The sequence below is a fragment of the Corella eumyota genome, chromosome 6 (genome assembly GCF_963082875.1).
Source record: "Corella eumyota chromosome 6, kaCorEumy4.1, whole genome shotgun sequence".
Classification (NCBI taxonomy): domain Eukaryota; kingdom Metazoa; phylum Chordata; class Ascidiacea; order Phlebobranchia; family Corellidae; genus Corella; species Corella eumyota.
This window is the reverse complement of record NC_137495.1, coordinates 6206772-6486929: the sequence shown is the minus strand read 5'-3', so window position 1 is coordinate 6486929 and position 280158 is coordinate 6206772. Positions and strand designations below refer to the sequence as shown.

At 30.0% G+C, this 280158-nt stretch overlaps 39 protein-coding genes, 1 long non-coding RNA gene, 15 other non-coding genes and 2 pseudogenes across 81 annotated transcripts in view; 31 read left to right on the top strand and 26 right to left on the bottom strand.

Moving 5' to 3' along the window:
* The window catches only part of LOC145755438 (receptor-interacting serine/threonine-protein kinase 1-like), a 3144-nt pseudogene extending 1990 nt beyond the window's left edge, over window positions 1–1154 (bottom strand). Inside the window, exons 1-3 of the transcript XR_014284202.1 lie at window positions 955–1154; window positions 733–785; window positions 447–491 (exon numbers count right to left, since the gene is read on the bottom strand). The product of XR_014284202.1 is annotated as a receptor-interacting serine/threonine-protein kinase 1-like (transcript). The remainder of the gene's footprint in view (window positions 1–446; window positions 492–732; window positions 786–954) is intronic.
* A 633-nt stretch (window positions 1155–1787) lies between these two features.
* On the bottom strand, window positions 1788–24221 carry LOC145755734 (DNA-dependent ATPase/E3 ubiquitin-protein ligase HLTF-like). The gene is made up of 25 exons (XM_082571983.1): window positions 24051–24221; window positions 23641–23781; window positions 23097–23263; window positions 22720–22871; window positions 22196–22257; window positions 22052–22126; window positions 21697–21805; window positions 21367–21464; window positions 21082–21170; window positions 7079–7192; window positions 6848–6933; window positions 6411–6470; window positions 6148–6195; window positions 5949–6004; window positions 5682–5822; window positions 5397–5538; window positions 5110–5245; window positions 4770–4949; window positions 4380–4501; window positions 3752–3930; window positions 3049–3168; window positions 2862–2974; window positions 2541–2655; window positions 2176–2298; window positions 1788–2102 (listed from the first exon to the last, which is right to left on the bottom strand). Exons 1-25 carry the CDS (start codon window positions 24219–24221, stop codon window positions 1941–1943), a joined length of 2961 nt encoding a protein of 986 aa, XP_082428109.1. The 3' UTR covers window positions 1788–1940.
* Window positions 7685–9058, top strand: LOC145755212 (uncharacterized). Its single transcript, XM_082571440.1, has 4 exons — window positions 7685–7756; window positions 7954–8103; window positions 8330–8660; window positions 8923–9058. The coding sequence occupies exons 1-4, from the start codon at window positions 7720–7722 to the stop codon at window positions 9056–9058; spliced, it is 654 nt and encodes a 217-aa protein (XP_082427566.1). The 5' UTR covers window positions 7685–7719.
* Window positions 10049–11794, top strand: LOC145755443 (uncharacterized). Its single transcript, XM_082571685.1, has 4 exons — window positions 10049–10151; window positions 10449–10652; window positions 10883–11222; window positions 11364–11794. The coding sequence occupies exons 1-4, from the start codon at window positions 10115–10117 to the stop codon at window positions 11545–11547; spliced, it is 765 nt and encodes a 254-aa protein (XP_082427811.1). The 5' UTR covers window positions 10049–10114; the 3' UTR covers window positions 11548–11794.
* LOC145755441 (uncharacterized) lies at window positions 18126–20976 on the top strand. The gene is made up of 5 exons (XM_082571682.1): window positions 18126–18318; window positions 18594–18809; window positions 19140–19595; window positions 19692–19806; window positions 19998–20976. The coding sequence occupies exons 1-5, from the start codon at window positions 18285–18287 to the stop codon at window positions 20188–20190; spliced, it is 1014 nt and encodes a 337-aa protein (XP_082427808.1). The 5' UTR covers window positions 18126–18284; the 3' UTR covers window positions 20191–20976.
* Window positions 24222–28431: 4210 nt separating the features above from the next.
* On the bottom strand, window positions 28432–30240 carry LOC145755439 (phenylalanine--tRNA ligase, mitochondrial-like). Its single transcript, XM_082571679.1, has one exon. The coding sequence runs from the start codon at window positions 30144–30146 to the stop codon at window positions 28725–28727; it is 1422 nt and encodes a 473-aa protein (XP_082427805.1). The 5' UTR covers window positions 30147–30240; the 3' UTR covers window positions 28432–28724.
* Window positions 30241–30503: 263 nt separating this feature from the next.
* LOC145755448 (protein SPATA45 homolog) lies at window positions 30504–31621 on the top strand. The gene is made up of 3 exons (XM_082571689.1): window positions 30504–30690; window positions 30968–31082; window positions 31273–31621. The coding sequence occupies exons 1-3, from the start codon at window positions 30583–30585 to the stop codon at window positions 31293–31295; spliced, it is 246 nt and encodes an 81-aa protein (XP_082427815.1). The 5' UTR covers window positions 30504–30582; the 3' UTR covers window positions 31296–31621.
* Window positions 31622–31635: 14 nt separating this feature from the next.
* Window positions 31636–33110, bottom strand: LOC145755446 (barrier-to-autointegration factor-like). Its single transcript, XM_082571687.1, has 2 exons — window positions 32853–33110; window positions 31636–32347 (listed from the first exon to the last, which is right to left on the bottom strand). The coding sequence occupies exons 1-2, from the start codon at window positions 32976–32978 to the stop codon at window positions 32201–32203; spliced, it is 273 nt and encodes a 90-aa protein (XP_082427813.1). The 5' UTR covers window positions 32979–33110; the 3' UTR covers window positions 31636–32200.
* Window positions 33111–34386: 1276 nt separating this feature from the next.
* On the bottom strand, window positions 34387–36100 carry LOC145755445 (putative RNA-binding protein EIF1AD). Its single transcript, XM_082571686.1, has 4 exons — window positions 35734–36100; window positions 35220–35328; window positions 34986–35094; window positions 34387–34892 (listed from the first exon to the last, which is right to left on the bottom strand). Exons 1-4 carry the CDS (start codon window positions 35818–35820, stop codon window positions 34673–34675), a joined length of 525 nt encoding a protein of 174 aa, XP_082427812.1. The 5' UTR covers window positions 35821–36100; the 3' UTR covers window positions 34387–34672.
* A 5011-nt stretch (window positions 36101–41111) lies between these two features.
* LOC145755436 (protein unc-93 homolog A-like) lies at window positions 41112–47392 on the top strand. The gene is made up of 9 exons (XM_082571674.1): window positions 41112–41428; window positions 42473–42643; window positions 42990–43184; window positions 43587–43774; window positions 44327–44530; window positions 44908–45127; window positions 45308–45489; window positions 46549–46783; window positions 46871–47392. Exons 1-9 carry the CDS (start codon window positions 41380–41382, stop codon window positions 47113–47115), a joined length of 1689 nt encoding a protein of 562 aa, XP_082427800.1. The 5' UTR covers window positions 41112–41379; the 3' UTR covers window positions 47116–47392.
* Window positions 47393–47674: 282 nt separating this feature from the next.
* Window positions 47675–49504, top strand: LOC145755733 (tyrosine-protein kinase SYK-like). The gene has a single exon (XM_082571982.1). The coding sequence runs from the start codon at window positions 47675–47677 to the stop codon at window positions 49502–49504; it is 1830 nt and encodes a 609-aa protein (XP_082428108.1).
* A 594-nt stretch (window positions 49505–50098) lies between these two features.
* Window positions 50099–51796, bottom strand: LOC145755732 (tyrosine-protein kinase CSK-like). The gene is made up of 2 exons (XM_082571981.1): window positions 50978–51796; window positions 50099–50935 (listed from the first exon to the last, which is right to left on the bottom strand). Exons 1-2 carry the CDS (start codon window positions 51794–51796, stop codon window positions 50099–50101), a joined length of 1656 nt encoding a protein of 551 aa, XP_082428107.1.
* Window positions 51797–53608: 1812 nt separating this feature from the next.
* On the bottom strand, window positions 53609–55324 carry LOC145755731 (tyrosine-protein kinase CSK-like). The gene has a single exon (XM_082571980.1). The coding sequence runs from the start codon at window positions 55322–55324 to the stop codon at window positions 53609–53611; it is 1716 nt and encodes a 571-aa protein (XP_082428106.1).
* A 1556-nt stretch (window positions 55325–56880) lies between these two features.
* LOC145755730 (tyrosine-protein kinase CSK-like) lies at window positions 56881–58764 on the bottom strand. The gene has a single exon (XM_082571978.1). It carries the CDS (start codon window positions 58762–58764, stop codon window positions 56881–56883), a length of 1884 nt encoding a protein of 627 aa, XP_082428104.1.
* Window positions 58765–77233: 18469 nt separating this feature from the next.
* Window positions 77234–85927, top strand: LOC145754530 (uncharacterized). 2 transcript variants are annotated; one of them, XM_082570592.1, is made up of 19 exons: window positions 77234–77365; window positions 77936–78009; window positions 78308–78387; window positions 78647–78823; window positions 79256–79355; window positions 79586–79679; window positions 79986–80133; window positions 80934–81053; window positions 81217–81333; window positions 81453–81502; window positions 82183–82267; window positions 82542–82613; window positions 82714–82862; window positions 83062–83131; window positions 83295–83406; window positions 83477–83552; window positions 83637–83688; window positions 83748–84785; window positions 84855–85927. In XM_082570592.1, exons 1-19 carry the CDS (start codon window positions 77267–77269, stop codon window positions 85025–85027), a joined length of 2886 nt encoding a protein of 961 aa, XP_082426718.1. In that variant the 5' UTR covers window positions 77234–77266; the 3' UTR covers window positions 85028–85927. The 2 variants fall into 2 exon arrangements, with proteins under 2 accessions (XP_082426718.1, XP_082426717.1); XM_082570591.1 differs by having other exon boundaries at window positions 78644–78823.
* Window positions 85765–87069, bottom strand: LOC145755115 (aspartate dehydrogenase domain-containing protein-like). The gene has a single exon (XM_082571326.1). It carries the CDS (start codon window positions 87006–87008, stop codon window positions 86169–86171), a length of 840 nt encoding a protein of 279 aa, XP_082427452.1. The 5' UTR covers window positions 87009–87069; the 3' UTR covers window positions 85765–86168.
* A 300-nt stretch (window positions 87070–87369) lies between these two features.
* LOC145755206 (COP9 signalosome complex subunit 8-like) lies at window positions 87370–88276 on the top strand. The gene has a single exon (XM_082571435.1). It carries the CDS (start codon window positions 87505–87507, stop codon window positions 88081–88083), a length of 579 nt encoding a protein of 192 aa, XP_082427561.1. The 5' UTR covers window positions 87370–87504; the 3' UTR covers window positions 88084–88276.
* Window positions 88277–88512: 236 nt separating this feature from the next.
* On the bottom strand, window positions 88513–93414 carry LOC145754824 (neuronal PAS domain-containing protein 1-like). Of its 2 annotated transcripts, none has more exons than XM_082570958.1 (13): window positions 93182–93414; window positions 92768–93003; window positions 92562–92650; window positions 92161–92250; window positions 91776–91908; window positions 91281–91375; window positions 90946–91163; window positions 90728–90834; window positions 90508–90658; window positions 90315–90385; window positions 90180–90226; window positions 89964–90099; window positions 88513–89829 (listed from the first exon to the last, which is right to left on the bottom strand). In XM_082570958.1, exons 1-13 carry the CDS (start codon window positions 93286–93288, stop codon window positions 89036–89038), a joined length of 2274 nt encoding a protein of 757 aa, XP_082427084.1. In that variant the 5' UTR covers window positions 93289–93414; the 3' UTR covers window positions 88513–89035. The 2 variants fall into 2 exon arrangements, with proteins under 2 accessions (XP_082427084.1, XP_082427085.1); XM_082570959.1 differs by having other exon boundaries at window positions 92768–93056; window positions 93182–93287.
* Window positions 93415–93778: 364 nt separating this feature from the next.
* On the top strand, window positions 93779–97356 carry LOC145755451 (tetratricopeptide repeat protein 7B-like). The gene is made up of 2 exons (XM_082571691.1): window positions 93779–93898; window positions 94211–97356. Exon 2 carries the CDS (start codon window positions 94222–94224, stop codon window positions 96643–96645), a length of 2424 nt encoding a protein of 807 aa, XP_082427817.1. The 5' UTR covers window positions 93779–93898; window positions 94211–94221; the 3' UTR covers window positions 96646–97356.
* An 11-nt stretch (window positions 97357–97367) lies between these two features.
* LOC145755452 (solute carrier family 22 member 15-like) lies at window positions 97368–99842 on the top strand. The gene has a single exon (XM_082571692.1). It carries the CDS (start codon window positions 97496–97498, stop codon window positions 98960–98962), a length of 1467 nt encoding a protein of 488 aa, XP_082427818.1. The 5' UTR covers window positions 97368–97495; the 3' UTR covers window positions 98963–99842.
* An 8-nt stretch (window positions 99843–99850) lies between these two features.
* On the top strand, window positions 99851–102289 carry LOC145755453 (solute carrier family 22 member 15-like pseudogene; annotated as a pseudogene).
* Window positions 102290–104597: 2308 nt separating this feature from the next.
* LOC145755222 (uncharacterized) lies at window positions 104598–130111 on the bottom strand. Its single transcript, XR_014284186.1, has 3 exons — window positions 129918–130111; window positions 113006–113125; window positions 104598–105290 (listed from the first exon to the last, which is right to left on the bottom strand). It is a non-coding gene; the product is annotated as an uncharacterized LOC145755222 (long non-coding RNA).
* Window positions 115705–118905, top strand: LOC145754770 (uncharacterized). Its single transcript, XM_082570879.1, has 3 exons — window positions 115705–116475; window positions 116586–116665; window positions 116788–118905. Exons 1-3 carry the CDS (start codon window positions 115795–115797, stop codon window positions 118397–118399), a joined length of 2373 nt encoding a protein of 790 aa, XP_082427005.1. The 5' UTR covers window positions 115705–115794; the 3' UTR covers window positions 118400–118905.
* Window positions 130112–133382: 3271 nt separating the features above from the next.
* Trnan-guu (transfer RNA asparagine (anticodon GUU)) lies at window positions 133383–133456 on the top strand. Its single transcript has one exon. It is a non-coding gene; the product is annotated as a tRNA-Asn (tRNA).
* Window positions 133457–133694: 238 nt separating this feature from the next.
* Trnan-guu (transfer RNA asparagine (anticodon GUU)) lies at window positions 133695–133768 on the top strand. The gene has a single exon. It is a non-coding gene; the product is annotated as a tRNA-Asn (tRNA).
* A 71-nt stretch (window positions 133769–133839) lies between these two features.
* Trnan-guu (transfer RNA asparagine (anticodon GUU)) lies at window positions 133840–133913 on the top strand. The gene has a single exon. It is a non-coding gene; the product is annotated as a tRNA-Asn (tRNA).
* A 71-nt stretch (window positions 133914–133984) lies between these two features.
* Trnan-guu (transfer RNA asparagine (anticodon GUU)) lies at window positions 133985–134058 on the top strand. The gene has a single exon. It is a non-coding gene; the product is annotated as a tRNA-Asn (tRNA).
* A 71-nt stretch (window positions 134059–134129) lies between these two features.
* Window positions 134130–134203, top strand: Trnan-guu (transfer RNA asparagine (anticodon GUU)). Its single transcript has one exon. It is a non-coding gene; the product is annotated as a tRNA-Asn (tRNA).
* Window positions 134204–134274: 71 nt separating this feature from the next.
* Trnan-guu (transfer RNA asparagine (anticodon GUU)) lies at window positions 134275–134348 on the top strand. The gene has a single exon. It is a non-coding gene; the product is annotated as a tRNA-Asn (tRNA).
* Window positions 134349–134421: 73 nt separating this feature from the next.
* Window positions 134422–134495, top strand: Trnan-guu (transfer RNA asparagine (anticodon GUU)). Its single transcript has one exon. It is a non-coding gene; the product is annotated as a tRNA-Asn (tRNA).
* A 72-nt stretch (window positions 134496–134567) lies between these two features.
* Trnan-guu (transfer RNA asparagine (anticodon GUU)) lies at window positions 134568–134641 on the top strand. Its single transcript has one exon. It is a non-coding gene; the product is annotated as a tRNA-Asn (tRNA).
* A 71-nt stretch (window positions 134642–134712) lies between these two features.
* On the top strand, window positions 134713–134787 carry Trnan-guu (transfer RNA asparagine (anticodon GUU)). Its single transcript has one exon. It is a non-coding gene; the product is annotated as a tRNA-Asn (tRNA).
* Window positions 134788–134860: 73 nt separating this feature from the next.
* Trnan-guu (transfer RNA asparagine (anticodon GUU)) lies at window positions 134861–134934 on the top strand. Its single transcript has one exon. It is a non-coding gene; the product is annotated as a tRNA-Asn (tRNA).
* A 72-nt stretch (window positions 134935–135006) lies between these two features.
* Window positions 135007–135080, top strand: Trnan-guu (transfer RNA asparagine (anticodon GUU)). The gene has a single exon. It is a non-coding gene; the product is annotated as a tRNA-Asn (tRNA).
* A 72-nt stretch (window positions 135081–135152) lies between these two features.
* Window positions 135153–135226, top strand: Trnan-guu (transfer RNA asparagine (anticodon GUU)). The gene has a single exon. It is a non-coding gene; the product is annotated as a tRNA-Asn (tRNA).
* Window positions 135227–135297: 71 nt separating this feature from the next.
* On the top strand, window positions 135298–135371 carry Trnan-guu (transfer RNA asparagine (anticodon GUU)). Its single transcript has one exon. It is a non-coding gene; the product is annotated as a tRNA-Asn (tRNA).
* Window positions 135372–137449: 2078 nt separating this feature from the next.
* On the top strand, window positions 137450–137523 carry Trnan-guu (transfer RNA asparagine (anticodon GUU)). The gene has a single exon. It is a non-coding gene; the product is annotated as a tRNA-Asn (tRNA).
* Window positions 137524–139558: 2035 nt separating this feature from the next.
* On the top strand, window positions 139559–139632 carry Trnan-guu (transfer RNA asparagine (anticodon GUU)). The gene has a single exon. It is a non-coding gene; the product is annotated as a tRNA-Asn (tRNA).
* Window positions 139633–146079: 6447 nt separating this feature from the next.
* Window positions 146080–148014, top strand: LOC145755171 (cyclic nucleotide-binding domain-containing protein 1-like). Its single transcript, XM_082571396.1, has one exon. It carries the CDS (start codon window positions 146354–146356, stop codon window positions 147797–147799), a length of 1446 nt encoding a protein of 481 aa, XP_082427522.1. The 5' UTR covers window positions 146080–146353; the 3' UTR covers window positions 147800–148014.
* A 4429-nt stretch (window positions 148015–152443) lies between these two features.
* LOC145754719 (tRNA 2'-phosphotransferase 1-like) lies at window positions 152444–154712 on the bottom strand. The gene is made up of 6 exons (XM_082570822.1): window positions 154569–154712; window positions 154139–154311; window positions 153603–153719; window positions 153287–153398; window positions 153018–153119; window positions 152444–152891 (listed from the first exon to the last, which is right to left on the bottom strand). The coding sequence occupies exons 1-6, from the start codon at window positions 154642–154644 to the stop codon at window positions 152869–152871; spliced, it is 603 nt and encodes a 200-aa protein (XP_082426948.1). The 5' UTR covers window positions 154645–154712; the 3' UTR covers window positions 152444–152868.
* On the bottom strand, window positions 154712–160027 carry LOC145754716 (uncharacterized). Its single transcript, XM_082570820.1, has 13 exons — window positions 159917–160027; window positions 159699–159822; window positions 159402–159555; window positions 158986–159203; window positions 158727–158876; window positions 158164–158259; window positions 157931–158075; window positions 157582–157713; window positions 157050–157225; window positions 156856–156972; window positions 156619–156727; window positions 156215–156322; window positions 154712–155731 (listed from the first exon to the last, which is right to left on the bottom strand). Exons 1-13 carry the CDS (start codon window positions 159982–159984, stop codon window positions 155682–155684), a joined length of 1647 nt encoding a protein of 548 aa, XP_082426946.1. The 5' UTR covers window positions 159985–160027; the 3' UTR covers window positions 154712–155681.
* Window positions 160028–160192: 165 nt separating this feature from the next.
* LOC145754717 (kelch-like protein 2) lies at window positions 160193–162943 on the bottom strand. The gene is made up of 8 exons (XM_082570821.1): window positions 162545–162943; window positions 162262–162385; window positions 161888–162041; window positions 161698–161786; window positions 161414–161536; window positions 161021–161218; window positions 160788–160883; window positions 160193–160702 (listed from the first exon to the last, which is right to left on the bottom strand). Exons 1-8 carry the CDS (start codon window positions 162604–162606, stop codon window positions 160685–160687), a joined length of 864 nt encoding a protein of 287 aa, XP_082426947.1. The 5' UTR covers window positions 162607–162943; the 3' UTR covers window positions 160193–160684.
* A 353-nt stretch (window positions 162944–163296) lies between these two features.
* On the bottom strand, window positions 163297–164696 carry LOC145754816 (kelch-like protein 12). Of its 4 annotated transcripts, none has more exons than XR_014284152.1 (5): window positions 164507–164696; window positions 164307–164430; window positions 164076–164138; window positions 163540–163671; window positions 163297–163381 (listed from the first exon to the last, which is right to left on the bottom strand). XR_014284152.1 is itself a non-coding variant. In XM_082570948.1 (5 exons), exons 1-5 carry the CDS (start codon window positions 164572–164574, stop codon window positions 163570–163572), a joined length of 279 nt encoding a protein of 92 aa, XP_082427074.1. In that variant the 5' UTR covers window positions 164575–164696; the 3' UTR covers window positions 163557–163569. The 4 variants fall into 4 exon arrangements, 3 of the variants coding, with proteins under 3 accessions (XP_082427073.1, XP_082427075.1, XP_082427074.1); XM_082570948.1 differs by lacking the exon at window positions 163297–163381 and having other exon boundaries at window positions 163557–163572; window positions 163651–163671; XM_082570947.1 differs by lacking the exon at window positions 163297–163381 and having other exon boundaries at window positions 163412–163671.
* LOC145754815 (kelch-like protein 3) lies at window positions 164597–171477 on the bottom strand. 7 transcript variants are annotated; one of them, XM_082570941.1, is made up of 10 exons: window positions 168933–168980; window positions 167473–168209; window positions 167203–167326; window positions 166774–166927; window positions 166551–166639; window positions 166185–166307; window positions 165779–165976; window positions 165330–165455; window positions 165004–165080; window positions 164597–164835 (listed from the first exon to the last, which is right to left on the bottom strand). In XM_082570941.1, the coding sequence occupies exons 2-10, from the start codon at window positions 167532–167534 to the stop codon at window positions 164736–164738; spliced, it is 1053 nt and encodes a 350-aa protein (XP_082427067.1). In that variant the 5' UTR covers window positions 167535–168209; window positions 168933–168980; the 3' UTR covers window positions 164597–164735. The 7 variants fall into 7 exon arrangements, 6 of the variants coding, with proteins under 6 accessions (XP_082427067.1, XP_082427068.1, XP_082427072.1 ...); XM_082570942.1 differs by having other exon boundaries at window positions 164732–164835; window positions 164988–165080; XM_082570946.1 differs by lacking the exons at window positions 164597–164835; window positions 165004–165080; window positions 165330–165455; ... (3 more) ...; window positions 166774–166927; window positions 167203–167326 and adding exons at window positions 169100–169115; window positions 169240–169342; window positions 169596–169775; ... (3 more) ...; window positions 171092–171215; window positions 171366–171477 and having other exon boundaries at window positions 167557–168209; window positions 168933–168953.
* A 352-nt stretch (window positions 171478–171829) lies between these two features.
* Window positions 171830–173882, bottom strand: LOC145754870 (uncharacterized). The gene is made up of 11 exons (XM_082571027.1): window positions 173727–173882; window positions 173464–173610; window positions 173179–173223; window positions 173045–173089; window positions 172892–172936; window positions 172751–172795; window positions 172593–172637; window positions 172462–172506; window positions 172362–172389; window positions 172240–172280; window positions 171830–172082 (listed from the first exon to the last, which is right to left on the bottom strand). The coding sequence occupies exons 2-10, from the start codon at window positions 173581–173583 to the stop codon at window positions 172273–172275; spliced, it is 426 nt and encodes a 141-aa protein (XP_082427153.1). The 5' UTR covers window positions 173584–173610; window positions 173727–173882; the 3' UTR covers window positions 171830–172082; window positions 172240–172272.
* On the bottom strand, window positions 173882–175010 carry LOC145754869 (kelch-like protein 3). Its single transcript, XM_082571026.1, has 5 exons — window positions 174914–175010; window positions 174659–174782; window positions 174321–174474; window positions 174151–174239; window positions 173882–174043 (listed from the first exon to the last, which is right to left on the bottom strand). Exons 1-5 carry the CDS (start codon window positions 174973–174975, stop codon window positions 173897–173899), a joined length of 576 nt encoding a protein of 191 aa, XP_082427152.1. The 5' UTR covers window positions 174976–175010; the 3' UTR covers window positions 173882–173896.
* Window positions 175011–176838: 1828 nt separating this feature from the next.
* LOC145754864 (kelch-like protein 2) lies at window positions 176839–181891 on the bottom strand. Of its 7 annotated transcripts, none has more exons than XM_082571010.1 (17): window positions 181792–181891; window positions 180948–181042; window positions 180693–180816; window positions 180357–180510; window positions 180188–180276; window positions 179989–180111; window positions 179711–179860; window positions 179448–179594; window positions 178907–178951; window positions 178760–178804; window positions 178648–178692; window positions 178539–178572; window positions 178418–178450; window positions 177478–177585; window positions 177337–177425; window positions 177124–177229; window positions 176839–176982 (listed from the first exon to the last, which is right to left on the bottom strand). In XM_082571010.1, exons 2-17 carry the CDS (start codon window positions 181007–181009, stop codon window positions 176972–176974), a joined length of 1365 nt encoding a protein of 454 aa, XP_082427136.1. In that variant the 5' UTR covers window positions 181010–181042; window positions 181792–181891; the 3' UTR covers window positions 176839–176971. The 7 variants fall into 7 exon arrangements, 6 of the variants coding, with proteins under 6 accessions (XP_082427136.1, XP_082427135.1, XP_082427140.1 ...); XM_082571009.1 differs by having other exon boundaries at window positions 178539–178575; window positions 181792–181884; XM_082571014.1 differs by lacking the exon at window positions 181792–181891 and having other exon boundaries at window positions 178539–178575; window positions 180357–180425; window positions 180948–180961.
* A 1495-nt stretch (window positions 181892–183386) lies between these two features.
* LOC145754861 (uncharacterized) lies at window positions 183387–190065 on the bottom strand. 2 transcript variants are annotated; one of them, XM_082571005.1, is made up of 15 exons: window positions 189896–190065; window positions 189743–189801; window positions 188985–189108; window positions 188321–188468; window positions 187808–188028; window positions 187529–187690; window positions 187139–187228; window positions 186805–186914; window positions 186434–186557; window positions 185813–185969; window positions 185522–185739; window positions 184934–185083; window positions 184709–184792; window positions 184483–184522; window positions 183387–183969 (listed from the first exon to the last, which is right to left on the bottom strand). In XM_082571005.1, exons 1-14 carry the CDS (start codon window positions 189965–189967, stop codon window positions 184520–184522), a joined length of 1722 nt encoding a protein of 573 aa, XP_082427131.1. In that variant the 5' UTR covers window positions 189968–190065; the 3' UTR covers window positions 183387–183969; window positions 184483–184519. The 2 variants fall into 2 exon arrangements, with proteins under 2 accessions (XP_082427131.1, XP_082427130.1); XM_082571004.1 differs by lacking the exon at window positions 184483–184522.
* Window positions 190066–190276: 211 nt separating this feature from the next.
* On the bottom strand, window positions 190277–194672 carry LOC145754867 (kelch-like protein 12). Of its 7 annotated transcripts, XM_082571018.1 has the most exons (14): window positions 194446–194672; window positions 193490–194283; window positions 193226–193349; window positions 192763–192916; window positions 192302–192513; window positions 191516–191665; window positions 191302–191406; window positions 191209–191241; window positions 191069–191098; window positions 190940–190975; window positions 190830–190868; window positions 190717–190743; window positions 190594–190629; window positions 190310–190506 (listed from the first exon to the last, which is right to left on the bottom strand). In XM_082571018.1, the coding sequence occupies exons 2-14, from the start codon at window positions 193549–193551 to the stop codon at window positions 190459–190461; spliced, it is 1056 nt and encodes a 351-aa protein (XP_082427144.1). In that variant the 5' UTR covers window positions 193552–194283; window positions 194446–194672; the 3' UTR covers window positions 190310–190458. The 7 variants fall into 7 exon arrangements, with proteins under 7 accessions (XP_082427146.1, XP_082427143.1, XP_082427144.1 ...); XM_082571021.1 differs by lacking the exon at window positions 190594–190629 and having other exon boundaries at window positions 190311–190506; XM_082571022.1 differs by lacking the exon at window positions 190830–190868 and having other exon boundaries at window positions 190312–190506.
* A 3284-nt stretch (window positions 194673–197956) lies between these two features.
* On the bottom strand, window positions 197957–201774 carry LOC145754866 (kelch-like protein 12). 2 transcript variants are annotated; one of them, XM_082571015.1, is made up of 10 exons: window positions 201638–201774; window positions 201375–201498; window positions 200629–200782; window positions 200182–200393; window positions 199392–199541; window positions 199178–199282; window positions 199065–199118; window positions 198730–198798; window positions 198197–198479; window positions 197957–198085 (listed from the first exon to the last, which is right to left on the bottom strand). In XM_082571015.1, the coding sequence occupies exons 1-9, from the start codon at window positions 201697–201699 to the stop codon at window positions 198276–198278; spliced, it is 1134 nt and encodes a 377-aa protein (XP_082427141.1). In that variant the 5' UTR covers window positions 201700–201774; the 3' UTR covers window positions 197957–198085; window positions 198197–198275. The 2 variants fall into 2 exon arrangements, with proteins under 2 accessions (XP_082427141.1, XP_082427142.1); XM_082571016.1 differs by lacking the exon at window positions 199065–199118.
* Window positions 201775–202702: 928 nt separating this feature from the next.
* LOC145754863 (uncharacterized) lies at window positions 202703–207242 on the bottom strand. Its single transcript, XM_082571008.1, has 9 exons — window positions 207119–207242; window positions 206800–206865; window positions 206317–206596; window positions 206076–206204; window positions 205720–205898; window positions 204371–204493; window positions 204179–204290; window positions 203527–203634; window positions 202703–203274 (listed from the first exon to the last, which is right to left on the bottom strand). The coding sequence occupies exons 2-9, from the start codon at window positions 206842–206844 to the stop codon at window positions 202865–202867; spliced, it is 1386 nt and encodes a 461-aa protein (XP_082427134.1). The 5' UTR covers window positions 206845–206865; window positions 207119–207242; the 3' UTR covers window positions 202703–202864.
* Window positions 207199–211826, bottom strand: LOC145754862 (uncharacterized). The gene is made up of 9 exons (XM_082571007.1): window positions 211580–211826; window positions 210918–211166; window positions 210192–210612; window positions 209824–209964; window positions 209300–209478; window positions 209069–209185; window positions 208610–208721; window positions 208395–208502; window positions 207199–208016 (listed from the first exon to the last, which is right to left on the bottom strand). Exons 1-9 carry the CDS (start codon window positions 211688–211690, stop codon window positions 207805–207807), a joined length of 1650 nt encoding a protein of 549 aa, XP_082427133.1. The 5' UTR covers window positions 211691–211826; the 3' UTR covers window positions 207199–207804.
* LOC145754868 (uncharacterized) lies at window positions 211745–216502 on the bottom strand. The gene is made up of 8 exons (XM_082571025.1): window positions 216429–216502; window positions 214622–214716; window positions 214023–214208; window positions 213544–213688; window positions 213270–213364; window positions 212800–212872; window positions 212424–212518; window positions 211745–212026 (listed from the first exon to the last, which is right to left on the bottom strand). The coding sequence occupies exons 3-8, from the start codon at window positions 214131–214133 to the stop codon at window positions 211880–211882; spliced, it is 666 nt and encodes a 221-aa protein (XP_082427151.1). The 5' UTR covers window positions 214134–214208; window positions 214622–214716; window positions 216429–216502; the 3' UTR covers window positions 211745–211879.
* A 2502-nt stretch (window positions 216503–219004) lies between these two features.
* Window positions 219005–221207, top strand: LOC145755524 (type-1 angiotensin II receptor A-like). Its single transcript, XM_082571764.1, has 2 exons — window positions 219005–220174; window positions 220326–221207. Exons 1-2 carry the CDS (start codon window positions 219005–219007, stop codon window positions 220533–220535), a joined length of 1380 nt encoding a protein of 459 aa, XP_082427890.1. The 3' UTR covers window positions 220536–221207.
* A 2583-nt stretch (window positions 221208–223790) lies between these two features.
* Window positions 223791–236793, bottom strand: LOC145755729 (uncharacterized). Its single transcript, XM_082571977.1, has 12 exons — window positions 236653–236793; window positions 231035–231235; window positions 228685–228765; window positions 228365–228562; window positions 228100–228252; window positions 226839–228018; window positions 226671–226783; window positions 226222–226421; window positions 225940–226107; window positions 225406–225544; window positions 225158–225319; window positions 223791–224566 (listed from the first exon to the last, which is right to left on the bottom strand). The coding sequence occupies exons 1-12, from the start codon at window positions 236791–236793 to the stop codon at window positions 224423–224425; spliced, it is 2880 nt and encodes a 959-aa protein (XP_082428103.1). The 3' UTR covers window positions 223791–224422.
* Window positions 236794–237809: 1016 nt separating this feature from the next.
* LOC145754954 (spondin-1-like) lies at window positions 237810–243615 on the top strand. Its single transcript, XM_082571130.1, has 12 exons — window positions 237810–237969; window positions 238198–238362; window positions 238480–238644; window positions 238701–238865; window positions 238945–239109; window positions 239252–239416; window positions 239876–240034; window positions 240207–240371; window positions 240451–240615; window positions 240758–240922; window positions 241382–241540; window positions 241756–243615. The coding sequence occupies exons 1-12, from the start codon at window positions 237883–237885 to the stop codon at window positions 241867–241869; spliced, it is 1839 nt and encodes a 612-aa protein (XP_082427256.1). The 5' UTR covers window positions 237810–237882; the 3' UTR covers window positions 241870–243615.
* On the top strand, window positions 242922–244068 carry LOC145754955 (uncharacterized). Its single transcript, XM_082571131.1, has 2 exons — window positions 242922–243614; window positions 243766–244068. The coding sequence occupies exons 1-2, from the start codon at window positions 242922–242924 to the stop codon at window positions 243814–243816; spliced, it is 744 nt and encodes a 247-aa protein (XP_082427257.1). The 3' UTR covers window positions 243817–244068.
* The last annotated feature ends 36090 nt before the right edge of the window (window positions 244069–280158 follow it).

Sequence of the window (280158 nt, the reverse complement as noted above, 5' to 3'; positions counted from 1 at the left end):
GAGGTTCAGGTGTAAGGAGTTCAAATGCAAGTGGTTTAAATGTGAAGGGTTTAACTGTAAGAGGGTTTACATTAAAGGGGATTAAATAAAGGTTATAAGGTGTTCAAACTTAGAAGTTCAAAACCGATGTAGGTATATTATAACATGTTATGTTGTGTTAACAAATATGGTTTAAAAGTATTATTTTCAATATGTTAAGTTAAAAAATTATTTTAAATTTGCCTAAAATATAATTAAGTAGACAGTATATCAAAAATAATTTAAAAACGTTATTATTTTCTTCAGTTAAGTTAATACAATTATTTTGCTCAACAAACACACACCTAGGTTATGGGTATAAAATGGTAACAATTCTAAAACATGTGCAATTTGCTTAAAAAGTTCAAAATCTTGCATTTTTTATATGTATAAACAAATAAGCATAATTTAAATTAACAAAGACTTACTGCTTTAGAAATATAAAAACTTTGGTCAAAATCAAGTTCTCGAATCTAAGATTACAAATCTTTGTTGTGTTTTGAAACATTAAAAAATGGCATAAAGGAGTGCATAAATCTTATGTTGTAAACATAAATTAGATTATGCCTATGCTGCATTAAAGGTTTTAATAAAAAATTAATAATATGTGGCCAGGTAAGCAAGGTTAACTGTTACAAAATTCGTAATCTATTTGATTCAAATTAAAGTAAACCTTCATATTTATGTCATTTTAAATTAGTGTTTTTAACATACCAAAGAAACAGGCAATGTTGAATATTCCAACTCTGTTTGTTGTGTACCTTCATCTAAAAAATGAAAGTTTAAGTTTTTTACTTTTTAAACTAGGCAAATATGCAAATTTGTTAATTTAACAAAAAAAGTTATTTTTTTATAAAAATGTAAAACTACAGGCAGTCTTATGTAAAACATTAAACTTTTAAATGGTTTTTAATCTTTTTTTAAAGTTTATTATACCTCTAGTTTGTTTAATTCTTGGAGATTTCTGTTTCTTTCTTGCATTTGGACCTTGGATCATTATTTTAAACACAAAGACACTTTTAAGAAATAAGTTGGCTTTAGTCAATTGTGATCTACGTTTGATCTGGATTTAAAATACTCCTTTTTCTATACACCTAAAAAACGTAGAGCTAAAAATAACATTAGTTCCTCGTATTTAGAATCTTGGATAGAAACTACAGTAAACAAAATGAGCAGCAGTCTTAGCAGAACTGGACAAATGTATGTCACCAAATATGAATTTAAAAACATAAAATAGAATACTTAAATGCCTCAAATGTTTCATCTTAATTCAGGTATTAAAACGTTGTAAAGAAAGTTAAACAGTTGATAGAAAGATAAATTGCTTAATATGTACCCCATCTGGGTTTTATTGCCGCTAAAATAATTTACTAACATCCAGGGTTTCACTCAAGACATTTTTAGATGGTTGCATAGAGCCAAGTCTGCCTTTTATTGGTGCTGATATATTGAACACGTCCAGGGGCAACAAGTAACTTAGTTAAGTCTCAATGTTATTACATAAACCCATAAATTTTACCTTACGAGCTCCAACATAGGTGTAAAAAATTAAATACCATGATACTAAACGTATTCCGCACAAGTTTACTTTGACGTTTTATACTTAAACTGTTTAATACTTATGTATATAAATATATATACCTCAATACCTGCATTAGTTATTAAAGCCGCTGTACTTTATCTTACCTGATCTTACTTACATCATTTAATGTAAAAACGTGTAATGAAAAAAAAAACAATTTAAGCAACAAAAAATCTAAAACGAACCCATGGAATTGCGCTTGATAAAAAAATAACGTGAATAACAAAATAGCTGTGGTAAATTAGACGGAAAACACATAAAAATAAACTTACTAAACAGTGTGTGCTACGCTTTAAAAAAAATATCATCCTTTACTTGAAATTTGTGTTCCCCAAAAAAATCACAGATTAATTAAAGTTCTGAGATCATTGAGAGTTTGTTTCTTGCGTTGTTCGGAATTAATTTTCTGAAGTGATTTGCTTGCGACTTCTTGTTTAAGTTTCTGTATCTCAATTATTCTTTCCTCGATCGAATTCGAGCAAACGAATTTCACAATTCTAACCTATATATTAAAAACTTTACCTTATAAGGCTTGCCATATATCTATTAGTCATAATTATGGTTTTATAACTTACAGGCTTGGTTTGTCCTAGTCTATGGACCCGGTCAAAACATTGTTCTTCGGCCGCTGGGTTCCAAGCCGGCTCCATTAGAAATACCCGAGATGCAGCAGTTAAATTTAACCCAACTCCTCCGGCCTTTTAAATAATATTGGTATTTATTCATTTACTACCTTATAACAAGGTAGTTGTTATGTTTTTACCATGAAAAAGCTTTCAGCATGCTGGCTTAGTTCTAATTTGGCTTTGCCAATCTTTTGTATTATTAATTAACCTGTTACACTATTTATTATCAAGCTGCTTGTTTTTTGGGGCTAGACTGAAAGAAATACATTAAGCCTTACTCAAGCCCTCTAATACATAAAAGCAGATATCTAAACCTTTAAAGATAAAAGCATGACAGTGTGGCTTCCATTTTGAAAGTCGTGTATAGCTTCTTTCCGTTTTGCCATCGATAACCCTCCAAAAAACATCACACATTCGATATTAGCCTTTCTGCCATAAACATATTAAAATTTATTAGTTAACATCATTGTAAGATTTTAGCAGAAATTTAACACATATATCATAATAAGTTTAATAAAGTTTCTACCAATGGCAAGGCGTAGTATTTATTAGATCAAGTTAAAACAATACATTACTAATTTCTAAAGTAAATTTATTTTAGATGAATAATATTTAAAATAAACCCAAAAACTTACTTTAAATGTTTTTCAATGATTTTCAAAAACGAAGTGAATTGCGACACGACAAGACTTTTTATTTTGGAATTTTTTTCTTTGATCTTTGTAAGTTCAGTCATTAAGGCAACAATCTGAATAACAAAAATAAATAAATCAATTCAGCAAATTTTTTCTATTACAGATTAACCAAAATGATCTGATTTACTTTTGTGCTTGGGTTCATGACCTCTTCACCTTTGACCTCATCTTTATTGTCCTCTTGTGGAACTTCAATGAGTTCATCTTGTTTAACATCTCCTCGGCATAATGGACATCTTGGATGAAACTAACAAAAATGGCAAAAATTTTAAATTGTAAGTAGTACTGATTTACCTGTTACACAGATGATACATAGAGTCTTAACAATAGCACAAAGTCCCAGGTTTAATTTCCTTCTTAATTTTTTTACCCACCATTGACAGTATTAAGATACCACAAAAAAAACAAAAACAAGCTAAGGTATGAAACATGCCATATTTTTAAATTTCGCATATGGAGTAAAATACATTATGTCATGTTTTTTTTTGTATATATCTTTATCCTCGATGTGGGAAGGTCGAATGCGCAACCTAAACATTGTGTAACATCAGTTACTCCGACCCAGTCTTGAGTTGCCTGTGGCAGTTTGGGATATTATAAAGACTATAATTGCCCGGTAATTATGTTGCTGATTAAGTGCTGGCTCATGCAGGAGTTTATACCGTTTTTAGCGCCATACTCAAGGGCTACAGCATGAAAGCAGTGGAGATTAAACCCACGACCCCATGGTGGTGTAGCAAGTAATCTTACCACTACACCAAGCTGCCAGTCAAACATATGCTATTAGTTACTTAATTAATATGACTGATTTCGATCATCCTATCACTTACTTGACTATTCAAGATAACCTCAGAGATGCAAGGTTTACAGAAAATATGAGCGCATCTGGTGATAACGGGTACAGTTAAGGAATCAAGACAAACACAACATTCCTCCACAGAACCCGAACTTAATAATTCAACAAGTTTTGATACTAACTCCCTGGCCTCATCTGCTGGTACTTTTACATCTAAACAAATATAAAAAAATATGTAACTTCAAACACTGTGTATTTGAATTGCTGATTTTTTCACTGGCAGAGTGGTGTAGTGGTAAGAACACTTGCTACGCCACACATAAGGTCATGAGTTCAATCTCCACTGATCTCATGTTGTAGCGCCCTTGAGTAAAGCGCTATAAATGGTATAAACTCCTGCTGAGCCAGCACTTAATTAGCAGTATAATTACCGGGCAATTATAATCTATAATATCCCAAACTGCAAAAAGGCAACTCAAGATTGGGGCGGAGTAACTGATGTTACTCTATGTTTAAGTCGCGCATTTGACTTTCCCACATTGAGAATAAAGATATATACAGAAAAAAAATGTTTTTTTTAAATCCATAACAAATTTAACCAAGTTATGTTTTAAGTAATTTAAAAATAAATTTTATTCACAAGAAAAAATATAAAAAAATACCACTTTTTAGTTGTTCAATTGCATCTTTAGCCAAGTAGGGATGACAACAAATTTGCCGAAGTCTCATTAAAATAACCAAGACTTCTGCATACCTTTTCATTACTACACCATTGTCTATTAAACTGAAAAACAAATGTTTTTCTTAAGAAAAATACTACCCTCATTGATTGACTTAGGAAATTGTGTTAAAAAACATAAAGTTCTGGACATTAGAGGCCAAGACTATGGCTACAAAAACAGTTAAATTTGCATGAAACCTAGTTAGGCAACTGGATTGTAACCAAGCTTTGGTGATGTTTATATTAAAAGTCAAAGCCAGTACTTTTATACAAAAATAAATATTTACTGTTAGATTAATTTAAAATAGATGCTTAGCCGTTTTGTGCACACCTTTTAATGGTCTTTCTTCCAGCTGCGTCCATTTTATTATAGACCAGTCTCTCACTTGGTAGAAGATCAATCGTTGTCATGCAAACTTCTTTTTCCGGAAGATCGACGATTGGTTTACCATCAATTTTTTGATGTTTAGTTCTTCTCAAGCACATTACTCCCATCAAACATTGGACCCTCCTAAATGTTGGACAAAAATATTAAAAATAAATCAATTTTCACATATAAGCCAACCAACAGACAAAGAAATATTTTAAAATAAAAAGCAATTTAAATTCACAATACAAAGCCCTATATCATTTTGAGGATAAACATATTTATATTAAAAAAAAAACTTAACCTTAAAGCAGCCTCTTCTCCATTCTTTAAAGGTCTTTCAATGGTTCTCTGCCACCAAGACCGATCAGCAAAAGGCTCCAAACCGAGAAAAGAAAACATTGTCCACAAATCCTTGATCGAGTTTTGAATTGGCGTGCCTTGTTTTAAATATTAAAAAATGCATTTTGTCAAAATAACAAAAAAATTTAACTGCCTTTAAAATCAGTTCTAGCAAATCTGCTAGAGTAACAATTACTACTGTGAGTCTACATTTAGAATAAAAAAAAATTTAAAGAAGAATTTATAAACCTGATAAAATCCACTTTCTTTCTGATTTTACTGCACAGCAAGCTTGTGTTTGTAGAGCAGTTGGGTTTCGAATGATATGACCCTCATCCAATACAACCCTTAACCAATCTACTTTTAACAGTGCACCAGCCTTTTTCGATTTCTACAAAAAAAGATCTATTATTTCTGTCATGTTTAATGAAATAAAAATATACTAACCAAATTTTCTTTTTAATTGCTTACCTATTTTTAACAGAAGTATAAAATTTTAGCAATGTTTAAGGTATAACAGTAGAGAAAGGTCACCTTAAACTGTTGAGCCAAAGTCTGATAAGTAGTGATAACAATGTCTTGCTGGCTAAGTTTTGGTGCAGATATTTTTGTAACTCCATGATAAATCACAACGTTTAACTCAACTGAATGATGTAAATGCTCTTTGATTTGGCCCTGAAATGTTAAACAAATTATGAAAGTGACATGTTAATCATAAAAAAAATTTAAAAAACAAAGAGTTTGATCGTTATTGAAAAGGGTTATCACAAAATTTATTGAACACCAAATAATATTTCTTACCTCCCAATTGGAAATAACAGATAGAGGGCAAACTATTAAAGTGGGTTGCGTAGATTCTTAAAAACAGAATTTTGTTAAAAAAAATGTTTTTTTCTCAAATATAAATTTACACAATTAGACAAAATTTAAAGGCAGATCAACCAACGAGTCATGACTTATAAAGTTTTTGAATATTTTTAAAAATATGATTGTTAACCACCTTTTTTAAATTGAAAATCATCAAAATTAGAGCTTAAACTAGAGGACTCTGTAAATAAAATAAAATTTGCATGATAATAGTATTATTAAATAATTAATAACTTTTAATAAAGTTTCTGTTTTTTAATATTTAAAATTTAAATTATAAACTTAAAATGGGACAGAAATAGTATATTGTACAAGAAATTCATGTTTTTACAGCATAATATATAATAAATTAAATTCAAAGATAATGAAAAATAACAACCATGTTATAGACTTTACCTTCAATAATAAAACAATGATCATCTTCTAACTTTTTCCTTATTTTTGACTTGCATTTCGCTGTTAAAACATATATATTTGCAATGATTGTACAATAAAAATAAAAAATATTTTTACAACCTTATCATGTTCGTTTGACTGAGGTCCAGTCATTTTTTATTATTGGTTAAAGGCTTTAAAAAATTCATTCATCGATACAGCAAAATGTTAGGAAAAAAATTAAAACCAAAACTTTTGGAATTGATATCTGTCCAATCAAATGCCCTTTTTATGCACAGACTGCAAATGGTGAATATTAAACTTAAAACCTTGGGTTTTTAAATGAGCAAAAAATTATTTTCAAAATTCTCAATATGAAATAAAATCTCTTTTTATGTAAATTATTGCCAAAACGTGTGTGCAGTATTCATTTTTATATCCCAGAATTATAAAGTTACCCTTTTTTGTTTTAACAGTTTCTATGATTTCTATGTCATTGTCACTGCATTGGTCTTCAGTATATTTCACAGGCCTTTTTCTTGACCTAAAATACAAGCAGAATTTTATATCAAATAAGTAATGTCAACCAAAAAGTAATTAAAATAAATTTCTAGAAAAAAATTTTATCGTATATATTTTCACAGCTTCAAGGGTAAAGTTAAAATTAAGTTTCACAGTCAATTAAATACCTATTAGTGCACTTGTCTTCTATAATTTGAACTTCTGCATCATTTTCTTTTTGTTTTTTAAGGGATTTCACAGCTTTAAATGTGTTTGATTCGTTTAACTTTTTGACTGGATATCTAAAAGATAAAAACAAAATTTTTGTACAGTTCGACATCTCACAATACAAATATATATTTAAGCCTATGTTTGTAGCAACATTTTTATAAAGAAATAATTGTAAAATATTATTACAAGAGATTATTTTATAACTTATCACTAAAAATAACTCAATTAATTTTCACTTAAATTCAAAAAATAAAATTAAAACAAGTTAAAAACAAAATTTCCATTAATCTCAAATATTACATTTCAGGATAATATTAGATATGATAAAGATTGGGATATTACCTTACCAATATTGTTTTTATTGTACTTTAGATTAACAGACTTTCATTTTAAATAAAGTTACTTGTAAAAAGAAAGCTGTTACAAAATTTATTTTAAATGTGAAAGTATAACTTAATTATCGGTCAATTAAAAGAAAGAAGAAGTAGCTTATAATATGATTCAAGTTTTTGAAAAGAAATTTTTCCTATCCTACATTTAGTACATTTGACAGAAAGCGCGTGTTTATAAAATAAAGTATTTCGAAAAAAAAAATAAAATGTCTTTCAGAAATTTGGTTTTCTTTCTGATTTTGGGTATGTATGCATCAAAAGACTAATTGTAATTGTATATTTTTGGTGGATAAATATATTGTTTATTTTATTTGTAATACTTTAATATTTCTAAAAATCAAAAAAATTAAGTAAATAATACAGGATATCGCACGAGCTGCCAGCCAAAAAACTTAGAAAGTCAGTCAACTAAAAATTTAAACAGTTAACTCTTCATTAAGGTTGCACCAGCATGGTGTCAACACAAGTTTCACCAAATTGCATGGTCGCAAGTGTTAATGATCCTTGCATTGAAAAACTAACACCACCAAAGAATGCTAGCTTTGTTGTTATAACAACTAAACATACCTATGAAATTTATTTATCAAATGGTAATACCAAATTTTTTGACAAAAATTATTTTATAAATACAAAATCATATTTAAAATCATAATCTAAGATGAATAACCAAGTTAAGTAAGAATAGAATAAGTTTTTACGAATTTTTTTTTTTTTAATTCGAATATTTTTAACTAGAAACCTTAAAGCATAACCTTCAAACTAATTTTTTTAGTTAAAGTTTAAATCTGTTATTAAAAGAGCAACAACTGTTTTTAGGAAGCACACTGACAAGCGACAAACTTTCTAACGCAGCAACTTTTACTACATGCTATTACTCCGAAGAAAATTGCAGCATGACAGATGAACTTAAAGCACAATGTGAAAGCTCTTACACTGTTCAATGGCCGCCAAAACTTATACTAGTAAAAGATGCTGCACCTGATACCACGTTTTATGGCTGTTGCGGTGGGGAGTATCAAATATTTGATAACGATGATGTGTGTGGTGAAGAAAAAAGTGATATGGTTTCCAAAGCTATAGCTAACATTATGGCCATTGTCGCGCCCGTTGTGATAGTTATACTGATTGCAATAATTTACAAAAGATGGTAAGACTACTAAGCATAATTTTAGAAAGTACAGTCAAGCTCAAATTTTAATATCTATTCAACAGCGAGCAAATGTTTTCCAGTAATTAAACATTTCAAAATAATCAAAATCACCCTTTTAAAAGCTTAACCATGTTTAATTGACTTTTAAAAACTATCTAATTAATATATTTAAAACTTGATTTTTCCAAATTAATTTTTAAATATGAAACCCTATTTTTCTTAGTCAGATATCCATTAACCAATTATTATTTTTTTTTAGTTGCTGTAACAGAAATGGGAACTACACTCAGGAGACAGACATGCAATCCGAAGTTGACACTGTTACTGTTAATATCAATCAAATCACAAACGAGAACGTATATGAGAATACAAACTATGAACTTGACAAAAAGTAAATACTGTCCTGAAAATTTGAAATTTTTAATTTTGTGTTTGCTTTTTTTTTGCTAAAGATTTGTACATTAAAAAAAGGGTAATAAAGAATTTTATTTTTTTTTATTGTTATGTTTTTGCATAATTTGTAAAATGATCGCAATATAAATGAAAACTACTGGAAATATGTTATTCTAAATCGTATTTGGTTTTATTGTTTTATGTTACAACATTTTTTGTTACTTTCTAAGCACTTTAAAATAAACTCCCAAAAAGACAACAAAAATAACTAATCAAATGTGAAACTTGTTTTGTTATATTGAAAGATGTGTTAATGCTTTGGTAATTTGTAGCTGGCATAACCAAAAATCTTAAAATTATAATTTTTTTTTAAATTTGGTAATATGTCTATGTAAATGATTGTGTTTTAATACCAAAAATATGTAAAAAAATTGTTGAAAATGCGTAAAAAGTGTCATTTTTATTATTTTATACAAATTTGATTCTATTACATATGTAGTTTAAATAAATGGTCTTGTAACAAATTTATAAGACACTAACTAAAAAAATTGGCGTTTATGTGATGATGTTGATTAATTAAAATGTGTCTTTTACAAAGGCAAATACTATGAAATATTATGTCAGCTTTTTCCAATAAAAATAACATTAACTATAACACATGGCCACGACTTATGTGTAAAAACAATACCATATACTTAATTATAAATCAAAAGTAGAGGTGAAAATAGTTTTTTTTATTTATAACAAAATGTTCACAACAAAAACGCTCTTAATCATCACAAACAAAAATCTAAATTCAAAACAAATACAATTTTATAAAAATAGGCATGACCACCACCTTACAAATAAAACATAACGAACATGTATTGTATTATGTTTTAATTTAAAATGATTGTTTAATATTTTTAAGCGTAAGTTAATGCCCACACATTTCTAAAAGGAAGTGAACAATGCCATCACTGGCTAAAATTAATAACCATATTTTCACTATTGTTATATTATCAAGGTGTGTACAAGTGTTATTTTATTAGGTAAGGTTAATACTTACACAACCCAGAATGAAAACTACAAGAAAGTTATGGATTTTCTTATTAGGTATGTAGTATATTTATATATAAATATAAGTATTTCTTTTAACTGCATTGGTATGTGCACATTTATAAAACATTTTATTATAAATGCATGCTATTTTTAAACAAAAACCTTTACTTCTAGAGAAAATATGTTTATTAAAGATCTTTGTCATTAAAGTTTTATATATTTAAGGGTGAATTTAAAAAACAAATACTGTATTACGAACTTTATAGATACTTAAGTTTGAATAACTTACTTTTAGTTATTAATCAATACAACTGCGAAGGTAAATAACCAACTGTTTTTTTTTATTTGCAGTAACTCATATAAGCCTAAATGTTAATAGTAAAAACTGCAAACAATTTAAACCTGTTCAATGGGGATTATTTTTTTCAAAAAATCTAAATATGGCTTGCAACTGGACTTTAGATGTTTCAAGTGATAATACAACCTCACTGCTTCTTATTCAAGAGATTAATGAAAATAGTTACAAAACACACCACAATTTTTTCCTACCAGACGGTAATAAAGTTTTAGTTTATAAATGGTATTGATAATATCCAAAAAAAACCTTTAAATCAGAAAAAAAACTCATGAATTTATCAAGTAGCCACATGCACAATTTATAATAAAGTTGCTAAAAAAACACAAACTAGTAAATATCATAGTTACAGAATTGTAATTTAATCTCAATGTAAAAAAATTATCCCAACGCATGAACAAATTTACAAATGACTCTAATTAATTTTTAGGAGAACGTTTTATTGGCAAAAATCATTTCGAATTAAAGATTGCCCGAGTTTTCTGGTGTGGATGGTTTGTAAAAAAATCAAACAACAACACATGTAAATTAAATGAAAAAATGCAAAAACTATGCAACCAAACCATAAGACCCAGTCTAACATGGCCGCCACAAGTTTCTAAAAGGGAAGGAGATTATGGAATTAAAATGTTAACAACATTTTATCATTGTCCAGAGATAACTACCAAAGTAAATGTTATTGAACAATGTGTAAACCAAACAGCAATTATTTTAGGAGTTATGCTTTTCCTGTCTATTTTTTTGATCCTGTTCTTGATTTACAAGCTTTGGTAAGTGAAAAAATACAACATATTTTTTGTTTAAAGTAATATATAAAAAAAATTTTGGCTTAAAATACTAAAAAGAATTAAAAAAACAATTTGATTGGTTAAAGGCAAAGCTAGTTTTAAAAATATAAACTTGTATTACAGCAACAACAGCATACTGACTGCCAACAATCCGCAAACACAAGACAGCAATGTTGTCACCAATGAAAATGTTTATAACTTACCCACTCAGAAAGAGCAATCGCAGACTGTAGAAAACGTAATATATCAACCTTTCAATGACGAAAGAATATCAGTAGTCAATGAACTATATGCCAGCCAACCATAACAATATTTGCCGGCAGCGTGGTGTAGTAGTAAGAAAACTTGCTACACCACCATGAACTTGCTACACCACCAACTTAACTTGCTACACCACCAACTTGCTACACCAACATGAAGTCGTGGGTTCAGTCCCAACTGCTCTTTTGCTGTGGCGCACTTGAGTAAGGCGCTATAAACGGTATAAACTCTTGCTGAGCCAGCACTTAATCAGCAGCATAATTATCAGGCAATTATAATTGATGATATCACAAACTGCCACAGACAACTCGAAACTAACTGATGTTACACTATGTTTAAGTTGCACATTCGACTTTCCTACAACAAGGATAACAAAAAAAAATATATTAATCTTCTTGTCAAAACTAGTGTAAACCTGGACATGTTGTGTAATCAAATTGTTACTTGGTTTAAATTGTTTTTTTGTTAGAAACGAAGTATAATAATATGTTAAGCTATAACCTATATACATTACCGAAATTGTGCAATAAAAAAAAAGAAAAAGAATAAAAGATCAAAAACAACAATTTTGTAAACAATTTAGTTTAAAATTAAAAAATCACTAGAATTATATTGTTTTTATCTTATATATTTAATTTTTGCGCCTTATTAAAGTATATCTGCTATTAAGGCCAACAACTGACTTTCCTTTTAATGTTATTAACAAACTCGAATGCAGGATTAAAAAATTAGAATCATGTAATTTAAACGTAAAATATAAAACAAAAAATCTTATCCAAATATTGATTTAAAATTTCAAGAGTTCGAAAAAAAAATCAATACAACCACACAAAATAGAAACTATAATTTATAGCGTAAGAAATTAAGTAATTTTAGTAACATCTTAAGTGCTTGTACGCAACAGCTTACTTCAAAACAAATATGACCATATTATATCAACACCGTAATATAGAAACTGTATTTCAATTTTCAGTAAAAATTTTAATTCTTGAAACCTAGCCTTTATTTTACAAATGTAAAAAAAAAACAAACAACATAAAACAGTATTAAACTGTTAAGCAGACCAGTACTGTAACAGTTTTGTCAAAAAATTAAGCTACTTTAAAAATAGGAAAAAATCAAATTAATTACTTAAAAGTATTGAACACGTCAAAATAAAATTTCAACAATGAAAAGAGTTCTTAATTGGATATTAATTTCAGGTGAGAAAATTAAATTTTTATTTCCTTGCATTTGCAAAACTTAACCATTATTGGAAATCAAGAATTTGCATAACCTTTTTTATTCTTAATTTGCCAGTTAGTAATAACCCTGTTTTTGCTTTTAGTCTTGTAAAATGTATTTGTAAAAAAATTTTTTTTTTGGGTTTGGTGACCATGCCATAACATACTTAAAATCTTTATGTAAACATTAATACTTTTGTCATGTTTTAAATCATTAAATTGATTTTGTCAATTTTTCCCGTCGCATTGTTGTAATATTACTTGTATATCGTATTTATTATTTAGTTTTATCAATGTGCAAAAAAGCAAAAAAAAAAAGAAAAATTTCTAATCAGTATAAAATTTAGTTATTGGTTTTATAAAGATAAGCCAATCTTATACCCTGAGTTTTAACAAAACTATTAGGGCACTTAAATAAAATAATAATAACTAACTAATTAACATTTAATTGCGTTTTGGAGTTTTGATAAAGAGCTCGCTTGAAATAAAAGTTAAAAGTGATACATGTAACGAACCTAAACTTTGGGGTATCTACATTGATAAATATCTCAAAGAATGTGCTTGAGAAGTTAACACACAAGACCCTTCTTTTGATCTAGTTTTGTTGCAAATAATTAACATTGATTCTTATAAAAGGAATGATGAATTAATTTTGCCCGATGGTAAGTTTAAAAATGTTTTAAATAAATCTTCGACTAAAAACATACAACTCAAAGTTAAATTAAAAAAAAAACAGGCAACCAATCTTTTAAACCATGGTTTACAGTTTACCTAATTGTATGTGCATGTTTTTACTTCAAACTGAAATACTTTGAATATGTTTTAAATTTGTGATCTAGCAAACACTATTTTTCTTTGATAAATCTGTGTAAAAATATTTAAACAAAACGTAAAAATGTACAATCAGACGATTAACATCAAAAATTTATTATTTAGGAAATACATTAAATTACAACTCGGTGAATGGTAATGGTGATTTATTACATAACGAACATCTTTGGTGTGGATGGTATAGTAAGAATAAAACATGCAAGTTAACATTGGAACAAAAACAAATTTGTAACGGGATTTCAGAAAGCCAGTTATGGCCACCAAAAATTTTTTAAAATAATGCCGAATTCAAACTTATCATGCTTGTCACAGTTTATACTTGTGAACAACCTACAACAACAACAACACCGAAAGAAATAACAACAGTCCTTAAAACCACAATGGCAATGTCAAACAGCAACACAAGCACAAATCGAACAAGCATTTGTTCAAAAGACCCAACAATAACAGGTGCATTTAACAAAAAAGTCGTATAAACATTTTATATTTAAACTGTATATTTTTTTAAATATTAAAAATAAAATATTTTAAAATGTTGATAACAACATTACAGTTATATCCCTGAGCACGCTTCTAGGATCAAGTACTCTGATTGTTTTAGCATTAGTAGTCAAAATTTGGTAAGTGAAAGTTGTATTTAACTATAACTTTATTCTTTAAAAATATATAACCTCTTTTTTATATTCCTTTACTTAACTTAATATTTCAATTGCAAGGTAATTTAATAAGACACTTAAATTTTTGTACTAAATATAGATTGTTTGCAACAATAAATTCAGTTCCAGTAGTTTTAAAAAAATTATTTTTTAGGCATATGACAAGAATTACCAATATGCATGTCATCAGTGAAAAAAGAATATTAGATGTAGATGTAACAACAAATTTTAAGGACTCCAACATATACTGTGTGGCAAATGAGTTTTCGGCAAAAAATGCAAGCAAGGTTAAAAAGTACTCATTAAAAGAAAAACGTGTGTCTGTTGTTAATGAGTTGTATAATCAAGATTAAACTTTGCAGAGTCAACCTTGTTGTTCTAAAAAAACAAGCTTAAATTGATGTCAAAACTGAACTTAATTTGTATATATGCCTTTTACAAAATTTTTTAAAATAAAGCGCAATTTACAAGTATATTCTTTTACATATGTCATCCGAAGATTTTTCAAACTTAAAATTTTACAAAATATGTAAACTTTGCCAAAAGAATTAAAAACTTTAAAAAATAAGTGCTTGAAATATATATAAGTTAAACAATTAATCACAATTTAATATGTCGGAACATGTAACTTGGGATAACGTACCATAAACAGCAACTTAAGGATTTTAATAAAATATAATCAAGTAAAAAAAAGGTTAAAGAAAGAGATCATGTACTAAATATAAATTTTATGTATGTTTAAGTACTTGAAAACAACCAAACAAACAATAATAGTCAATAGGCTTGATAATGATGATGGTTATATATTAAAAAAACAACAAGTAGTCGTAATATGTAAATATTTATTTAAATTACAAAACTCAATAAATCGTCACAGTTTTTTAAGCAAATGTAATCAAATTGCTTTCCTTTTAATGTTATTTTAGGCAAAACAAGTTTATAAACCACTTTAAAAAATACGGTATTTTAAACAAACACATAAAAAATCATTACCCAAATGTTGATTTAAAATGAAATAAAATGAACAAAAAACCGATACAAAACCAATGCAAACATCCCTGTACACAACAAACAAAATTACTACAAGAATTAACATACTAAACTAACAGCATAAAACGAAAGCGTTTTTTGATATACGCAGCAATAAATTCAAATTAGTTGAGAAATCTAAACTTGATTGAATAGAAATACACAGAAAAGGCAGATCATTGAGGGTTTTAGATTTTTTGATAAAATAAATAGATCAACACTTACGTCAAATTTTCAAAATGATTAAAGTCATCAACTGGATAACAATTGCAGGTAAGAATATCATTTTTTCTTTTTACGTTTCAAAAACTAAATCTTTATTGACAAAGACCAAGTTTTATGTTGTCTAAATTAATAAGTTCAATTTTGTTTAACAATTTTTTTTTGTTTTTAAAGTTATGATACATTTCTTTAAAATTACTATTTGTGAAAAAACTGCTGAGAAGACATCTGAGTGTGATGCCTACAATCCTAAAGATTGGGGTATCTATATTGACCACTCAATGAATGAAGATTGTAACTGGGCAATAAATAAGGCAGATTATTCTTCAGGTCTGGTTTTACTGCAATTGATTCATATTGAGAATTATGGCAGCAGGTGGAACAAATTCACTCTGCCTGATGGTTAGTTTAAAACTATTTAAAATTATTTTAAATAATAAGTACAATTTTTAGGCAAAAACTATTTACCTAAATTTACTGTATGACTTTTTAAAAAAAATAAAAAGCTTAACTTCAAATAATGCATATGATTGAAACATTAATTTAATACTGAAACTTTAGGCTATTATAATAGGTTAAAAAGTAACCAAAATATTTTTAACAAATTAAATTCGAATTTGACATTTAGGAAACATACTGGGTTGGGATCAAGATACCTCTGTACTAAAAGATAAAGAACATATTTGGTGTAGTTGGTATACAAACAAAAATAAAACCTGCATTTTAACTCAAGAACAAGAAGACATTTGTTCGGAAAATTCAAAGAGTGAATCATGGCCACCAACAACAAAAAAAGATGGATCTTTCAATCTTATTATGCTTGCCACATTTCACACCTGTTACCAACACACAACAACATCATCATTAACTACAACAGCAACAGAAGAAGAAACACAAAGTAGTTCAATTGTGACAGAAACAACAACAACAAATGGCAACACGCCTACAATAACATTTTCCCACAACAACACATCAACAGAAAAAATGCCGAACTTAACCGATCCAAATACAAACAAAACAGTAACAAACAGCAACACAGAACAACCTCAAACTGTCATATCTACAAAAGCAAAAACAACAACAGGTAAATCAATCAAAAGTGTAAAAAAATGTATAGCCAAAATTAGTCTTCGCCAATACAGCTTTAATAAAAATTATTATTTTTTAGATTTCAGTACTAAAGTCATTCAAAATGCTGATGACAACAGAATTGTAATAATAACACTCAGTTTACTACTCGGATTAAGTGTTCTAGTTGTTATAATGTTGCTCTTTAAAATGTGGTAAGTTATAGTCAATATCTAATTCACGTCCATGGTAAATAATTTATCTGATTAATAAGCTCTTTTTAACTTAAACAGTAACCCCCTACATTAGGTTGTAACAATTTAAAAAATAAATATATTGGGCGGCATCTATACTATATACCAATAGTTTGCAAAAGTCAAAAGAAATAGTTAATTAATATTTAAACAATAAAACAAACTTCCTAATTTTCAATTTAAATTAAAGCATATGTTTTTAGGCATATGACAAGGCATACAAATTCGCACGCTGATAGTAAAAAAGAAAAAATATATATGAAACCAAATTTGGAAGAATCTAACATATACAGCGTAGCTACAGAGAATCCAACAGAAAGCGAAGCTAAGACTGATATTCACTCAATTAAAGAAAGGCGAGAGTCTGTTGTAAATGTATTGTATGGTCAATACGAACCAGAAGAGTCTTAAACTTGTTCAAATTTTTTATTGTCATTTACATTTTAGATTGTTAAAAATCTAATAAGCTTATTTGTATATATATTTTCATTGCATTGATTTTAAATTTTGTTCTTGAGAATAAATATTTTTTGTGTAATACATAGTATATTCATTTGTTTTCAATTTATAAAAACATTTTTAAAAATAAAACACTTTAACATCGAACAATTCACTTTTACTTTCCTGTATAGGCTATTAAAAAACATCTTTAACTATATGACAAGAAAAAACATACTAAAATAGTGTCAGTAAAAAGACAACTAAAAATATAACAGCAGACCTTAAGTACAACAAATACAAAAATTTGTATAAAACGGCCTTACTATGTTGTTAAATGTAATGTACCAAAAATAGCGACTTCAGCTTTTTAATAAAATGTCATTAATCAAAAACAATAAACTCTTGTGTAATGAAAAGATGACAAGATTATTAATATATGCTAAGGTACTTAAAACTACAATCTAAACAATGTAAGCCATTATACTTGAAGTTGATGAGTGTTATATATTGCAAAAACACATTAGGTTTTGATATGTAAATATTTATTTATATCACAAAAGATAATACACCACTATGAATGTTTAAAGCAAGTTAAATCAATCTGCCTTTTGTGTGATGTTATTTTAAGTAAAACATATTTTTATACCACATCAAAAAATGTATTTATTTTTATCCTAAAAACTAAAAAAACAGAAATAATAAACAAAGCTTAGCCAACAGATTTAAGATACCACAAATTAATTAAAAACGATACTACTACCCACATACAACTTTTAGAGTAGGAAATAACTACATTTAGCTGTGTTTAAAATGCTTGTACATAACAAACACAAGATGGCTGAATGTATTTATATACTAAACCAACAAGGAAATATCAAAGCATTGTTTTGATTAATTAGACACTACATTTAGATTAGTCAAAAGACCCAGCCTCTATTTTTTAAAATATCCAAGTAATTTGTTACATAAGTCAATAAAATTATTATTAAATAATTTGGAAGAGAGTTAGATTTTGCTTTCGAAATAAAAAAAGGATTTACATTACAAAAAACCTTAACAATGATAAAGACTATCAATTGGATCATAATCTCAGGTAAAAATGACTATATTTTTATAATTAAAAAAATTGACAGTTAAAAACTTTTACAGTATATCTCTGGTCGGATTCTGCCAGGTGGGTTTATATTACTTGTTTATTAATATTCTATCAGTTTTTCCTGGTTATTGGCATTTTACAGCAAAATATGGTGCCAAAAGATTGCTATGGTAAAACTAGTTACCTCTAATTCTGGAAAAGAATAATTGAACAAAACAAGTCAAGCCTATACACATAAAAAATAGTAATTATCTAATACTTATTTTTTTAAGTGGTAATCTTGAATGAGTTAAAAATAACAAAAGGAAATCCTAAAAAATGTAATGGCTACGGACCGAAAAGTTGGGGTATCTACATTGATGCTTCAGTTGACAAAAAATGTAATTGGCAAATAAATAAGTCAGACTATTCTTCTGGTCTTGTTTTGCTGCAACTAATTTACATTTCCACTGAATTAAATAACCAAGACATCCTAACATTGCCCGATGGTGAGCTCAAAAAATTTTTAACCTCAAAATAAAATAAAAAAGATACATTCATTTAATTTAAACTATTGTAAAAGTTGACTGTTTCACATTTAAGCTTAACCTTAAACTTTACGGAAAAATGTATACTTACTATCTTAAATTAAACAGGTAAATGGAATTTTTCAAGTAAATAAAAAGTAAATTATATTAACCCATGTTTTATATACCTGAGCTTTTTTTTAAATTACTTTCACAAATTGACCTGTAGTTCAGTAACAAAAAAACTTACTTGTCTATTGATATTTTAATCAAAAATTCATTCATTAACAACTTAATTAAAAAATCATTAAGGTAGTAAAATGTCAAAAAGAGGGGATCGTGTACCAAAAGATAAAAATCATATCTGGTGTAGTTGGTATACAAACAAAGCTAAAACCTGCATTTTAACTGAAGAACAAGAAGACATTTGTCCGAAAAAATCAGAAAGTGAATCATGGCCACCAAAAATCAAAAAAACAACTGATCTTAAATTCAACGTTATTTTTGTTTCCACATTTCATACTTGTTACCAACCTACAACAACATCAACAACATCAACAACAACAACAACATCAACAACAACAACATCATCAACAACAACATCACCATCAACAACAAAAGAAATAGTTACACATAGAAGTTCAACAAACAACAACACATCTACAAAAAAAAGTCCCATCTCTACTGAAACAAGCACAAATCAAACAGTAACACACAGCCCAACAATACAAGATAAAACTGTTTTATCTACAGAAGCAAAACAAAGAGGTTAACAAATTAACAAAAACAGTTAAGGATTAATATAAGTTAGTCACCTAGGTAGCTTATTATGAAAAAAAGTGAATATTAGTCGTTTTTTTTCAGATTTCGTCACTAAAATCATTCAAAATGATAATGACAGCAGAATTCTAATAATAACACTCAGCATGCTGCTTGGATTAAGTGTTTTGGTTGTTATATTGTTGCTTTTTAAAATGTGGTAAGTTATAGTCAATATCTAATTCATGTTTATAGTTAATTATTTATTCGAATAATCAATTATTTTTTACCCGAACATAGATTTCTACCCTATTGGTTGGAAAAATTTAAAAACAATGTTAAACTGCAAAGACCAGAAAAAATATGTTTTCAAGTTTCACCAATAAAACAAATTTATTGATATGTTTTTAGGCATATGACAAGAAATACAAACTCTGAAGCTGGCAGTAAAATAGAAAAATTAAATATAAATCCCAACTTAGAGAAACCTATTATATACAGCGTCGCTACAGAGAATCCATCAGAAAACAAAATTAATGCCAATGTTTACTCTGTAAGGGAAAGACGTGTTTCTGTTGAAAATGTATTGTATGGTCAAAGGTAAACTAATGAGCCCTAAATCGAGTACTCGGCCCGAGTATTCAGAATATTTTAATACTCGTGCTCGTCGAGCATTTTTTAGTACTCGGACACCGAGTAATAATTTGTCATTTAAGATCGTATACGATTTACTAAACATAAAAAAACACAAATTTTGTAATCTACTCTCAATTATAATCTACTCTTAATTATATCACGTTATTTAAGCAACAATTGCGCAACAAATACACTTTTTACATAGTAAAATTTTACGCATAATAAATTTGAGACTTTTACATTTTCATTTAGATTTAAAATGATATTGCTATCAGCGGTAAGTAGTTTTGCCAAAGTTAAACACTTTATAATCCATAAATACGTGTTTTTTGGCAAATTTTGCAGTTTTAAAATTATGCGGGAAAGATTCTCGTGAACAGTTATATACGTTTAAATGACGTCATAACTGAGTACTCGGACTCAGCCGAGTATCGCGACAAAATACTCGGGCTCGTCGAATCCGAGTAATTTGGATTTCAGCCCATCCCTAATAAATACCTTACAATTTTTAATAACCGTGAAAAAAAGTTTTGTATGTAGTATACTATATTGTGAAAAAACTTTTGTATGTAGTATACTGTATTGTGAAAAAAAGTTTTGTATGTAGTATACTGTATTGTGAAAAAACTTTTGTATGTAGTATACTGTGTTGTGAAAAAACTTTTGTATGTAGTATACTGTATGTAGTTTATTCCCTTTTTTTAACAAAAAAAAATAACGTTTAATAACTACAAAAGCAAAGCCGTAAATTAAATATTACAAATTAATGTTTTAAAAAACTGTGTTTAATAAAATCTCAGCTTTATTACTTTTCGTTTTATATAAAATTAAACAAATAAATTAATTTTTTAATTCTTACTTTTTATCGATTTCTTCTTTTAACTTGAAAAGTGACTTGTTGTTTTTTCCGTGTTCAACAATAAGAGAAATTACAACCAAAGTTTTTCCCTAAAAAAATTTTAATAAAAAATCAAATTAAAATAAAACAACAAATGAAAAAAAAAAGATTTTATATGAAACCATTTTTTTTAATTACACAGATATTTGTAAAATTAAAAATAAACAATACCGTTGTTTAAAATTTTATTAACTAAATTCCCTCATAGATAAGAATGAGTAAGCGAAAAAGGTTTTAAAAACCTACCAAACCCATGTCATCTGCTAGAATACCTCCTTTCACTCTCTTTGGTTCTTCCTTTGTTTGAAAGTTTAAGATTGTGTTTTTGTAGCTTACAGTTCCGTCTAAAAATTGCCTTTGTTTATTGTTATGATTTTATATTTACATTAAATGTATATCAACTATTTAGTATATTATGTTTTGAATAAACAGAATAACTATTCCAAACAAATGAATTGGAGTATTTCCATTGAAATTTCTGATCTAGCATAAGATTTTATCTGGCATAAGTCAAGATCTGCATTAATTAGTTTACACTTTAAAATTTGCGCACAAATTCAGTAATTTTTTTTTTACCCTTTGATGTTATTTTTTCCCAAAATGGAGGCAAATCCAAACCTTCTTCTCTTTTAATCATCCAGCTGACTGCTTGTAGCTGATGCCTAAACAACTTTGATTTGATTACCTAAACAATTTTATTATTATAAATAATAATACTTAAATTCGAAAGTCAAAAAAAATGTCAGTTCAGTCTTTTTCAAATATTGTAGTCTTTACCAAAAATTTTTTTTGTATAAATATAAACTTATAAAAACTATTCCCGATTGCTTTTAAAACAATTTTTTTTAACGTAAATTATTACCCAATACACCATAACCTTTGTATAAAATAATAAATTGTGTTTAAAAAACATTAAATACTAAACTATTACCTTGGGTTGTTTTGCTTCCGCATTTTGGTCGAATTCTTTTAAATTTTCAAACAAATTGTCAAGATGATTTTTGATCTGCATTCACAAAACCAAATTTAAAAATGACAAACTACTAAACAAAAGCTTTTCAACTGTACTAGATACCTGAGAAGAAGTCAGCTTTGTGGTTTTAGACAAAATTGGTTGACTGTATGGTGTAGAAGGACCTAAAAAATAATTGAAAAAACTATGGTAAATCTTTTAATTATTAGTAAAAAAAAAATTAAGCATAATCCAATGTAAGTTAAAATATTTATGTGCAATGTTAAAATACATTCATAACTATTTAATATTTTCTGTAAAATCATTAAAAATAACAGGCAGCACAGGAAAACTGGCGACGTGGTGTAGTGGTAAGAACTCTTGCTACACCACACATGAGGTCGTGTGTTCAATTACCACTGATCTCATGCTGTAGCGCCCTTGAGTAAGGCGCTATAAACAGTTTAAACTGCTGCCTGGCCAGCACTAAATCAGCAGCATAAAAATCGAGCAATTATAATCTATAATTTTCCAAACTGCCACAGGTAACTCGCGACTGGGTCAGAGTAACAGATGTTACTCTATGTTTAAGTGCATTCGATTTTCTCACATTGAGGATAAATATACATACAAAAAAAAATTTTTACCTGACTTGAATGAGTTGCTGTAATGAGTGGTTTGCAATTTGTAACCATATTTTCTCAACTCTGCAGCAATGTTTTCAAGGTTTTGGGGATCTCCCAAAATTGATATCACAACAGGAATGGTAAACGAGCTGCCACCACGTTTTAAGACAACTCTGTCAAAATGCAATACAAAAACTATATTATTTTTGCATTAAGTAAACCTTAAGTCATAATAAAAACTTTCAGACACTTTGTAGAATTTTAGTAGGAAAATTAAATTTTAAATTAAATTTTTACAATAAACTGATTAAATACAAATTTTAAAGAAATGCATACACATAAATAATTTTAGGAAATATCCAAAATATTAAAAAAAACAATTAATATCTTGTAGTTACCCTTCCATTTGTGCTAGACCTGGGTCCACAATTTTTGCAAGAGCTCGTGCCATTTCTTTCTTAATGTGGCCAACCTTTTCTCCCCTCGCATTTGAGACTCGAACAGCATTACAATCGTAAGGATTCTGCGGCTCACGATCCAAACTAATCATCTCATTATTACTAACCTGTTAATAACAAAAAAATATAAAAGAACAAGATTTTTTTTGAATTTTTTGTTCTTAGTGTAAAAAAGTTGACTTTATGGGCTAAACATAGGGTAACATATGTTACCCCAATCCAGTTTTTGGTTGCCTTTTACAGTATATATATAACGTATAATTATTAAATATATAAATGCCCAATAATGAATCCACCACCTGGTTTTTGGCTTAGCAGGAGTAACCAGCAATTTCATACAGAGTATTTTTAAAGGACACTACAGCATGAAAGCAAGGATGACCAAACCCAAACCTAATGTACTAAAGCCAAGTGTTCTAACCAGCATAGTGGCAGTTTTTCATAAAGCAGATTTTTCGTAGTACCAGTTTTAAACACAACTCACCATTCCAGTGTAGTACCGGATACCAACTATCATTCCACTCAGAAAACCAAGATACTCGAAATTGCTATTTTCACTAGTGTTTAAATCCTCGCTTGCTGTAATGTCGTCCTCGTCATTAATTATAATCACTTCATTCGATACCTAAAAATATTTATCCTCAATTAAAATATAGCAAGCCTTGGAATAATTTTAGTATAATTTGTAACACAAAACTTTGCTTAATGGATAATCTAAACACACTTATCTTACCTGTGACATCTTCTTTGAAAGCCTCTGAACATCTTTTTTGACCCATTTAAATATTTAAAAATTTTGAATACTATTTTTAAACATAAAATGGTTCAAAAAATAAGTTTTTTGTAATATTGGAATTAGAAATCAAATTAATAGGTACAAATTTTAGTTCCTACATTAACTTGTGATCCAGAAACGCTGGGATATAGAGGAGATGTAAGGTTTGGTGAAACCACATTGCTGTTGTAAGATAGTGCATTTAATTCTGGTATTCCAGCAAAGGGAAAGTCTTTGCTACTATGAGAACCTGAAAACGTAGTGCCTTTCTTTCTTCTGTGCCTCCACATTTATAATTTCAATAGTGTTAACAATTTGACTTAATAAAAATCTATAAAAATTTAGCAGTCTTTACATATTCGCCAGTCTGGAAAGTAGGGCAACGTGCACGCACGGGATTTTTTTCATTAAAAAAAATGTGCACGCGCAGTACTGACGCCTAAAACACGCGTGCGCGCCTAGACCGGAAATTTTGGTACGCGTGCACGCGCGATCACGCATTTTTTTACGATTGCACGCACGAGATCTCGTCGAAAACTGCCCTACTTTCCAGACTGGCATATTCGGTATTAAAAATTATTTTAAATTATGTAAATAATTAATATATCAATAATATAAAATATGCATATGAACATTTAGACAGTATAAAAGTAAGTATTGTATAGTGAATCAGATGTTCTGTAACTTATTATTAGTGAGAAAATAGTTTTATTTTAAATGCAAAAAAATTAACGTCGGAGCACATGTTGTCGTGTTTACAAACAACGATGACATCACGTGTTAAATTTGGCGGTAAATTTTCATTATTTTTTTTAAGTTATCCTCGCTTAAGGATGTAATTTTATAAACAACTGTATTGCCAAAAAAACATATCTTAATAACTTTCTATTCCTTGTCAGTCTACTTAAAAATAAAAAATCAATAAATCTATTTTTTGATTAAGTACAGTTTTATTTGAATTTTGTGAATAATAACGAAATAAAAAAACGTAGTAAATATTGAAACAGAATCAGTTCACTAATGTAGGTAAATTAAAATTAGTTTGCAATGGATTGGGGCTTGAAGTTCCCGAATCACTGTCTGTATCGTCATAAAACCCAAACGTTGCTTGTACTGGGAACGCATCGAGAAACCTTTGTCCTTCATAAAACATGTAATCTTGAGTCTTGCTTTTTGGCCACATTAATCTGCGATAATGCAAAGAAAATGTTAATAAAGTAAAGAAAACAGTAGTATTAAAAAATAATTTTTTTATATATGGTCGTTTTAATAAAAATATTTAGAGTACTTACTTAACAGGTTGTTTAAAATGTTCAAAGCCGGTAGGTACTTGGACAGCAGTTCGAGATTTTTGACCGTTTATATTTTGACAATTGTTTTTCTGTTTTTCGTAAAAATAATTATCGTAAAACCCAGTTGGCGACTGGTGATTTTGATTAGTTCTTTGACAATGTGTGTTCCTCTGAGATTGGGTAGGTTGCGCGCGATGTGGCGTAGTTTTAAAACAACGTTGGTGGTTATGGGCATTGCTAACTCGCCTACGATGCGTTGTCTTAACTGTTGTCGACGAATTAGGTAACAACCAAGGCCTCCAAATAGTTTCAGGCTTGTTACGCTTGGGAGTAGAAGAAATAATTGGATGCTCAGTAAAAAGTTGCTTGACAGTACCATCTTGTGTTGGAGTAAACGGGGTCTGGTTAACGTAGTAGTGCCTATGTTTTGGTGTGGTAAATCCGTTATAGGGATGATCATTGAGCTGTTGCTGAGTCTGATCATATAAGTTACTATATCTTCCACGTTTGGTAAATTGGGTTTCGTCCATTTGTTGACTTCTTCGTTTTCGCTTGTTGCTTTGATTACGCATACTGGTTTGGTTATTGTTAATGGTCATTTTCAATGAATTTATTTATAGAATCTTTAGTTTGTCTAAAAATATAAGTAGTTTGTTTAAAGATTAATATTAAATACTATACGCTCAGAATGAGCAGAAAAATTACTTTTCTATGCTATCCTCTAAATTAAAAAAAAAACGATCGATGTTAAGCAAAAGGGTTTACATTGACTAATTAAGAATAGACTAATAAACTAAGGTAATATAAATCTGTCTATCCAACACGCTGCTATATATTGCTAGCTAAGCATTTTTTTGTCAAAATCGATTTTCCTTAGTCGATATTTCGCACGTACGGAGGAAGCGATAACAAGCTTTTGTTCCTCGGCCCACGCCCGATTACTTCCGCGCCAGGCTTCAAGACAGAACAAAAGGACGATCGACCGGCGCTCTGGCTGTGTTTGAACACCGGAAAATTCGATCGAAAGTTCGCCCTTGACTAATCTATAACCTTATCTGTCAAAACTTTGTGCCACGCGCTGACTTATTGATGATTTCGCTCCGACAGTTTCACTTCCACAACACCAGTCAGTGTTTTTTCTAGGCTTTTTTGCTTTTAGCAGTTTTCAGGTTCATCTTTTATTTATAAAACTTTCAATCGATAAAGTAACAACGTAAATACATAATACTTTCTTATTCTAAAAGCGTGTTAAATTCTAATAGAACTAAACTTTCAACACAAGTCCATAAACGTTTAATACATAGCTATATAAAATTTGTTGAGTAACTTAAGAAAACCAGACTAAAATTAAGTTTAAACATTTTGATCGCGCATGCCACTGTATGACATCACAATCGCCCAGGTGTGCACCCTGCGGCTCTGATCAATGCTATTTCGCGTGTGAAGCGTCCAATTAGAATTTCCGACGACGCCTTTTGTTCTTTCGTGTCACAATGCAAAGCTGATACGACTTAACACCTGTAAATTGAGTTTAAAGCCCTCGTATTTGCATTATGATAAGAAATTTGATTAATTTGCGGCGATTAAATAATTAACATTATTGCAGTATATGTTTATCCGCCACAATAGAAAGCTGTGTTTCTAATTGCATCCCCTTTATGGCTACTGCGCGTTAGCCTTAGGTAAAAACAGGAATACACGATCATAATTTTATTTCGATAAGTTAGCCCTTCTTTAATAGATACATTCGTCAACGAAAAACATGCAACAATATTTACAAATAGTGTAAAAATTACACATTGAAAACCCAGCCTAAGTTACAATGGCAAAAGTTATAATTCATATTTTAATTTACAAAATAGCTTTACGATAAGTCTTTACATATTTTAAGTAAAACTACTTTTGTACTTTTGTACTTGCAGTTTCTCCAATAAAGCTCCGGCACAGAAGCAGTCAGGATTAAACCCGTTAAGGTTTGTAGTATCGTCTATAGTGTGTTTACTGCGCCATACGAATATTTTCTGAACAACGGGACATATTTGGTTGTTATTTGTGCCAAAAAACGGTAATAGTCGGTTTTTGTAGTTGCTAAAAGAAAATTGAATACAGGCAAAGCGTATTACTTTCGAAAGTACAAAAACCGATACCCAGAAGAGTATTCATTGCCCGCAGCTAAACAGAACAAATGTCATACTTCGAAAAAAGTCAATAAAAATGTATATAGATGTGCAAACAGACAATCGAATAACTGAATTTTTTACCGTTTTTTCGATTTCATCGTTCTGTGCAACCGAATCTTTTACAAATAGGGTGTAGGATAAGTCCTAGTAATGACAGTTGAAATATAATTGAGAAAACAGCGGCAATCGTAACAAGTAGTTTCCATGCCAACTGTATCGAGTCCAGTTTTTTAGGCTGTTCAACACAAAGGGTGTAGTCTGTAAGCCCTTTTACATGGGGCGTTTAATCGCGTGTCGAAACGGGTTGCGAACGCGACTCTTAGCTAATGCTTCAAAAATAGAGAACATTCCACTACCAATTCGCCCTGCTACGCAGCACACTATTACTACGCTGCTAAAGATTTTAACTAATGGAGTTTTAAATTTACTGAACAGTAGATTCTTGTATAACATTCTTTGCCGCTCCCAAATAAAAAGGTAAACACAAATTTCATGAATATTCCAAACTACTATGGACCCCACCAAAAATGAGCTGCAAATCGAAAAGTAGAGGCTACGTAAACGGGTAAAAATTTGTAGCAAAACAATTAAAATTGCTAGAAATATGTAACTCAAATCGGTATAATAAATGAAGGAAAGCGACTTTTCGATCCGAGTTTTACATCTATAGATAAAATAAACCAAGCAAAAGTACGCACCTAAAGCAAAGGCTAAGTTTAAAATAATATCAGTCTCATAGGCATATGGCTCTGTTATATTGTTAAACATTTTTGCTTGGCTGCTGAATCTTTTTGGATGAATTAAATTAACAACCAAACCACTAAACAATAAATTGATTTTTGCCAATACGTTGCGTATCAAGTTTCAGGCTTTAACCTGCCTAATGATTGTGCTAGTTTTTGTCATTATGCATTATGAATGTTTTATTAGGCTAATTATACAAAATAATAATGTTATTTAAATGGATGAAAGCCTGACTAAATTATTATATTGATTTTAAACATAATTTACTCATTTCAGCAATAAACTAACTCTGTTATATTGAAAACAAACATTTTTTTTGTTAATGTCAAATTAAAAAACAAAAATATAAATAAATTAAAAATTTATAAAATAAATCCCTTAATTCTTGTGATTAAATGACACATAATATGGTAAGGTAATTATTCAAATTACCATTTTTAATTGACAGACTTTAACATAAAACAGTTTTCAAATAAATAAAAATCAATATCGAATAATTACAAAAAAAGGCTTTACTAAATACAGCAGCTCTGTAAATAAATAAAGATGAACAATTTAATATTGGGATAGCTATAAACTACCACCTTCCTTTTACATTAAGTTCAGCTTCTACAGCTTTTTTTATTTTAATTTCGATTTCATTGATCTCTTGTTTGGAAAGTGTGCGAGATGTGTGCCTGTAAAAAATGCGATAACAAAGACTGGTCTGCCCTATTTTTTCGTTTTTAAATTGGTCAACCAAAACGATGCTCTCGACTAAGCCATTGTCGTCAATATTTCGAACCATGTCATGAAAATCGTTCTCATTAAATTGATCAGTTACATAAAATGACAGGTCATTGTGGACAGCAGGTTGTTTACTAATTAGTGGCTGAAACCTGATGTCATGAATATTTTTTGCTCCCCGAAACTGCGACAAAAAGGCATCGCTCTGATTCCAGAAGAATCTGATATCAGGGATTTGGAATAACTTCATGGCGAGTCTTTCAAGACCAAGACCAAAGGCCCAGCCAATTCTGTCTACTGCCCCGGCCTTGTTCAAAATTTCCTGCCTTAAAATTCCGCAGCCCAGCATCTCAACCCATTCTCCTTGATACTTAATTTCCAGTTCAAATGAAGGATGTGTAAATGGAAAAAAGGCATCTATCCATCGACATTGTATCCCTTTACCGAATAACTCAAACATGCATTTTTCTATGGTTGTTTTAAGGTGATATTCCATTAGTTTGGAGGCTTCCAATGAATGACAAGCTTGCTTATCAGTTTGTTCCCGACCGTCTTCTTCAAACAAGCGCAGCTCTTCCGGATGCTCAGAATCGGAAAATAGTTGCTGATGGTTAAACAACCGCACACCCTCCATTTGATGGAAAACAGGAAAATGAGTCGAATCGATTGTGTCCCTTCTATAAACATCACCACATATTAAAAACTGGTTTAAACCGGATTTAATTAAATCGTTTTCATGTGCAGTAGTGTGTGCACGAAGAAGAGTGTCTTTGTTGATGTAATAATTATCAGATTTCTTTCGGGTCACGTGGTCTTCTTTAATTAACATCGAATCAAAGTTTTGTTTCGTAGAAACAACAGGAGAAATGTTGTCAAACACAGCAAACAAAGGAACTCTTCTGGCTTTTACATAGGTTTTGTAGAAATGCTGAACTATGGCATCTTTAATTAAGTAAATTGGATGGTCTTTTTGCAAATGAAGATTTCGGCCGACAAACTCGTTAATTTTTGGGGTAACATTTGTCCAACTGTCTCTCTTGTAATCTTTCCCGTTGACTTGAATAATATTTGATGGGATTTTTTTTGATGATTTAAGAATGTTATTTTGCACAACATTGCTATGTATGTTTTTTTTAGTTAATGTTTGTCGATTTTTTAAAACCAAAATTTTGCATTTAGTTGTTGTTGAGTAATTTTTTGCAAGCAATTCGTTTAAAAATCCAATTGTTCGTTTGCAAGAATAAATTTTGATAAATCGATTTGTTAAATACATTACATAGGTCAGCTATTGTTTTATTAATCTAAGACTAACAAAATATTTATAATTAAGCTCAAAATTAACGTAAATACCGTGTATTACCGTTGCTCTTCCTCAGGTTGAGGGGATGTTGATAACAATCACGTGCTACAACAACAATCAGCTGTTTTACTGAAAACCCGCCTTGACTAACATAGAAATAAATAATCTTTACGTGCACTATTTATAGTAAAAAATACATTGTTGCAAATATTAATTTACATATTTTTAATTTAAAATTAAACCTAAAATTTCTATAAACAAATTTTTTTCAATTTAGTACCGATTTTTATGCCACACCACCCGGTCAGTAACCAAGCAACGGACGCTATCACTTTCGAGCAAAAGACGTTTTTATTCTTGCGGTCTGAGTTATTTAGGAACGAAATTTTGCTTTTGAAGAACTCTAGCCATGTCGCAAATAGACTTAGATGCGGTGGGTAATTCACGAGAGTCGTGGTGTGCAGTAGAATTGAACAAATCTCAGTCGTGGTGCAGAACAGAACGAAAACATTATAGGGTAAGCTTGTTGTGCAAAAAACTAACAAATTTTAGCTTCTTCAGTGCTACAACATTTTATATGCATTGTAGAGTATATATCCGGCCCAACCTCTTTTTTTAGAAAATTTATATGACTGCTTACATGATTTAAAACAAAATTACCTAAAAATTTAGGCAAGTTAGGTTTATGCTACATTGAGGATAAAACAGCATTTAAAAAAGTAAATAGTTTCCAAAAAATAATTCAGTATTTGATATAAAAAAATGTTTAAATGCTCTTTTTAACTATAACACAGGAAAATTTCGAAAGCTCAGTTTTTAGTCCATCGAGAAATATTGAGATTGAAGAACGATGTCAATGGAAAATAGAAGCCCCAACTCATAGGGAAAGGCGACATTTTGAGAAAAGCCGTAAGTAGTCTGTGTGTAAACATATATCCTGTATACTTAACATTAAAATTTTTGTTTTAAGTCATGCTATCTTGTGCCTAAAACATGGCACTAAATGTATTAAATTTATATGAAACCAATTTTAAATTCTACTATGTACAGTAGACCAACAGTTTTTTTTATTATGAGTTAACATATAATTTTTTTACAGATGTTTATGAACTAAAGTTTTAATTATGAGTACCCAATTTTTCGACTACAGCCATCAAATTTAAAAAAGCCATACTTTTTAAGAACTAATTAAGCCATATGCCAACGAGATTATTACTTTTTTTTAAATTGATCATAATAAATTTTTTTAACATAGCTGCTTTAGAAAATTTGCGTCAACTTTAAATTAACTTTTTTTATAAATAAATAAAAATTTGAAAGTAAAAATTTTATACATTAAATATTAATTAAAATAAAAATTATACTTATTGCTTATTGCTCACTACAAATATGATGTTATTTTTTGGATTTCAAAACTTATTTAGTCAGTCTTACACTTTAAATAAAAGTGACAATGCCACAATAAAGCGGAAAAAATAAATTTTAATTAGTTAAAATCGACAATTTCACATCTACAAAAACAATAAACTATTTATTTGTTACAAAGATAAAACCCAAGTATGAAAAAAGTGTTTAGATTATTAACAATAATGCAATCAAAAAGTTATTTTTGACACAAATAGAATGGCTGGGGTTGGAAAAAAGTGCTAATTGAAACAAACGAAAGGGAAACTTAATGTTTCATTAACCTTATGACAATTTAACACTAAATCTAAGGAGAACTCAGGGATTGAGGCAATTAAATAGAAGAGTTGTTCTTTATAAGATACTGCAACATTAATAGAAATTTTTTATCTTACATATATATTTAAAATTACAGATATATATATGCTTCTGGAATTGTCCGAAACCTTTAACTTAACTGTTATTTTTTATGGCAACTTAAATAATATGTACAAAAGATAAAACTATTACACTAGCCAACTTTGCAGAGTAAAAATATCTGAGTAAATAAATTTAAAATATTGTCAGTGATTATCGTAAACAATACACCCCCCAAAAGTTTATCGGGTCAATACCGATTAACTTTACAAAAATGCATCGCACCACTGTTTAAAGCATGTATAAGCATCCCCAGACTGTTTTTTATTGGCTTTTATTTCATCTTTGAGCCATTCTTTAAACAGTTCTTCATCTTTTTTAAGTATCAAAAACTGTCCAAGAAGTACGTAAGCCTAAATAAAAGAAATTTTTTCATTAATCATAAACTTGGTTTAATATGTTTTATAGTGTTTTTTTTTTTGTATATATCTTTATCCTCAATGTGGAAAAGTTGAATGCGCGACTTAAACGTAGAGTAACATCAGTTACTCCGACCCAGTCTCGAGTTGCCTGTGGCAGTTTGGGATATTATGGATTATAATTGCCCGACAATTATGCTGCTGATTAAGTGCTGGGTCAGCAGGAGTTCGTACCGTTTATAGCGCCTTACTCAAGGGCGCTACAGCATGAGCTCAGTGGGGATTGTACCCACGACCTCATGTGTGGTGTAGCAAGTGTTCTTACCATTACACCAAGCTGCCGGTTTTACACCAAACTGCCAGTTCAGTTACATGCATTTGGCATCAAATTTTTTACAGAATAAAAGCAATGCTATTTTTACAGAATAAAAGCAATGCTTTTAACATTACTTTCATTTAATAGAGTTACATAGATATAAACAAAATAGGCACTACTTACCTTATCATATCCATTGTTACTTAACCTTTCACCCAAAACGGGGCCGATTCCGGCAACCTCGGTTATGCATTTATCACCCATTGGTTCAGCCACAAATTCTTTAAGCTTCTGTGATGTGGAAGACATTCCTTTGATTTCGTTTTTAACTTTACAGATTTCAAAAGATTTCTTTAACTATTTATCTGTGGTCTCTAGTCCTTATTGGCAGGTTTTTTGTTTAAAAATTTTTATATTTTTAAATTCACAAGTAAGTATGATTATACCTAAAAAGATTAAAATGTTTTTAAAAGATTTTCCGACTGGCAGACTGGGGACTGCACTAAAAGATATAAGACAGGCAGTCAGGCACAATGCTTTTTCCTTAACAACTTATTTACTTTTGCAAGTCTGCAAATTATTTACAGACACATAAAACATAACTGCTACTAGCAAACTGATAAATTATCACGATCGCCTGATTATAATTTATTAGACTCACAAAACATGCAAATTACAACGTCGTAGGTCTGTAGGTAAATAAAGTTTATTTGCCAGCTTTCGTTTTAAAGTTAAATATTTCCTCATTCAATTACGTAATAGAATTTCACGTCAATAGGCAAATAACCATAAACGGTTGCGCCATAACACAGGAATATATAAACATAGTTGCAAACTTTACGGCAGTATAAAATTACGCGATTTCGACATAGATACACAGGTGTCAAATTAAAGGCGGGAAAATATGTTAAAAATGTGAATGAAATTTTTTTTATCCTCATCGGGGTGAAAAAGATTATTCAAAGTAGAAAAAAGATTTTAAAACAGACTCCTTCACCCAATGCACCAGTTCAAATAAAGCGAACCTTTTGTCGGAAAATTGGAGCATGGAAAATCTCCCTAAATGACCCGGAGTTATTGTTAAACGAAAGACAAAAACCTAAAGATCAAGAAGATTACAAAGTTAAAAATTCACCAATTTTGCCAACTAAATCAACATTTGGTGCAGCCTTAAGCGGGGTAACGGTAGGAACCTATCGCCAGGCATCCAAAGTTCCACGTGTCGTTGAAAAACAAACTCTAATTTATAACAGAAACCAGAATTCTGAAATCTTCGATAAGCAAGCCGAATTGGAAACTCATAGAAACCCACGATTAAGAAGATACATTCAGGAGTGCAATTTACGAAACAGTATCTGTATGGTCGGTAACGCACAGACTGAAAAAAACGCGAACAAGCAAATGCATTTTATTCCCACTTTAACAAACAACCAGGGGTACGGCGACAGTTACGATTTACCTTTTGACCAAGCTTTAAATAACATGCCCTACAATAAGGATATAGACGCTGCACACGACGAAAAACATTTTAACAAAAGTTTATACAGCCCCCTTCAACCAATACCACCCTACCACAAAAAACCAGACAATTTGAAAAAGTCCATCCAGCGGAATATAATATCTATGACGCCTTTCACCACAGTTAAAAATGCCATGACGACCGATTACAGATAAAAATATATTTGTAACGTTCATTTAATAAACCCACTAATTTTTTTCACCATTTTTATTTGGGAATGAAATTACATACATATTGGTACCTTTAAATTTTTTAGGGTCAATGTACAAAAAAAGTGTTGCATAATTCCATCAAATTTTATTCTTAAACCCACCAATTTTAAATTACTTAATATATAAAATCCATTTAATAGACTCCCACCTATTTGGGTCACATTGCTTATGGTAAAGCTCAGAATATTAATTAATACAATTACACAAAAAAATAATAGATTAAAAAAAAAAATCTGAAAATTTAAATCATAATCCAGCATTTCAAAAAATATTTAATGTTCAATCTCCTCTTCATCCGATGTCTCATCCTCAGAATCCGTGATCAAATGTTCTGGAGGACGATTGGTGTTAGGAGGAATGTCTGAGAAGTCATCTTCGTCTTCATCGCTACTCTCCCCAGCGCTGCTTCCATTATGTTCGACTCTTACAGTGTCTTTTACCGGGATTTGAACTTGAGGTTGAATGTTGGTAATTGTTTCGAACTCTTGTGGCCTGGTTTAACAAAAATTTGAAATTAGAAATTTTTTTAAATTTAAAATTTAAGATGATTCAAAATGTAACAAGTTGTAAATAATAAAAAATCACCACTTGTTTTCTTTCTTTATTATTTTGATATGTTGCGGATACAAAATTCGAACGATTTCACCCTTTACTTTGTCACCTTCAATTATAGGCTCAGTCACAACATAATCTCCTGAAATTAAAAAAATTAAATTCCATTACAAATATTAAAAAAGGGTAAGTATACCATGAATTATTTAAAATGTACTTAAACTGCTAAAACACATTATTTGGTAAATATAATAAATATTTTTTAACCTCTTTTGATCCAGATATTTTTGCGAAATTTAGTTGGAAGACTGGCTAAATAAGTCTCTCCAGTTGGTGTTAAAACCTCATGTAAATTTGAACCTGGGGCACGTAACACCTAAGTGATTACCAAAATTATATTTAAACCTTTTGACAAACATTAATTCGATTTATATACTTTTTATAATAATTTAAATCTAGCCAATTTTTTTCTCGCATTTATTTATCCTTAATGTGTAAAGGTCGACTTCACAGCATAAGTATAGAGTACCATCAAATACCCCAATCCAGTCTCGAGTTGCCTTTAGCAGTTTGGAGTACTATAGAATATCATTGCCTACTATTTATAACCTGCTGATTAAGTGTTGGCTTAGCAGGAGTTTATACCTTTTATAGCGCCTTACTCAAGGTACTACAGCATGACAGCAGTGGGGATCGAACCCATGATCTCATCTAGTGAAGACAAGTATTCTGGCCATTACACCATGCTGCTTTAAAAGCTAGGTTAAAAAATTGATTTTACCTTTACAATAGTTTGATGTGACTCTGGCAAGTCAAAATTTTCCAACATTTCTTTAACCACATGTTTTCTCTTTGTAGCTGAAGTCATTTCACTTTTGCAACAATCTTGTTTTTTATTTGAATGCAAATTTGTTTTTTTTAAAGTTTGTAAATGTTAAATTGTCTCTTTCAAATTTCTGCCACTTTCCACTTTATCAAGTGGCAGAAAAAGTTTAAGTCTGCGCTTAAAATGCCATAATGGGAATGAATATGGCAGTTAAAGGTGATGGAAAATAACAGTAGTTTTAAGGATAAATGTAGATCGAAGATTATAAAACATTTTCTATTAAGTTATCTGTATATAAATTACAAAAATAATTTAATTATAAAAACTCTCTAAAAATTCAAAATTCATTGAACCTAATTAAACAATAAGTTTTTACAAAATAAAAGTTATTTATTGAAATCAGAAATTTATATGCATTAAAGCAAACAATAAACGGACAAATTCATTGCCAACAAATGTCCATATTTGCCTATCATTTATATTGGCGTAACTTTATTACTTTTGCCGACATACTTTACTGATATGTGCATGCATACAGTTATAAAAACCCGGTTATTAAACCCACATTTTTGTGACTTTTCTATTCGCAAAAAAAATTTACAGCTAATAGTGTAAAAAAAAATCTTTAGGCAAAATTACGCAACCACTAAATTACTATAACATGTGAAATGCATTTCACAACAAATCGAGCAGAAGTTATAACAGGCATAAGATTTTACAATGATCTACGAGTAAATACTTAATATTTTTTTCTCGCAAAAATAAATCTTACAATATAATTCTATAAAAAAATGAAAATACGTATTAAAAAAATTAATATTATCTTATTTAATTAATTTTTATTTGTAAATTTTATTTTGTAGGGCCATTTTTTTTGGCAAAGCGTTAAAACAGGCTACTTTGTTTATTAGACACAGTTTGAACATCCTATAAAGAATATATAGAAACTTTAACTCAGTCTAGGTAAATGAAATGACTTCTAAAAATAACCTAAAAACATTTATTACAACAGAAACCTCTGTGTCACAACTGTATTCTAACCCTTAAGCAATGGCAGGTGATTGTTACGCTACATCACAGTTCAGAATAATCACATCCGACGTCTCAAAAAGCTCTGACAACTATGACGTAACGTAATACCTATTGCGTAACACAATACTTAAGTCGGTCCAAAAATTCGCTGACTAAAATTTTTAAATTTTATTTTAACAGAAACTGTTTACGCTGATAAAATGTATCTAAACAACTTATTTATTTTTGTTTTGTTTTTAAATTGTAAGAAGTTTCTTTTATATAAACAATAGGCAAAACATTTATTTCCTAAAAAATCTAAAATATTATTTAAAAAAGCCAATTTTTGTTATTTTTTTATGTGGAATAACTGGATACGCAATTGGCCATAGCCTATAATCGCAAGACAAAAACTTAATTAAAAGCTTTAAATCATGATAAGACGAGAAAATTGTTCAAGAAGATCTGTTTTACATCAAAATGCCAGAACGATATGTTTTGGTTAAACGAACTAAGTAACAAAACTCGTAAACCAGTCGATGATTTGTCAGGCCCATTAAGCCTATGAAGAAGCTAATTAAGATTGATGTTTTAAAATTCTAGCAAACTAACAATAATAGAAAGTAACATAAATTTAAGTTTAAGAGCACATGCTTGTGAAACTATTCATGCTTTGTTCCAGGTTACTAATTACCAACTATTAACTAAAGGTTCAAGTTGCGCAAAATCCTAACCACAGCGCACGGCATTTAGTCTGTAAAAGTTATCGCTAAAAACCGCAATGTTTATACCCAGCGTTACCTTGTGACTTAGTAAATGTTAACACAAATTAACGAAAGTAAAAAAGTTCGAATTTTGTTGATTGCGATTAAAAATTGATTTAATTTGGCAATGTCGGGTTTTTCTAAGATCAGATTGGCGTTAAATTAATTTTCTAAGCTGGTTATTGAACTGAAAGACATCTGACCTAAAAACGCAACGGAATCGTGATTTTTAAGTGCCAGTTTTTATATTAAATCGTATCCGCTTTTATAAACACCAAGTAGCTGTCGCCTTGTAGCACTTCAGAACATAGAAAGGCGTCTGAGACCGTTAAGACTTCGCTGAAAACTCCGAACGGGTGGCAACAAATGGTTAAAGGTGAAGCCGTCCCATGGAGCGATTCTATGGAAAAGTAACCCCTTAACTTTTATATTAGTTTTTTCGCAAGGTTTTACAGAGTTTGTCCTTATACAAAAATGGCGTTAGATTTTAACTTTTATAGTCGTGTTCTATTTAAATTTGACTCGTTATATAAGAGTTTTATAGTAACACAATTAGGGTTTAATAGTGTAAGAAGGATGGTTTATCTATGTAGATTATATAGGCTTTAGATTTTCCATTAGCATACCCTTGTCAGGGCAAACTTTGCTGTGATGTGTTTGTTTATACTTGTTTGCTTATCAAATCACACCAGACTGAATATGCATTTTCAACAAGCAAGCAACATCACCCAACCAGTTATCGCTAGTCATGTTTTAAGTCTACATTTTCATGTTTATTTTGCCGAAACTTCAACAACAAGCGCAACATCGTCGTTGAGTAGGTATTTGTGGTTATGAAAATTTAACGGCTGATTAGGCTTTCTGATAGCATAATTTGTTAATGACCGAAAAATCGGATAATTTGATACAGGGTTATTAGCGTAAGCATGTGTATCGTGAAGAACCCCGTATTTGCACAGCTTTCGCGGATCATATTCGCTCAGGCCCGACGATATAAACAGTTTACAGGCCCATTTATTAACGTTAATCTACCCCCAAAAATGTAATATTAGTTGGGAGTTTAGTAAATATAGTTTTGAAGTTTTTATCAGATAATGCACTAAAGCTAAGTTTAATAAAATGGCTATTGGTAGTAAGGCCTAAGTTAAAAACTACAACAAAATGTGACTCTGTGACTTGCAATTAAACTTAGCCTGACTTTATGCCCTAACGTTTGGAAGTCAGACAATTGTATTTTAATAAAGCGCCTTCCTTGCGCTTGACTTTTAAAAACGTCTTGTAACCAGAGTTTATAGTGTATTTAGCGGTCGACCACCCCACAACATTTAAATGCTAGTGGCAGGGTTCCAAACCAACTCATTAGGTTTAATTTTTAGTTAAAAACGATACGGTTGATAGCGAAGTTCAACTTTTGTAACTGACACCAGAAGACAGGACTTGAACTTTTCAAAACACAGGTTTTAATATTTTAAGTTAATTCGTGTGCGGTAGGACCATCCTCTGCTGAATTTGCAGTCTATTAATTCTGATATCCATTAACCGAATCTTTCCTTATCGATTACGACCGAGGGGAATTTAGCAAAACAGGAAGCAAGCTAACAGGTTTCAGTTAGACCAAAAACTTGGACGACTCTTTGAACTAGATGTTTGGCGTCAAAACAAGAATTTAAAACGAAAGAAGAAGACAAAGGCGTGTGAAATTCTTGTGTACGGTCGGAAATGCGAGGCTACAAAACGCTGTATGTAAAACGTGCGACTTCGTTTACTTCTGTTTGTGTGAATGGATCATATTACGTTAAAAACAAATGGGATTTGTTCAGTTTATTACATTCCTAAGCGCTCTGGACCCATGACTTTAACTTTGTCGGTTGTGTGGGAAAGCCTTAGCGCAGATCAAGTGCAAAGTATAGGAAGTTAGGCGAGTTTATTGACGAGTCAATTTGTACATCGTCAAACCGCAGCTTGTAACCGAAGCGAGTATTAACGATACCAATTACAACCCGAATGATTCAACAAAAACAATATTGTATTTACACCAGGGAGCTATTCTAACGTCCCGCAAGGCTATTATTATAAAACAGCAGAAAGGGCCCTTACGAAAAAAAACTTTTTTCTTGACTTTTATATTGCTTTTTCGGCTCAGCAACCAGACCAAGTGTTATTAAAAAAGCAATATAAAACGGGAAACCACTGTTTTACGATATTGTGTATGCATATTAGAGCTAAGCCTTATTGATCTATGTATAGCAAAACAGGCTTATAAAAAGAAAGCAAACGATACAATCCAGTCAGTCATTTGTATATACGCGTAGGCTAGCGCGTACCCAAGTTTTCAGTATATACCTAAACACAGGTGCTCAATGTTTGAGGTAAGGCTTACTGCGCATATTACGAGTTTTACAAACCACAATCCTATCGCTAATTCGTTTATTAGTTTACGGAAAAACAGGATAAGTAACACTCGATTTGCTAGCAGCGGGATATGTAATTGACAGGGTATTTTTAAATATGATGGAACGGTGTTTTGCATTCCAAAGGGATCAAAATTATGATTTTCGGTCGAAAAAAATAACCGTGACTTTTGAAGTTTAATTCAACAACCTAATTTTATTTAATAAATTATAATTAAATTAAGGGCATCGAGGAATTAAGTTCGACCGCTGCTTTATGCGAAAAAAACGTGTTTTCGTCAGTTTGCGTAAAAACAGCTGACGACAATTCAGATCGTCTCGGTCGAGCGATTATCTTATGTCACCCGTCACTCGCCAGTCATCAGCGAGTACTGGGTGACACAACTCGACACCCCGTCCAGCACCGCTTGATAAGGCCTTGGAATAAGAGCCACACTTGAATGATGGTTTAACCCAACCCTAAGCCTACTTAGCCTTATCTCGGTACTTTATCTCAACCTTTGACCGGCCCGATCCATGACGACATGACGTCAGGCGTGTTGTTATGTACGTTCTAGGCGAAAATAAATAGCCCTAAACCGAAGATATGTAAAGAAGTATTCGTGAAATTCAGAATTGTAACAATGTAAACACTTGGTATAAAAGTAGTGGGCATTCCCCATAAAAATTATATACAGTTTAAAGTCAATCAGAATTTCACGGGTTGCCTGCCTAAGCCGCAGTTTAGTAAAATTTTACCACGTTAATCCAGAAATATTAAATTTAAAGAGCGACCACCGTACTTGATTAAGACTGAAACAGATCAATTTCTTGCCCGTTTTTTATTATCGATCAATGCCAAATTTTGAGCAACTTTTTAAACGGCCTTCTATTAAAAACTACGATTATAAAACTGTACGGCGGATTTATGCCGGCCTTTAATAAAGTCCGAAATGTGACATTTTATTTTAGTAGCACATGTTTTTACACGGCTATAAACATAAACTTGAAATTACTAACCTTTGGTTTTACAGCGTATAAACATTTTACTTTATTGCATATATTTGAAGCTTTAAAGTTAATTTATTTCACTTGGCGAGTGTATTGAATACCTGAAAGATTTTAAAAGATCGTAATGTGTTTTCAGTGCAATCATTCTCGTACTTTTCGGGCGAGTTAGTTTCGCCAATTTGCAAGACAGTCAAAGTTTACGACCTTCCAAAGTTACTTCAAGCGTAGGGGCTGCGGTATAAAACAACAGACACAAGAAACTTACCTTTTATTTGTTTTAGCAGTCTGTAGTTGTAATAGGCAAACAAGTGCAACCTCTGCAAATTGAACCTGGAGTACCCGACGTCTAGAGTCTAAATTTCTGTTTTTATCGTCGTTATATTTCGAGAAATTGACGAAATTAAAAATAGACAGCGAAGAAAAGAATGGGGGAAACTGATAACACTTCGATGGAGTCGCAAGCTTTATCTATAGGTAATATTTAATTTAACTTGTTATCAAAAAAACTATAAAATCAGTTTTACCAAAGAAAAATTAAAAAAAAAAATTTAAAAATATTTTATTTAATTTAAAATGAAAATTATGATTTATAAGTATAAAGCACTCTTTATTTACGTTGGTTTAAAAACTAAAATTTTTATTTTTTTCTTTAAAATCAATTTTTTTTAATTTTAGATAGGCCTTTTTCAATATTTTAATCATATATTAAAGCATAGGTATTATAACAAAGGTTCCAATACAATTCGACTATAAATAAGGTCTGTGTGATTATACCGATATACGTTTCAAATGTATTGTATACTTAATCACTACAAAATATCAGGATATATTTAATTAGCGTTTTAAACCAGCATAATATTTACGTTTTGTTAAATGTACAAGCTCGATTTTTGACGACTGTTTACGCTGCTAACATTTAAAGTTCATGGTTATTGGACGTGCGGTTTCTTGATAAGGATTAATTAATATTTTAGATGGTCCGGTAAAGCGTTACTAATGCGAAACAATAATACGTAAATCGAGAAAAAGAGACAGAAAGCCGACATCGTTTAAACTTTGGTTCGTTTTATATGTTAATAAGGGGGTATTTTTGTTAAAAAATGGTGTAATTAATATTTTACATTATACATGCTAAGTAACTAAAGCACAATTCCGAGTTGTAAAGCTCAAACCTAAAATACTAGCAGCGCTCTCGGGCCAAAGTTTGGTAATTGAGTTAATATAACTAAGCCCACAACTAACATAACGTTGTGGCTTAACATGCTGTAATGACCCAGTTAACCTTACCAGCGCCTCCCGGAAGATTATCGGTTTTTGTTTTCTGATTTTACTACTAACCGATACGCTGTTTTAATATAGAAATTACGCATGCTTAGGGAATATAACTATTTCGACTCTTTAGCGTGCGGTGGTGCAAAAATGCTGATCTATGAGATGGGGTTTGGTGATTTCAACGCGGCAAAGGGTGTTCGATTTCTGATTTATTAAATTTTAACTTGATTTTTCTTCTGTCAACAGATAGCGGAAAGCCGCCGTCAAGTTGTGAGGAGAACGCCGACGCCGCGCAGTTGCTTGGTAAAAGCAACGACTCCAACAAGGACAGCAGCGTCAAAGCGAGCAAACGACTTATTCTAAAGCACCTGTACATTTGCTCCGCCGCGTTTATGATGAACTACTCTGCTTATGCCGGTATTACTTTAGCACGTGTTCAAGTTTTGATTGATCTTTTTAAAATTTAGTTTTGCTAGGTTGACAAAATACCCATTGGTGTTAACTAAAGTTTCAAAACGAAATGCTCATGTGCTAGGCGACGATTGACGTATTAACGCCAATTAATCCTAGTTTTTGATTATCTGTAATAACAAATCAATAACAATTTATGTTTTAAAACCACAACCACACGACTTTAAAAGGTTCAAGGGAAATTTTTTTGGTGTTTTCGGAATACATTTCAAGTGGCCGATGTTATCTAGGACTTAAGATTTTAAACCTTTTCGTCACCTGTTCAAAAATTGATAAGTGTTCTGCTTTTCAGGTCTGATATATCTGCAAAGCAGTGTGCACATCGAGAACGGTTTGGGAATGGCGGGCCTCTCCGCAATTTACGCTACGTCAACATTATCAACACTTCTGTTCGTGCCGTTTTTGATCGACTTTCTCGGGGCGAAGGCGGCTTTGGTGATGGGCGAAATAGGCATAATCACGTATACGATCTCAAACTTCTATCCAAGTACGTTGATTAGGCTAGCATTAGACGTAACGCGACTTATGTGGTATTCTTGATCAATCGTAATGTATTTTACTTTATTTCGATCTCTAACTACATTTTGAGGTTAATGTAAAGGCCACAACAGCAATATTAAACCCATTACCACTACGAGCGTTGAATAATTTGACCGAACGACATCGTTTAAATGTGTTTTGTGGTTAGGATATTACCACATTAAATAACGCTTTGCAATCTGTTTTTTTTTAAATCTGTCTACCAGTCTGGGCTTACATCCAAATGATAATATAATAAACTACATGGCGCACGATCATTTGTGTATTATCTACTGTTATGCCATCTATTTCTATATGTAAAATCAACTAATATTTCAAGTCAAATTTTATCAAGATTTTTGCTTTTTAGGTTGGTACACGATAATTCCAACAGCAATATTTCACGGCCTAACTGAGAGCGCGTCCTGGGTTGGATCGTCAGTGTACATAACCTATCTGGGTGAAAAATATTGGAGTTTAAATCCCAAAAAGAAAACCAAAGATTCCTTGGTCTACCGGTTCATGTGCATTTTCTATACGTTCGTGTATCTGTCACAGGTAAGACCAAAAACCGTCCTTAATATATTTAGAGCATCCATATTGGTTATGCTACTGATGTATTTTTTTAGATAATAAAATAGCTTTTAAAAGGCATTTTTTTTATATTTTTTTTTAATTTTAAAATCGACGTTATCTTCAATAGACACTTACCTAAAAACAATTATAACGCCTTTTTTGGCTTTAAACCTTAGCTGATAGATGTCCATTTCGCGTAGCCTAAGAAGGTTAATGGATCTTGTTATTCTCACGTCCACGGGCTTAAAGTCTTTCACGGGGAATTAGCGACTGTTTACGGGCCTGAGTATTGTCCATGACATATATGTAACAATACGGATTTACGAGCTTACTCAGTAAAGCCTTTAACTGTATTAGATGTTTTGAGGGCATGCTTTAAACTCTGTCACATTTATTGCCATGCCTTTTTGTACATCGTAAACATTAACATAAATTGGTTATTATGTACATCTCTAAAGTGCGTATGAGAAACAAAAATTAGATTTAATAAGTGTGCTTCTTATATTTTATTCTATTTAATTACTTTTTGTTTAGGTTGTTGGAAACGCATTAGTCAGCATCGTACTATTCGGTCTAAAAGATCTCGAATATTTTTCAAACAACAGCACACAGACCGAGTCGCCAGGAGCGCTAACGGGTTTAAATTATACGCAAACAACTACACAAACATATGACGTCACAACTTCAGTATTAAATTCGAGCGACACTTTTGAAAGATGCGGAACAAACGAATGTCAGGTGAAAAAATGATTGTCTTTATTTATATACAGCAGAATATTAACGCTTAAACAAAAAACATGTGAAATGAATAGGTACCTTTACCATGCAGTAGTTATTTTCCATTTTAAATATTCATTTACCAAGGCGTTTGCTTGTAGAAGTAGCGACCGCTTGCTTGTAGTGCTCCGCTTGTCACTTTTTTAAAACACTTAGGAGTAAACTTATACTGCAAACCATAATGTAGTTAGTATACATTACAAGTGTGATACAAGCTTATTTCAAGGCAAACACGTCTATGTATAACCTTAACGTATAAGTATTAAGTAAGCTATATATATCTTAATTATGCCAATTCAATGCTTTTTTACATTAATATAATTGTTAATTTTACACAGGCTGACTTTATCTACAACGAAAACCCGGAGTTGTTTAAAAAATACGAGCCAAACGAGTTGTCGGTGTACTTACTTCTGGCTTTGTTCCTACTAATGCAAACTACATTCACTTTGGTCCATGCTTTTGCCATTCCATCGATTCCGGCAAAGTTCGTATCAAAAAAACGCGTACGCAAAGGCTCGTCGAAATCAGAATTGGAAAAGGACGTTTTCTTACCAGGTAAAAACATATGATTAGGCTCAGTTATGTTTAAGTTTTAACTTATCATAGACAGCGAACACATGTATAAACAAATAAATGCCTTGAACTTAAAACACAGGGCTTTGTACATGTATTTCTTTAATAAAGTTCAATAACCGAATTGTTCATTTTTGAATTACACGATTTTTTTTATTCTAGGTCAACAGGGGACTTCGTTTCGCGGTGCTGCAATCTCGGAATTGCGTGAGACATTCTGCCACATCAAATCACCTTTACACCTCTTAATATTTCCCATAGTGTTCTACAACGGAATTTTCATTGCCTTTACTGTGACGGAGTTCACAAGAGCTTACGTGTCATGTACGTTAGGCGTTGAGCAGGTACGTACCTATGCGACTACAAAACGGTAAATCATAAACCGACCCAAGATTGTATGGTCAATATACAAAAAGGGCATGTAATGTAAATTTTTATTATGAAGGCCCCTACACTATAAACTAAAAAGCTAAACCACCAAGGCGGTATGTAAAGAACGGGTGTAATATTGTCTCAAATTTAAATGCCCTACTGGACAATACCTTTTTAGTCCAGGCTATCGATTAAAAATCAACTAAAATAATTTAAAAACAAAGAAATCTGTTAAAGGAATGTTTGCGCAGGTTACTTGACAAACTATTCGAAACGTTGTTAAAAATTTTTGCAGGAAAAAACTTGATTGCACTTTTGAAGCGCTTGGTTACAAAATAATCGTTTTTTAAAATAATACAATTTCTAACGAACCGTGTTAATTGTTTCAAGTCAAAAAATCATTAATCCCTATTAGTATCCGATTACTGTTGAGTCCTTATGAGCAAAAATGTGTTTGCAATGTTAAAGATCAATTTTCCCGAAATTAGCGGTTAACTAAACTAATCAACCAAAGCAGCGCTCTCTAAACCAGTCGAAAAATAGGATCCATTAATTATTTAGTTCTGTTGTTAATTGGTTTTCAGTTCAAATTACAAACCTAAACTTATTTGTTTTTAAGTAGTGTGTTTGTAAGTTGGCAAGATTATTATGTCTAGTGACTTAAATATGCATTTGGCCCAATAAACCACCGGCAGCGTGGTGTAGTACCGGCAGCGTAGTGTAGTGGTAAAAACACTTGCTACATCACACTTGAGGTCGTGGGTTCAATCCCCACTGATCTTATGCTGTAGCGCCCTTGAGTAAAGCGCTATAAACGGTATGAACTCATACTGAGCCAGCACGTAATCAGCAGTTTAATTATCGGGCAATTATAATCTATAATATCCCAAACTGCCACAGGCAACTCGAGACTGGGTCAAAGTAATTGATTTTACTCTATCTTTAAGTCGCGCATTCGACTTTCCCACATCGAGGATAAAGATATATACAAAAAAAACACTTCAAATTTAACTTGATCTTTTTACATACAGATTGGCCTGGCTATAATGGTTTACGGCGCATTTAGCATGTCCATGTCTGCCGCCTCTTCCAAACTTATTCCCCTGTTCGGTCGAAACGTCCTCTACTTCGCCATGTTTGTAATGCACTCCGCCGTGTACGCTCTGGCACTGTACTGGGACATTTCAGACCACACCAAACTGTTTGTGTTTTGTTTGGCCGCCTCTTTGGGCGCATGTGACGGTGCATTTCTAAGCGTGACTCAAGGTAGGTCAAAGCTCGTAATATTTTTTAACATTCCATACAAAAAAAAGTGTAATGGTTGCATATTTTTACATTCTTCACCTTATTCAGGCACGATGGCAATCTATTTCGAAGACCGTCTTGCAATTGCGTTCAGCGTGAAAAATTTCGCAGTTAACATAGGTATAGTGGCCGGTACCGGTTGGAGCGCCTTACTGTGCATGGAATATAAAATCTATCTGCTAGCGGGCTGTCTCGCGGTCAGCGGGGTAATGTACGTGTTGGCGGAAAATTATTACCAGAAGCATGTTAGAACAGCTAAAAACTCACCAAAAAAGAATATGGTCAACACATAAAATTTTCACTATTACAAAAGCTGTATTTTGTATATAATTTTCCTATAGTATATATTTTGTATATTAGATTTTTTTATTTTAAACCGATACTACCTCATTTCTATGCTGATTTTTATTGTATAAACAACATTACTTTTGTTATTTCAAGGTTGTTTCATAATTTTTTTATTTTGTGCAAAATGTAAAGAATACTATTTGTTATTATTTTTCTCTGTAAGGTTTTTCTATTTCGGTACGTTTTCATATTTGGTGTATTGTTATTCAACATAGCTTTACCAATGCCTTAGTGTGACGCAATAAATTAATTTCGATAAACTGGCATTTTGTTTATTTTAGATAGAGTTGGATTTTTTGTTTTAATTCACAAATATAGCTTTTGACATTCTTTGTTTAAAGGACAGGCATTAATAGGCACGATATGGCATTGACAAGAGTTTCTGGTTTCGTAACATAGCAAGTACGCACAAAAACTACAACGGCATACAAAAAAAACAAAATGTAATACATTTGACTTTGCTAGACTGACATGCAAAGTCCGTAAGCTCATTTAACAAATACGATGGACCTATCCGAAGCTCCGTACTACTTTGACACCTTGACACGCTCTGAAGCTACTATCTTATTAAAAGAAAATCAAAACGGCTCATTTTTACTACGCAAGCGGAGACAACCGGACGAGGAAGATTCGTATGCGCTATCGGTGTTATTTGAAAACAAAGTGTACCACTACAATATCGCAAAGTGCGAGGAGACCGGTCTTTTTCAAATGGAAAACGGTTCGGGGCACAGGTCGCCGGTTACTTTGTGCGAGCATTACATGAACTACAAAGGCGGTTTGAAAACGAAGCTACTGCATCCTGTCACTGTTAATAACTCTAACGATCAACAAAGATTGGGGTTTAACAAGGTAAGCTCGACTTACATGGTTGCCTACGAGGACTATGCCTGGTACCACGGGCAAATTACGCGTTACGAAGACAACGAAAGGCTGTCAAAGGCGTACAATAAACTTAATCAAAACGGGATATTTTTGGTTCGATCTAAGGCCGAAACCGAGTTTGTGCTGAGTTTAATCAACGAGGCAAACTTTCACCGATACCGGATTATACAAAACCAAGACACTAAACAGTTTTGGATGAGCGAAAGGATGCCTGAATTTGACTCGCTTAGCCAGCTTATTCATTTTATGGTACACAACGACAAAAATATAACAGGACTAGCATGTCGTTTAACTATTCCATGCCCTAAGAATATCAGTACGACTACTTTAAGCGACTTAACAACTACTTCGTCCAGTGTTCATCACGATTCAGAAAACGCTTTGTCAAGAAAAGTAAAAAATATAGCCTCCTCGCTAGTCTCACAATTCAAACCACGTTTATTAATATCATCAGATTTATCCGATATCGAAACGTCGTCAAATTTCGAAGACGAGGACTTCTTAGAAGATAAAGATCTTAAAACAAGCTCAAAGTCGTTTCACATTAAAAATCTACTAAAATTTTTCTCTCGAAAATCTTTACCTAGAGATTCGATTGGTTACAGTCGACCTAAGCATTTGCAATCCGAGCAAGCAATAGCTAAACACCTTTACATAAAACGGCGTGACCTTAAAGAAAAGGGGGTTCTAGGGCGTGGTCATTTTGGGGTAGTTAGTCTAGGCGAATGGTGTACTTTCAGTGGCTACGTCGTCGATTGTGCAATTAAAAGTCTTTCAGGCCCTGACGTGGAACGAAACAAAGACGAACTTCTCAACGAGGCTATGCTAATGCAGAAACTCGACAACCCATATATTGTACGTATGCTGGGCATATGCGACGACAAACACGGAATCCTTCTTGTATTAGAACTTGCTCCCTTAGGCTCAATAAAAAACTTTCTAAAAAGCAAAAACACAGATACTTTTCCAGAAAGGAAAATTCTATCTCTTATGGAGCAGGTTTGCGAAGGCATGGCCTACTTGTCAGAAAACAACGTTGTGCATCGCGACTTGGCGGCGCGAAACATTCTACTAGTCTCCGAAAAGTACGCCAAGATATCAGACTTCGGCATGTCGCGGGTTCTGTGCGAGAACGAAGATTTTTACACGATGTCCACGCCAGGACCGCTGCCAATGCGGTGGTACGCACCCGAGCTTTTTGTGGAGCGAAAATTTACAAGCAAGGCTGACGTCTGGAGCTTTGGTGTAACGATGTGGGAATGTTTCTCATACGACGAAAGGCCATATAAAGACAAGAAGAGACATGAACTAATGGAGGCAATAAAGTCTGGAACAAAATTAAGCAAACCCGATGGGTGTTCTGACAGTACATACTACATAATGACACAATGCTGGGAACTTGAACCCGGTCGAAGACCATCCTTTGTTGATTTGCTATTATTATTTTAATAAACAAAAAATAACATTTAAAGGTATATAAAAACTTTACATTCACCTGTAACTTTGTTGACCAAGGTTAGCATGCTGCATTGGTTTGCTGTAATTAAATACTCATATCGCACTGGTATGAATATGTAAACATTTGCAGTGAATTTATTGTTAAAATGTTTATCGATCTTTGTACTTTAACACACAATAATTTACATACAATTTTGAAAACAAACATGGTCGAATACTGTTTACGAAAAATTGCTTACTCAACACGAATATAAATTTGATTTAAAACTTTAAATTTACTCAACCTACAAAGAGTTTGTAAGTGCAATACAATGGCAATACATTTCCATTTTGCAAAACTGCACAAGCATACATTCAAATAAAGAATGCTTTAAAACTAAGCTAAAACCAAAAAAAAATAAATCAGGGTATATCAATGCGCTGGCAAATGTTTTATACGTCAATATATTCCCGTTATTACACAAAGAAATGTGTTAATACAAATAAAAGTTAAATATAAATACACTGTTCAAATTAACTAAAAGACAGCTTAATACACATCAATACACCACCAATACATGATTAAAGATTTTTCAACTATATAGTTTACAACTTATCGTAGATGGAATAGAAAGAGGGTCGATCTTGCGGTTGCATTTTCCAGCATTCGTTCATAACAGAGTAGAAATGATCAGAGCAATCCGGCGGTTGTTTTAGCCGACTACCAGCTTTAAGAAATATAATCAGCGTTTCATTGGGTTGAGCTTGGTACGGAGTTTTCCCGTAAGAAAACGTTTCCCACATCGTTACGCCGAAACTCCACACATCGGATTTCGTTGTGTACTCTGCCTGTTCCATACACTCGGGAGCATACCATTTAAGCGGTCCCTTTTTGCGTTCAATCTGTACATACATTCCCTTTTCAAATATGCGTGCCATTCCAAAATCTGATATCTTCGCGCAACCATCTGCACCCAAAAGTACGTTACGGGCAGCTAGATCACGATGAACAATATTGTTTTTTGTCAAGTACATCATTCCCGAGCACATGTCAAGCAAGATTTTCTGAATTCTATCCTCGGGAAGACTATCTTTATTCTTTCCACGTAAATAATTTAACAAAGATCCTCCAACCATCAACTCAAGTACAAGTAACATGCCTTTACTATCTTCACACATGCCCAGTAATTTAACAATATTAGAATGCTCCAAACCGCGCATGATATCCCGTTCCTTTTGCATTTCAACATCTACATAAGCGAGCGCCTGGCTGTCCTTTGGATTCAGTATTTTCACCGCACATACCTTTTTTTCGGATCCAATTTTACAGGTTCCCTTTCTTACTTCTCCAAATTCCCCCTTGCCCAGAATTTCGTTACTTAGCTTTATGTGTTTTCGCTCTATTTTAGCATACACAATCGGCCGAATGACTACCCTTTCCCCCTTATTTTTTGTAAATTTCCCACGAGAAATAATTTGTTTAACCGACTTTTTTTCCTTTTTTTTCGACTCTATTTCGTTTGGACAAGCTAGCTGCAGATTGCACTTTAGACCAGTTGACTTGGGATTGTTGACTCGAAAAAAATCCACCATTTCCTTTAAGGTTGCAAATTGTTGCATTTCATCACTTATGCAAAACAAATTGGTTGATGGATTTTGATATAGTTTGTACTTGTACGTTCTTTTGTCGTTGATAAGTTCAAGGATAAAATGGCCATCACTATGAGACCGAACAAGAAATATACCGTCAAGTGAATGCTCTTTGTACAATTTTGACAATCTCTCAAATGCTTCGTCTTCAGAAATTGGGCCATGAAACCAATCACACTTTTCGTGAGCACAAAAATCCTTATCTGTAGACGATTCAGCTTCGGCATGTTGGAAATTTACAGAGTGATCTTCTTCATTTACGTAAAGAGGCTGGTTGCAGGGCATGGTTTCGGCCCTTTTTTTAATTGGCTCAGGAGGTGGAGAATATACATTTTCTGAAGAAGAGCTATCCGACGTTACAGGATTTGCAAGTTTTGTTTTCAAAATACCAGGGTTTTGCTTATGATGTTGACACAACTCATCTAAACTTCGAAACATAAGTTCATTATCATTTTCTAGATAGAAAAGCGACGTTTTGAGGTCTTTATGCATTTGATAATGAATGGGTTTATCTAGGTACATGATAGACAACACGTAGTTGTTTTTCCCATCACTCTTTCTTACTAAAAACGACCCTGTCTCCATTCCGCTGAGAATTTCATTCGCTTCATTTCGAGTTAATGTCGAATAATAATAAGGTGCCTTCAAACTCATCTTTTTTCAATTTTTGCTATCTATTTTCAATTTAGTTAAGTTTAACTTAGTAGTACTTGAAAAAGTTTAAGTATAACGCTTTACCTTAGAGTTTCCTAAGCAAAATGCACGACCAATAAAAAGGTTTTTTCTTAACAAACATAACTCCACGGGTTTTGCATTTAACTAACTGCTTAGATAAACACACAGAAAAAACGTACGGAGGCTCTCACAGTTTACATAACAATGATTAACCACTGTATAAGCTATAAATTCCTCTTTAAAAGAAAAAAAATAACATTTTTCAATAATAAAAATTAATTATTGCTTTAAAATTTACCTATTACAATGCGGCTAAATAAAATATATTAAACCAGTGTCCTACTGTTTAAAACAATAATAAAAAATGCATTTAGATAACAAAGAAAAAAAAACTTTGCTTGTAAAATATGACTTGTTAAACAAAGACTTTTTTGCGACTGGTTTTGTTTGTAAGTATGTAAATCTGTTAAAGAAAATCCCGTTCATTAGCCTATTTAATTAACAAACAAATGATAAGAATTCGATCTCGAACGAAGGCCGCCTTTTATTGTTTTGTTATTAACTCAATTAACATATTAAAAAATTGAAAAAAGCAATGTTTTATAACTTTTGGGAGTTTTTTATTAGGATTTAAGTTAAACATTTTAGAAGACCAAAATGAACTATGACAAACAGTTATTAAAAAGTCAACAAGCTTTATATACTCATATTAATATTGGCCTGATTAATGTACTAAAACTAGTTCAAATAAAAATATGTTAAAGGTTCGTCGCAATATGGCAAATAGCAATTTGCATTCAATTTTAAATTAAATATTCCTTTGATATAAATATTATTTTGTGCGACCTTTGTTAAAACATTTTTGATTTTCTGGTATTGCTTTCTAATGTTTTTTTCTAATGCGATGCGGCACTAAAAAAAAAATTAATATACGTATTTATATATCAACATTTAATTGTAATAAACAAATCACCTTTTAGATATTAACTACATTGCTAACATAATTGACTTTACTAATGTAAATTGTTGGATGAAAATTTAACTATGCCATTTTTTAATTTTAGTTTATTCGGCGATATTCGTGTTGGTTAAAACGACAAGTTCTCGAAAAAATCTTTCGTGCTATTTGATTAACAAGTTTCATCATGTTGGCGACAGCGCAGAGTAAATGTTGCAAAAATGTGTTTGCTTGTGGGTTGAAGAGGTAAAATTGAGCCTGTGGAATGTGGAACCACATAAATTAAATGTAGACCAGTTTTACACAATACTGTGATAATCTTTTATTAAACTAAAAGAAGCCTTGCATAGCAAACACATGTAGCTGAATTTTAAAAGTTATTGCACCTGTAATGTATTAAACATAATCAACACATATTTTAAAAGCATAAAAAAGCACGAAAGCAAAAAATTTTAGAGCACAAAAGCAAACACATATTTTATAATAATTAGGTGTTTCGTATTGGAACAAATACTGCAATCGGAAAATAATTTCGTTTTTAAGTTACATGTAGTTTTAAAAAATAATATATTAAAGATTTAATCATAACCTTATTTACGTTGGTGCCGAATAAATCAAATTATGTATATATAGTAAAAAATCACAAATTAAAACACTACGAAAAACTAGCTTACAAATTAGAACTTTAAAACTCACAAATTGGAACTCCAAAACTCACAAATTGAAACTCCAAAACTCACAAATTAGAACACCAAAACTCGAAAATTAAAACTCACAAACTTGAACTTTAAAACTTACAAATAACAACTTTAAAAAACTCGGTAACTATACATCTAATTAGAATAGTTTTCGCCAAAAATTTTATGAAGATTGGAATACAATGTTGAAAAATCTGGTCGTTCAGTTGGTTCCCTTAACCAGCATTTTTTCATGTTAAGATATATCTCATTTCGGCAATCTTTAGGCTGCTCCAATCGATATCCATTTTTGATTATTTGTAATATAACATTATTGCTATTTCCTTTGTATGGTTCTTCCCCATAGGAAAATGTTTCCCACATAGTTACCCCAAAACTCCAAACATCCGACTTAGTTGTATACTCAGCATGTTCCAAACACTCAGGAGCATACCATTTAAGTGGGCCTTCTTTTGGATCATATTGTACATACATTCCTTCTTTCGTAATTCGAGCCATTCCGAAATCTGCTATTTTAGCGCAAAGGTTTGTATCTAAAAGAACGTTTCGTGCAGCTAAGTCGCGATGTACAATTTTGTTGTCCGCCAAGTAGATCATACCATACGCTATTTCCAGTACGATTTTCAAAATTTTTCGCCCTGAAAGCCCGCAGGTAGCATTTGCTCTTAAATAATTAACTAAAGAACCACGTTCCATGTATTCAAGCAATAGTCTCAACCCATGTTCACCATCATGTATTCCAAGTATTTTAACAATGTTTAAGTGATCCAAACCCTTCATAATTTTTGCTTCTTTACGTAATTCATCATTATTATCAGTTTGCAGGTTTTTTTGTTTAGGTTTTAAAATTTTTACCGCAACGTCAACGCTATCATTAGGACCTCGTTTCCAACTTCCCTTTCGTACTTCTCCAAAGTTTCCTTTTCCAATAACCTCTTTTAGCTTAAGTTTCTTGTGTTTAACAAAAGACGGACGAAGATAATTTTTTATTTTTTTTGTTTCTTTAAATTTAGGACAAGGCGATTCCAATTGACACACGATTCCGGTGACGTCAGAGGATCCTTTTTGCAAGCAATCAATAAGCTCTTTTAAAGAAGATTTTTTTAAAACTGAATTTTGCATTTCGAACATTTTTGTTTGTGAATTTCGAACAATTTCGTACTTGAAATGCACACCTTGACTTATCAAATCAAGAACAAAGTCGGAAGTTGATTTAGATCTAACAAGAAATATTCCATTTAAGGAATGTTTTTTAAAGTTTTTGGACAGTCGTCTGAACGCCTCTTCCCTGGATATTTGACCATGAAACCACCCACAATTTTCGTAGTCGCATTTTTCAGTTAACTTCACGTCTTTGACATCTACGAGACGACGTGGTTCACTTTGGTAAGTTAAAGTTTGATTTGAGCACTGCCTCGAGAATGCTACCGTGGCCTCATCCTCCGAAGATGTTGCGTCTGCAAAATCACTTTCCCAAGCACAATCGATTTTCTCATCAGCACAGTTACTGTCCGACCCAAAAGTACTTAAGTTACTTTCTTCGGCAAGAAATTGCATAGATTCAACAGGGTAGAAAAGTTGAGATTCCTGGTTATCTATAAGATATTGGCACACAGCTATTGGCGTTTCACATTCAGGGGTTTGACCATCTTCTAAGTAATATAAATTAGTATTCGTATTCCAACAAATAAGAGAATGAATAATGTTATTATGGTGAGCAATCGATAAAGCATATTGATTTTGTTTACTGCTTTTTCTTAACAGATACGATCCTGATTCTTTTTCACGAAGAATTTCTTCAGCACTTTCACGGGTAAGATTGGGAAAGTAATACGGTGCACTAAAACTCATTTTAACTTTAGCCTATAACAAAAAAACGACCTGCAATACCTTTGACACTTTAAAATATTTTTAAAGTGCAGAAATCTTATTTAGTTTACAATTCATTTATAAAAGTTCACATGCAAAACTAAATAGATTGCCCACTAACTTAAACATATTTTACATTAACGAAAGAGCCACATTAAGAACCGCAAACAATAAATAACTTTTGTAATCTTTGTACTTAATTAATATAGCCTGTGTAAACTAAAACCTTATCCTCTGTTGTTTGTGCTTATATTTGTGGGTTCACCATCAATTAAAAAATAATTAATCACTTAAAACAACATAAGTTGTTTAACATTCATAGTTTTCGTATGCACACTTTGATTATCAATTAGCATACATTTAAAGTGCGATGATATTTGCGATTTGCTAATACCATCGACGACACAAATATAAATTGTTGGAAAACAATTTTTAAATAGACCTGTTAACTTTGGAACAAATGGCTATTTGCTAAGTTAGTAAAAATGTAAATCTGGCGAGAAAACCGCTTTTGGTATTTGATTAAAAAACAATTTAAGCATTGACATTACGAGACTTTGTTGAAACTATGGAGGCATACTTAAGAATGTAAAACCATTTTAAGTCTTGTATAAAAAACTTATAAAAAGTTACAAAAGCCCGTGAACCAGGTACATAGATACTAAAGTAATTTAAAGGCACAAAAAATCAAACATCAATAGGAAATTGAATCTTAAAACTAAATCTTTGCAGATGATATTGCGTAATTGGCAATACAGCGACCTTGTAACACTTTGTTTGATTTTATTCTATTTTGCGATTAGCTATGTTTGTAAGTATGTAAATCTGTTACGAAACATTCCTTTTATTAGCCCATGTAATTAGCAAACGAATGTTCGAAATTCGAGTACGAACAAAGGTCGTCTTTTATTGTTTTGTTGATTAACTCAATTAACATATTAAATAATGCAATGTTTTATAATTTTTTTTTGTTTTTTATAAGAACCTAAAGTAAACATTTTAGGTAACCAAAAGTATTATAACGAACAGTTATTGAAAAGTCAACAAACCAAGTGTACCTATATGGGTATTGGCAAGGTCAATGTACTAAAACTAGTTCAAATAAAATTATCGCAAAATAGTTTTGAATTCAAAAGGTTTATCAGTACATCAATTGTTTTGTTTGCCTGCACAAACCACATTAGCATTGAATTCGTTAATAAATATGTTGAAACATATTTTAGAGCACAAAAGCAAACAAGTTAAAGCACACATTTTATCACGTTTGGTTGTTTTGTATTGCAACGAAAACTGCAATTGCAAAACAGTAATGTTTTAAGTAACATCTTGTTTTAAAGAAATAATATATTAAAAATTTTGGTCATAACCTTTTTATGTTGGTGCCAAATAAATCAAGTTATGTATATTAAAAAATCACAAATTAGAACTCCATAAAAACTAGCTTACAAATTAGAACTTCAAAACACACAAATTAGAACACAAAAACTCAAAAATTGGAACTCCAAAACTTACAAATAAAAACTTTAAAAAATATGCGTCTAATAAGAATAGTTTTCACCGAAAATTTTATGAAGATTGGAATATAATGTTGAAAAATTAGGTCGTTCAGTAGGTTTTATTACCCAGCAATCTTTCATATTAAAGTAGATCTCATTTCGGCAATCTTTAGGTTGTTTCAATCGATAGCCCGTCTTAAGAGATGTTAATAAAACATCAAAACCTTGACCTATGTAAGGTTCTTCACCATAGGAAAATGTTTCCCACATAGTCACCCCAAAACTCCAGACATCCGACTTAGTTGTATACTCAGCATGCTCCAAACACTCAGGAGCATACCATTTTAGTGGGCCTTCTTTTGGATCATATTGAACATACATACCTTCTTGCGTAAATCGAGCCATTCCAAAATCTGCTATTTTAGCGCAAAGGTTTGCATCTAAAAGTACGTTTCGTGCAGCCAAGTCGCGATGTACAATTTTGTTTTTTGCCAAGTAGATCATACCATAAGCTATTTCAAGTACGATTCGCAAAATATTTCGCCCTGAAAGCCCGCAGGTAGCATTTGCTCTTAAATAATTAACTAAAGAACCACGTTCCATGTACTCAAGCATCAGCCTTAGTCCATGTTTACCATCATGTATTCCCAGCATTTTCACGATGTTTGGGTGATCCAAACCCTTCATAATTTTTGCTTCTTTTCGTAATTCATTATTTATTTTAGCTTTCTGGTCTTTCTGTTTAGCTTGCAATATTTTTACCGCAACGTCAACGCTATCATTAGGACCTCGTTTCCAACTTCCCTTTCGTACTTCTCCGAAGTTTCCTGTTCCAATAACCCCTTTAAGCCTAAGTTTTTTGGGTTTAACAAAATGCGCTGGAAGGAACTTTTTTATCTTTTTTCTTTTCTTTGGTTCAAGACACGGCAATTTTAATTGACACAAAATGCCCGTAACATCCGTAGATTCTTTTTGCAAGCAATTGACAAGCTGTGTTAAAGAAGGCTGTTGTAAAGATGAACCTCGCAACTCGAACAATTTAGTTTGTGAATTTTGGAAAATTTCGTATTTGAAGTGGGTACCGTTACTAATTAGATCAAGAACAAAATCAGAAGCTGATTTAGACCTTACAAGAAACATTCCATTTAAAGAATGTTTTTTAAAGTTTTTGGACAGTCTTTTAAATGCCTCTTCTCCGGTTATTTGGCCATGAAACCATTCACTATCTTCATAGTCGCTTTCTTTACCCAATTCATTGTTTCCGGAATTTGAGGATGATATTGCGGCCTCATCTTCCGAAGATGTTATTTCGGACCAGTCACTTTCCACAGACCAATCGATATTCTCATCAGCTTCATTACTACTAATCCTAAATGGTCTTGGCGGTAATTGACACTCTGTTATGGAAGAATATGCATCATTCTCAAAACTTGCAACGTTAGGTTGAATATTGTGGCTTTGTGTTCCTAAGTCAAATTGAGCAAAACGATTGATGTTTTCAAAGTGTCGCTCAGACACTTCTCCAGAAAATTCTTTGTTCGGCAAAGGAATCAAATCATAACCTACATTTTCTCCAGAATATTCTGCACTGTTGGAAATTTTAAAGTTTTTGCTTTCAACAGAAAGTTGTTTTGTTTCAACAGGGTAGAAAAGTTGAGATTCCTGGTTATCTATAAGATATTGGCACACAGCTATTGGCGTTTCACATTCGGAAGTTAGACCGTTTTCCATGCAATATAAATTAGTATTTGCATCCCAACAAATAAGAGAATGAATAATGTTATTATGGTGGGCAATCGATAAAGCATATTGATTTTGTTTACTGCTTTTTCTTAACAGATACGATCCTGATTCTTTTTCACGAAGAATTTCTTCAGCACTTTCACGGGTAAGATTGGGAAAGTAATACGGTGCACTAAAACTCATTTTGGGTGAAACCTATTTTAAAATAAACTATCTAGGTCAAATTTAAAACCCTAAAAAGATTTTAAAGTAACAAATCTAATTAGATTTACGCAAGCAAATGCCAATTAACTAATAAAAGTTGTACATACGAAAATAATCAGGCTTTCTATTTCACTAAACTGGGCGCGTATTTATCAAAGTTTACACATTGTTCGAACCTCAACTTTATGCTGCGCTTTCTCATCTGTATATTTAAAATTACCAAAAATGGCCTAACGTTCATATAGTTTTTGTGTGCACACTTTGCTCTGCATACTTGTAATGTGCAATCAATTTCCCCACTTAGCCAATACAATAACGTGCACAAATATAGAATGTTGGATAACGATATTTAAATAGGTCTGTTAATGATAAGGCTGTTTTCTAAGTCAGTTAAAATGTAAATCATTTGGGAGAACTCCCCATTTGTTATTTGATTAACAAACAACATTAGCCATGTTACGACGTGGAACGATGTTTAAAGTTGCTGTCGCTTTAATAGACCAAATTTTAATGTTCGACATCACGAGACTTGCCCAGAACAATGGTGTTACTATATAATGCGACTGTTAATAAATTTCAGGACTGCTACTTTAATAGTTCAAACGCACACAAATCAACCACACAAAAATCAACTATAACCCTTGATTAAAGTATATACATATACGATACAGATTAAAAAATAAAAACAGAATTTACTTTAATTAAGAATAAACAAAAGAATTAAAATTAAACATTTGTACAAAATCAATTGTTTTAACCACATAGGCAGTGATTTCGTTTTTTTTTTTAAACAAAAACTGTAATTGCAAATAAGATCAATATATACAAAATATATACATATATATATCATAACACAAAAATATACTACGTCAATATACTACATACGCTCACGTTGACTATATATACCTGTCAAAAACAGGGTATAAGTTTTGGTAAATTTGATAAACTGTATCACACAAAAAACAAAAATCTGGTCGTTCATTTGTCTCATATTCCCAGCAACCTTTCATAATAGAAAAAAGATCATCACGCCAATCCCTTGGTTGCTCCAACCGATATCCACACCGAATTGTCGATAATATAGTAATATTGCGATGCTCTTGGTATGGTGCTTTCCCATACGTAAATATATCCCACATTGTCAACCCAAAACTCCACACATCTGACTTTGAAGTATATCTTGAAGTGATTTATACCCATACAAAGTTAGACTGTAAAAACCATTTTAAGGCATGTAAACACGCTGTAAAAAAGTTACAAAACCTCAAGAATTATGTACATAAATTTATTAATTTGAAGACACAAAAAATTAAACACACAAAAAATCACTTTATTTTTAATTAGACACATGAAATACAGGTTTAAAAATAAAAATATAGAAGCAAACACTCCAAGCGTACAAGAAGACGAACTTAAAATTAAACCTTTTTGCAAATGATATTGCGTAATTGGCGATAAAGCGACCCATATTCTAATTGCAAAAGTTAAAATATAAGTTTATAAAATTTAAAGACATTTTCTTTACATCATGTTGATATGATATTAACAAATGTACCTGTCTAGGTTGACTTAGTAACACCTTTTACTTAATATTAGGGTAGAGATTGTAGTAAAAATTATAGACAGTATCATACAAATGATTAAAATCTGGTCGTTCATTTGGTTCAATTTTCCAGCACTCATTCATAATAGAAAAAAGCTCATTGGAACAATCACTGGGCTGTTTCAGCAGGTATCCACATTTGATTGATTGCAACAAAACATCATCGCGTTGTTCTCCGTATGGTACTTCCCCATACGTAAATATTTCCCACATTGTGACCCCAAAACTCCACACATCTGACTTTGAAGTATATTTTGCATATTCCAAACACTCAGGTGCAAACCACTTAAGAGGGCCAGGTTTCAAAACGCGTTGCTGATAGATACCATCTTCAATTATTCGAGCCATTCCAAAGTCTGCAATTTTAGCGCAGTTATTTTCGTCTAGAAGTACGTTTCGTGAAGCCAAATCCCGATGTACAATTTTGTTTTCGGCTAAATACTTCATTCCGTATAAAATTTCGAGTGTTATTCGTAGTTTTTCTTGTTCGGGAAAACTATTGATGTCTTTCTTTTCAAGAAATGTTTCTAAAGATCCGCCTTTTACAAATTCAAGTACCAAAATTGCTTCCTTTTTGTGTATCCCAAAAATTCGAACTATGTTTGGGTGATTTAAATTCTCCATAATCTTTGCCTCGTTGCGGAACTCGTCGCTTACACTTTGTTGCTCTTTTATCTGATCGGTATGCAAAATTTTAACCGCTACGACAACGCTATCGTTGGGACCTCGTTTCCAAATACCTCTTTTCACTTTCCCAAAGTTTCCGCTTCCAATTTCCTCTTTAAGATCAAGATTTTTTTGTTTGATTAAAGAAATGCTACGTTCGACACCAACTGACTTTTCAGGCACACGTCGAACGGGAAAATACTTTTTTAAAACGTTTCTTTTTTCAACTTTAAGACATGGCGATATCAATTGACACTTGAGGCCTGTAGAATCGGTGGAATTCTTTCGCAAAAAGTCTACAAGTTCTCCCAAAGAACTCTTTTGAACACCGTTTTCCATTTGGTAAACATTACTCTGAAGATCTCGAAGAATATTGTATCTGTGATGAATACCATCGCTGATTAGATCAAGAACAAAATCGGAAGCTGATTTAGACCGAACGAGAAACACGCCGTTCAAAGACTGCTTTTTAAAGTTTTTGGACAATCTTTTAAACGCCTCTTCTCTGGATATTTGGCCATGAAACCAATCATAGTTTTCATTGACGAGACTGTCGTTTATTCTGACGTCTTTGAAATCTTCACAGCGACCTGGTACATTTCGATTTAATGCAACCTGATTAAGCTTGGTCGATGGAACCATTTTTTTTTCTATGGCGACAGCACTTTCTTTAACCGAACTCCAATCATAGCAAGCAAAACCTTTAAAGCCAATTTGATCTTGTTGCTGTGGTTTTGAGTCACAGATCTTAGACTGACCAACGCAGTTTTCATGTTCTGTTTTTGTCGAAAAAACAGATTGATAAACTTCTGGTACTACCTCTGGGGTGTCACTGTGAAAACTTTCAAAACTATTGTTTTTAGAATGTAAACTGATGGTTGTAACGGGGTACAACATTTCTGATCTCCGATTATCTATAAGATATTCACAAACAGCTATTGGCGTCTCACATTCTGGAGTTTGTCCACCTTCCAAGTAATATAGATTGGTATTTGCATTCCAGCAAATAAGAGAATGAACAATGCCATGTTGGTAAGAGACCGAAAAGGCATATTGATTTTGTTTACTGCTTTTTCTTAAGAGATACCATCCTGTGCCCCTTTCACTAAGAATTTCTTCGGCAAGTTGACGAGTAAGGTTAGGAAAGTAGTAAGAAGAACCTAAACTCATTTTATTTGAAAATAAAGAAGCACTCTTTAAACGCCCGTTTCTAAAAAAATCAAACACCGTAACTAACTTGGTCCAGAAATGCAAATTAGATTATAACTGTCGTGGGTGTTCTTCCCATTTACATACTGCATACGTGGTTTACACAGCAGCAAGCGCAAACAAGTCGTGTGGTACAAAGTTCGACAAACAAAATAGCTCTTCAAAATTTTTCAATTTTGCATCGGGTTAAAATAAAATTTTGCCAGACAAAAGTTTTTTTGGCTACTTAGTTTTAACATTGGACATATACAAACCAAATGCAAACTACTAAAATTAAGTAATAAACTTACAACATTACCAAGAATCGATACGCCTACATCAGGGAAAGCCATTTGAATAAAATTTAAAACCAACTGTAAGTTAAGATGGGCTTTGGGCTAAATAAAAATGTTTGGCTAAAACTTGAATTAAAACTGTTTGGCTAGGTGAGCATGTGGGGTTAAACAGAAATGTCAGACGTAGATAGAATTTGCCTTAAATAGAAATGTTTACTGGGCTGGTTGTGCATGAAAAAAAAAGCATTTTTTTTTGTAAACCTGAGGCACTTTGTGTGGCCAAATATAAAAGTTCAATAAAGAAAAAAAAGAAATTTTTTATGAGCTATAATAGCAAGCATGTGACAGGCTTTAAAATTTCAAGGCTTTTCTATTTTTTAGCTACAAAATTTAGGTTCCCGAATAAAATGTATTTGGCAATCAATAGCGCTTTTCTGGTGTATTATACAACCAAACGCATTTGCTATAAAAACTTAATCTATATAAATACGCTCTCTCAATTTCAAACACCGTGTTCATAAAATACACAATACAACAGAGATAAAATGTACTTTGAAGTGCAACTTCATAGTTAATGGTAGTGGTATAATTTTTATAGTTTTTTAGCAACATTCTGAAATTTTTTTTATTGTTGACTCAGTAAACACGAAAGCATTAAAAATCTTAAAAAAAATATATTATTTTGAATTTGTTACATAAAACCGAAGGAATTTAAAAAATCTTAAGACAACACCGTTTTTCCAATTTTAGTTATTAAAAATAACATGTTGAACAGCCAAATAAAACTAAATAAAAAAAACTGCAAGTGGCTGATTTGATACTAAACAAATATGAAATAATTAATTATTGTTGAACAAAGTTCAATCAGTATTGTTGAACAAAGTTCAACCAAACTTTTTGCATGTTTGCAACATGCTTGCTGGAATGCAAGTCCGTTTACAAGTTTCTCTTTGCAATTTGGTGACAAACATTAGACAGGCCTATATAATATTATCTTAATAAATAAAGCTTTTACGAGCCATTATATCTGCTTCATACCAGCTCTAAAACACTTTTCTTGGTAAAAAAATTACATGATGTGGTTTATGTAATCTGCTATAAATTATATGCCATATTATAAGTTTATTAGTAAAAATAATTGCAGAAGCGAATGGTTATTAAACTATTCCAAAACTTTCTTAAAGAGAATTTAAAAATCACACGAATCCTTAAATAAAACACACACATTAAAAAAAACGTTAGAAATTAATACTAATAAAAACCCAAAGATTATAAGACTTCTTAAATAGCACACAGTTGATAAAAAAAAGTATTTGACACGTTGCTTTTAAAATTTACTTACTGATATTAACTCAAGCACAAGCTACAATATATAATACACTTTGCAATGGTGATAATAATCATTTTATATTTTTGCAACACCTACCCGACTTTCGTAAATATTTCTATTGTTGATTTTGTTTTAACTTTCTGAAATGTTTTTAGCCTTTAGCATAGCACAATTGTTATTTAAGCTGTTAACCATTAAATAGGCTTACAGGGGGTGGGGGCAGCATACAACTTTGGATATCATGCTATGTCGCCTTCGTATTTATTAATTTTAAGGTTTTATTAATATAATTTTTACATGAATAATCAGGGCAATAGGTTTAATATTGAGAATACAAAGATATATACAGTTCGCCAAAATCGGGTCGGTCAATTGGATCATATTTCCAGCATTTTCTCATAATAGAATAAACCTCTACTTTGGACTCCTGGGGTTTTTGCAAACGACACCCAGTTTGAAGGGACGCTAATATAGCTTTGTTTGATTGTTCCTTAAAGGGCTCTTCCCCATACGTGAATGTTTCCCACATAGTCACTCCGAAACTCCACACATCCGACTTTGTTGTATACTGCGAAAGTTCCAAACACTCAGGAGCATACCATTTAAGTGGACCAGGTTTTGGATCATATTGGACATACATTCCTTCTTTCGTAATTCGAGCCATTCCAAAATCTGCCACTTTGGGAATATTTTGCGAGTCTAACAAGATGTTCCTTGCAGCAAGATCTCGATGTATGATTCGCATTTGACTTAAATATTTCATTCCATTGCAAATATTAAGCATTATAGTCAATTTTTGGTCTTCTGAAAAATTTCCACTATTTGTATGTTTCAGGTACTCCTTTAATGAACCTCCGGGCATCAGTTCCAGGACAAGTAACATACCTTTATCATCATTGCACATCCCCAACATTTTAACTATGTTTGGGTGGTTTAATTTTAACATTACATCTCGCTCTTTTTCAAATTCATCTTTGAATTTTTTTTTTTCTGTGTCAGTGTGATTTTTATTTGCTGCATTTAAAATTTTTATTGCACATTCAATGTTACGTGAACCAACTTTAAAAGTTCCTTTCTTTACTACCCCAAAGTTACCCTTTCCAAGCACTTTTTCTAACTTTATGGATTTCCTTTCGATGTTAAAACCATCAAGTTGACACTCCTTTGTGTTTGGCTTGTTGGCAGAGGTTGGTGATAAAGGAAGTTTTTTTTTCCCGAAAAAATTCTTGAAACCTGGTTTCTTCTCTATAGATTTTAAACATGGTAAATTTAGCTCGCATTGAAGTCCAGTAATTTGGGTATTGTTGACTCGCAGAAAATCGACAAGCTCCTTTAAAGTATGAAATTTTCTAATTTTGTCACTTATCGTAAACAATTTAGTTGATTCACTCTTATGTATTTCATATTTGTGCGTTTTTTTGTTGCTGATTAGTTCCAGAACAAAATGTTTATTAGTTTTAGACCGAACAAGAAATATTCCATCCAAGGGATGATTTTCGTGCATCTTAGATAATCTTCCGAATGCTTCATCGCCAGATATTGGACCATGAAACCACTCACATTCTTCATGGGCAAATGCCTCAGAAGGTAAGCTGCCCCCTTGAACATAATGGTGACTCGGTTCGTTAAGCTGTGGGTTAAATTTTTCCAACCGTGGTGCATGGTGAGTGTTTATCTCATCAGGTTCTAAGTAATTAGATTGTTCTGGTGGTTGTGGCGTTGCTGTACCAAATCTTAGGCCTGTAAATGAAGATTGACCAAGTTTGGGATCTGATATTGATCGGCTATAATTGCCTTGACCTTGAAATTTTTTTTGAGGTGGAAAGTTTTTTGATATTGGTTGTGGAGGTCTATCGCCAGAACCTTTTGGAGGAACGTAGTATAAATTTCCAGGAATAGGTTTACTTGAAGTTACAGGAAAGAGAAGTTGAATTTTTAAAAAGCCTTTCTCCCTCATATGAAATTGACACAAGTCATCCAGCGTTGAAAAGCCTGGGCCAGGGTCATTTTCCAAGCAATAAAGCTTAGTGGACGAATCCTGATAAATCTTGTAATGCATAACATTATACTGATTTGCAATTGACAAAGCATAATCATTTGACCCTTGACTCTTTCTTACAAGAAATGATCCTGGATCCTTTCCACTAAGAATTTCATTCGCTCTTTCACGAGTAATTGCTCGAAAATAATAACTAGCATTAAAGCTCATTACTGTGTTTAATTCCTTAAAAAATACAAATTTAAAACCTAAACTTATATAAGCCACAACGGTTCAAATACCAAATATGATAAAAAACAATACAAAATCAAAGGTAGTTGAAAATCAAATATTTTATAAACAGAAACTAGTAATACTAAAAAACTATGAAGACTCAACATCACAGTATCAAACAAAGTAGTGTTACGACTTACACAAATAGAGCTTATACCTTTATTAAAAGCAGAACTTGCATGTAAAACTTAAGTACACAAAAATAACTTTTTCTCAATTGTTAACTTAAACAAGTAATGAAGTCTGTCTACTTTTCTCCCCACTATATTTGAATTATTAACTAGCATAAAAAAATCCCTTGTTTTTATAGCCAAATAATTGTGGTAAAATTGCATATAATGTGCTTACCTAAACTTTATATTACACAAAAACAGACCAATACAATCCAAATTGTAAAAAAATTACAAACTGTTTTTAACTATAAATGACACTGAGCCAAACAATAAAGTTTTAATGTTTACTTTTTGGCTGAAATAGAGAAGGGCAAACATTAACTGCTTGCCAAAAGCAGTCTGTGCCCACATACTTTTTGCGTGATAATTTGTATGTGATTTAAGTAACATAATTTTTAAAGTAAAACTCCTGCAAATAATTTGCTACACCTTTTTTTTAGAATGTTGCTTTTTATATAGTTAATACTAGTTAATATATAAGTACAGTTTTTTCAACAGTTTTTACAACACATATTAAAAATCAGAGAATTTTTTAGTTACAGCAATATAAATTAATTTTTAAAATTTCTTTACTTGAGTACGGGGAGGTAGTTTACATAATTTTTTCTTCCAAATTTAGAAAATCGAGGTAGGCAATAAAATTGTCAATTTCTTTTTACAAAAAAGGGCAATTTGTGTTTAAAATGGCATCTAATGACTGTGACTATGAAGATTGTGACTGGTTTCATGGCAACATTTTAAAGGAAGAGGCTTTTCAACGTCTGTCTATGACACACAAGAAACACAAATTAACAAATGGCTTATTTCTTGTCAGAGAAAAGTCGAAGACTCATTTTATTCTTTGCCTTCTAAATAGGAATCATGAACACAAATATGAAATATTTCTAAACCAGGAAACTGACATGTTTGAAATAAGCAAGGAAATAAAACAGTTTAAGTCCCTGAAAAAACTAATCGAATTTCTGCAAAGCAATGACACAGATATTACAGGTTTACCCTGTGGACTGACCTTACCATGTTTAAAACCTGTTGAATCAGACGTCTTTAAAAGCAAACTGTCTATTAAAGAAAGTTCCTCGTTTCTGAAAGCAAAGTTTTCAGAAAGAAAGGTAATATTTATCAAAAAAGATGTTAAAAATATCTTAACCAAACACAAGACATTAAATATGTTTATATATCCATTTTTAACCAAATCTATCTAAGGGTCAATGTAAGGCTAAGGGTAACAAAGATAGATTTATACAAATAGAACAATAAAAAAGGTTTTTTAATAATATATGATTTTAGAAAAGCATGGAAAGAAAGAATTCCCAAAGTCTAACAGTAAATAGTTTTGGAAGGGACATAACTGTGGGTGAAAAATGTCGTTTAGTTGTTGGAAAAAACTGTTTAGAAAAAGACGTTGAAATAACTTTAACTGTTTACCAAAGTAATACTAAAAATAAGGTAAATTTTTTTCAGGTTTCCTGATTATAAAAATATTATCAAATAAAAAACATTAAAAAAAATTAATATTAAATTTGTTATGGAGCACTTTATAATTTCTACCATTTTTTGTAAAAATAATTAAGAACATTGTTTTAATATTGTCGTTTGTTATTCGTAAAGCATGTTATTTTATCAACTTAAAATACATATTTTTAGGAACTTAACATTGTGTCTCCAATACTACATTGCAATCCAATTGGGTTAACATTTAAAACGCCAATAGATATAACATTACCAGTGGCCAATTCAGACACCATCAACCTGGTTACGGTATAATACATCTTCTAAACTAATAACTATAATATAAAAAATAACAGAAAATACTTATACTGTCATAAATATTACAAAACATTCCTGATTTATTTAATTGTAGATTCAAGAAAGTACTGATGGTAATAAATGGTCTGACCTGAAAACTACAAAACCTGCAAAAACTGGATATGTACAATTTAAAGTAGACCACTTTTTATGGTAAGAGGTGCTTATATTAAAATTGCATATTTATTAAGATTGCATTTTAATTAACTTTAAATGTCATGTAAACTGTAAAATTGTTTTAAGTTTTAAGAAAATTGTACTAAAATAATTATTTTTAGGTACCGCATTTTGGCCAGATCCCTGTCCTTAGTTGACTTTGAAAAACAAATCTTTTTACATTGCTACCGGCATCCTAATGTAACGGAAAAAATTGCTTTATTGTTAACAATATCAAATCAAATTGAATCCATTAAGTTACAAAAAGGAGATGCTTTTAAAGAGGTCATTACACTTAATCGGTAAATATTAAACATTTATAGCCTAACACTTGCTGACATTGTTGGCAAAGGTATTTGTATATAAAATATTAAGTATACCAAAAAAACAAAGTTTTTAATAAGTGCAACTGACCTACATATCTATTATCATACAACTTTAAATAACGCTAACTCAATTAATTATATAGAGATCATAAGCAAATGGAGATATGCATTGGGCACAATGAATTTCAGATCGAATCTCAAGCATGGGAAGTTGATGAATTCTTTAAAACTCAAGGTCTACAAAAACAAAGCATATTTTACGTGATGCCAAATTATGATAACTCTAATCCAGATCAATTAGAGTTTACATACCAGATTAAAAGCGAATTTGACAACATGATAAAGGGGAGTACATTTATTTTTCCAATGATGCCAGGTAAACAAGTTTATTAATATAACCCAAAAACAAACTTGATCCACAGTAAAGCTGTTTTAACAGTTAGGGCTTTTAACCATTTCCAAAAAAAAATTATTTTAACTAAAACATACAAATTTGTAAATAAAAATTATTTAAGGCACTAAATCATTTAAATTGTGTATGTAAATAAAGGAAAATGGTATTTCCTATGGTTGTATTCGTATCAAAATATGACCAGCAGCGTGGTGTAGTGGTAAGAACACTGGCTACACCATACATGAGGTCGTGGGTTTAATCCTCACTGCTCTCATGCTGTAGAGCCCTTGAGTAAGGCGCTATAAACGGTGTAAACTCCTGCTGAGCCAGCACTTAATCAGCAATACAATTATCGGGCAAATATAATCTATAATATCCCAAACTGTGACAGGCAACTCAAGACTGGGGGCATAGAGTAACGGATATTACTCTATGTTTAAGTCGCACATTCGTCTTTCCCACATCGAGGATAAAGATATATACAAAAAAAAAAAAAAACACATTGTCTATTAAACTAAAGAAAAAAAAACGTTTTTGTTAGGCTTACTATGTTAATGTTCCAAAATTAAAAAAACATTGTTTTTAGATCATCCCCATTCTCCTACTGTGTTTAACTTTCAAAATCCAAATATTGAAAATCTATCAATAAAGCAGTAACCTTTTTTTTGGTGCAATTTTTAACAACACCAATAAACTTTCTTTGGTAGCCATCTTAAACTTAAGTATAAGTTCTTTCCGAAAATATAGTTTTTTGCATCCTCTTTTTTTAAATATAAAGTTCTATTTAATTTTTTTAAGGTTGTAAATATATCGTTAACATTTAATTTTTATGCTGCTGTTGCAGATTTTCAAGTCAGTTTTTATTCTTATTTTTAAGTGTTTGGCATTTCAAACTTACATTTCTTTGCTATCAATATAATACATTTATATATAATTCTTTAAGTAAATATTAAAGTATTACAAATTTTTTTTATTGTTGATGCTTTTAGTAAAGTTAAAAAAATGCACCCCTATAATAAGCTGTACAAAAAGGTATTGTTAAGTGTTAAAATTTTTTTATATGTAGCATATTGCCTAATGATTGGTTTGGTCCAAAAAGAATACAACAAAATGGGGACTAAATAGTTCTAGCAATAATTTATTTTAAAAGCCTATTCTCAGTAAGGCCGGTAATCAGCACTTTTTTATATTCATTTACACAAACTAAAAATCCAGTGAAAAGATAAACCCTTATTGAATAGATATAAACAATTAAATAAACATTTGCAGCGTAGTGTAGTGGTAAAAACACTTGGTACACCACTATGAGGTCCTGGGTTTATTACCAACTGCTCTAATACTGTAGCGCCCTTGAGTAAGGCGCTATAAACGGTATAAACTCCTGCTAAGCCAGCACTTAATCAGCAGAATAATAATCGGGCATGAGTAACTGATTGGGTCTGAGTAACTGATATTACTTTATTCAACCTTCCCATGTTGAGGATAAAGATATATACAAAAAAAAACTTACTTAAAGTAATAATAAAATAAAATATTAAAAATAAGCCATCAGTAAGTTAAGCTTTTGACACAAATTTTTAAACAAAAAAAAACATAAACTGTTATTTGTAAAATCAATATATTAAGGATTAACAAAAGTAACTACCAAAAGTTAATAAATCATTAACTTGTATAGCAGACCTTACAAAGTAATGCATTCTACTGCAACCTGAAACAAGACAAATATTAGTAATAGAAAAAAATATAAGGATGGCACAAGTTTTTAGAAATATTTTGCCAAAAACCAAATCATCATCTAATCCTGCCGACCCAGAAATTAAAATTGAGATTGGTGGTACTAGTATAACAAGAAAATCTCTCAATTTAGGAAAAGTTATTAGTACAGGTAATTTTGGAGAAGTAAAGGAAGGAACATACAAAATTAGTTCCTATGAAATCAAATGTGTAGTAAAAATTCTAAAATTTTCCAGCAATAAAATAAGTAACGAATATAGAAAAGAACTAAAACGCGAACTGGAAAACGAGCAACTTGTAATGTCAAAATTAAACCACCCTAACATAGTTAAAATGTTGGGGGTGTGCAATGATGATAAAGGTATGTTACTTGTTCTGGAACTGATGCCTGGTGGTTCTTTAAAGGATTACTTAAGAAATAACAACAGTGAAAATTTTCCAGAACATCAGAAAATAAATATGATGCTCTCTGTTTGCGAGGGAATGAAATACTTAAGTGAAATGAAAATAATACATCGAGATCTTGCTGCAAGAAATATTTTGCTAGACAGAAATTGTATTCCCAAAATAGCTGATTTTGGAATGGCTCGAATTACAATGGACGGCATCTATGAGCAACTAGTTGTAAAACCTGGTCCACTTAAATGGTATGCCCCCGAGTGTTTGGAACATGCTGAATATACATCAAAGTCCGATGTTTGGAGTTTTGGCGTAACTATGTGGGAAACCTTTACATGTGGTGGAGAACCTTATGAAAATCAACCAAACCATGTTCTAGTTACACTTCTTCAGTGTGGATATCGTCTGCAAAAACCCATGGGTTGTGGAGATTCAATTTATTCAATTATGCGAATGTGCTGGAAGTATGACAGAAGTGAGCGACCTGATTTTAGTGAACTGCAAAAATTTTTGGCATTACAACAAAAAAAGGTATCTTTTGGTTATTAATAATAAAACATTACTATATTAAAAGAATAAAGAAATACATAGTAACTAAATTCGTCGACCACAAATACAAAACCAAATGTTTGGTTTAACATTGTTATGGTTTATATTTATTAATTTTCAAACATAATAAAAAAAATTAGTATGCTGATTATCATGATGTAGAGTATAAAGGAATATTTTTAAAATTAAAATTTTTAACTAATAACACATTAATAGGCATCACCCAAGCATAAATTCAATTAAAAACTTTGTAAAATTATACATATTTCTTTAGACTTGTGATGATCTAACAACATTAAATTCTGCCCTACAAATTCAAGTTGAGAATCTGAAATCAAATTTAGAACAAGAAAAAATGGTGGGAAGTTTATGCAAATTTAAAAGTTAAAAAATAGTTCGTCTGTAGAAATAGAATAATTATTAAATAATTTAAAATATTTATAATTTTAATACTTATGTTTCTAAATAAGATTCTTTTTGTTAATAAAAATAGTAATAAGGTTTTTTTAAATAGTTGTTAAACAATGTGCAAATTACAAGATAAACCCTATTTTATATAAAATTATAAATACAAAAAATAAAATATTTTTAAAATTAGAAATACAGAAAATTTGTACATTACGGTTCTTAAAAAAAATAGGACTGTTAAGTTTAAAAGAGAAATAGGAAGGACTGCAAATTAAACATAAATGTAAAATACAAGAAAGAATTAGCTAAAGAACCCCCCCCCAAAAAAAAAAGAATAAAAAAAACCATTTAGTACAGAAAAAAATGAAGAGGACCATAAAGTTTAAACGACAAAAATAGTGGGGACAGTAAGGTACAAAAGAATGTTCAAAGGCCAAAAAGTACAAATAATTTAAAAAACTAATTAAAATTGTATCATTGACTTTATTAAACATAAATCTATAATTTACTGTTGTAGGTTGTTTTAGATTTGCATCAAAATATAAAAGCACTTCAAGAAGAAAAGGAAAATATAATTAAGGTAATACCAAACAAAGTTTTCCAGAATAATAAGAAATTAACATCCATAAACACTTAAGTTTAACTATATTTTATTCAAAGATTTCAGAAAATAGAAATCAACAACTTATCAATCAAAAAAAAGACCTTTTAGAATTAAAAAAGGTATAATTACACAAATAAAATATTATTATTTTACATTTACACAAAAAAAATTATAACATAGCCACTTCTTACATTTATTTGTTCTTAATGAAAAAAAGGCAAACTTAACAACCTAAACACGGACCAGTCTGGAAAGTAGGGCAGTTTTCGATGAGATCTCGTGCGTGCAAGCATGAAAAAATGGCATGACCGCCCGTACACGATTTTCGGTCTTCATGTACAAGCGTGATCTATGTTTGCATGTATTACTTAAATATGTCACCACAAGGCGTCAGTATTGCGCGTGCACAAATTTCTTTAAAAACCATGCGTGCAAATTGTTAATTTTGGCATTTATTTTTGTTCACCAAAAAAATCTCATGCGTGCAGCTGCCCTATTTTCCAGACTGAAACACAGAGTAACATTGTTCTGCAGAGTACAATTTTTTTTAGAAGTTTTTAAAATTTTACACCAGGTAAAAAAAATTAACAGATTATTTTTAAATCTATTAGACTTGTGATAAGCTGACCACACAAAATTCTGTCCTTCAAATTCAAGTTCAACAACTTAAATCAAACTTAGAACAAGAAAAAATTGTAAAGTTTATACAAACTTAACTTTTTACAAATAACCTTGTGCAGAAAAAGACTTGGCTACTTAATTTGTACTCCCTCCATTTTTTTATAACTTCTAGTAGTAAAAGTGGACTTTTGATAGTAAACTTCAAAATATATTTTATGAAACTTTATAAATTATTTTTTAGATTAATTCGCATCTTTAATAAATTTTTAAAGATTATGCAAATTACAAGCTAAAAATTTAATTAAAAATGTTTTCAATCTTTATTCAATAATACTATAAATATAATTAAATATTTTTCTAGGTTGCCCAAGATTTAGACAAAAAAAATGAAACCCTTCAAAACGAAAAAGAAAAAATAATTAAGGTAAAACCAGCAGATATTACTATTATTAATTTTTTTTGCCACATAATTTTTAACAAATATCGGTTATAATCTTAGGAAGAACTAGTAACATATTACAGTCCTACGCAAATAGAGTGTGTAACTGGAGATACAGGTAAATTGGGAAGTGGAACATATGGTTGTGTTCGTCTTGCCTATAATAAAGCCTGGGGTGCTGTTGCTGTTAAGTGCATTCAAGTTTCTGGTTCAAAAAAATCGTCAAATAATACCCATAAAACGTAACTTATTTAAAACTAAGGTTAAAATTAATAAATAGCATTAAAAAAATTAATATTATAAATAAAAATTGCTAATTTATTTTATAAGTAATGACAAACTGTATCACCATTGTTTGATAATTTTTGAAATGTTTTGTTACAAAAATCTATAGAATTAGAAACGAATGCCGAATGTTACAACTATCAACCCATATTAATGTCTTAAGAGTAATTGGTTATACAACATGGCCAAGATCAGCTGGAATTATTATGGAATACATGCTTGGTGGTGACCTGAAAACTCTTCTTTTACATCAAAAAGATAAAGTTCAATTTATTGCACCATCTGTTGGGTTAAGGTTTGTATCTGATATATCAAACGGAATAGCATACATGCACAACATAGCAACATATCAAAGAGTTACCCATGGTGACTTAAAAGTTGATAACATCCTTCTTACTGGTGATTTAACATGCAAAATATCAGATTTTGGTGGAGCCAATTTTGAGACTTGTACAGAGGAGTCTTCCACAAATGCTAGTCAGTACAGCAAAACCCACACTAAAGTATATTTAGCTCCTGAAGCACTAAAAAATCCAACTATAAAAGTAAGCAAATCAATGGATGTCTACAGTTTTGCAATGATGGTATACATGATACTTACAAGAAATTACCCTTTTAAAAAAACAAAGGTAGATGCATATTTAGAAGATGTTAAAATAGGAGGAAGGCCTGATTTAGAAGAAGTTGAAAAACTAAAAGCTAACTTATCTTCAGTAAAGAAGGATATTGAGATCGTGGATCTACTACAAAGTGAAATGGAGAATTGTTGGGAACAAAATGAAGTAGAGCGTCCAACAATCATGGCTGTAAGAGATCGCCTCAATGATATGCTATCTGGCATTGAAATGTGGAAAATACAAAATCATGTATCTGATATTGTTAGAAAACTTGATATTAAAATCCAATGCATGGAAGCTCTGAATTGTCAACCAATTGACAAATTTGTCCCCCCTCATTTTGAATAATTAAGAACAAGTAAACTTTTAAACATCAAACATTTAAAATCATAACAGTTCCTATATGAATGGTGCCTTTTTCTGTTTAGGCCATGGATAAAATTAAGTTATGCATCCAATTAAAAAAAATGACATGCAAACGCAAAAAAAGAAAACATGTGCTTCTGGCCATTTGCCTATTTAAACTATTAGACTAGACATTGTTATCTACATGAATAAAATGATTTTTAAACAAATCTTTTCTGAATGCAATCGTATTTAGATATTCTTGTTACTGTTAATCAAGTGTAAATCTATTAGCTCAAATAAATGTGTAAAATTTTGCCAAAAATTAAAAAAAGGAAGAAAAAAAACGAACATAAAAGAATAAAATTATTCTTGTTATATAATATTACTTTAAAGTTTTTTTTATCTTATATTAACATTTTCTAGCAGTAAAAAAATCAATAATTTTATTGTTTCAGTGAGTTGGCATATAATTAATAAGTTTTCTGATATTGCTTTAAAGTAGTGCACACTAATATTTTGTTTTGTATTAATAGCATAAATGTTGGAATTTTTTTTTAATATTTTGTATATATATATAGAAACTTTTTTTCTAATATTCATTTTTTCTAATATTTTGTATATATAGCATAAATGTTAAAAACTTTATTTAATTAAACATTTGCTTTATAACGTTTAAAATTTTTGTATCGCAGTTCAAATATTATGTTTACTTTAATTAAACCAACAAAAATTAAAAAAAAATACATTTTGTTCCATTTGAACAATAGAAGTTATATTACCTTAGGCACATGCATAATTTTTAAATATTTAAAAATAAAACTAAAACTGAATAAGTATCTCAGAATTATATCATCATTTAACTTTTTTTAAGAAAATTTTTTAGGCTATTTAATAAATTAAAAAAAAAACTTAATTTTATATTCCATTACATAACTTAGTTTTAATATAAAATACAAAACTATAAAAATTTGTACTGCTGTACACTATCTTAAAAAAAACACCATCTTAACAAAAAACTTAAGTTAAAAAATATATATTTATTTAAAATAGGGTATATACATAGCCTAGTATCCTTATAGTTATATTTAAAAAACAAACATCTATAAAATGTAGGACTGCAATGTTTAGGTAAAAAAAATTTTGATAATATTTAAATGCAAATAAAATATTTCCTCTCTAACCGTACCCAGTACTTGATAAATAAACTTTAATCCCTATTCTATAAAAAACTTTAATTCAAGTTTTACTAACAGACTATTTTAATCAACAGATATTTTAAAATAAATAAACACAGGTTATACATGTTCTACTTCTACTTTTTAAAATTACAATTTTTCTAAAAATTAAAAAAATATACATTATACAATTTTTTAAAACATACCGTATTTTTACATTTATGCATTAGTTAGGCTGTATTCAGGCTATTCTGATGAAACCACTCATGTAATCTATAGATTAACAAGAAGGTTACTGTTAGATTTACTTTTTTAGGCTACTTTTTAGGTAAACTAAGTTATATTTTTATTTTGGATTAATATTATAACTTTAAAAACTAAATCTATTTATCGTTCATATTAATCTATTTAACATATTTTTATTCTATTTTTTTAAACAATTATTTTATGAATTATAATAATGTAGTAACAATTTTTTTAAAACGTTTTAAATAAATAACCTTTATTTCAAACGGGTGTCTTCTTACTTTAAACGGGGATACCTATAAATTAACGATTAAGTCGTATGCATACTTTTTTTAACTTGGGCTAGATTTAAGCCACTAGTTTATTATCTAGTTGAAAATATTAAGTTTCCTACTTTTACATAGATGATTTTTGTGCAATTAACAACATTTTTTTAATTCTATTTAAAATGTTTTTAAAATTGAAAAACATAATTTATAAATCGTAAATCGATTATAACCATTGTTGCATTACAACATTTTGTTGAAAAAATGGAGTTTTTTATGATTTGTTATTAGAATTTACGTTCTTATACTTTGATTATCAGATAATTAGTTACGTTTCTTTCAAATTTTCCACGTAATAAATTTTAATGCGTAAATTATACCAGTTAAAGAAATATTATATTTATATTAAGGCGAGACAAAGCTGTTAATTTTTTATTTTGAATTTGGATCGTTGTTTCGTTTATGCGTCTGCTTTTTGTTAATAACATCCCTGTAATTTAAGTTTAATGTATTGCTGTAATTCAGAAATTACTATTAGAGTATTGGTATGCAATTTATTTTGTTTTTTTGGTAGAAAATTATGGAACAGGACAGTATTAATCTTAAGAAAATTTTGTGTGTTGACTCGAGCTCAGATACGGAAGGAAAAAATGATTCAACAAGAGTAACTTACTCAAAGGTAAATCTGTCTAGTGTTATGTGTATAAAATAATTCCGACTGTGTAAAGTTGTATTTCAAATTTGTGAAATGTTTTTATATATATCATATATGTTTTTATATTTATTACCGGCAGCGTGGTGTAGTACTGGCAGCATGGTGTAGTGGTAAGAACACTTGCTACACCACCATGAGGTCGTGGGTTCAATCCCCTCAGGCATATGTATATATATGTTTAAGCACAACTTTTTGGTAACTTTCAATTGGCATTTTTGCTTGTAATTCTTTAAGTTTTAAGATATATACAGCATTAGGATCTGGGTTTGTTTTCACTACCTTAGCCCTATTGATTAAATAGTGTAAATAACTGTTGTTAAGCCAAAAAACAATTTATAGATTAATCATTTGGATTAATTTATCTATCAGAACTGACAAATGAAATTTTAAACTAAGTTAGGTTATTCACAGTTAGCTATTTTAAGATATTCATCAGACTGTAAATTCATTCTACCCACATTAATGTTAAATAATTATTAAACAATTTAATATATAGGCTACCTAATAATTTTTTTTTTTTCTTTTTTTTTTAAGGATCATTTGATAATATTGGCTAAAAATCCACCTTGCCATGTGCGACCTGATTGTCTTTTGCCAGATTACTTTAAGTAAGTATTTGTTTAAAACCAATTAAAATGTTGTAATGTTATGGTATTGCTAAATAAGAAGCTATTTATGTTTAAATAAATATAAAGTTAGATTTGATTTAAACCAACAAAAACATCCTTTAAAATCATGTTAATTAATACTTGTTATTGTTTCTTTTTGTTTTTGGCGTATATATGATAACAAAAAATTACATTATGTTTAAATGGGAAGTCTGTTTTTTTTGTACGACTTAAATAATTGTTAATGTAAGATTAGAATTTGTTAATATGTATTTTACATTTTGGGTTATTTTTCAAGTGAGGACAATCTTTGGGATCCGGAAAAATGGCATCGATCCCTTTCCCCTACTTTCAGTGCACCTAGGGATCTAAGTAACAGTAAGTTGGTGTACTCTTATTGTTTGTGATATAGATTTTTCTAAATGCCATTTAGTCTATTATATTCACCCTTAGGCCTATTTAACAAAATTTCCGACTCCGTCTTAAGCTATTTTTTTATTAAATTTATGTATTATTATCTATAGGCCTTTTCAATATGTCTTTACAATGAAAAAGCTTGTTTAACTTTTTAACAAATTCTGCTAAAATAACTTACCAATTCTGCTAAAACTTTAAAAAAATGTTTTACCTTTAGTAGTAGAGGGTAGACGAAGAAGACTCGACAGCGAAGATTTGTCTGTCGACAGCAACGTGGTTTTAGGTCCACAACGGAGGAGTTTTCAGGGTGGTTGCCATGTTGCCACCAAAGAAAAACCAGTCACCAGCTCTGCTCCGACATTTAACAGACCACTACCATCAAACCTAAAAATTACTGGTAACCATATAATCTGACCCTATGTTATGATTCGAACCGGCAGCGTGGTGTAGTGGTAAGAACACTAGCTACACCACACCTGGGGTCATGGGTTCAATCCCCACTGATCTTATGCTGTAGAGAACTTGAGTAAGGCGCTATAAACGGTACGAACTTCTGCTGAGTCAGCACTTAGCAGCCTAATTATCGCGCAATTATAATCTATAATATCCCAAACTGCCACAGGCAACTTGAGACTGGGAGGGTGTAACTGATGTAACTCTATGTTTGAGTCGCGCATTCGACTTTCCCACATCGAGGATAAAGATATACAAAAAAAAAAAATTCCTACTTAAATTTTAACACCTATGCATGTGAAAATTCTTTTTTAAATTATATATAAGAAAAAATTCAATATTGAGAGTCTTTTTAATGTTTGTTTATATGATACAGAACGGGGAGTAACAGTAATTCGTCAGCAATCTTTAGAACCCGATTCTCAACCTCACCAACTAAAGAGATTTCACTCCCTACAACCTGACAATAATGACTGGTAAATTTTAACATATTTTTAAGTTAACAAAATAACCTTGCCCTTTAACCTAGAGAGTATTACCCACATTTTATTAATTTTTGAGTATAAATCACCATACTTAGGGCGATAATGCTTGTCATAAAAATAAAAATCCCCTTTTAAATAATTTAAACTATATTTCAAAATACCAACTTACAATATTTCTTTAACAAAATGTATCTTTAGGTCAATTACGTTTTTATTTTTAGGACTGGTAGAGATTACGACAAGAGGGGTTTTGACAAAAGCGATAATTCTTTTTCGCGCAAATCGAGGAACGAATACAAGAAATACACGCCACTGGTAAATTTCTTATTTTATTCATTTGAATTTTTTATTGATTTTTGTGGTGTGCTTGCTAACGAATTCGGCCACATTTGTATTGATTTTAAAACAATGTCTTCTTAACTACAGGTATTTTACTTTAAAATAATTTAATGTTTAATTTTTTAAAATATATTTTTGGGTCATTCCAAATTAATAATAAAAGGTTTTAAAAAAATTAATTTTAAATTATTTGATTAAAAATTATTTTTTTTATAATTTTTACTCATGTTATGGTTTTAATTTTTAAAAGTGTTTATTTTATATTTTTTTAAATTCTTAAAGAATCCTAGAAGACAGTATGATGGAGACTACTCCTCATCCCGAGGAGGACACTCAATGTCAGGTAAAAAAGGAGGAGTTTACGAAGAGGAAGAACCAGAATGGATCAGCTACGGACCCAACTCACAATCGGACACAATTGAATTAGCAGGTAACTCCCCAAAAATAGATAAAAATATATATATATAACCTAAGTATTTTAAGGTGCTGGAAAAATATGTGATATTAATATATTACTTTACTTCTTTCTTTAAAATATTTACACTTTAGTTATGGCTTAATAGACACAACAAACTGATAGTTATTTATTAGTCATTAATTACCTAATCTTTATTTTGATTTCAGTATCTTTGGTCATAGATTAATAATATTTTTCAATAGAATGTTGCATGGTCAACTATTGTAATTTATAATAAAACAAAAACATACATAACTAACTATAATCCAAACAGATTCTATATACCTAAAACTACTTGAAATGTTTTGGTGTACTGTAAAATAATCCATTGCATAACTTTATTGGACATCTAAATTACATACGACATATTGATGAATAATTTAAAATGTTTCTTGTTGTCTACCCTGTGTGGTGTACTTAAGGCCCTTTTTCAGGTCATGGTCTTTATTTACATGCACTTGATTTTTTAAACACTCAGAGTTAAAAATATAATTTGTAAAGCTAAGTTAGTGGATAGCAGTACCCAACAATGCTTACTCACTATTTAAAATATCTGAATATACGTACTCATGTGTAAAAAATTTACCAATATGACAAGAAAAAAAATAATGTTTGTGATCAAGTTTTTAATATTAGAATAAAATTACATAAAATTTGTCATCGCTGTAGAAATGTTGTTAAAAAAATCCTATATAATAAAGCCTACTCCCAATAATCGCACAACAAAATAGAATAGCCCTCTTTAAATTACAGTTTTTTTTTTATTTTTACAGGTTTTGAAAACGAGCCTGATGATTTCAGCTGGATGGGAGGAGAAATTCCCATGGACGATGTTCCTGAGCGAAAAAATAAAAACAAAAACGTCGACAACCCAGAAAAACAAAGTGCACCAGGTAAAGTAAATTGGTTACCACAAAATCCTTTTTGTTTTAATTGTGTTATTTTTTAGTGATGTACTAGTTTAGGTTCTACATTTTCGTTTATTACTTAACAGAAACATAGTAGCTCAAAAGGCAAAGGTTAAGTTTTTTATGTTGTAAATATTAAATTTTTCAGTGTTCAAAGAGTTGGCAGATTTGGAAGCGGAAATTATTGAACCCCCGAAAAACTTACCAGACCAAAAACAACAAAATGCTCAAAAAATTCAACAAATTGACTTGGAGAACAAAAATGGTAACTTTTTAGAAAAAAAAACATTTTAGATGTGTTTTAAGCGAAAATTTATAAAAACATGACAATTTTTTTTAATTTACTAATACTTATAACAAAACAAACGTTATTAAAATTTGTAGATAAAAATTCGACAGATAACAATACACAACAAGCATCTGAACAAAATGAGGTAAATTTTATAATCTTAAAATCATTTTTTTGTATATATCTTTATCCTCGATGTGGAAAGGTTGAATGTGCGACCTATACATAGAGTAACATCAGTTACTCCGACCCAGTCTCGAGTTGCCTTTGGCAGTTTGGGATATTATTGATTATAATTGCCCAATATTTATGCTGCTGATTAAGTGCTGTCTCAGCAGAAGTTCGCTACAGCATGAGAGCAGTGGGAATTAAAGTGACGACCTCGAGGTGGTGTAGAAAGTGTTCTTGCACCCACTGCACCACGCTACCATTATTTTCACATTAAAAAAACTTGAAGTTGTCCTAAAAAACGCCTAAGTAAGTTTGATTATCACTAATATTAAAGCAGAAAAGCAGCTTTTTTGAAAGCAGCTTTTGGTAAGCTTTTAGCAGTTAGGCAAACCTATGTAAACAAATAATAGCACATGGTTAAGTAATATAACACTGGTAATTTGAGATTGAATTGGGTAATAAACCATGTTCCCATATGACTATATCCTTAAACTACAAGTTAGTCTACATTTTTCTCAGCGTTTTATTAATATTTATTTACTTTTATCCGATTAAAGCAATATTATTGTGACCATCTGTTTTTTATTATAGTTTGTCCTTATTATATTGAAACTTGATAACATTTGTAATTGTAATTGTTTATTTGTTTTAAAGAATGAAGAAAACGACGATGAACAAAGCTCTAAAAGTCGATTCAGTCATTGGTTCAACAATAACATCGACGAAATACAAAATAAGGGTAAATTTATTGCATTAGTTATCTAAGACAATTTTTTTAGTTGATGTTAATAGTGAATATTATAAATGATGTTTTGATACATCTTCAGTTTGGAAAAAAAATGCCACCATACTTTATATTTAATTAAGATAAAGAAACTACTGAAAATGTTATGACTACTCATTTTTATATAAGTTACCAGTGTCTCATTTTTTTTTTAGTTTAACATAATTATTATACTTTGCATCAAATCAAATTGACAGTTTTAAATTTTTTTATGTTTTCTTTTTTTTAGATGTTGATGCCCTTTTAAACGAATTGCCAGAAGAAAATGTTGCTCCATCGCGTGAAATACCAACCCCAACTGGTAATAACATATTAAGTTTTATCATCATAAAACTTAGTTATCTATGTCACACAACATAAAATATTGTAGAAATATTTAAATAACTTTAATATATATCTAGATATCAGCAACTCGGTTTCAAGCAGTTCGGATTTGAAACTGATACAGAAATCGGCAGGAACATCTGACTTGCATGGGACCGACGCTTTCAACCGACTGATAATGTCAATTCGGAAAACAGATCAAGTAAAGGAACAGCTAGAGCAAAGGGTGGGTTGAATTTTTATTTTTAAATTAAACTTTGTAAATTGGTTTGTTGTGTTAGAAACCGTATTAGTTTTTTTTTAACAACAAAGTGTATGTACTAGTTTTTGTTTAATATAAGAGTTGCTTATTTTTAGACAAATATTTTATAAACATTTTTATGGGATTGGTAAACTATAAAAAAATAATATTTTTTCATATTCAGAACCAAAAGATGCAGGCCTTGCAACAGTCTATCATGAATTCATCTCAAAATAAAAATTCTACATCCTCTTGTAAGAATTTTCTTAACCAAATACTTTATACTCACCAATTAAAAATAGTTTATTTAATAGTATAGTTCTATAAATGTTTTTAATTTTTGATTTTATGAATTTTAAAGCTTGTCACGTTTTTTGGTTTGGGTTAACCATATTGGTTTTCTATTTTTTGTGCTAGGTTTTAATCTATCTTCTATTGAGAGTGCTTCTGATTCGTTCAACAAAGGCCAATCTAACAGTATCAAACTACAACTTGAAAAACAGAAAGATGCTTACGACCTAAAGTTAAGGTATATCTGAATACTAACTAAGTTTAGTTTATTTGTTAAATATTGTTATACCAATTAACATATTGTTTAGGCAAATTGAACAGCAAAAGCACACAGGAAAGGGGCAATTCCAGGGCCAAGACTCCATGTACATGAACAGAAACCAGGTTTAACACACTCTAAATTCAGGAGTAGTTTTTATGTAATTTCTATACAGTTGGTAATATTTTTTTATTTGTTTTAAATTATAGATGTTATCAGATTCGCAAGGTGGTCAACAAAACAAGTTCAGTCTTTCAAATGGTATGTTGATCTTTTGTATTAATGTAGTATTAAGTTTTCTGACTTTGTTAACATTTAAGGTGTTATTGAAGAACGTGCAGCTGCAACTGCATCTTTGGCAGCGAAACTTGCAGGCAAGAAAAAGGAAGACCCAAAAGTAGTTAACACCAACCCAGAGCTAGAGCGTTTGTATTCAAGTGGCTCAAGCCAACAAAATCCAAACCAGTATGGTGACCAGCAATCGCTCGAAGAAAAACTACAGAAACTTAAACGACTGCAGTCTGCGCCAGCGGGTTTGTTAAACGAAACCATGAAACCAAAATCAACGTCAAATATTGCTGCACACCAAATGAATAACTTAAAAAATTTCCATCAACACGAAAGTGCTTTGATCATTGCTCAAATGCTCGCCAAGGCTGGCGTGACTGAAGAACAGTTAAAGCAGTTGACTGTTGAGCAACAAGAAATGGTGATCTCGATGGTACAGAATCAGTACACCCAGAAAGATATTGATAAGCTGTTAGAGCTCAGAAGAGAAGTCAAGATATCTGAAAACAATGGCATTGGTTCGAGACCGGTCATTCCTAAGAACTCTTCCATGCCGAATATGGCAAATCTGGGTAACTCGATGACTGGCCGTGACATCAGGCAAATGTCGTCGGCAAACCTGGCAAAAAGTCAAAACTCTTTGTTCATGAACGAACAAGCGCCTAACACAATGGCAACATACACAGACAATATGCTACTTAACAATGCAGCGTCAGCAATTTATCGCCAGAGTGCAAATCTGGGCCAACCGGCTTCAACCCACAGAGTTTTACCCCAAAATATAATGTCCATTCACCCTTCGATAATATCCCCTGCACTAGTACCCCACCTTGTAACCCCTAATCTTGCTCAACATATGTTACCATCTGGGATAAGGAATCCTATGCCCCATATGATGCATGCAGGTCCTGGGGGACAACCCCTTCACCCTGCTCTAATCTTGCAAATGCAACAACAGCAGCTCTACGCAGCACAGCAGCAAGCGCTTGCCACTGCGCTGCAGAAACAGCAGATGGCTGCACAACACGACTTGTCAAAGTTACAACAAAGTGCACAAAACATGAGGCTGAGTAAGTATTAATTTCATGATTAAATGCTTTTATGTAAATTATTTGTTATTTTTTGAATTTTGGTTTTAGGCAACTCCCGCCAACCCCCTATAGATGCCGGAACCGGCTCGCAATTTAACAATCCTTTGCTTCAGTGGTTTAGTCGCGAGGACTTGCGACAATCACAGTTTCCACCCGTTTCCCAGCTAACTGGTCAGCCTTCAAAATACTCAAACCCTAATCTAGACTTGGGAAAACGATAATCCTTTTAAGTGTGTTATTGAACTATAGTGGTGAAATTGTTGTTTGTTTTGACCAAAATAGTTGAGACTTTTTGTTGATTTTTTGTTTCGTCAGAGATTTTTGATCTCACTCTTTGTACATACATCATGCTTTTTTTTCTTTTTTGTGTTACTTCTTCGGGTTCTGCACTAATGTATATATATATATTTCTTTGGACACTGACCCCCGTTTTACAAAGTGTCCAATTTTGCGCATAGAAAAGCTTGTACTTATGACAAGATTTATCCATTTAAAATTCACAGACGACAAGGTAAAACCACCCTGAAAGCATCTCACGAACTACATTGTACATACAACGCTTTTTTTACTGTATATATAAGTTGCTTAGTTATGCCAGCCATGTAAAGTTCTTTTGTAAAGGATACTAACTACCATGTACAAAGTTTGTAGATGTAAAAACATACATGTTCATTCACTGTTATTTTTGTGTTCTTTTTTTATACATAAATCGCATTTTTTTGTGTTGTGTCTTGATGTACTTACTGTAAAAAGCTGCCCTCGCCCCCCTTGGTGCTTTGTATAAATTGCGACATCAAGCCGTTGTGTAGAAAAAACTACTGTGCATTAGATGTTGCTCCTCATTCTTAACTACTAGGTGTTGTATTTGGTTGTACATTTCTGCAGTATGGTTTGGCTTGTACAAAACTAAATTCTACCTAAAAACGTTACCAAATTGCCAAAACAGGTTTGTCAAAAACAATGACAGATGGTTGTTTTAATATTTCCTTTTTTAAAATGCATGGATGTTTAATAAACATGATATAACACTGGTAAGAAGAAAAATATTGGTTCTTTTTCACAGAAAAATGCTTCATTTTACCCAATATAGCTTTTATATTTATTAAAAAGGGTCCTTTGCATAGTTAATCAGTGGCAATTGCATATTGTAGCATTAATAAATCAAAATCTGTACATGGGTTAGTTACAAAAGCAGAGGTGATTAAAAAAGCAGCAGTGTATAATTCTTGAAGAAACAGATTGCACTAATAGTCAAAACTTGTGTAAAATGATTAGTATAAGCACCTTTATGTTTAAATGTTACAAGCACTTTTTAAAAAAGATAAGCCAAGCCTACAACACCCTATATGTATGCTATGCATCTCAACAAAGATGTACACCGACACCTTGGTTGCGAGCCATTCTTAAGCTGTTAGAAAAAGAAGCAAAGGTGGCACTTCCAGTAACGACCCCAACACTTGAAGGATTTTTCCGAATAGTGTTCACTGTAAAGGTATTACCATTCGACATAGTAGCACCAGTTGCCTCTACTTCCACCACATGCCATCCCTTGAGCTTTTTGTCTGAAACCAAACACCCAACAACTCCATAAAATCCTAAATTATGTCCAGCAATTGCAGCTGCTGCCATTGTATTGACATTGTTAGGAGCAAGTGGGCATAAATCCCTTACCGGGCCTTCGTACAGCACCAAAGATTGAGCTTCTGAATTATCCACAAGACTTTCATTCAACACCTTTAAATTTCCATGTACTTTAAATGCACTGGGGTGCTTTTTCATGGTTACTTTTAACCCGGACAAACTACCACTATCAGCCATTTTCTGGATGTCCTGAGCTCCCCAGAATGCCCCAGAAGGAATATAAATTCCCCTTTTGTACTTTGTAGCTGCATCACCCAACTCTTTTTCTAAGTCAGCATTGGACAAAGCAGTTGGGGAACCAATCATCAGGTTTGCAATTGACAAAAAGAAACTGCCATACTCTTTGATAATGTTAGGATGTGCAACTTCGACTATCAGATCCGGAGTTTTCTCTTTTAGGTCCTCAAGATCTTTTAAGATAAATTTATTCTCTAGATTGATTTTCTCAGGAGAACGATTCCAAACGAAATCCAATTCAAGATCGTATAGATGCCCTTTCTCTTGCACGAAGTTAACTAAATATTGGCCCAAATGACCGAAACCAATTATACCGACCTTCATTATTATTCATTTATTTAGAAATCAGGCGTGTTAAGCAACAAAAATAAATAAACAACAGATCAAAAACAGTATAGAAACACGTTTTTTTTGTCAGCTGATAATTTCAACGCATGATTGAGTAAGCGCTAGTTGGCGTCGTAAATTTAAAGTATAGAAACTGTAGCCATTTAAAGGTTTTAAAGTGAACTTATTTAGTTTTTAGAGAGAGCTTTTAGATTTTAAATCTTAATGTATTAAATTTTTATGGGATAAAAAGACCTTGAGACCTGAATTTGGCATAGTTATAGCGAAAAATTTGAAATACCTGTACAATGATTTAATACTTAATTACATAAAAACGTGATTGTTTTATACAGGTAAAATTAACAAAGTCTGTATTTAAACAATAAATTTTAAGCAAATAATTATTTCTGGAGAAGGTATTGCCCTTATTTAATCATCTGATCATTTAAAACAACATTAAGATACTTAGTTAAATTGTTTTTGACATTTGACCATGGAGGAAATAAAAGAATTTTCCAGGGAAGTTGCTGCACAAAGACTGGAAGTTATCGAAAATCTTGAACTTGATTCACCACACGGACAATTAAATGCAGAACTTTACACAGAATTGTTAGCATTGGTGCTTTTTTCAAATGACCTGGTCAATGCAAAGTTTCTGTGGAAACGCATACCCAGTGAAATAAAAGCAAGTTCTGAGGAACTCAAAGCAGTATGGAACATTGGAAAGTGTGCATGGTCGTATGACTATGCTGGTGTCCATTCTGCTATTAATGCATTTGAATGGAGTGAAACAATCTCCAAGATTCTTTTTTGTTATCAAGAAAATGTTCGGCAGCATTGCTTGACTTTAATTGCTGGCGGGTATACTTCAATTAAAACACAATATTTAGCGAACGTATTGGGTTTAAACGAAAGTCAAGCCATGGAGTTGGTTAAGGAAAAACAGTGGACATTTAATACTGAAACACAGGTTGTTAAACCCATTAAAAATAAATGCCAAGAAACATATACTCTTAATAATGAAGAACACTTAGAACGCTTGACAAAATATATTCTTTTTTTAGAAACATGATAATATATAAAATTAATCTGTGCTACTAAAGTAACTTTAGAAAAACAAAACTAGTGTTGATTATCCATTAATTATTGTTAAATTTTGTTTGAAAATAACATAATTTTTTCTTAGTGTAAAATGATGTATTTTACTTCAGTACTTGATAAATTAAAAATGCTAAATTATATATACTAATTATTTTTTAATATATTTTGCAAATTTTATGATCAGTTCCATACAGTACTTAACCAATAATTTAATTAACATATTGAATATATATTCTCTTTGCAGAAATTTTATTAAAAGTTTTTTAAATCTTGTTTAGAATTTGTCATCGTGTTTTTTCTTGAAGATTAAAAAGGTATTTTTACTTTTTTAACTCTATAAATATATACATAGTAGCGTAACCACTTTACCTAAACAAACAGGCTCTTAATTTTTTGAAAGTGTGTTTTTTATTTTGACCCATTTTAAAAGTCTATATAAACAAGCATATAAAAATAAGAGTTCATTACATAGCAGAAGATAAACAGAAGGAACTCCACAATAAAAGGCAGTTAAAAAATAATACCGATCAGAAAATAAAACGAGAACTTCATTGAGATTTGAAACACGCATGGAACAAAACACATTAAAAAATAAAACAATTGCACGGAAATAGCATTAACAAAGCTGCAGTTAAAAAGAACACTAAAAAAAATCAAGCACTCCAGCTATTTGAAACTGGAAAAATAAAAATAAAGCACGTTGATTATGTTGTGTTATTAAGTACAAAAAACAACAACAATGATGTATTTCATTTTGAGATCAAGGTAATATAAATCTCCCATAACTTGAACTTTTAAAAAATATATAATCTATCGCACCAATTTTAACTTTGACCATCGATGGTTCAATAGATTGAGGTAATTGGAATACACTTTAAACAAATACAAATGTAACACCTGAGAATTTAACCTTGCAATGGAACTCAAATTGGAAGAGAGGAATTATGTAGAAGTGGCTGTAAAATAATGGGGCTTGCTGGCACAGCGCAATTATAGTGCGTCAGCGGCTGCATTAACACGCCGGGGTTCGACACGCTAGACAGGTTAAGTATATGTTGAGGAATATTAGCACTTGAGGCGCTGGAGGTGCGTTGTGTTTCCCCCTGTGAACTACTTGAACTTGTAGGAGACTTTGAACTTGGCAGGACGACTTTGTTAGGCGGGTTAACTTTGCGCATGGGGTCTTTTCGGAGCTCATCGATAATGGCCGACAGAGCAGCTGGGCAACACCCGATGTTGTTCGGCCGACTGGCAATTAAGTTTGGAACGGGGGTGAGAATCGGAGGAAAAAAGTTCATTTGGGGGGCAAGGATATAGGCTTCGCCAGCCGAAAATAAAGGCTCGTTTGCAACGTAATTTGCTGTTCGTATCATTTTAGCGAGCACCGGGTTGGAGTTTAGTAAATTGGGGTTGATACCGAATGGGTAATGGTGGTGGATGACAGTTGGGCTCGACTGAGCAGTCAAAAGTGGGTTGCTGAGCTGAAAATCTTTAATTCCTGGAGGGAGATCGCTGTGGTTAGAAACCTCGCGATTCGGAGGATTAAACCAGTAACTGTCATGATTGTTGTTTTCTTCGTGGTTTGTTTCTTTCTTTGCATTTTTCGAAGGTCTCTCTTTTTTCGTATTTTTTAAACACCTTTGGTCACGATGTGTAACCTTATAATTTTTCGACAATTTTTCTTTCTTTACAACAGGAGATATTTGTTCACTTTGACCTAAACACCAGAACAAATAGAATAAAGTTAAACAAAAACAATTAAAGTGAAAAATATTTTCTTTTATATCTTAACATTTTTAAAGTTTCAAGAAGCTGTGTACTTAATTTTTTAAATTTAATTTAATTACCAACCAGAGAGATTTAATGTCTTAATTTCGGGTAAGGGTCTTTTTGCTGGATGTGAATTCGCTTTCTTATCTGTAGGTGGTTGGCCTACACTTTTCTTTTCTGATTTCGACGCTAAATGACACTTGAGAGGTTCGTCCTTCTGTTTTGTTTTTTAAATAATATTATAATTTTAAAGCCAAACAATTAAATGATTTTTGCTGATTTCTTTTAGTTAGTTACCTTGACGGATGGAAAATTATTTTGTTCCTGAACTGATCCAAGGATTTCTGAAAACAAATCAAACAAGTTAAAACTATACAAAAGGTTTTCAATGCCCTTAATGCAAATAGTGACAAAATTTATTCTACAACTCACCCTCGTTGGCTTCGTTTTCTTCACAACTTGTGTTTGCACAAGCCTTGGCAAGATAACCTTGATGTTCATCCCTAACAAAATAAAAAATGTAAAGAAGGCAATGATAAGATCACAACTACTCTATTAGATTAAAGAAAAAATTAATAAATTTGTTTATAAACAAAGTACTTTGTTAGGTCTTTGTCTTTCTTACCCTAAAATATATGTGATCCAGACAAAACTGTCTTCATCAGTGTTAAGGTTTTTGTCGACTACAATCGTGACGTTTGACTGCACCCATATCGATGCCCCACTCTTTAAAAGCCATCGGTAGTAGGGTGTTACTACTTGGCCCTTGGCAAGCACTAAGCAAAAAAAAAATGGCATTAGACACATGTAAATATTGAATATTTACAGTATTTAAAAATACCCACTTTCCATATGACAAGCTCTCATTTTGTCCAAGTCTGGATTCGACACAAACTTGTACCAAGATTCGCCTGTGACTTCATCAATGTCATAACAAGTCAAACTTTTGATGCTTGAACAATTTTAAAAAATATGTTATTTATGAATTTAAATGCATTAAAATTTTACAATGCCATAGACAACAAGGAAAATAAAAAAATCCCCTTTTTTTAAATGTATTTACCTATTCTCGCAATATGTTACATGAAGGGAGGGGTCAAGCCTCGAGACAAACATGGGGTTGTCCAGTTTAATGTCCACTAAGGCAGGTGGAGGTAACACTTGCGCGATCCCAGCAAACCCAAGCAAGACCTCAGGTGGCTGAGCTTGATCGTCCTCATCGCTTGAGCAATCAGGGTCGAAAAAAGGGCCAGTGTTAAAGCAGCCACTGATGTGCACAACCTGTTAAATGTAAAAAAATATATGGTTTTTGGACAATATAATTAAGAACATATTTTTTTGTACATTCTTAAGTTATTAGATAAAAATGAAATATATATACATTAATAAAAGTCTTACTTTATAACCTGATGACTTTACACTCATGCCCCTTCTAGTTAAAGTTGATTTCATACGGATAAAAAATGAGCATGACGAATTTTTTAAATCTTCATCTAAAAGTTCAAATTTACAAAATACTGTTCTTAAAAAATTTAAAGAATTTGATACCAAAAATCTATTATCAATAAAAGCTGTATCTATATCTAATAATATATTTAGAAAATTATCAGGTTCAAGCAGTATGCAAGTTATTTTAAGCCTAACCGCTTCTTCATAGTACCGGTACTGATTAGATGCCATTTTTACTTAGAAGTGTAAACATTAATCTGATGTCAGGTTTGCTATACCCAGTGGCTATGATTTCAAGGAAATAGAAATTTGAGTTCAAAAAAAGAAAAAACTGTGGTTTGGTGGGTTTAACTACCGTATGTTCATAATTAAATATGTGAATAAACAAATAACGTTTTCTATTTAATAAGAGCAATGTGCTAATGCCTATAATTTTAATCTTACCTTCTGATGATTTTTGCCTTCTTTTTGAAGAGTTGTTAGACTGTTGGGGGCACTTTCTTTTAAAATATTCGTTTAGTTCAGAATGATCGGAGGGGTGTGTGTAAGTAAAAATACTCGTGCCAATAAGATCGACCTAACCAAGAAGAAAAAAATTATTTTCAATTTAAAAAAAAAATTTCTATAAGGGTAGGTGGTGGGTTCGATCCCTACTACTCTCATGCTGCAGCGCCCTTGAGTACGGCAATATAACCTTTTTTTGTTAAAGTCAAGAGTGCTATATACTTTCAATTACAAATCGTTTATAAATAACTTTGATATTTTAAGGTGGTGACGGTAACCACAGTACAAGTGGTTTACCACAATTTACCAGGAATAAATCTTTTACCTGTGCCAGTCCTAAGTAGATAGAGACTGTACTGGAGACATAAAGAAATCGACCGCTTTTGTTTAGGATAATAATAAAACCATCCAGACTCTTAAAGAAAAAAAAAAAATTGTTATCCAAAAATATAACAAATAAATATAGTCTATAGTTAACTACAGTGTTTGGACAACTTTAGACCCTTAAATATAGAATAAATTCACCAAAAGGGTATCTCTAAAATCATATCACTGCTTTTACAACTAAAACTATTAACAATTTAACCAGTATTCTTCCATTACCACTTTCTAACTTTCAATTATAGTGGTAATAACGGTACCTTCCCTAGAATAGTTAAACAATAGCGGCAAAAAAAAAAAATATTTTACAATGTTGACACAGACTTTTAATAACTCTTAGTAAACCTGTAAGGTCAAAGTTCCGTAATTCTTTTCGACATAGTTTGAGGCATCTTTGCTGGCATTTTGTTTTTCATTATTGTGAGGTTTGGATACTAAAAAAATGTGGATAAAGTCAATTGTTCTGCAACACCGTACCATCTAACTTATTAAGCTTTACATTTTTAAACCAACCTGCAATACCATACACAAATATCGCCCATTTTATTTACCTTTTTTGCATGGCAATTGATTCGTTGACAATCTTTTCCAGTTGTAACTTGACTTTAGAAAGTTGTGCAACTGCAAAAAGCTCATGGTAAGTCGAACAATGGAAGCTTTGTCTAATTGACTTGAGGTTTCGCCGGGTATTGGAAGGAGTTTAGCAAGCTCGTAAAATTCATAATTTTCCTTGCCGCGTCGGGATCTTGCGGCATCTCGAGACTTCTCTTTCTTTTTTACAATTAATCTGGAAAAGTCCATTTTTACACTGTTCAGGGTAGAATTTACTATATAAACACACTACAAATTAAAGTTAACAGCGTAAGTTAAAAAGGATAAAACTGTAAAGTAAAGTTTCATAAAAATTTGGGTAAATATAGTACATTATTCAAAATCAACCAAAGGTTTATTTTTTAAAGAATTACGTTGTGTTCTTTGATTCCATTCCATCTTCATTACTCCCCTGGTTGTCATCATCTGCCTTCATTTCAATGCCAAGTGCTCTCTGATGAAGATTTTGTTGTTCTGTCATAGTTCATAACTTTTATTTCCAGATTACATGAATGTTTAGCACAAAGAAAATGTTTTGCGTTTACACATTGAATATTATCACAACTAATGCGGTTTAGCACCATTAACTACTGTAAGAAATAACCAGACACCTGGTCATAAAATAAACATAGAATAAGTTGTATTTTTACCCATGCCAAATGCCTTTTAGTACTTAATTAACGTTAGACAATAAATTACGTAACACCTCAAAAAACGTAAATAAGAAAAACAAAATAGCGAGGACAAACCGGCACTTCGGTACATTTATTGTAAGTATTGATTTCGTTAGCATAATAATTTTGGCGGCAATTAAAGGGTTGTTTTTAATTATAAATGACGCTATATTTTAAATTTGATTAATTTTATTATTTACTTAATTTAATGTATATATAACTTGTTTATTATTTGAATTAAAATATTTCGGTAACCAAATAGTACCGTATCGTAAAATGACCATTTTTTATGGTTGAAAAGTTTTCGACGTCTTGTTTACATTTTACGTGTAGTTAAAAAGTTAAACGTACACCTAGACATTTAGAAGTTGAAATACACTGCTTAAAGGTTTAATATTTGACTTTGTATTGAATTGGGTAAGTTTATGTTTTGTTTATATTTTTAATTTTTACTATATACTTCTCTATATTACTGCTCTAAGTTTGTAAAATGTAAAAACCGAATTGGTCATACTTTCTATATAGTCAGATAGTTTAAGTCTTTATAAAGTTTTAGATTTTACAAATAAAATTAAAAATATTTTAATAGTTATATTTTCAAATAAAATGTTAAAGAAATGGGGTTACTGTCTAAATTTACTTTTAAAATAATAAGATAGGCTATTTAGTTGCATAAATTCTACATAATATTTTATTTTTTGACTTATTTTCCGCTTTTTTAACAAATAGGCAAGGCTAAGATGACAGCTAAAAGAGTCAAAGTGGAGTCTGAAGTTTTGAGATACAGAAACGAGGGACAATGGGCCAAAAACAGTGAAGCGATCAAACAAACAATCACCAAATATGGGGACACGGACCCCGTTGTGAAACTGATCGAGGGCGAAATAAGTCTGGAGATGTTTTTGATCGATCATGAACCAAGACCCAACAATGTTCGCATTGCTCAAAAAAGCCTCGCTCAAACTAAACAAAAGCTTAGCGAGCTAACAGGAGTTGAGTGCAAGGATTCTTTGTTTAATGTCACAGAGGAGTCTTCTTTGCTTTTAGCCAAAGTACATTATGCGCAAGGTAACCTGGCCCCTTGTTTTGATTTGCTTGATCAAATGGATCTTGAGAATATTTCGCACAAGAGCATCTACAAAATAAGGTTGCTTGCGGAGGCCTTTGCATTGAAAGGCCTATGCATGGAGCATATCTATGGGTCAGGTACAAAACAAACAGAAACTGAACTAAAAGCGATGAAGAATTATGAACGCTGTGCACAATATTTGCTCATCTATTTATGTGAGTATGACAAAGTGTTTGCAAGGGGTTTTTTACAAAGCGATGGTTTAGTTAGCACTGTACTGGAAACTGCCATACAGAGAGCCCCATTATTGTATATAAAACACCGCGAGTTAGGCAAAGGCGTAAACTTTCTGCGTAATGTGCTTACAAGTCTAAGTGTTCCACAAAACTTAAAGCAAGCTTTGTCAATAAAACTGGCTTCTATACTATTAAGAGGTCTATCCAAGGCTTCATATAAGAACGTACAACCCAAATCTACATCACAAAATAAGCATTCCTACCCTGTGTTAGACAAAAAGGCTTTTGTTTCTAAATACAATGAACAGGAAGCAATAATTCTGTTGCAAATTGCCGAAACTGTTCTAAATTTAGACCCAATTTTGGACATGTCTCCGGAGTATGCCAGCAGCAGGGAACAAGCATTAAAAACTGCCGAGGACATGTACAATTTGCTTGCAATTGCTTTGTTACCGCTTGGAGAGTACTCAGCTTTTTGTTCGGCTATCGAACGCTCACTCAAATATGCCTTTGACAGGTTTCATTTGTGGTATCAGTTTGCACTTTCGCTTTGCGCATCAGGAAAAGCTAACCGGGCATTAAAAAGTTTAGCTGAGTGCTGTAGCATTGATTCTGAAGACCCTGGGCCTGCCTTAATGGCAGCCAAACTATGTTATCAACAAAGGCCGCCCCTTATTGAAATGGGCTTGCAATGCTCTCAAAAAGCTATAGACATAACTAACCTAAATGAAGAGAAAGAAAATGATGACGATGGATTGCAATCTCGGGCATATTTGTGCTTGGGTATTGGCCACTCCTTGAGTGCTAAACACAAATTAAATCAACCAGAAAAAGAAGAGGCAAGGAAGAAAGCCATCCAGGCATTTTCTAAAGCACATTCACTAGATGAGTACGACCCTAAATCACTGTTATTTCTGGCTTTAGAGAATGCCAAAAATCGCAAAATACTTCAGGCTTTCAAGTTCGCCAAACAATCCATCGAGCTAGACTCGGAAAACTTGCAAGCACTGCGACTTCTTATTCTATTACTTACGGCTATGAAACAGTATCACGAAGCGAAACTGACAATGCGTGCAGCTGTGAGCTTATATCCCGAAAATTTATTGTTATTAGCATTAGATTGCAAACTCCAATTGTGTATGGGCCAATGTGACGAAGCACTACAAACAGGTAATAAAATAATCAAGTTGTTTTCCGCGCAACCATCAAAGTGTCCCTCCGAAAATGGTTTTGATCTAGGTAACAATGACTGCCTCAGCGTTGCCAACCAAAGCATTGGAAATGACTTAGAGACAGGTTCATTTTTAGCTAATTCCATTGCAGTGTCAAGGGTGGATAGAGGTGGGGCATCAGACATCACAATGTTGGCCGGCGAATTCAAACCGAGTGGGTTGATGTCATGGTCCACGAACAGCGAAGCCTGGGTTCAAGTCGCTCAAGTGTATCTTGAACTCGACAGGTGCGATGAAGCGGAAATGTGTGTCTTAGAAGCAGCTCTACCTAACTCACTTTCCCCTGTAATCTTGTGCATGAAAGGCCGAATATGTCAACGTCGTGGCCATATCCACGAAGCCGTTTATTTATACAACCAAGCCTTAACTGTTGATCCCAATTATCTACCTGCCACCGAGCAACTCTGTGGTATCTTATGCTCAGAAAAAAAGGTCTCATTTGCTAAGGCAATGTTGCATAATGCTGTTAAACTAGACTGTATATCACATACTGCTTGGCAGCTGTTGGCCGATATATTAGAAATAGAAAATGAAATAGAAAGATCAATTGAATGCACGACCTTGGCTTTAAATTTGGAGTCTACCGCTCCTATCGTACCATTTTCAAGCATCAACAGTGATTTCTAGATAAACTTTAAATTGTTTATTTGTAATTAACCTAGCAATACTATCATGTTTCTGTTAGTTTTGTAATTTTGCAAATTTTTGATAAATTATTAATTGCGTGTGAGACAAACTACTTTCTTGGAAAATTTAATCCTTTTTTTCAATTTAATGGTAATTGTTAATGGACATTAGTTATGGTAAAGCTAAATTAAAACATTGTATATATTTTTATTATATTATAATGTTTTACCTTACTTATTTATCAACTTGTCCAAAGAACATTTTTTCAATAATTTGATTGAACCTAAAAGAGTTATAATCAATATATTTTGAAACATTTTACCAGCCAATCATTTTAATTATATATTGTTAAATCAATTTTTGACTTAGTCAAAATTAAAAGCTTTATCGAATTGTTTAAAAGGGATGCCATGCTTTGCAGTAGAAACTGTTCAATTTTTGTTTTGATTTAATTTAAAAATCTCACTGTGATGTGCTATATTTTAGTAGGTGAAACTGCTTATCAATTGAGGAAGTGTAATCTTGGTCAAAAACCTGCTGAATAATTTGTTATATTTACAATTTGTGAATGTTATTTATTAGAAATCATTTTTGTTTTGCGTTATATACAATCCCATGGTCTATTAAAAATGGGTGTAAATCTGTAGTTGAATTAAGTATATTGGTATAATGTCATGCTTATCAATGCATAAATAACCAAGTTATTTTGTTGTTTAGGTTGTTTGTAGGTTTTTTAAAGTACATGTCAAGAAGTAAATTATTAAAATCAACCCCAAAAGAATTTCCAAACAAAATCTGTTGAAGTCAAAAACATTTTTTTAAATGCAACTTGAACATCTAAACACTTACCATGGATGTAGAACAAGCATTTAAAAAGGTTGGTGCCCTCGGCAAATACCAGATCTTCATTTTCTTCTTGCTTGCAGTCATGAATGTGTTTTTGGCTGGACAAATGGTTCAAATGACTTTTGTCGGTGCAGTACCTACAATGAATGCTTCGGAGCGCGGCAAACCGAGAGCAGAGAAAATGGAAACAATCATCAGCGATTGGAATTTATACGAAAAGTTGTGGACGGCAAGTTTAATTCAATCAGTATATATGTTTGGCGTGCTGGTAGGCAACCTGCTAATCGGGCAGCTTTCTGATAAGTATGGCCGCAAGTCGGTACTCTACAAGGTGCTCTTTTTGTTGGTGTTCACTGGTTTTTTAACAACTTTTTCCAATAACTATCAGACGATGACAGCAATTCGATTTTTTGTTGGGGTATTTGAAGGCGGTACCGTTTTAGTCAGTTTTGTGCTTGCGCAGGAGCTTGTAGGCTCCTCAGTATGGACCATAACTGGAAACATAATGCCGGCAATGTTTGCAATAGGAATAGTTGTTTTATCTGGATTAGCAAGTGTTTTTACCAACTGGAGAGACCTGTGTATTGTTACATCTGTACCATGGATTGTATTAATGTTTGGTTATTTCTTTGTGCCGGAGTCGCCAAGATGGTTATACTCTCAAGGAAGAATAACTGAAGCTCAAACAATATTGCGCTACCTAGCAAAGAAAAACGGAGTCCCAGAAAAAGAATATTTAACAATTGTCCTTGCGCCGAAAGCCTCCGAGGGCAAAAAGAAATCGAGAAGTTATTCTTTTCGCGATCTTTTTAGCTCAAAGATAATGTACTCTAGAACAATGGCGATGTGTTATATTTGGTTTGTGTGTAGTTTTATGTACTATGGTCTAACAATGGGTGTTGGTGACATCACTTCGAGTTTGTACACAAGTGTTGCTCTATCAGGTATTTGTGAAATTCCTGGGGTTATTTTGGCTGCGTCACTGATAGATCGGATTTGGGCCGGTAGAAAAAAAACCCTAGTTGGCATGCTGCTGTTTGGGGGCTTGTGCTGTGTTCTAATTATGTTTATACATGTTGACAAAAACAATACTTCAAACACAAAAATGGGGTTGGCACTATGTGGCAAGATTACGATTTCAGCAGCATTCTCTATTGCCTATATCTATGGCACTGAACTCTTTCCGACAGTTATCAGAAACGTTGGCATGGGAACAACATCAATGTGTGCTCGAATTGGAGGAATCTTGTGTCCATTTGCAATTAATCTTTCAACTTACGGAGCTGCAATTCCGTATGTCCTGTTCGGGATTGTTGCTGTACTTGCTGGATTTGTTGCCCTTACTCTTCCTGAGACTCTGCATCAACCGATCCCCGATTCCTTGGAGGATGTGACAGGAAACCAGAAAAAGTCTTCCCATCAAAGGGATGAGGATCGTATTGGGTTGCTAGAAGAGGAGGAGATGATTTAGAGATTTAAGTTTAAGTTAATACTGTACTTTACTATTAAAGGGTTTTAAAGTGCAACTAGGTGGCCTCTATTAATATTTTTTTATATAATTAACTAACATTCTTATTTATTATTATATGTTATATCATTGTGTTATATTTAAAAAAATGTTCGTTAGTAATTCTAAATATTTAACTGCTTGTATAGCACTGGCATCTTGCCTTGCAAAAAATATTTTGTTAAATTAAGTTAAAAAAAAGCATTTTTGTATAAATTTTTGTTTTATTTACATTTTTAGGGGTATATACCTATATTTTTTGAAGTAATATTTTATACCCTATCTAACCCATTTATTATTTATAAACTTGCACATTCCTTAATCGTTTACCAATCTCAATTGCAATACACAATTGTTTTTAATATATTTTTGCTGGTTTAATAATTGTGCCTTATCGCCATACCTTTCTAGTTAAATTTACATTTAAGTGCACTTTATTGTTAAATAGTAACCACTCATTTATTTTTAGATAACAAGGTTTTGCATTACATTTTTTTATAATATAATTTATGCTATTTGAGTTAATGTTTTTCCAGCTGATATGAAATTGTAAAATATATATGTATGTTAAAATGGGGTTGGTTAGAAAAAATGTTACATGGTACAATACGCAACATCTCAAAAATGTCACTACTTGTGCCTTATTTTGATTGATAAAATGCATATTATTTGCAGAAATATTATTTTGATCAAAAACCAATCTTGAAATATTTTTTTTTTTAAATTACCTAATGTTTTTTATTGGATATTAGTAGTGAATTTGGGTTCATATACAAATATCATATTTAATACCTAGAGATTTTTGTAATTTATTCATGTTGGTAATGCTCATCAATGCTTCAATAATCAAATTTTTTATTGTTATAGGAACTGAGAAAAGCACAATTTTAGGCTGTTTGCTGGTTTTTCTAAAACACATGCTAAGAAGAAAATTATTCAAATCAAGTGGAAGTCATTTCCAAACATATTCTGCGCTCTGTAGGGGAGGAAAATTTTTTTTTAATTGGAACTTGAGAACCTAAGCACTTACTATGGATGTAGAACAAGCATTCAAAGTAGTCGGTGCCCTAGGCAAATACCAGACCTTCGTTTTCTTATTGCTGGCATTTATAAATTTATTTCTAGCTGGACAAATGGTTCAAATGACTTTTATCGGTGCAGTACCGACAATCAACGCTTCCGAGCGCGGCAAACCTAGAGTGGAGAAAATGGAAACAATCATCAGCGATTGGAGTTTATACGACAAGTTGTGGACGGCAAGTTTAATCCAGGCGGTATTTATGTTTGGTGTGTTAGTCGGCAACCTGCTAATCGGGCAGCTTTCTGACAAGTACGGCCGCAAGTCAGTGCTCTACAAGGTGCTTTTTTTGTTAGTGTTCACTAGTTTTCTGACGACTTTTTCCAATAACTATCAGACGATGACAGCAATTCGATTTTTTGTTGGAATATTTGAAGGAGGTACTGTACTAGTTAGTTTTGTGCTGGCACAGGAGCTTGTGGGCTCCTCGATGTGGACAATAACTGGTAACATACTACCAGCAACGTTTGCAATGGGAATCGTTGTTTTATCTGGATTAGCAAGTGTTTTTACCAACTGGAGAGACCTGTGTATTGTTACATCTGTACCATGGATTGTATTAATGTTTGGTTATTTCTTTGTGCCGGAGTCGCCAAGATGGTTATACTCTCAGGGAAGATTAACTGAAGCTCAAACTATCCTACGCTACTTAGCAAAGAAGAACGGAGTCCCAGAAAAAGAATATTTAACAATTATCCTTGCGCCGAAAGCCTCCGAGGGCAAAAAGAAATCAAGATCTTATTCTTTTCGCGACCTTTTTAGCTCAAAGATAATGTACTCTAGAACAATGGCAATGTGTTTTATTTGGTTTGTGTGTTGTTTTACTTACTATGGCCTAACAATGGGTGTTGGTGACATCACATCGAGTTTGTACACAAGTGTTGCTCTATCGGGTATTTGTGAAATTCCCGGTGTTATTTTGGCTGCAATTTTAATAGATCGAATTTGGGCCGGTAGAAGAAAAACCCTTGTTGGCACGCTGCTGTTTGGCGGGTTGTGCTGTATTCTTATTATGTTTATACACGTTGACCAAAACAATACTTCGAACATAAAAATGGGGTTGGCACTATGTGGCAAGATCACAATTACTGCAGCATTTTCGATTGCATATATTTATGGCACCGAACTTTTTCCGACAGTTATCAGGAACGTTGGCATGGGAACAACATCGGTGTGCGCCCGGATTGGAGGAATCTTGTGTCCATTTGCAATCAATCTTTCGACTTACGGAGCTGCAATTCCGTATGTTCTGTTCGGGATTGTTGCAGTCCTTGCCAGTTTTGTTGCCCTTGCTCTTCCCGAAACTCTGCATCAACCAATCCCTGATTCCTTGGAGGATGTGACAGGCAAACAGACTAAGTCTACTTGCCAAAGAGATGAAGATCGCATCGGGTTGCTGGAAGAGGAAGAAATGATTTAAAGATCATTTGAGTTTAAACTTAAGTCTGTACTTTATTGATCTATATTATGTTTTAAGTGCAAATAGGTGGCCTTATTCTTTTAAACCAACATGCTTATTTATTATTAGATGTTATATTGTTGTGCTATATTTAGGAAATTTGTTATTTAGAAATCTTAAATATCTAACTGCTGGTAATATTGCATTGGCATTATCCTTACAAAAACATTCCATTAAATTTAATAGTGCCTGGAAAATGTTTAGCTAAAAACTTGCAATTTTTCATGGTTATATATCTACTTTTATTTTTATATTATATTCATGTACTATCTAACACAATTAATATTTATAAATTTGTACATATTTTATACAAAGCGTTTACCAATCTCAATTGCAATACACATTTGTTTTTAATATATATTTTTTTATTTTATAGTTGTGCCTTATTCTTGTCTTTATTAACCTAGTAATATTTATACTTAAATGCAATTTATTTTAAATAGTTACTTTTTTTTAAATAAGAGGTTTTGCATTATGTTATTTTTTCTAATTATTTTTTTTTACTTCTATGAAATTGCAAAATTTATAATATTTTAAAGATGGTACAATGCACAACATTCCAAAATAGCTAATTTAACACCAAACTGTACATGTTGACATGAATATTGTCTATTTTATCTTGATGTGATATATTTAAATTATTTATAGCTAAAGTATTGTGACTTATGTTTTACCTTTTTTGCAATTATGCTTCGCTGTTGAAACAGGTGTTTATTAAACGGTACTTGGTGTTTTTTATTAAATGGAATCTAGACTTTTACTTGATTAATTTTGAAGTAAAACGTCAATAAAGCTTAATACAGGTAAGTGCTTAAAGAAATTTACTCATTCTTATCTCCTAAGTACCAAACCCCCACCCCACTAGTTTCCCCAACTAGTGACACTCTACGTTTGGCCAGTTAGGGCTACATGTTTATGTTAGAAAAATTACATTAACCACAATTTCTGCACCTCGTAAGTAAGAAACGTCCGAACAGAACCACGAGCGAAACAGCTTTTGCCCACATAACAACGTAGCGCACACCACACATGAGATCGTGGGTTTAATCCCCACTGCTCTCATACTGTAGCACCCTTAAGTAAGCGGTATGAACTCCTGCAGTACCACGAGAAAAACATCTTTTGTCCTCATAAAAACGTAGCACACACCACACATGAGGTCGTGGGTTTAATCCTCACTGCTCTTATGCTGTAGTGCCTTTGAGTAAGGCGCTATAAACGGCATGAACTCCTGCTGAGCGAGCCTTTAATCGGCATAATTATCGGGCAATTATAATCTATATAATATCCCAAACTGCTAAAGGCAACTCGATACTGGGTCGGAGTAACTGATGTTACTCCATGTTTAGGTCTTCAATTTGACCGACCCACATCAAAGATATATTAATATACAAAAAAATGTAAAATAGTTATATAACGGCTAACCCTTCTAAAATAATGATATTATGGCTAACCGTTTTTGGACCTTAACGCGCCTATTGACCAATATGCGAATGTTTGTTTAAATGGACTGGTGCCATGGTTAAATTCCTGTTGATTCTATGTTGCTTCTTTTTTACCACATACCTTCGATAAATTTTACAGAATAATATTTTATTTTTTTGAAACGTTTTGACTCGCAAAGTGGCGCCCATTCACTAGAATAACCCGCACTTTAGGACTAGCCTTGTCGCCTTCTAATTAAATTTTTAGGCGTTAACTTAAATATCTTGAGTTTGAATTAGGTCTGTCATATATCATTAAACAATAGAAATATTTTTTATACATTTTCAGTAAAATATATAATCTAAAACTGGCGATATCCTGATAACGATTTGACATCCAAAGCTTGCGAAATTGCTAAATTCAGAAACATACCCATTTCATTTTGATATTACTTACTTAGTTCATAGTAAACTTATTTAAAAGGCTTTCTGAAAGTAAACGAAGCCATTATTTTTTATAACAGATTCGATCTCTATCGCATTAATCGTCATATCGAAGAGGGTATATAATATCTCGAAGATAAGGCTTTGAATCTAAACAAGTGTCATCAACACGGAAATGGAAAAGGTCACATTAAACCCTAACAAGTATTATGTGTGTGATTTTATCAAGATTAAGACACAAAAACTACCAAGTACACAAAATAGTAGCTGCACTAATTTTAGTAAAATTAAACTTTAAAAAGATTTGATCAAGTGCAAATCGATTTGAACGATAGTACTCTTGCAGTAAATATTGTTACGTAAGTGTTTGCTGAACCTTGTGACGTCATATTATAAATGTTAAAAAACTTAGGTTTAATTAATATTTAAATATTACCAATCATATAAAAAAATAAATATTACTGGTATGATGGGCACACATTTAAAAGTAACAAGATTAGGCAATTGCATTTTTTTCTCTTATTTTTTTTATTCATTGACACTTTGCACTTGAGAAATCTTAACAACTAAAGTACATCATATTTGACACGTTTTTACATCGTTTTTCTTATAGACGCAAGTGTAACTGATAAATTGACACCGCTTCTACAGCTGGAATAAAACCACAAACAGCAACGTGGTTTTACTTTATGGCGTGACTTTGATATCTTTTAATAACACGTATCGTATCTAACATTATATTTTCTAGTAGTACATTTGCCTTTGTAGATTGACCACTTGACTTATTAAATATAGCTTACTAAATCCCTTATTAGCACTCTTTTTTATAAAAAATGATTGAACATACAATTATGTTATCGTTTGTCTTTTAGAACAATTTTTAAGTTCACCATTTTTGTTTCACTGTTGGTTAGTTATTAGGTTGGCGTTCACCACTCGCTGCATTTTATGTAATTAAGGTAAATTTTAAAGCTTATTATTAATTTATTACGTTTTAAATTTATTGTTGAATAATATAAATAGTTCTTTATGCGAAATTGATTGCCTATTTGGTAATTTAATTCTGCAAAAAAATTGTAAAGTAACATAGACAACAAGAGCTTAAACATTTTTATTTTAAATTCTTCAATATTAAAAAAGGGCAAATACCACGTAAATTGAGTTACAATCAACTTTTAAATTTCTTTTGGTAAGTTACATATTTTTATACAAACAAAACAGCATTTTTATGCAATGAAAAATGTAGAAGCTGTTACAACAGAGTTTTAAGATTAATTGTTAGGCGTAGCAATAAATTAAAACTCTATATTTTACAAAAATCATGATGAATACAAATTAAATTATAAAGCTAAAAAATATTTTTGTAGATTTAAAAAAAAATAATACAGTTTTATTTATTTTAAAACTTTAATGTGAAGATATCTTATTTAAAAAAATGGCGGAAAAATGGTTAACGCAATTATAAAGGAGAAGTAAGCCTACAAGTGACCTTCTTTTTTTGTAGAAAATACTAACAAATATTGCGTTTTTATAAATATATAGAACTCAACTGGTTTAAGAAATTTTCAAAAACTTATGTAGAAAAATTTTGTTGGATTTACATGTCCAACCAGGCGCAGGTCTTAAGAACGATTAGAAATTCGGCGCCTCGCTGTATCGCAAAATATGGCAATCAATCAAGCCACGATTCCAATATAAAGCCTCATATTAAATCACGCCGTCGCCAAGAGCCATTCTAATCAGTTTGACAGTTAAAAGAAATCCGAGTTTTATCGTCCAGGCTTGATAAGGCTTTAGGAAAACTTGTCTATGTTGATTGACATAGGAATTGTGGTTTACCTTCTCCATGTTTCTAGTTTCAGTCAGCTGGATCCTCGCGCATCATGCCTGAGAAAATGTAATATAGTTTTAATATTTTGTATTAACATTGGATATTACGTTGCTATGGTAACATTGTCGTAGCTATACACTTACATACACTATTACTTGTGTCAATATTTTATAAAATAATTTCCAACCTAGGTTTTTCGTACATAGAAATTTTAATAATATGTAAATCATTTTTATTATTTATTTTTAAACGTAATAAAGCTCGTGGTATTTTATTTGCTTTTATTATACTTCAAACATTAAAAATATAGCTTTGTCTTTTTTATTTTTTGTAGGTAGCCCAAAATTTCCTAAATTCTTTTATTTAAATCAGTAAAGTATATTTAAATGAAGAAGATTTAAAAAAAAAGTTAATCCTGGGCAAGTACGTTTATTTTAAATCAGTTTTTTATTTTGACAATTTTTTTTGCAATATCATTCTTAAATTTTAAGGATTTTTTTTGGGGGGGGGTTTTCGCACATTGATAAAACGTAAATAATAAATACGATATACAATTAATATTACAACAATGCGACGGGAAAAAATGACAAAATCAATTAAATGATTTAAAACATTCCAAAAGTATTAATGTTTACATAAAGATTTTAAGTATGTTATGGCATGGTCACCAAACCCAATATATAAACTCCCATTCAGGTCATAATATTTTGTATAGTTTCTCAGGAACTTAGCCTATATTTTTATTGTCTTTTGTTCTCAGTTAATTAAAATAATTAGCATGTGAATGATCCCATGCACTTAAACAAATTGCAAACGTGTTTTTTAGACAATTCGGATGGATAGTTTAATTGCAATACACTCGAAACGCGGTGCCAAAAGCGAAACCCAAAAATCATGATTTCAAGGATACGCAAAAAAAGGCGACGACGTCATTGCTATAAATTCGCATCAAAATAATTACAATTTCCGTCTATTATTTGTATACACAACTACCATAATTATCGATCTCCTTTAAGCACTGCAGAATCGCAAGCGACGCCTAAGCGAGTGCCCACCCTTTTTTTGCGCAGCGCCAAAGCTTGAGTATATCTGTGTATTAATATTCGTGTGCTACATCACGGCCTAAATATAAACATGCTTTGTCACGTATTTTATTCTCATTAAGTCCATTACCGACAATTTGTCGATAAAAAGGTATTAAGCCGGATAATTACTACTAAGATAAAGCTTGAGGTCGGATCCGATACATGTTTTGGGCCCACATTTTTAATCTTATTTTGCAATTCATAAGAAGTTTGTGCTTTGTTTCTGGCAAGGCATATTGCAAGCCCCTTTTACGACCAAGTAAATTTAATAATAAACATAAATAAGCTACGTGACAGTTATATCTATTTATATGTATTTTTCCTTATTATTCATATCTTATGAGTTTATTTAAAACTACACTTTCGTGTTTAATTTAAGTTATTTTGCAGTTCCAGTTTTCGGTAAATGTCATTACCCAATACATACTCGCGTCTAACATTTTTCGCGTTTTAAAATTCAAAAATCGTTATAGGCCAAATTTATTGATACACGAAGTTGTTAGATTATATTTACGTCACGTGGCTGCACGGAATAAAAGTAGTTCGACTTGGAGGCTACAAAACCTGCAGCGTGGTGTAGTGATAAGAACCCTTGCTACACCACACATGAGGTCGTGGGTTCAATCCCTACTGCTCTCATGCTGTAGCGCCCTTGGGTAAGGCGCTATAAACGGTATAAACTCCTGCTGAGCCAGCACTTAATCAGCAGCATAATTTCCGGGCAATTATAATCAATATAATATCTTAAACTCCTAAAGCCAATTCGAGACTGGGTCGGAGTAATTGTTGTTACTCTATACTTAGGTCGCGCATTCGACCTTTCTACATCAAGGATAAAGACATACAAAAAAAAATTCTCAACTACATTTCAAATAACCTTTTAACGTAAACTGTGCCTGGCAAACTAGCAGGCAAAATTGTATATTACGTAAGCATAAATATTTGTCTTATATCTTAATCATTTAGTACACCCACGATTAAGCCTATTTTCGGAAAAGCAATTATAAACATTCAATAAAAAGTGACCTTGTTTCGTTAATATGCAAAATACGCGATTTGCATATATATAACGTTAAAAGGTGAGGCAAGTTTACATTAAGAATAACCAGGATTATAAATCAATTGGCCAAATAGGGTTAATTTTTTTGTCATAAGGTCAACCTTACATCGTGGTACGTTATGTTATGGTTTACATACACTCCTGTTTAATTTTCGTAAAACGCTGTAAGACGATTTTTTGCATAGAATTTATATTGCGAAAAAAAAACGAAATTTTAATAAATATTTAAATACATAAATGTATATTTTCTATTTTTTTTTTTAATGTAAAAGTAACTAAAAATTGACCAGTTTTTTTAATATAAAGGCACTTGCAAACGGTCAAAATCATTAGGCATGTCAAAATTGTCTTCTAGTCCGATTTGGCTTGAGTGAAAAAACGTAATGTTAAACTACCCTTACACTATAGAATTAGAGCTAGATTTTACCAATAAAAAAACTAGCCAATAATAACTACACCCACGCTATATACTTATGGTAAGATTGTAGCGATTTTTGATCTACGAATTTAAAGTAACTTAACTTTACGCCATGTATTTAAATAGATTTCCTTCCATTCTAGGTCGGAAAATCAAACAAACAGGGGTAAACGGATAAAGTCGCATGTGGCTTATGCGCGCAGCTTACCCCTGGCTATAAATAGCAATGATTCAAGCACAATAAAGATCTCAGTGGTGGCTGGTGTCTATTTTAAGACTTACCCAGCTTCAAAGGGATCGCGGTGCAGCCGTAATGCATCGCCATCGCGTACGCGCGAAAAGGGTAGAAAGTCAAAGGCTTTGACGTCATTGGCCCCACCGCCCGTCGCGCTAGACTAAGCACGATCATCACAAAACCCCGGGATCTCTCATTTTGCCCGTCGCAGAGCGCGCTCTTTTTAGAGCGATGTAGTAACCTTTCAAGACGGCTATAAACAGCGTCTATATTTAGATTTAATTGCAAGCAGATCGTCAACAAACCGGCATCGCGGCGGCCAAGTTGTGCGACCGAAATATCACACTTGCGTATCATTGACGTAGGCGACATGCAATATTTGAAAGTTTGCCGGGATTTAAAAGTTGCGGAACGCGATAGCATCTGTATAGGCCGACCACCGCGTTATGCCCATAACACAAAGTCTTCGTCCACGCCCCGTTTCACAGCAATTTGCATGTTTCGGCAACTGTTGCTCCGACGAATCGGGCATCTTTTTATAGTCCGAAACCTCGGTACTCTTTATCAATTTTAATCAGCGAAAACCGAACTCTAGAAACTATCACGCGAGGCTTACAAAAATCAAAAAACAAACTCATTAAAAATTTCGATTAATTCTGTATGACGTCTGTTGCGTGATTTTTAATCAGGGGTATTAACATATCTTGTATACGGATTAGGCTTATTCCTAGTAACCTAAAGAATTGTTGCCGATTTTATGTGTTCAAATACAATACGCGGAGTATGCTACACGCAGATTAGTCATTTTCTGTTTATAGATTAGGATACAACCGTTAAAGAATAAAAAAAAATAAATAAAAAGAAAATACAACCGTTAAAGAATAGAAGTTTATGTCATTTTCGTTTGCACCTTTTTGCTTGGATTTTCGGATTTCATTTAATGTTTTTACAATATTTTAAAAAATACAATTTGATTTTCTATGTAAGTTTTATGGATTAAAATTAAGTTAGGTTTAAGATTTTATAGAGTTAAAGCCTTATAACGTTTTTAATGCAAAATGAAAACTTTTTTGAACTTAACTAACCAATTTATTATTAATTCTTGTTCCTTGTTATGCTTTTTTAAACATTGTATTATCAAGCTGTTTTATTTTTTTGTAAAAAACGATAAAAAGGCCTTGTTTTATATCGTTATTGTATGGTTTGTTTGCCCAAACCCAAACTTGATAATCGATTGCCTAAAACTTGAAAAGGACGAAAAGATATTGACTTAATTAAAAGCAAACATTAACTTTATCGAAATCCATTATCGCGTTTTTTTTCGACCGATGGTTTTCCCAACTCTTTGTTTTCTTTCAGTCTTTGTTTGGAAAACATAAAACGTTTCTCCAACGCCAATATAATGTAATCCCTTAATAAAGCTATAAAAAACGAATCTCGTCATACATTTATGCGGCGTTTATGTATAAAGATTTTTATTGTAGGGAAACTATATATTGCGGTATTGCAAGCCGATACAGTAACCCATTGTGCGCTGCTGACCGTACGCTACACACAGCCTACAGCTACCGAAAATAGCTTCGTGAAATGTCTATACGCAAGGCATATATGGGCAGCTTACGCAAAGCGTAATTGGCCAATTACGAAAGTACCGCAGTTTCCGCTTTTGTGCATCAATATACAGGCGTTGTGCACGGCGCCTTAAAATAGAAACGCTGACGCACTCTTAAGCTGTACTAAAAAAACGTCCCCTAATCCCCGATTGCAACGGTTTGCACAGCGAAGGTTAATCAGGCTTACAACACATTAGCCCCCTATTTTTAGGGGGCAACGACGTCAGGGCGTAGTACCCTGCTCGAATGTAAATACATTTACATTTACCGGCACGAAAAGATTGCCTTTTGTCGCACATTCACAGACGAAGTCGGAAATTTGACATTAGGGGGTTAAGATGTGACGTCACTTAATCACAAGTTATCCGTTTCACTTTCTTTGTTCCGCTTGTCCTACATGTTTCAGCAAAACGCGCCAGACCCGCGTTCGCGACGGTAATGATAGACCCCTTCGTTTAGTGACGTCATAGACAGAATTGTGACGTCACATTTGGCTGAAAAATAAACCCCATAGACCTAAAATACCCGTTACATGCAGAATTTATTCTTTTATTGAATTTAATATGTAGATTTCTATAGATGAATATACGCCACAAGGCAGGCGAAAAGGTGAAATCCGTGAAATTTCTAAATTAAGGGGTCCGAGGTTTAATTCCCACTGTTGCCATGTGTTATTTTTTATTTTTATGCATCTTAGAGTTATAAATATTAAAAACTTGGACTAATTAACTATTGGCAGTATGAGTTTAACTTTCAGTGCTCCACACAGTACAGTTAGGCTTATCATACAACGTTTACGCTTACACAAAAATATAACAAAATCGTTACATCTGTAACATTTAAAAATATCTCACGAAAGTAATTAAAAAAACTAACTGGGCAATTTATTCGAGGTTTCTGCGAAGTGCGTTTACCTTATTATACTGCAACTATATTGGTTCGCGCATCGTGTAATTAATATTCGATTTGTATACAATCTATCAAAAGCAAATTACATGCAACACGCGCTCATAGGTCGTGGTCACATCCGGATTACCATGTTAAGATTTGTATCGATCTCTCCAATCGAGATCTAATGGATTGTTAAACGATTTGAACGGTAGTAATGGACCTAAATGGTTCAAGTGGAATACGCGGAATATAGTATGACAAAACTGGCAGAAAATGTATGAATGGGTCACGAAATCACATAAACGGTATAGTTGCGAGCTAATGGATAGGCGGTATAGATTGCTAAACGGTAAGTGTATGGTATAACAGTATAAACGTTATTCAAAACAGTAAAGTAATTAATAAAACGGTGCTACCGGTGTGTATGTATCATTTAAACACAGTATAAAGAATACTTAACGGTTATATCAGTAAACGGTATAACAGTAAAAAAAAATAAAAAAAATTCCAAATTATTTAACGGTATTTTAGTAAACTGCTTAGCGGTAAAGGTAAAAATTTTGCTAGGTATTATAAGATATCATCAAGCGCTTAAATTTATTCCTTGTGACATTAAGTAAAATTAAATAAAACGATTAACTGGGTTTGTCGAAAACTTACTTCATATAAGTTTATGCAGTCTACGTACATCGAAAACTGATACTAAACATTACAATCAACCTTAAATTTGTCCTTATCACTTAGTCCATATAAATATTAATTAATCCCCGTATATTAAGATCTCGCCTCATACAAATGTACGCGTACGAACCAAAATATTAAACCCGGAATATCGTTAAGCCGAATATATATTCTTAAGCTCTTAAAACATCTTTCGGAATTAGTCAAATGATGTCATAGCAGCAGGTAAAACCGCATCGAATCGACGAGATCTGTGGTCGATAAGGCTCAGAGAACACGAAAAAATCGCCAAATCGGTCTCTCTCGTCACTGAGTTAAAAATAGACTTGGTCATTCGATACCGAACCGTAGGCACTGCCAAATTGTAAGCCTACTCAGGTATAGGGTTATGGGAAAATAAACGAGCTTCATGTTTTTGTTATTGTGTTCCGCCTTTTTTTGTTCGATATCCGAACTCGACAAGTTATCAAGTTTTTGGTTTGTGAATTTTTATTGAATACATTTAATTGGTCGTTTAGTTTAAATATGAGTTTATTAATTAACGTTTCTGAATATTATTGAAAAACCTTTTGTTCAAAGACATCAGTTTATGGAAGAGAACTACACATTTTTTATCTATACCAACAATTTACTATTTTTAAATATTTTTCAATTCGACATTTCACAACTCTGATAAAAAATTCCTGACGAAAATATATTCTTGAAGTGCAAGTACGTGGATATGCGCAGAACCCGATTAGCTCGAAAATACGGACGCCTATCCAGTTTAATTGTCGTACTTAAGATGTGATCACGACGCTAGATTGACGTGACTCAATTCGTTTTAATGTGATTAAGGCCTGCACGCTTTGCCGCCTCGACCTAGACACTCTGGCTGGGCCTACAGATTGGTCTTTATAGTAAACACCGCTCGGGCAAAAAACAAGCCAGTGACTAACGGTGGAATTTAAAGCCATACTTCTTGCCTACGTGTCGAAAAACAAGGATTCTCAACCGCTGAACGTCATCCTCCAAAATGGGGGAGTATAGTTTTACCGCGGTTTTTATGATTTGTTAATTGGCCTTATTTTTATCCTGTTTATCTGTCGAAGTCCGACGCGTGTTTTGAAATAGCCGACTCGCAATTGTGACGTCACCTATATTACATGACGTCACTGGGGCAAAAATTGAATGTGGTTGTTGTTTGGGTAAGCTTTTAATTTTGATGCCAAACCCTGTTTTCTACTGTTTATAAATAGCATTACGTAAGGCAACAACGTTATCTCATAGCTTCAGCTTAATTGTTTTTAACCGCAAAAATTGTATTTTCGTGACTCTTTTTCGGAGGTTTTTAGCCCTAGCGAGGCCTTCGGTGTTTTTGTTTTTCATATTCGTACTTGTTTACAACCTTGACCTATTGGCACAAATTGTCAGTTTGTTGGTGGGATTATGGTCCGGATAGCGCGTGGTAATTGCAAAAACTCGATGTTTTCGTGCATTAGACTTTGCTCTAACCCTTGATCACGTTAGTTTAAATCATAAAGATCCTATCTTACGAGTTTGACACTTAGTCTTAAAACGTAGTCACGACCTTGCAATATTTGACCCCACGTGTACGTGATTGCAAGTGCAGTGGTAGGCGGTTCGAATCCGAGTTCGGGTAGTTTTTGTACCAAAAATAAACCGTGTCATTAAGTTAAATTTGCTTGTTCAATTTTTGTTTAAAATATTAAAAATGTTACTTTGTATCTTCTTAGGTTATGAACCTTCTTTTATATTAGGGTAATATTAACTAATTATAACCGTTACCTGTGATTTAATTAAACAAAATTTCATTTTTTTCAGAAGCAATCTTTTGTCAATCTCTTTTCTTCTCAAAGGTGGTTATCCATAAACATCCTCTTTTTCACTTTTCATCATCTAAGACACCTTTAAAAGAAAAAAAAATTAACCTGATCACTGGAGAAGCAAGGAAACAAAAATGCGTTTGTTGCAAATAGGTAAACATTTATTTTTAAAGTTTTGAGGTAGGGCCTTATTGGGTCGTTCGATAACCTTGCAAAGCATACACTTTGATTTAATGAAGCACTTGCGGGTGACGTCATAATTAATGAGTTACTTTACATTGTGGTTATGCTGTAGTAAGGTATTAGTCATACCACCCTCATAAGATCACGTGACAAATAGGGGCCGGCACAATCCAAATTTATGGTGGGGTAAGAGTTTACAGATATAGAAAACATGTGGAAAATTCACAAAAAAATAGTTAAGGTTGAATATTTTTGAAGACTCGGTAAGATGTATACTCTGTTATATATTATAAGGTAGAACTACTAATTGTACAAGATTCGAGCAATTTTCGCTAAGCAAAGATGTAAAATATACCAATAAACAAATTCAGCAATACAAATATCAAACACATTTTTACGACTTTACATTCAAGTAAAAAAAGACCCCCTCGCAAGTTATTAAACTCAACACATACAAAAAAAACGACACCGTGTTTTGTCAATCCAACCCTATAGTTAATAATCAACCAAAGGCCAATAAGGTTTTATCGTTTCGACCTTAGAGGAAAATCATCGTCAAAATTTCGGGTGCAGTTACTATAGGCTGGGTCGGAGACTGGTTAATTAATTATTATTTATATTGGGATGTATTTGCGATATCGTACGGTTTATGTTTGTGCCCACTTGAACGGCAGTAAACCCAAGCAGGCATGTTTGCTCTTCATATAGCTCAAACACTTCTATTTATTCCTGGAAGCCGTATGCTAGCCTGCACATTTTTGGTCGCCCGGCAATTTGTGTGCAGCTTTTTGATTGCCACCGTGTGGTAATATACCATTTTTAACCCAAGTCTGCAGGAGAATTTCCTAAACCACACGCACTAATATTAATGTCGCTTCTTTTGTTAAGGGTTAAATTATTGGTTGTTTGATTTCGGTTATGTGATTTCGAAATAAGATAAAAGTAGACACCGTTTCAATGTTTAAAAACATAACATGAAACGGTTCAATATTTAGCCCCTTAAAATATGCATTCTTAGAATGCATAAGTTTGCAATATATGGACTCAAAACAAGAATTAAGACATTCAAAACAAACACGACTTAACCTATAAGGCATAGCGGAATCTACTTCTAAAATCGAATTACTTAGTTAAATTACCCTACTGGGTAAAATACACCGGCCATATAAGGTGGGCTTAGTGGTAAATGTTATCCTTATATCGGCATTTAAGGTGTATTAACCGTTACCGGAATATGGTAATTTGTTTAGGAGAATGTATTAATACCATCAAGGCATCTCGCGGAATGTTTTTAATGGCCTGAACATGAACGATTTGCAATAAACTACGGAATTATGTTAAGGTAAGAATGGAAAAAGACCGAGATTTAATCAAACCTATGATAATATCTTAGAAATTAACTAATGTTTTTGTTCAATTGATATAAAATAAAGCATTTAATGCTAAACTACAAATATATATAATAAAACACCCCTAGTTTTTTAATAGTTAATTGCCATATTAATTGGTACGAATGACATTGGCATTGTAATATCTAAACAAGAGAACTTTCAAGTTAACCTTGTTAATGTTAATCTTGGATTTATGCAATTTTCCTATAATTAAAGGTAACCCAGTGTTATTTGTTTGAAGTGTGCCAAAAAGTCGAACTAATTTGTTCGAAGTCACCTTTATCCAGGCTATTATCGGATTAGACGTGGCCCGAATGTAACAAACAACATAACTCGGCCGTCTCTGGCTAGGTCAACTCCGAACGCGTACCTATAGGCTAGTGTTTGTGCCGTACTAATCTATAATTAGCAAACTGTTTGTTGATTAAAAGATCGGACAAGCCTACAGATTTGGGTGCGACCTAACCTAAGCGTGCCGCGTTAAGGCCTTTATGGCTCACGAAGTAACGCAGAATTTGATATAAAGTCACTTCTGGTATACTTTATGACTTGTGGCAGATCTGATTAGCCTACGGCAACTAAAAAGCCGAGGCTAAGGCCGTAAGACTGTATTTAAATGCAACTTTAAGCGGAGTGTATGAATTTGGGCGGCTAAAATCGACCGAAAATCGTAACGGATTTGCGCACACTTTTGCCATCTAACTTTGGCGGATTTGGCGCAGTTAGCACGAGAGGCAATTTTTTTGCCGAAAATCTGAAAATGACGTGATAGGCTTATTCCGGTACTGCGGCAAAGGGATGGCGTTTTTCTTGCTTCTCGCTTGGCTGAAAACCGCTTGCTCGTATATACTTATACGCGTTTACTTAGCTTAACGCGTGGTTAGACACGGACGCGCATACACACGCACGGCGTGCAAGAGCCTGGGCTGGATTTAAATAGGCCGACTTAGATACCTAGACCGTCACATCAAACTAGCAAGCCTAGAGTAAACCAAAAAAGCAAATAAAGCTATTTAACTGCAACATTCAGGATTTGCTTATATTTAAATTAACAAATATGGTTCAAAGTTTTTTAACGAGAATTTTTTTTTAGTTTTAAGTTGTTGAAAAAAATTTAAAACTGAGTTTATTAAAAAAATTTAATTTTCCTGCCAAATCAAGTTTGTTCGATATTGGAATGTCCGTTTGTGCTTATAGCGGTATAAGATCAATAATGAACAGCGACATGACTATTTTAAACGAAAGAAACCCGTCAAAAATGATCCACCAGAACCAAAACGCGTGGCACGCCTTGGCCACCACTACCAACAGCAAGATCGAAATCCAAGGAGAAAACGCTATAAAATTGTCAGAAACCCCATGTTTCGACATTGAGGACGATGATCTTCCTATTCTAAAAAACTCGATCAAGGCGGACGTAACCGGTTCTGATGACGGTTCGTCCAGCGGAGCCGACATTCTCGCAATGTCCCCTTCTACCGTCGACCTTAAGAATCTGTGCGACGCTAAGAACGCCGGGGCTGTAGCTAGAGCCGCGGCCTCGCTATTGGACTCGCAACACTCGGGCAAAAGTGACATGTCCTACGACGAACTGCTGGGTATGGATAACGAAGCCAGGACACCACTCTGCTCGTCTAGTTCAACCGGCTCCAACCTTAACGAAGACTGCCTGTCAGATCGCGGTTCGGTCTCAGAAAAGGAGGGCGACGACATGTCAAAAGACATAAAAGATGCGGTCAGCCAGGTTTTGAAGGGATACGATTGGACCTTGGTACCGATGCCAGTTCGACTTAACGGCTCACAGAAATCCAAACCACACGTCAAGCGACCCATGAATGCATTCATGGTCTGGGCTCAAGTAAGTAAAGATCATGCGCGTGTATAATTTAGCATTAACGCATTCTATAAATAAGCTATGAGCTCTGCAATATTTGTACAGTTGGCTAATCTTTTGTTTACCCCCAACAGGCTGCGAGAAGAAAGCTTGCCGACCAGTACCCGCACCTACACAATGCAGAATTGAGCAAAACACTGGGAAAGTTATGGAGGTAAATATAATTAAACAGCTCAGCTTTTTTCTTTTTAACACAAACTGTTTTGATTAAAAGATAACTGTTTGCAATTCCTGGAAATATGCAATTGTGTAATTAATTTTTTTTGATTTTTCAAGATTGCTGAGCGAAGGTGAAAAGAAGCCTTTTGTTGACGAAGCTGAGCGTCTAAGAGTAAAGCACAAGAAAGATCATCCTGATTACAAATACCAGCCACGACGAAGAAAGAGCAGCAAAAATTCGTCCGAACAGTCGCCCGCTCCGACTAATCAAAAAACGTCTTCCAAGCAAAGAAAACAAGAAAACGTCAGTCCAGCATCTTGCGAAGGCTCGCAGAGAACCTTGATCGCCAACCCTATCGGTAAACAGCAGTTACAAAAGCAGCCATCCACAAGCAGCAATCAGTCACCACACAGCATGTGCCATTCACCCGACTGTTCGCCACCTATGCAAGTACAACAGCAGCAAAAAATCCCAATGCGATACGATGCAATGCATGAACAAAGGCTTGGTTACAACAGCTCCCCCGACGCCACAGTGCCTACGTCACCGTCTCATCAAGACTTAGAAACATCTTGCATGAATACGCCTTCCGAATATAGCCTCACGACTGGGATCAGTTCTCAAATGCCCTTTGCTATGCAAGGCCAAGAAATGACCGCCATTGCCAAAGGTTTTGACGTTAACGAGTTCGAGCAGTACATGCCGTCAGCTAGCAGTCCATTAGACCGAGTGGCACGACACTCCGAGGAATCAGATGTTTTCGGTTATCCAAAACCTTCGTACAAGGAGTCTGAAAATATTGGAAGTCCTGTAGATTACTCCATGCAGACCCCTGTGTTTTCGCCCAACAAAACCACAGCCCAAGCTTTCCAGTCTACGGGATGGGAAGATCACATGACTACAACTACTTCTACAACACCAACCAGTGTTGATCAGCCATTTACCCAAGACGAGAGGTTCGCTTACGGTCACCCCAAATACATTGCTCCGCCCTCTTCCGAATACATTCCATTTTCGCCGCATCACAACTCTCCATTGCCAGTAAAGACCGAGCACTCTTCTCCCGTCCAAAGGCAATTTTTTGGTCAAACCAATCCAACTGATGTAACGACACATATGCAATGCTACGAGTCCGTGTCGCCGAAAACCTCTACTGATGTAAGGTCCCCACATGCTGGCTCCCTCCCTTACCGTGCCTATCTCGAGGCTAGAAAGTCCTCCAGCGATGAAGTTGCTGCATTAGCATTAAAACAACAAGGCGATCTTTATCACCAAGGCTATGAAAACAGAGCTGATTTCATGCCACTTCCAGGACGGTTTGCAGGATGTGAAACCCAAGAGCCAAACAGCATTCTTTCTCGTATGGGGCATGTTACCACAACAACGCCTTCCCAGGTTGACAGTAATTCTGCCCTGACGCAAACACCTGTTGTATACCCGACCGAAGCTAGTCAAAGAAGGTTTTCCAACTCAAGTATGCTGCCCGGAGATCACAGGCACCACCCTTACAATCGACAATGCGCTCATATGCATAGTCCCCCCTTTGCGCATTACCACCACAAGCAAACGGAAAGAGCTACATTCCCCTGCCCGGAAGATTACTCGTATGAATACGGGCCAAACCATATGATGGGACCAAATGCTGGTTATCATCAATTTCCTGCCAACCACCCTTCGAATTGGCCGCTTATTTCTACGACCAGTGAGGCCTATTCAAACCAACAGTAAACCGTGCCTTGAGTTTTGTTTAATTTAATAAAGCACTTCAAATTATTTATTACTTTTTTCATTGTTGTTCCAAAGCTTGTGAAACGTTCCAAACTTCCCGTACTATATTATGACCTATGTTAGCGTTTCGTTTGCCCCCTTGTTAAATCAATTGTGTAAACTTTGCCCGATGTGCCTTTATTTTCTCAAGGCGTTATGTATTGTGTGTTTTCCTGTTTAATTTATCTTTTTATTTAAAAAATGAAATTCCTTTGCTTATTTATACGAATTAATTTATTTTTTCTACTTATGCTAATCGCCTTTTATTTAAGCGTTTTGATTTCTATTTGTTTTATTTTTTTATTTATTGCTTCGTATATTCCTGCAAGCCTTTTTGTTCGTTTGTTTTTAATAACATTTCCAACCGCTATGTAGTTTAAAACTAAGCTTTTCGAGTTTGTAGTGTGTTGTTTGTTTTAATTGCCAAGCCCTTCGCAATAAACCAAGCTTGAAGTAAAAAAAGTACATCTATTTAATCTAATTTAATATTAAAGTACAGGAATTTAAGGGGACAGTGGCCTTAAAATAGATATTGATGTAATAATTGATTGGTTTATTTTACATAAAAATCACATTTTAATAAACATTAATTAACCACAAAACCGCTTGATTTAATAAATGTCAAAGGAGATTTCTTTTAAATTGTAAGCAAAACATGTTTTGACAAGAAAAAAATGTGGATTAACAGGATTTGACAAATTAAGAGATAATTTTAAGACTAATTAACATTTTTTATTTTGTATTTCAGGTTTTGCAAGAAATTCCTATGTTGAATTTAGAAAAAAAGCGTATATTTAGAAAAATGTAGCAATCGAATGTTGACAAATACTGCTCATTACATAACATTTGACTGCCGCGAAAAAATTGCTTAATGTACGACCGAATCTCAAATTAGAGACCGCGGCGTATACTTTATAATATGCCTTTGGCAGTAGCCTCTCGCATATAGATTACGAGAAGTTAAGTGCACTACGTAACCCCATTGGCCGGATGAAAGTCGATACCTTCATTTAAGATAAACTCAGCACATCACGGCAAAATAAACCGAAAAACGCGGAAAAACGAGAGATTCATGGCCGGTGGGCAATGACGTCAAACACCAAAAATATATCCACGACACAAGCTTGCTATGCCGAGAAAGATCGAAAAAAGGGAAAAAGGTACGTATAATGTTTGGGTTGTAATTTATCGGCTTCCACGGTTAGGGATTAGGTAAAGAAGTTGATAAATGCTCGATTGCCGCTGAATTTAAGTTTTATTGCCGTAAATTACATTTATATCAACATCGTTTTGTTCGACCTTGTTTGCTAATTGATGCACGGCTGGTAATGAATAGAGTCAACCGCTCGGTACAGTTCTGGTAGGTACGACTAGCGGATAATTACAGCCTTGCGCCTCAAATAGCTGCCTTGGCCTTTGTTTCTGGTGTGTATCAGCCGGATTTGGCGGCCTGTTACCGCGGAATAATAACCGGTTCCTAAGTTAAACAGCACAGAAGCCAAACTGGTAGTTGTAATTCCGAGCCAATTGAGGTGCTTGATAATGACAATGGCAGATGGCCGGTTTAGCAGCAAAAGCCCAGCACCAGCCGTCGCGAGTTCGATTTAAACTTTGAGAGCAATCAAAATAGCACTTGTGCAAATTCGCATTCCAAATAGGATCAATTTGAATCAAACCTAGGCAAACCATAACAAAGTAATTCGTACGATAACTACACCACAGCAATGTAATGTACCGAATGTTTAATTTAATTGAAAATAATTTAAAAATTAGAAAACGTTTTTTAATGGGGTCAGATTTCCCACTCTCACTATGTTTTCAATATCCGATCTGCAGTGATGTGGTTATTAGATTTCACCGCACCCAAGCCTCCTATTTCAACTTTCAATACGCGTCGCTTCACAGGTAAGATATACGTCATCTCTTTAAAATAAGCCCCATGATGATTTCTATAATTTTTGCCCGAATTTTTATGCATGGCCAGTCGTCGTTTTTTTTTTTTGAAAGAAAACTGCGTCTTTTTCTAAACAAAGGCGCTCGGCCAATGAGCGCGAATCGGGTTACGTCAGCGCTAAAAATAAGTTATGTGTCGTCGGATTTGCTCTGCCACTACCTGGGCTTAGTCGACTAAAACGCTCTGGCAAGCCGATAAGCGAGATTTGGCGCTCGCTTTTTAAGATCTTATGCGCAAGCAGAAAAAGTTCATCATTGCGATAACAAAGCGCGCGCCCGGCTTTATCTTTTTGGACGGCTAAGCCTGTGTATATGACCATGTTAAAGACGGCTCTGCGCGCTCGAATCAAAACAAATAAACTGAGGCCGCGAGCCAAGGCCTACACATTAATCTTAGCTCAAGAGCGGAACTGAAAAGCCGTTTTCAAAATAAACGATCGGTATCTTTCCTATGACTCGCTACGTACCAAGTGTAAACAGATTAGGTTTATTACACACAACTTTGTTTTAATGCGAGCTAATTGAGCTGGCTTTGGGATGGAAACCGCGAATCTCAACGACTTCTGAATCAAGGACTTTTTCGGGAAAGATTAGCTCATCGACTTCAGCGATGACCTCACGTTTTGATATTTTTTTCCAAATTTTTTCATGGCCGTTAAAATCATGATTTCTAAATCCGGAAACGGGGTCACGATTTTCGATGTTATTCCTAATTGGCGTAAACAAAGATTAAGTCGATTTAAAGATGCATAATCGCGGTATTGGATCGCCGATTGTGTACTGTTATGACACCAAAAACGAACGCAAAAGGTCTTGTTACCAAATTTTTTTAATCTTTTCAGGATTTTTCTTTTGTTATCTCGCCTTTGTTTAAGAGCAGGGTAAATAAACGTCGCCAAAGCCGCAGGCTCTTGGAGCGGCAAGTTTCTTTAACTTTAAACCCAAACACGTGCGCTAGCTTGCTTTTTTCTTGGATAAATAAGATCGAATGAGTCAGGTTAAACGATTACATACTTCGCTGAACGGTGTTAGTCATTCCCCTATTTTTATGGTAATCACTTTTGTTCAAAAGAAGGCCTACATACACAATTGTAAACAAACAAAAGCGGATTATGATGTATTATATAAGAATCTCCTTTTTAGACGTGAAAAATTACCCCATACTAAAACAAAAAAGCAATCGCAATACTAAACTTAAGTTTGGGGAATAGATTAGCTAAGAACTAAGTATTCGTTATATAAAAATCATCTTTGTTTAATCGTGGATAACGTTATTTCTTCCAACATGAACTTTCAAACCATTCAAAAGGTATCATAATTACTTAATCAGTATTCAGCCAAAGAAACGGTCCGCACTTTGCATATGTTGCTATCTCTTCGTGACGAGAATTGTGGGCATGCTAATAGAACGTGCACTATCATGTGCAATCACAGTTCTCTCGTTTGCCCAGACGATGCAGTCTGCTTCGAATCTCTAATCTCCACAATTTTCTTTTTAAACCAAGACGCTTTTTGCAAGTCCTTCAAGGCGATATTGCCAAACTTGCTCGTGTTAAGCTAAATAAGGGCATATAGGTTCATGCAAATATTGGTTTGTTGAAACCAAGAAAAATATGACATAAATCAGTCATAACTTTGATTGTCAAAAAAACGTCCTTAATTGCCATAACTTATGTTTGCATTTTTAAATAACATTGTGCTAATTTGCACTATTATAAATAATAGTCTTTTTAATTTTGCATATTGACATTATTTAGCTAAAAATTTAGATAAACATAGATTCGGTTTAGTTTTCGTGCGATTTTTACTCATACAATTATATTTGTAATAGGCGTACGAATTATTATATAAATAAATCGACTGTAATGGATAAACATACTATGATATTTAGATTTAGATCATGACATTATTTTGGCATTAAACCTTTATTTGTTACTGTTGTACCTCCGGATTAAGAATTAGAATTCGCGTTTGTATGACAACGAATTTCGGATTAACAATTTAGTCACAAGCGAGCATCGCCTCTGAATTTGAATCATTTTTCCGCGAATTTTTGATGATAAGTTACTCGGTTTAGTTTGTGCGAAGGTCGTTATGTTTGCTGTTATGTTTAGTAAATTCTGAGCTAACAATTGTAACATTTTAAAGTTTTAATAAAAGTAATATTTACAGGTAAAAATTGTAAATATTTAGCATTTTTTGGATCAGAAAACAAGTTAAATCCTTTAAATAAGGATTTGCAAAAGCAGACTTTTAGCTACATCACAACACACAATATATCTTATTAAAAATGCAAATGCTGTTAAACTGTTAGTTTCAAATCGCATTTCCATTTATAGACTAAAAAATGTGGCTTAATAACGAAACTTTATATGTACTAAAACCTGAATTGAGATCAGAAATAAAACTAATTACACAAAACTTTTATTCAAAGTAAAATAAATTAACATTTTTGGTGATTAATGTTTTCGTGACTCAACAAGAAAACGAAACTTTTCAATTATATAATATAAAACCAGTAAAACCACACCGTTAATATGCGAGTATTTACTTATGCTAAAATAAATTCGACTTTCAAATTTTTGTTTTAAAATTTAATTTTATCCATACGGTTGGTTATTCTTTGATAACATATACAAATATGTAAAGATTGACACATTGTATATATCATGGTATCTACGTACAACAAATAGCTGTAAATACTAAATATGTAAGTGTGATTAAAATGTGGTGGATTATAGAAAAATCTCTTTGTTTCGGCGTGTTATGGTATTTCTAAATAAATATGCCCACACCATACCTTTAATAGCGCATCGTGTAATTTTCGCATATCTTTGTGCTTAGTACTAGAAAACTTTTTTTAAATAAGATTTATTTTTGTAAAATCTAAAAATAAAATTACTAAGTAAGGTATACATATTAAAATTTCGCGATGGTATTTTACTATAGAAACGCTACGGAAAACATTACACAAATAAACACGCTAAAGTCGATATCTTGCATAAATAAAGCTATCACAAATTAGAAGGACATCTTGCGTCTGTGTTTATTTACAAGCGAAAGTTACATTAGCGCCCGTTTAATGCGGTGATTAAAATTTTTTCAGCTTTCGTTTCGACAGATAAGATTTCCGTGTTCTCGAACTACGCGACATGGATAACTCATTTCAAAACCCTTGTCCCCCAATCTCGGGGCAACATTTACATGTTTAAACTGGCGATGTAGTACAACTAAAAGTCGCATTCCTTGCTGACGACATTCTGTCAATCTTTTACGCGAGTCACGTGACCTCACATCCAATTTGAGAAATATGTTTTTTATAGTTATAGGCACATATACAAAGTTTTATAGTTTACTATTAGCGCTGCCTGTTTTTAATATACATTATCTTATCGTAAATAGTCAATACAATATTTATGATGCTTTTAAGGGCCCTTTCGTTTATTTTTAATAATATGGATTCTGTTTTTCATGATTAAAATTAATTCGGAGAAATTTTTTAAGTGTATTTGTACAACGCAAAAATTCGACCGAACACAAGACCGCAAAAAATAGATTTAAATGATTTTAAAGTCGTGTCACACGGGTTCTAAGGCAAATATTAATTTCGAAATTGTGTTTTGATGTGTATTGGTGTGCACAGCGAAAGCGAGCGAATAGTTGATGGAATATTTCGAATTCTAGCAACACCCTGGGTAAATACAACCCATGTCTGTCCCAACAAATTATTAAGGGATAAATCGCGCGTTCCGATTTAGCGCGGTGCCTTTTTTTAGAATTTTCTTTAAAGTCAACCGCGTGGATTTAATAAACGTGCTATTTTACGGTACCCAGGGCATGGTTTGACGTCATCGCAGTCCACATAAAATCCGGGGGGCCTAGGCAAGGTCGTAAAGTATAGGCATTAAAGCGCAAATGTACACTCGCGTTCCCGTATATTACTTTAACGCCTATGCAATAAGAAATGGCATTTTGCTCGGCTCTATTTAAACACACAGCGGCCTGAAAATGCGAAATAATTCCTATGATATACAGCGTGTCGGTATTTGCCGAGTCGCAGTTAAAGGCAAACACGGGAATTTAAGTCGGCAATAAATTATATTGTTATAGCTCCCCCAGCGTGCCATTTACAAGGCTGTAAAATAAGTCACGTGACCTGGCACTACGTCACCCTTGTACCACGTGACCTCACAATTAAACACTTCCGAAAAAACTGATTTAGAAATTGAATGGTATTTTTGAGTAAAAGTTCACCGTTTGGTGATTTTCAGTACACATATAATTTGACATTTTACTTAACGAACACTTAGCAGACGATGCCTGGTCGATGAGTATATGTATTTATGGTTTTATAATATTATGCCTTTCACTTACACTATGTTTTACAGCATTTGCCACCAGGTAAAGTTATCAAGAAAATTGCCAGCAAAACCATAAATAATTGACTTAATTTTTCAACATCTGGGCTTAAAAACGATGGAAATTTAAAACGGGTGGTTTTATTTTGGTTTTACAATTTTAATTACTGTCATTAGACTTCGATATTGTCATTCGAATAGAAACAGTTTGCCTAATTTAAGCGCTTCCACGTGTAGGCCTCGAATTTCGAAAGTGCAAATTATTTTGAAACCAGCACGATTTTATTTTGATTGATTGATTACTGGAAACTAAAAGTCAATTTATTGCCAAAAATACTTGAATTTGAACACAGCCATTTGACTGTCGCTGTTTATTGAAACGTAAACAATTTTAATAGCACTTGGGAAAGAAGACATTTGTTTACCCATATCCTATTACACAGTCATTTGTCTGAGCTATATATTTAAGTGTAGAAAAAACTGTATTGGTATAGGTAATTCAAATCAATAACCACATCAGCCTTATGTTGTATTGTACAGAATATACATTGAGCATAATCAACAAGTCTTATTGACTTTCCAAGGAAGTACTCATTGAAAAACAATAGTTTAACACAACGTTTGACCCCTCTTAGTTTAAAACAATCAGACGTTGAATTTATTGACTTATTAATAGGTTAAACAAACCATTTTGTATAAGGTTAAGTATGCAATTAACATGACGTTGCTGGCAACACAATACAGCAATTCTGTAAGCCTCGTGCAAAGTTAATGGTTAACAAGATGTAGCTTAATTTAAATGGGAAAAGTTTGTCTTTTGGTGATTAAGCATTGGGTAAAGATTTTCACATTTGGGGGTAAAATATATTAATTTATCAAACAGCAGACTTAATGCATAGTCCATTTAAGGCATGTTAATAGGGTGTGTTAGTTAAGTAGGCTAGTGTGATTGAAAAATGCATGGTAACACTGCATGAAACTACAAGATGCAAAGAGCCCTTTTTACCCCCGTTTTGAGGCATTGTATATTAAACATACGTAGAGACAGGCAAACATACGTTTAAATTAATCCTCGCGACTAACGCAAACAAAATTCACGAGTGCGTGTTTGCCAAGCAAGTGATGTTGTAGGCAACCTAGAACCGCACTGGAACAGTTCCTCTTGGCCGTGACGTCACGACTATTAAAAAAGCAAGTTCGTCGGGATGTTTACCCGACTGGCAGAGTAAACAAAGCCGCGAATGAGTTTTCGCGCCTTTCAAGTTGTGAGCTTCGTAAAAAAAACTGGGAATTTGATTTGGAAAAGAAACGGCCTTGGCAAATACCACCCGCATAGAAATGGTAAAAGCCAGTTTGTTAATGTCGGTAATACCGTAATAACGAGTTGCCGCGCGCAACAGCCGCGTATTGTGTCGCATGTGTTAATGTCGATGTCACGTGACGTTGTCGGTCCTTAACTTTGCACATCAAAATTCAAGAGGGTTTAACTTGTAACTGATCCAAATTTTTAAATTGCGTTTTGTCGATTTTTTTCGAATATTACAATTTTTATTACAATAAGAAGTCCAAAATGAGTTGTTTTCAGAGCCTATGCTCTGCGCATTGGTTTTGGAAATTGCGTTTTAAAAACTATTTTATAAAATAGTTTAATATAATATTATTGCTTTCACAAGAGGTTGGATAAATATGTCTTATAAAGGTATATATTTGTGCTCGTAGAATGTGGCTTAAGTGTCAATTGGAAACATTTTACAGCTTTTAGGTATTAGTAAAAGTATATTATTTACTTAAGCGCCTAGTTTCAGGCTTTAGGCTCTAATATGCTAATAACTTTTTAGTATGTCGTCTATTTTAGATTTTAGATTATTGAGACGAACCCTAAACCTGTTACCACCCGCTTTTAACACGAATTTGGCGCCTATGTATGACAAAAATCTATCTCAGGCTGCAATTTTTAGCCATTCGAGCAAATATTTGTAGATATGATGGCTATGTGTAATTTCTAAGGTGAAAAGGCACTCTCGCGTCTAGACAATACACATAAAACCGCTATTGTTTTATTATTACGACATTTTTTGGGGAAAAAGGGGCAAGTGTTTTTCGTGAACGTTTTTGTGCATGGAAAATTTTGAGGTATTTTGTATATTTAAATCAGACGTTAAAAAATGTAGTGCTCAACAGTTTTCAAATCTCAATTTCTGATTTTAATCTGGTTTTTAGCCTAATAAAAGAACAGTTTTGCTTAGGAGAATTACAGGCATGTTTTTTTTAAATTCTTTGAACGTGTTTTTTCATTTTTGTTTATGTAAAGACGGGTATTGAATAACATACATTAACTTAATGCCTTTTTCAAACTATAAACAATTTTTGTTAAATTAAAAGGTTTAATTCTCAAATTGTCATTTTTGTTGTAGTTGAAAATGTAAACCTAAAAAATATACTAAAACAAAATAAAAACAACAACTTTAAAAAAGCTATAATATATATATTTTTCTGTATCTTGTTAATTTGCCAACTTTTTTTTTTTTTCAAGGATGGAAATCAAGCTGAGCTGTCAATTCAAAATTTAATAAATCATAACTTGTGGAACTCTTCTGCTACCTAGTGGCACTAAAAACCTTTAGCCATAAAGATGTAAGTTCAACATTTCATTTGTTTAAAAAGTCATTCCTGTACTGCCGTCTGGCGGTTAAAATTCACCAACTACTTTTTTTTCAAATATTCTCAATTTTGTTGGAGTTGTAGGATTCGCTCTATAGCGCAACCTAGCGGTGATAAAATATTATTTCTAATTGAGTGTTGTACGCGCATGTTGTGGCTCTATACCGCCAACCAGTTGTATAAGGTCTTGAAAGTTTTAGATAGTAGGTGGTACATATTTACGTAACGTTTTTATGCATCTGCACTGCCACCTAGCCTTTTAAAGTTCGTTGTATTAAAAGACTGCAATTTATATTCCCTCTACAAAAACTTTTTCCGCACGTTGGCGCTCGTAGGTTACATACTTCCTTGTTCAAATGGCTTAATTTATAAGTGCCATATCACAACGCCACAAAAGAAAACAGGATTAAAAAATACAGTACAAAAAAAAATATCCCAAAAAATAATGTTATTGTGACTAATGGCTAACATTAACTATACGCCATTTTAACCCCATGGTTATCATTTTGAGAGTATTAAACTTGCTTTAACCTTTTGACTAGCAATTTATATAAAAAATGCGTCGTAAAAGTTTGTGGTTTTTGCGATCTAGTTCGTTGAACTTGTACGCAAAGGTTTACTACGAGCTATAAATAAACTTGCCTTTAACAGCTTTATCACAAAACAAAAACTCGATTGTTCGAAAAACGAAAAGCATTTCCTTAGAACTATTGATATAAAGTGCTTTATAATACTTTTGTTCGAATCGTTATTCGTTTGATTATTAAACCGCATTTTTTTTACAATTTTTATTTTTTAATTTGAAAAACTTTGGTTCTAAAAATAGATTGAAAATTGCTGTGTAACTAATTAAACAAGGTGTTCGAAATGATCGCAAGAACTAAATTTTGAAGCGTTATCAGCGTTAAAGCAAACAGGAAAGATTCCCAAGCGTCGTGACGTAATCAGTCGCGGACTTTTGGACTTCCGTAATTGATTTTTAAGGACTGTCGATCGACACAATATTCGACGTGTATTTTGCGCATGATAAATCACATTGGCATCCCTCGGAACTGTTTTCTTCTTTACTTAAATTTGTTGCATTTTTAGTCATTACCGTTTTTGTGTTAGCCCATTACTCTTTTTACACGGTAGCCTTTACTAACTTATGCGTAGTTGAGTTTTGAAACGGTAGCCTATACTATACCTACGTATGTGTTTTGGAATTTTTTTGGAATTTTTCGTTTTTACGCTAACACTTGGTCATATGCGCTATCTTAATTTTGCCCTGCAACTTAGATGGTTATATTGTTGTTTACACAGCGAGCTCGCAATATCTTTTTGCGGTGTGTACGTGACTTTTTTATGGAGACAAATAGGTGATTTAAAGCTTTAGGAAATAACGGAACGTTTGTTCGGTTCGATTTCGCAACATTTTATATCAGGAAGTTATATTTTGTACCCGACCAAGATTTGATTTTTAACGAAGATGTTCGGTAACGTTTAACGTTTTAATAAACAAACAAAGAGGTTAAAGAAAATAAAACATGTTAATAAGAAAGAAATTTCAACCATCAATGAAAAATTAAATAATTCATTTGAAAAAATAAATTCGGAGTATTTTCCTTAACAAAATTGGGAAAAAAATAAAAAAGCATTTTGAAAAGTTTTGTTCGTTGTTATATCACGAAGGTATTTGCAATATTTTATACACATTTCCACAGACTCTAAATATTTTTTAGTATCAATAAACTGCAGTCGACATTCTGCTGGGGTTAAAAAGACACAAAAATACTCATGGGTGAAGTGTTATAATTTTTTTACATATCCTGTTCTATTTTTAAATAGTTTGCCCTAAACGTTTACACCTTAACTTCGCTGTTCGTTATAAAAACACTAAACTATTCTTAGCATTGCCCGCCAACAGTTTTGCCCCGAAATCGAAAGTTTATTTTTACAGCGGTTTAATATAAACATTGCGCGGAAAACAACAAAATTTACAATATTCTGTTTGTCGAAAATTTGGAAAAAATAACGTCGTCATGGTATTTAAAATTTGGTCATGGGATTTGTTATTTTTTTATTTTTGTAAATTTCGTCATTTTAAGTAAAGTTGTCGACAAAAAAATTTCTTACAAAAGAAAATAAAATCCAAATTTTCCGAAATTTGTTTGTTAGCTATTTGCTTACATGTTGGTACAAGTGCAAATAAACACGTTTTACGGAAGTAAATCTACATCAAAACGTAAAACAAACATGAGTAGCACGCGATCGCTAATTTCTCAAATACGTGTACGTGAAATATAAAGAATTTTACCATTTAGTACAAATCTAATAACAAAAACAACTTATAAAAAATATGTTGAAAATTTAGATAATTTTGGTATTTTTTTAATTTTAAAATTTTCTATCTAATACCAAATAAAAAAGTGTTAACATGTGATAACGTTTAATTTTCTTATAATTTTATTTTACAAAGGGTTTTTTACCATTAAAACATTTATAAAATGTGCCAAGTTAATGCTTACCTTCTTATCTCGATTTCAAAAAAAAACAATTTTTTTGTATAATAAATCCAACATTTTTTCTCGGTTTTCATTTCTTTATAATCCATCCTTTTTTGTTTAGTTTTTCCTGATAATCCATTTTAGTTTAGTAAACACTAAATTGATCGTATTTTTTCAACATATGTTATTTATACCTTTATTTTTACAAAACTATTGATAAAGTTCTGAAAACGAGTAATTATAATATTTAAGATCGATTTGATATAAACTGAATTTAATCTCTGTTACGAAGGAAAATTTATAAATACCCACATTGGCATTTTAATTACGTGTCTTACGATTTTTTTAATATTTTTTAAATTTTGATTTTTAATATATACAAAATTTACCAACTGTAAACAAAAAAATGCCTGTATCTTTTCTGTAATATATTCGCGGGCGCACGTACACGTAAAACTCTATATTAAAAAAAAGTTTTTTTCGGAAAACTTTTGCGATTCCATTTTTGTTATCATCAATCCGAAAATCCAAAATTTCACAACCCATGTTTTCTCAAAATTTTTTTTCGATTTAATACGTAGACAACAAGCTTATCCAAACAACATCAACACGTTTACATTCAATATATAAACAAACTGTTTATTCTTAAAAAGTATATGCATAGCATTACAAATTTTATTTCTTATAAAAAAAAACTTTTTAAAAAAAATATTATTTGGTCCCCAACTAAAAAGTTTAACTCTCTGTTCTTGTTTATTTCCACCTAAAATAACGAGCACTTTTAACGACGAAGAGTCAGTCCAACTGCCAGCCCGCGACCCCACTATATGTGGATTGAACAGAATAACATGTTTATAAGCTTCGTCCCGATCAAGGGTCGCCAGTGCTCGCGTGCGAAGCCTTTGTTTGAACAAGTAGCACAATTGAACAGCAACTTATATAGACCACCGCTGTTCCGATAATCATGATGGCTGTTTTCCATTTGTGTGCCTTCGCTCTCTATATACCAACGCAACGCGCCAAATATGACTACTCCATTAATCGCTTTCGCTTATGTTTGTGCGCACGCGAAATTTCCCTTTACGAGAAATTTGAAAAAAAAAGTTTTATTTTCACACGACCCAATTTTTGGGGGGGTCGAAACGATATACATACACCCCTTTGTATTTTTGAACGATCACTAAATCCAATTGTTTTTGTGTTTAAATCCACCGGCTTTTTTGCCAATTTGTACCCGTCCAAAAAGCTTAAGTTATTAACGCTCACTTTAGACTTGTTCCTACTAAAACAGGGGTACCGTGTGTCAGTAGGGATGTCTATTTATGTGTTGCATGGTCGCATAGCCGGTCTTACGCACGCAAACTACGCCGTGCCGCGCGCAAAAGCCGAAAGTCAATTACGTAAGAAGGCAAACATTATACACATACGGGCCGCGACGGCGAGTGAATGTTTTTTTACAATGCGACGCGAAATCAAAGGCCCCATTGTATGGCGCATTGCCTTCCAGCCTAAGCAAACTCGGCTCGCGTGACAGCAGCTAGGAGTGTGATTGTTTGCCTAACGGTACTAGGATGATATCAAACCATCTATATCAATAACCGGGGACTAGACCTTGGCCCGATGTTGTTGACGAGCCTGTTTTCTCCCAGGCCGGCAAGTTTTCGACGATGTGGTATTGACATAACTGTGCGGTCGAAAACCGGTAAGCTGTAAGCCACTGCGAGTGCACAAACAGCCACACACCTCCTTGTTGGCGGTCTTACCTAACATGCATCTCAAAATTCGAGCACAAAAGCTATATTTTGCTTTTTATTATGCTAAAACAATAAAGCTAAATGAAAAATAATAGGCTCCTGTTTTCTACGCCAACAGAATACATTTTTGGGGTAGATACCTTTAATCCATTATTTATTGTTTGTTGAGCCAGATACAAAGGGCATCGAACACAAAATTTCGCAGAATGTTCTGTGACAATAGTCCCTTGTTTTTTGTATACATCCAATTTGAAGACAAAGCTACATTTTCTCGCACCGACAATGCTATATTGTTTTCGTTTTGAAACTTCAATTGATAGTTCGATAAAGCTGCATTCAACGTCTGTTCTTTATTAAATAATGGCCCAGTTGTATTTCTTTGCCATGAAAGGCGGCCTTATTTTAAACCGTGTTATTAATTGGCTGTGTATGCAATTATAGTTCAACTGTGTGAAATACGAATATGATCCAATACAAAAACTGTCTATTTTACGTAGTGCCTTACGTTTACTTAAGTATAGTATAGCCGTTTAATAAATGTAAACCTATATATTTCTTAACTTACTTTTATTAATTTAACTTTGATATCTTTATATTACTTGCTAACTGTAAAAACTGCTAACTGTAATAATCTAACACGCAATTTTTAGACTACTTAACCGATAGTTATAATTAGCCGATCATTGCTAAAAATACATTCTGTCACATGCTCACTTAAAGTCATGCCATTCGTTATAAATAGCGACATTGTTATTGCCATACCTTTACCCAGCGAGCTCTGCATTGAAGCATTTCTATTGAAAAACGCTGTAAATCGCACTTTTTTCTAATCGAGATCCAAGCGCAAGAACCCATGTACAATAACACTGTAACGAATAGGTGTACGATAACACCATAGTAAGGCGTGTGACCATTTATGGTATCAAGCGACGCCGATTTATCGCGTTTCCACGGCGTTTCGAGTCTTTTTTGGTTCGGTACACCTTCTAAATTTAGCCTAAACGATCGGTGATGCTATTTTGCACGAACTTGCTGTTAAACTTTAATTTTTAAGAGGACGTTTTTTGTATAAGATAACGGCATTTTGGGTGAGTTTTTCGAATTAAATTTTAGAAATACAATCAAATTGTTTTCTTTAATTTTTATCATTTTTTCTAGGGATCACATTTAAAAACTTAAAAACAAAATTAAAAACAACGTCTCAATCTTTAATAAACATAATATGCCAATTATATACCCTTAAAAAAATATTTAAACTATTTTACACACTGACATCCGCTTTGTTTAAAGGAAAATACTCGTAAGTCACGTGGTCTTAATGTCACAGTATCAAACTATTTTAAATATGCGATAAAGCGGTCTTTTCTATTTTGGGTTTTTAACAATTTAAACCGAAGTATGGTAACGTCATTATGGCTTTAAACAGTTTTTCTTTTGCAAGATAGTATTTAACTAAATTATGTTTAGAAAAAAATGGGGATTTTTGTATTTGTTTATGTTAATTTTAAATGATTATTGCGCTCAAAAATATGCAAATTATTTTTTAACAAAATCTGTAAAAGATTAATTTCGTAACTTGATATGAATTTTTACACATAATATACTATTCAACAATTAAGTGTAGCTGGTGGTAATTTGATGCGCTAAAGCAATGTAATTAATGGGATTAAAAGTCGTTAGATCGATGTATCGTTATGGAAACTGGTCGAAAAGCTGTTCAAGGCTGTCGCACGTCTCTGTGGCGCAATCGGTTAGCGCGTTCGGCTGTTAACCGAAAGGTTGGTGGTTCGAGCCCACCCAGGGACGGTTTCTTTTTGTTTGTTAAATTTTTATTATCATAACTTGGATTTGCAAATTTATTTAAAGTCTAGAAACCATTCGTCTCTATGGCGCAATCGGTTGGCGCAATCGGTTAGCGCGTTCGCCTGTTAACCGAAAGGTTGGTGGGTCGAGCCCATCCAGGAACGAAATTTTTTTGTTACATTTTTGTTATAATAATTTTGCTTTTTAATTAAATTTTTAATTAAAGTGTCGCAAACCAGTCGTCTCTGTGGCGCAATCGGTTAGCGCGTTCGGCTGTTAACCGAAAGGTTGGTGGTTCAAGCCCACCCAGGCACGAAAACTTTTTGTTACATTTTTATTATCATAATTTTGATTTGCAAATTTATTTAAAGTGTTGCAAACCAGTCGTCTCTGTGGCGCAATCGGTTAGCGCGTTCGGCTGTTAACCGAAAGGTTGGTGGTTCAAGCCCACCCAGGGACGAAAACTTTTTGTTACATTTTTATTATCATAATTTTGATTTGCAAATTTATTTAAAGTGTTGCAAAACAGTCGTCTCTGTGGCGCAATCGGTTAGCGCGTTCGGCTGTTAACCGAAAGGTTGGTGGTTCAAGCCCACACAGGGACGAAAACTTTTTGTTACATTTTTATTATCATAATTTTGATTTGCAAATTTATTTAAAGTGTTGCAAACCAGTCGTCTCTGTGGCGCAATCGGTTAGCGCGTTCGGCTGTTAACCGAAAGGTTGGTGGTTCAAGCCCACCCAGGGACGAAAACTTTTTGTTACATTTTTATTATCATAATTTTGATTTTCAAATTTATTTAAATTGTTCCAAACTATTCGCCTCTGTGGCACAATCGGTTAGCGCGTTCGGCTGTTAACCGAAAGGTCGGTGGTTCGAGCCCACCCAGGGACTGAAATTTGTTTTGTTACATTTTTATTATCATAATGTTGGTTTGCAAATTTAATTAAAGTGTATCAAACCAGACGTCTCTGTGGCGCAATCGGTTAGCGCGTTCGGCTGTTAACCGAAAGGTTGGTGGTTCGAGCCCACCCAGGGACGAAAATTTTTTTGCTTTATTTTTTAATTTATAATTTTGCTCTCCAAACTTAATAAAAGTGGCAAGAAACAGTCGTTTCTGTGGCGCAATCGGTTAGCGCGTTCGGCTGTTAACCGAAAGGTTGGTGGTTCGAGCCCACCCAGGGACGGATTCTTTTTGTAACACTTTTATTATCATAATTTTGCTTTGCAAATTTAATAAAAGTTTGGCAAATTATTCGTCTCTGTGGCGCAATCGGTTAGCGCGTTCGGCTGTTAACCGAAAGGTTGGTGGTTCGAGCCCACCCAGGGAACGTACTCTTTTTTGTTACATTTTTTATTATCATAATTTTGCTTTGGACATTTAATAAAAGTGTTCCGAAACAGTCGTCTCTGTGGCGCAATCGGTTAGCGCGTTCGGCTGTTAACCGAAAGGTTGGTGGTTCGAGCCCACCCAGGGACGAAAATTGTTTTGCTTTGATTTTATTATCATAATTTTGCTTTGCAAATTTAATAAAAATTTCGCAAATTATTCGTCTCTGTGGCGCAATCGGTTTGCGCGTTCGGCTGTTAACCGAAAGGTTGGTGGTTCGAGCCCACCCAGGGACGTAGTCTTTTTGTTCCATTTTTTATTATCATAGTTTTGATTTGCAAATTTATTTAAAGTGTTGCAAACCGGTCGTCTCTGTGGCGCAATCGGTTAGCGCGTTCGGCTGTTAACCGAAAGGTTGGTGGTTCGAGCCCACCCAGGGACGAAATCTTTTTGTTACATTTTTATTATCCTAATTTTGATTTGCAAATTTATTTAAAGTTTTTCAAACCAGTCGTCTCTGTGGCGCAATCGGTTAGCGCGTTCGGCTGTTAACCGAAAGGTTGGTGGTTCGAGCCCACCCAGGGACGCTTGTTTTGCTACATTTTTATTGAAATAACTTAGTTTTTGGCAATATCGCACTTTAATTAAATCACAGGCGAATTTAAAAAAAAGCGTGCGCCCGCGGATGCATTCTATCACTTTGGTCGCAGCAGAATTTGTTAATAGTTTGTGTTGGAAGCGCTTAGTAAAAATACACTTTTTTATTTATAGGTCGGTACAAGGAAAAAATTCAAGACAAATAAATTGTTACCTTAGTATTGAAGTATGTATTTTTAGCCATTTTTTCAAAATGAACGCAAGTAAAACTTTGTGTAAATGGTTGGTAGCAAATATAGGAACAAAATTGTTTTGTAAAATAACAGGATCGTATATATAGCTATAGGAGCCAGTTGACCTTTAAGTCTGGAGTGTTTATAAGTTAACTAACTCTAAGGTTTATTTAGTTTTACTTGAGATTTTAAAGCAACATTGTTTTTTTTGTAGGCATTACTTGGAATTTTGGTTAAAAAGGACATTCAACGCCTGTTTTTATGAAATAATGAAATGGTTATATTTCTTTGCCATTCGTTTACAACTCGAATCAGTCGTCCAGAACTCGTATTACAAATCGTTTTTACATAACATTTTAATACGGTTTAAGTAACAAGTTACGTGGTATAGCCCACGTGATAGAAAGAAGGTGTAAAACGTGACTGTCGGTGTAAACACGTGACTAAATGCACATAACAACTTTAAGGAAATAAGAAAAGGGCGGGTTCGTTACAGCATACAATAATAGTTTAACTTTTTTAAGGTATATTATTTTTTTAATTGGCAACTTAATTTAAACACTGCATTGCTTTAGCAAGACTCCTTTCTGTTTTTTTTTTGTTAGACAATTATAATATGCCAAAGTTAAGTATATATATATATATATATATTTTAATGACATTTGTTTTATGTTTTTTTGTTATGTTACAGATTTTATATTACATTTAATAAAATGACATAAATAATTACGTTGATTGCTTTTTTGGAAAGTCTTGTCTAAAACAAAGTAAGTACTTGTAAATATTAATTTATTTCAACTTGAAATATTCTAAAAAAAGTAGTGTATTAGATGCAATATTACAGGTTAGTAATTCATTAGGTTTATATAACAACCTAGTGACAAAAAGAAACTACCATAACGTTTACGCGCTATTTTTTTAAGGCTAACAAAAACAATAATACCGGATAAGCAAAAAAAAATTAAAAAAGCCTAATATTGGCCAAATTTACCGAAAATATCAGGGTTTATAAATACCCTTGTAGAAAATGCCAAAAATCTTTGTTTTTTGAGGGAAAAAGTAAGTCACCAAAATTCGACAAAAAGTAGATTTCGAAGACGTTAAACTGACTTATCTTAGATTAAAAGAAATTTTTTTGTCCTAAAATGTCCCAAATTTCTTTTTTTTTAATTTTATAATTATTTATTTACTGCAAGATGGTGCAGAGTCGTTTTTTTTAAATTATATTTTTGATAAAAACGTGATTTTTAAATTGTTAAGAACAGGTTTAAAACGTTAGGATAGCTTATAGTAGACTGTAAGTGCTTTTTTGCAAAAAAATGCATAAATATTTTTTTTTCATTTTCGGCCAAATTTAGCAAAAACACCAAGGCTCAAATACCCTTGTAGAAAATGCCGAAAATCGCAGTTTTGGGGGGAAAAAGTAATTCACAGAAATTTAACAAAAACTTGATTTTAAAGGTGTTAAACTGACTAATATTAGAATAAAAAAAAAATTGCTTCCAAAATGTCCTAAATTCTATTTTTAAAAATGTTATTATTATTATTTTTACTGCAAGATGGTGCACGAGAGTCGTTTTTTTCAAATTTATTTTAAAAAAAACGTGATTTTTAAATTGTTAAAAACAGGTTTAAAACGTTAGGATAGCTTATAGTAAACTGTAAATGCCTTTTTTGCAAAAAAACGCCCAAATATTTTTCGCCAAAAAATAGCGCGTTCGGCTGTTAACCGAAAGGTTGGTGGTTCGAGCCCACCCAGGGACGAAATCTTTTTGTTACATTTTTATTATCATAATTTTGATTTGCAAATTTATTTAAAGTGTTTCAAACCAGTCGTCTCTGTGGCGCAATCGGTTAGCGCATTCGGCTGTTAACCGAAAGGTTGGTGGTTCGAGCCCACCCAGGGACGCATGTTTTGCTACATTTTTATTGAAATAACTTAGTTTTTACAATATCACACATTAATTAAATCACAGGCGAATTTAAAAAAGCGTGCGCCCGCGGATGCATTCTATCACTTTGGTCGCAGCAGAATTTGTTAATAGTTTGTGTTGGAAGCGCTTAGTAAAAATACACTTTTTTATTTATAAGGCGGTACAAGGAAAAATTCCAAGACAAATAAGTTGTTACCTTAGTATTAAAGTGTGTTTTTTTTAGCTATTTTTGTGTAAATGGTTGGTAGCAAATATAGGAACAAAATTGTTTTGTAAGTAACAGGATCGTATGTATAGCTATAGGAGCCAGTTGCCCTTTAAGTCTGGATTGTTTATAAGTTAACTAACTCTAAGGTATATTTAGCTTTATTTGAGATTCTGAAGTAACATTGTTTTTTTTGTAGGCATTACTTGGAATTTTGATTAAAAAGGACATTCAACGCCTGTTTTTCTGAAATAATGAAATGGTTATATTTCTTTGCCGTTCGTTTACAACTCGAATCAGTCGTCCAGAACTCGTATTACAAATCGTTTTTACATAACATTTTAATACGGATTAAGTAACAAATTACGTGGTACAGCCCACGTGGTAGAAAGAAGGTGTAAACACGTGACTGTAGGTGTAAACACGTGACCAAATGCACATAACAACTTTAAGGAAATAAGAAAAGGGCATACAACAATAGTTTAACTTTTTTAAGGTATATTATTTTTTTAACTGGCAACTTAATTTAAACACCGCATTGCTTTAGCAAGACTCCTTTCTGTTTTTTGTTAGACAATTATAATATGCCAAAGTTAAGTATATATATATATATATATATATTTTAATAACATTTGTTTTATGTTTTTTTGTTATGTTACAGATTTTATATGAGATTTATCAAAATTAAATAAATAATTACGTTGATTGCTTTCTTGGAAAGTCTTGTCTAAAACAAAGTAAGTACTTGTAAATATTAATTTATTTCAACTTGAAATATTCTAAAAAAAGTAGTGTATTAGATGCAATATTACAGGTTAGTAATTCATTAGGTTTATATAACAACCTAGTGACAAAAAGAAACTACCATAACGTTTACGCGCTATTTTTTTAAGGCTAACAAAAACAATAATACCGGATAAGCAAAAAAAAATTTAAAAAGCCTAATATTGGCCAAATTTACCGAAAATATCAGGGTTTATAAATACCCTTGTAGAAAATGCCAAAAATCTTTGTTTTTTGAGGAAAAAAGTAAGTCACCAAAATTCGACAAAAAGTAGATTTCGAAGACGTTAAACTGACTTATCTTAGATTAAAAGAAATTTTTTTGTCCTAAAATGTCCCAAATTTCTTTTTTTTTAATTTTATAATTATTTATTTACTGCAAGATGGTGCAGAGTCGTTTTTTTTAAATTATATTTTTGATAAAAACGTGATTTTTAAATTGTTAAGAACAGGTTTAAAACGTTAGGATAGCTTATAGTAGACTGTAAGTGCTTTTTTGCAAAAAAATGCATAAATATTTTTTTTTCATTTTCGGCCAAATTTAGCAAAAACACCAAGGCTCAAATACCCTTGTAGAAAATGCCGAAAATCGCAGTTTTGGGGGGAAAAAGTAATTCACAGAAATTTAACAAAAACTTGATTTTAAAGGTGTTAAACTGACTAATATTAGAATAAAAAAAAAATTGCTTCCAAAATGTCCTAAATTCTATTTTTAAAAATGTTATTATTATTATTTTTACTGCAAGATGGTGCACGAGAGTCGTTTTTTTCAAATTTATTTTAAAAAAAACGTGATTTTTAAATTGTTAAAAACAGGTTTAAAACGTTAGGATAGCTTATAGTAAACTGTAAATGCCTTTTTTGCAAAAAAACGCCCAAATATTTTTCGCCAAAAAATAGCGCGTTCGGCTGTTAACCGAAAGGTTGGTGGTTCGAGCCCACCCAGGGACGAAATCTTTTTGTTACATTTTTATTATCATAATTTTGATTTGCAAATTTATTTAAAGTGTTTCAAACCAGTCGTCTCTGTGGCGCAATCGGTTAGCGCGTTCGGCTGTTAACCGAAAGGTTGGTGGTTCGAGCCCACCCAGGGACGCATGTTTTGCTACATTTTTATTGAAATAACTTAGTTTTTACAATATCACACATTAATTAAATCACAGGCGAATTTAAAAAAGCGTGCGCCCGCGGATGCATTCTATCACTTTGGTCGCAGCAGAATTTGTTAATAGTTTGTGTTGGAAGCGCTTAGTAAAAATACACTTTTTTATTTATAAGGCGGTACAAGGAAAAATTCCAAGACAAATAAGTTGTTACCTTAGTATTAAAGTGTGTTTTTTTTAGCTATTTTTGTGTAAATGGTTGGTAGCAAATATAGGAACAAAATTGTTTTGTAAGTAACAGGATCGTATGTATAGCTATAGGAGCCAGTTGCCCTTTAAGTCTGGAGTGTTTATAAGTTAACTAACTCTAAGGTATATTTAGCTTTATTTTAGATTTTGAAGCAACATTGTTTTTTTGTAGGCATTTCTTGGAATTATGATTAAAAAGGACATTCAACGCCTGTTTTTATGAATTAATGAAATGGTTATATTTCTTTGCTATTCGTTTACAACTCGAATCAGTCGTCCACAACTTGTATTAAAAATCGTTTTTACATAACATTTTAATACGGTTTAAGTAACAAGTTACGTGGTACAGCCCACGTGGTAGAAAGAAGGTGTAAACACGTGACTAAATGCACATAACAACTTTAAGGAAATAAGAAAAGGGCATACAATAATAGTTTAACTTTTTTAAGGTATATTATTTTTTTAATTGGCAACTTAATTTAAACACTGCATTGCTTTAGCAAGACTACTGTTTTTTGTTAGACAATTATAATATGCCAAAGTTAAGTATATATATATATATTTTTAAAGACATTTGTTTTATGTTTTTTTGTTATGTTACAGATTTTATATTAGATTTAATAAAATGAAATAAATAATTACGTTGATTGCTTTCTTGGAAAGTCTTGTCTAAAACAAAGTAAGTACTTGTAAATATTTAATTTATTTCAACTTGAAATATTCTAAAAAAGTAGTGTATTAGATGCAATATTACAGGTTAGTAATTCAATAGGTGTATATAACAACCTAGTGCCAAAAAGAAACTACCATAACGTTTACGCGCTATTTTTTTAAAGCTAACAAGAACAATAATACCGGATAAGTAAAAAAAACTAAAAAAGCCTAATTTTGGCCAAATTTACCGAAAATATCAAGGTTTATAATACCCATGTAGAAAATGCCAAAAATCTTTGTTTTTTGAGGGAAAAAGTAAGTCACCAAAATTCGACAAAAACTTGATTTCGAAGACGTTAAACTGACTTATCTTAGATTAAAAAAAATTTTTCTGTCCTAAAATGTCCCAATTTTTTATTTTTTTTAATTTTATAATTATTTTTTTACTGCAAGATGGTGCAGAGTCGCCTTTTTTAAATTATATTTTTGATAAAAACGTGATTTTTAAATTGTTAAGAACAGGTTTAAAACGTTAGGATAGTTTATAGTAGACTGTAAGTGCTTTTTTGCAAAAAAATGCATAAATATTTTTTTTTCATTTTCAGCCAAATTTAGCAAAAACACCAAGGCTCAAATACCCTTGTAGAAAATGCCGAAAATCGCAGTTTTGGGGGGAAAAAGTAATTCACAGAAATTTAACAAAAACTTGATTTTAAAGATGTTAAACTGACTAATATTAGACAAAAAAAAAATTTCTTTCAAAATGTCCTAAATTCTATTTTTAAAAATGTTATTATTATTATTATTATTATTATTTTTACTGCAAGATGGTGCACGAGAGTCGTTTTTTTCCAAATTTATTTTTAAATAAAACGTGATTTTTAAATTGTTAAAAACAGGTTTAAAACGTTAGGATAGCTTAAAGTAAACTGTAAATGCTTATTTTGCAAAAAAATGCCAAAATATTGTTTTTTCATTTTCGGCCAAATTTAGCAAAATCACTAAGGCTATATATACCCTTGTTGAAAATGCCGAAAATCACTGTTTTGAGTGGAAAAAATAAGTCACCGAAATTTGACAAAAACTTGATTTCAAAGACGTTAAACTGACTTATATTAGATTAAAAGAAATTTTTTGCCCTAAAATGATTAAATTTTTTTTTTTAAATTCTATAATTATTTTTTATACTGCAAAATGGTGCACGAGAGTCGCTATTTTTCAAATTTATTTTTTAATAAAACGTAATTTTTAAATTGTCAAAAATAGATTTAAAACGTTATAATGGCATAATGTAGACAGTTAGTGCCTTTTTTGAAGAAAAATGCCAAAATATTTTTTTTTTACATTTTCGGTCAAATTTAGCAAAAACACAAAGGCTATATATACCCTTGTAGAAAATCTCGAAAATCACTGTTTTTTGGGTAAAAAGTGATTCACAGAAATTTAAAAAAAACTTGATTTTAAAGATGTTAAACTGACTAATATTGGATTAAAAATTTTTTTTTTTTCAAAATGTCCTAAATTCTATTTTTTTTTTAATTTTATTATTATTTTTACTGCAAGATGGTGCACGAGAATCGTTTTTTTTTCAAATTTATTTTTTATTAAAACGTGATTTTTAAATTGTTAAAAACAGGTTTAAAACATTAGAATAGCTTAATGTAGACTGTAAATGCCTTTTTTGCAAAAAAATGCCAAATTTTTTTATTTTTTATTTTCGGTCAAATTTAGCAAAAACACCAAGGCTATACATACCCTTGTAAAAAATGCCAAAAAGCCATTTTAAGGAAAAAAATATGTTACCAAAATTTAACAAAAACTTGATACTTGTTAAGATTACTTGCATTTAATTAAAAGTTTGCTAAAATCTTATATTATTACTAAAATTATGCTATAATACCATTTCATAAATGGACATTGTTAACGAAACTTTTTATTGGGCTTAGCAGACTAGTTAAATATCATTACAAATAAATTGTCTATTTTCATCCTCCCGCTTGGCTTAGTAGTTGATGCGTGTGTCTGTCAAGCAGTTAGCTCGGGTTCGATTACGCGTTTGAGTTTTCATCAAAAGTAGCTAAAACAATGTTTTTAACAAATCTTGCAAAGTGTCTACGTTTGAACAAAAGTGTCCTTAAAAAAAGAGGATTAGGTATTTATTTAGTTGGACGTATCACACTATAGTTAAATATTATTACAAATAAAAGGGCACATTTCCATCTTCCCCGTTAGCCTAATGGTTCAGGCGCTTGACTGCTAATAAGTTAACTCGGGTTCGATTCCACGATTGGGCATCTTCAAGAGTGGTAGAAACAATGTTTTTAACGAATCTTGCAAGAAGTAGTGACGTTTGAACAAAAGTATCCTTAAAAATGCAGAAGATTAGTGTTTATTTAGTTGGACGTATCAGACTATAGTTAAATAACATTACAAATAAAAGGGGAATTTTCATCTTCCCCGTTAGCCTAATGGTTCAGGCGCTTGACTGCTAATAAGTTAACTCGGGTTCGATTCCACGATTGGGCATCTTTAAGAGTAGAAAACAATGTTTTTAACAAATCTTGCGAAAAGTGGTTACGTTTGAACGAAAGTACCCTCGAAAATGCAGTTCATTAGGTGCCGCCACGACAGCTGGAGTGGACAGTCGACTACTTGTGAGTTGGCTATGCTGGGTTCGATACCCAGCACGGCATGGGGCACGGGCCCACAAGGCGCTACGTCGCCTTCGGCTCCGTCGCCTCTTCGGAGTACTAGGCGCACATACCTCGGACTGTGTGTTCGCACGCATAAGGGGTTTCGAGCGACGACGACGTTGCGGTTGTTCAAGCCAACCATAATAAGTCGAATCACAGTTCGGGTTAAAGTAATACCGCCCTCGACGGATGTGGCGGGTCCAACAACCCGGACATCAGTGGTTTGTCAAATTTTTCTTTTAGTAAGTATCTCTAAGTATCTAAAGTTCTTTAAGTGTCTAATGTATCTTGAAGTTTAAAAGTCTCTAAAAGTAAAAACATTTTTTTGGCGCTCGCACCTCCGCCGGGGGCGGTATTCGAACCGGCGACGCCTCATCGGCTCCCATCGCCTTCGGCGATGGTTATCCGGCGACTACGTGTGCCGAAGCTGGGTATCGTACCCAGCATAGCCGACTCGCAAGTATTCGACTGTTCCACACCAGCTAGCGTGGCGGCACCTAATCTCCTGCATTTTCGAGGGTACCTTTGTTCAAACGTAGACACTTGGTTGAAAGATTTGTTCAAAACATTATTTCGTGCACTCTTTAAGAACACCCAACCGTGGAATCGAACCCGAGCTGGATGCTTTGCAGCCTGGCGCTCTAACCACTGAGCTAACGCGGGGGATGAAAGATCGAGGGTTAATTTGTAAAGATATTTAAATGTAGACACGGTTGAAAGATTTGTTCAAAACATTGTTCAGCGCATTTTTCAAGAACACCCAACCGTGGAATCAAACCCAAACTGGATGCTTTGCAGCCTGGCGTTCTAACCACTGAGCTAACGCGGGAGATGAAAGATCGAAGTTTAATTGTTAAGATATATAATTAGTGGGATATGTCAATTTAAAAAAAATCGCTCAACACAAAAAAATCACAACTAAACATTTTTTTTGGTGCGCGAGAGTTGCTGTTTTTCAAATTTTATTTTTTGATAAAAACGTGATATTCCAATTGTTAAAAACAGATTTAAAACGTTAGAATGGCTTATAGTAGACTGTTAATGCTTTTCTTGCAAAAAAATGCAAAAATAATTTTTTTTCATTTTCGGCCAAATTTAGCAAAAACACCATATACCCTTGTAGAAAATGCCAAAAATCGCTGTTTTGGGGAGAAAAAATAAGTCAACGAAATTTGACAAAAATTTGATTTTAAAGACGTTAAACTGACTCAAATTAGATTGTAAGAAATTAATTTGCCCCAAAGTATCCAAAAGTATTTTTTTAAAATTTTGTAATTATTTTTTTTACTGCAAGATGGTGCACGAGAGTCGTTTTTCACAATTTTTATTTTTTGAAAAAAACGTGATTTTTAAATTGTTAAAAACAGATTTAAAACGTTAGAATGGCTTATAGTAGATTGTTAATGCCTTTCTTGCAAAAAAATGCAAAAATAATTTTTTTTCATTTTCGGCCAAATTTAGCAAAAACACCATATACCCTTGTAGAAAATGCCAAAAATCGCTGTTTTGGGGAGAAAAAATAAGTCAACGAAATTTGACAAAAACTTGATTTTAAAGACGTTAAACTGACTCAAATTAGATTGTAAGAAATTAATTTGTCCCAAAGTATCCAAAAGTATTTTTTTTAAATTTTGTAATTATTTTTTTACTGCAAGATGGTGCACGAGAGTCGCTTTTTAACAATTTTTATTTTTTGAAAAAAACGTGATTTTTAAATTGTTAAAAACAGATTTAAAACGTTAGAATGGCTTATAGTAGATTGTTAATGCCTTTCTTGCAAAAAAATGCAAAAATAATTTTTTTTCATTTTCGGCCAAATTTAGCAAAAACACCAAGGCTTATATATACCCTTGTAGAAAATGCCAAAAATCGCTGTTTTGGGGAGAAAAAATAAGTCAACGAAATTTGACAAAAACTTGATTTTAAAGACGTTAAACTGACTCAAATTAGATTGTAAGAAATTAATTTGCCCCAAAGTATCCAAAAGTATTTTTTTTAAATTTTGTAATTATTTTTTTTACTGCAAGATGGTGCACGAGAGTCGCTTTTTAACAATTTTTATTTTTTGAAAAAAACGTGATTTTTAAATTGTTAAAAACAGATTTAAAACGTTAGAATGGCTTATAGTAGACTGTTAATGCCTTTCTTGCAAAAAAATGCAAAAATAATTTTTTTTCATTTTCGGCCAAATTTAGCAAAAACACCAAGGTTAAACTGACTCAAATTAGATTGTAAGGAATTTTTTCCCCCCTTAAATACCCAAAAATATTTTTTTAAATTTTACAATTATATTTTTTACTGCAAGGTATGGTGCACGAGAGTCGTTTTTTTTTAAATTTATTTTTTAATAAAAACGTGATTTTTCTCTTAGCGTAATATAAAGAGATTACTTACTTTATCTTTGCTGATCCAATTACCAGAAATACTCCCGACGATGTTTATTTCATTTTTTCTTGACTGAATCGTTTTTTCACCTTAAAAATATATAAATATTTAGCAATATTACACAATGGCATTAATATCACTTTATTCCAGCTATTATATATAAACAAGAAACGTGTGCATGTGTAAGCCCTCCATTTACAAGTGACGCAGCACCAAAAATATATCAACACATAGCGATCCGGTGTTATATTTCGTAATACTATTGCTTCAATATCCTCGAAACGTTGAAGAATGGAAAACAAAAGCTGTTTAAGCCCCACTCGAGTACGAATTTGTATTTGTTTAAAGAGATTTGTATTGAAAGCAACAATGCCCAGGCATATCGCTAACGTTGGCGAAAGAATGAAGGTGTAATGTATAAAAGTATGTATGTACACAGTTTGACATGTAAGGGTACCAGGGGCTATTGTAAGATAAATTTCAGCCCGAGAAGTTAAACTAGTTAGCTTTCATTGTAAGCAATATAATTAATAAAAAAGATGAACGTTTTTGTGCCCTCGTAAAGCAACTATAGTTACTAATGTAAGGTTTTTAAATATTAATTTTTAATTCGAATTTGTAAATGTTTTCATAGTTTTATACAAACAAAACTTAACTTCAAGTTGTTTTTTGACACAATTTAATTGGGGTAAGCATCTGTCTTATAAAAAAAAACAGATAAATTTACATAAAAATGATCGACTACAATAAATTAAAAGTGTTCAACAGTGAGGGTGTTGCTTCAATTCAAAAGTCACCCGAATACGAACGACACAATCATTTTATGAAAAACTTTAAAACAGTCTTTACAAAAGCCCCGAGCCTACAGCCTTCAATTCCCAATCAACCAACTGAGTCTTTCAAGCTGGCACACGCCCATTTAAGTAGACCAAGATCAAGGTTTGCTGCCTACAGGGAAAAGTTAAAGCCTGTGATTGATGTTGGTCCGACAACCGAATACGACGATCCAGCCTTGCATGATGTTAGGTTGCATATCTCTAAGCAGAGGCATCGATCTGACACAAAAACGGAAAATCTAGTTTTCAACCGAGATGAAAATATCGCAACTTTGCGGTTAATTTTAAAAAAGTTGCCGTTCGAACGAGCCAAGAAAGAACACACAAAAGTGTACCAAGTCTTAAGAGACATATGGCCTTTGGAACTAAGTGCAGTCGCCGACAACAAGCAGGAAAATTATTCTATATTGAGAGAGATTGCTACTGTTGCAACGCTTGAAACTTATCAAGAAAATGGCTTAACTTTGTTTGGTAACACTGGAATATATATGGTTCTGCGTGGAAGTGTACGACCCCAGACCTTACCCTACTTTAGGGACACTGTTCAGGTCGGTTCTGACGTCGATATATTTCCATGCCCGACGCCGACGCTAAGAAGTAAGTACCCCAAACTACACGTGGGAGAGTGGTTCGGTACTTTACAACAAGTTGAGAACAGAGAGGTAAACAGCAAAGTGTTGACTTGCATAACGACTGAGCCTGACTGCCAACTTCTTAAGATATCCATACCAGGCTACAACAGAATACTGAAACGATTTCAGGATAGAATACAAAACGAGAAAACAGCGATTGTCCAGGCAACTAAGACCTACAAGAACTGGCCAGGGTTGTCTGTTAAAAAACTGGCAGCTCTTATTACATGGAAAACTCTTCCACCTGACACAGTCATAGCCGAGGAGGGCCAGATTGCGGAATATATTGTATTTATAAGAAAGGGTATATGCGACGTTTTCAAGCAAGTGGAGGCCATTAAAACGCTTCCAGACGGACGAAAGCGCCGCCTGTTTAAAAGCGTAACAATGGGTACTTTGGGCATTGGTGATTCAATAGGAGAGCACAGTATATTAGAACAGAAGCCGTTTGCGTGTTCCGTGGTCGCAACCACAGAGCTTGAGTTGGGCGTGATCCAACCTTCGAAGTTAGAAGGTCTCGATGTTACAACCAGAACGTTGTTGTCTCAAAGCACGAGGCCTAAATTTGCCAACATGACAGATGAGGACATCCAAGCAAACTTTATAAAGCAAGAAATGACGGACGACTGGGACAAACTGAAACATAGCGTGTTGCTGCAGACTATCAACTACTGTGGTATAACGCCTGGATATGGTAAATGGGCCCGATAACACTAAATTTTTCAATTAATCAAAACAAATGTATAAAAACTTTCAATAACACTGTGTATTATTGGTTTATACTTCCTTTTACCTATTTTCCAATAATTTTTTTTTACCTAATTTTTATTAATGTTTTTTTTGTATTTATTTATAACGTACTGTTGTCATTGTCGTATGGGCAATTTACAAAATCGAATACTTAAATAAAATTCCTTATAGTGTTACGCAAGTAAAAAAAATGTATTTACAAAAATGTAAGATAACATTATACATTGTAATTTATAGGGGGTGCGTAGGAATTTCATGCAAGTTATATGACCACAAAAGGACTAAGCTCTAATCACCAGATAAAGTTTTTTTAGGAATATTACACATGACGTAAAGTGAACTTTTACTTAACATAACCTACGAGATAATAATATAATATACCAATTTTGATGGTTTTACAAATAGATGTATGAAGAACAAATACCATATCGGAATAAAATCTGGTTTTCAGTAATAATTTTAAAAGACCAAGATCGTAATCGACAGAATAAGATCGCAATCGACAGAATAAGATCGCAATCGACAGAATAAGTATTAAAAATTATTATTCAATATTAAAAAGTTATTTAAATTGACAACTAATATTGAAACATTTATCCAAACTAAGATTCAATATTAAATAATATTTAAATTAAATGTTCTTAACAAATTAAATTTTTATCGAAATTAGAACTTTAATACAGTAAGAAATATGTCACTACACAATTAACTTTCGTTACGCAATTAGCTCACCCGCAGATCAGGTTAAAGCATAACAGGACAGTAATTGTGCTTAAAAATTAACAAGGTATTGCTATGCAAGCCTACATACCTTAGTGATTCAACACTTTGGAAATAATAACTTCACATAATAATTTACAAAAAAAATTTATTTAAAACGTTCTAGGAAAGTTTTACTTTTTTTTGAACATTATTATTTCGGCAAAGTAAAAACTTTTTGAAAGTTACAATATACCTCCTCCGAAGGAATTACAATAGATAAACAAATATCATTGAAATACCTTTCTTATGAAATTACTGTTGCTGCATTTGATATAACTACAAATGCAAAAAAAATGCAAATGCAAAAATATTTTGCAAAAAAAAGTGCAAAAAAATTTTTATTTCATTTTTGGCCAATTTTATCAAAAACACCAAGGCCCTTGTAGAAAATGCCAAAAATCGCCATTTTGGGGAAAAAATAAGTCACAGAAATTCGTCAAAAACTTGATTTTTAAGACGTTGAATTAACTTAAATTAGATTGAAAGGAATTTTTTATAATAGACTGTTAATGCCTTTTTTGCAAAAAAAGGCCGAGATATTTTTTTTATCTTCGGCCAAATTTACCATTCCGTTAAATTGTTTTATTTAGTATGTTAGTTTGTAGGTTATACCGCATTTAGATGAGTAATTACATCTTAGTTTTGACATTTACAAAATAATACGTAAGTTTGTCAGAATTATATAAATTAATAATTTTTTTGTTATTTTTTTGCAAAAAGGTTATTTAGACTAATGCACTTCTATCGGCGTTGTTAAAATTTAATTTAAAATTTCTGATTTATTTTGCGCGCCGGTCTCACTTTAAGATTATACGAGGTCAACATAGGTCAATAAACTAAACGTTACGCAGTTTATTTAAACAGAAAGCTTTATTTCATAAATTTCATAACAAAAAAAAAACGACAAGTTGTTTCACTATTCTCCATTTCGCTGCAATCGTCCGTTTTCTAAAATTAAAAACAAAAATGATTTCAAAACGAAGGATTTTATTCTTATTTTTTAAAAGGTACGATAGGTTTAGAAATTAAGTACTAACTGCTCAGTTACGTTAATTGTGTATTTATTTTAAAAATTAATTTTGAATAATTTTATGAAAAAGTCTTTAGTTTAAAATTGTTAATTTTTTTATATTTTATACTAAATAAATATCTTAGTCAAATTCAGTTTATTTAATTATTATACTATTAATAAAAAAACAGCATTTAATTTAAAAAAAAACAAACGAAAACCTATCTTTAAACACTTTTTTTGAATTGTGACGATATGATAAGCAATTAAACACAACTTAAAAACAAAATATTGATATTTTGTTCCTAGTAAATAAACAAGCATTTAAGTATATTAAACAAATAAAAATTATTTTTAAATCCGTTTTTATATGTTTATATTATTATATACAGTTGATTAAAATTGAAACACTAAATACCAATATTTAATTTTTTATAAACAAACAAGCATTTAAATATAATAAACAAACAAAAATTAAATTCGTGTTCCGTTTTTAAATTATTAATATCATAATGTACAGTTGATTAAAATTTAAACACTTAATACCGATATTTAAATTTTGATAAACAAACAAGCATTTAAATATAATAAACAAAAATTAATTTTCCAACCCGTTTTCGACTAAGTAATATTATAATATACAATTGATTAAATTTTAATCATTAAATACCAATATTTGAATTTTAATAAACAAACGCTTATTATTTGGTAATTAGTAATAAAAAAGTTATGATAAATTTTAGATTTTGTCACTATAATGGTAAATAACATCCTTAAATTTCATAACTGTAAAAGTTCAAGATTCAAATTATTGCGTTTTAAAATTTACAGCTTATAAGGGGTAGTACTAAAATACGGGATACGAAAGGTTGCGGGGTGCGGGAAATACTGAAGCCGTATGTAAACGTTAACAAAAAGACGCTGAATGCGGAAAAGGACGGAATTTTTATACCCTTCCCCAATCTTCCCTTGCACTTTATAGTCGTTTTAGCATTATTCTATTCATTCCTATGCCTTTAAAGTCAACCTCGCATTATCTCTAAGACCTTAAGGTAAATACTGCATTTATTCCGCCTCGCATTCCGCGAATTTTTATTAACGTTTACATACGGTCCCGAACTATCCCGCATCCCGTACTTTAGTATAGTCCCTTATAAGAAACTAAAGAAAAACAACAACAATGAGAATAGGCCTATACGCTTTATGTAACATTAGTGTTGTTTTGTTTAACGAATTACTGCATAGGTATCACGTGCGCCTGCGATCGCCTGTGTTTACGTTAACGTCTGAAGTGCGCGTTTAAGTATACGCCAACGTTTAAATCTAAAGCCTTTGATTTTTATATATAACTTACCGTCTCTTTTCCAAGCGATAAGAAAGGCTGGCTTTTTACTCTTCTTGCGAACCTTTCCGTTTCTAGACGACGTTCCTGCTTTTTCAATTATTTCAATTTTGATTTTTGCTGTTACAACCAATTCCTTTTTGACTCCTTCTGGTTTTAAAGCAGTAGACGTCTGAAGTTAAAATAAATATAAAACTGTTGAAAGTATACATATAGTGCAGGTTTAGATATTTAAATCAGTAACATAGTTTCAAAGTATTACCAATAGCGTAAACTGGGCGAAATTTTAACAGGCAAAATACTGTGCACTTTGATTGCCATAGTATAAAATTGATTTTTAGCTTATATCTTTGGTGTAGTCGAAACAGCGTTTTTTGGTAAAACGATAGAAATCCAATTTAACAACCGGTTAATTTTAAATATGAAGCATTTAAAGTATAACTTGAAACAAACATAAACAAAATATATACCCTATATTCTTTTAATATCTGTCCAAGATTTTGGGCATTTAGGCTATTTGGAAGACAGTTAATATCTTTGCCCTTAAGATTGGTGAAACTTCGGCAAAGCGGGCAGGTTATACCAAAAACCATATAATCGAATGAATTGACATAATCTGAATAAAAGTTGGTGTTAGCAATATACATATTCAGTTTTTATATAAAATTATAAAACATATTGGAAAAAAAAGTTTGGTGTATTAATCCACGTGGCAGATTTACAGAAAATACTTATCTAATCTGTGTTTAAAACAAAATTGGTTTCTCTAAAAAAGCTAGTTAGTAGACCAATTCATCTAAAAAGTGTGTCCAACTATTATACGTATGTGCTCTAAGCCATGTAGTTCGATTTTTATTCGCCTACTTACTTTAATTATTTATGCCAAGCAAGTTCAATGATTCCAAAAACAACTTAAACATTTACCTTGTAGACATTGGCAACAAAAAACGTGCTGGCATTTTAGCATTTTTGGTTCTACATATTCTCCCCAACAGATAGTGCACTTGATCAGTTCGGCTAATTTTATTTCTAAATACGATTTTAATGACATTTTTGATTTTACAAACAATCAATAACTTAAAACCAGCTCAATTCAATGGCCATCACTACTGCCCTGTCAACTAGCTAATGACCCGTTTCTTTAGCTGCGCGTAGAAAAAGCGTTTTTAAACTTTCCTGCCGGCAATTACTATAAGTCAACGGCGCTTTTTGAGTTACTTAATTCGAGCCTTGATTTTTTTTTATTTTGTGTATACATATATAGTTATAGATGCTTATAGTTATTTTAAACTTAACTTTACAAACGCATAGCATTGTCTAAATTTTAAGTTGGACTTGATTAAATATTAATTATCATAACGTTTTAAAACAAGTTATATTATTTAAAGAAAACTGGCCCAAAAGTCGAAGTTCGATCCCCGCTAAAGTAAATATTTTAAATTTTTTTTTTTAAATTTTTGTAGTTTGAAAAAAAATATAATTAAAACTTACATTTCCTTTGTTTGCGAATTTTTATTAAAACCAACTTAAACATTTCTAAAAAAAAACAACAGCGTTTAACAAAGTCATAACAGCATGATATAAACAAAAGACAACAAAAATATACATCTGAAACTTGAATATTTTTTAAATCAAAAATATCATTAGTTTTCCTTGATTTAGGTGTAATACCTAAATTGACCTGGATATATAGTTTCTTGTGTTTGAAAACCTTAAAAGAATAAGTGCTACAAGCAACGAAAACGTACATTTGAACTTTTGAAAGCTAAAAAAAAACGCGAAAAAAACGTTGAAGAAAAAATAAGATAAACAGTCACAACAAAATAATATATATAAATGTTAAATTAAAAATAATGATAACCTGTTTAGGGTTTGCTAAAAAATTTAAATTTAAAAACCTAAATTTCAAAAGGGCAATCACAGCAAACTGCTTCCAGTATCTGAAAAAAAATAAAATAACGACTTGAACATAAGGTTTAAATAAATACACTGCTTTTTATATTAGAACTATACCCTTTTAAACCAAATTAAATAAAGACATTTATAAAACACCTGAATATACTTACGTATGTTAATCACTTTCTTAAAATATCGACTTGGAATTTTACCACTGTGGTCTCCTTCCGACAGAATCACTTTATTACTAGATTCGTAAAATTCCAAACCGTCTACATCACAACATATTGGTCATGTTAATAAAAAAAACAAATTTTCTTCTAAAGTCGGAGCAAGAAAACAGTAAAAAAAGTAACATGCTACACAGCAAAACTTAGGATTGATATACAATCTAAAATAACTGTTTTTCCAAATTTCTATAAAATACACAAAAAAACACCTCCTATTGCTTTATCCATGTCAATGTAAATAGCTACGTCACAGCCGGCTGGCATGCCACTAATTACATTTCGATCTCCGGGCATACCGATCGCAAAATGAATGTGAGTTCTCTGAAAAAAAAAATCTGTAGAATTTTTTGATTTTGAAATCGAAAATTATTACAAATAATTATTTAAACAAAAGCGGTTTTATGAACTAATAAAGGTGGTTAGATTGTAACTAGAGAGCTGTAATGAAGAAAACCTTTTAGTTTTAATTTACAAAACTGTATTTTTGAATGGCTACGTGGTTTGACTTAGGTACTAGAACATTACCTTCATTCGTTTAAGGCCCCCTGACTGAATACTTTGCCAGTAACCCATTCTGGTTCCGTGAACAACAGTCGGATATTTTCGAGGGTCTCTTATGAGAACCAAACCCAAATCATCAACCTAAAAATATTAATGTTATTTTTTATATTGTAACGAGTGCGCCATAATCTTATTTACTTGAAGTTGTTATCTGCATTTAATCACGTGTTTACACCTATAGTCACGTGTTCACACTTTCTCTCTATCACGTGGGCTGTACCATGTGACTTGTTACTTAAAACGTATTAAAATGCAAATTGTGGACGGTTGTGTGTTAATATTCCGTGATAAAATACTTTAAAATAATAATACGGCTTTCATACAAAAGACTACAGGCAAATTTACGTTACAATGTGTAACTTTTTAAGACAATATGTGAATTTGAAAAAAATTCAGTGTGTTAGCAGTGAGTATTGAACCAACGGCTTCCTGTTATAAGGTACGTTAGTCACTGTTTAGCATTCAACCATGTAGTATATAGCTTTGTCAAAAAATGTTACCTTAACAGTATGACCTTGTGTTGCCTTTAGCATCCATCTCTCGTTTCTGTTTTCTAACTCGAATCTTTTCTTGTTATTATTTCCTACGACATTCTGAATATCAGAAAAACTAAGTTGTTGGCCGAATTGGGGTTCTAGAACTGGTATTATGTCGTCTATTGCAACAAATCCAGCTTTAAAAAGAAAAGTTTTACAAATTAAGGATAAGAAATACCAAGAATTAAAAAGAATATAAGAAAAATAACTAAACAATAAAACATTTTTTCTTGTTTAAGCCGTTTACCTGAATGAGTTAGATAATTAAAAAAATAAACATTATTTATATATATATATAGACAGTTAACATAATAACAATATATACATATAACATTTATTTACCATATTGGTTACTTTTTATTAGAAATACATTAAATAGTAAACCAATACTTACAACTATCCATAGGTAATCCATGTTTTCCATGCCTCACAATTCTGACGAGTTCCTTGGACAACGCCACGTCACTCATCTTTGTTCAAACCATACACATTTAACAACAGCTTTTAATTCAAAATTCTTAAACTAGGTATAAGTCGTCTAAAAATAAAAACACATATTTACAATGCATATTTACAATCACATTGTTATGGGTCTCAATTCTTATTGTCATTGCTAGGCAAAGAAAAATATTTTTGCGCCCCAAAGAAATGTTTAAATATAAATTTCAAATTAAAAAACATAAATTTCAAATTAAAAAAGGGCAGAAAACACACACAAAGTCAATAGGCGGCAAATACATAATTCAAAAATTGTAGAAAAACAGTAAAATTACCCCCCAAAAAACTACTTCCAAAAATACCCCATAACAGCCACCCACAATTATTTACAGTTAAATGTGACAAGTGACAAGTTCTATTGTCTTGCGATTAGGAAAAAAGGGAGTGATGAAACGGAAAAATAACATATTGGAACAACATCGAAAATATATCTAATAATTATTTACAAGCTAAATAAAAACAAACAAACGTTTCTGATAACTTATAAAACAATAACAGCAATTTTTATATATTGAAAGATTTAAAAGTGGAACAATACGAACTTAAAGAAAAAGAATGCACAAAGCAGAAACATAACGTTTGCATAATTAATTTAAAACAAATAGCAAGCAGTTTTGGGTTTAAAGAGAGCAGTTAGTGCGCCAGTTTGATGCATATTTTAGATTTAAAGTAAAGCACAGTCAGTGTGTTTCAAGTAAGAGTTCTAAATCAGGAATTCATAAGTTAAGCTATGCAAACCAAACTTATATTTAAGCTTAACATTTGTAATCGCTGAAAAAAAATACAAGGGTTGGAAAATAAATGTGTGGATTTGTAGTACATAATGACTTGGTCACCAAACCCAACAACAAAAAATTTGTTTTATCAAATGAAACGACATTTTAATACAATACACATTTACTCAGCATAGCCAGGCATAAAGCAAACAATAACAATCAATTACAAATCTCCTTACAATATCAATTCTTCACAAATAAATACAATTTCCATTACTAGTTTTAAAGTCTGCTTATTCATACTCCCCGTAGTCACGTGGTACTCTAAACTTGAGGGGTTTGTCTAAAATTAAACGGAAAAAATGTAAAACCACAATTTTTAAGATTTTTAAATCAAGAAGTGATGTTTTGTCAAAATATATATTTTTTTTTATCCTCGATGTGGGAAAGTCAAATGCGCGACTTAAACATAGAGTAACATCAGTTACTCCGACCCAGTCCCGAGTTGCCTGTGGCAGTTTGGGATATTATAGATTATAATTGGGCGATAGTTATGCTGCTGATTAAGTGCTGGCTCAGCAGGAGTTCATACCGTTTATAGCGCCTTACTCAAGGATACAGCATGAGATCAGTGGGGATTGAACCCACGACCTTATGTGTGGTGTAGCAAATGTTTTTACCACTACACCACGCTGCCGGTATTTTTTTTTAATACCTAATTAATAAAAAGAAACTGTAGTATTAATAACATACAATGCTGTTTATTATTTATTAGTCGTATTAAATATTGCAACTAAATAAAAAAAATTTAAGTTCTATAACTTACTAGTCTCAATGTTTTTAACAAACTCAAAGTATATTGGATCGATTTTTCCTTGATGGTCACCCTCACATACTACTCCGCCATTTGCACCAACGAAAAATTTAAGTCCCTCTAAAAATAAAAAACATATTGCTTGGTATAAAATATATTTTAAAGTGCGGTAGGTTCCTACTGCTTTCATGCTGTAGCGCCCCTGAGTAAGGAGCCATAAACGGTAAAAACATCTACTGAGCCACACAAAATCAGCAGCTGAATTATCAGGAAAATATAGTCTATATTATTCAAAACTGTCATAGACAACTCAAGCTTCGGTCAGAACATACTGTTACTCTATGTTAAGGTTGTGAAGTCGACCTTCCCACATTAAGTGAAAAATATATTCAAAAAAAACATGTCATATGGTTTACCTTGCATTGCCATACGAAGATTAAGCTTAATTGCTATGTCATATTTTTTTGACCTTTCTAGAGGATGATATATCTTGCCCATGCCATTAGAGAAATGAATAAACTTGCTCTAAAATTTAAGAATGCATGAAATATGTGGCGTACAATTTTTCTTAAATTTGTAACAAAACCTTTAAAAAATTGAAAGAGTTTTTGTCTACAACGTTCAAAACATTCACTTAACTATATTTTATTTACCCTTTTTCTGCTTAGACCTTCATATTTAATATTGTCCCAATTCTCCAGTGTAGTTCCATGATAAATATTGGAATAATTTTGAGCATTCAAAATAGGGACCAATTCTAAATCTTCAACCTGTAGAATCAAACTATTGTTACAGTGTACGCTTATGATTGTATTTAAAAAAAAATAAAAAAAAAATTTTAACCTACATGAATAGTGTGTTTATCAATGGCTCGAATTTTCAGACGGCCATTTTCAGTTTTTAGAGCAAATCGTTTTCTGCCACCCTGATCAACGATTCTTTGAATCACATGATTATCAACTTTTCCAAACTGATCCAAAAACTTTTTACAGCCGGTTATATCATCCACGAAACAGTATCCATCTTTAAAAATGTACATTTTTAATATTTACACATTATCGGCAATGTGGTGTAGTGGAGGAACACTTGCTACACTACATGAGGTCATGGGTTTAATCCTCACCACTCTCATGCTGTGCCTTTGAGTAAGGGCTAGAAACAGTCTAAACTCCTGCTGAGCCAGCAGTTTAATTATCAGGTAATTATAATCTATATAATATCCCAAACAGCCTAAGCCAACTCGAGACTGGGTCGGAGTAACTGATGTTACTCCATGTTTAGGTCGCGGATTCGATCTTCCCACATCGAGGATAAAGATATACACAAAAAAATATAAATATATAAATATAACAAAGTTTTATAATAATGACAAAAATTACTTTTATCCATTTTGATCCATTTGTATTTTCCATGTCTAAGTATTTTTGCAAGTTCCTTAGATACCTCAACATCCACAATGTGTTGATGTTCGGGATTACTAGAAACTAGGTTTCTGTTATTCCGCGGAAACTCTAAAATTATGTAAAGAGTTACTCCCTAAATACTAAGTTTTATTTTTCTATAAATCCAACAGTTATTTTTAAACCTCAACAAAGGCTTTAACATTTAAAATTATAATAATGTATTTAAACAACATGTTGTTCTTTGGCAAGCAATTAAGCAACTCTAATTTAAATTGTGTTTAGATTTTAACAATGATATAAACCAGTGTTGACAAAAAGTTCTGACCCTTTTGTTTTCTTCCTGACTTTCCTGGGTTTTGCTTGTTTTTCTTATTTTGTGCGTTAGGACTAAACGGTCGGTTATAGCTTGGTTGTTTATTAGATGGGCCAGGTTCAGTGTTCTCAACGTTATTATTTGGAGAAGAACTTATCTAAAATATAAAAAAAAATTAAAGAAAAAGAATCGTTAATCATTAACTCAATTCGCAATTTGGGTTTAAAATTCATAATTTTAATTACCGGTGACTGGACATCAGGGTCTTCCGTAACATCAGCCATAGCAAAGGCTGTTGTTACAATAGCTTGCATACATTCAACTGAATTCATAACTAATTTCTATAAAAAAATAATTATTTTTAAAATATTTGTAGTCTAAAATCTGGAAATTGTATTTTTAAACATTAAAGTTATTTTTTATCTCGGTGTCACTTTATGAGCAATTTTGTTCAGTTTCCAATTATAGCCCTTTGATTAACGTCTTATAATTTGCACAAACTTAACTAAGCCAAAATTAGCGGTTAACCATTATAAAAAATGATCAAAAATAAATAAAACTGTCACAAGCAACTTACGACTAAGCAAAGGCCAAGACAGCCTTACAAAATCGATAATAGTAATATTAATAAAAAATCGAGGCCAATTTTAACTTTGTACTATTTTACTAATTTACTATCAATTGACTTTTGTATTTTAGGCTTACAGCTAGAACCCTATTTAATAACACTTTTCCTTTGGTACAGTAAGTTTTAAATTACAGAACTTAATACTAAGAGGACAAAGCAATGATTAGAATATTCTCTTACCTCCTCCATCAAGACTTCTTGCAAAAAGCTTTTCGAAAACTTTTCAAGGTCGATGCATTGAAAAAGTTTATTTAAATGAACTTTTCGCTGGTCAACGTCATGATTTATCCAATTAATAACAGCTTCGTATACCACCTTTTCATTGGAATACTATAACAAATTTTACATAACACATTTCAATAATCTTTTTTAAAAGGATATTTAAAATTTGCACCAGACAAAACTGCCTTTTTGAATATGTTTTTGCTTTGTTACACACCTTTTTGGGTTTTGATTTGAGGACAAACAGAAAATCATTATCGTTCATCAGAAGAAATTCTGGCATCTGTGTTAAGCTTTCAAAGTTCTCCCAAATCAGCTTGACAGGTTTTTGAGTAAATTTATTCAGATTGTAAAGTCGCAAAAATGCAAGTATGGGCAAGCAATTGGACAGATCAAGCATGTCGTTGAGAAAGTTTCCGCAAAACTTTGTAAGTGCTGCAAAAATAAGGAAAATATTTAAAATTACGTAAAATATTTTATATGATGACACATTTAAAAAAAATATATTTTTAAATATGAAATAGGCAAACAACAAAGTTAAAACAATGGGAAAAATAAGGAAATTAAGTCATAATAGCAATTGACAATATAATAAACAAATAAAGTCACCAAGTAAACTTTATAAAAATTTACCTGGAATTCGCATGAAGTCAGCAGCAGCCAAAACATCAAAAACATTTTCCTTGGTGATCAAGATTTTTTCAGTATAAATAAATGAAATAACTATTTCCATTATGTTGTGACTGATCTCATGAACATTAACTGAAGAACTGTATTTCTCCATCATCTGGTTAAAATAGATTTACCATTTAAATATTTAAACCTTAAAGTGTTAATGCATCAAACATTGATATAAAAGTTAAAACTGTATAATTTAGAGAAGGGGTACAATATAAATTCTAAACATTTTGTAAAAAAAATGTTTTTTACCTCCGACATAAACAGCTTTTCAAAGAATTCACAGAAAAGAACCAATACTGGTTTGTGGGCTGAGAATTCGTGAGAATCTGCGTTGATTGTGACATCACAAAATGTTTTGCAACTCTTTCTATCACTACAAACAAAAAAGGTACAATTACCAATGCAAGAAAAATAACAAGCAATATCATAAATGTTTAACTGGCAACTTTAAAAAAAAGATGATTTACTTGTTTAGTTTGTTGAAAATGTCTAAGATGTGGTTTCCTTTATATTCTCTTTCACAAATAACTGACATTTTATTAAATATTTTAATTCTTTTTTTATCTTAAAAATCACCTAAATAATTAAAAAAAAATTAAGTATTAAATGAATAAGAAATGTAAAAGGAAATATAAAAAAATTTAATTTACAGTGTGTCTTACATGACATTTAGTTAAATAAATAATTAAAAAAAGTACAAGATTTCAATAAAAATAGTACAACGAAAAAGAAAACAAATGAGAAAAATAAAAAAACTGCAGAAAATTAATATATTGCACCATATTTTTAAAAATAACTTTATTCTTTTAAAAATAACTTTATTCTTTTTAAATATAATATTTTTTCTATATGCAATACATCATATAACAAATGTGGTCAGGACCATGGCAAAGTTGCATATTATATTGCAATATAAAAAAGTAAGTAAATAAAATTACCTTTTTAAAAGTAAATTTTACATACAAGCGTAAATGTTTTAAAAAAATATATTTTAACAAAATAATAAAAACAATATGACAGTGAAAGTTTGATGAATTAAAGTCAGTTTACCATTGTTTTATTTAACAAGAACATAAATATATAATTGGAATTTTAATTTAGTTCTAAATTTTATGCAAAAAAAATAACTACTAATTTAAAAAAAGCTCAAATTACATTTATATATTTTTTAGATACAAGTTATTGCTACAAAAACAGTCCCTTAAGTAAATTAATTCTTTTACTTGCTAGTCCTTTTACCGATCTTCTGCTCCCTAAATATTCAAATAAAATAAATCAAAATAATTATATATTTTAATAATATTTTAAGGACATGATTTTTTTACTAAAAAAACATACCCTGGGAAAATTGTTTTTTTTTCTTAGTTCATCCAGTTTGTCAAACAGGTAAGTAGCCAACAGGTCCATGCAAACTGGTGAGTTTCGCACAAGACTCTACAAATCAAATAAATTGTTATCAAGTACAAATTTCCCCCCCAAAAAAAACATTTACTGAAGTAAGTAAGTTACATTTTTATGTATACCTATCTTCTTTTATAAACCCTAAATTTCCTTTAACTCTATACCATTACCTCTGTTTTAACTTCTGTTTTTAAAAAAGTTTCAGGAAGTTTTGACAAATCAATCATGCGAAACACTTGATCAAAAAACTTTCTTCGTTTCCTTTCATCATGTTTAATCCATTTTGTTATTGAGCTATACACAATTTGCTCCCTGGAATTATGTGCTATCTTTGTATTGGTCCATCTGGTTGGGATCTCCGGGTATTTCTAAACACATATAATCACTAGCTTTTTAAGTAAGATTTTGGTTTAAAGATATTTTAAAATTTACCCAAGGTTCTTTCAAAGGTTAAATAGCACACCACGTCAACCTTTGTATTAATTTACCATAAAAAATATACTTACAATACACACTTAATAACTTTTATTACATTAAAATATTTACTACTAAATTTAACTTACATTGTGTCTTTCCAACAAAAGCACAATGTTGTTGATACTAAGCGTAAGAAATTGCTTATTACCTAAGACTTTTACTACATTCTTTGAAATAAAGTCCAATGTTTTCTCAGTTAGACTCCTAATCTAAAAAGCAGCTTGATTGTTATAAAGATAAAGCATCTAGGTAACAATGAGTTTTTAGAAAAAATTGTACTTACAGTTAAATATGAGGCAAATTTAGGCACAAAATAACTAGCTATGGACTAATTGACTTAAATTAAATAATGATTACAAAAAGTACAAACCTTATGTTGTTGTGCATATAAAAGTGTTGACAAACAATTATCAACATTCAACTTCTCAATTAGATAGTCCTCACAGAAAGCCAAGAGGTCTAAAAACAATTTCATTTAGGCAACTAAAAAGTGTATTAAAACAATATATTTGCTAGCAAAAGATTTATGCCTACGATTTAATAAAAACAAATAATTTAACCCATAATTTGCATGTAATCCGCAGCAGTGTAAATGGCAAGTGCATTTTCTCGGGTTAAAGTGATTTTTTCTGTGTAAATAAAATTCATTATTTCTTCCAAAGTCGAAGAATTTATACCCTTCATATCAGCACTTGAAGAGTACCTTTCTTTCATCTTAGAAAAATACGTGTTATTTTAATCATACCAAATTTAATTTTGATGTAAATGAGCAACCTAGTTATAACTTATTGCATAAAATAATAAACAGAATAGTTTGGTTTAATAATATATCTACCAGTTTAATAATATGGGAATATTTATTAAACTAGGGTTACAACTTATTGGTTTTCAATTTATTGTATTTTTAAAATACAACCACTAAGCTTTTTATTACCTGAGACATAAACAGTTTTTCCATAAATTCACAAAACAAACCGATAATTGGTTTGTGGGCAGAAAATTCTGTAGCATTAGATTTGATTTTTACATCGCAGTATTTTTTTTTGTTCTTGCGATCCCTTCAATAAGCACAGAAATGTTAAAAAATATATAAAGCAGTTATATTAAATAAAAAGTCCGGTTACAATTTACAATGAAACAAAAATAATACCTAGCAATTAAATAAATTGCGTCAATGCAAACTTTTTATATTTACCATAAAAATATGTTTTACTTACTCATTTAATTTGTCAAATATTTTGGCAAAATGATCTCCTTTGTATTCTTTGCCATCAGTCATTTTTAAATATATTCATTTACTTTAAAAAAATTCCTAATCTAAAAAATAAAAAAAAATCTAAAAATTAATAAAAATAAGAAAATTATACTTAGGGATAATATTTAAACCTGTAATACTAATAATATAAAATGCAACTACCAATATACAAAACTATCAAGTTAAAATGCAATATTAATTTAGTTAAACAAACAGCACCATAAAGAAAAATATAAAACTAGAGTATACACATGGATACATTAATAGAAACTAATACAATATGAAATCGAAAGAATAAATAGCGTAATTAATGTACGCGATCAATATGGTACGCAGTAAGTTTAAAACGAAAATTAATTTAATAGTATTAGATACTATTTTTTGTGTAAAAGATAAAATAACATATAAGTAAAAAATAGTTTTAGGTAGCAAATAAAAGCATATTAGTCCATCATTTGCAGATAAAGCATGAATTGCAAATATAACAGATCATAGATATTAAAAATAGAAACTTAAATCATAATTAAAATGTAAAGCAAAAACTTTAAAATAGTTCAATTGTGCATATTAAGTAAAGTTTTATATAAAATCAAGTCTAAAATAATGAGCTATATGCTACAATTACAAAGTTAATTTTAAATAAGAGTTAATAGTTATTTAAAATAATTCAAACTATTTTAAAAATTAAAATAATAAAATATTTTTTCTTAAAGTTAATAAAAAATTCACGAACAAGATAAAAATTATTATTTATGATCAAAAGAAGTTTTTTTAAATGTCACTTATTAATTTGATTCATCTAAAAATAAACACAAGTATTAGGGTTGAATTAAAACATTATTTTTTTGATAATAATATTTAAAATAAATCAAACCACAGTTGCATTGCCTTTGCTTGACAAAGTTTAAATAACATAAAATTTAAAAAAAACAGTATTTATATAATTTAAATATTTACCTTCTGAATCATAATATACAGCATTATTCCTTACTAAAAATTTAAAATGTATAAACTAACATTAAATAGATTTTAGTGTTAAAAAACTTTTTACTTAAAATGTGAATTTACGAGATTTCCAGAGTTGTTCTCCTAAAAATTAAAAAAAATAGAACAAATGCAGTTTATTTAACCAAACCTAAATAAAATTTACATTTACCACCGTAATATTTTTGGATAAATTATTAAGTGTCAAACAAAAAAATCCTATTTAAAAAAACAATAAGATTTGGCTGTTGATGTGCTTGTGGTAGTAAGTAGCTTTAAACAAAAATAATGTAAAAATTGAAAACAAACCGAAAAATTTACTGTTAAACTAAATTATTGTATATGTATTTAAAAGAATATTTGTTTGTAATTGAAAAAATATATATACTCTCATTCTATGCTGAACTGCATGTAATGGTTTTGAATTAAATAAAGAAGGTTTGTAAACTATTTTAATTAAAAAATATTCCAAAAAATTAATTTTCTTTAGTATAAATAAATGAAATAACCATTTCCATTATGTTGTGACTGATCTCATGAACATTAACTGAAGAACTGTATTTCTCCATCATCTGGTTAAAAAAAATTTACCATTTGAAATTTTTAAACTTAGAAGTGTTAATGCATTAAACATGACTTTTAATAAACTAGTATTTATTATAAAAATTAAATCTGTATTACTTAGAAAAAAGATACAATTTAAATACTGAACGATATGTAAAAAAATTGATTTTCTTTACCTCTGACACCAACGGGTTCTCGAAGAATTTAAAGAAAAGAACCAGCACTGGTTTGTGCGCCGAGAATTCTTGAGAATCCGCATTGATTGTGACATCACAAAATGTTTTGCAACTCTTTCTATTACTACATACAAAAAAAGTAAAATAACAAGCAATATCATAAATGTTTAACTGGCAACTTTAAAAGAAAGATGATTTACTTGTTTAGTTTGTTGAAAATGTCTAAGATGTGGTTTCCTTTATATTCTCTTTCACAAATAACTGTCATTTTAATAAATATTTTAAACCTACATTACCTTTAAAAATACAAAATTTGGATTGAAGGTTTATAATATAATAAAAAGTTACAGTTTAATGGCAACAAATAAAACAAAATAACAGATTTCTATTAGTAAATATAATACTTTTGTAATGGGCAATACAAACGAATTAAAATATGCAGGTAGTAAAAGTGAACACTATATGAACTTCATAAAAATTTTTTTTTAAAAATTTGTTTTTTCTAATGCGTGCAGCTAAATGAAATGTTCTAAAAAAATACACAATTATTAATACAACTATTTATAATGAAATAAATAAAGCAGAAAAAAAATGTATTACTAGTTTGATGTAAAAAAGTTAAATAGCATAATAATACTCAACAAAAATCAATTAGTTTTTAACCATAGTAATATAACAGACTTTTAAAACTGTTTACTTCGTAACTCCAATCACTTCTTTTTTCTTTCCTGAGAAAGAAAAAGGATTTTTTGGACCCATTGGCCCTTCAAATTTCTAAAAAGAAAATTAAAAACAATTCAATTACATTAAATAAATCTTAAATAAAAAAGTACCTATTTTTTCTTAATGTACGAAATATAAAAAAATTTAATAAAAAACCATACTAAATAAAATTCTAAAAAAGTAAATATTGTTTAATAACCTTTTTATAATTTTAAGTAAATATGTTAAGAAATATGTTAAATTTTTATAAAGTCGACTTTGAATTTAGAAATATTGGATATTTAAACATAAAAAAACTACAAAGCCAGTGTTCTTTGCATCAAGTTCCTTTTTTAGCTTTTGTATTTCCAAATCTTTTTTAGATAACTCGGAGAACAAGAAGGAAGCCAACATGTCCATGCAACTTAAGGAGTTTAGTACTAGTTTCTAAAAAAAATATAATATCAAACACGGTTTTATATAAAACTAAATTAAACAATTCCCAACTCAATATCCTAGTTTACAACAGAAAATGTGACATGTTTACTATACATGATATTTATTATCAGACCTACAAAATTTTTTAGATATGGTCATAAAAGTTATTGTCAATATTAATTTGAAAAACAATAACACTCTAGTGAATTGTTAATATAATAAGTGTTCTGACAGCTGATATTGTATTTAAAATTATTAAAACGTCATACTGTATAAAAAACTTGATATATGATGTATTAAAATGTCTATTATTTTATCTGCCTTTTTGTTACCTCTGTTTTAATTTTAGTTTTTAAAAAAGATTCAGAAAGTTTTGACAAATCAATCTTGGCAAACAGTTGGTCAAAATACTGCTCTCGATCTTCTTCCTCATGTTTTATCCATTTTAGCATGGACTCAAACACCAACCCTTCTTTTACAACAAATTTATCGAGTAAAACATCCAATACTAAATTTGGTTCTTTGCAGTTCTAAAAAATATTATCATGTTTGTAAATTATAAATACACTTTATGCATTAAATTTAACCAAGCCTTGATGGTATTAATTAATATTATTGACCCCTAAAGATCTTTATAATTCAAAAAAAAAACTAATCTAAAATGCTAATCTAGTAAATAAAAATATATTTAAAGCAAAAAATCATAAATTGTTATGATAATTTAAAAAATGCGCTTACATTGCGGTTATCCAACAAAAGCACAACATTGTCCAAACTAAGACTAAGAAACTGCTTATCAGCAAAAACCTTGTTAACATTTCTTGAAATAAAATCTAAGGTTTCTTTAACTATATTCTCAATCTATAAAAAAATGAAAAAGTTTGAATAAAAATAAGAGAAAAAATGAAATGGGCATAAACTTACATTAAACAAAATTCAGCTCAAAGTAACAGAAGTATATTTGACACTACAGCATAGAAATTTCTTTGGGCATCAAACCAAGTAATGATTGGATAGCAAAAACTAATACCACCAAGTTAAATAATTAAGGCTGTGTAATAGCAGTCTTCCAAAAAAAATAGAAGAAATTATATAAATATGAACCTTATGCAGTTGTGCATACAAAAGCGTTGTCAAACAATTTTCCACACTTAGTTTTTTAACCAGATAGTCGTCACAGAAAGCTGAAAGATCTAACAAAATTTTGTTTAAAATTAATGTTTTATTTTATTTTTTTGTATAAAACTAATTAAACAATTTTTTTTAGTGTCATATAAAAGATAATTGTTTAACCTTATTCCTTAAAAAAATAAAAAGTAAAACGCACCAGTAATTCGCATGTAGTCAGCAGCCGTGCGAATATCAAATACATTTTCTTGAGTTAAAGTAATTTTTTCTGTGTAAATAAAATTCATGATATTCTCAAATACCTCAGAATTTATATCCTTCAAGTCAGCAACTGAAGTGTATCTCTCCTTCATCTTAATAATTTAAATATAATAATTTTATTTTTATTATTTAATATATTAAATATGGTTAAACTAAAACAGCTATTTTATTTCGTCTTTGATATTAGTATACATATTGTGTCAAAATTGCTGTATATCAATATTTAATTTTTAATAAACAAACAAGGATTCAGTTATAATAAACAAACAACCATAAAGCTTTTTAATTATACTATTTCGTTATCAATGTCATCTTAAAAAGCATAAGTAAGCTCAGTATATAAAAAAACATAATTTTAACAACATACCTCAGCAGTGAACATCTTGTCTAAAAACTCCGAAAATAATCCAATAATTAATTTGTTTGCAGGAAATTCGGTGGAGTCAGATTTAATTACGACATCACAATATTTCTTGTTTGTTTGCCTGTCTCTAAAATGATTAATTAACAAGTTTAAAAAAGACTTAATATCACCACATAACAATAACATTCAAATTAGATAGTTAAGTACTTAAATACTTATCTTTAATTAAACAAAACTTTCCAAATAATTTTATTTTAAATTTGTTTTACTTACTCATTTAATTTGCTTAGCATTTTGGCAAAATGATCTCCTTTGTATTCCTTACCTTCAGTCATATTTACCAACCCTAATTAACTTTAACCAAACACTAAAAATAAGATAAAAGATTTAAAGCTTAGATTTAAAATAAAATGTACAAACAATTCCTAATCTTATAAAAGGAATGAAAACCATAAATCTAAATAAATACATAATTTAAAAAAATGCAATGCGAATTTGGGTTAAACGATGAAGTATTTTAAGATACAACACAATAATTAAATTAACATAAAAAATAACACTGATATAAGCTACAAAAAATAAATCTTGTTTAAACAAATTTTTAAAATAATTTTTTGCATTAGATATTGCTAGTTTTTAATACATAAAAACAATATGAGAAAATTGATTATTTAAGTGTTACGTAAAATATTTAAATCTTATTCAGTTGTGCAAGTTTAACTAAAAGAGAATAATTTTTTTAAAAAAATATAGTTTGGTATATATTAGAATTCAAATGTTAAAAAAAATTAATAATAACATTTAAAACAATAATTTACATTAGTATTAGCTAATTATCTAAATTGTAAAAATAAAAATTATAATTATTAGCATCAAGTATTGACATGCATTCTACATAAAAGTCTATGATTTAAATTTAATATAATCAATAATTAAAATGGTAATAATACTATATAAACATTTGTTTTCAATTGAAGATAAAACGATTCAGTTAATACCCCCCAAACTTCCTAAAAAAACATATAAAAAATTCCATAATTAGAAAAATATTATTAAAATAGAAAACAGGCAAATTACAGACAACTGTTTAACAGATATTAAAAATATTCACTTTTTTGTACTCTTAAACTTTGACTACATCGGTACTTAATAATAAAAGTAAATAAATACAATTTAATTAAAATTATAATTGGTTTAAATTAAAATAAAAGTTTGGGTTTGTTATCTTGTAAAAATTTTTAAATAAAAAAAAATTATTAAAATATAAATTTAAAAGATAACAAATACACCTAAGTAATTTAACTGTATTAAAATTTGCTAAAAAAGTACTTACCACTAATGTTTTTGCTTAATATATAATTAAAATATAGTTAAGAAATTATAGTTAAACCAAAAAAATCAAATGTATTAATATATACCTGCTTTTAATTTAATAATAAACTATAAAAACCCAAAACAGTTCAGTTAGCTGTAAGGAGTTTTTTAATTAAAAAAAAATAACTATAAATTTAAAATTTAACAGTTAAATAAAAAAAATGTTATGTATTATATACAAATCTGAAATATAGTCCACTGCGACTTTACCCAATTAAAAAAATAAAATACAAATTTAAAAAATTATAGTTGTACCAAACGAATTTTATTGTATTAATGTTTAACTTCTTTTAAGTAAAAAAGTTAAACCAAATTAATTGTAATGAATTAACTGCTTCTAATTAAAAAAAACTACTTACGCCTTAATGTTCTTTTTCGCTCTATGTGTTTCATTTGGTGGGGTTTTTCCAAATAAAAAAAACATAATAAAAATTGTAAGGTAATATAAATTTAAAAAATTTAAAGGTAAACAACTATAACCCTAACATTTTAATATATGTTTTTATACGTAATATAAAAAACATACCTTCATCTTTATTTTTCTAAATAAAAAGAAAAAAAATAATATTCTTTGCTATGTAAAATTAATTTAGCCATTGAAAATTTTACATTTTTACGATTTATACATTTAATAGTAATAAATATATTGAGAATAACACAAACAACCTACATCAGAACGAACAGAATAGTGTTCTCTTAATTCATCAAGTTTTAAAAATAGGCAGGAGGCCAACAAGTCCATGCAGAATGCTGAATTTTGCACCAAGCTCTACAAAAGCGATTAAAAATGTTAACCCTATAGCATATCGTACAACAAATGTTTGAACTTGAATTGACAATGAAAAATGTATTGAATGCACACTGTTAAAAATATTTTTCCTGCCAATAAATATTTTAAATATTTAAAAATATTTTAACAGCATCTTCAACGTTATAATTTACAGAAACAAGTTAAGGTTTGTTGTTGCAATGTTTATATAATTCTATTGGCTGTAATAGGTCTTCAATTTTATTTATCTTACCTCTGTTTTAACTTCAGTTTTTAGAAAAGTTTCAGAAAGTTTTGACAAATCAATCAAAGCAAACAGTTGATTCAAATGATTTTTTCTATTTTCTGTATCATGTTTAATCCATTTTATGATTGAACTATACACTATCTCTTCAGTTGAATCATTTACTGTGTTTTTCTTAAAATCCTTTTTCTGTTTTATTTTATTTATAAAAGAGTTTTTTACAATATCCACAAATGTAACCCCCCCTAACCCCTTTAAAATTAAACCATTAAGTTTAATACACAATTTACTTATAAAAACATTCTATTTATTATTGAAAAAAATTTATACTGTGTTATTTTACAAGTAAAATAGGTTTAATCATTACATTAATGCTTTAATGATAACATAAGAAACCTTCATTTATTTATTAACAAATGCTAAATTGAACAGGCATAAAATGTAACTTATAACTTAACTAAAATACCTAAACTATGAATTTTATGCATAAACCTATGCTTTGACCACACAGTTTTAATTTATTTTAAAATTTTTGAAATGGATAAAACACTTACTTTGCAGTTGTATTTCTCTAATAACAGAACCACGTTGTCAAAAAAAAGACTAAGAAAGTCCTCTTTAGCAAAGACCTTTTCAACATTCCTTGATATAAAATCCAATGTTGTTTCAACTACAATCTCAACCTGGTACATATTTTAAATAAATAATAGTTTTCAATCAAACCAACTAAAAAAAATAATTTTCTTCATATGTATGATACCAACTGACAACAAGTTGCAGGCAACACCAAACAAATATTAAACAAAAATTAACTAAAGATTAACATAATACAGACCTTTTGATATTGTACATACAAAAGTGTTTTTAAACAGTTTTCCACATTTAATTTTTCGATCAGATACTCATCACAAAAAGCTAAAAGATCTAAAAAAAAAACAGTTTATTTTTAACAACTCATAAATCCTATAAAAACAATTTTTTTTTTATTAAAAAGAAAATTTTCTTTTCATTAAAAAAAAAATTAAAACAATTTTCTCTCCGTTGAAAAGAAAATGTCCACCAAACTTGAATAAAAAACAAATAAATTTACCTATAATTCGCATGTAATCAGCAGTAGTGCGAATAGCAAATACATTTTCTTGAGTTAAAGTGATTTTTTCTGTATAAATGAAACTCATTATTTCTTCTAAAATCACAGGATTTATACCCTTTAAATCAGCAACTGAAGAGTATCTCTCTTTCATCTTAAAAAATTCTTTTTATCTTAATTGGTTTTAGTAAATTATAAAATAATAGACCCAACCTAACCTAGTTAAACATTAAGTTTACCCAACCTTTCTGTTTAAAATAATTGATAGTTATCATCATACTCCTAGTTTAATAGTATACCAGTTTAATATTATTTAACAACAAAAGTATTAGCTGTATTTGTGCAAACTGGCTTAGAAACAGAATTACCTGAAAAACGCACACTGTTTTAACCACTATGTTATTATTATATTCACCTCAGACAAAAACAGTTTCTCCAAAAATTCACAAAATGAACTGATGATTGGTTTGTGTGCAGAAAATTCTGTGTCATCAGATTTGATTTTAACATCACAATATTGTTTGTTGTTCTTCCGATCCCTAAAATAAGCACAGGGAAATATATATAGCAGTAAAATTAAATAAAAAGTACAATTACGGCTTACAAAAAATTAAAATAATGCCTAGAAAATAAATATATTACATCAAAGCAAAACTTTTTTATTTCAAATAATAATTTTTTTTCCTTACTTGTTTAATTTGTCAAATATTTTGGCAAAATGATCTCCTTTATATTCTTTGCCATCAGTCATTTTTAAATATTCATTTACTTTAAAAAAAATTCCTAATGGCTTAAAAACAAAAATCTAAAAATTAATAAAAATAAGAAAATTATACTTAGGGATAATATTTAAACCTGTAATACTAATAATATAAAATGCAACTACCAATATACAAAACTATCAAGTTAAAATGCAATATTAATTTAGTTTAAACAAACAGCACCATAAAGAAAAATATAAAACTAAATTATACACATACAATAATAGAACTTAATACAATAAAAAAACGAAAGAATAAATAGCATATTTAATGTATGGATCAATGATATGCAGTAAGTTTAAAACGAAAATTAATTTAATAGTATTAGATACTATTTTTTGTGTAAAAGATAAAATAACATATAAGTAAAAAATAGTTTTAGGTAGCAAATAAGGCCATAGATATTAAAAATAGAAACTTAATTAATAATTAAAATGTAAAGCAAAAACTTCAAAATAGTTCAATTGTGCATATTAAGTAAAGTTATATATAAAATAGTTATTTAAAATAATTCAAACTATTTTAAAAATTAAAATAATAAGAATTTTTTTCTTTGAAATTAATCCGAAATTCACGAACAAGATAAAAACTATTATTTATGTTCAAAAGAAGTTTTTTTAAATGTCACTTATTAATTTGATTCATCTAAAAATAAACACAAATATTAGGGTTGAATAAAAATAATATTTTTTTGATAATAATATTTAAAATAAATTAAACGACAGTTGCATTGCCCTTGCTTGATAAATTGTTGAATAACAAAAATTAAAAAAAACAGTATTTATATAATTTAAATATTTACCTTCTGAATCATAATATACAGCTTTATTTCTTACTAAAAATCTAAAACGTATAAATTATCATTAAATATATTTTAATGTTAAAAAACTTATTAAATAAAATGTTAATAAAAGATATACTTACAAGACTTTATTTGTTTTTGTTTGTTCGGCTAAAAATTAAAATATTAAAAATAGAACATTTGCTGTTTATTAAACCAAACTTATTTAAAATTTACATTTACCACCGTAATATTTTTGGCTGTGTTAGCTTGTTGTTGTTCACTTGGCTAAATATAAAATATCGGAAAAATTATAAAAGTTAACTATGACAAGCAACAAACAAAAATTTCTGGTTTAGTAAAAAAACATATACCCTATTATGATTTGGCTGTGGAAAAATGTGTGGTGGAAAGTTGTTCTAAACAAAATTATGCAAAAATTAAAAAATGAACACAAAAATTTACTGTTACACTAAATTATTGTATATGTATTTAAACAAGTGTTTGTTTGTAATTAAAAAAGTTTATATACCCTCAATCGACTATGCCGAAGGCCAGGTATTGGTTTTGATTTTTCCTTAAAAAAAATAAAAAAGGTTTGTCAACTATTCTAAATAAAAAATAATCAAAAATTAAAAAATAACAATAGTAAGTTTTGAAAACTTAAAAATACCTTAACGCTGTTTGACTGTGGGTTGAATGAATCTTGTACATTAATCTGAATTAAAGAATAAAAACAATAACATATATTAATTTAATAGGTCCAGAGGTAAACCTAAATGCATATAAACTTAACTTATGCATTTTAATTAAAAATTGTGCATACCCACAAAGGACCATCCGATGGACTACCTTGTGATGGTTCTATTTCCTGTATAAAAATAACTTAACAATACGCCAAAATAGTTTTAATAAATTTGAACAAAAAAATTGCTTGTTTTTTGAAAAAAAAACACATACCCCAAAATAACCAGAGTGTGGGTTGAAATGGGGCTGTAAGTTGCTCTAAAAAATATTGCAAAATTAAATAATTATAAACAACTAAAATTAATTTAATTTATGATAACCCTTCCCTAGTAATATCAAAAAAGTAAACTTCAACATTTTATATTAGTTTTGGTAGTAATATTGTCTGATTTGTTACAATGTTTATGAAATTCAAAAGTTTGTTTTTATTTTAAAAGTATTTTCAGAACTTAGATTTGGATTTAGAAATATTTTACATTAAAACAATGAATTATTTACCATTCCCACGTTTTTATCATGCAGTTCCCTTTTCTGGTTTTGTATTTCTTTTCTTTGCTTTTCAAGTTCAGATTCTTTCTTAGATAATTCAGAAAACAAGTGAGAAGCCAACTTGTCCATAGAAAGCACTGAGGTTAGCACAAGATTCTATAATAAAGATTTAAATTAGTAACAAGGCTCGACACAAATTTTAAGACTTTGCTACTTTTATGTTATTATCACAATTGAGTTAAAATGCATTCAATTTAACCTGACACCCATACCTCGGTTTTGACTTTCGACTTTAAAACAGTTTCAGAAAGTTTTGACAAATTAATCAAAGAAAACAACTGATCAAAATGCTGCTTTCGATTTTGTTCATCATGTTTAATCCATCTTATAATGGCATCATAAACTATCTCCTCAATGAAGTTAAACAAATTAATATAATTATTCAATCAGCTTGAAAGCAATTTACAGTGTTAGCTTGTACTAGAAGCAAAACATTTTCAAAGCTTAAACTAAGAAATTGTTCTTTGACAAAGACCTGATCAACATTTAGAGAAATAAAATTAATTGTTTCTTGAACCACATCTTCAATCTAAAAAAATTTTAATGATTATTCTTTCATTAATGTACTTTCTAATTCAATATAAGTATTACCTTACCAAGTTATATTAAAGTTGTACAGTAAATAAAACTACAAACCTTATGATGTTGCGAATACAAAAGTGTTGCGAAACAATTTTCTACATTTAACTTTTTGATGAGATAGTTGTCACAGAAAGCTAATAGATCTAAATGACAGACTTTTTACTATTAAAAACTGGAAAATTAAAAAATATTTACAATTTTTTACACCTTTAAAAAACACGCACCTGTTATTCGCATGTAATCAGCAGCTGTGTGAATTTCAAATACATTTTCTTGAGTCAAAGTAATTTTTTCTGTGTAAACAAAATTCATTATTTCCTCCAATATCACAGGATTTATACTCTTCAAATTAGCAACTGATGAGTATTTCTCTTTCATCTTGAAAAAAACTTATAGTAATCTTTCTTGAAATATCCTCGAATTATTTTTATCCAATATATTCATAATCCAGTTTGATATATTATCAAGTAACTACCATATTTAATAAACTGTTATTTAGAAACAGAGGTTGTTATATCAGAAAGGCAAACTATCTTAAACAGCGTGCTATCTTTATATTTACCTCAGAAAAAAACAACTTCTCCATAAATTCACAAAACAAACCCATAATCGGTTTGTGTGCAGAAAATTCTGTGTCATCAGATTTGATTTTGACATCACAATATTGTTTGTTGTTTTTTCGGTCCCTGTAACAACCATAAAATAATTAAAAAATATACATAAAGTAGTTATTTTATTTAGTTATATTTAACACAAACAAAAAATATAAAGTTTAGCAAAAATAATTTAAAAAACCATTTTTAAATTTGTTACTTACTCATTTAATTTGCTAAATATTTTGGCAAAATGATCCCCTTTATATTCTTCACTATCAGTCATTTTTAAACAACCCTAATTTACCTTAACAAAAACCTAAATAATTAAAAGGTAATCAAAGAATCTCTTTCAGATAAAATTATGTAAATAATTGGCAACGATTTTTATAAAAGTAATAAAAACCATAATACACAAAATATAAAAATTGAAGATACTATCTTAATAGGATGTAAATTAGATAAACTAAAATATTGCATTGCTAAATAAAAATCAATTAAAAATTTATGGACAATCACTTTTGATAACAAAAATACAACAAAAAAGTACTTTTTCATAATATGTATGATCATAATGTTTTTACTTGTGTTTTTATAAAAATAGTGACATTACTGCTATACATCGTGGTTTTTGTGACCGTTTTATAATATTGTTGTTGTTACTTTCTTGAAGTAGTTGCTGTAAATATTTCGTGTTGTTGTTGTTGCAAGTGTTTTATTAATATTGTTTCCTGTCATCATTTTATTGTTGTTACTTTATATTTTCTTTTTGTTTCTGCAGCTATACTTGAAACTTTGTGCAAGTTTTAGTTTTGAATATTTCTGTTGTTTTATTTTGGCTTTGACTTTGAGGTTCCTGCTTTTGACAAATCAATAAAAGAAACACTATTTGTAGAAGATACCTGCAAAAAATATTTTACCCAATTAAAACACTCACATAAAACATAAATTATAGTAAACCTAACACAAACATAAATGTTTAGTAATAGAAAGAATATACGTTATCCGGCAGCATGGTGTAATGGTAAAAACACTTTCTACACCACACATGAGGTCGTAGGTTCAATCCTCACTGATCTCATGCTGTAGCGCCCTTGAGTAAGGAGCTATAAACGGTATAAACTCCTGCTGAGCCAGCACTTAATCAGCAGCATAATTATTGCGCAATTATAATCTATAATATCCCAAACCGCCACAGGCAACTCGAGACTGGGTTGGAGTAACTGATGTTACACTATGTTTGAGTTGCGCATTCGACTTTTCCACATCGAGGTTAAAGATATATACAAAAAAAAAAATTAAAAGTTAGATATCTTAACAGTAGCTATACCCCAGACTAGATGGTATTAACAACAAGCAATTATACAATCACAATTTATATCATTTTGTTATGTTTTATCCCTTTTTTTACTTACCAAATAGTCTGGGGTCTGATTGTGCAGACATTCTCTTTTACTAATACAAAGTTGAAAATATATTAAATTCAGTTTTTCCAATGAGAAAGACATGCAAATTAAATAGTGGACAACACATTTTAAGGCAATATTTAGTTTAAATTGCTAAGGTTGCTATCAAATTACTTTGCCAAGGCAGGTTATCTAGGTAGAACTTAAAATAAGCTTAAATAATATGGGTTTAAATAATATGGGTTCAAAATTAAATAATTATAAACAACTAAAATTAATTTAATTTATGATAACCCTTCCCCAGTAATATCAAAAAAGTAAACTATTCAACATTTTATATTAGTTTTGGTAGTAATATTGTCTGATTTGTTACAATGTTTATGAAATTCAAAAGTTTGTTTTTATTTTAAAAGTATTTTCAGAACTTAGATTTGGATTTAGAAATATTTTACATTAAAACAATGAAATATTTACCATTCCCACGTTTTTGTCTTGCAGTTCCCTTTTCTGGTTTTGTATTTCTTTTCTTTGCTTTTCAAGTTCAGATTCTTTCTTAGATAATTCAGAAAACAAGTGAGAAGCCAACGTGTTCATAGAAAACAATGAAGTTAGCACAAGACTCTATAATAGAGATTTAAATTAGTGACAAGGCTAGACACAAATTTTAAGACTTTGCTACTTTTATGTTATTATCACAATTGAGTTAAAATGCATTCAATTTAACCTGACACCCATACCTCGGTTTTGACTTTTGACTTTAAAACAGTTTCAGAAAGTTTTGACAAATTAATCAAAGAAAACAACTGATCAAAATGCTGCTTTCGATTTTGTTCATCATGTTTAATCCATCTTATAATGGCATCATAAACTATCTCCTCAATGTACAACTAAACAATTTCACTGATGATTGTATTGTTATTTTAATGTATTCTAAGACGTAACAAGTAGTTACTTGATAATATTTACTAACAAGGCTGGTCAAGGTAACTAACTAATATAAATATTCAATCAGCTTTAAAGCAACTTACAGTGCAAAACATTTTCAAAGCTTAAACTAAGAAATTGTTCTTTAACAATGACCCGACCAAAATTTTGAGAAATAAAACTAATTGTTTTTTGAACCACATCTTCAATCTAAAAAAAAATTATTGATTATTCTTTCATTAATGTACTTTCTAATTCAATATAAGTATTACCTTACCAAGTTATATTAAAGTTGTACAGTAAATAAAACTACAAACCTTATGATGTTGTGAATACAAAAGTGTTGCGAAACAATTTTCTACATTTAACTTTTTGATGAGATAGTTGTCACAGAAAGCTAATAGATCTAAATGACAGACTTTTTACTATTAAAAACTAGAAATTTAAAAAATATTTACAATTTTTTGAAGTCACAAAACAGACTGATAATTGGTTTGTGTGCAGAGAATTCTGTGTCATCAGAGTTAATTTTGACATCACAATACTGTTTGTTGTGTTTCCGATCCCTGTAATAACCACAAAAAGTCAAAAAAAGATAACAAAAAAGTAAAAAACATGATTTTTTTGGATTACTTTTGATATATGTTTTGCTTACTCATTTAACTTGTTGAATATTTTGGCAAAATGGTTCCCCTTGTATTTTTTAATTTCAGTCATTTTTTTAAAAATATTTTAATTAACTTTGACAAAACTCTTAGAAATTAAAAACAAAAATCTAAAAATTTAACAGAAAATATTGAAGTTATTTTAGTGATAATAATGAAACCTAAAACATTGCTAAAATAAAATGCAACTATAAATATACAATACATTTAGAAAAATGTAATATCAATTTTGTTTATACAAACAGCACCACAAAAAACTAAAATATACACATGAACTTGCATTAATATTAGTTAAAGAAAAATAAAACTTGTGCAAAATATTTTTAAAGTAACTATTCTTCTAAAATAGAAACTTAATCAATAATTAAAATGTAAAGCAAAGATAATATTAAGTAAAGTTATATATAAAATCAAGTCTTAAATATTAGGTTATATGCTACAGCTACAAAGTTAATTTTAAATAGGACAAAAAATTTCTTCCTTTGAAATTAATCCAAAATTCACGAACAAGATAAAAACTATTATTTATGATCAAAAGAAGTTTTTTTAAATGTCACTTATTAATTTGAATCATCTAAAAATAAACACAAATATTAGGGTTGAATTAAAATATTATTTTTTTAATAATAAAATTTAAAATAAATCAAACCACAGTTGCATTACCTTTGCTTGATAAATTGTTAAATAACAAAAATTTAAAATAAAACAGTATTTATATAATTTAAATATTTACCTCTAAAATCATTACATACAGCTCTATTTCTTACTAAAAATTTAAAGTATAAAATTATCGTTAAATAGATTTTAATGTTAAAAAACTTTTTAAATAAAATGTTAATAAAAGATATACTTACAAGACTGTATTTGCTGTATTTGCTGTATTTGGTGCTGCTAAAAATTAAAATATTAAAAATAGAACAATTGCCGTTTATTAAACCAAATCTTTATAAAATTTGCAATTACCCATTTAACATTTTTGGATTTGTTAGCTTGTTGTTGTTGATTTTGCTAAATAAAAAATATAGCAAAAATTATAAATAAAAAAAAATTTTTGGTTTGTTAAAAAAACATATACCCCAAAATAATTTGGCTGATGAAAAGTTTGTGGTTGATTGGGGCTCTAAATAAAAAAAATTAAAATAAAACAACCTACAAAAAGATTTACATTTACAATAAATTATTGTATATTATTTAAATAAATATTTGTTTGTAATTTATATACCGGCATTCGGCCACACTGAGTTTCAGGATTTGATTTTAAATTTCCCTAAATAAAAGTAAGGTTACAAAAAACATATATTAAAAAGTTATAAATCTTAATGTAATCAAACATGTTCTATTTCAATTACTGATGCACATATAACAGTACATGACACTAATTTTGGTCTGTGCACCAACAGGCTTGTAAATTTTCCTACATAATAAAAAAACAAAAAAATAAAAATTATGTAAACAGTAACAAATTGTTTTACAAAAACAAAAAATGCCTTAACATTGTTAGACAATAAATTTTTAAATTTATTTCGTCATTTATTTTACTAAAAAACAATAAAACATATAAATTTAATAAGTACACTAGATTAGCCTAAGTGCTTTTTAACAAAAATTTTTTGCATTCAAATTAAAAAATGTGCTTACCCAACTCAACTATTAAACAATTTATTTTAGTCGTGGTAGTAATATTGTCTGCTTTGTTACAATGTTTACAAAATTCAGAAGTTTGTTTTTAAAAATATTCTACACTAAAACAATAAAATATTAACCATTTCCCTGTTTTTATTATGCAGTTCCCTTTTCTGGTTTTGTCTTTCCTCTCTTTGCTTTTTAAGTTCAGATTCTTTTTTAGATAATTCAGAAAACAAGTGAGAAGCCAACGTGTTCATAGAAAACAATGAAGTTAGCACAAGACTCTATAATAGAGATTTAAATTAGTGACAAGGCTAGACACAAATTTTAAGACTTTGCTACTTTTATGTTATTATCACAATTGAGTTAAAATGCATTCAATTTAACCTGACACCCATACCTCGGTTTTGACTTTCGACTTTAAAACAGTTTCAGAAAGTTTTGACAAATTAATCAAAGAAAACAACTGATCAAAATGCTGCTTTCGATTTTGTTCATCATGTTTAATCCATCTTATAATGCCATCATAAACTATCTCCTCAGTGTACAACTAAACAATTTCACTGATGATTGCACTATTATTTTAATGTATTCTAAAATGTAACAAGTAGTTACTTAAAAAGGCCGGTCAAATTAACAAATTTATATGATTTTCCGATCAGCTTTAAAGCAACTTACAGTGTTAGCTTGTTCTAAAAGCAAAACATTTTCAAAGCTTAAACTAAGAAATTGTTCTTTGACAATGACCCGACCAAAATTTTGAGAAATAAAACTAATTGTTTTTTGAACCACATCTTTAATCTAAAAAAATTTAATAATTATGCACTCATTAATGTACTTTCTAATTCAATATAAGAATGTAAATAAAACTACAAACCTTATGATGTTGTGAATACAAAAGTGTTGCGAAACAATTTTCTACATTTAACTTTTTGATGAGATAGTTGTCACAGAAAGCTAATAGATCTAAATGACAGACTTTTTACTATTAAAAACTGGAAAATTAAAAAATATTTACAATTTTTTACACCTTAAAAAACACACACCTGTTATTTGCATGTAATCAGCAGCTGTGTGAATTTCAAATACATTTTCTTGAGTCAAAGTAATTTTTTCTGTGTAAACAAAATTCATTATTTCCTCCAATATCACAGGATTTATACTCTTCAAATTAGCAACTGATGAGTATTTCTCTTTCATCTTGAAAAAAACTTAGTAATCTTTCTTGAAATATCCTTGAATTATTTTTATCCAATGTATTCATAATCCAGTTTGATATATTATCAAGTAACTACCATATTTAATAAACTGTTATTTAGAAACAGAGGTTGTTATATCAGAAAGGCAAACTATCTTAAACAGCGTGCTATCTTTATATTTACCTCAGAAAAAAACAACTTCTCCATAAATTCACAAAACAAACCCATAATCGGTTTGTGTGCAGAAAATTCTGTGTCATCAGATTTGATTTTGACATCACAATATTGTTTGTTGTTTTTTCGGTCCCTGTAACAACCATAAAATAATTAAAAAATATACATAGAGTAGTTATTTTATTTAGTTATATTTAACACAAACAAAAAATATAAAGTTTAGCAAAAATAATTTTAAAAACCATTTTTAAATTTGTTACTTACTCATTTAATTTGCTAAATATTTTGGCAAAATGATCCCCTTTATATTCTTCACTATCAGTCATTTTTAAACAACCCTAATTTACCTTAACAAAAACCTAAATAATTAAAAGGTAATTAAAGAATCTCTTTCAGATAAAATTATGTAAATAATTGGCAACGATTTTTATAAAAGTAATAAAAACCATAATACACAAAATATAAAAATTGAAGATACTATCTTAATACGATGTAAATTAGATAAACTAAAATATTGCATTGCTAAATAAAAATCAATTAAAAAATTATGGACAATCACTTTTGATAACAAAAATACAACAAAAAAAAATTTTGATTTGATTTTAAATTTCCCTAAATAAAAGTAAGGTTACAAAAAACATATATTAAAAAGTTATAAATCTTAATGTAATCAAACATGTTCTATTTCAATTACTGATGCACATATAACAGTACATGACACTAATTTTGGTCTGTGCACCAACAGGCTTGTAAATTTTCCTACATAATAAAAAAACAAAAAAATAAAAATTATGTAAACAGTAACAAATTGTTTTACAAAAACAAAAAATGCCTTAACATTGTTAGACAATAAATTTTTAAATTTATTTCGTCATTTATTTTACTAAAAAACAATAAAACATATAAATTTAATAAGTACACTAGATTAGCCTAAGTGCTTTTTAACAAAAATTTTTTGCATTCAAATTAAAAAATGTGCTTACCCAACTCAACTATTAAACAATTTATTTTAGTCGTGGTAGTAATATTGTCTGCTTTGTTACAATGTTTACAAAATTCAGAAGTTTGTTTTTAAAAATATTCTACACTAAAACAATAAAATATTAACCATTTCCCTGTTTTTATTATGCAGTTCCCTTTTCTGGTTTTGTCTTTCCTCTCTTTGCTTTTTAAGTTCAGATTCTTTTTTAGATAATTCAGAAAACAAGTGAGAAGCCAACGTGTTCATAGAAAACAATGAAGTTAGCACAAGACTCTATAATAGAGATTTAAATTAGTGACAAGGCTAGACACAAATTTTAAGACTTTGCTACTTTTATGTTATTATCACAATTGAGTTAAAATGCATTCAATTTAACCTGACACCCATACCTCGGTTTTGACTTTCGACTTTAAAACAGTTTCAGAAAGTTTTGACAAATTAATCAAAGAAAACAATTGATCAAAATGCTGCTTTCGATTTTGTTCATCATGTTTAATCCATCTTATAATGCCATCATAAACTATCTCCTCAGTGTACAACTAAACAATTTCACTGATGATTGCACTATTATTTTAATGTATTCTAAAATGTAACAAGTAGTTACTTAAAAAGGCCGGTCAAATTAACAAATTTATATGATTTTCCGATCAGCTTTAAAGCAACTTACAGTGTTAGCTTGTTCTAAAAGCAAAACATTTTCAAAGCTTAAACTAAGAAATTGTTCTTTGACAATGACCCGACCAAAATTTTGAGAAATAAAACTAATTGTTTTTTGAACCACATCTTTAATCTAAAAAAATTTAATAATTATGCACTCATTAATGTACTTTCTAATTCAATATAAGAATGTAAATAAAACTACAAACCTTATGATGTTGTGAATACAAAAGTGTTGCGAAACAATTTTCTACATTTAACTTTTTGATGAGATAGTTGTCACAGAAAGCTAATAGATCTAAATGACAGACTTTTTACTATTAAAAACTGGAAAATTAAAAAATATTTACAATTTTTTACACCTTAAAAAACACACACCTGTTATTTGCATGTAATCAGCAGCTGTGTGAATTTCAAATACATTTTCTTGAGTCAAAGTAATTTTTTCTGTGTAAACAAAATTCATTATTTCCTCCAATATCACAGGATTTATACTCTTCAAATTAGCAACTGATGAGTATTTCTCTTTCATCTTGAAAAAAACTTAGTAATCTTTCTTGAAATATCCTTGAATTATTTTTATCCAATGTATTCATAATCCAGTTTGATATATTATCAAGTAACTACCATATTTAATAAACTGTTATTTAGAAACAGAGGTTGTTATATCAGAAAGGCAAACTATCTTAAACAGCGTGCTATCTTTATATTTACCTCAGAAAAAAACAACTTCTCCATAAATTCACAAAACAAACCCATAATCGGTTTGTGTGCAGAAAATTCTGTGTCATCAGATTTGATTTTGACATCACAATATTGTTTGTTGTTTTTTCGGTCCCTGTAACAACCATAAAATAATTAAAAAATATACATAGAGTAGTTATTTTATTTAGTTATATTTAACACAAACAAAAAATATAAAGTTTAGCAAAAATAATTTTAAAAACCATTTTTAAATTTGTTACTTACTCATTTAATTTGCTAAATATTTTGGCAAAATGATCCCCTTTATATTCTTCACTATCAGTCATTTTTAAACAACCCTAATTTACCTTAACAAAAACCTAAATAATTAAAAGGTAATTAAAGAATCTCTTTCAGATAAAATTATGTAAATAATTGGCAACGATTTTTATAAAAGTAATAAAAACCATAATACACAAAATATAAAAATTGAAGATACTATCTTAATACGATGTAAATTAGATAAACTAAAATATTGCATTGCTAAATAAAAATCAATTAAAAAATTATGGACAATCACTTTTGATAACAAAAATACAACAAAAAAGTACTTTTTCATAATATGTATGATCATAATGTTTTTACTTGTGTTTTTATAAAAATAGTGACATTACTGCTATACATCGTGGTTTTTGTGACCGTTTTATAATATTGTTGTTGTTACTTTCTTGAAGTAGTTGCTGTAAATATTTCGTGTTGTTGTTGTTGCAAGTGTTTTATTAATATTGTTTCCTGTCATCATTTTATTGTTGTTACTTTATATTTTCTTTTTGTTTCTGCAGCTACACTTGAAACTTTGTGCAAGTTTTAGTTTTGAATATTTCTGTTGTTTTATTTTGGCTTTGACTTTGAGGTTCCTGCTTTTGACAAATCAATAAAAGAAACACTATTTGTAGAAGATACCTGCAAAAAATATTTTACCCAATTAAAACACTCACATAAAACATAAATTATAGTAAACCTAACACAAACATAAATGTTTAGTAATAGAAAGAATATACGTTATCCGGCAGCGTGGTGTAATGGTAAAAACACTTTCTACACCACACATGAGGTCGTAGGTTCAATCCTCACTGATCTCATGCTGTAGCGCCCTTGAGTAAGGAGCTATAAACGGTATAAACTCCTGCTGAGCCAGCACTTAATCAGCAGCATAATTATTGCGCAATTATAATCTATAATATCCCAAACCGCCACAGGCAACTCGAGACTGGGTTGGAGTAACTGATGTTACACTATGTTTGAGTTGCGCATTCGACTTTTCCACATCGAGGTTAAAGATATATACAAAAAAAAAAATTAAAAGTTAGATATCTTAACAGTAGCTATACCCCAGACTAGATGGTATTAACAACAAGCAATTATACAATCACAATTTATATCATTTTGTTATGTTTTATCCCTTTTTTTACTTACCAAATAGTCTGGGGTCTGATTGTGCAGACATTCTCTTTTACTAATACAAAGTTGAAAATATATTAAATTCCGTTTTTCCAATGAGAAAGACATGCAAATTAAATAGTGGACAACACATTTTAAGGCAATATTTAGTTTAAATTGCTAAGGTTGCTATCAAATTACTTTGCCAAGGCAGGTTATCTGGGTAGAACTTAAAATAAGCTTAAATAATATGTTTTTTAACCTGTGTGTCTTTTAAATATTGAACTTGATTAAGAAGATAGTTGACTATCTTGTCCATACACTTACTGCAATCCTTGATTACTTTCTGTACAGAAATATAAAGTAAAAAAATTGTCCCCCACAACCAACAGAAGTCTAAGATATGACAATAAAATTTCATGCCATAATTCAGTTGTATAGTTTCTATATCAACAATATATTAAAATAAATAAAAGGCAATACTTACCTCTTTTATAAATGTTTCTTTCACAAATTTTTCACTCAATTCAGAAAGATCAATCATCCCGAACATGTTGTAAGTAAACTTTTGCCGATTGTAAACGTCATGTTTTATCCACTTTAGTACAGCATCACACACCACTTCCTTGGAAGTAGTCTAAAAAATCACATTTAAATAAATAAATTTTGAATTTAGCTTTGAATTTAAAAAATGTGACAATAATTAAAAAAATAATAAAAAATTTACACTAAAAAATCATATTAAATATAACAAAGTTTTTTTTTGTATATATCTTTATCCACAATGTGGAAAGGTCGAATGTGGACCTACACATAGAGTAACATCAGTTACTCCAACCTAGTCTCGAGTTGCCTGTGACAGGTTGAGATATTATATAGATTATTATTGCCCGATAATTATGCTGCTGATTAAGTGCTGACTCAGTAGGAGTTCATTCCGTTTATAGCGCCTTACTCAAAGGCGCTACAGCATGAGATCAGTGGGAATTAAACGCACGGCCTTATGTGTGGTGTAGCAAGTGTTCTTACCACTCCAATATCAATAGATAAAAAATAGTTTAAAAGCAGTAATTACTATTTTGTTTCTGAGATTAAACAAGTAAAACATGTCTTCGTAAGGCAAATCCAAATATTCGTTCATTGAAATAACTTTCTCGAAAAAGATTGCGCGGAAATTTTCACCATCGACAGAAGAGCATCCGATTTTCTCAAAGTTGAAAAACATTAAAAACTCAAGGCAGTTGTCAAAATTCATTTTCTGACTCAAAAACTCTTTGCAAAAATCCAAGATTTCTAAAATAAAACAACAAATAGCAAAGTGTATTTAAAAATTTTACAACATTACAATTTAAAATTTTAAATTTACCTGGAATTCCTAGGTATTTAGCAGCAGAGTGGAGATGAAAAATATTATCATTTGTAATCGCAAGTCTTTCTGTGTAAATAAAACTCAAAATATCGTCCATTACCATAGGGTGAATGACGTCCTTCACGTTAACTACTTGTTTAAAATTAGCAACAGGCTAAAATTAAAAAAAAAATTTTAGATGTTAAATTGGTACTTAGTGTCAGATTAAATTTTTTTTTTTGTATATATCTTTATCCTTGTTGCGGGAAAGTCGAATACGCGACTTAAACATAGAGTCACATCAGTTATCCCGACCCAGTCTAGAGTTGCCTGTGGCAGTTTGGGATATTATAGATTATAATTGGCCGATAATTATTCTGCTGATTAATTGCTGGCTCAGCAGGAGTTCATACTGTTTATAGCGCATTACTTAAAAGAGGTACAGCATGAGATCAGTGGGGATTGAACCCACGGCCTCATGTGTGGTGTAACAAGTGTTCTTACCACTACACCAGGCTGCTGGTCGATGTTGAGTTAATACCTAGTGTCATACTAAAACTTGTAACACTTCTATCAATAATTTTATTAAAAGCAAACAACACATAAAAAAATTGTAAGTAGTAAGGAGGCAAATCTTACCTTGGTTGAGAACAACTTTTTAAAGTATTCTGAAAATGCTGAAACTATGGAACGATGAACTGAAAACTGCGTCGTGCCGGCATCAATAACACCGTCGCAAAAAAGTTTGTTTGATAATCTTTCACTAAAATAGTTATTGTAATTATTACTAATTCTTGGGTTTAACTTCAACTATCAGCACAGTCATGCCATAGCACTTTAAAAGTAAATACAAAAAAAGTAAATTTTACAATTCACTATCTTTTTTACGTTACTATGAAATTCCTAATCCTTTATTAAATTTTATGTTTAATTTAACAACAAATTATTTATAATAAGTCTTTTGTAAAATGCAATAAATCAAAAAGTACATATAATAATAGATAACTTACTTGTTTAGTTTTTGGAATATCCTTTGTATGTGGGTGCCCCTATAAAGAGTGCCTTTTCTTTCAATAACTCCATGAATTTTAACGAAAGGCTTAACATCATCTATGACAACCTGGGTATTTATGAAACAAAATGAAGAGGTTTTATTAACACAAACTAGCACTTAAAAAATCCTTAAATTTAATGACTACCATAGCATATTTATTTTTATATTAGGTACATTGGGTAAAGCTCTGAACATTATACCATTATGTCCTAAATTCAATTTGAATTGCTCCACCTTGCTTGTTGAAAATTACTTCACATTTAACTTTTAAAATATTTTTTAAATTGTACCTCATGGTTTCCACTTCTTAAAGACCCAATCAATTTAACAAGATTCTTGGTCAGTTCTTGCAAACATCTATTTGAATCCATTACCAATGTCTGGTTTATAAAATAATAATATTTTTTAATATTTTTTGGTTACTTTTGGTTTTACATAAGAAGATAAGTAGAAGTTACATAAACTACAATATTACTGCATACAATATATTACATTATTACTTTAAACATATCTTTGCAGAATCCTTTAAAATTTGGTTTATATAATGTAAAAAAAATGTAGACATTTAGCTGCAAACTATCAAAAGCATAAGGACATAAATTTATATTTTTGCAATTTTCCTGTGTTTATTTTTTTCAAAAATTATTTCATTGTTTAGGTATTGGTACAAATGTTTTTACCTTGTTTATTAAAACTGTCTCCAGATACTTTTGAGACAGTTTTGCAGGGTTTAGTTCAGAAAACAACCTGAAAAAGAATTTTTTTCGATGCTTTTCATTAAAAGAAACCCAACTTGAAATCGCATCAAAAACGTTTTCTTCACTTACTATACAAGAATTTTTCTAAAAATTAAAAAAAAGTTAAGTTATTCAAACATTTATCACTTCATAATTTAAAAAGAGCTAAATTTCTCATTGAAGATTAAAAACCAAGTATTTTATATGCCTACATTTTCTAACCTGTTTGTTTCTTAATTGAATCAAAAACAACACATTGTCACATTCTAATTGCAAAAACTCTTGTTCCTTCAAAATTTCTTTCAATTTATGGCACAAAAGTTTAGTCAAACTTTCACTGATAGCACTTTTTGGCAGATTTTTGCACATGTAACAGTAGTAGCGAAAACAATTTTCTCGATCGGCATTTTTGTTAAAGTAGTCCTCACAAAATTTAGTTAGCTCTAAAAAACACAAATATGAATAATACAAAATTGAAAACTTTACTTTTTTAAATGAGTTTTATTTAGGTAATGAGGTGTTTTACAGCTTTATTGTTAGGCTTGTAAGCCTGGCCTAGTTTCCAGTTCACCACACTATTTTTTAAAAATGATTGTTATTTCAAAAATATTGCTTCAATATAATTTTGCAAATATCTTTATTAAGCTTGGCAAAAATTAGCACTGTTAGTGCCTTTTAGTGCTTCAAAATAAAACCAGTTTGGGTATAAGTTTCCTGTATTACTTAAACTATTACCAGGTAACTTCATCAACTTTGCAGCTGAATGTAATTCATAAACGTTCTCTTCTGAAATGAAGATTTTGCCGGTGTACAGTAGAATAAGAATTTCTTCCATTCTCTTTGATGAACAAGGTCTTATTACTGCACTGTTGTGACTCATTGACTGTTAAAAAACGTTTAAAAAACTGGTAAAAATTATATTAATACCCACTATATATCTTGATGCATACATAATTGCATTGCATATATTTATAAATGTTTTTTTTTTTTTTTAAATGTATTGGTGTATGGTTGATGTATGTTTTAATAGATGTCTGAATGTATATTCTGACAGATGTGTTGATGTAAGTTTCGATATATGCCTTGATGTGTGTTTTGTAGTTCAGTTGATATATGTTTTGATATATATCTTAGTATAGGCCATGATGTATGTCTTGATATATACTTTGTATATGCCTTGATGTATGTCTTAATACATGTCTTAATAACTGTTTGAATATATAACATGATGTATGTCTTGATAAATGTTTTAATATCTGTCTTGATGTATGCTGTCCAGAAAAAATACTTGTTGCAACCATAACCATTTTTTAACAGTGGCAAAATACCATATTTTACATAAAAACTAAATACACATCATTTTCTCCAAAAATTACACTATCAAGACTGTTTAACTCACCCCATTGCAAAAGATTTGTTTAAAATAATCTGAAAATTCTCCCAGAATGCTTTTGTGTGTAACAAAACACTTTGAATCCACATTCATAACAAAATCAGTCAGCAAGTGCCCTATTTGTCTATCACTAAAAATAAATTTATCTGTTGAAAACAAATTAATACTTTGAACATTAAAATAGTATACTATCAAAAATAATTGAAAAAAAGTTAGTATAGTTTGTAAATCGTTAGAAATTATATTATCCTTGAATCGCAATTCCCAGCGGTTAAAAAAAGTGTTAACTTTGCTGTTTAAGTCCAATATTTTTGGGTAAGATGCTAAATAGACATGTTACTCAGAAAATATTTAAAAAAAGTCCACTTAAAATAAAAATAAGTTAAAAGCAAAAGCAATCAAAATTACAAAATAAATGCAACTGTTGGTGTGGTTAAAAAAAGACACAGGCTTGTACATTTTTAACTTTTTTTTTGTATATATTTTTATCCTTGATGTGGGAAAGTCGAATGCGCGACTTAAACATAAGGTAACATAAGTTACGCCAACCCAGTCTTGAGTTGCCTGTGGCAGTTTGGGATATTATAGAAACTATAATTGCCCGGTAATTATGCTGCTGATTAACTGATGGCTCAGCAGGAGTTCATACCATTTATAGTACCTTACTCAAGGGTGCTACAGCATGATATCAGTGGGGATCAAACCCACGACCTCATGTGTGGTGTAGCAAGTGTTCTTACCACTACACCTCGCTGCCAACTTACTTGTTTAATTTCTCAAATATCTTGTTTAAATGATTTCCTTTAAATACAACTTCGGTTTTCTGTTTTTAAAAAATAAAGGTAAAGAGTTAAATTTTTTAAAATAAATACAAAAAAACTTTTATAAATTTAAATAATATAAAAACATTTTTATACCTCCTTCTTTGCTTTTTTAGATGGTGTTGTTTTTGTGAATACATTTCGCTTTGTCCCAGATGTACTATCCATTAAATAAAAGTTTTACATAACATTAAAAAAATACCCTAAATGTTTAACCTAGAAAGTAGAAATAAAATTTAAACATCAACAATAAATAATAACAACAATACAAAATACAGTATTAACTAATAAAAGAATAGGATAAGTTATATGAAAAACCATTTTATTACCATTGATTTCAGTTAAAATAAAGTAAAATTAATTTTGAAAGTAAAAATGAAACAATCAACGAAATAGTTACATAAAAAAACTAACAATGTATTAAATGAACAATTCTATAGACTAAACAAATCTGTACAAACCAAACAATATAAAGACAAAATTTAATTTAATTTTTAAAATAAAAATTTAGTTGCTTATTACAGTAAATAAACACAAGTAAATTGAAGTTTAGTCATCATTCAGTAAAAAAACAATAACAACATATAGAGCTTTTTCTAAAAAATATTAGCACAATCATTTCCTAAAAAAAATACAAGAATTTTTTTAAATTTAAACATTTACTTCTTTACTGGGGCACCAAAACTGAAGGAACCATTTCCAAAATTCTAAATGAACATAAAGTATATAATGTATATGTAATAATATCAAATAAAAAATTTAAACTTTTTGAATTATGATGTTGACTATTTTACCTCAGTACTAAAACTGAATGGACTTTTTTCAGAATTCTAAAAATGCATAAAAAATGTAATAAACACATACCAAAAGCAAATAACGAATTCATACTTTTTAAATTAAAATATTGACATTTTTACCTGTGTACCAAGTCCTTTTTTAGAATCCTAAAAATGCATAAAAATGAGATGTATACCTTATGTGTGCTTAAAACAAATTTGTATTTTTTAAATTAAGAAATAAACTTCTTTACCGAATTAAAAAAACGTCTGTAAGATTTTTTTTTGAAATTCTAAAAAATGTGAATATAATTTTAGCAAATAATAAATTGGTATTTAATAAATTAAACATTGACTTTCTTACTGGTATAACAAAACCGGAGAAACCTTTTTCAGAATTCTAAAAATGCATGACAAAATAGAATGTATCAGTAATAATAATAAAAGCGAGCAACAAATTTATAATTTTAAATAACAACATTGACTTCTTTACCTGTGTACCAAGACTAAAGGCACTTTTTTTCTAAAAATACATAAAAAAATGATATATGTTAAAAATTTGTTTTTGTAAAAAATTACAATTTCAAGATATATTGCATGCAACATTTTTAACAAAGTTTTTTAATATCATACCTCTAAATTATAAATTTTCTCATTTAAGGAATCCTGCAAAATACATGTTGTTTACCTTTTTATTGCAACTTTTACTGTATATTAAATGCATACCATTTCATCATTTTTCACTGCAATTGAATTTTTTAAAATTCCAATTTCATTTCCAAAAGATATGACAATGGCATTTAAACAAGTTGCTGAATTCTTAATTAGCTCCTAAATAGTTTGAAAAAATACCAGTGTTACATTTCAATATTTTTTTAATATGCAAAATTTAATTCATGTTTTAATCTTACTTTACTTAAATATAGAAATATTTTTATACCTCAGTGTTTATTACATTTAATAGAAAAATTTCTGAAAATTTAGACAGATCAAGCAATAAAAAAAGTGAATCAATGTATTTTTTCCTTTTTTCTTCATCCTTTTTAATCCAATTTATTATTAAATTGTAACCTATCTCTTTTGTAGACATCTAAACAGATTATAAGATTAAATTGATAACATTTTAAAATAATTTAAAAGAATTTTTTTTTTTTTGTATACATATATAAGTTTATCCTTGATGTGGGAAGGTCGAATGCGCAACCTTAACATAAAGTAACATCAGTTACTCCAACCTAATCTTGAGTTGCTTGTGGCAGTTTGGGATATTATAAAGATTATAATTGCCCAGTAATTAAGCTACTAATTAGGTGCTGGTTCAGCTGGGGTTTATACTGTAGAACAGTGGGAATAGAACCCATGACTTCATGGTGGTGTAGCAAGTATTCTTATCACTACACCATGCTGCCGGTTCTTAACTTTAATTAACTAGTTCATAAAGTTCTTGACATCATTTCCACCTTTATCTCACAAGAAATACCCCAGTATAATGTTATTTTACCAAACCCTTTTTAAAAAATATGTCCAAACTACTAAGAACTTGTCAATAACAAAAATTTATTAATAAGAAATACTTGCTCAAGTAACTATCTTGGTATATTTTAAAAAAACTACTTGACCAAATAAACTGATATATAAAATTGCCTAAATCAAATTACCTTTGCACAAAAAAACAAACGTTGATATACATAAATTAAATTTTAAAAAATCACATAACAAAGTTTACCTTCTGATTTTTTAAAAGAAGAACAACAATGTCGAAGGTAAGGTCAAGAAATGCTTCTTGTGCTACTACAGCATCAATGTTATTTAAAATAAATTCAACAGATGTTGTAACTAACTCTTCATGTTTTCTTGGATGAAAAAACATAACTCTTTCTAAACAGTTTTCAACATCTATTTTTTGAATGAGGTAATCAAGGCAAAATTGCTGAAGCTCTAAACATGATCATGTTTAAAAAACATACACAAAAAAACAACTTTACATGCATATTGAAAATAACTTTTACCAATCCAGCCTGGTATTAAATTGCCCGGTTTAGTGCATTATTTTATTTATGTGAGAGTTTGGTGCTGTCTTTAGGCATTGGGAATTAGGTTAAGAAAGCGAATGCGCTAAATTCTTACTGCCGTAATATTTAGTAACAATGTGAAGTGCCTTAACTAATGCCCAAACCCAGATAATACCTGTTAAGTCCATGTAATCTGCTGCCATTAACAATTCATAAACATTTTCTTTTGTTATGACGATGTTTTGAGTGTATATAAATGTCATAATATTTTCCATGATTTGTGGTTTAATATTTTCGATTTCCGCAATAGAATTGTATTTTTCTTTCATCTAAAAAGATTTTTTTATAAAGTTAATTTTTTACAACCAGTGGCTAATAAATATGCAATTAATTCTACAAAAAAAAGATATGAATAATAACAACAGAACCATTCTTAAATTGAGAAAAATTTGTGCATAAATACCAATTTTTTAAAGAAATTTGAACTCAAAAATATTTTTGATATCAACCATAAATTTTCACTTCACCGAGATGTTTACAAAACTCTAATTTTTATTACAAAATTATGAATAGTTAAAAGATTTTTAAAACAACTCTGTAATTTTTGCCTTCTTTTAAAAATAATTTTAACAACATACCTCAGCAGTGAACATTTTGTCCAAAAACTCAGAAAACAACCTAAGAATCAATTTGTTTGCGGGAAATTCAGTGGAGTCAGATTTAATTACGACATCACAATATTCCTTGTTTGTTTGCCTGTCTCTAAAAACACATTAACAGTTAACACAAAGCTAGAAAAACTGAAAATAAATTTTTATTTAGAGTCTTAGTGTAAAATCTGGCCCCTTATTACAAAGCAATATTTAAGTCAAAGTTTATACTAAAAAAAAATTAAAACCTACTCATTTAACTTGCTGAAGATTTTGTCAAAATGAGATCCCTTAAATTCCAAACCGTCACTCATTTTAATTGCAGGAGTTAAATTCTGTTTTTAAAAAATATCTAAAAAGATTTAAAAAAAATAGTTTCTACAAAATCACAGTGTCTAATTTACACAAACCACTAAAAATAAAAATACAAACAAAAGCACAATAAATAACTACTATAAATTGTTTTAAATAACATCTAAACTAGAAAGTATATAAGTTTTTTTTAATTCTACTTTTTTAACTTTTTTTGGAATTCAAATGTGGACAAAAATAAATTTTTTTTCAGTACCAGGTTTACCATTGTCATCAAATATTTTAATCAGTTTTTTGTTTTTTGGAATGTTTTATGCTCGAATAATTGTAGTTTACATGGCTACGTTCCCTTAAAAAATGTTTTGACCCTGTGTAAAGAGGTGCAGGGGGTCGGTTTCGACAAGTTGGCTGTCTTTCTTTAGAAATTTTATTAGGCCTGTTTCGAAAAGTTTTTGGCCTGTTTTGAGTTGTAGTAGAATTCCCTTGAAGGGTTATCGAATTGTCTTGAGAAGAAGGTGGTTTGTCTTGAGAAGTTGGCAAGCTGTTTTGCGAAGGTTTTAGTTTGTTTTGATTTGTAGTTAGATTCTCTTGAGGAGTTATCAAATTGTCTTGAGAAGTAGGAGGTTCGTCTTGGGAAGTTGACTTGTCTTCTTGGGAGGTTGACTTGTCTTTAGAATTTGACGTCATGTTTTGCTTACTTATATCAGAAGAAATTTTAAACTTGATAAATTGACCTAAAAAACATAACATTTAAATTTCCTTTAAACATAACCACTTGATGTCTGTGACGAATTTATGCATCATATGACAAATTTATGTAATCAAAATAAAAGTATAAGCCTATTTATAGCTTTGCTGTTACAAAATAAAGTAAAATAACAAAATTTAAAACATACCTATTTAACTTGTTTTTTTGTAAACTTCAGACTTTCAATAATTTAACGTAAATAACATTCAACCTAAAAAAGTCTAAAAATTGAATAAACAAGTAAAATATAAAAACTTATTCTACACAGCTTTAAAGTTTCTAATTAGCACAGACTACTATACAATAAAACAAAACTTACAAAAGTTAAAAAATGACAAATAATAATTTAACTTTAAAACAATGTTTAATCTTTAAAGTCCCATTATTGTCTGTTTTTATTTTTTCTGTTTATATGCTTTTTCTTCTTTTTTTTAGCATTTTTCTTATTCGCTTTGGAGTTATAATTTTCCCAGTTTTTACGACCATAATCATCAATGTCATCAGTAGAGTCATCATTTTCACATTTAGTGTCTGGGTCCAATTTCTGACGTTTTGAATGCTCCTTGCTTACACTAATCCCAGTTTCATGGCTTCGTTTTCTTGAAGTTGAAATTTCTGATCTGTTATCAGAATTTGACACCATGCTTTGAGAAGTTGACTGAGTGTTTGGAGAGTTTAGGACACTTTGGGTTGATAAGCTGTCTTTAGAATTTGACCCATCAGAAAGTGGTTGCTCATTTTGAGAGGTTGGTGACTTGTCTTGTGAACTTGACGAAATGTTTTGGTCACTCACTTCAGAAGGAATTTCAAACTTAATATATTCATCTAAATATGGATTAAATTTCATATTCGAATAAACAACTAAGTGTCAATTTAAAGAAATACATTATCAGCCTAGTTTTAATCCAACTACTTTAATTTAAAGATATTTTATTTATGTTACAAAAATTAAACCTAAGACCTGAAGTCTCTTTATTTAAATATAAAAACAGTTGTAGTATAACTAATCTAGAGTCCTTCGATTACTTTTTATTTACAATAATTAATGTTTTAAATAATTTTTTAATAATTACTTACAAGTATGGAGGTCAATCACAGATTGAAAATATCTTGGATGTAAAATTCCATGTTCATCCCCCTCACATAAAACTACATTGTTTGATGACAGAAAAAACTTTAAGCCATCTAAATGTATAATATGATCGTGGCTAGTGTAAAATATTGATTAACAGGATAGAACAATGCAATTTTACATTTACATTATTTTTTCTACCGGCAGTGTGGTGTAGTGGTAAGAACACTTGCTACACCACACAGGAGGTCAAGGGTTCAATCTCCACTGATCTTATGCTGTAGCGCCCTCGGGTAAGGCGCTTTAAACGATATGAACTCCCGCTGAACCAGCACTTAATCAGCAGCTTAATTACTGGGCAGTTATAATCTATAATATCCTAAACTGCCACTGCACCTCAAGACTGGGTCGAAGTAAGTGATGTAACTCTATATAAGTCGCGCACTCGACTTTTCACATCGACGATAAAGATATAACCAAAAAAAAACAATGCAATTTTACAAAACTAATGACTAAACAAAGCTTTTATAGTCCTTGTTACAACATACAATCAAGCCTAAGTTGCGTATTCAAGCCTAAGTTCACATATTAGATAGGCAATTAAATTAGCCTTTTCTTATTAAGAACATTTCTCTGTAATATAGCAAAGTTAAAACTGTAAAAATACCTGTTATAGCTTGAGCAAGATCAATTTGAATAGCAACTTCACAATCTGACCGCATTCCACTAACTACTCTTCTATTGCCAGGCAATCCAATGGCAAAATGAATGTGGTTTCTCTAGTTTAAAAAATAAAAACAAAATTTAAAGTCTGACTCTTGCGAACACAACAACTAACCAAAAAATTTTAGCAACTTACATTCATTCTTTTGAGTCCAGTGTTTTTGATTAGTTCCCAATATTCGTAATAGGTTCCATGCACTACCTTTGGATAGTTATGGACATCCTCAAGTTCTATTGGTCTTAAGTTCAAATTTTTGACCTTAAAAAATAAAAAATAAAATTTTTGTTATTAATTTTTTTTTATGTAGGTTTTTCAGGCATTTTTAAAAGGTAAATACTAAACATACAATGAATAGAACATCAATTTAATTATATATATATATATATATATTAACAAAGGTGGGCACTAAACCGTTAATGCGTTAATCGTAATTAACAAAGTTAAATTTTTCGATAAAATTTAACTTTTAAGTTAACTTTAAAAATCGTTAACGAACCTGTTAACTTTCGTTAAATTGTGCTTCCGTTAAATTAAGTCCGTTAATTTAATATTTTTACAAGTTTACCATGGTAATATAAAAGTATATATGTTTTATTTTGCCGTTTATTGGGTTTAATCGTTTCAATTTTAAAGGATGTATTGACGATGTATTGACTGACGTATAAACGATGTATTGACGACGATGACGATGACGATGTATTGAAATTTTAAACAATGCAGTTTTGAAAACGCCATTTAAACTTACGTTCGTGTAGTTAAAATATCAACTAAGATAAAAACTGCTGTTTTTTTAAAATAGGGTCGTTTCTTTGTTTGTTTTATTTAAATTTTAACGTTAACGTTTATCGATAACTACCGTTACATTTTGTTTAAATTAACTTACTAACGTTAACGAAGTCAATATACTATGTAACGAATTGCCACTTAATGAAGTTACTTTCTCGGTTAACTGTGCCCACCTTTGTATATTAGCTTATTGAGTTACCCTTACAACCCAACCAGTTCAAGATATTTTTGAAATACATAAAAAATAGCTAAACAAGACTTTTTTACAAGAGCAAATCACTACAGTAATAAGTTAAGCCTTAAGCCTACACCTAATTAAGAAAAAAATCCATTAGCAGGAATAGATCAAACCAGATTCGATATTTAGTAAAGCCCAGGTCATTACTAACCGACAGCGTGGTGTAGTGGTAAGAACACTTGCTACACCACCATGAGGTCGTGGGTTCAATCCCCACTGATCTCATGCTGTAGCGCCCTTGAGTAAGGCGCTATAAACAGTATAAACTCCTGCTGAGCCAGCACTTAATCAGCAGAATAATTATCGGGCAATTATAATCTATAATATCCCAAACTGCCACCGGCAACTCGAGACTGGGTCGGAGTAACTAATGTTACTCTATGTTTAAGTCGCGCATTCGATTTTTCCACATCGAAGATAAAGATATATACAAAAAAAAACAAACTTTATTACATAACATGTAAATCCCTTTAATTTTTTTACCTGAATAGTATGACCTTGAGCTGCCGAGATTTTCCACTTTCCGTTACTTTCTTGTTTCAAAACAAATCTTTTCTTCGTGTTACTGTTCACAATTTCCCAAATAGCTTTAAATTCTACTCTTCCAAATTGATCCAAAAACCTTTTGCAGTGAGTTATTTCATCAACAAAACAAAACCCGTCTGTTCATAGAAAAATTTGATTCAAAGAATTTAAATTTATATACATAAAAGTTGAAAAAATATACACAAAATAAAAAACACCATATTTAAGTATACACAAAATGGATTTAAATAATTATATCAACAATACGTCTTTAAAATTACTATTTAATTATTTAAGTTGGTGAAAAAACATACTAGCATCCAATTTGATCCACTTGTATTTCCCATGTCGCAAAATTCTTGCCAATTCTTTTGATAATTCAAACATTTCATATTCTTTTGGTGGAGTTTGATAAAACAAATCCGGATAACGTGATTTTTTTTCTAAATAAAATACAAATATTTTAAAAACAGGCAAAATTTAATCAATCAATTATAAAACTTATTTATTTATTTTTTTAAAGTTTTTAAAATTTAAACCGAACATTTTTGTACCAGGTTTATGATTACGTCTTTGATTTTGTTGGTAATTATTTCCATGACCAGAATGACTGCAATCATTATCATATCACTGTTAGTTATGATAATTATGTGAATGATATTGATGAGGGCCTATAAGTTCATTATTTGGTTGATCATAGTTTGAAGTGTTTCCATGGTGTGATTTATTTCTATTTTGCAGATGATAAGGATCATTAGAATGTGATGTTTTTCGATATTTTGAGCTCTGTTGATCTTGAAACTGTTGTTGTTCAAATCTTTGGGGATTATTATGTCTCTGCAATACAGATTATTAATAAAGATCATAATAATGTTTTTACATAACAGTTACATATCAATACAATGTATGTGAATTAAATTTAAAATGCTACTTTTTATAAATTCTAACACCAACCAGGTTTAAAAATAAATTTAATAACATTACTGACAAACCAATAAATCAGAAAACCATCTTTACTCAGCCTATTACACTGTAAAAAAAATATCTTAAATTTAAAATAAATCAAAATCGCAAAGCTAATACATACACTATGAGAGCCATCATTCCAATTATTGTTCTTCCTGTGTTTTGGCATATTGTTCTTTAGACAATTCTCCTGTAAATAGATATTCACTTTTTTAAATGAAAAATGATAGCTTCTTTTTTTATATTTGGGTCTATTTACTTAAGTCTTAAAGTTTTTTTTTTCTGTTTTATTAACACTGGGGTAGCCTTTTGCAAATTCTAAAAATGCATAAAAAAAAGGAAGGTATATATAATAATAGCGAACAACAAATTTAATAAATTTGTTTTTGTAAGTAATTCAATTTCGAAGCAATATTGCATGCAACATTTTTAACAAAGTTTAAATAAATATCGTACCTCTAAATTATTAATTTTTCTTTTTAAAGTATTAATTGTATTTTTTAAATTGTTCTGCAAAAAAAAATTGTTTATTATTTTATTTCAAATTTTACTGTATATTAAATGCATACCAATTCATCATTTTTTAATGCAATTGCATTTTTTAAATTTCCAATTTCATTTCCAAAAGATATGACAATGGCATTTGAACAAGTTGCTGAATTCTTAATTAGCTCCTAAATAGTTTGAAAAAATACCAGTTTTACATTTCAATATTTTTTTAATATGCAAAATTTAATTCATGTTTTAATCTTACTTTACTTAAATATAGAAATATTTTTATACCTCAGTGTTTATTACATTTAATAGAAAAGTTTCTGAAAATTTAGACAGATCAAGCAATAAAAAAAGTGAATCAATGTATTTTTTCCTTTTTTCTTCATCCTTTTTAATCCAATTTATTATTAAATTGTAACCTATCTCTTTTGTAGACATCTAAACAGATTATAAATTTAAATTGATTACATTTTAAAATAATTTAAAAGAAATTTTTTTTTTTTGTATATATATATAAGTTTATCCTTGATGTGGGAAGGTCGAAGGCGCAACCTTAACATAGAGTAACATCAGTTACTCCAACCCAATCTTGAGTTGCTTGTGGCAGTTTGGGATATTATAAAGATTATAATTGCCCAGTAATTAAGCTACTAATTAGGTGCTGGTTCAGCTGGGGTTTATACTGTAGAACAGTGGGAATAGAACCCATGACTTCATGGTGGTGTAGCAAGTGTTCTTATCACTACACCACGCTGCCGGTTCTTAACTTTAATTAACTAAAGTTCATAAAGTTCTTGACATCATTTCCACCTTTATCTCACAAGAAATACCCCAGTATAATGTTATTTTACCAAACCCTTTTTAAAAAATACGTCCAAATTACTAAGAACTTGTCAATAAGAAAAATTTATTAATAAGAAATACTTGCTATTAAGTAACTATCTTGGTATATTTTAAAAAAACTACTTGACCAAATAAACAGATATATAAAATTGCCTAAATCAAATTACCTTTGCACAAAAAAACAAACGTTGATATACATAAATTAAATTTTAAAAAATCACATAACAAAGTTTACCTTCTGATTTTTTAAAAAAAGAACAACAATGTCGAAGGTAAGGTCAAGAAATGCTTCTTGTGCTACTACAGCATCAATGTTATTTAAAATAAATTCAACAGATGTTGTAACTAACTCTTCATGTTTTCTTGGATGAAAAAACATAACTCTTTCTAAACAGTTTTCAACATCTATTTTTTGAATGAGGTAATCAAGGCAAAATTGCTGAAGCTCTAAACATGATCATGTTTAAAAAACATACACAAAAAACTAACTTTACAGGTATATTGAAAATAACTTTTACCAATCCAGCCTGGTTTAGTGCATTATTCTATTTATGTGAGAGTTTGGTGCTGTCTTTAGGGATTAGGAATTAGGTTAGAAAACCAAATGCGCTAAATTCCTACTGCCGTAATATTTAGTAACAATGGGAAGTGCCTTAACTATTGCGCTATACCCAGATAATACCTGTTAAGTCCATGTAATCTGCTGCTTTTAACAATTCATAAACATTTTCTTTTGTTATGACAATGTTTTGAGTGTATACAAATGTCATAATATTTTCCATGATTTGTGGTTCAATATTTTTAATTTCCGCAACAGAATTGTATTTTTCTTTCATCTAAAATTGTTTAATGAAGTTAAATTTATTACAACCAGTGGCTAAAAAACATGCAATTAATTCTACAAAAAAAACAGAACCATGCTTAAGTTGAGAAAAATTTGTGCATAAATACCATTTTTTTACAGAAATTCGAACTCAAAAATATTTTTGATATCAACCATAAATTTACACTTCACAAGATATTTACAAAACTCTTAATTTACCGGCAGCGCGGTGTAGTGGTAAGAACACTTGCTACACCATCATGAGGTCGTGGGTTCAATCTCCACTGATCTCATGCTGTAGCGCCCTTGAGTAAGGCGCTATAAACGGTATAAACTTCTGCTGAGCCAGCACTTAATCAGCAGAATAATTATCGGGCAATTATAATCTGAAAAATCCCAACTGCCAAAGACATCTCGAGACTGGGTCGGAGTAACTTATGTTACTCTATGTTTAAGTCGCACATTCGACTTTCCCACATCGAGGATAAAGATATATACAAAAAAAATAATTTATTACAAGCTATGCATGGTTAAGGATTTTCGAAACAACTCTGTTATTTTTGCCTTCTTTTAAAAATAAATTTTAATAGTAAATTTCAATATACCTCAGCAGTGAACATTTTGTCCAAAAACTCAGAAAACAACCCAATAATCAATTTGTTTGCAGGAAATTCAGTGGAGTCAGATTTTATTACGACATCACAATATTCCTTGTTTGTTTGCCTGTCTCTAAAAACACATTAACAGTTAACACAAATCTAGAAAAACTTAAAATAAAATTTTATTTAGGGTCTTAGTGTAAAATCTGGCCACTTATTACAAAGCAATATTTAAGTCAAAGTTTACACTAAAAAAAATTAAAACCTACTCATTTAACTTGCTGAAGATTTTGTCAAAATGAGATCCCTTGAATTCCAGACTGTCACTCATTTTAATTGCAGGGAAAAAAATTGTTTTTAATAAATATCTAAAAGAATTAAAAAATATATAAAAAAAAAATAGTTTCTACAAAACCACAGTGTCTAATTTACACAAACTACTAAAAATAAAAACAAAAGCACAATAAATAACTACTATAAATTGTTTTAAATAACAACTAAACTAGAAAGTCATATAGATTTTTTTTTATCCTACTTTTTTAAATATTTTAACTTTTTTTGAAATTCAAATGTGAACAAATTAGTTTTTTTTTCAGTACCAAGTTTACCATTGTCATCAAATATTTTATTCAGTTTTTTGTTTTTTTGATTGTTTTCTGCTTGAATAATTGTAGTTTACATGGCTTCGTTCCCTTAAAAAATGTTTTGACTCTGTGTAAAGAGGTGCAGGGGGTCGGTTTCGACAAGTTGGCTGTCTTTCTTTAAAAACTTTAGGCCCTGTTTCGGAAAGTTTTTGGCCTGTTTTGAGTTGTAGTAGAATTCCCTTGAAGAGTTATCAAATTGTCTTGAAAAGAAGGTGGTTTGTCTTGAGAAGTTGGCAAGCTGTTTTGCGAAGGTTTTAGTTTGTTTTGAGTTTTAATTGGATTCTCTTGAACAGTCGTCAAATTGTCTTGGGAAGTAAGAGGTTCGTCTTGGGAAGTTGACTTGTCTTCTTGGGAGGTTGACTTGTCTTTAGAATTTGACGTCATGTTTTGGTTACTTATATCAGAAGAAATTTTAAACTTGATAAATTGACCAAAAAAACATAACATTTAAATTTCCTTTAAACATAACCACTTGATGTCAGTGACGAATTTATGCATCATATGACAAATTTATGTAACCAAAATAAAACTATAAGACTATTTATAGCTTTGCTGTTACAAAATAAAATAAAATAAAATAACAAAATTTAAAACATACCTATTTAACTTGTTGAAAATTTAACTAACATAAATTTCTGTAAATTTCAGACTTTCAATAATTTAAGGTAAATGACCTTCAACTTAAAAAAATCTAAAAATTGAATAAACAAGTTAAATATAAAAACTTATTCTACACAGCTTTAAAGTTTCTAATTAGCACAGACTACTATACAATAAAACAAAACTTACAAAAGTTAAAAAATGACAAATAATAATTTAACTTTAAAACAATGTTTAATCTTTAAAGTCCCATTATTGTCTGTTTTTATTTTTTCTGTTTTTATGCTTTTTCTTCTTTTTTTTAGCATTTTTCTTATTCGCTTTGGAGTTATAATTTTCCCAGTTTTTACGACCATCATCAGCAGAGTCATCATATCCCCTTTTAGTGTCTTGGTTTATTTTTGGACGTTTTGAATGCTCTCTGCTTACATCAGCCTCAGTTTCATGGCCTCGTTTTCTTGAAGTTGAAATTTCTGATCTGTTATCGAAATTTGACTGAGTGTTTGGAGAGTTTAGGACACTTTGGGTTGATAAGCTGTCTTTAGAATTTGACCCATCAGAAAGTGGTTGCTGATTTTGAGAGGTTGGTGACTTGTCTTGTGAACTTGACGAAATGTTTTGGTCACTCACTTCAGAAGGAATTTCAAACTCAATATATTCATCTAAATATGGATTAAATTTTACATTTGAATAAACAACTAAGTGTCAATTTAAAGAAATACATTATCAGCCTAGTTTTAATCCAACTACTTTAACTTAAAGATATTTTATTTATGTTACAAAAATTAAACCTAAGACCTGAAGTCTCTTTATTTAAATATAAAAACAGTTGTAGTATAACTAATCTAGAGTCCTTCGATTACTTTTTATTTACAATAATTAATGTTTTAAATAATTTTTTAATAATTACTTACAAGTATGGAGGTCAATCACAGATTGAAAATATCTTGGATGTAAAATTCCATGTTCATCCCCCTCACATAAAACTACATTGTTTGATGACAGAAAAAACTTTAAGCCATCTAAATGTATAATATGATCGTGGCTAGTGTAAAATATTGATTAACAGGATAGAACAATGCAATTTTACATTTACATTATTTTTTCTACCGGCAGTGTGGTGTAGTGGTAAGAACACTTGCTACACCACACAGGAGGTCAAGGGTTCAATCTCCACTGATCTTATGCTGTAGCGCCCTCGAGTAAGGCGCTTTAAACGATATAAACTCCCGCTGAACCAGCACTTAATCAGCAGCTTAATTACTGGGCAGTTATAATCTATAATATCCTAAACTGCCACTGCACCTCAAGACTGGGTCGAAGTAAGTGATGTAACTCTATATAAGTCGCGCACTCGACTTTTCACATCGACGATAAAGATATAACCAAAAAAAAACAATGCAATTTTACAAAACTAATGACTAAACAAAGCTTTTATAGTCCTTGTTACAACATACAATCAAGCCTAGATTGTGTAGTTCACATATTATATAGGCAATTAAATTAGCCTTTTCTTATCAAGAACATTTCTCTGTAATATAGCAAAGTTTAAAACTGTAAAAATACCTGTTATAGCTTGAGCAAGATCGATTTGAATAGCAACTTCACAATCTGACCGCATTCCACTTACTACTCTCCTATTGCCAGGCAATCCAATGGCAAAGTGAATGTGGTTTCTCTATTTTAAAAAATAAAAACAAAATTTAAAGTCTGACTCTTGCAAACACAACAACTAACCAAAAAATTTTAGCAACTTACATTCATTCTTTTGAGTCCAGTGTTTTTGATTAGTTCCCAATATTCGTAATAGGTTCCATGCACTACCTTTGAATAGTTATGAACATCCTCAAGTTCTATTGGTCTTAAGTTCAAATTTTTGACCTTAAAAAATAAAAAATAAAATTTTTGTTATTAATTTTTTTTTATGTAGGTTTTTCAGGCATTTTTAAAAGGTAAATACTAAACATACAATGAATATAACATCAATTTAATTATATATATATATTAACAAAAGTGGGCACTAAACCGTTAATGCGTTAATCGTAATTAACGAAGTTAAATTTTTCGATAAAATTTAACTTTTAAGTTAACTTTAAAAATCGTTAACGGACCTGGTAACTTTCGTTAAATTGTGCTTCCGTTAAATTGAGTCCGTTAATTTAATATTTTTAAGTTCACCATGGTAATATAAAAGTATATATGTTTTATTTTGCTGTTTATTGGGTTTAATCGTTTCAATTTTAAAGGATGTATTGACTGACGTATAAACGATGTATTGGCGACGATGACGATGTATTGAAATTTTAAACGATGCAGTTTCAAAACGTCATTTAAACTTACGTTCGTGTAGTTAAAATATCAACTAAGATAAAAACTGCTGTTTTTTTTTAAAATAGGGACGTTTCTTTGTTTGTTTTATTTAAATTTTAACGTTAACGTTTATCGATAACTACCGTTACATTTTGTTTAAATTAACTTACTAACGTTAACGAAGTTAATATACTACGTAACGAATTGCCACTTAACGAAGTTACTTTCTCGGTTAACTGTGCCCACCTTTGTATATTAGCATATTGAGTTACCCTTACAACCCAACCAGTTCAAGATATTTTTGAAATACATAAAAAATAGCTAAACAAGCAAAGACTTTTTTACAAGAGCAAATCACTACAGTAATAAGTTAAGCCTTAGGCCTATACCTAATTAAGAAAAAAATCCATAAGCAGGAATAGATCAAACCAGATTCGATATTTAGTAAAGCCCAGGTCATTACTAACTGGCAGCGTGGTGTAGTGGTAAGAACACTTGCTACACCACCATGAGGTCGTTGGTTCAATCCCCACTGATCTCATGCTGTAGCGCCCTTGAGTAAGGCGCTATAAACGGTATAAACTTCTGCTGAGCCAGCACTTAATCAGCAGAATAATTATCGGGTAATTATAATCTATAATATTCCAAACTGCCAAAGGCAACTCGAAACTGGGTCGGAGTAACTAATGTTACTCTATTTTTAAGTCGCCCATTCAACTTTCCCACATCGAAGATAAAGATATATATAAAAAAAAAAACTTTATTACGTAACATGTGAATCCCTTTCATTTTTTTACCTGAATAGTATGACCTTGAGCTGCCGAGATTTTCCACTTTCCGTTACTTTCTTGTTTCAAAACAAATCTTTTCTTCTTGTTACTGTTCACAATTTCCCAAATAGTTTCATCTTCTACTCTTCCAAATTGATCCAAAAACCTTTTGCAGTGAGTTATTTCATCAACAAAACAAAACCCGTCTGTTCATAGAAAAATTTGATTCAAAGAATTTAAATTTATATACATAAAAGTTGAAAAAATATACACAAAATAAAAAACACCATATTTAAGTATACACAAAATGGATTTAAATAATTATATTAACAATAACTCTTTAAAATTAATATTTAATTATTTAAGTTGGTGAAAAAACATACTAGCATCCAATTTGATCCACTTGTATTTTCCATGTCGCAAAATTCTTGCCAATTCTTTTGATAATTCAAACATTTCATATTCCTTTGGTGGAGTTTGATAAAACAAATCCAGATAACGTGATCTTTTTTCTAAATAAAATACAAATATTTTAAAAACAGGCAAAATTTATTTAAATCAATCATGAAACTCGTATTATTTATTTTAAATAGTTTTCAAAATTTAAACTCAATATTTTCGTACCAGGTTTATGATTACGTCTTTGATTTTGTTGGTAATTATTTCCATGACCAGAATGACTGCAATCATTATCATATCCCTGTTGGTTATGATAATTATGTGAATGATACGGATGAGGGCCTATAAATTCATTATTTGGTTGATCATAGTTTGAAGTGTTTCCATGGTGTGATTTATTTCTATTTTGTAAATAATAAGGATTATGGTAATTTAATCTTTTTTGAAAGTCTGCATTTTGTCGGTCTTGATAATTTTGCTGTTTAACTCTTTGAGCATTATGTCTCTGAAATAGAAATAAAAGATTTTAAGAATTTTCACATCCCTGCTTCATTTTTTTAAAGAAATACCCCCATCAGGTTAAAAAATAAACATAACCATATTACTAACAAACCAATAAATCAGAAAACCATCTTTACTCAGCCTATTACACTGTAAAAAAAATATCTTAAATTTAAAATAAATCAAAATCGCAAATCTAATACATACACTATGGGAGTCCTGTTTCCTATAATTGTTCCTGTGTTTTGCCATATTGTTCTTTAGCACTTTCTCCTGTAAATAGATATTCACTTTTTAATTGAAAAATGATAGCTTCCTTTTTTATATTTGGGTCTATTTACTTAAGTCTTAAAGTTTGATTCCAACTGCTGATATGTTAAACAGTCAATAGTTAAAGAAGGCATAATTCCTGTTTCCAAAAAAAATCTGCTTTATTTAATACCTTTGGAAAATTTAAAAATTCATGTTTTGTTAAACAAAGAAATGTAAATTAATTTTTAAAAACCAAATAAGAGAATACACTTACCAACTTTCGAACTTGTGTCGTTTTTTTAATTGTTGTTACGTAACAGATTTATTTAATAGAAAACTTATGTTAGTTTAAACCTAAACACAAGATCAAAAATTATTAAAATTGCAATACAAGTTTGAAGTTTGTTCATATCGAAATTTAAACATCAAAAATAAATTTAATTATATTGAAAAAAGCTTTTAAGCAAGAAGTTGGATTACATTTTGAAGCAAAGATATGCTAGCACATACTACTAAAGCAAGTTAGTATCTAGTTATAGGAATAAGCTTAAAAGAATAATCACCAATTTAAATTGAAGAAGTAAAATTACTTAGACAAAAGAGTGACAACATGCTAAAAAATCTGAAACATTTCCGAAAAAAAAATTACCATATTTTAATTTAAATTAAAAGAAATTACATGTTTATAGCAGACAAAAATACAAAAAATTTGATTCATTGTAAAGACACCTAGCCTAACCAAAATAATAAGCACCTTAACTTTAGTTAGGAAAAAAAATTGCAATCAAAAAGACTCAAACTATTTAAACCAAATTCTACTAAAATGTTAACAGAACTACTTTAAACAAAAATTCTGCTTCACTTGAAAAAAACATTTTTGACCATTTTGTTATTTAACCAATAGGTAAAAATAATAAAGTCATTTTTGGAAGATAGTCCATAGTCAATTTTTATATGAAACTAATTTTTTTTCGTCCCAATTGGACCACTTCTTTTTTTGTTTTGATTTTCTTGGGGGTTGTTCTGCATCTTAGGAGTTGTATTCGAATTTCCATTTTTAAATTTAGGGTCTGGAGATTTCGATCCAGTTTGTGCTGGCTTGTTAGCTTTTAAATTTTTTGGTTTACTCTCTGTGACAAAATCTGGAGGAACATCATAGTACAACTTTTGATCTGGAACAAAAAAAAATTTTGAGGGAATTTCTGCATAGCGTTATAAATAGGAAAATTTTTGTACATATGGTAATATTTTAGCCTAAAGGCAACATTTAATTTGCTTTAACGTAATTACAAAAAAATGCAACTAGTATTTGGCCAGGACAATTCACCTCACACTACAAATGGCATTTTTTTTATTTTGTAGGCATATACATTGGGCATAAATACAGATATAAATACTCATTTATATATATATATAAATGTATATAGCCCACTAAGCTTTATTAGATAGAAAACAAACAAAAACAAATTTAAATAAAATATTTTCATTAAAAACGCAATCTTCTTGATTCTATGCACTAAAAACACAGAAAGTAGAAAGTCTTAACTTACAAGGATAAAGCTGAATGACCATAGCAAAATATTTAGGATGAATTCTTCCTTTGTTATCTCCCGCACATAAAATCACATTGTTTGATGACACAAAAAACTTCAAGCCATCTAATAAACAAAATATCAAAATTTTTTAACATTCTATAATTTTTTACAGAAAGCACCTAAAGGTCATGAAAAATATTTATTTTATCTATACTTTTAGCGATTATCACCTTTCATGGCCTTGTCCAAGTCAAGTTTAATAATCAGTTCACAACTTTTTCTCATTCCACTTATTACTTCTTTGTCACCAGGCATTCCCATAGCAAAATGAATGTGTGTACGCTGTAACAGAAGGAAAAAAATTTTAAGATAAATTTAAAAAAAAAAAGAAATTAAACCAAGATAAATTTAAAAAAAAAAGAAATTAAACCAAAAAAAATGTCATCACACTTGCCCCTTAAGTTGAATAAAACAAGTTAATATTGTTAACTTCGTCATTGTTTGTTGAAAAACTAACCCCAGAAAAAATATAATTGTCAATGGAATACAAAACACCACCTTAAAATGCAATACATAACACAACCCTTTATTTAACAGTGGAAACAAATGCGAGCCGTTTTTCTTATAAACTTGATACAATTTTAAATAAAGGGTTAAATTTTAAGAAAGTGTTAAAATGCAACACTTACGGTCATTCTATTTAATCCAGTTTTCTTTATATGCTCCCAGGATTCAAAATAAGTTCCATGCACTACTTCGGGATATTTCGTTGGATCTGTTATCGGTTTCAAATCCAACTCTTTCACCTAAACATTATTCATAGTTAAAAATGAAAACTCGTATAAAAATTTCAATGTACATGCCACCATTTTTAAAACACATAGCTCATAAAAATTCATTTTTTGACATAATAAAATTACCTGAATGGAATGGCCTTGTGCTGCCGAGATTTTCCATTTTCCATCATTTTCTTGTTTCAATACAAATCTTTTCTTGTCATTGCTATCCACGATTTGTTTTATAATACTAAATTCGATTTTTCCGAATTGTTCTAGAAACCTTTTGCAGTGAGTTATATCATCGACATAACAGAACCCATCTAAATACAAGTAAAAAATTATGATACCATGTTCTATTTTTAATTAGTTTTAACCTCTACCACATAGTCATTGGTAGTTTGAATTTAAAAAAAATATTCAACACCCAAATCTACATTAATAGTCATACCAATAAATAACAATGAAGTTTGAACATAATTTAATTATTATTGTTATTTTATTTATAGTCTATCTTATGTACGCAGTTAGTAAAAATAAAAACAATGTTTAAATATATACTTTGCAATATATGTAAGTTAAATAGTTTGAAATTGTAAGCACTATTATTAAATAATTGTCAACTATTAAAAAATATTTAATCTAAGTTCATGTAAAAAAAAACATACTGTTGTCCATATTAATCCACTTATATTTTCCATGTCGTAGAATTCTTGCCAACTCTTTAGATACATCAAAGTAATCACCATTGTAATCATAAGTTCGATAATTTTCATAACAATCTGAGTTTCTTTTTTCGGCTTGCTGATCTAAACATAATAAAAAAAATTAATATTCGTTACAGAAGCAATTGCTTGTTTTAATATAAATGCAAAAAGCTGATTTCAGATTTCTTTTTAACAGGTTTTTTAAAGGTTAGCCGTCGCTTATATGTTCATAATAAAATTGCTGTGCGCTATTTAAATTGCTTTGATGCCTTTTTAATTGGTTACAAAAGAGTTATAGCTGAGCAATATAATATAATTGATTTAATTACCTCGATTTTTATTCCAATGACCCTGTTGATTTTGTTTGATGTCAAACGATCTTCGATTGTTGTTGCTACCAATCGATCCTCCCTGCACCCTGGAAACCTGTCGTTGTTGTTGTTGTTGATTTGGTGATTGGTGTTGGGGTGACCACTGTTGAGTAACTTTTTGTTGTTGTTTTTGAACTTGCTGTTGTTGATTGGGTGATTGTTGTTGTGGTGACAAATGTTGAGTAGCGTCTTGTTGTTGATTCAACGGTTGTTGTGATGGCGACCATGGTGGGTTAACATTTTGTTGATGTTGTTGTTGTTGTTGTTGTTGTGTATTTCCAAAACTTGCCCGTTGTACATGCTGATCGATTTCTTGCTTTTGTTGCTGTGGTTGTTGCAGTGGTGGTTTCACTTCAAAATGCTGCTTCTTTTCTGGCTCCTGGAAACAATTTTTTGAAATAAAAATATTTTTTAAAGAAATTTTTTTAAATTTTTTTAATAAAAAATTGTTACTAAATTTAAATGCACATTCTCTTTTTAAATATTTTCTTTGAACAGGAACTTTATTATTGTACCTACAATAAATAATTTTCTATTTGTTGCACCCTAAAACAGGAATTTGTAAACAATCTGAGTCAATAACACAATTTTTTCATTAGTCAATAATTTAACCAAAGCAAATAAATCACCACGCATAGTTGGGTAATAAATAACATAAGAAAATACAGGAATCCATTTACTCACGAGGTGATTATTGGAAGTAGGCGGCCTGAACTCAGAAGCATTTGCAGACAAAGTTGGATTTTTAACAAATTCATTTGGTTTTTGCCCTGATATCAGATTCTGTGCTGCAGTAGGGGTTGGAACAGGCAAATCATTATTTTTATTCTCCGATTTCGAGCTTGGTTGGGTGTGCACACTTTCTTTATTTTTCTCTTCTTTTGCTTTGTTTTCAACTTCTTTGGCCTCAGCTAAAATTTTGGCGTTTTCCTCCTGTTTAGAATAATATAAATTTCATTTAAATAAGAAACATAATTTTTGTTTTTCAAAAAGCTAAAAAAATAATGCCTATAATATTTTAATTGTTTTTTAGAGGTTAAATGATATGAAGCAGAATTATTGTTTTGGTTTTTTCCTAATAGTTGCTAGTAACATAAAATAAAATTTAAATTAAACTACAAAAAAACAATTATAAAGGAAATATTTTGTGATGTCCTCTTTATTTAAACCAAATTTCTAAAAAAAGGGATGCAGATAGATTAAATCGAAAATGTTAATTCTTTAAACCTTAACAACACCCTTAATTTAAACACCACCAGAAACAACAAAAAAATAACTACTATACGGATAAATAAAAAAGCAACTTTTATAACAAAAAAATGAAATACGAATCACAATAGCTTTACCTCTTGCTTTTTCTTTTGTCTGTTTAGCCTTTGTTTCGCCTTCTTGCTGAGTTTAGGCCCAGATCCAGGCACATCAAGAGTGCCAGGTGTGTAACCAGGAATATTGCTCATAATTAATTTTACTTAGTTAAAAAAATAACTACACACATTTATATATCAAATCACTGTAAAATAAAACCAAGATTTATTTTAAATTATTTTTTTATAATCTTTTTGAGCTTCTAGGACAAACAATTATTAAGAACTAAATCTGTTTAAATTAAAGCATACGAATTAATGTCATTTTAAAGAAATTAAATGTCATTTTATAGGGGTTGAAATAGGCAAATCGGTATTTTTATTCTCAGATTTAGAGCTTGGTTGGGTGTGCACATTTTGTATACTTTTCTCTTCCTTTGCTTTGTTTTCTACTTCTTTGATCTTGGCTAAAATTTTGGCGTTTTCCTCCTGTTTAGAATAAAAAAAATTTCATTTAAATAAGAAACATAATTTTTGTTTCTAAAACCTAAAAATGCTTCAATATTTTAATGTTTTTTTGGGGGGTTGAATGCTATAAAGCAGAATTATTGTTTTTGTTTCTACTTTATAGTTACTAGTAACATAAAAATAAAATTCGAATTGCACTTCAATAAAAAAGAAAATATTTCGTAATTTCCTTTATATTTACTTAAACCATAATATTTAAAAAAGAAACAAGTAAATTAAAGTCAAATTAGTAATTTTTTAATTCTAACAACTACCTTTTTATTTAAACACCGCCAGAAACAACAAAAAATATGCAATATACTAATAAAAAAGCAACCCATATCAAAATAAAATGAAATACAATTCACGATAGTTTTACCTCTTGCTTTTTCTTTTGTCTGTTTAGCCTTTGTTTCGCCTTCTTGCTGAGTTTAGGCCCAGATCCAGGCACATCAACAGTGCCAGGTGTGTAACCTGGAATATTGCTCATAATTATTTTTACTTAGTTAAAAAAATAACTACACACATTTATATATCAAATCACTGTAAAATAAAACCAAGATTTATTTTAAATTATTTTTTTATAATCTTTTTGAGCTTCTAGGACAAACAATTATTAAGAACTAAATCTGTTTAAATTAAAGCATACGAATTAATGTCATTTTAAAGAAATTAAATGTCATTTTATAGGGGTTGAAATATAGGCAAATCGGTATTTTTATTCTCAGATTTCGAGCTTGGTTGGGTGTGCACACTTTCTATATTTTTCTCTTCTTTTGCTTTGTTTTCTACTTCTTTGATCTTGGCTAAAATTTTGGCGTTTTCCTCCTGTTTAGAATAAAAAAAATTTCATTTAAATAAGAAACATAATTTTTGTTTCTAAAACCTAAAAATGCTTCAATATTTTAATGTTTTTTTGGGGGGTTGAATGCTATAAAGCAGAATTATTGTTTTTGTTTCTACTTTATAGTTGCTAGTAACATAAAAATAAAATTCGAATTGCACTTCAATAAAAAAGAAAATATTTCGTAATTTCCTTTATATTTACTTAAACCATAATATTTAAAAAAGAAACAAGTAAATTAAAGTCAAATTAGTAATTTTTTAATTCTAACAACTACCTTTTTATTTAAACACCGCCAGAAATAACAAAAAATATGCAATATACTAATAAAAAAGCAACCCATATCAAAATAAAATGAAATACAATTCACGATAGTTTTACCTCTTGCTTTTTCTTTTGTCTGTTTAGCCTTTGTTTTGCCTTCTTGCTGAGTTTAGGCCCAGATCCAGGCACATCAACAGTGCCAGGTGTGTAACCTGAAATATTGCTCATAATTATTTTTTACTTAGTTATACAAATAACTTAACTACACATTTATATGTCAAATCACTGTAAAATAAAACCAAGATTTATTTTAAATTATTTTTTTATAATCTTTTTGAGCTTCTAGGACAAACAATTATTAAGAACTAAATTTGTTTAAATTGAAGCATACAAATTAATGTCATTTTATAGGGATTGATAGGCAAATCGGTATTTTTATTCTCTGATTTCGAGCTTGGTTGAGTGTGCACACTTTCTATATTTTTTTCTTCTTTTGCTTTGTTTTCAACTTCTTTGAACTCAGCTAAGTTTTCCTCCTGTTTACAATAAAAAAAATTTCATTTAAATAAGAAACATTATTTTTGTTTCTAAAACCTAAAAATGCCTCAATATTTTAATGTTTTTTTGGGGGTTGAATGCTATTATTGTTTTTGTTTCTACATGACAGTTGCTAGTATCCTAAAATAAAATTTAAATTGCACTACAATAGAGAAGAAAATATTTTGTGATTTCCTTTATACTTAAACCATCATATAAATTAAAGTAAAAATTAGTTATTTTTTTTCTACCAACTTATACTAATAAAAATATACTAATAAAAAAGCAGCCCTTAATCAAAATAAAATGCAAATCATATCACAATAGCTCTACCTCTTGCTTTTTCTTTTGTTTGTTTAGCCTTTTTTTCGCCGACTTGCTAAGTTTAGGGCCAGATCCAGGCACATCAAGAGTGCCAGGTGTGTAACCAGGAATATTGCTCATATATATTTTTTTTTTCTGTTCTTTTGTTTTGTTTTCAACTTCTTTTGCCTCAGCTAAAATTTTGGCGTTTTCCTCCTGTTTAGAATAAAATAAATTTCATTTAAATAAGAAACATAATTTTTGTTTTTAAAAGCTAAAAAAAATAATGCCTTTAACATTTTTAATCCTTTTTGGGGGTTGAAGTTAAATGATATGATGCAGAATTATTGTTTTTGTTTCTACATAACAGTTGCTAGTATCATAAAATAAAACTTAAATTACACTACAAAAAAAACAATTAAAACGAAAATATTTTGTGATTTCTTCCATATTTGAACCAAATTACTTAAAGAGACGCATATAAATTAAATCAAAAATGTTGATTCTTTAATTCTTAACAACACCCTTTTATTTAAACACCACCAGAAACAACAAAAAATATGAATATATACTAATAAAAAAGCAACCCATATCAAAATAAAAAGAAATACAATTCACGATAGTTTTACCTCTTGCTTTTTCTTTTGTCTGTTTAGCCTTTGTTTTGCCTTCTTGCTGAGTTTAGGCCCAGATCCAGGCACATCAACAGTGCCAGGTGTGTAACCTGGAATATTGCTCATAATTATTTTTTACTTAGATATATATATAACTACACACATTTATATATCAAATCACTTTAAAAAAAACAAAAACAATAATTTTTAGAATTAAAATCAGCCCTTCACTTTTTTATAATCTTTTTAAGCTTCTGCAACAGAATAATCAAGAGGAACTAAACAAGTTTAAATAGAAGCATACAAATCAAACAGTGCCTTTTATAGATATATATATATATATATATACATTTAAGTTTATAGAGTATTAAAAAATGATTAAGCACATCATTTACAATAGCCCTAATATACAAACTAATAGTGTTTAGCATGCGTTACCAATTTTTAAAGAAATCAAGGGCAAAATATTAGTTCATTAATCATAGGCATATCCGTTACTAGGTCCTTTTGTTATTTAATGGAATAAAGTTATATTGCCAAAAACAAGTGTTATATTACATTAAAATAGAAACAAGATATCTGTGTTTAGAAATATTTATAACAAATAATCAACCTTATTTCTTAAATATTATTTTTATAAAATTTATTATTTTTAACAAAAAAGATACATGCATGATGTTTTTAAGTATTCAAAACAACCTGTTATTAGTCCTACTGTTTAGGCTTGCTTTTAAGCCAAAACAATATTAGGAAACACTGTGTGGGAGTTTACAGGTTATCAACATAGTATATATATATGTTTATTAAAAGATTTCTCTAATCATGAATTATCTTACCAATAGCATTATTTTATTACCAAACATATCCATTATAGTTTTTTATTTCTGAAAAAAATCCAATTATTAAAAATAACACTAAAAACTATTTTTATAAAACCCTCTATTAAAGATACTAACCTACTTTCACCTTAATAGTAGAACAAATACAACTAAAATGATTAATAAGATTTAGCTTTTAAAAGCAATAAAAACCTGTTATAAACCAGCCAATTAACATTTTAATATAAAAAAAAAAAAAGTTTATTGTCCAGTCTGGAAAGTACGGCAGTTTTCGACAAGATCTCGCGCGTGCAAGCGTAAAAAAATGCGTGACCGCGCGTGCACGCGTACCAAGATTTTTGGTCTAGGCGTGCACGCGTGATTTATGTTAGCAGGTTTTAGGCGTCAGTACTGTGCGTGCACATTTTTTTAAGACACCAGGCGGGCAAAACGCTAATTCCAGGCGTGCATTTTTTTTAATGAAAAAATGTCGTGCGTGCACGCTGCCCTACTTTCCAGACTGGTTTATTGTCAAGTAAAGCCTGAGACAATTAACATTAGACAGTTTACGGCGAAGATAATGTGGCAGCAACAAATATATTTTTAGGCAGAAAGTTATAGAAATTAAACATTTATGATACAATATGCCCCATTATATAGAGAAAAAACACACAAAACTTAAAAATAACCCTTTGCTTTTTCATATATTCCAGGAAAACATTTATTTTAACATTATGTCAAACTAACTTCTGTGTTCAAAACCTTGCAAATGTTTAAGTTTAACCTATTAAAAAGAATTTATTTTTATTTTTTGAATACTAACAACACACCCTTCTATTGCGAACAGCAAACAATAAAACAAATAAGCAAAGTCAACAGTTGACGTCATCCGTCTGTTCATATTTTAATTTTAAGCTAACAATATTTTAACAAGTTTTAAAGTAATTTTTTATCATACAAATTACCAATTATTACAAACATAATACAACATTATACTAATTTACCTAATATAGGCTTGTTGTCAGTCAATTTTGTTCTTGTTTTGCACTAACTTCTGCCACGTTCCTGCCGAAAAAGCTTCAAAATTTTAATTTTGCACTTGGGTATTCCCCCTGGTACTCGTTACGGGTCAGTTATTTTCAAGATCAAAATAATAAATAAAAATTTGTTTTGACAAAAAAGTAAAATTAAATATTATTATTTTACTTACTTGGTACAAATAGTATCAATATTATTTTATAAATGTAAATGGCAAAAAAACAAGTATAGTTAAAATGGGTTCTTGATTACGCCTTAGCTATGCCTATATTTTGTCTCAAAGCATAAAAAAATTAGACTCAGGAATATATTTTTTTGCATTTGTTTAATAAATTAATCAAATAAGATCAATGTACATAATTTAAATAAATCATATTGTTTAAATAAACATATTAAAAAAAATTGTAAACAACTGCGTATTTTAACTTTTTTTTACAATACAGGTGCATCATGCGTAAGTTGTTATAACATTCATGAATAATTTACATGTTATGTTTTGTTTATTAGAAATTCCCCTATTATCACAATCGACAAAGTACGCAAAAATTACTACGACTAATTAATCAAGTAGTACGCAACGGATTACTCAAAGTAACAAATACAAATACAAACATTCATTGAGGAGACGTAAACAGGGCAGTAAATCAAACAACGACACTCGATGCAATATTTTGGTTGTAAGAAAAAGGGAAAATGGCAATGACTTTTCTTTTGCTTTGTCTTTTTTTAAACATAACAGAACGCCCCTAATCGTTGCAAGTAAACGTTCAGCAATATGAATAGAGCGGGTAATAAAAAACTTTACAACAGGATACATCTAGAAAGAAATCGCGTCGACCAATCATCACTCAAAGCATAACTTTTTGCGACCGGACAGTTAGAGTGACAGCAATTAGGTCGTGTGTTATTGTTGTGGATTACGTCATCGCAGTATGTACACTATACATCTATCTACTCATTAAACGCGTGACGTGGGTCTGTATAATTAAAAGTAATATACGCTAAAATTGCAAGGCTTTGATTACAGTAGCAGATGACCAGATGAATAAAGCGAATTGAGAAAGGTACAATGTAGTTGATCGATAAAACTTGTTGTGGGTTGATGTGATGAGGTTATCGATTATGTATTATTGGAATGCGGTTGTGTGCAGATATAGCCAATGCCGTGTATTTTAGCACTTTTTTTGCGGTCTGCATAGTTTACGATTATATTAGGTCAAAAAAAAAATACTGTGCTGAAATGCTGGCTGGTAATGCATTTAAATTAAATTAATCAAGTCAGACGAATAGCAACGTTTCTACAGATCGATACTGTTAATTATAATACTTAAAGAAAAGTGTGCACCTCAATTACATAACATACATTTTGTTTGTATTTTAGAAAGAATTTGTTTTTTATTCAGCACAGAAAATGGTTAAATATAGAATTTTATGTAAATTATAAAGCAGAAATTTAATATTTTTTAGTTTTGTTATTTTTTATAATTAAGGTCAGTGCGTCATTAATTTATTTTTTCTCCCTCGCAATTAAATAACCCTGCATTTTGCCCTGCAAAATTTTAATTGTGCTCTGCAGGTCGACTTTTAATAGCATGCTTAAAAGGAGTTTGGTTTTCCCAGCACCCAAGAAAGTTATAATTTAATATTTTGTACGGCAATTAAATTTAAAATGTTTATTGTCATCAGAACTTAATTGAAGATATGAGTTTTTAAAATAGCAACAGTTTACAAAGAATTTGGGGAAATTTAATGTTTTTATTTTTCTAATTGTAAACCCCTATTCAAGATGCTATTTAGACCAGCACTTGGTTAATGAGCATTTTAAATGCAAGGAGTGTAGCCTATGCGTCTAACGAATAGATAATTAATTACCCTTCTCTTCATTACGACGCGGAGTGAGTAATTCATTCTACGCCGAACTGATATGTTTATGATGTCATAAAAATACGTTTTTGCGTCATCATTGCCTTTTAACGGCGAGTAATGTGCGCTAAAAGACTCATTTCGTTTTCAGATTTTGATTAATTTTACCGAGGTTTGTTGTCAGCTTTACTGCCAGGGAAAATAATTTATAAAAATAATATAGCTTTGAGTAACATATAAGAGTATTGATCGCATAGGTTTACAGAATGTGTTTTTGCAGTAAGAATCGATTCAACTAAAAATTATATATATTTAATTAATTAAAAAATTTGGATCACTTGTAGTTTATGGTCCTTCAAAAAAATTAGGAGCGTAAATGTAATGAGATGTGAGAACTACCATAAAATTAACAAGAACAATAAGCATAAAAAAATGTAAAGGTACATCTTTGCAGCAGTGATTATATTTGTTTAATATATAATTACTAATTTTGAAAAAAATAGTTTTTAATTAAGGACGTATCGATTTTGGATAATAATCAATAAAAGAAATTTATTTTAAACCAATTTTTTATTTTGTTCAGGCACGTGATATATTGAAATGGTTAACAATTTTTAAATCTTTGTAAGAGATTTGCTTATTTATTAATATCCGCTTGGAATTGATGAATTTAACAAGCATGGCGATTGCCTATATCGGATTAGCTGTGGTCTTCTTTATTATTTTCTTTATCGGGATTATAGGCAACTCGGTTGTGCTGTTTGTGTTGCTTCGCCAACGCAGATCTTGGTCGATAACAACGACTTATTTGTTCAATCTGGCAGTGGCCGACAGCCTTTTTATACTTGTGATACCATTTTGGGGTCATCACTATTTGAACCACCTTGAATGGACGTTCGGTATTGGTATGTGTAAGCTTGCAAGCGTCGTAACTTCGGTGAATATGTACGCCAGCATATTCTTCCTTACTGCGATGAGCGCCGACCGTTACATGGCCGTTGTACATGCAACTTCTGTCAGTCAGTTTCGCACTGCTGTCGTGTGCAGATGGGTTTGTTTAAGCGTTTGGAGCTCGTCGCTAATCTTGTCGCTTCCTAGGCTGTTGTACATGACGCTTCTTCCGTTTTACCCTGCTGGGAGAAATAATACGTCCGTTGAAACGGAAGCCACCCCTCCGGGTTTTTTAAGAGACAGTACAGCCTCTCCTGATTTGGCCAGTCTGTCGACGACGACTGAAGACCCAGACCAACCAAAAGCATGCACGTTTTTTATACCGGACTACCCAGGCAAGGATACAGTAATGGGCTGGATTCAATTCACCCGATCAATGATCGGTTTCGTAATACCGATGATCGTAATTTGCATTTGTTACGTAAGGATTGTTCTTACAGTAAGGAAAAAGGTGATAAGCAAACGAGTTCGAAAAGACAGGGTCGCGAAGTTAGCGGCACTAGTGGTAGCAGCGTTTTTCGTATGCTGGCTTCCAACCCAAATTATGACGTTGTATTCGGCAATTGCTGGCTGGTGGGACGCGTTTTACTTTAGCAAAGATTTTTTCAACATGGTGTACCCGTTCACCATAGCCTTGGCTTACGCTAACAGTTGTATAAACCCTATTGCATACGCGTTTACTACTACAAACTTCCAGGAAAACGTCAAGGAAATGTGCAGTAAGGACAAGTCGAACAGACCTTACAAAATGACGCTCAGTCATCCAGGGGCGCACACAAAAGACGAACAGAAGTGTGGTAACCATAGGAAAGGGTCACACAACAACTGCAGTCCGGGGAAATGCGAATGTAAGGGCAACCACCTTTACACACAGGCAGTTCAAGTCCATTTGCCACAGGTATTTCGAAGGGGCCGTTTAATTATTTATATTTTTTACCAATCTCTTTTTAGTTTTTTAAAAATTCTAATCTAAATAAATTTTAACAGAAAACATTTGCTTTCGGTGATCATTTTCTAGATATTAATATTAACCTTTTATTTGTCTTTAGAATCATCCTGATCAAAAGTTACAGCCCAGGGAACCGGTTAATATGGGCGAATCCAGTAAGGTCGACGAGTCACAAACTTTTTCTTATTACTCGTGCCCCGCCGTGATGCAGGGGCTTGGAAAAATGAACTCAGAAGTGGGAAAGCAATGTCATATCATAGAACCTATGTCTCTACCAGAAGAAGGCCTGTCGTGTGGAAGCGATGTGTGATAAAAGAGAATTGAAATAAAGACAAGGCTACTGAAAAGGGTTATCCTAAACGAGGGATCTTCAAGATAGAACCACATTGACTTTGTTTGTTTCAGTTTTGTTTCGAGTACAGTTCCATGAAGATATAATGTGAGATTTTATGTTTTAACTTGAAAAAAACTTTGTACGTACTACATAAAACAGATTTATATACATATATATATACGCTTTTTATTAACCTTGACTGGTCAAGTAATAATTTAAACGGCATCAGCCCTATAAAAGGGTGATTTGCAGACTATAAAGCATTACAAAGTGCTGAATGATCACTCTTACTATGACCTTAGCAAAGCAGCCGAAGGGCTACATTCTCGCCAATCTAATTAGTATTTGCCATTAATGTCAAGGCAGATGACTTAACGGTAATGTGCGAAATGTGGTATACTTGTTTAGAAGTAATAAAACAGTTCGCTGTAAGTATGTTTTAACACTTTATTGCACGGTTAAAATTGCAACACTTGTACATTTCACGTCATAAAAATCTAAATGATACACAATTCTAGTACACAATTTACTATGAATATTTCAAGCTGTTTTACAAGATAAGTTCAAGCGCTTTGTAAAACTCTTCCAAGCAAAAAAACGTATTTTAAATTTTTATGTTAAATTTAGCATTAATAATTAAACTATGGTCGTCAGGTATTAGCTAAAAAAACTTTGAACGGTGTAGTGTTTCACATTCTATTCTTCTTTAATTATTTAAACTTCTCCGTTTACTAAATAGAAAATAAATACTCAGGGCCACATGGTTATGTAAGCCTAAGTCTTTAATGGAGTTATAATACGTTTAGTTATTTATTTGTTTCTGGAAAGCATAATAATTTTTTGTTATTTTCACTGCATTATCTCAATTGTGAATTTTAATTGGTTTTACAACTATTTTTTTTTATCTAAATGTAAATGTTATTTATTATTCTGTTTAAAAACTAATTAAATTTGTATCGTATATTATATGTTTTTTAAACAAAATGGTGCATAGATAATATATGACTGTCTGTTCCTTTTGTATTGATTTGTTTATTTTATTTTAATTGTCGAAATGTTTATGTTTGTTTTCCAATTAAATATAAATTGCATAAACCACGTACTTTGCAAAAATGAATCAATATTTTATATAAGAATATGATCAACTACATATAATATGGTCATTATACATTTACTCGTAATCATTTAATCGCATTTGAGCATAGCTACCATGGTGTTTATAATTATTGCTCTAATTTCGAGTTCTATTAAATATTTTCGTATTAAAAAATAAAACTAGAACATTACAATCTTTATTGATTAATCCTATTTGCTTAATTTCCGAACTGTATTTCTAATACAGCATTAGTGCATAGAAATCCACATTAAAATGCTCGGCGCAGCTGTAAATAAATAAAGCCTTGCAAGGTTAGGCGAGGTCAACGCTATATAGTAAAGCATATCGTGCATGTAATCAAGTGCCTTTAAGCGAGGGTCATTTACAGCCGCGCTGTTATTGGCAGTAAAAGCCGCTCGGATCAATATCCAGCCATAGCAATTAAAAATCGGTCTGTGCAAACTTGTTTTAAAAACATAATCCTCGGGTTTTTGTTGAAGTATTGTTTACTGGCGTTGCCATTGTTGAAGCTGTACAAATAACAATGGCTTTTAAAAGCGTTTGTGTAAACAATGGATAAATTGGTTTTTATTGTTTATTAATCTAACTTAGATATTAACTTTTCTAACAACAATAATGCAACGTATAAGTTTATTAAAAATATTTTGTTATGTCTTTTTGTAAGACTTTTTTTTATTTTTGTTACGAAAACCCCATTCAGTCTAAACATGATTGTTTACGTAGCACTGTAACGTAAATTGCCTGATAGTCTTCTGTATAAAAGCCGTATTAATATTTACAGTATTTTATTGCGTAAGAATAAGTACAGTCGTCCACAACTCGTATCACGAATACCCGATACAACATAATCAAATACAGTTAAACTTATAAATCGCGTGTTTCAGAACACGTGATAGAGATACGGTGTAAACACGTGACTTAAGGTGTAAACACGTGACTAGGAACAGATTACCCTTAGCGTGAACAAGAAAATGGCCGTTACAGTACTCTAACTTAGTTTTAAGTTGTCCTTTAAAATTTTTAATAATAGTGACCTGGTATAGCGTAATAGCCGACTGGTAACTAATCTTGCAGCAAAGTAGTGCTTTTTATTAACATATAAATTCAATATTTAACGAATTTAGGCGTTGTTTGAATAAATATTTTTGTTGAAATTTCAATATACATCTAGAAACCGCGATTCACTTCAAGACATATTAACACAATTAGCCTACCGCGTATTAATTTTGCATGCGCTCAAGCGAACAGATTGTCAATAATACCGTCTTGGTTTTATAACTTTGGCATATAATATATAAAATAGTGTTTGGACAGTAAATTTGTTCCTAAATATATCTTAAAATGCGTTTTAATTTTATTTGTTAAATAGTGTTATTGTGAAACGAACTTACTACGCCACATATGCTTTAAAACAAACCAATCCAAATTAATTTTTAATAACCCTGACTTTTGCTTTACTACAAATAGGCTGCGTCAATCCTTGAAAATTGTTTACACATATTTTTACACACCTCGATGAATAAGACATGAAAATCACAACATCATGCAATATTTATAAGAGCCATGTTTGTTTGATTATGTAAAACAATTAAAGTAAAAATATTGAAGCTGACAAAGGCAATGTCATTATAGTGTTAATTTATTTATTCAAGCAGTGGAATTTGAATTGACCATGACAACTTTTCTGTGCAAAAATAAGCATTTGTGAATTAAAAGTGCTGTTATAAAACTGCAGGGTTTGCTTTTTATTTACATTGGCCCGTTTTTAACTTGCACGAGGATACCGTTGTTTTTTTACATGTTTAAGTAGTTTTCAAGCTATTGGAATCTAAAGTTGCAAAATTTTAAATCTCTCGAATCACGTGACTTGTGACGTATATCTGGTTTAAAAAGTATACGCAAAAAAACCTGCCAAGCCAACTTTTTGGTAGAAATTAAAATAAACACAACGGTTTTATGTGCACAATGCAGCTTACTAAAGATATTATAGCCACACAACTAATAAAGTCATTAACTCAATATGAGAAACCTTGCCTACACTATAATGTTATTATGCTCAAAATAATCACATCATGTTAATAAAGTAACCGATAAGAATATAATTCGCCCATAAATCGTAATAAAACATAATACTTAAAAATATCTTAGAACTGTGGAATGCATTGCAAGTTTTATAAGTACGGTGAAATAACACAGTGAAAATGTATATAGAACTATACATTAATAAACATCATATCAGTGGATGTACATAATAAACTTTTGGAATTGTGCAGAAGTGTTATAACCAAAAAAGCAAAGTTTTTTATCTATACGAATATAAAAAAAATAATTTTACATATTACATTTAAACAACTTATGATAACGTTGTATAATACGCATTCGCTTTGTTGAAATCAGATACTTGTTACAATCGAAATCAAATAATACAAAGTGTTTAAAAACTTAAAAAATATTTATTAAATTAAATGAATTTAGTGTTCATTTGCTTTTTTTGTCCATGTATAATTACAATATTGCAATATAAGTTTATAGAACTTTGGGTTGAATTTTAAACTTGATGTAGAATTTTGTTCAATGTTAGTAGATTAGTAGACAATCTTATCACAATGTTAGTAGACAATCTTATCATAAACCTTTAACAATCTTGATGCAATCAAAACGTATTCCATGATGATACCCGATTTAAAATAAGTAATTTTTTCGACCCAAAAATGCATAACACCGTTGTTCTAATTTCACTGCTCATTTATACGTAAGATGACTTCTGTGCTTCTTTAAGTATTCTCAACCTTGGGCCCAACGGTATTCCTATGGCTCTCAGTCTTGGCTCGTCCATATATGGCAATTCCATCATGCCTATGCTCTCGCATTGGAAATTTTTTATGTACTTCTGCAATGTATTTTTATAAAGACATTATAAAACCAATTGCGCCATGCACAACTAAATTATTAATATTTTTCAAATTGGCTTAGCGTTTTCAACTAACCTGTTTTCAAGTGCAACATTTTTTTTAAACAGTTATATTTTATTTATGAATTTTTTATTTTTTTTTGAAATCGACTACTTTATTTGAAATATCTGGTAGACTGCAATATCATATAAACCAAATACTACACATAACAAACAAAGATACCAACTATTGTGAAACAAAACAAACTATCTACTAAACAACTTTTATTTTATCTATGCTACTTTAAATATGTACTTAAGGAAATATACTTTGTTCTAAACCAGCACAAAATGGTAACTGACCATTAACAAGCGAAAAACCTTTTTATGTATTGCTTTTTTAGGTAATGTAATTTAATTTGATAAAAAGTATGATAATAACACGTGCCCAAAAACATTTAGTGAAACATCCTTACAAAACAAACCCAAAAATAAAAATTTATAAAACAAAACTAAAAAAAAAGCCATAAAACAAACTAAAAACTAAACAAACAAACAAAAATAAAAACAAACCAAAAAAGTAAAACTAACCTCGTATCCGAGTTGTTTTAAGAAGACGTTAAGAAGAGGAGGTTGCTCTCCAAAAAACTTCCCTAATCTGGTTGCAATCTTTGGAGGAGACTTTTCGCTCTTGTGGGAGGACTTCTTGCCCTTTGTTTGCGGAGATGAGTTCATCATCTGTCGAGATCGGATCTAAAAGGAAAAGATCAATGGTATAGATTCAGAAAAAAATGCTTTTCAAAAAAATAAAAAAATTTGTTATATCAACATTTTTTTACCTCTTGCACTTCATGACGCAGTTCCTCAATTTCCCGTGACGTCACATTCTGCTGACGTAGCTCGGAGGACAATTGTGCAAGACTTTGCGCCAGAGTTACGACATATCCTTCGAGGCGCGTGAACCTTTTATTGACAGACCTGTCAACACAATAAATATATATTTAGAAACTCGTTTAAACCAAAATACCACTTTTTTGTTTATTATCTCTTTAATGATCGTTGTTTGATACCAAATATTCTGTTTGTCTCGAATTTTTAAGACCCTTTTTTAAATGTGATACATACATATATCTACTGCAGAAATATCAAAGTCTCATTGTTCATTCGCATACTCAATATACTAACTAATCGACTTACTTATTTAGAAATAACAATGTCATGATATCTTCTTTACTGACAATGCTGCTTAAGGAAGATTTGAGCTATGGCTGGGCTCAACGGGAAGGCCTTCTATACCGTATTCAGTCATTTTAATTGAAACATATGTCGTATAAATATTGACAAAATATCTGTTAATAAATGTCAATTCTTACCTAATCTCTCGAGTTGCAATTTCGCTGTTAGATACACCAGACGCATGTCTTTTTCCACGGTAACGCCGGCTTCTGCGCAGAACGCTACTGCACATGCTCGTCGTCGTCACAGATCGAACACTCGATGTCTCTCCATACTCGGATTTGTCGACTCTTGACACATGATTTCTATAAGTAATTGACAAAGTAAAAAATAGGCGTTTTTATTATAAGCCATTACCAGATATAACAAATAAGTTATAAGCCATAAACAGAAATAATATAGTAAATAACAAAGTTTACCTTTGATAGTAAGCGGACTGGTATTGGTTTCTATTTGGCTGCAACGCGTAGGGTTGTTGTTTTAGCGAGCCGTCTGTGACGTCACCGTCGTCATAACGATGACGCAACTTCCGTTTGTTTTTTTCGTCTCCGGAGGCGTTCTTTGGATAGAACCCCCTTCGGACGGTGGAAGCGCCTCTCTGCAGTTTTGTTGAAACAACCTGGAAAGTTTAAAGTTAGATAAAATTAAAAAAAAAAAATCAAAAATTTAAAAAAATAAATTTGTTTTAAAGAAAAAGAAAAAAGTGCATTTGACTTAAAATTTTAAGTATTTTTCATTTTAAATAAGTTTCTTTTATTTAAATTAATATTATTGTTTTAAGTAAAGTAAATATAATTTTAAACCAAAAAAGTATATTAAACTAATTTTCTTACAAATTAAAATGATTCAAATAATTCAAAATTTCTACCTTGTTGTGATTTTTTTGTTGTTTTATATCGACGATTTGTCCTTTTGGGCTTGACTTCATGTCGACATACTCGTCTGCATCAAGGATGACGTCACTATGACGTAATGGCTTAACTAAAAAAAATTGTTTTAATTTTTTTGTAATTTTTTATAAATTTGTTTTTATTACCTTTGCCTTGCGGTTTTCCGTTCCTAAACCGCACGACGTCATCATGGTGTTGTTGATTGGCAAGATTTTGTTGTACAACATTGTGTTGATTGACAGTGACTTGGCACGTGACGTCTTCTCTCATTTCGTCCTCGCTCTCTCCTCCGAAAGAAAGGGGCGGCAGCATAGGGGTGCTAGAGCGTGACCACGCCTCTTTTGTGGGACTCAAACTTTTGTTAGGAGATGTTAAGTTACTTTTATCCAACTCGTTCTCGCTTAATACGTCGGAATCAAAATCAAAAACTGAAGCTTCCGGTTCGAGAACGGTCCCACTGTCCCTGTCGTCACTTTTGCGAGGTCCTCTATCGCCATCTGGTGGTTGCGTTTTCTCAGGTGACGCTTTAGTGTTTTTATTGACAGGTTCAGCATCGCTGCTTACAGAGTTGTGCACCGCCCTTCTAAAACTAAAGTTTTGCTGAGGGTAAAAGTCTGGAGAGTGCAGGACGACTGCTGGAGGATTCTGTTTCGGCGCAGGAGTCACGCAGCGCTTTTCACGCGACTGCAAATTAGGATGGGGAACATGGTTGTTATTTTGGCTTGCTTCAGTGGCAAAATTTTTGTGGTTGGGCTGGGTATGTGTAGCATTAAAGACGGATCTTTTACTAGGTGTAGGTTGACTGTGGTTTGTAGGTCTGTAACTATTCTGGTTCGACCGATAGTTGACAGAATTGGGCTGACCGTCGTAAGACTTATTTACCGCGGGAATGTTGACGTATCTCGGCGGCTCTATGACGTTGCCATTGTGACGTTGCATCATGGGATTTGATTTAGGGTCAGACTGTACATGCTCGTAGCTCTTGCGAAATTTTTGCTGGTTTGACAGCGGCGTGGAGTGACTAAATCCGGGTTTGACTTGATTGGAGTGTTGGGGTGGACTAGGTGCTGGTCGTGCCAGTCTTATCGCGGAGACAGTACGATTCGAACTCTGGTCTACGGACCGGTTGACTTCGTTTTCGTTAAATAACGAGCGCCGAGAGACAGCTGATTGGACAGTGCTTTCTCTTTGGTTATACGTTGGTAAGTTTAACCCTGGAGTACTTGTGCTTCTGGGAGCTGCTGAGGGGCAAACTGCAGGACTAGGGGTTCGTTTATTCTCCCATGCTCTTACAACTGGTGATGGGGTTCTACGTCGTATTTGGGGCTATGGTTTAAAAAATAAAAATGATTAACGTGTTTATCTTAACGCAAGGGATTTAAAATTTTAATAAGCCTGTGGTCTTACCCCTTTATATTTCGGTGGTTCCTCCATCACATTACTTGGTTGATCGTCTCTCTCGTAGAAACTGGGCGGAACGGCACTTTTGCAACGTCTTGTTGATGCCCACTCTCTAATACTTATTCCGCTGTCGGTTTTGCTCGAATTTGAATCTGTAGTCTAAAAAAGAGATGCAAGTCTATAACAGATTTTGTTTAAAATAAGCAGAATTTTTATGTTTATATAAAGAAAAACAATTCTAACCCAACTTTTAAATATTTAATAAGGTTACCCTTTTGTTGTCCAAGGTGTTTGAATTGATCGAAGAATCAAAACTTCTATTTATGGATTTCGATTTGGTGACAACTGCTTTTCCGGGGTTGGGTTTAACGTAGGTGCTAATGTATGTGCTGGCGTAAGATGGGTCGACGGGATTCGAACTCGAGGGCTTGCACCGAGGTCGTACTGGTAGAACGATGGAAGATTTTTTCTAAAAATATTGTTTTTTTAAAAAAAATATATTAATTTTACGTTTATGCATGATTTACTTTATTATTAAGCACATGGAAAATTTAGAACATTTTTTTATAAATTAAATAATTTAAGTTTTACTTTTGATTTGTAATCTTCCACTACTCCTTCAGTGTCGCTGTTGAGTAAATTTCGTAAACGCTCTTCTATAGTCGGAATGTCCTAGATTATAAATAAGTTTAACTTTCACAATTTTTATTTTTTATAAATTTAAACAACTTGTTACCTAAAAGAATTTAAATATTCAATTAAATAGTTTCTATTTCTAAGCATTTTCTAAGATTCTAATTTATTTTTGACATTACTACGAGCGCTTATAATGCCTTAGTTTTATTTTCAAAGTTCTGAATTACCATTTAATGCGCCTAACTTACTTTTGATTATGATTTACATTTTTTACACGGTTTTATATGGACAATACTGATTCGTGACTGTTCAAATCGTGATTTGGAAGACCACACAGCGAAACAAAAATCTATTTTTTGCGGCTAATTTCGTCAGATCGTATTCGATGAATTGTATTGATAACAAATGTTAACGTCAACTATATATAAATTATTTGGCCGGCTGTCATATTTGATATATAGTACAAAAACATTTTAAAACGCATGTGTTAATTCATTCAAGTTACGAGAGTAAAGCCGATTTCGTCCAAGAGGCATTGAGTATAAGTTACTGTAATTCAAATAAGCTAGAGTTGGCATATAAAGGTATATTCCTCGAGAATTAAAATGTAAAAACGCACATAAAGTAAGGTATTTTGCATGACTGTGTGCTCTTTTTTTAGAATAAAGAACTGAAAACGTATTTAGATTTGTATAAAAATTTAATTGAACTTTAAATTACATAAACAATTAATTAATTTTCTGATAACTATTAAGTGCGATTAGGCAAACGTGTCCGAACTATTGAACTGTAATAAATTAAGGATTACCTGCTGCTTAAGCCATATTAATTCAGCCAAAGTTTAAGCCTTAACTGTTTACGTTAAAAGGTATTTGTCTCTAAAACTATACGAAAACACGTTTTCTTTACAATATGCGCGGTTTGCAATTTTTGATTGACTACACTGTAATTAATCATTTTTTGACATAATATATTTTTAATAAATATCTTATTTAAACTAATTGCAAAACGTTTCTTTTTCCATATTTGTTGCTTCTAAAACCAAGTAACTGCGAATATAATTAAAAGCGCTTTTTTTCAATTAAGCAACCTACTGAAAGATGACGTTATTTTCGCTTGTCGCTTTAGAGTATTTTTTCTTGCAAGAATTTATGATTTTCTATTGTCTGAAAGTTTTTAGAGCTATTGGCTATTGTTTGTCGCTGAGACCACTTGATCAGCGGTGTAAAACGCGTCTGTTATTTAAAGAATGGTTAATTGGCCATTCAAATGGTTACCTTTAACACAATCATAACCCATTGTTGAGCATGGGAATTCAAAAATCCAACAATTATAATTGTATGGGGTATTGTGTTCAATGTGTCGCTTTAAATTTACGATTTCGATTGGCGAAATAGTAGACGATTAAACCTGTAGCGTCTGTTTGTATAATAGAGCGTTGGATAAACGCTACGAGGAAGTGCTAGGCTAAACATGGCGAATAACTATAACGCCAACAAACAAAAACCAAAATCCGCTACAAGCTTCTTTATGTTTAACTATGCCAAACAGCCCGTATCGCATTAGCTAAATGTCATATTTTTAATCCACATTAGTCTTAGTTAGCCTTTCAATTCAAAGCTTACAGCGTTAAATGTCATATTGTCTTTCATAAACAAAAAGCGAAGAATCAAAAAATAGATTAAGAAATCTTATAATAAGTATAGTGATTCATATAGTCTTGTAATGGATTACAAATAGCTTAAAAAATTATCACGTTTAATATTTTATGACTAGTATGTATTATTTAAAATGTATAGTATTAATATTAATAAAAAAAATTCAATTTTTGTTATAAAAATTAGAAAAAATCTAAATTCTTAAGCGGCATTGTTAATAATTTCCAACCAAATATTTAATTTAAAATGAACTAAATCTTCCATTCAAAAATTTTGAAACTACTTTTATGTTGATTTTGTATCAAGTTTAGTAGACTACGTCGTTACTTTGTTTGTTAAGTTACTACGTCGCTAAGACTATTACAAAATGGAGCAAATAACGTGAAAATATTAAGTATATATGCCAGATATAACACAATTAAACCACATAAACTTATTCAAAATTCGTTAAACTTGCAACATTTTTTATTAACTTGAAAAATTAAAATACCAGCTGTTCTAATATTGAAAATGTGAACTTTTAAAGAACTTACATTTGTTCACATAAATCACACAAAAATTAACCTTAGATTTAAAAACAAAACATTTTAGTCACGTGACTTGTAAAAATAACAATACATCACGTGATAAAAGTTTATTGAACAAACCTTTGTGTTGTCGTCTTTGAGCGGCGTCGTTTTGACCGACTGTCCGAACTTGAACTTCTGGGCGTGCTTGGCCTCAGACGTGGGCGACCTCGACTGAAAGGCTTTTTCTCGTATGGCCTGGGACAAACCCAGCAACTGACGCCTCCCGTCTGCACTGCGTTGGTTGTAGGCTGCGCATGCTGGATCTCCTTCAGTCTGGTTCTGCGTAAACGTATTTTCTTAAAATTTCGTTTAATTTTATAAGCAGGAATAACTTTGACTTGGTCGATATGCATCACAAACTTTAAAAAATATAGTTTATTTTGCAGTATGAATATTCTGCAATAAAGTAAAAATATTATTGTAAGCCTTTTACATATTCTACTGTGCACAACTTTATATAAATGCATAGAAAGATTAAGAAAACCTTACAATTTTATTAGCGTTGTTAGGTTTATTAGAACCAGTTGTTAGTATTTAAGATGTTGTTTTTTCTAGATGTTTAGTCTGCCATATTAACAGTATCACAACATTAAATATGTTTTAAAAATTATAAAAAATTGCGAATACATCGATGTAATACAAAGTTTGTTAAATAAATATATGAAATTGCAAAGCTTTTCGCGAATATCGTTACAGTTCACTGTAAAGCTTGGAGTATTGAAGGTTTAAAGTAACTATGTATTACTCTAAAACTTAATGTTGTTGTGATTTTATTGTCAACTTATATTTGGTTTCTTTGTTTATTAATCGGCCGTTTGATCCTTTTCGCCGTATTACAAGGCTTTAAACAAATACGATAAATGTAGCCTTATGCTTTACATAATACACACATTTACAATTGTAGGCTTTACAAGGATTTGATTGTCAAATGGGTTGTGGAATTTTGTTATGGTGTAGGTTTTAAATTTTTTTAAATCAAGTCTTCAAACTAAAAAAAAAATTAATCAATATATACCAAGCCAATTGACTAAATAATATATTAATATTCATCAGACAAACAAACAAAAAAATAAATAAACATTCATCAAGCAAACTAAGAAAACAAAGTAGTAATATACATCAAGCAAACTAACATAACATTGCATTAATATTATCTATATCAAACTAACAAAAGTTATGCAAATGATAGGTATAGCTTTAATTTTTTAAGTTTATATTTTATTTAAATTTTTTACTTGAATTTTAATACTATTAACAGTTGCTTCATTGAAAATAGGCCTAGTGATGACGATATTAAAGTTTCAAGACGCGTTGCTATGATTCCAATGATTTAAAACATGTAATTCTTATGTTACTTTTCGCTTGGGAATTCCGTTCGGAGCATGACCATAATTTGACTTCTCTACGACAGAAGTAACAGTAAAAACTCGCGAAAACAAATTTGTAGTGTCAACAAAAAACGCATGGCCTAATCACGGCATTACAATGATGCATTTGGCCGAAAAGAACGAGGCAAATTGCGATGTAATAACCGTAATCTCCTGTAATTATGCCAACGCCTCAAAAATTCGAAATTATTGCAGGTTTATTGTGTTTTAATCTTTTTAAACGACGGGTTTTTGTACTCGGGATATTTAATGATGACACAATAAAGGGTAATTTGCACCTTAGAAGCTGTAATAGACAAATATCGCAAATCGAAAGCAACACAAAAATTTAAAATTACGAGAAAATCAATCAAAAGAAATTTTATTGCTATTATCCGTGTCTAATTAGATGGTTATCTTTACCAAAGTAATTAAACTCCGTTTTATTTATTTATTTTAATTACCTTTTTTTTATTTAAATTTTTAATTTTCCCAATTTCGAAAATTCTGACAAACCCAATTTCATAAGCCTACATTTTAAAATGCAAAAATAGGAATTGTAATACAGTAAGGCCACTATACCCAAAATGTTTCTCGGTTTCGATATATCTTTGACGTAAACAAATGAGCTTTTATTTTTAACTTAAGAGTATAATTTACCATAAAATTACTAAATAAACTTACCATAGTTCTACGTGTGCGTGCTGTAGCAACCATAACTTCTTATCAAGTTAGTAAATAAACAAACCAAGTTCTAGTTTAAATAAAAAACAAACTATCAAGAAGTGTTTATTTAATTGCTGATAAATTCCATGGCATTAATGAGCAAGTGGTAATTCCTTGTTAAATAAACTTATATCTATATATATATATCAAATTTAGTCTGTAAAAAAGTAAACCTTTGTTAAATTCAAGGTATAGGGTCTTGCACAAAATTAAATGCAAACTAATTCTAAACTTATACATTATCATAATATAGAAAAATATATCTTGTTTTATTAAATTAAGCAGAGGTTGTAAAAAAGGCTAGCAAAACCATGCTGTTCTAATCACAGCTATCTTTACCTGAATTATTTATTTAAAATCTGCCTATTCAGAGTCTTAACAGAGCATATGTGCATAACAGTATACATACTTGATTTTTATAACGTAATGCACACGACTTAATATATTCCCACGTTCTTATAAGCATAGCAATTAATCAACTTGCCTCGCGATTATACGTTTGGGAGTTAAATTCGGAATAATTCAGTAATATTAGCAGATTTATTATTCCCAAAGGCTGACAAAGTGCATTATTTTAACCGGAAAAGTGCTTTCAATCCCGATACCATATTCCCTCGGCAGAAATACATTAAAAACGAACTTGATTCTTATATTGTAAATTACTCTCATTTTTTACGACTTTGCGGTAATCTTAAAATTTAAAAAAACTATCTTTTCTGTCTATAGGTTTAATCAACTACTTTTTAAAACAAATTTTTAAGGTGTCTAATATTAATAATAATATCAAAAAATTCTAAAGTTCACATACACATTATTGCTTGACAATTATGTTTTATTTTCTCCTTCGATCTAAGTTCCATGCTGCCTCTTTTTGTTTAAGTTCAATGGTTTTACAATAACGATTAAACTAACCGTTTATGTCTGTTATAAACAGCATTATGCGCGGAGAATTTTATCTCGTTGCCGATCTTAATCACAACACACTACCGCAAACAAGTTAGACTAACTTTCCTCTTACTACAGCAAGCACGACTTTGTAAGACTAACAGTCTACGGACAATAACCTTAGACGTGGTTTACTTAAGCCAGCTGGCTGTGCAGTGTAAGTAACAATACAAGCGCGGTTCTTACATTTTCAATGCCATGCGCGAAGTACGATTTTAATTACATACTAGCAGGCAGATTTGTGCGTCATTGCAAGCATTTTTTTGCTTATACTTGGACGCGCATTTTAACCTTGACCAAAAACTTAAAAGCCAAAGCGTAAGTTATGTGTTATGTTGCTAACATTGAACTAAAAAACAACCATCTGATTATAGATTACGCCCACTGACACGCGTTTTAATATAAATAAACATACTGTGTAAACGCTAAAACCTGTTAAGGTGATGAGAACATTATTTTTCTGTTTTGGTCCAACTTTTTTGCCAACCGTAATTGCGTGAAAAACATACCAATAACTTAATAGTACTCGACCCTGTCTATATTTAACCTTGAGAAACTGATCGTTCTAAAAACACAAAAGATCTTGTACGAGAAACCGCAGCCCTAATCTTTACTTTATTAGCTCTTGACAATTCCTTAGTTCGCTTTTATCCGCAAAGAAACTTTGGATTTAGGCACAAACATATATGTATTTTAGTTGCTAAAATATTATAAAAACATCATGATTGGATTCTTATAAAAACTGCTCGACTTTTAGCAAATTTAGGCAAATTTACATTACACTATAAATTTTTTTTAATTCTCTTTCTTAAAATGCACGTTCACCTTTATTTAAAAATCTTTGCAAAATAGACTAATGTCTTGATAATAACGGGATATGTCAAAATCTAAGATATATTAAAATATATACAACTAAAAAAACTACCTTCAATAGAGAAAACACTCTTATTGTAGATTTTTTTAGCTAATATTAACTACAAAATTTGTGAGTTTATCTTTTCCCCACCACAAGTATATGACAAAGCCCGAGTTTCGCTATTTTCGTTTTTTCGTTTAGTTAGCTCAGCTTGGAAGAATAACTAGCAACGACTCGAACTCGAGGGTTATTGATTTTCCCGTGATGATTTAAGCAAACAAAAAAACATTTAAACAACTTTCGCTCAGTATCAAGTTTTATAAAATGTTTTAAAATATACTGGTCGAAATTTAAAGTCCAAAATCAACAAATAAATTTCGAATCCGGATTTCTGACTCGCTGTCGTCTTTTCTCGAAATCCGGCTTATTTTGGTAATATACAAATCAAAAGACAAAACCCATTACTGTTACAATTGCCAATTAATTCTCTGCACGCTTTCGCGGATACCGTTTAATATGGTTTCAAGGTTGGGTTTTGGATAAACGGAAATATTTCTACGATAAACGTTATTTTTTGTAATCCGATTTGGTTATGTACGTCACTGCCTAAAAACATCGCTGGATTTGCCAGTGTTTTAATAAACACGTAAACACAAATTTTCATATCGGGTACGTTTAAACAAGAATTAATCTGGCTCTAATTGTCGATTAAGAAACGCGCTTTAGCAGTTTTAAACCACATCAGTGGGCCTTAAACGCGAGGTGTACAGCTACAAAAAAGGCGAAATTAAGCTTATTAGTAAGGCCGCTGTGGTAATATACAAATTCTAAACTCTATTTTTTACAATGAAATAATTGTTTTCCACATTTTTCTTGTTGTTTATAATTTGTTTTCTTTTATAAGATCAATATCTGACTATATCCTAAGCTTATAGTATTTGAGAGCTATGCTAGCTGTTTATCAGAATAATACTCTTTGCTTTAACTATTAGAACGGCTTTCTACTATTACCAAATTGTCATAACAAGCTAAGAAGATCTGTTTTGGTATCAATTAACCAACGCTACCACCAGAATTATGTAAACCCCATAAAAGAGCGATTTTCAAAAGAAAACGACAAGTGAAGTCGAAAATTAACCGCGTATTGTTACAAGTGCAATTACTGGGACTCGAAACCCAAATTTACGACTGGTCGTCTTTCTTTGAATTTTCGAGGTCTCGTAACGCAGTTTAAAGCGCTACGGGCTGTTGTCCCTGGTTGCCCTGGAGACCGCGCAGCAACCGGTCGTTATCGAAAATTGTTGGGTTAGGGTCGAAATTGAATAAAAGAAAAGAGAATCGTCGCCAATCGCTAACAAATTACCGGAAATTTTTCGACCTTTTTTCGGGTCGAAAATTTAAGTTGAGAAATATATATAAAAAACAGTATAACTATAGAACCCCTGGTGACATTATATTCGTCAAATTATAGGTGTCCTTTACGTTAATGGACTAAGCTAAGCCTAAAAGTACACACTGCTCGTGCCCTAGCCGTTGGTCTTTTCCAGATGTGTTGAAAACGAGTCATGCTATTTGTTTATATACTTTTTTAGCTTTTTTTTTAATATAATCCATACCCTACCATTTTAAAATAACTTTGAGATCTTTAATAATTTAAATCCAGTTTCTATGCCAAATTTCACAAATGAATTCCTTCAGACATAATTTTCTCAGGTTGTACGCTATATAGAAGAATTGCTCATCTTATATTTATACTTGCTCTTTTTTACAAAAAATCTTGCACTACATCTAAAAAAATTTACAACGACCTTAATGGTCGGATTTTGCATTTGTTTTGCATGAATGATTCCATTGTTTGCAGGCAACACTCGATGTGCAATTACCCCCATTCCGTCTAATAACGCGACTGTTTGTTTTAATAAATGTGATTCAAAATCGTGCATATCTAATTGGTGTCATGCTGATTTGCTAAATACAGTATTACACTTGCTATAAAATATCAAAATTTTTCGATTGGGGTTCTTAAATATATGCTCGTGTTAAAAAATATTAATGACGTAAACTTATTTTCTATTTAACATGGTACACCAAAAAAAACATTTTTTTTAAATATTAAAATACTTACAAAATAAAATAATAAAAACCCTTTTTTTTTATAAAATATCTAATAAATAAATAAAAATTCAGAAAACAGGCAATCTCTTACGCCATCGTACGGTTAAACATTTTCCGTATTTGTTACAAAATTACTAAAAAAATATTATTATAAATTAATGCGTCACTTTGCCTGAATTATAAAACTTAAAACTTTAGATTTTGAGCAAACAAAAAAACATTAAACAAGTAATAGTATAATTTAATGACGAATGTAATTTTTATTTTAATTTGCTAAAGCGTGTATTTTTGTGCGTTATAAATTTAATTACCATTGGGTTAGCATAAAGATTAGTAACAATTTTTAACAAAAACATCGTATCTGCTAAGTTTAACACAATTATTACAAATCTCAATGAGTTTTAAAAAAATCCTTCAATTTCGATAAAGGTGCTGTAACCATATAGGCAAAAAAACGTATAGGAGTTTTTTATATTAAGTCGACCGTTAAAAATTTTAGAAAAGCGTGGACCAAAAAAATTTTAATGTAGGGTGAATTTTAATCGGGGTTTTACCAAACTCTGCCCGTTGGGACTTTTCGAATGTAATAAGATATTAAAACGCGCGATTTCACGATTTTGCGTTTCGTTTTATTTTAAAGCTTTTTTTCAGGTTTAGAGTTGGTAAAATTTCAAACTGTTTTAAAAAAGCACGAGGGTTGTTAGTTAGCCTATTTAATTTTAATCGATGCCTTAAAAAAAATAATGCAGAAGTATAGTATTTTTAAAGAGACGTTATAAAGGAAAAGCTATTTACGGTTAAGAGTGTGAACAAACCTCTAGCAGTTAAAAATTACAAAATTTATAAAACAATTAGATTTTTTTACAGGCCAATGCCAAGCAAGTGGTACAAAACAATTTAAAATAAAGATCACAACTATGTATAAGTTATTAGTTTTTTTAATTGGAGGATTATTGAACGTATCAGAGTCATGGGGATGTGGGCCAAGTCGTATTGATTGTATAGTAAGTTTTTTGTGTAAAAAACAACTTAACCTACTGTGTTGCAAAAACGGGCGAAAGGCTGGTATTGTTACTTCAGTACAATATCGGTTTATAAGTCTATCTTATTTTCATAAGCATCATCTTATTAAGCAAAAGATTTTTACAGAACGACTTATTAGGGCGGTGCTTATTGTTAAAAAATTGTCTGTATAAAATTTTATCATAGCAAATTATTACTTGGATTTAAAGGTTGGCAATTGGGGAACTTGGGAGCTTTGTTCTCGAGAATGTGGCTGGGGGGAACATATGCGACACAGGCCGGTGATAAAAGCAGGCAACGAATATGGTAACGGCTGCGGACACTTGCAAGAAACCCAATCTTGTTTCATCAAACCTTGTCCAATAAACTGTAAGGTAACCTTATTTTTAATTTGTCACACGATTTTTTAATTTTATTCACAAAATGTAAGGCATATTTTTTGATGAACTCTTGTTCACTGGCGTTCTTAATAATGATATCTTGAAATTTAGTTGACCGATTATGTGTGGGAACCATCATCAACAACATGCGGCATTCAAATTCGTTCAGGAATACGAACTGTCGAAATTGAAGCGCGGCATGGCGGACAAGAGTGCTCGCCTGATAGAACAATTGTAGAGATAAGACAACTCAAGGATTGTCCAGTTGACTGCGTGGTAAAGCTATACGACTTTAAAATTAAAACAATGCGTATAATTTGACTTTATTTCAGATGACAGAGTGGCAGTATACAGATTGCTCCGAGCCGTGTGGCAAGGGAACTCGTACCGGAACAAGAACTGTTGAAATCCAACCAGACTACAATGGAATAAAATGTCCGGAAGAGCGAAAGCGCACAGAGTTTTGCAAAATCAAAGAATGCCCTGTTGATTGTGTAGTATGTTGTAGTATGTTTAACGATGTACTGTCTTGGGCGATTATTTACAATGTAACATCTCTAAAAAAACTTTTTTTAGATGACAGAATGGAAATATACAGAATGCTCGGAATCGTGTGGTAAGGGGATTAGCATTGGAACAAGAACTATTAAAATCGCAGCCCAATACGATGGAATAGAATGTCCGATTGAGCGAAAACGCACGGAAGAATGCAAGATTAAAGATTGTCCAATTGACTGCTTGGTATGTACGACTTAAAAATGTTGGCAAACTGCCTTGTTTACTATAAAACAGTTTATACTAAAGTTTGGTTCCAAACCAGCCAAAGGGTAACTAACGATAGTGTTTTGACATAAATTACCATGCAAAATTTTATATTTTTTAGATGACAGATTGGGATTTTAACGAATGTTCGAAATCGTGTGGGTGGGGAACAAAAACAGCAACAAGAAGTATTGAAGTTAGTCCACAGCACGGTGGAATGGAATGTCCGACAGAGCTAAAACGAATAGAAAACTGCAAGATAAAAGACTGTCCAGTGGACTGCGTTGTATGTAAAACTTGAAGTAAATTTAATATAAAAAGACATGGCTTGAATCTTGATGCAAACTAGTAAGACTGTTTAATTTAATACGGATTTTTAACATTTAATCCAAAAAAATCCAAGGTTAGGCTAAATGGTAGTATTTAAAATTACAACAACTATTTTCATACCAAAATGTTATAAACGTTAGAGATAGACTTTCACTGATCTATGTAATAATAGTTGATTTATAACTCACAAAACAAAAAAAAAAGTTATTTTCCTTAACACTGCTCTTGAAAAAGCTCGTTAAGAAATGGCAATATTAATGTAAATTTCAATGTTCATTCACGCATTCCTACACTTAACTATTATAAAAATACTTTAACAAAAAGCACGTTCCTATAAATATAAAGATAATTAAACTATGCCCATATAGAAAACACCCAAAATTGCTTACTTACCTTACTTATTTTTGTTTTGAAGGTCTCCGAATTTGGGGAATGGGAAAATTGTTCCTCTTTGTGCGGAAATGGAAACCAGACACGTCACCGCGAAGTTATTACTGAACCAAATTACCAGGGAAAAAAATGTCCAAATTTGGTGGAGATCAGACCATGTGTGAAGCATTGCAACGTCGTTACGGTAAGCTTTTGCTCTAAAAACATTTATTATGTAAGTGAAAGAAATTGTGCTAAATTAAAAAAAATATTTTAAAGCTAGAGATAAGACAACTCAAGGATTGTCCAGTTGACTGCGTGGTAAAGCTATACGACTTTAAAATTAAAACAATGCGTATAATTTGACTTTATTTCAGATGACAGAGTGGCAATATACAGAGTGCTCCGAGTCGTGTGGTGAGGGGACTCGTACCGGAACAAGAACTGTTGAAATCCAACCAGACTACAATGGGATGAAATGTCCGGAAGAGCGAAAACGCACAGAGTTTTGCAAAATCAAAGAATGCCCTGTTGATTGTGTAGTATGTTGTAGTATGTTTAACGATGTACTGTCTTGGGCGATTATTTACAATGTAACATCTCTAAAAAAACTTTTTTTAGATGACAGAATGGAAATATACAGAATGCTCGGAATCGTGTGGTAAGGGGATTAGCATTGGAACAAGAACTATTAAAATTGCAGCCCAATACGATGGAATAGAATGTCCGATTGAGCGAAAACGCACGGAAGAATGCAAGATTAAAGATTGTCCAATTGACTGCTTGGTATGTACGACTTAAAAATGTTGGCAAACTGCCTTGTTTACTATAAAACAGTTTATACTAAAGTTTGGTTCCAAACCAGCCAAAGGGTAACTAACGATAGTGTTTTGACATAAATTACCATGCAAAATTTTATATTTTTTAGATGACAGATTGGGATTTTAACGAATGTTCGAAATCGTGTGGGTGGGGAACAAAAACAGCAACAAGAAGTATTGAAGTTAGTCCACAGCACGGTGGAATGGAATGTCCGACAGAGCTAAAACGAATAGAAAACTGCAAGATAAAAGACTGTCCAGTGGACTGCGTTGTATGTAAAACTTGAAGTAAATTTAATATAAAAAGACATGGCTTGAATCTTGATGCAAACTAGTAAGACTGTTTAATTTAATACGGATTTTTAACATTTAATCCAAAAAAATCCAAGATTAGGCTAAATGGTAGTATTTAAAATTACAACAACTATTTTCATACCAAAATGTTATAAACGTTAGAATTAGACTTTCACTGATCTATGTAATAATAGTTGATTTATAACTCACAAAACAAAAAAAACAGTTATTTTCCTTAACACTGCTCTTGAAAAAGCTCGTTAAGAAATGGCAATATTAATGTAAATTTCAATGTTCATTCACGCATTCCTACACTCAACTATTATAAAAATACTTTAACAAAAAGCACGTTCCTATAAATATAAAGATAATTAAACTATGCCCATATAGAAAACACCCAAAATTGCTTACTTACCTTACTTATTTTTGTTTTGAAGGTCTCCGAATTTGGGGAATGGGAAAATTGTTCCTCTTTGTGCGGAAATGGAAACCAGACACGTCACCGCGAAGTTATTACTGAACCAAATTACCAGGGAAAAAAATGTCCAAATTTGGTGGAGATCAGACCATGTGTGAAGCATTGCAACGTCGTTACGGTAAGCTTTTGCTCTAAAAACATTTATTATGTAAGTGAAAGAAATTGTGCTAAAGTAAAAAAAATATTTTAAAGCTAGGACCATAAAAGTTTAAATTGTTTTCTTATGTTTGTTTTTTTTTACGATGGGTTAACAGCTTATAAAATCTATTCTAAAAATATAAATATAATTTTTATTTATCAAAAAAAAGGTTTTATTATGTGTTTTTATTACAGAAAAGCAAAGGCAGCATTAACGCAACACAAAAATCTACGGACGAACATGGAAATAATGATTTTGTCCCGTTCGTAGCGGAGACAATATCTTTTGAGAAAAAATTTGAACTTTGATTTCCACAGAAACATAACAGACAATGCTTTTTTTCCAATGTAGCTTGTAACAATATCTGCTTCAATTGTGCTTTATTAAAACCCAAATGTATTAAGAGCTTTGTAGTTTTTTGATTTGTAAGTTTTTGAACTGATTTTTTTTGAAGGACTTGAGAATACTTTAAGATTAGTTAACCTTCTAGTCAAACATTTAAACTGCCATAGTAAAAATTATTCTGTAGCTCATTTATAATAAGTGTTGTTAGTTTAAATTTAAAAAAAACTTACATAACAATATAAATTATAAAATATTTCGCATTTGAAGACATTTTATTCCAAGTAGCCTTTTTAATGTAATTGCCCTTGATGTAAATAAATTGCTTAGCTTGTATTGTTATGGTGTGTATTGTAACATGTAAAAAGTAAGCTTTTGTGAAGTTAAGAACCAATAAATCAGATTAAAAAAATTAATTGATTTACAATAAAAATTTAATACTTATACCTAACACATTTTTAAAATTACCTTAACACCCTAATTCAGCACTAAAATTATGCAAAAAGAATTAAACATAATTGGCAACAAAACAGAAACAAAATATAAGTTGTTTAAGCAATTTTATGAGCGTTTATATCCATGAATATATTAATTTAAACAAACAAACTATAAAACAAGATTTTAGGTAAACCTTTGTTTAAGTAATTTGCGACATCTACAACTGAACAAGCGTTGTACAATACTAACAATGAAATCCGATACGACACTGAGACAAAATAAATTATTGTTTAAATTCCAATCTTTGGCGCAATATGATATAGTTTTAGTTCCTTTTTTATTGTAAACATTCCAGGTTTGAGTAGCAATAACTTTATAAAATTGCGCAATGCTATGGCGAAATTTTTTTGAGCTGAAAGGTTATTCACCCAAAGACAAACAAGTTTTAAAAACCACCGAAGAGTTATTTCCTTTTTTTGAGAGAGGTGACATATAAATCACAACATCAAGAACCCATTTTCATTTAGACAAAAACCGTGAGCATTAAATTTATAAATTAAAAAACGACTAGTCATAAAAAATGGCATTTGCAGTCACGTATTTGATTATAATATTAGGGGTGGCAGGTTTTGCTCTCGGCCAAGGCTATACCCAAGAAAATTTGCCTTCGGAGATTCTTTTCGAATTTAGTCAGAAACTCGGGTTGGATTTTGATGAACTATACGTTATCAGGATAGCAAAAAATATCGCAGGCGATCAGCAGGCAAAGCAGCAGATTTTCCATTACGTAAACTATTATTTGAATCGCGCTAGAGTCAATAAACATGTCGCGCTTATGATGCTAAACAACATACTGAAAAATTCCACACTGCGTCAAATTATTTTGGATGAGGCCGAGAATTTCTTCGGAAAATCTGGTTACTGTGCGACGGGTGTAAGAATCGTCAACAACGTGTTAGGGGACGCTGGGCACCGCAAAGAGTTTTTGCATTTAGTTAAAGAAAATTTTCAGGGAACCGGCGCTGGCAACGATTTAATACTGGTCTTAGATTTTGTGTTTGGCGACTATGTGTATGAGGCTTTTGGCGGCCTTGTGTTTGAGTATTTTGGCCTAAGAGATATCATATTAGAAATTGTAAACTGGAAAGAAAAGAATATTTGCGATATAATCTTATTTGGTGTTAAATATATTTATGGTGACAATGGACCGCGTAAAATGATACTCAAAGTAGGCACCTGCCTTCTTCAGATGGACCAAGACAACCCATGTTTGGTATGTGAATTACAATTTAAATTTTTAACAAAATTTTAAATCCTAAATACTTGCATTTCGACTTTTACGTTGTACTTTATTTGTAACATCTACTTTATTAATTGAACTTTTTAATTTTATTTACAGCTTTATTTCCTTTATAATTTTTCAGGAAAAAATCATTCTAGAAGAATTGTGGAACAGAAAGAAAGTCGAGCTTTAAAGATTTGGATGTAGCAAAGGTCGACGCTTTATATCAAATTACATCATATAGTCAATAATATGTTACAATGTAATATTCTCCCTAAAATTTGCTTTTAAACGTTATTTATACCATAAAACTAAATGTAGCTTACCTTATTTTTGGAGTTTTGTTGGTAAATTTATTCTTTAATTGTTCCAGTTTGCTTTTTTTATTTCAAGTGTTTCCATATTGTCTTTTTCATTTATACAATAAAAAAATTACATAAGCTTATTCAAATGGAGTCAAAATAAATACAAAAAATATTAAAAAATCCATTCAACATTAAAAAAGAACTAGTCCAAAAAGTTTACATACAAAAAAACAACTCGCAAACAATTTAAGATAACAGTAGACGTAAACACGTGGCCAGAAGAAATAAAAGGTGTAAGCACGTGACTATTACTTACCACAAATAGAATGATATTTATTCATGAGATGAGTAAGTGCGAGTTGGCATTTTGTGAGGTCTCACACCTCGAATTTTACTTTGATCTATTACCTAAAAAAATTTTGTTCCAAATATGACATAATACTATATGTTGTAAAATAACACTGTAATATGTGCCGAAGGGTTAGTGGTCGAGACCACGCAGAAACAAAAATTTGTTGCTATTTTTGATTATTATAATTTGCATTGCAATTTAAAATAAAGTGTGTCGAATCAGTGGTCTCTGTGGCGCAGTCGTTTAGCGCGTTCGGCTGTTAACCGAAAGGTTGGTGGTTTTGAGTCCACCCAGTGACGAATTTTATTTTCCTACATTTTTAATATTCTAATTTTGCTTTGCATATTTAAAGTAAGTGTGTGTAAACAGTCGTCTCCGTGGCGCAATCGATTAGCGCGGTAAACTGTTATCCGAAAGTTCGTTAGTTTAAGCGCACCCGGACACAAAGTTTTTTTTACCATTTCCTTATAGGAATTATTTGTTTTTTAAATTTTAATTGAGTGACGCTAATTTGTCGTTTCTACCTTGTAATCGGTTGTTCCTTTCGGCAGTTAAGCGGAAAGTTTTGTGCATCGACACACTAAAAGACGAAAATTGTTTTGCTACATTCTTTAAGAACAGCATAGTTTTAATTGTTAAACAAGAGGCTTTTAGCACAATCTTCAGTTAACTTAAACGCAAATTTAAAAAAGCGTGCGCCTGCGGGTGCATTCTATCACTTTGGTCGCAGCAGAGTCAGTTAATAGTTTTTGTTGAAAGTGCTTAGTAAAAGTGGACTTGTTTATTTATCAGACGGTAGAAGAAGAAATTGCAAATGAATAAAATTGTTACGTTAGTGTTATGGTATGTTTTTATCTACTTTTTCACAATTACCGTTAGTAAACTTATAGTGTAAAAAATGCTGAAAATTTTAAAAAAATGCTGAAAATCGCTGTTTTGGGGGAAACAGCGAAAATGCCCAAAATTTGTTCTTTTTTAATTTTATAATTGTTTTTGTTTTTAATTTTATTTATTTTTATTTTTAATAATTATTTTTTTACTGCAAGATGGTGCACAAGAATCGCTTTTTTCAAATTTTATTATTTTTTTTTTTTTAATTTTTAAACGTGATTTTTAATTTGTTAAAAACAGGTTTAAAACGTTAGGATGGCTTATAGTAGTCTGTAAATGTTTTTTTGCCAAAAATCGCTATTTTGAAGAAAAAAAGTAAAATTTGACAAAAACTTGATTTTACCAAAATTTGTCACCAAAATTTGACAAAAACTTGATTTTAAAAACGTTAAACTAATTTATATAGGATTAGAAGAAATTTTTTGCCTCAAATTGCCTAAAATTCTTTATTTTTTAATTTTTTTATTCCTTTTTTTACTGCAAGATGGTGCACGAGATTTTAATCAAAATAAGAAAAAAGTAACTTTTTTAGTTTTGATGATATGATAAACAATAAAATATTGATATTTTATCCCTAGTAAACAAACAAGCATTCAAAAATACTAAACAAACCAAAATTTATTGATATTTCAAAGTTGAAATTATAAATTTTATCACCGAAAAAGTCAAACAACGCGTAATATTTGTGTTGTTAGTGTTTAACGAAATACCACCTAGATATTATATGCGCGATCTGCCTGTGGCCAAAAATATCACGTGACCTAATTAAACCCAAAATAAAAATTATCTCAAACTTTTGTTCTACTCAAAATTTTTGCAAAATGTTTTATCTTGAATGTTAGTTAGGCCAATGCGCGCCTAATTAAATATAAAATTTCAGGTTTTGAGATTTCATAAATTTTTAATAAAAGTTTCATAACTTTTAGGAATATTAATATTTTCGAAAAATATTTTGTAAACACGGTAATTGGACCTGTGCGGTTCTAACACAACAATTATTTTTCGATTTAAAATTTTTTATTTTTTTCAAAAAATTTGTATGCAATATCATTGGCCAAAAATATCACGTGACCTAATTAAACCCAAAATAAAAATTACCTCAAACTTTTGTTTTACTAATAATTTTTGCGAAATGTTTTATCTTGAATGTTAGTTAGGCCAATGCGCGTCTAATAAAATACAAAATTTTAGGTTTTGAGATTTCATAAATTTTTAATAAAAGTTTCATAACTTTTATGAATATTGATATTTTCGAAAAATATTTTGTAAACACGCTAATTGGACCTGTGCAGTTCTAACACAACAATTATTTTTCGATTTAAAATTTTTTATTTATTTTTTTAAAATTTGTATGCAATCTCATTGGTCAAAAATATCACGTGACCTAATTAAAGCCAAAATAAAAATTATCTCAAACTTTTGTTCTACTCAAAATTTTTGCAAAATGTTTTATCTTGAATGTTAGTTAGGCCATTGCGCGCCTAATTAAATATAAAATTTCAGGTTTTGAGATTTTATAAATTTTTAATAAAAGTTTCATAACTTTTAGGAATATTAATATTTTCGAAAAATATTTTGTAAACACAGTAATTGGACCTGTGCAGTTCTAACACAACAATTATTTTTCGATTTAAAATTTTTTATTTATTTTTTTAAATTTGTATGCAATATCATTGGCCAAAAATATCACGTGACCTAATTAAACCCAAAATAAAAATTACCTCAAACTTTTGTTTTACTAAAAATTTTTGCGACTTGTTTTATCTTGAATGTTAGTTAGGCCAATGCGCGTTTAATAAAATACAAAATTTTAAGTTTTGAGATTTCATAAAATGAGATTGCATACAAATTTTAAAAAAATAAATAAAAAATTTTAAATCGAAAAATAATTGTTGTGTTAGAACTGCACAGGTCCAATTACCGTGTTTACAAAATATTTTTTGAAAATATCAATATTCATAAAAGTTATGAAACTTTTATTAAAAATTTATGAAATCTCAAAACCTAAAATTTTGTATTTTATTAGACGCGCATTGGCCTAACTAACATTCAAGATAAAACATTTCGCAAACATTTTTAGTAAAACAAAAGTTTGAGGTAATTTTTATTTTGGGTTTAATTAGGTCACGTGATATTTTTGGTCAATGATATTGCATACAAATTTTTTGAAAAAAATAAAAAAATTTAAATCGAAAAATAATTGTTGTGTTAGAACCGCACAGGTCCAATTACCGTGTTTACAAAATATTTTTCAAAAATATCAATATTCCTAAAAGTTATAAAACTTTTATTAAAAATTTATGAAATCTCAAAACCTAAAATTTTATATTTATTTAGGCGCGCATTGGCCTAACTAACATTCAAGATAAAACATTTTGCAAAAATTTTGAGTAGAACAAAAGTTTGAGATAATTTTTATTTTGGGTTTAATTAGGTCACGTGATATTTTTGGCCAATGAGATTGCATACAAATTTTTAAAAAATAAATAAAAAATTTTAAATCAAAAATTAATTGTTGTGTTAGAACCGCACAGGTCCAATAACCGTGTTTACAAAATATTTTTCGAAAGTATCAATATTCAAAAAAGTTATGAAACTTTTATTAAAAATTTATGAAATCTCAAAACCTAAAATTTTGTATTTTATTAGACGCGCATTGGCCTAACTAACATTCAAGATAAAACATTTCGCAAAGATTTTCAGTAAAACAAAAGTTTGAGGTAATTTTTATTTTGGGTTTAATTAGGTCACGTGATATTTTTGGCCAATGATATTGCATACAAATTTTTTAAAAAAAATAAAAAATTTTAAATCGAAAAATAATTGTTGTGTTAGAACCGCACAGGTCCAATTAACGTGTTTACAAAATATTTTTCGAAAATATTAATATTTATAAAAGTTATGAAACTTTTATTAAAAATTTATGAAATCTCAAAACCTGAAATTTTATATTTAATTAGGTGCGCATTGGCCTAACTAACATTCAAGATAAAACATTTTGCAAAAATTTTGAGTAGAACAAAAGTTTGAGATAATTTTTATTTTGGGTTTAATTAGGTCACGTGATATTTTTGGCCAATGAGATTACATACAAATTTAAAAAAAAAATTTAAAAATTTTAAATCGAAAAATAATTGTTGTGTTAGAACCGCACAGGTCCAATTACCGTGTTTACAAAGTATTTTTCGAAAATATCAATATTCATAAAAGTTATGAAACTTTTATTAAAAATTTATGAAATCTCAAAACCTAAAATTTTATATTTAATTAGGCGCGCATTGGCCTAACTAACATTTAAGATAAAACATTTTGCAAAAATTTTGAGTAGAACAAAAGTTTGAGATAATTTTCATTTTGGGTTTAATTAAGTCACGTGATATTTTTGGCCAATGATATTGCATACAAATTTTTTTTTTAAAAATAACAAATTTTAAATCAAAAAATAATTGTTGTGTTGGAACCGCACAGGTCCAATTACAGTGTTTACAAAATATTTTTTGAAAATATTAATATTCATAAAAGTTATGAAACTTTTATTAAAAATTTATGAAATCTCAAAACCTAAAATTTTGTATTTTATTAAACGCGCATTGGCCTAACTAACATTCAAGATAAAACAAGTCGCAAAAATTTTTAGTAAAACAAAAGTTTGAGGTAATTTTTATTTTGGGTTTAATTAGGTCACGTGATATTTTTGGCCAATGATATTGCATACAAATTTAAAAAAATAAATAAAAAATTTTAAATCGAAAAATAATTGTTGTGTTAGAACCGCACAGGTCCAATTACCGTGTTTACAAAATATTTTTCGAAAATATTAATATTCCTAAAAGTTATGAAACTTTTATTAAAAATTTATGAAATCTCAAAACCTGAAATTTTATATTTAATTAGGCGCGCATTGGCCTAACTAACATTCAAGATAAAACATTTTGCAAAAATTTTGAGTAGAACAAAAGTTTGAGATAATTTTTATTTTGGGTTTAATTAGGTCACGTGATATTTTTGGCCAATGAGATTGCATACAAATTTTAAAAAAATAAATAAAAAATTTTAAATCGAAAAATAATTGTTGTGTTAGAACTGCACAGGTCCAATTACCGTGTTTACAAAATATTTTTCGAAAATATCAATATTCATAAAAGTTATGAAACTTTTATTAAAAATTTATGAAATCTCAAAACCTAAAATTTTATATTTAATTAGGCGCGCATTGGCCTAACTAACATTTAAGATAAAACATTTTGCAAAAATTTTGAGTAGAACAAAAGTTTGAGATAATTTTCATTTTGGGTTTAATTAAGTCACGTGATATTTTTGGCCAATGATATTGCATACAAATTTTTTTTTTAAAAATAACAAATTTTAAATCAAAAAATAATTGTTGTGTTGGAACCGCACAGGTCCAATTACAGTGTTTACAAAATATTTTTTGAAAATATTAATATTCATAGAAGTTATGAAACTTTTATTAAAAATTTATGAAATCTCAAAACCTAAAATTTTGTATTTTATTAAACGCGCATTGGCCTAACTAACATTCAAGATAAAACAAGTCGCAAAAATTTTTAGTAAAACAAAAGTTTGAGGTAATTTTTATTTTGGGTTTAATTAGGTCACGTGATATTTTTGGCCAATGATATTGCATACAAATTTAAAAAAATAAATAAAAAATTTTAAATCGAAAAATAATTGTTGTGTTAGAACCGCACAGGTCCAATTACCGTGTTTACAAAATATTTTTCGAAAATATTAATATTCCTAAAAGTTATGAAACTTTTATTAAAAATTTATGAAATCTCAAAACCTGAAATTTTATATTTAATTAGGCGCGCATTGGCCTAACTAACATTCAAGATAAAACATTTTGCAAAAATTTTGAGTAGAACAAAAGTTTGAGATAATTTTTATTTTGGGTTTAATTAGGTCACGTGATATTTTTGGCCAATGAGATTGCATACAAATTTTAAAAAAATAAATAAAAAATTTTAAATCGAAAAATAATTGTTGTGTTAGAACTGCACAGGTCCAATTACCGTGTTTACAAAATATTTTTCGAAAATATCAATATTCATAAAAGTTATGAAACTTTTATTAAAAATTTATGAAATCTCAAAACCTAAAATTTTATATTTAATTAGGCGCGCATTGGCCTAACTAACATTTAAGATAAAACATTTTGCAAAAATTTTGAGTAGAACAAAAGTTTGAGATAATTTTCATTTTGGGTTTAATTAAGTCACGTGATATTTTTGGCCAATGATATTGCATACAAATTTTTTTTTTAAAAATAACAAATTTTAAATCAAAAAATAATTGTTGTGTTGGAACCGCACAGGTCCAATTACAGTGTTTACAAAATATTTTTTGAAAATATTAATATTCATAGAAGTTATGAAACTTTTATTAAAAATTTATGAAATCTCAAAACCTAAAATTTTGTATTTTATTAAACGCGCATTGGCCTAACTAACATTCAAGATAAAACAAGTCGCAAAAATTTTTAGTAAAACAAAAGTTTGAGGTAATTTTTATTTTGGGTTTAATTAGGTCACGTGATATTTTTGGCCAATGATATTGCATACAAATTTAAAAAAATAAATAAAAAATTTTAAATCGAAAAATAATTGTTGTGTTAGAACCGCACAGGTCCAATTACCGTGTTTACAAAATATTTTTCGAAAATATTAATATTCCTAAAAGTTATGAAACTTTTATTAAAAATTTATGAAATCTCAAAACCTGAAATTTTATATTTAATTAGGCGCGCATTGGCCTAACTAACATTCAAGATAAAACATTTTGCAAAAATTTTGAGTAGAACAAAAGTTTGAGATAATTTTTATTTTGGGTTTAATTAGGTCACGTGATATTTTTGGCCAATGAGATTGCATACAAATTTTAAAAAAATAAATAAAAAATTTTAAATCGAAAAATAATTGTTGTGTTAGAACTGCACAGGTCCAATTACCGTGTTTACAAAATATTTTTCGAAAATATCAATATTCATAAAAGTTATGAAACTTTTATTAAAAATTTATGAAATCTCAAAACCTAAAATTTTGTATTTTATTAGACGCGCATTGGCCTAACTAACATTCAAGATAAAACATTTCGCAAACATTTTTAGTAAAACAAAAGTTTGAGGTAATTTTTATTTTGGGTTTAATTAGGTCACGTGATATTTTTGGCCAATGATATTGCATACAAATTTTTTGAAAAAAATTAAAAAATTTAAATCGAAAAATAATTGTTGTGTTAGAACCGCACAGGTCCAATTACCGTGTTTACAAAATATTTTTCAAAAATATCAATATTCCTAAAAGTTATGAAACTTTTATTAAAAATTTATGAAATCTCAAAACCTGAAATTTTATATTTATTTAGGCGCGCATTGGCCTAACTAACATTCAAGATTAAACATTTTGCAAAAATTTTGAGTAGAACAAAAGTTTGAGATAATTTTTATTTTGGGTTTAATTAGGTCACGTGATATTTTTGGCCAATGAGATTGCATACAAATTTTTAAAAAATAAATAAAAAATTTTAAATCGAAAATTAATTGTTGTGTTAGAACCGCACAGGTCCAATAACCGTGTTTACAAAATATTTTTCGAAAGTATCAATATTCAAAAAAGTTATGAAACTTTTATTAAAAATTTATGAAATCTCAAAACCTAAAATTTTGTATTTTATTAGACGCGCATTGGCCTAACTAACATTCAAGATAAAACATTTCGCAAAAATTCTCAGTAAAACAAAAGTTTGACGTAATTTTTATTTTGGGTTTAATTAGGTCACGTGATATTTTTGGCCAATGATATTGCATACAAATTTTTTGAAAAAAAATTAAAAATTTTAAATCCAAAAATAATTGTTGTGTTAGAACCGCACAGGTCCAATTACCGTGTTTACAAAATATTTTTCGAAAATATCAATATTCCTAAAAGTTATGAAACTTTTATTAAAAATTTATGAAATCTCAAAACCTGAAATTTTATATTTATTTACGCGCGCATTGGCTTAACTAACATTCAAGATAAAACATTTTGCAAAAATTTTGAGTAGAACAAAAGTTTGAGATAATTTTTATTTTGGGTTTAATTAGGTCACGTGATATTTTTGGCCAATGATATTGCATACAAATTAAAAAAAAAAAAAAAAAATTTAAATCGAAAAATAATTGTTGTGTTAGAACTGCACAGGTCCAATTACCGTGTTAACAAAATATTTTTCGAAAATATCAATATTCATAAAAGTTATGAAACTTTTATTAAAAATTTATAAAATCTCAAAATCTGAAATTTTATATTTAATTAGGCGCGCATTGGCCTAACTAACATTCAAGATAAAACATTTTGCAAAAATTTTGAGTAGAACAAAAGTTTGAGATAATTTTTATTTTGGGTTTAATTAGGTCACGTGATATTTTTGGCCAATGAGATTGCATACAAATTTAAAAAAATAAATAAAAAATTTTAAATCGAAAAATAATTGTTGTGTTAGAACTGCACAGGTCCAATTACCGTGTTTACAAAATATTTTTCGAAAATATTAATATTCATAAAAGTTATGAAAATTTTATTAAAAATTTATGAAATCTCAAAACCTAAAATTTTGTATTTTATTAGACGCACATTGGCCTAACTAACATTCAAGATAAAACATTTCGCAAAAATTTTTAGTAAAACAAGTGTTTGAGGTAATTTTTATTTTGGTTTAATTAGGTCACGTGATATTTTTGGCCAATGAGATTGCATACAAATTTTAAAAAAATAAATAAAAAATTTTAAATCGAAAAATAATTGTTGTGTTAGAACCGCACAGGTCCAATTACCGTGTTTACAAAATATTTTTCGAAAATATTAATATTCATAAAAGTTATGAAACTTTTATTAAAAATTTATGAAATCTCAAAATCTGAAATTTTATATTTAATTAGGCGCACATTGGCCTAACTAACATTCAAGATAAAACATTTTGCAAAAATTTTGATTAGAACAAAAGTTTGAGATAATTTTTATTTTGGGTTTAATTAGGTCACGTGATATTTTTGGCCAATGATATTGCATACAAATTAAAAAAAATAAAATAAAAAAGTTTAAATCAAAAAATAATTGTTGTGTTAGAACCGCACAGGTCCAATTACCGTGTTTACAAAATATTTTTCGAAAATATCAATATTCATAAAAGTTATGAAACTTTTATTAAAAATTTATGAAATCTCAAAATCTGAAATTTTATATTTAATTAGGCGCACATTGGCCTAACTAACATTCAAGATAAAACATTTCGCAAAAATTTTGAGTAGAACAAAAGTTTGAGATAATTTTAATTTTGGGTTTAATTAGGTCACGTGATATTTTTGGCCAATGAGATTGCATACAAATTTAAAAAAATAAACAAAAAATTTTAAATCAAAAAATAATTGTTGTGTTAGAACCGCACAGGTCCAATTACCGTGTTTACAAAATATTTTTCGAAAATATTAATATTCATAAAAGTTATGAAACTTTTATTAAAAATTTATGAAATCTCAAAACCTAAAATTTTGTATTTTATTAGACGCACATTGGCCTAACTAACATTCAAGATAAAACATTTCGCAAAAATTTTCAGTAAAACAAATGTTTGAGGTAATTTTTATTTTGGGTTTAATTAGGTCACGTGATATTTTTGGCCAATGATATTGCATACAAATTTTTTTTTAAAAAATAAAAAATTTTAAATCAAAAAATAATTGTTGTGTTAGAACCGCACAGGTCCATTTACCGTGTTTACAAAATATTTTTCGAAAATATTAATATTCCTAAAAGTTATGAAACTTTTATTAAAAATTTATGAAATCTCAAAACCTGAAATTTTATATTTATTTAGGCGCGCATCGGCCTAACTAACATTCAAGATAAAACATTTTGCAAAAATTTTGAGTAGAACAAAAGTTTGAGGTAATTTTTATTTTGGGTTTAATTGGGTCACGTGATATTTTTGGCCAATGAGATTGAATACAAATTTTAAAAAAATAAATAAAAAATTTTAAATCGAAAAATAATTGTTGTGTTAGAACCGCACAGGTCCCTTTACCGTGTTTACAAAATATTTTTCGAAAATATCAATATTCATAAAAGTTATGAAACTTTTATTAAAAATTTATGAAATCTCAAAACCTAAAATTTTGTATTTTATTAGACGCGCATTGGCCTAACTAACATTCAAGATAAAACATTTCGCAAAAATTTTCAGTAAAACAAATGTTTGAGATAATTTTTATTTTGGGTTTAATTAGGTCACGTGATATTTTGGCCAATGATATTGCATACAAATTTAAAAAAAAAAATAAAAAATTTTAAATCGAAAAATAATTGTTGTGTTTGAACCGCACAGGTCCAATTACCGTGTTTACAAAATATTTTTCAAAAATATCAATATTCATAAAAGTTATGAAACTTTTATTAAAAATTTATGAAATCTTAAAATCTGAAATTTTATATTTAATCAGGCGCGCATTGGCCTAACTAACATTCAAGATAAAACATTTTGCAAAAATTTTGAGTAGAACAAAAGTTTGAGATAATTTTTATTTTGGGTTTAATTAGGTCACGTGATATTTTTGGCCAATGATATTGCATACAAATTAAAAAAAAAAAATAAAAAATTTTAAATCGAAAAATAATTGTTGTGTTAGAACCGCACAGGTCCAATTACCGTGTTAAGAAAATATTTTTCGAAAATATTAATATTCATAAAAGTTATGAAACTTTTATTAAAAATTTATGAAATCTCAAAATCTGAAATTTTATGTTTAATTAGGCGCGCATTGGCCTAACTAACATTCAAGATAAAACATTTCGCAAAAATTTTAAGTAGAACAAAAGTTTGAGATAATTTTTATTTTGGGTTTAATTTGGTCACGTGATATTTTTGGCCAATGAGATTGCATACAAATTTAAAAAAATAAATAAAAAATTTTAAATCGAAAAATAATTGTTGTGTTAGAACTGCACAGGTCCAATTACCGTGTTTACAAAATATTTTTCGAAAATATTAATATTCCTAAAAGTCAGGAAACTTTTATTAAAAATTTATGAAATCTCAAAACCTAAAATTTTGTCTTTTATTAGACGCACATTGGCCTAACTAACATTCAAGATAAAACATTTCGCAAAAATTTTCAGTAAAACAAATGTTTGAGGTAATTTTTATTTTGAGTTTAATTAGGTCACGTGATATTTTTGGCCAATGTTATTGCATACAAATTTTTTTTTAAAAATAAAAAATTTTAAATCGAAAAATAATTGTTGTGTTAGAACCGCACAGGTCCAATTACCGTGTTTACAAAATATTTTTCGAAAATATTAATATTCCTAAAAGTTATGAAACTTTTATTAAAAATTTATGAAATCTCAAAACCTGAAATTTTATATTTATTTAGGCGCGCATCGGCCTAACTAACATTCAAGATAAAACATTTTGCAAAAATTTTGAGTAGAACAAAAGTTTGAGGTAATTTTTATTTTGGGTTTAAGTAGGTCACGTGATATTTTTGGCCAATGAAATTGCATACAAATTTTAAAAAAATAAATAAAAAATTTTAAATCGAAAAATAATTGTTGTGTTAGAACTGCACAGGTCCAATTACCGTGTTTACAAAATATTTTTCGAAAATATTAATATTCATAAAAGTTATGAAACTTTTATTAAAAATTTATGAGATCTCAAAACCTAAAATTTTGTCTTTTATTAGACGCACATTGGCCTAACTAACATTCAAGATAAAACATTTCGCAAAAATTTTGAGTAAAACAAATGTTTGAGGTAATTTTTATTTTGGGTTTAATTAGGTCGCGTGATATTTTTGGCCAATGATATTGCATACAAATTTTTTTTTAAAAATAAAAAATTTTAAATCGAAAAATAATTGTTGTGTTAGAACTACACAGGTACATTTACCGTGTTTACAAAATATTTTTCAAAAATATTAATATTCATAAAAGTTATGAAACTTTTATTAAAAATTTATGAAATCTCAAAACCTGAAATTTTATATTTAATTAGACGCGCATTGGCCTAACTAACATTTAAGATAAAACATTTTGCAAAAATTTTGAGTAGAACAAAAGATTGAGATAATTTTTATTTTGGGTTTAATTAGGTCACGTGATATTTTTGGCCAATGATATTGCATACAAATTTTTTAAAAAAAATTAAAAATTTTAAATCGAAAAATAATTGTTGTGTTAGAACTGCACAGGTCCAATTACCGTGTTTACAAAATACTTTTCGAAAATATTAATATTCATAAAAGTTATGAAATTTTTATTAAAAATTTATGAAATCTCAAAACCTAAAATTTTGTATTTTATTAAACGCACATTGGCCTAACTAACATTCAAGATAAAACATTTTGCAAAAATTTTGAGTAGAACAAAAGATTGAGATAATTTTTATTTTGGGTTTAATTAGGTCACGTGATATTTTTGGCCAATGAGATTACATACAAATTTAAAAAAAAAAATTTAAAAATTTTAAATCGAAAAATAATTGTTGTGTTAGAACCGCACAGGTCCAATTACCGTGTTTACAAAATATTTTTTATGAAAATATCAATATTCATAAAAGTTATGAAACTTTCATTAAAAATTTATGAAATCTCAAAACCTGAAATTTTATATTTAATTAGGCGCGCATTGGCCTAACTAACATTCAAGATAAAACATTTTGCAAAAATTTTGAGTAGAACAAAAGTTTGAGATAATTTTTATTTTGGGTTTAATTAGGTCACGTGATATTTTTGGCCAATGATATTGCATACAAATTTTTTAAAAAAAATTAAAAATTTTAAATCGAAAAATAATTGTTGTGTTAGAACCGCACAGGTCCAATTACCGTGTTTACATAATATTTTTCGAAAATATTAATATTCATAAAAGTTATGAAACTTTTATTAAAAATTTATGAAATCTCAAAACCTAAAATTTTGTATTTTATTAGACGCGCATTGGCCTAACTAACATTCAAGATAAAACATTTCGCAAAAATTTTCAGTAAAACAAAAGTTTGAGGTAATTTTTATTTTGGGTTTAATTAGGTCACGTGATATTTTTGGCCAATGATATTGCATACAAATTTTTTTTAAAAATAAACAATTTTAAATCGAAAAATAATTGTTATGTTAGAACCGCACAGGTCCAATTACCGTGTTTACAAAATATTTTTCGAAAATATTAATATTCATAAAAGTTATGAAACTTTTATTAAAAATTTATGAAATCTTAAAACCCGAAATTTTATATTTAATTAGGCGCGCATTGGCCTAACTAACATTCAAGATAAAACATTTTACAAAAATTTTGAGTAAAACAAAAGTTTGAGATAATTTTTATTTTGGGTTTAATTAGGTCACGTGATATTTTTGGCCAATGAGATTGCATACAAATTTTAAAAAAATAAATAAAAAATTTTAAATCGAAAAATAATTGTTGTGTTAGAACTGCACAGGTCCAATTACCGTGTTTACATAATATTTTTCGAAAATATTAATATTCATAAAAGTTATGAAACTTTTATTAAAAATTTATGAAATCTCAAAACCTAAAATTTTGTATTTTATTAGACGCGCATTGGCCTAACTAACATTCAAGATAAAACATTTCGCAAAAATTTTCAGTAAAACAAAAGTTTGAGGTAATTTTTATTTTGGGTTTAATTAGGTCACGTGATATTTTTGGCCAATGATATTGCATACAAATTTTTTTTAAAAATAAACAATTTTAAATCGAAAAATAATTGTTGTGTTAGAACCGCACAGGTCCAATTACCGTGTTTACAAAATATTTTTCGAAAATATTAATATTCATAAAAGTTATGAAACTTTTATTAAAAATTTATAAAATCTCAAAACCTAAAATTTTATATTTATTTAGGCGCGCATTGGCCTAACTAACATTCAAAATAAAACATTTTGCAAAAATTTTGAGTAAAACAAAAGTTTGAGATAATTTTTATTTTGGGTTTAATTAGGTCACGTGATATTTTTGGCCAATGAGATTGCATACAAATTTTAAAAAAATAAATAAAAAATTTTAAATCGAAAAATAATTGTTGTGTTAGAACCGCACAGGTCCAATTACCGTGTTTACAAAATATTTTTCGAAAATATCAATATTCATAAAAGTTATGAAACTTTTATTAAAAATTTATGAAATCTCAAAACCTAAAATTTTGTATTTTATTAGACGCGCATTAGCCTAACTAACATTCAAGATAAAACATTTCGCAAAAATTTTCAGTAAAACAAAAGTTTGAGGTAATTTTTTTTTGGGGTTTAATTAGGTCACGTGATAGTTTTGGCCAATGATATTGCATACAAATTTTTTTAAAAAAATAAAAAATTTTAAATCGAAAAAAAATTGTTGTGTTACAACCGCACAAGTCCAATTACCGTGTTTACAAAATATTTTACGAAAATATTAATATTCATAAAAGTTATAAAACTTTTATTAAAAATTTATGAAATCTCAAAACCTGAAATTTTATATTTAATTAGGCGCGCATTGGCCTAACTAACATTCAAGATTAAACATTTTGCAAAAATTTTGAGTAGAACAAAATTTTAAGCTAAATTTTATTTTGGGTTTAATTAGGTCAGGTGATATTTTTTGCCAATGTTATTGCATACAAATTTTTTTTTAAAAATTAAAAATTTTAAAACAAAAAATAATTGTTGTGTTAGAACCGCACAGGTCCAATTACCGTGTTTACAAAATATTTTTCGAAAATATTAATATTCCTAAAAGTTATGAAACTTTTATTAAAGATTTATGAAATCTCAAAACCTGAAATTTTATATTTAATTAGGCGCGCATTGGCCTAACTAACATTCAAGATTAAACATTTTGCAAAAATTTTGAGTAGAACAAAATTTTAAGATAAATTTTAGTTTCGGTTTAATTAGGTCACGTGATATTTTTTGCCAATGATATTGCATACAAATTTTAAAAAAAAAATTAAAAATTTTAAATCGAAAAATAATTGTTGTGTTAGAACCGCACAGGTACAATTACCGTGTTTACATAATATTTTTCGAAAATATCAATATTCATAAAAGTTATGAAACTTTTATTAAAAATTTATGAAATCTCAAAACCTAAAATTTTGTATTTTATTAGACGCACATTGGCCTAACTAACATTTAAGATAAAACATTTCGCAAAAATTTTCAGTAAAACAAAAGTTTGAGGTAATTTTTATTTTGGGTTTAATTAGGTCAAGTGATATTTTTGGCCAATTTTATTGCATACAAATTTTTAAAAAAAAATTAAAAATTTTAAATCGAAAAATAATTGTTGCGTTAGAACCGCACAGGTCCAATTACCGTGTTTACAAAATATTTTTCAAAAATATTAAAATTTATAAAAGTTATGAAACTTTTATTAAAAATTTATGAAATCTTAAAACCTGAAATTTTATATTTAATTAGGCGCGCATTGGCCTAACTAACATTCAAGATAAAACATTTTGCAAAAATTTTGAGTAAAACAAAAGTTTGAGATAATTTTTATTTTGGGTTTAATTGGGTCACGTGATATTTTTGGCCAATGATATTGCATACAAATTTTTTTAAAAAAATTAAAAATTTTAAATCGAAAAATAATTGTTGTGTTAGAACTGTACAGGTCCAATTACCGTGTTTACAAAATATTTTTCGAAAATATTAATATTCATAAAAGTTATGAAACTTTTATTAAAAATTTATAAAATCTCAAAACCTAAAATTTTGTATTTTATTAAACGCGCATTGGCCTAACTAACATTCAAGATAAAACATTTCGCGAAAATTTTTAGTAAAACAAAAGTTTGAGGTAATTTTTATTTTGGGTTTAATTAGGTCACGTGATATTTTTGGCCAATGATATTGCATACAAATTTTTTGAAAAAAAATTAAAAATTTTAAATCGAAAAATAATTGTTGTGTTAGAACTGCACAGGTCCAATTACCGTGTTTACAAAATATTTTTCGAAAATATTAATATTCATAAAAGTTATGAAACTTTTATTAAAAATTTATGAAATCTCAAAACCTAAAATTTTGTATTTTATTAGAAGCACATTGGCCTAACTAACATTCAAGATAAAACATTTCGCAAAAATTTTCAGTAAAACAAATGTTTGAGGTAATTTTTATTTTGGGTTTAATTAGGTCGCGTGTTATTTTTGGCCAATGAGATTGCATACAAATTTTAAAAAAATAAATAAAAAATTTTAAATCGAAAAATAATTGTTGTGTTAGAACTGCACAGGTCCAATTACCGTGTTTACATAATATTTTTCGAAAATATTAATATTCATAAAAGTTATGAAACTTTTATTAAAAATTTATGAAATCTCAAAACCTAAAATTTTGTATTTTATTAGACGCGCATTGGCCTAACTAACATTCAAGATAAAACATTTCGCAAAAATTTTCAGTAAAACAAAAGTTTGAGGTAATTTTTATTTTGGGTTTAATTAGGTCACGTGATATTTTTGGCCAATGATATTGCATACAAATTTTTTTTAAAAATAAACAATTTTAAATCGAAAAATAATTGTTGTGTTAGAACCGCACAGGTCCAATTACCGTGTTTACAAAATATTTTTCGAAAATATTAATATTCATAAAAGTTATGAAACTTTTATTAAAAATTTATGAAATCTCAAAACCTAAAATTTTATATTTATTTAGGCGCGCATTGGCCTAACTAACATTCAAAATAAAACATTTTGCAAAAATTTTGAGTAAAACAAAAGTTTGAGATAATTTTTATTTTGGGTTTAATTAGGTCACGTGATATTTTTGGCCAATGAGATTGCATACAAATTTTAAAAAAATAAATAAAAAATTTTAAATCGAAAAATAATTGTTGTGTTAGAACCGCACAGGTCCAATTACCGTGTTTACAAAATATTTTTCGAAAATATCAATATTCATAAAAGTTATGAAACTTTTATTAAAAATTTATGAAATCTCAAAACCTAAAATTTTGTATTTTATTAGACGCGCATTAGCCTAACTAACATTCAAGATAAAACATTTCGCAAAAATTTTCAGTAAAACAAAAGTTTGAGGTAATTTTTTTTTGGGGTTTAATTAGGTCACGTGATAGTTTTGGCCAATGATATTGCATACAAATTTTTTTAAAAAAATAAAAAATTTTAAATCGAAAAAAAATTGTTGTGTTACAACCGCACAAGTCCAATTACCGTGTTTACAAAATATTTTACGAAAATATTAATATTCATAAAAGTTATAAAACTTTTATTAAAAATTTATGAAATCTCAAAACCTGAAATTTTATATTTAATTAGGCGCGCATTGGCCTAACTAACATTCAAGATTAAACATTTTGCAAAAATTTTGAGTAGAACAAAATTTTAAGATAAATTTTATTTTGGGTTTAATTAGGTCAGGTGATATTTTTTGCCAATGTTATTGCATACAAATTTTTTTTTAAAAATTAAAAATTTTAAATCAAAAAATAATTGTTGTGTTAGAACCGTCCAATTACCGTGTTTACAAAATATTTTTCGAAAATATTAATATTCCTAAAAGTTATGAAACTTTTATTAAAGATTTATGAAATCTCAAAACCTGAAATTTTATATTTAATTAGGCGCGCATTGGCCTAACTAACATTCAAGATTAAACATTTTGCAAAAATTTTGAGTAGAACAAAATTTTAAGATAAATTTTAGTTTCGGTTTAATTAGGTCAGGTGATATTTTTTGCCAATGATATTGCATACAAATTTTAAAAAAAAAATTAAAAATTTTAAATCGAAAAATAATTGTTGTGTTAGAACCGCACAGGTACAATTACCGTGTTTACATAATATTTTTCGAAAATATCAATATTCATAAAAGTTATGAAACTTTTATTAAAAATTTATGAAATCTCAAAACCTAAAATTTTGTATTTTATTAGACGCACATTGGCCTAACTAACATTTAAGATAAAACATTTCGCAAAAATTTTCAGTAAAACAAAAGTTTGAGGTAATTTTTATTTTGGGTTTAATTAGGTCAAGTGATATTTTTGGCCAATTTTATTGCATACAAATTTTTAAAAAAAAATTAAAAATTTTAAATCGAAAAATAATTGTTGCGTTAGAACCGCACAGGTCCAATTACCGTGTTTACAAAATATTTTTCAAAAATATTAAAATTTATAAAAGTTATGAAACTTTTATTAAAAATTTATGAAATCTTAAAACCTGAAATTTTATATTTAATTAGGCGCGCATTGGCCTAACTAACATTCAAGATAAAACATTTTGCAAAAATTTTGAGTAAAACAAAAGTTTGAGATAATTTTTATTTTGGGTTTAATTGGGTCACGTGATATTTTTGGCCAATGATATTGCATACAAATTTTTTTAAAAAAATTAAAAATTTTAAATCGAAAAATAATTGTTGTGTTAGAACTGTACAGGTCCAATTACCGTGTTTACAAAATATTTTTCGAAAATATTAATATTCATAAAAGTTATGAAACTTTTATTAAAAATTTATAAAATCTCAAAACCTAAAATTTTGTATTTTATTAAACGCGCATTGGCCTAACTAACATTCAAGATAAAACATTTCGCGAAAATTTTTAGTAAAACAAAAGTTTGAGGTAATTTTTATTTTGGGTTTAATTAGGTCACGTGATATTTTTGGCCAATGATATTGCATACAAATTTTTTGAAAAAAAATTAAAAATTTTAAATCGAAAAATAATTGTTGTGTTAGAACTGCACAGGTCCAATTACCGTGTTTACAAAATATTTTTCGAAAATATTAATATTCATAAAAGTTATGAAACTTTTATTAAAAATTTATGAAATCTCAAAACCTAAAATTTTGTATTTTATTAGAAGCACATTGGCCTAACTAACATTCAAGATAAAACATTTCGCAAAAATTTTCAGTAAAACAAATGTTTGAGGTAATTTTTATTTTGGGTTTAATTAGGTCGCGTGTTATTTTTGGCCAATGATATTGCATACAAATTTTTTTTTTTAAAAAAAAAATTTTAAATCGAAAAATAATTATTGTGTTAGAACTGCACAGGTCCATTTACCGTGTTTACAAAATATTTTTCAAAAATATTAATATTCATAAAAGTTATGAAACTTTTATTAAAAATTTATGAAATCTCAAAACCTGAAATTTTATATTTAATTAGACGCGCATTGGCCTAACTAACATTCAAGATAAAACATTTCGCAAAAATTTTGAGTAGAACAAAAGTTTGAGATAATTTTTATTTTGGGTTTAATTAGGTCACGTGATATTTTTGGCCAATGATATTGCATACAAATTTTTTAAAAAAAATTAAAAATTTTAAATCGAAAAATAATTGTTGTGTTAGAACCGCACAGGTCCAATTACCGTATTTACAAAATACTTTTCGAAAATATTAATATTCATAAAAGTTATGAAATTTTTATTAAAAATTTATGAAATCTCAAAACCTAAAATTTTGTATTTTATTAAACGCGCATTGGCCTAACTAACATTCAAGATAAAACATTTTGCAAAAATTTTGAGTAGAACAAAAGATTGAGATAATTTTTATTTTGGGTTTAATTAGGTCACGTGATATTTTTGGCCAATGAGATTACATACAAATTTAAAAAAAAAAAAATTTAAAAATTTTAAATCGAAAAATAATTGTTGTGTTAGAACCGCACAGGTCCAATTACCGTGTTTACAAAATATTTTTCAAAAATATCAATATTCATAAAAGTTATGAAACTTTCATTAAAAATTTATGAAATCTCAAAACCTGAAATTTTATATTTAATTAGGCGCGCATTGGCCTAACTAACATTCAAGATAAAACATTTTGCAAAAATTTTGAGTAGAACAAAAGTTTGAGATAATTTTTATTTTGGGTTTAATTAGGTCACGTGATATTTTTGGCCAATGATATTGCATACAAATTTTTTAAAAAAAATTAAAAATTTTAAATCGAAAAATAATTGTTGTGTTAGAACCGCACAGGTCCAATTACCGTGTTTACATAATATTTTTCGAAAATATTAATATTCATGAAAGTTATGAAACTTTTATTAAAAATTTATGAAATCTTAAAACCTAAAATTTTGTATTTTATTAGACGCGCATTGGCCTAACTAACATTTAAGATAAAACATTTTGCAAAAATTTTGAGTAGAACAAAAGTTTGAGATAATTTTCATTTTGGGTTTAATTAAGTCACGTGATATTTTTGGCCAATGATATTGCATACAAATTTTTTTTTTAAAAATAACAAATTTTAAATCAAAAAATAATTATTGTGTTGGAACCGCACAGGTCCAATTACAGTGTTTACAAAATATTTTTTGAAAATATTAATATTCATAAAAGTTATGAAACTTTTATTAAAAATTTATGAAATCTCAAAACCTAAAATTTTGTATTTTATTAAACGCGCATTGGCCTAACTAACATTCAAGATAAAACAAGTCGCAAAAATTTTTAGTAAAACAAAAGTTTGAGGTAATTTTTATTTTGGGTTTAATTAGGTCACGTGATATTTTTGGCCAATGAGATTGCATACAAATTTTAAAAAAATAAATAAAAAATTTTAAATCGAAAAATAATTGTTGTGTTAGAACTGCACAGGTCCAATTAGCGTGTTTACAAAATATTTTTCGAAAATATCAATATTCATAAAAGTTATGAAACTTTTATTAAAAATTTATGAAATCTCAAAACCTAAAATTTTGTATTTTATTAGACGCGCATTGGCCTAACTAACATTCAAGATAAAACATTTCGCAAAAATTTTCAGTAAAACAAAAGTTTGAGGTAATTTTTATTTTGGGTTTAATTAGGTCACGTGATATTTTTGGCCAATGATATTGCATACAAATTTTTTGAAAAAAATAAAAAATTTTAAATCGAAAAATAATTGTTGTGTTAGAACCGCACAGGTCCAATTACCGTGTTTACAAAATATTTTTCGAAAATATTAATATTCCTAAAAGTTATGAAACTTTTATTAAAAATTTATAAAATCTCAAAACCTGAAATTTTATATTTAATTAGGCGCGCATTGGCCTAACTAACATTCAAGATAAAACATTTTGCAAAAATTTTGAGTAGAACAAAAGTTTGAGATAATTTTTATTTTGGGTTTAATTAGGTCACGTGATATTTTTGGCCAATGAGATTGCATACAAATTTTAAAAAAATAAATAAAAAATTTTAAATCGAAAAATAATTGTTGTGTTAGAACTGCACAGGTCCAATTAGCGTGTTTACAAAATATTTTTCGAAAATATCAATATTCATAAAAGTTATGAAACTTTTATTAAAAATTTATGAAATCTCAAAACCTAAAATTTCGTATTTTATTAGACGCGCATTGGCCTAACTAACATTCAAGATAAAACATTTCGCAAAAATTTTTAGTAAAACAAAAGTTTGAGGTAATTTTTATTTTGGGTTTAATTAGGTCACGTGATATTTTTGGCCAATGATATTGCATACAAATTTTTTGAAAAAAATAAAAAATTTTAAATCGAAAAATAATTGTTGTGTTAGAACCGCACAGGTCCAATTACCGTGTTTACAAAATATTTTTCGAAAATATTAATATTCCTAAAAGTTAGGAAACTTTTATTAAAAATTTATGAAATCTCAAAACCTGAAATTTTATATTTAATTAGGCGCGCATTGGCCTAACTAACATTCAAGATAAAACATTTTGCAAAAATTTTGAGTAGAACAAAAGTTTGAGATAATTTTTATTTTGGGTTTAATTAGGTCACGTGATATTTTTGGCCAATGAGATTGCATACAAATTTTAAAAAAATAAATAAAAAATTTTAAATCGAAAAATAATTGTTGTGTTAGAACTGCACAGGTCCAATTACCGTGTTTACAAAATATTTTTCGAAAATATCAATATTCATAAAAGTTATGAAACTTTTATTAAAAATTTATGAAATCTCAAAACCTAAAATTTTGTATTTTATTAGACGCGCATTGGCCTAACTAACATTCAAGATAAAACATTTCGCAAACATTTTTAGTAAAACAAAAGTTTGAGGTAATTTTTATTTTGGGTTTAATTAGGTTACGTGATATTTTTGGCCAATGATATTGCATACAAATTTTTTGAAAAAAAATTAAAAATTTTAAATCGAAAAATAATTGTTGTGTTAGAACTGCACAGGTCCAATTACCGTGTTTACAAAATATTTTTCGAAAATATTAATATTCATAAAAGTTATAAAACTTTTATTAAAAATTTATGAAATCTCAAAACCTAAAATTTTGTATTTTATTAGAAGCACATTGGCCTAACTAACATTCAAGATAAAACATTTCGCAAAAATTTTCAGTAAAACAAATGTTTGAGGTAATTTTTATTTTGGGTTTAATTAGGTCGCGTGTTATTTTTGGCCAATGATATTGCATACAAATTTAAAAAAATAAATAAAAAATTTTAAATCGAAAAATAATTATTGTGTTAGAACTGCACAGGTCCATTTACCGTGTTTACAAAATATTTTTCAAAAATATTAATATTCATAAAAGTTATGAAACTTTTATTAAAAATTTATGAAATCTCAAAACCTGAAATTTTATATTTAATTAGACGCGCATTGGCCTAACTAACATTCAAGATAAAACATTTCGCAAAAATTTTGAGTAGAACAAAAGATTGAGATAATTTTTATTTTGGGTTTAATTAGGTCACGTGATATTTTTGGCCAATGAGATTACATACAAATTTAAAAAAAAAAAAATTTAAAAATTTTAAATCGAAAAATAATTGTTGTGTTAGAACCGCACAGGTCCAATTACCGTGTTTACAAAATATTTTTCAAAAATATCAATATTCATAAAAGTTATGAAACTTTCATTAAAAATTTATGAAATCTCAAAACCTGAAATTTTATATTTAATTAGGCGCGCATTGGCCTAACTAACATTCAAGATAAAACATTTTGCAAAAATTTTGAGTAGAACAAAAGTTTGAGATAATTTTTATTTTGGGTTTAATTAGGTCACGTGATATTTTTGGCCAATGATATTGCATACAAATTTTTTAAAAAAAATTAAAAATTTTAAATCGAAAAATAATTGTTGTGTTAGAACCGCACAGGTCCAATTACCGTGTTTACATAATATTTTTCGAAAATATTAATATTCATGAAAGTTGTGAAACTTTTATTAAAAATTTATGAAATCTTAAAACCTAAAATTTTGTATTTTATTAGACGCGCATTGGCCTAACTAACATTTAAGATAAAACATTTTGCAAAAATTTTGAGTAGAACAAAAGTTTGAGATAATTTTCATTTTGGGTTTAATTAAGTCACGTGATATTTTTGGCCAATGATATTGCATACAAATTTTTTTTTTAAAAATAACAAATTTTAAATCAAAAAATAATTATTGTGTTGGAACCGCACAGGTCCAATTACAGTGTTTACAAAATATTTTTTGAAAATATTAATATTCATAAAAGTTATGAAACTTTTATTAAAAATTTATGAAATCTCAAAACCTAAAATTTTGTATTTTATTAAACGCGCATTGGCCTAACTAACATTCAAGATAAAACAAGTCGCAAAAATTTTTAGTAAAACAAAAGTTTGAGGTAATTTTTATGTTGGGTTTAATTAGGTCACGTGATATTTTTGGCCAATGAGATTGCATACAAATTTTAAAAAAATAAATAAAAAATTTTAAATCGAAAAATAATTGTTGTGTTAGAACCGCACAGGTCCAATTACTGTGTTTACAAAATATTTTTCGAAAATATTAATATTCCTAAAAGTTATGAAACTTTTATTAAAAATTTATAAAATCTCAAAACCTGAAATTTTATATTTAATTAGGCGCGCATTGGCCTAACTAACATTCAAGATAAAACATTTTGCAAAAATTTTGAGTAGAACAAAAGTTTGAGATAATTTTTATTTTGGGTTTAATTAGGTCACGTGATATTTTTGGCCAATGAGATTGCATACAAATTTTAAAAAAAAAAATAAAAAATTTTAAATCGAAAAATAATTGTTGTGTTAGAACTGCACAGGTCCAATTAGCGTGTTTACAAAATATTTTTCGAAAATATCAATATTCATAAAAGTTATGAAACTTTTATTAAAAATTTATGAAATCTCAAAACCTAAAATTTTGTATTTTATTAGACGCGCATTGGCCTAACTAACATTCAAGATAAAACATTTCGCAAAAATTTTCAGTAAAACAAAAGTTTGAGGTAATTTTTATTTTGGGTTTAATTAGGTCACGTGATATTTTTGGCCAATGATATTGCATACAAATTTTTTGAAAAAAATAAAAAATTTTAAATCGAAAAATAATTGTTGTGTTAGAACCGCACAGGTCCAATTACCGTGTTTACAAAATATTTTTCGAAAATATTAATATTCCTAAAAGTTATGAAACTTTTATTAAAAATTTATAAAATCTCAAAACCTGAAATTTTATATTTAATTAGGCGCGCATTGGCCTAACTAACATTCAAGATAAAACATTTTGCAAAAATTTTGAGTAGAACAAAAGTTTGAGATAAATTTTATTTTGGGTTTAATTAGGTCACGTGATATTTTTGGCCAATGAGATTGCATACAAATTTTAAAAAAATAAATAAAAAATTTTAAATCGAAAAATAATTGTTGTGTTAGAACTGCACAGGTCCAATTAGCGTGTTTACAAAATATTTTTCGAAAATATCAATATTCATAAAAGTTATGAAACTTTTATTAAAAATTTATGAAATCTCAAAACCTAAAATTTCGTATTTTATTAGACGCGCATTGGCCTAACTAACATTCAAGATAAAACATTTCGCAAAAATTTTTAGTAAAACAAAAGTTTGAGGTAATTTTTATTTTGGGTTTAATTAGGTCACGTGATATTTTTGGCCAATGATATTGCATACAAATTTTTTGAAAAAAATAAAAAATTTTAAATCGAAAAATAATTGTTGTGTTAGAACCGCACAGGTCCAATTACCGTGTTTACAAAATATTTTTCGAAAATATTAATATTCCTAAAAGTTAGGAAACTTTTATTAAAAATTTATGAAATCTCAAAACCTGAAATTTTATATTTAATTAGGCGCGCATTGGCCTAACTAACATTCAAGATAAAACATTTTGCAAAAATTTTGAGTAGAACAAAAGTTTGAGATAATTTTTATTTTGGGTTTAATTAGGTCACGTGATATTTTTGGCCAATGAGATTGCATACAAATTTTAAAAAAATAAATAAAAAATTTTAAATCGAAAAATAATTGTTGTGTTAGAACTGCACAGGTCCAATTACCGTGTTTACAAAATATTTTTCGAAAATATCAATATTCATAAAAGTTATGAAACTTTTATTAAAAATTTATGAAATCTCAAAACCTAAAATTTTGTATTTTATTAGACGCGCATTGGCCTAACTAACATTCAAGATAAAACATTTCGCAAACATTTTTAGTAAAACAAAAGTTTGAGGTAATTTTTATTTTGGGTTTAATTAGGTCACGTGATATTTTTGGCCAATGATATTGCATACAAATTTTTTGAAAAAAAATTAAAAATTTTAAATCGAAAAATAATTGTTGTGTTAGAACTGCACAGGTCCAATTACCGTGTTTACAAAATATTTTTCGAAAATATTAATATTCATAAAAGTTATAAAACTTTTATTAAAAATTTATGAAATCTCAAAACCTAAAATTTTGTATTTTATTAGAAGCACATTGGCCTAACTAACATTCAAGATAAAACATTTCGCAAAAATTTTCAGTAAAACAAATGTTTGAGGTAATTTTTATTTTGGGTTTAATTAGGTCGCGTGTTATTTTTGGCCAATGATATTGCATACAAATTTTTTTTTTTAAATAAAAAATTTTAAATCAAAAAATAATTATTGTGTTAGAACTGCACAGGTCCATTTACCGTGTTTACAAAATATTTTTCAAAAATATTAATATTCATAAAAGTTATGAAACTTTTATTAAAAATTTATGAAATCTCAAAACCTGAAATTTTATATTTAATTAGACGCGCATTGGCCTAACTAACATTCAAGATAAAACATTTCGCAAAAATTTTGAGTAGAACAAAAGTTTGAGATAATTTTTATTTTGGGTTTAATTAGGTCACGTGATATTTTTGGCCAATGATATTGCATACAAATTTTTTAAAAAAAATTAAAAATTTTAAATCGAAAAATAATTGTTGTGTTAGAACCGCACAGGTCCAATTACCGTATTTACAAAATACTTTTCGAAAATATTAATATTCATAAAAGTTATGAAATTTTTATTAAAAATTTATGAAATCTCAAAACCTAAAATTTTGTATTTTATTAAACGCGCATTGGCCTAACTAACATTCAAGATAAAACATTTTGCAAAAATTTTGAGTAGAACAAAAGATTGAGATAATTTTTATTTTGGGTTTAATTAGGTCACGTGATATTTTTGGCCAATGAGATTACATACGAATTTAAAAAAAAAAAAATTTAAAAATTTTAAATCGAAAAATAATTGTTGTGTTAGAACCGCACAGGTCCAATTACCGTGTTTACAAAATATTTTTCAAAAATATCAATATTCATAAAAGTTATGAAACTTTCATTAAAAATTTATGAAATCTCAAAACCTGAAATTTTATATTTAATTAGGCGCGCATTGGCCTAACTAACATTCAAGATAAAACATTTTGCAAAAATTTTGAGTAGAACAAAAGTTTGAGATAATTTTTATTTTGGGTTTAATTAGGTCACGTGATATTTTTGGCCAATGATATTGCATACAAATTTTTTAAAAAAAATTAAAAATTTTAAATCGAAAAATAATTGTTGTGTTAGAACCGCACAGGTCCAATTACCGTGTTTACATAATATTTTTCGAAAATATTAATATTCATGAAAGTTATGAAACTTTTATTAAAAATTTATGAAATCTTAAAACCTAAAATTTTGTATTTTATTAGACGCGCATTGGCCTAACTAACATTTAAGATAAAACATTTTGCAAAAATTTTGAGTAGAACAAAAGTTTGAGATAATTTTCATTTTGGGTTTAATTAAGTCACGTGATATTTTTGGCCAATGATATTGCATACAAATTTTTTTTTTAAAAATAACAAATTTTAAATCAAAAAATAATTATTGTGTTGGAACCGCACAGGTCCAATTACAGTGTTTACAAAATATTTTTTGAAAATATTAATATTCATAAAAGTTATGAAACTTTTATTAAAAATTTATGAAATCTCAAAACCTAAAATTTTGTATTTTATTAAACGCGCATTGGCCTAACTAACATTCAAGATAAAACAAGTCGCAAAAACTTTTAGTAAAACAAAAGTTTGAGGTAATTTTTATGTTGGGTTTAATTAGGTCACGTGATATTTTTGGCCAATGAGATTGCATACAAATTTAAAAAAATAAATAAAAAATTTTAAATCGAAAAATAATTGTTGTGTTAGAACTGCACAGGTCCATTTACTGTGTTTACAAAATATTTTTCGAAAATATTAATATTCCTAAAAGTTATGAAACTTTTATTAAAAATTTATAAAATCTCAAAACCTGAAATTTTATATTTAATTAGGCGCGCATTGGCCTAACTAACATTCAAGATAAAACATTTTGCAAAAATTTTGAGTAGAACAAAAGTTTGAGATAATTTTTATTTTGGGTTTAATTAGGTCACGTGATATTTTTGGCCAATGAGATTGCATACAAATTTTAAAAAAATAAATAAAAAATTTTAAATCGAAAAATAATTGTTGTGTTAGAACTGCACAGGTCCAATTAGCGTGTTTACAAAATATTTTTCGAAAATATCAATATTCATAAAAGTTATGAAACTTTTATTAAAAATTTATGAAATCTCAAAACCTAAAATTTTGTATTTTATTAGACGCGCATTGGCCTAACTAACATTCAAGATAAAACATTTCGCAAAAATTTTTAGTAAAACAAAAGTTTGAGGTAATTTTTATTTTGGGTTTAATTAGGTCACGTGATATTTTTGGCCAATGATATTGCATACAAATTTTTTGAAAAAAATAAAAAATTTTAAATCGAAAAATAATTGTTGTGTTAGAACCGCACAGGTCCAATTACCGTGTTTACAAAATATTTTTCGAAAATATTAATATTCCTAAAAGTTAGGAAACTTTTATTAAAAATTTATGAAATCTCAAAACCTGAAATTTTATATTTAATTAGACGCGCATTGGCCTAACTAACATTTAAGATAAAACATTTTGCAAAAATTTTGAGTAGAACAAAAGTTTGAGATAATTTTTATTTTGGGTTTAATTAGGTCACGTGATATTTTGGCCAATGAGATTGCATACAAATTTAAAAAAATAAATAAAAAATTTTAAATCGAAAAATAATTGTTGTGTTAGAACTGCACAGGTCTAATTACCGTGTTTACAAAATATTTTTCGAAAATATTAATATTCATAAAAGTTATGAAAATTTTATTAAAAATTTATGAAATCTCAAAACCTAAAATTTTGTCTTTTATTAGACGGACATTGGCCTAACTAACATTCAAGATAAAACATTTCGCAAAAATTTTCAGTAAAACAAATGTTTGAGGTAATTTTTATTTTGGGTTTAATTAGGTCACATGATATTTTTGGCCAATGTTATTGCATACAAATTTTTTTTTAAAAATAAAAAATTTTAAATCGAAAAATAATTGTTGTGTTAGAACCGCACAGGTCCAATTACCGTGTATACAAAATATTTTTCGAAAATATTAATATTCCTAAAAGTTATGAAACTTTTATTAAAAATTTATGAAATCTCAAAACCTGAAATTTTATATTTATTTAGGCGCGCATCGGCCTAACTAACATTCAAGATAAAACATTTTGCAAAAATTTTAAGTAGAACAAAAGTTTGAGGTAATTTTTATTTTGGGTTTAATTAGGTCACGTGATATTTTTGGCCAATGAGATTGCATACAAATTTTAAAAGAATAAATAAAAAATTTTAAATCGAAAAATAATTGTTGTGTTAGAACTGCACAGGTCCAATTACCGTGTTTACAAAATATTTTTCGAAAATATTAATATTCATAAAAGTTATGAAACTTTTATTAAAAATTTATGAGATCTCAAAACCTAAAATTTTGTCTTTTATTAGACGCACATTGGCCTAACTAACATTCAAGATAAAACATTTCGCAAAAATTTTCAGTAAAACAAATGTTTGAGGTAATTTTTATTTTGGGTTTAATTAGGTCACGTGATATTTTTGGCCAATGATATTGCATACAAATTTTTTTTTAAAAATAAAAAATTTTAAATCGAAAAATAATTGTTGTGTTAGAACCGCACAGGTCCAATTATCGTGTTTACAAAATATTTTTCGAAAATATTAATATTCCTAAAAGTTATGAAACTTTTATTAAAAATTTATGAAATCTCAAAACTTGAAATTTTATATTTATTTAGGCGCACATTGGCCTAACTAACATTCAAGATAAAACAGTTTGCAAAAATTTTGAGTAGAACAAAAGTTTGAGGTAATTTTTATTTTGGGTTTAATTAGGTCACGTGATATTTTTGGCCAATGAGATTGCATACAAATTTTAAAAAAATAAATAAAAAATTTTAAATCGAAAAATAATTGTTGTGTTAGAACCGCACAGGTTCAATTACCGTGTTTACAAAATATTTTTCGAAAATATCAATATTCATAAAAGTTATGAAACTTTTATTAAAAATTTATGAAATCTCAAAACCTAAAATTTTGTATTTTATTAGACGCGCATTGGCCTAACTAACATTCAAAATAAAACATTTCGCAAAAATTTTCAGTAAAACAAAAGTTTGAGGTAATTTTTATTTTGGGTTTAATTAGGTCACGTGAAATTTTTGGCCAATCATATTGCATACAAATTTTTTTTTAAAAATAAAAAATTTTAAATCGAAAAATAATTGTTGTGTTAGAACTGCACAGGTCCAATTACCGTGTTAACAAAATATTTTTCGAAAATATCAATATTCATAAAAGTTATGAAACTTTTATTAAAAATTTATGAAATCTCAAAATCTGAAATTTTATATTTAATTAGGCGCGCATTGGCCTAACTAACATTCAAGATAAAACATTTCGCAAAAATTTTGAGTAGAACAAAAGTTTGAGATAATTTTTATTTTGCGTTTAATTAGGTCACGTGATATTTTTGGCCAATGAGATTGCATACAAATTTTAAAAAATTAATAAAAAATTTTAAATCGAAAAATAATTGTTGTGTTAGAACTGCACAGGTCCAATTACCGTGTTTACAAAATATTTTTTGAAAATATTAATATTCATAAAAGTTATGAAACTTTTATTAAAAATTTATGAAATCTCAAAACCTAAAATTTTGTATTTTATTAGACGCACATTGGCCTAACTAACATTCAAGATAAAACATTTCGCAAAAATTTTCAGTAAAACAAATGTTTGAGGTAATTTTTATTTTGGGTTTAATTAGGTCACGTGATATTTTTGGCCAATGAGATTGCATACAAATTTTAAAAAAATAAATAAAAAATTTTAAATCGAAAAATAATTGTTGTGTTAGAACCGCACAGGTCCAATTACCGTGTTTACAAAATATTTTTCGAAAATATTAATATTCCTAAAAGTTATGAAACTTTTATTAAAAATTTATGAAATCTCAAAACCTGAAATTTTATATTTATTTAGGCGTGCATCGGCCTAACTAACATTCAAGATAAAACATTTTGCAAAAATTTTGAGTAGTACAAAAGATTGAGGTAATTTTTATTTTGGGTTTAATTAGGTCACGTGATATTTTTGGCCAATGAGATTGCATACAAATTTTAAAAAAATAAATAAAAAATTTTAAATCGAAAAATAATTGTTGTGTTAGAACCGCACAGGTCCAATTACCGTGTTTACAAAATATTTTTCGAAAATATCAATATTCATAAAAGTTATGAAACTTTTATTAAAAATTTATGAAATCTCAAAACCTAAAATTTTGTATTTTATTAGACGCGCATTGGCCTAACTAACATTCAAGATAAAACATTTCGCAAAAATTTTCAGTAAAACAAAAGTTTGAGGTAATTTTTATTTTGGGTTTAATTAGGTCACGTGATATTTTGGCCAATGATATTGCATACAAATTTAAAAAAAAAAATAAAAAATTTTAAATCGAAAAATAATTGTTGTGTTAGAACTGCACAGTTTTTATTAAAAATTTATGAAATCTCAAAACCTAAAATTTTGTATTTTATTAGACGCACATTGGCCTAACTAACATTCAAGATAAAACATTTCGCAAAAATTTTCAGTAAAACAAATGTTTGAGGTAATTTTTATTTTGGGTTTAATTAGGTCACGTGATATTTTTGGCCAATGAGATTGCATACAAATTTTAAAAAAATAAATAAAAAATTTTAAATCGAAAAATAATTGTTGTGTTAGAACCGCACAGGTCCAATTACCGTGTTTACAAAATATTTTTCGAAAATATTAATATTCCTAAAAGTTATGAAACTTTTATTAAAAATTTATGAAATCTCAAAACCTGAAATTTTATATTTATTTAGGCGTGCATCGGCCTAACTAACATTCAAGATAAAACATTTTGCAAAAATTTTGAGTAGTACAAAAGATTGAGGTAATTTTTATTTTGGGTTTAATTAGGTCACGTGATATTTTTGGCCAATGAGATTGCATACAAATTTTAAAAAAATAAATAAAAAATTTTAAATCGAAAAATAATTGTTGTGTTAGAACCGCACAGGTCCAATTACCGTGTTTACAAAATATTTTTTGAAAATATCAATATTCATAAAAGTTATGAAACTTTTATTAAAAATTTATGAAATCTCAAAACCTAAAATTTTGTATTTTATTAGACGCGCATTGGCCTAACTAACATTCAAGATAAAACATTTCGCAAAAATTTTCAGTAAAACAAAAGTTTGAGGTAATTTTTATTTTGGGTTTAATTAGGTCACGTGATATTTTGGCCAATGATATTGCATACAAATTTAAAAAAAAAAATAAAAAATTTTAAATCGAAAAATAATTGTTGTGTTAGAACCGCACAGGTCCAATTACCGTGTTAACAAAATATTTTTCGAAAATATCAATATTCATAAAAGTTATGAAACTTTTATTAAAAATTTATGAAATCTCAAAATCTGAAATTTTATATTTAATTAGGCGCGCATTGGCCTAACTAACATTCAAGATAAAACATTTCGCAAAAATTTTGAGTAGAACAAAAGTTTGAGATAATTTTTATTTTGGGTTTAATTAGGTCACGTGATATTTTTGGCCAATGAGATTGCATACAAATTTTAAAAAAATAAATAAAAAATTTTAAATCGAAAAATAATTGTTGTGTTAGAACCGCACAGGTCCAATTACCGTGTTTACAAAATATTTTTCGAAAATATTAATATTCCTAAAAGTTATGAAACTTTTATTAAAAATTTATGAAATCTCAAAACCTGAAATTTTATAATTATTTAGGCGTGCATCGGCCTAGCTAACATTCAAGATAAAACATTTCGCAAAAATTTTCAGTAAAACAAAAGTTTGAGGTAATTTTTATTTTGGTTTAATTAGGTCACGTGATATTTTTGGCCAATGAAATTGCATACAATTTTTTTTTAAAAATAAACAATTTTAAATCGAAAAATAATTGTTGTGTTAGAACCGCACAGGTCCAATTACCGTGTTTACAAAATATTTTTCGAAAATATCAATATTCATAAAAGTTATGAAACTTTTACTAAAAATTCATGAAATCTTAAAACCTAAAATTTTGTATTTTATTAGACGAGCATCGGCCTAGCTAACATTCAAGATAAAACATTTCGCAAAAATTTTCAGTAAAACAAAAGTTTGAGGTAATTTTTATTTTGGTTTAATTAGGTCACGTGATATTTTTGGCCAATGAAATTGCATACAATTTTTTTTAAAAAATAAACAATTTTAAATCGAAAAATAATTGTTGTGTTAGAACCGCACAGGTCCAATTACCGTGTTTACAAAATATTTTTCAAAAATATTAATATTCATAAAAGTTATGAAACTTTTATTGAAAATTTATGAAATCTCAAAACCTGAAATTTTATATTTAATTAGGCGCGCATTGGCCTAACTAACATTCGAAAAATAATTGTTGTGTTAGAACCGCACAGGTCCAATTACCGTGTTTACAAAATATTTTTCGAAAATATCAATATTCATAAAAGTTATGAAACTTTTATTAAAAATTTATGAAATCTCAAAACCTAAAATTTTGTATTTTATTAGACGCGCATTGGCCTAACTAACATTCAAGATAAAACATTTCGCAAAAATTTTCAGTAAAACAAAAGTTTGAGGTAATTTTTATTTTGGGTTTAATTAGGTCACGTGATATTTTGGCCAATGATATTGCATACAAATTTAAAAAAAAAAATAAAAAATTTTAAATCGAAAAATAATTGTTGTGTTAGAACCGCACAGGTCCAATTACCGTGTTAACAAAATATTTTTCGAAAATATCAATATTCATAAAAGTTATGAAACTTTTATTAAAAATTTATGAAATCTCAAAATCTGAAATTTTATATTTAATTAGGCGCGCATTGGCCTAACTAACATTCAAGATAAAACATTTCGCAAAAATTTTGAGTAGAACAAAAGTTTGAGATAATTTTTATTTTGGGTTTAATTAGGTCACGTGATATTTTTGGCCAATGAGATTGCATACAAATTTTAAAAAATTAGTAAAAAATTTTAAATCGAAAAATAATTGTTGTGTTAGAACTGCACAGGTACAATTACCGTGTTTACAAAATATTTTTTGAAAATATTAATATTCATAAAAGTTATGAAACTTTTATTAAAAATTTATGAAATCTCAAAACCTAAAATTTTGTATTTTATTAGACGCACATTGGCCTAACTAACATTCAAGATAAAACATTTCGCAAAAATTTTCAGTAAAACAAATGTTTGAGGTAATTTTTATTTTGGGTTTAATTAGGTCACGTGATATTTTTGGCCAATGAGATTACATACAAATTTTAAAAAAATAAATAAAAAATTTTAAATCGAAAAATAATTGTTGTGTTAGAACCGCACAGGTCCAATTACCGTGTTTACAAAATATTTTTCGAAAATATTAATATTCCTAAAAGTTATGAAACTTTTATTAAAAATTTATGAAATCTCAAAACCTGAAATTTTATATTTATTTAGGCGTGCATCGGCCTAACTAACATTCAAGATAAAACATTTTGCAAAAATTTTGAGTAGTACAAAAGTTTGAGGTAATTTTTATTTTGGGTTTAATTAGGTCACGTGATATTTTTGGCCAATGAGATTGCATACAAATTTTAAAAAAATAAATAAAAAATTTTAAATCGAAAAATAATTGTTGTGTTAGAACCGCACAGGTCCAATTACCGTGTTTACAAAATATTTTTCGAAAATATTAATATTCCTAAAAGTTATGAAACTTTTATTAAAAATTTATGAAATCTCAAAACTTGAAATTTTATAATTATTTAGGCGTGCATCGACCTAGCTAACATTCAAGATAAAACATTTCGCAAAAATTTTCAGTAAAACAAAAGTTTGAGGTAATTTTTATTTTGGTTTAATTAGGTCACGTGATATTTTTGGCCAATGAAATTGCATACAATTTTTTTTTAAAAAATAAACAATTTTAAATCGAAAAATAATTGTTGTGTTAGAACCGCACAGGTTCAATTACCGTGTTTACAAAATATTTTTCGAAAATATCAATATTCATAAAAGTTATGAAACTTTTATTAAAAATTTATGAAATCTTAAAACCTAAAATTTTGTATTTTATTAGACGAGCATCGGCCTAGCTAACATTCAAGATAAAACATTTCGCAAAAATTTTCAGTAAAACAAAAGTTTGAGGTAATTTTTATTTTGGTTTAATTAGATCACGTGATATTTTTGGCCAATGAAATTGCATACAATTTTTTTTTAAAAAATAAACAATTTTAAATCGAAAAATAATTGTTGTGTTAGAACCGCACAGGTCCAATTACCGTGTTTACAAAATATTTTTCAAAAATATTAATATTCATAAAAGTTATGAAACTTTTATTGAAAATTTATGAAATCTCAAAACCTGAAATTTTGTATTTTATTAGACGCGCATTGGCCTAACTAACATTCAAGATAAAACATTTTGCAAAAATTTTGAGTAGAACAAAAGTTTGAGATAATTTTTATTTTGGGTTTAATTAGGTCACGTGATATTTTTGGCCAATGATATTGCATACAAATTTTTTAAAAAATATTAAAAATTTTAAATCGAAAAATAATTGTTGTGTTAGAACCGCACAGGTCCAATTACCGTGTTTACAAAATATTTTTCGAAAATATTAATATTCATAAAAGTTATGAAACTTTTATTAAAAATTTATAAAATCTCAAAACCTAAAATTTTGTATTTTATTAGACGCGCATTGGCCTAACTAACATTCAAGATAAAACATTTCGCAAAACTTTTCAGTAAAACAAAAGTTTGAGGTAATTTTTATTTTAGGTTTAATTAGGTCACGTGATATTTTGGCCAATGATATTGCATACAAATTTAAAAAAAAAAATAAAAAATTTTAAATCACAAAATAATTGTTGTGTTAGAACCGCACAGGTCCAATTACCGTGTTTACAAAATATTTTTCGAAAATATCAATATTCATAAAAGTTATGAAACTTTTATTAAAAATTTATAAAATCTCAAAATCTGAAATTTTATATTTAATTAGGCGCGCATTGGCCTAACTAACATTCAAGATAAAACATTTTGCAAAAATTTTGAGTAGAACAAAAGTTTGAGATAATTTTTATTTTGGGTTTAATTAGGTCACGTGATATTTTTGGCCAATGAGATTGCATACAAATTTAAAAAAATAAATAAAAAATTTTAAATCTG

Coding starts and splice junctions, on each gene's coding strand:
- LOC145755212 (XM_082571440.1), top strand. CDS start 7,720: ATGTCTTTCAGAAATTTGGTTTTCTTTCTGATTTTGG. Junction 8,104..8,329: donor TGAAATTTATTTATCAAATG/GTAATACCAAAT, acceptor AACTGTTTTTAG/GAAGCACACTGACAAGCGAC. Junction 8,661..8,922: donor GCAATAATTTACAAAAGATG/GTAAGACTACTA, acceptor ATTTTTTTTTAG/TTGCTGTAACAGAAATGGGA.
- LOC145755443 (XM_082571685.1), top strand. CDS start 10,115: ATGAAAACTACAAGAAAGTTATGGATTTTCTTATTAG. Junction 10,152..10,448: donor GTTATGGATTTTCTTATTAG/GTATGTAGTATA, acceptor TTTTATTTGCAG/TAACTCATATAAGCCTAAAT. Junction 10,653..10,882: donor CAATTTTTTCCTACCAGACG/GTAATAAAGTTT, acceptor ATTAATTTTTAG/GAGAACGTTTTATTGGCAAA.
- LOC145755441 (XM_082571682.1), top strand. CDS start 18,285: ATGATAAAGACTATCAATTGGATCATAATCTCAG. Junction 18,810..19,139: donor CATCCTAACATTGCCCGATG/GTGAGCTCAAAA, acceptor AAAATCATTAAG/GTAGTAAAATGTCAAAAAGA. Junction 19,596..19,691: donor TACAGAAGCAAAACAAAGAG/GTTAACAAATTA, acceptor GTTTTTTTTCAG/ATTTCGTCACTAAAATCATT.
- LOC145755734 (XM_082571983.1), bottom strand. CDS start 24,221: ATGTGGAGGCACAGAAGAAAGAAAGGCACTACGTTTTCAGGTTCTCAT. Junction 6,196..6,410: donor TCATTGTTTTATTATTGAAG/GTAAAGTCTATA, acceptor TTTTATTTACAG/AGTCCTCTAGTTTAAGCTCT. Junction 5,823..5,948: donor CTGTTATTTCCAATTGGGAG/GTAAGAAATATT, acceptor TTAACATTTCAG/GGCCAAATCAAAGAGCATTT.
- LOC145755439 (XM_082571679.1), bottom strand. CDS start 30,146: ATGTATTTAACAAATCGATTTATCAAAATTTATTCTTGCAAACGAACA.
- LOC145755448 (XM_082571689.1), top strand. CDS start 30,583: ATGTCGCAAATAGACTTAGATGCGGTGGGTAATTCACGAGAGTCGTGG. Junction 30,691..30,967: donor CAGAACGAAAACATTATAGG/GTAAGCTTGTTG, acceptor ACTATAACACAG/GAAAATTTCGAAAGCTCAGT. Junction 31,083..31,272: donor GCGACATTTTGAGAAAAGCC/GTAAGTAGTCTG, acceptor ATTTTTTTACAG/ATGTTTATGAACTAAAGTTT.
- LOC145755446 (XM_082571687.1), bottom strand. CDS start 32,978: ATGTCTTCCACATCACAGAAGCTTAAAGAATTTGTGGCTGAACCAATG. Junction 32,348..32,852: donor GTAACAATGGATATGATAAG/GTAAGTAGTGCC, acceptor TCTTTTATTTAG/GCTTACGTACTTCTTGGACA.
- LOC145755445 (XM_082571686.1), bottom strand. CDS start 35,820: ATGACTTCAGCTACAAAGAGAAAACATGTGGTTAAAGAAATGTTGGAA. Junction 35,329..35,733: donor CACATCAAACTATTGTAAAG/GTAAAATCAATT, acceptor GTAATCACTTAG/GTGTTACGTGCCCCAGGTTC. Junction 34,893..34,985: donor ATAAAGAAAGAAAACAAGTG/GTGATTTTTTAT, acceptor TTGTTAAACCAG/GCCACAAGAGTTCGAAACAA.
- LOC145755436 (XM_082571674.1), top strand. CDS start 41,380: ATGGGGGAAACTGATAACACTTCGATGGAGTCGCAAGCTTTATCTATA. Junction 44,531..44,907: donor GCGGAACAAACGAATGTCAG/GTGAAAAAATGA, acceptor AATTTTACACAG/GCTGACTTTATCTACAACGA. Junction 45,490..46,548: donor GTACGTTAGGCGTTGAGCAG/GTACGTACCTAT, acceptor TTTTACATACAG/ATTGGCCTGGCTATAATGGT.
- LOC145755733 (XM_082571982.1), top strand. CDS start 47,675: ATGGACCTATCCGAAGCTCCGTACTACTTTGACACCTTGACACGCTCT.
- LOC145755732 (XM_082571981.1), bottom strand. CDS start 51,796: ATGAGTTTGAAGGCACCTTATTATTATTCGACATTAACTCGAAATGAA. Junction 50,936..50,977: donor AAAAAAAGGAAAAAAAGTCG/GTTAAACAAATT, acceptor ACAAAAAATAAG/GGGGAAAGGGTAGTCATTCG.
- LOC145755731 (XM_082571980.1), bottom strand. CDS start 55,324: ATGAGTTTTAGTGCACCGTATTACTTTCCCAATCTTACCCGTGAAAGT.
- LOC145755730 (XM_082571978.1), bottom strand. CDS start 58,764: ATGAGTTTTAGTGCACCGTATTACTTTCCCAATCTTACCCGTGAAAGT.
- LOC145754530 (XM_082570591.1), top strand. CDS start 77,267: ATGGAACAGGACAGTATTAATCTTAAGAAAATTTTGTGTGTTGACTCG. Junction 78,388..78,643: donor ACCTAGGGATCTAAGTAACA/GTAAGTTGGTGT, acceptor TTTTACCTTTAG/TAGTAGAGGGTAGACGAAGA. Junction 81,334..81,452: donor TGACTTGGAGAACAAAAATG/GTAACTTTTTAG, acceptor TAAAATTTGTAG/ATAAAAATTCGACAGATAAC.
- LOC145755115 (XM_082571326.1), bottom strand. CDS start 87,008: ATGAAGGTCGGTATAATTGGTTTCGGTCATTTGGGCCAATATTTAGTT.
- LOC145755206 (XM_082571435.1), top strand. CDS start 87,505: ATGGAGGAAATAAAAGAATTTTCCAGGGAAGTTGCTGCACAAAGACTG.
- LOC145754824 (XM_082570958.1), bottom strand. CDS start 93,288: ATGACAGAACAACAAAATCTTCATCAGAGAGCACTTGGCATTGAAATG. Junction 92,251..92,561: donor ACGGAACTTTGACCTTACAG/GTTTACTAAGAG, acceptor TTTTTCTTTAAG/AGTCTGGATGGTTTTATTAT. Junction 90,659..90,727: donor GAGAGCTTGTCATATGGAAA/GTGGGTATTTTT, acceptor TTTTTTGCTTAG/TGCTTGCCAAGGGCCAAGTA.
- LOC145755451 (XM_082571691.1), top strand. CDS start 94,222: ATGACAGCTAAAAGAGTCAAAGTGGAGTCTGAAGTTTTGAGATACAGA.
- LOC145755452 (XM_082571692.1), top strand. CDS start 97,496: ATGGATGTAGAACAAGCATTTAAAAAGGTTGGTGCCCTCGGCAAATAC.
- LOC145754770 (XM_082570879.1), top strand. CDS start 115,795: ATGTCCGTTTGTGCTTATAGCGGTATAAGATCAATAATGAACAGCGAC. Junction 116,476..116,585: donor CATTCATGGTCTGGGCTCAA/GTAAGTAAAGAT, acceptor TACCCCCAACAG/GCTGCGAGAAGAAAGCTTGC. Junction 116,666..116,787: donor ACACTGGGAAAGTTATGGAG/GTAAATATAATT, acceptor TGATTTTTCAAG/ATTGCTGAGCGAAGGTGAAA.
- LOC145755171 (XM_082571396.1), top strand. CDS start 146,354: ATGATCGACTACAATAAATTAAAAGTGTTCAACAGTGAGGGTGTTGCT.
- LOC145754719 (XM_082570822.1), bottom strand. CDS start 154,644: ATGAGTGACGTGGCGTTGTCCAAGGAACTCGTCAGAATTGTGAGGCAT. Junction 153,399..153,602: donor GGGGCCTTAAACGAATGAAG/GTAATGTTCTAG, acceptor TTTTTTTTTCAG/AGAACTCACATTCATTTTGC. Junction 152,892..153,017: donor TAAGAAAGTGATTAACATAC/GTAAGTATATTC, acceptor ATTTTTTTTCAG/ATACTGGAAGCAGTTTGCTG.
- LOC145754716 (XM_082570820.1), bottom strand. CDS start 159,984: ATGTCAGTTATTTGTGAAAGAGAATATAAAGGAAACCACATCTTAGAC. Junction 159,556..159,698: donor AAAAGCTGTTTATGTCGGAG/GTAAAAAACATT, acceptor TATTTTAACCAG/ATGATGGAGAAATACAGTTC. Junction 156,323..156,618: donor TCTTCGTATGGCAATGCAAG/GTAAACCATATG, acceptor TTTTATTTTTAG/AGGGACTTAAATTTTTCGTT.
- LOC145754717 (XM_082570821.1), bottom strand. CDS start 162,606: ATGACTGATGGCAAAGAATACAAAGGAGATCATTTTGCCAAAATATTT. Junction 162,042..162,261: donor AAAAACTGTTTATGTCTCAG/GTAATAAAAAGC, acceptor TATTTTTCTAAG/ATGAAAGAAAGGTACTCTTC. Junction 161,537..161,697: donor TATATGCACAACAACATAAG/GTTTGTACTTTT, acceptor GCTGCTTTTTAG/ATTAGGAGTCTAACTGAGAA.
- LOC145754816 (XM_082570947.1), bottom strand. CDS start 164,574: ATGACAGTTATTTGTGAAAGAGAATATAAAGGAAACCACATCTTAGAC. Junction 164,431..164,506: donor ATTTTCAACAAACTAAACAA/GTAAATCATCTT, acceptor TTTTGTATGTAG/TAATAGAAAGAGTTGCAAAA. Junction 163,672..164,075: donor GTCACAACATAATGGAAATG/GTTATTTCATTT, acceptor TTTAATTTTTAG/GAGAACAACTCTGGAAATCT.
- LOC145754815 (XM_082570941.1), bottom strand. CDS start 167,534: ATGACTGAAGGTAAGGAATACAAAGGAGATCATTTTGCCAAAATGCTA. Junction 166,308..166,550: donor TGTATGCACAACTGCATAAG/GTTCATATTTAT, acceptor ATTTTTTTATAG/ATTGAGAATATAGTTAAAGA. Junction 164,836..165,003: donor GAAGTGATTGGAGTTACGAA/GTAAACAGTTTT, acceptor GTATTTTTTTAG/AACATTTCATTTAGCTGCAC.
- LOC145754870 (XM_082571027.1), bottom strand. CDS start 173,583: ATGGACAAGTTGGCTTCTCACTTGTTTTCTGAATTATCTAAGAAAGAA. Junction 173,224..173,463: donor ATGATAAAAACGTGGGAATG/GTAAATAATTCA, acceptor AATATTTTTTAG/AGCAACTTACAGCCCCATTT. Junction 172,796..172,891: donor CACAGTCAAACAGCGTTAAG/GTATTTTTAAGT, acceptor ATTTTTTTTAAG/GAAAAATCAAAACCAATACC.
- LOC145754869 (XM_082571026.1), bottom strand. CDS start 174,975: ATGACTGATAGTGAAGAATATAAAGGGGATCATTTTGCCAAAATATTT. Junction 174,475..174,658: donor AGAAGTTGTTTTTTTCTGAG/GTAAATATAAAG, acceptor GTTTTTTTCAAG/ATGAAAGAGAAATACTCATC. Junction 174,044..174,150: donor TGTATTCGCAACATCATAAG/GTTTGTAGTTTT, acceptor AAATTTTTTTAG/ATTGAAGATGTGGTTCAAGA.
- LOC145754864 (XM_082571009.1), bottom strand. CDS start 181,009: ATGACTGATAGTGAAGAATATAAAGGGGATCATTTTGCCAAAATATTT. Junction 178,952..179,447: donor ATAATAAAAACAGGGAAATG/GTTAATATTTTA, acceptor ACTTTTATTTAG/GGAAATTTAAAATCAAATCC. Junction 178,451..178,538: donor AATACAGCAAATACAGTCTT/GTAAGTATATCT, acceptor TTAAATTTTTAG/TAAGAAATAGAGCTGTATGT.
- LOC145754861 (XM_082571004.1), bottom strand. CDS start 189,967: ATGGATAGTACATCTGGGACAAAGCGAAATGTATTCACAAAAACAACA. Junction 189,109..189,742: donor ATATTTGAGAAATTAAACAA/GTAAGTTGGCAG, acceptor ATTTATTTTTAG/TGATAGACAAATAGGGCACT. Junction 187,229..187,528: donor AGACAGTTTTAATAAACAAG/GTAAAAACATTT, acceptor TTTATAAACCAG/ACATTGGTAATGGATTCAAA.
- LOC145754867 (XM_082571017.1), bottom strand. CDS start 193,551: ATGAGTGACGGTTTGGAATTTAAGGGATCTCATTTTGACAAAATCTTC. Junction 191,666..192,301: donor TTCTTTTAAAAAATCAGAAG/GTAAACTTTGTT, acceptor TAATCTGTTTAG/ATGTCTACAAAAGAGATAGG. Junction 190,744..190,829: donor ACAGACGTTTTTTTAATTCG/GTAAAGAAGTTT, acceptor ATGCATTTTTAG/GATTCTAAAAAAGGACTTGG.
- LOC145754866 (XM_082571015.1), bottom strand. CDS start 201,699: ATGAGTGACAGTCTGGAATTCAAGGGATCTCATTTTGACAAAATCTTC. Junction 201,499..201,637: donor ATCTTCAGCAAGTTAAATGA/GTAGGTTTTAAT, acceptor ATGTGTTTTTAG/AGACAGGCAAACAAACAAGG. Junction 199,283..199,391: donor TAAATGTAATAAACACTGAG/GTATAAAAATAT, acceptor CAAACTATTTAG/GAGCTAATTAAGAATTCAGC.
- LOC145754863 (XM_082571008.1), bottom strand. CDS start 206,844: ATGGCAAAACACAGGAACAATTATAGGAAACAGGACTCCCATAGT. Junction 206,597..206,799: donor GGAAACAGGACTCCCATAGT/GTATGTATTAGA, acceptor TTTCTATTTCAG/AGACATAATGCTCAAAGAGT. Junction 205,899..206,075: donor GTGGATCAAATTGGATGCTA/GTATGTTTTTTC, acceptor TTCTATGAACAG/ACGGGTTTTGTTTTGTTGAT.
- LOC145754862 (XM_082571007.1), bottom strand. CDS start 211,690: ATGAGCAATATTCCTGGTTACACACCTGGCACTCTTGATGTGCCTGGA. Junction 211,167..211,579: donor GACAAAAGAAAAAGCAAGAG/GTAAAGCTATTG, acceptor TATTCTAAACAG/GAGGAAAACGCCAAAATTTT. Junction 208,722..209,068: donor CTGGATTAAATAGAATGACC/GTAAGTGTTGCA, acceptor CTTCTGTTACAG/CGTACACACATTCATTTTGC.
- LOC145754868 (XM_082571025.1), bottom strand. CDS start 214,133: ATGAGCAATATTCCTGGTTACACACCTGGCACTCTTGATGTGCCTGGA. Junction 212,873..213,269: donor GACAAAAGAAAAAGCAAGAG/GTAAAACTATCG, acceptor TATTCTAAACAG/GAGGAAAACGCCAAAATTTT. Junction 212,027..212,423: donor GACAAAAGAAAAAGCAAGAG/GTAAAACTATCG, acceptor TATTCTAAACAG/GAGGAAAACGCCAAAATTTT.
- LOC145755524 (XM_082571764.1), top strand. CDS start 219,005: ATGGCGATTGCCTATATCGGATTAGCTGTGGTCTTCTTTATTATTTTC. Junction 220,175..220,325: donor TTCAAGTCCATTTGCCACAG/GTATTTCGAAGG, acceptor ATTTGTCTTTAG/AATCATCCTGATCAAAAGTT.
- LOC145755729 (XM_082571977.1), bottom strand. CDS start 236,793: ATGCACGATTTTGAATCACATTTATTAAAACAAACAGTCGCGTTATTA. Junction 228,019..228,099: donor AACCACCGAAATATAAAGGG/GTAAGACCACAG, acceptor TTTAAACCATAG/CCCCAAATACGACGTAGAAC. Junction 225,545..225,939: donor ATTGCAACTCGAGAGATTAG/GTAAGAATTGAC, acceptor TTGTGTTGACAG/GTCTGTCAATAAAAGGTTCA.
- LOC145754954 (XM_082571130.1), top strand. CDS start 237,883: ATGTATAAGTTATTAGTTTTTTTAATTGGAGGATTATTGAACGTATCA. Junction 238,645..238,700: donor ATTGTCCAGTTGACTGCGTG/GTAAAGCTATAC, acceptor ACTTTATTTCAG/ATGACAGAGTGGCAGTATAC. Junction 240,923..241,381: donor ACTGTCCAGTGGACTGCGTT/GTATGTAAAACT, acceptor TTTGTTTTGAAG/GTCTCCGAATTTGGGGAATG.
- LOC145754955 (XM_082571131.1), top strand. CDS start 242,922: ATGGCATTTGCAGTCACGTATTTGATTATAATATTAGGGGTGGCAGGT. Junction 243,615..243,765: donor ACCAAGACAACCCATGTTTG/GTATGTGAATTA, acceptor ATAATTTTTCAG/GAAAAAATCATTCTAGAAGA.